The 282,759-nt window shown below is 48.9% G+C and overlaps 8 protein-coding genes across 25 annotated transcripts; 2 read left to right on the forward strand and 6 right to left on the reverse strand.

The window, feature by feature from the left end:
* Positions 1–3,914: 3,914 nt before the first annotated feature.
* On the reverse strand, positions 3,915–29,350 carry LOC131423552 (coiled-coil domain-containing protein 33-like). The gene is made up of 3 exons (XM_058573818.1): positions 29,041–29,350; positions 27,805–28,169; positions 3,915–4,082 (listed from the first exon to the last, which is right to left on the reverse strand). The coding sequence occupies exons 1-3, from the start codon at positions 29,348–29,350 to the stop codon at positions 3,915–3,917; spliced, it is 843 nt and encodes a 280-aa protein (XP_058429801.1).
* A 3,721-nt stretch (positions 29,351–33,071) lies between these two features.
* Positions 33,072–64,645, forward strand: Stra6 (signaling receptor and transporter of retinol STRA6). 6 transcript variants are annotated; one of them, XM_046428084.2, is made up of 19 exons: positions 33,072–33,295; positions 37,275–37,423; positions 44,124–44,251; positions 47,822–47,888; positions 48,196–48,281; positions 49,374–49,513; positions 50,043–50,209; positions 51,414–51,536; positions 53,330–53,397; positions 53,562–53,641; positions 53,904–53,965; positions 54,877–55,039; positions 59,563–59,638; positions 60,816–60,949; positions 62,082–62,199; positions 62,284–62,385; positions 63,034–63,197; positions 63,523–63,678; positions 64,273–64,645. In XM_046428084.2, the coding sequence occupies exons 3-19, from the start codon at positions 44,139–44,141 to the stop codon at positions 64,440–64,442; spliced, it is 1,989 nt and encodes a 662-aa protein (XP_046284040.1). In that variant the 5' UTR covers positions 33,072–33,295; positions 37,275–37,423; positions 44,124–44,138; the 3' UTR covers positions 64,443–64,645. The 6 variants fall into 6 exon arrangements, with proteins under 6 accessions (XP_046284040.1, XP_046284034.1, XP_046284036.1 ...); XM_046428080.2 differs by lacking the exon at positions 33,072–33,295 and adding an exon at positions 37,890–38,035 and having other exon boundaries at positions 37,290–37,423; XM_058573802.1 differs by lacking the exon at positions 33,072–33,295 and adding an exon at positions 37,890–38,035 and having other exon boundaries at positions 37,290–37,423; positions 63,610–63,678.
* Positions 64,646–67,504: 2,859 nt separating this feature from the next.
* Positions 67,505–70,667, reverse strand: Islr (immunoglobulin superfamily containing leucine rich repeat). 2 transcript variants are annotated; one of them, XM_046428085.1, is made up of 2 exons: positions 70,344–70,667; positions 67,505–69,531 (listed from the first exon to the last, which is right to left on the reverse strand). In XM_046428085.1, the coding sequence occupies exon 2, from the start codon at positions 69,521–69,523 to the stop codon at positions 68,237–68,239; it is 1,287 nt and encodes a 428-aa protein (XP_046284041.1). In that variant the 5' UTR covers positions 69,524–69,531; positions 70,344–70,667; the 3' UTR covers positions 67,505–68,236. The 2 variants fall into 2 exon arrangements, with proteins under 2 accessions (XP_046284041.1, XP_046284042.1); XM_046428086.2 differs by lacking the exon at positions 70,344–70,667 and adding an exon at positions 69,717–69,821.
* Positions 70,668–97,563: 26,896 nt separating this feature from the next.
* Positions 97,564–105,519, reverse strand: Islr2 (immunoglobulin superfamily containing leucine rich repeat 2). Of its 3 annotated transcripts, none has more exons than XM_058573749.1 (3): positions 105,386–105,519; positions 102,383–102,478; positions 97,564–101,020 (listed from the first exon to the last, which is right to left on the reverse strand). In XM_058573749.1, exon 3 carries the CDS (start codon positions 101,013–101,015, stop codon positions 98,775–98,777), a length of 2,241 nt encoding a protein of 746 aa, XP_058429732.1. In that variant the 5' UTR covers positions 101,016–101,020; positions 102,383–102,478; positions 105,386–105,519; the 3' UTR covers positions 97,564–98,774. The 3 variants fall into 3 exon arrangements, with proteins under 3 accessions (XP_058429732.1, XP_046283892.1, XP_058429733.1); XM_046427936.2 differs by lacking the exon at positions 105,386–105,519 and adding an exon at positions 103,616–103,824; XM_058573750.1 differs by lacking the exon at positions 105,386–105,519 and adding an exon at positions 103,048–103,334.
* Positions 105,520–113,548: 8,029 nt separating this feature from the next.
* Pml (PML nuclear body scaffold) lies at positions 113,549–155,879 on the reverse strand. Of its 7 annotated transcripts, none has more exons than XM_046427926.2 (9): positions 155,616–155,878; positions 153,435–153,904; positions 133,194–133,774; positions 132,067–132,137; positions 129,033–129,170; positions 128,344–128,602; positions 127,103–127,155; positions 118,298–118,448; positions 113,549–117,288 (listed from the first exon to the last, which is right to left on the reverse strand). In XM_046427926.2, the coding sequence occupies exons 1-9, from the start codon at positions 155,742–155,744 to the stop codon at positions 116,507–116,509; spliced, it is 2,634 nt and encodes an 877-aa protein (XP_046283882.1). In that variant the 5' UTR covers positions 155,745–155,878; the 3' UTR covers positions 113,549–116,506. The 7 variants fall into 7 exon arrangements, with proteins under 7 accessions (XP_046283882.1, XP_046283883.1, XP_046283886.1 ...); XM_046427930.2 differs by having other exon boundaries at positions 117,152–117,283; positions 155,616–155,876; XM_046427927.2 differs by lacking the exon at positions 129,033–129,170 and having other exon boundaries at positions 155,616–155,879.
* Positions 155,880–158,515: 2,636 nt separating this feature from the next.
* On the forward strand, positions 158,516–171,635 carry Stoml1 (stomatin like 1). 3 transcript variants are annotated; one of them, XM_046428102.2, is made up of 7 exons: positions 158,516–158,734; positions 160,179–160,285; positions 161,589–161,738; positions 162,048–162,251; positions 165,563–165,758; positions 166,148–166,363; positions 167,017–171,635. In XM_046428102.2, the coding sequence occupies exons 1-7, from the start codon at positions 158,602–158,604 to the stop codon at positions 167,208–167,210; spliced, it is 1,200 nt and encodes a 399-aa protein (XP_046284058.1). In that variant the 5' UTR covers positions 158,516–158,601; the 3' UTR covers positions 167,211–171,635. The 3 variants fall into 3 exon arrangements, with proteins under 3 accessions (XP_046284058.1, XP_046284060.1, XP_046284059.1); XM_046428104.2 differs by having other exon boundaries at positions 158,589–158,612; XM_046428103.2 differs by lacking the exon at positions 158,516–158,734 and adding an exon at positions 159,634–159,855.
* A 20,177-nt stretch (positions 171,636–191,812) lies between these two features.
* Positions 191,813–215,976, reverse strand: Loxl1 (lysyl oxidase like 1). The gene is made up of 7 exons (XM_046428106.2): positions 214,478–215,976; positions 199,929–200,037; positions 196,893–197,030; positions 196,274–196,430; positions 195,849–195,944; positions 194,232–194,347; positions 191,813–192,134 (listed from the first exon to the last, which is right to left on the reverse strand). Exons 1-7 carry the CDS (start codon positions 215,637–215,639, stop codon positions 192,128–192,130), a joined length of 1,785 nt encoding a protein of 594 aa, XP_046284062.1. The 5' UTR covers positions 215,640–215,976; the 3' UTR covers positions 191,813–192,127.
* Positions 215,977–248,065: 32,089 nt separating this feature from the next.
* Tbc1d21 (TBC1 domain family member 21) lies at positions 248,066–257,142 on the reverse strand. Of its 2 annotated transcripts, XM_046428124.1 has the most exons (11): positions 257,083–257,142; positions 254,399–254,506; positions 254,177–254,280; positions 252,398–252,492; positions 251,854–251,964; positions 251,675–251,775; positions 250,609–250,705; positions 250,173–250,273; positions 249,187–249,303; positions 248,461–248,544; positions 248,066–248,098 (listed from the first exon to the last, which is right to left on the reverse strand). In XM_046428124.1, the coding sequence occupies exons 1-11, from the start codon at positions 257,140–257,142 to the stop codon at positions 248,066–248,068; spliced, it is 1,011 nt and encodes a 336-aa protein (XP_046284080.1). The 2 variants fall into 2 exon arrangements, with proteins under 2 accessions (XP_046284080.1, XP_046284081.1); XM_046428125.1 differs by lacking the exon at positions 254,399–254,506.
* Positions 257,143–282,759: the final 25,617 nt, after the last annotated feature.

A 282,759-nucleotide genomic window follows, 5' to 3' on the forward strand; every position in this document is an offset into this window, starting at 1 on the left:
GTCTTCAGGCCTAAACACTCTTCAGCTTGCCACATGGAGGGCTTTGGGGCCCTTTCAGGCCTGTGTGTCTCTCGTGGAGAGAGCACCCCAACTATGGGCCTGCCTGCTGGAGAAGAAACAAAGCCAGAAAAAATGGAAGGAGCCTGAGACAGGACCCCCAGTCTGTCCTCCCTGAGGAGGGACAATATGGGATGGTATACAGCAGGAAACCGAGCCAGGAAACTAAACTTAGGGCACCAGAAAACAGGACAATAATGATGAGAAAAATGTTTAGAAAGAATGTGAAAGTTTATGTATATAGGCATATTCCCCAGATTTTTTGAGGTATGATTGGCATATAAAAATTTTATCTAAAATTTACACCATGCTGATTTGATATAGATATCTACTGAAAATGAATACTACACAATCAAGTTGATAACGCATCCATCACTTCATATGTATAGTCTTTTTATGTCTGTATAGTGAGAACACTTAAGATTTATCAAATTTCAAGGACATAATAGTGTTGCTAACTATAGTGATCATGCTGCATGTTACATTCCTAAAACTTATCCATCTTACAGTGGGAAGTTTGTACCCTTTGACTCCATCCTCAGCCCCTAGCAATTACTATTACACTCTCTGCTTTTGTAGATTCACCTGAGATTTCACATTAAGTGAGGTCATACAGTATGTCTTTTTTGTGGTTGGTTTATTCCACTTAACATAATGTCTGTCTTCCAAGTTCAACCATGTCGTTACAAGTGGCAGAATTTCCTTCTTTTTATGACTGAATGTATCTCACACGTTCTTTATCCATTCACCAATGGATGGACATTTAGGTCGACACCATATCTTGGCTATTGTGAATAGTGATAATAAACATGGGAGTGCAGGTATCTCTTTGGATACATATCCCGAAATGGGATTGATGGATCCTATAGTAATTTTATTTTAATTTTTTGAGGAATCCCCATACTGTTTTCCATAATGGTTGCACCAATGTATGAGGATCCCCCCACCCCGCCTCCGTCAATCTTCACCAGCACTTGTTACTTCTTGATGGCAGCCACTCTATCTCCTTGTGGTTTTGATTTGTGTTTCCCTGATGACTAGTGATGCTGAGAACATTTTCACATGCTTCTTGGCCATTTTGTAGGTCTTCTTTGGAAAAATGTCTATTCAGGTTCTTTTGGCCATTTTTAAATCAGGCTGTTTTTCTACTATTGAGTTGTATAAGTTCCTTATATATTGTGGATATAACTCCTTATTAGACATATGGCTTGCAAATATTTTCTCCCATTCCATAGGTTGTTTCATTTTGTTGATTGCTTCCTTTGTTGTGCAGAGCTTTTTAGTTTGTTGTAGTCCTGCTTAGTTTTGCTTTAATTGCTTGTACTTTGGTGTCAAATTAAAAAAAGAAAAATCGCCAAGACTCGTGTAAAAAGCTTCTCTCCTATTTTCCTCCAGAAGTTTTACAGTTCAGATTTTACATTTAAGTATTAATAAGTTTTTCTTTAAAGCATTGAAATACACATAAGAAAAAATGGAACCTGGGGGACTTTCTTATGCCTATCGTAGGCTTTGTTAATGTGTATTGTGATTAGACACAGGAGGACATCAAATTCTTTCCAAGGTCTAGGGACTCTAAAGGTTCAGGCTCTCCCTCTGGGGTTCTTGCCTTCCCCTGGAGGCTAGCACTGAAAGCCACCTCCAGGTCCTGACAGCTGGGCCTTGTTCTCAGAAGCCCTCCCTTCTCCTTTCATTTGCATCTCATTAGCACCACTTGGAGCTGGTGGCAGCTCTGCCTGGAGCTTTGGGAGCGGCTGCGTCCTGGCCCAGGCCCTGCTCCCAGCGTGGAGAGGGGTGTAGCGATGGCTCTCCCCTCCCCCTTTCCTTCCCACAATCCGCTGCCACTGGGAGGGCGCAGGCGGACGAGGTGTGCCCAGTTCTCCACACCCCCACCCAGGCTCAAGTCGCCTAGGCTCCCGCCCCCGCTCGTTCCCATGGCAACGGGGTGATGGAGCGGGGTTGCGGTGCCTGCTGAGGAGCAACGCGGCCACCCAGCTACCCGCCCCTCTGCCGCCCAGGCTGGATTGGTGACAGGCACGGCCTCAATCTCCCGAGATGATCGGCGATAATTGGTTTATGGAAATAGCTGAGAGGAGAAGGCGAGCTCCCTGCTAGAAACCAGCCTCCCCGCCAAGCCCGCTCTCGGCCACCTGTCCTTCCCTCACCACGGAAATGGAGGTGGGGGAAGGGAGGGCCGAGGAGCTGGGCTGGCGCAAATGGGTTTTGGAGGCAAGCAAGGCCAGCTTTTCACCTGTTGGTCTCCAGCATGGCACCTCTCCCCCTTTCCCTGTGTGTGGGAGGCGGGGCTGCTTGTTATACCCAGGTGTGGGTATAACAAGCTATCATGGGGCTTCTAATCCTTTAGTGCACCCCATAGCCCCAGCCAGCAGTCTGTGCTCAGTCCTGTGTTGGGTGCATTGTTGCAGAAATGGAGAATGAAACTTGGGACCCTCAGGGAGCCTCAATTAGCGGGATAGAAGAGAAGCACATAAACCATATTTATATAAAGTATTTCAGACCAGTGTTGTTACTACTGCGGGGCTCCAGAGGATCAAGAGCTCAACTCTGGTGGCTGGCTGCCTGGAGGAGGCATCTTGATCAAGGCATTGAAAGTGAGATTTCAGTAGGAATGGGTGGTTTTGATTTGTGTTTCCCTGATGATTAGTGATGCTGAGAACCTCTTCACATGCTTCTTGGCCATTTTGTAGGTCTTCTTTGGAAAAATGTCTATTCAGGTTTTTTTGGCCACTTTTAAATCAGGCTGTTTTTTTACTATTGAATTGTATAAGTTCCTCAAAACTCCCCACAAGGAAATGCAGGCAAAAGCTTGTAGGCAGGAATTCAATGATGCCGCCTCGATGGGAGGCCATGGCTGCTTAGTGTCTACAGAAGGGGTCAAGGGAAGACAAGACCCTTGGAGAGGTTAATGCATGATGCTCTAAGATAAAGACCGAGCAAGTGTCCAACCTCCACAGGGAAAGCTGGATACTGGACACTGTGCTGTTGCTTGATGACTTTCTAGGAGAGGTGGGTAGCAGATATGGTATGCTGGGATTCAGAAACCAGGTGGGAGAAGTGTGTATCTTCAGCTGCTGGTTGGGGCTATGGGGTGCACTAAAGGATTAGAAGCCCCATGATAGCCAAGCATGGTGGCACATGCCTGTAGTCCCAACAGCTTGGGAGGCTGAGACAGGAGGATTGAGAGTTCAAAGCCAGCATCAGCAACTGAGCAAGGCCCTAAGCAACTTAGCAAGACTCTGTCTCTGAATTTAAAAAATAAAATATAATAAAGGGCTGGGGATGTGGCTCAGTAGTTAAGTGCCCCTAGGTTTAATCCCCAATACCAAAAGAAGAAGAAGAAGAGGAGGAGGAGGAGGAGGGGGAGGGGGAGGAGGAGGAGGAGGAGGAGGAGCCCCCCCATGACAGACATGGCTGGAGAGAAGTAGGAGCCAAGGGGGAGGGTGGTTGTGAAGACCACAATGTCTAGGGCATGGTGGGATAGAGGCCAGGAGAGGCAGACCCTAAGTCTTCTCTGATCAGCACCCCAACTGAGTCCAGCCTAGGCCTCAACATAATAAGGGTCCTGCCAGCCTGAGGTGGAGCTGTGGCCAAGCCTGGCCTGACTGGTTGTGGAATCAAGAGGTGATCCTCTGGGCTGGCGTCCTTCCTTCCCAGCCTTGTATGCCGTTGCAAAGAAGCACACCACGCCTTCATTTTGCAGAACCCAGAGCCCTTGTGCAACTTCTTCTCTGGGTATCACTGCCCCAGTTCTGAACCCTCTGGTGTTTATTATCCAAATATCCTTCCCATAATTTCTGCTCACAGCCCAGCACCACCCCTGCCCCACCTCACCCAGCTACTTACACTACCACATAGGGATATGGTTCAGAGCCATCCTCACAGGAGGGAAGGTTGGTAGCACCATGAAGAGTGACCATGATGGTCTCCATATTAGAGGGAGACAGGTGGCTGTTGTCAGGTTTCGTGCTTTGGGAGGTGTTCAGGGGGTCCTCTGGGCCCTCAGTGACCTGTGGGGAGAGAGTCAGGGCTGAGTGGCCTCTTCTGATATGGCGTCTCCCTTTACTGTCCCCCTATAACCTCTAGCCTCCTTATAGGTCCTCCTTTGGAGGCTGTCTTCCTGTCATTTCCCCTAGCCCAGAAGCACAAGGCAGTTGTCCTTGAAATCGTTTTCTCCCTGCCTCTGTCACATATTCCACATGCCCTTCAGCGCCTCTCTTGCCTCTTCCCCAGCCCTGGATTGTCCCTTCCTGCAGCAGAAGACAGGCTACCTCACTTCTCATATGCAGTCCTACCTCTAAGCCTCTGCTTTTGCAGCTATCTTTCTTTGCTTATGGTTCCTCAACCCCACCTGCTCTCCAGGTCCTAGAGATTGGCCAGTCTTTTCTATAACTTCACCTCAGCCACCTGTCACTTCAGGTCCCTCCTGTGCATAGCACTTTGCAGTTTACAAAGCTTATCCCCATCAGGGAAGTCATCATGGCTTTAGTGGAGATAATGGATGTACTTCTCTCCAGGGAACCCTGCACATGGAGAGGGAGGAGAGGCACTGTCCATGTAACGCCCAGGCCTCCTAGGACAGGTGCCCCAAGCAGACAGGTGCAGGGGCTCAGTGGCTGGATAGCAGGAATTCATGACCCAGAGGAGCACAGTGATGAAAGTTGCTGAGGAGGTAGGGCAACAGTGGCAACTGGGGCAGTCAGGAAAGGCAGTGGGACAGAGGCCTTCAAGGGAGGGCAGGAGAACACCAGAGGTGAAGTCATTTTGAGTCAGAAGACAGAAGGCTGCAGCCTGGGGTGGGGCAGTGAAGTGGGAAGGGGAGGGAAGTTTCTGAGGCCAGAGGAGGCTGTTTGACCACAGAGCAGTGGGAAGGCAGGGAAGGTGGCAGAGCTGGGGATGTCCGTGGTGAATGAACACCGCATGGTGGAGAAGAAAGGGGACTTGAGGCTCCTGTGGTTTGGGGATATCCTGATCCTCCCTCTGTACTGGCTGGTCGCCTGACCTCCATTTCCAGTACCTGGAGTTGACCCAATAGACCCGGTTTAACTCTGGCTAGCCTTCACCTGGCAGGAGGCCACCCATTCCCTTAGTCCCTTCTGCTGATCCATAGCCATATGGAGGGACCTTCATGGCCCTGGGAGAGGAGCCATGGAGCTCTTCAGGTTGGAGGTGGAGCCCTGAGAGGCTGACTTCTTACCTGGAAAGCTCAGCCTGTCAGATCCTGCATTCTAGGGCAGGCCCTGGGGGTGGGGGTGGAGGACAATGTCCTATTAGACTGAGGGAGACTGAGGCCCAGAGAAGAGGGAGGACCTGCTTACTGTGGTGGTTCCTGGTGAGCGCTGCTGGGGCTGTTGGGTTTACCTCATTCTGAGGCTTTCCGCTGTGGGATGCAGGGCAGCTGCGTTCTGAGAGTGGAGCTCCCCATCAGGACATTGAGAGACCAACCTAGTCTGTCGGGGAGTAGACCTGCTGCCACCTTGGGCTGGGGATCCTGGGCATATTGCTATCCTCAGGCACAGGGAAAAGGAAGAACCAAGGCTTGAGGCCCTGCTCAACCCTGAGGAGTTTTAGTGATGTGACTTCATTTGGTTTTTGCCCTGACACAGGTAATGGGGGCTCCATTCTTGGAGTTGCTCAAGCCCCACAGCTTGGAGTCCTCCTTGGTTCCTCTCCTCCTCTCACATCCCTCACCCAGTCCCCCAGCACATCCTGTCAGCCCTACCTTAATCCATCCCTAGAATTGCCCCTTTCCAACCCTTCCCACCATCTCCCTGTGGAGCACTGGGTCCCAAGACACCAGATGTCTGCTCTGGCTCCTCGTTGCTCTTTCCCTTCTGGCCCTCCCCCATTCCCTCCCATCTCACACTGCAGCCGGAGGGAGCCATTACGAATTTAAACCACTCCTTGGCTCATAATCCTGCCCTAGAGTCCTGTCTCTTAGAGCCTTGCAATGGCCTTGTCTTATGCCTGGGTCCCCCACTCACTCTCTCCAGCCACACTGGCTTCCTAGATGTTTCTCACATCCACCAATCTTCCTCCTGCCTGCCAGCCTTTGTCCTGGTTGGGCTACTCTATCCTGATTTTACCCAGGGCTGTCAATCCTGTACCTTGCTCCCGAGTTTCCTTTGGCCTTCCTGGTGTAGGCTGTGTCCTTGCCTAACAAGAGAACTCATTAGAGGGTGAGAATAAGCCCTCTCCCTGCTTCAGCCTCAGGAGAGACCCCTCCCCTTCCTCTGACTGAGGAGGGTACCCTCCCCCCAGCAAGGGGACCTGCCAGCATCTGCAGAGGTGTTGATGAGAGTAACCACCCCCTATTTCCCTGCCAGGCCAGGGAGGAAGGGGAGGGAACCCCCACTAGATGGAGTGGCTGTAGGGGAAGTAGCCACAGACCGCTGCCTCCCCTCCTAGGCCAGACTGCTTGCTTCCCAGTGTTCCATTCTCACTGAGTGTCACTGTGTCACCATCATCAGAACTAGCCTAATCCCCATCAGGTTTGGTCTGCTGGCTTCCAACCAGCTTTGCCTCCAGTTCTCTGAGCCTCAGGGGAATGTCTGGAATGCCACTCTCCTAGTGGTTGATGTGCCTGAGTTTCCTTCAGTGAGGCTCCTAATGTCCCTCCCACCCCTAGATTGAACTTTGTTGCTATGAGGGCCAGGGACTGCTGTAAGCAACTTAGAGCCACAGAAGTGAAGGCCCAGAAGCACAGCAGTGGTCCAATGTCTCACTGACTCCCTGGCAGCCCCAGAGCCCAAGTAGGCCTCTAACCAGGCCCAGGAGTTGTGTTGCCTCTTTCCCTATCCGCTCCATGCCTCCCCTTCAGGAACAGCCTTCCAGGAAATACAGCCTGCAGAGGATTTGGCAGGCACTGCTCATGCTTCACTTCTGGGCATGAGGCCAGCTGCCAGGCTGGCGCCTCCTGGTGAGGCCTGTGGGCATGTGCCCATTGTCAGGCTAGGCCCAGGGCCAGGGAGGCCTGGGGCCAAGGGTGAGGACTCCAGTGGGAATGGTGGGCCAGGGCCTCAACCTTCTGCTTTTTCCTCTTTTCTTCCCACCTCTGGATAGGAATCTGCAGACTTCCTTCCCTCAGAGATGTCTCTGTGTTAGAATCAATGTCCCCTGCATGTCCCCCATTTCTGACCAGTACTGAAGAATTCCCATACTCTCAGATACTTGGGAGGCTGAGGCAAGAGGATCACAAGTTTGAGGCCCATCCCAGTAACTTAGGGAGACACTATTTAAAAATAAAATAAAAGAACTGGGAAGTATAGCTTGGTGGTAGAGTGCCTCTGGGTTCAATCCCCGGTACCAAAAAAAAAAAAAATTCAGGTGTTGGGTCACATATTGGGGAGTGATGTGGGTGATGGTGAACCTCCCAAAGTCTCAGACCACACAGATCTATCTGTGGAGTGAGATGACCCCTGGGAGGGAATTCACTTCCTCTGATTGTCTCCTGCAGCCTAGGAGCAAAACTGGGTGCTCCCTCTTGGCTTCTCAAGCTCACCCTCAGCTCACCCACTCAACACTGCTAGAAGCAGAAATCAGAAGGCCACTTTTCCAGGCAGGGGTTTGCCTCAGTTCCTTCCGAGGTCACACAGCCTATAAATGGCAAGCGGGTACCCGGTATGGAAGCCTGTGGACCCCCAACTACTCCGTGGGGCTCATCCATGGCAGGCTCGAAAGCCACTTGATCCGAGCCTTGGCAGTCCACACAGGCAGACTTGTCCTTAATAAGCCAGGATTATCCAGCAGCTGTCCTAGGAGACCTGCCTATCACTCAGGGCAGTTTGGAATGTGTGTGGCGGGGAGTGGGAGGGATGAGAGGAGGAGGACAGGACCAGCAAAGAAAGAGTTAATGGCCCATTTAATTCAGTTCCCAGGAGTGGGTAGCTTAAATTGGTTCTGGAGGGGAGAGGGAAGGAAGGAGATCTATTCCCCATCCCCATTCCCTCCTCCCTGCCATCCCTCCTCCCAGGAATCTGGGAAGTCACTAGAAGCTCAGAAACCCAGGTTCCCCCTCCAGAAGGCTCCTGTGTCTGGAGAGGCTCTGCTGGGCCCTCAGAGGGGTCCCTGGGCTGGGAGGGTCTGGCTGCCCTCATCTGTCATTTGGGCAAGTTACTAGACTTCAATGGGCCTTTGAATTAAAACCTTTGAATTAAATTTGTGCTCTTTCTGTTTCAGCATCTGAACTTGCCTGGTGTTACCATGGCCAGGGGAAGGAAGATCCTGTTAGAGCAATAAAACCTACTTGGGGAGTGAAACCCCTCCACCAAGGCACCAAGGCTGAGCCAGTGGGGGCAGAGCTGGAACTGGAGCCAGGGTCTGTGTGTCCCCATGATCGGAGGCCTCTGCTCTGCCTAAACCACGTTGCTTTGAATGTGGGGCTCATTCTCTGGACTGTAACCCCTGTAACCTGAGTACTCATTGACAGTAGGGAGAGGTTGTGACATCTGGGGCAAGAAAGCCTTTCAAAAAAAATGACGCAGAGCTGGTGGTATAGCTCAGTGGCAGAGCACGTGTCAGGCCCTGGGTTCCATCCCCAGCTCCAAGCAGGGGAGAAAAGAAGATGACACAAAAGTCAGAAATCATAAAGAATTAAGTTTGGTTATGTTTTTTAAAATCCATACCAATTTTTTTTAATATTTATTTTTTAGTTTTTGGTGGACACAACATCTTTATTTTTTTTATTTTTATGTGGTGCTGAGGATTGAACCCAGCGCCCTGCGCATGCCAGGCAAATGCGATATGAGCCACATCCTCAGCCCAGTATACCAATTTTTTATAATGGCCCCAAATTTACCACAATGCCCCCCCCAAAAAAAAAAGACAAATGGGAAAGTTGCAATAAATAAAAAGGATTAAAATATCTAACACACAAAGCACTGAAATCTATAAATATCATCACAATAGAAGATCTGATCTGGGGATTCACAAAAGAAGGAATATGAATATATAATGCTTTATATACATCATGGACATCCTTGTGGAGGATTCTACCCAGCTATTAAAGTGTTTCTGAGCTGAATGTGGTGGTGCATGCCTGTAATCCCAGCATTTTGGGAGGCTGAGGCAGGAGGATCTTGAGTTCAAAGCCAGCCTTAACAATTTAGTGAGACCCTAAGCAATTTAGTGAGACCTTATCTCAAAATAAAATATAAAAAGAGGGCTAGGGATGTGGCCCAGTGGGCAAGTGCTCCTGGGTTCAATCTCTGGTACTAAAAAATTGATTTTAAAAAATAAAATGTTTCTGAAAGCTACCAATCAAATACAACATCTGGCTCCCTCTCAGGGCTCCCAAACTTCCTGGGTCATTCCAGCTCAGTAGGGCAGGTGGAATCCAGCTGCCTACTTAGGGCTCCAAAGTCAGACCAGCCTTGTGCCTGGTCCTCAGTGTGTGACAATCCAGGGGTTTTAAAGGGGAGGGTGGCATCCAGGAGCTTACACTGAGCTATTGGAGTTCATCGCACTGAGATTCTAGTCCCCTCCTGGCAGGGCTCTGCTGCTTTGCCATAGCTCTTTATTGAATTGTGTCAGACACTGTTCTGAGTGCTTGGCGGGTACAGTAGTAATCAAAGCAGACCCCAAATCCCTTCTCTCAGGGGTTCAAGCTGCCATGCCCTGCAGGGGGCCTGGGCCTCAGGAGGGAGGGCTGGGCAGGGGCAAGATGGGTTGTGGAAGCCACAGGGCATTGGTGCTGCCAGGGATCTTGCAAGAGACGATGGGCCATCTTGGTGGACTCCTTGAGCCTGTGTGGCCCCAGCAACAAGAGGACAGAAGCAAGCAGGTAAGTGCAGTCTGACTCCATAACAGCTGTGAGCACACTGCATTGCAACCTCCACAGGGCCTAAGAGTATAGGACGTCAGCTCGGAAGAGCTGTGGGGACTGCCTTACCCACCCATTTCACAGTTGTGAGAACTGAGGCCCAGAGAAGGGAAATGAACAAAACAAGGGAATATTCAGGTACATGGCCTCTGCCCCCAGTTCTCACCTTTGACTTTTTCCGTACCATCTTCTCAGGATAGGAGTGTTTGTCTTTGTGTAGTGATCTTGAGATTTGGTACCTGGGATGAACAGTCCTGCCCAGACAGCTGGCCTGGGTGCCTTAGAGTCTTTGGGGGTGGTGAAGAGTATGGGGTGTCAATGCCGTCTCTGGGCTGCTATATACCAGCTCTGAGGCTTGGACTGGGGAATGCGGGTGGGTGGGCAGTGGGGCAGGGGTCTGGATCTTTCTCAGTACCAAGAGGTTCTGTGGGTAGAGGAGCCTTGGGGGATCAGGGCCATGGCCAGTTGGTCAGGGGCCCGGGCAATTGACTCTTAGCACCCCCAGGAAGGTGAAGAGAGGGGTGGGTGGCACTCTCTCTGCCCAGACCCAGTTGGGTCACCAGGGCAACACTGTATGACATCACAGGGCAGAGCCAAAGTCATATAGGCCCCTTTGCAGGTACAATGGGGTGGGATCTCGTCTTTCTGGAGCTGTCTTTTCTGCTTCCTGGCATCTAGTTGTCACCTTCCTGCTCTTGGGACCCCAGGGTACCGCACCCTGCAGCAAAGGGGAGCCAGGCCCTGCCCCATAGGGAATTGCAACTTGGTAAAATGGCTACTTCAGTCAAAGAATCTACAGCCACCTGCCTCTTTGGGAACCTATAATCTTCCTTTTGTTTAATAATAATAAACAAAATTCAAGAGGATGGTTTATTTTGGAGGACAGGTGGGAAGAGAGAAGAGAATGGGGAAAGGTGCATAAGTAGATATGTTCTTGGTAACATCATGTTTTTAGACTGAGCGGTCAGGGGTACAGTGGTCTCACCTTCCCACAGTTTCTTTTTTCATAATTTCAGTTAGATGTAGCCAACCACAGTCTGAAGAGACCAAATGAAAAATTCTAGGAAACAATTCATGAATTTTAAACAAATTTTAATGTAGTGTATTGTTATAATTGTTTTATCTTGTTATTACTGTTTTTATTGCTTACTAGGCCTAATTTATAAATTCAATTTTATCATAAACATATACGTATAGAAAAAAACACTGTATATATAGGGTTTGATACAATCCATAGTTTTAGGCATCCACTGAGGGTCTTGGAACATATCCCCATGGATAACAGATGGGGGAACTACTGTATTATTAAAAATAAATTATAATTAAACAAAGAGGGCCATGTATGAACCAACAATGGTACTGAAATATGTAACTATGATTATGGTGAATCAAACTGAGAGCCACACAGAAAAATCATTACAAAGACAACGAGGCTTTTTTATTAAGCCCTGACTGCATGCCGGTTCTACATGTTTTTATTTTTTGTACTGGAGATTGGACCCACAGGTATTCTACTTCCAAGCTATATCCCCAAAACCCCACTTTTTTTTTTTGAGTCAGGTTCTTACTAAATTGCTGAAGGTCTCACTAAGTTGCTGAGATTGACCCTGAACTTATGATCCTCCTGCCTCAGTTTTGCAAGTTGCTGGGATTATAGCAATGTGCCATCACACCTGGTTTCCACATGCTTTTGGAAGGACAAAATGGCAGAATAAAGAGTGACAAGTTGAATCCCATCATCATGTACATCCACAAGAATGAGTTCCTAATTAGAATAAGTTATATTCCATCCTTGTATAATTATATCAAAATGGATTCTACTGTTCTACAGACCTAAAAAAAAATTTAAAAAAAATGAGTGACTAGTATAGATGGAGGGAGGCTGCTTCACAGAGAGGGGAGGTGAAAACTTTGCCTTGAAGGATGATTTGGGGTGCTGGGTGGGGTTTCGAGTTGTTTGGGAGACCTCTGTGGCCTGCCTTAGTATTCTGCCAGCTGTTTGAGGTCCCATGTTGGAGACCTTCCCATCTTCCTTGGTTTAGGGCTCAAGAACAGGACAGGCCTGGCAGTGAGAAGGCAGGGGCTTCCTCTTCTATCCCCCATCCAGAGAGAGAGGCAGGAAGGAGGTGGTTCTCCCCAGTGTAGAGACAGAAAAACTGAGTCCTGGCCTTTGATTAGCATTAGAAAGAACCAGCCGAGGTCACCCAAAGGAAGTCAGGAATCCTACTCCTAGTTTTCTCCCTCTCCGGGGTTGCCAAGGGCGGGGGACCTCCCCTCACCTGAATGGGGTAGCTATGCCACTCCAGCACCCAAAGCTCTGGGCTCTTTCCCAGCTGCCCTACCTAGCTTCTGAGCTTCTGCCACTGGAGCCTAGCCCTGTGCTTTTCTTGCCTGGGAAGAACAAAATACAAGTGGGTGCTGGACTTAGGCCTTTGGCTGCAGAGCGCCAGTAGGCCCTGCACACCCAGCAGCCACCAGCAGGAGGGCCCTGTCACTGCCTTTCAATGATTGTCCATCTCCCTGGACCCAGGAGCCTTGGGACACTGGCTCCTGTGCCTGTCCAACCTCCCCAGCTCTGCTCCCACTGGCCAGTGAGAAGGCCTTAAGGACCACCTGAGCCCCAGCTACCCGCCTTTCTCTTCCCTTCCCCAGTCAGGGGAGCTCCACCCCCCCTAACCCAGGGAAACGTCCCTGCTCCCCAAGTGTCCAGAGGAACTTCTGCTGTACTGCCCAGGGCCCAAGCTTTGATGACTCAGGGTGATTCCAGAGTGAGATGAAGCAGGTAATGATTAATCTTACAGCTAATGGGTAATCCTACTCCCCCATCCCACGCGGTCCCCAAGAGAGAGAACGCATCATTAGGTGGCCAGGGGTTAAACACAGCCATTAGGGAGCCCACCACTCAGGCAGGAGCGAGGCCCTGTGGTTGAATCTGAGGCTGGTTGGAGGGGAAGGAGGGCTCTTGCTTCCTCTTCTGGCTTTGCTCTAGGCTTGCTGGCAGCAAGAGGAGTCTGGTAGATACGTGAGATCCATAGTCATAGATGTGGCTCCTCTTGCCATGTTCCAGGGCCTGGATTCTGAGGAGGCAGCCCTTTGGGCCTAACTGCTCATGCAGCAAGTCCCAGTGAAGCATGTCTCTCTCCCAGAACCCCCAGCTTGCCCTTCCCCTTCCCATCAGTCCTGTCCTGCCCCCATCCCTAGGACTCTCCATTTCTTTCCTCCTTTCACTGACAGCTTAGTTGTTTGAGGTGGGAAATAGGCAGTGTGATTTTGTAGCAAATGATTTTCATATCTGTGTGACTGTGGACAAAACATTAGCCTTCTCTGGACTTCAGTTCCCTCTCTTACACAGTGAGGCCAAGAGCCGAGTGAGACTCCCAGTAAAGCACTTGACACTGACAGTCAAGTACTCCATAGACAGCTTGCTCTTTTCTCAGAGAACCAAGTTCAGACTTGGGACTTGGTTCTCCCCAGCAGACAGGACCCTGAGGAGTGAATAATGTCTGCACGGATGATGACATCTGTGTGCCTCGACCCAATGCTTAAGGCTTCACACCCACCGCAGATATCCCAGCCTGCTGTGCTCCCGGCTTCTGGGCCATTCCCACGGCCATTAACTTTCTCCAGGCAACTCCCTACCAGAAACATCTCCCCCAGTCAATTTATCTGTAGGGTCTCCCTCAAGACCCTTCATCCAAGGAGCCTTCCCTGACCCCTTCATCTCCTGCTCTGAGCAAATGCAGTCCTCTGTCCACAGCAACCCCTGACTGCACCAGTGCTGCTTTGTGACAGCCCTTAATGTGCCATGATATCACTCCTGATATTTAATAGTCACAAGGCAGGAGTATGGGAGCTCTGAAAGTCCCTACCCCTTCCTCAGTTTTTTTGTTTTGACAGTTGTCAACCGAGGCAATTCCCTCAGAGGGTCTCTATGTCCAGCCACTACTTCCCCTTAGCTACTCCCCAGGCCCCAGCAGTATATACAACAGGTGCTCACTTGTTAACTAAACCATGGGCACTTCTGTAAGGGTCCCCTCCTACGACTTCAGCAATGGGTCCATAGCCTGCCTGGCCAGGACGTGCAGGGGCTGCTCACAGCAGCAGTGAAATGGAGGCTCAGAAGTTTCTGCAGAGAGGTTTGGGGCTGGCTTTTCCTTGTGCTTCAACTGGGCTCCTGAGGCCAGCTGAAAGATGGGCATTTGGCTCATTCCTGGGGGCCCCAGTTCTTCCCACACCAAAGAACGTAAGAACAAGATAGTCTGCTTCCCCTACCAAGAGTTCTGATTTTTGAGCAGGTGATCATCGTTGTTGGCACAGTCTGAGTCTCCCTTCCTATTGTCACCTACAGTGCTGGGACCTCTCATTCATACCCTTCCTGTTTTGCCTCCACCCTCCTCTGGGCCCCAGCAGGCTGAGGCAGAGCCACTACCTCAATGGGCTGTGGTTGGGTAGGTTTATGGGAGGTGTCAGCGGAAGCTCCCTCCCATCTGTGGTTTGGCAATGTCCCTCCTGCCAAAGGCCACCCTGCCTAACAGGATGCTCTCCCAAGAAAACTGCTCCTTCAGGCTGTAGTCATGTTTTCTTCTCTTACCCCTTCAGGCTGAAGGGTTCTCTTGTTCTACATAAACCTCACCCTCAACTTTGCAAATAGTTCTTATTAACCCTCCTCCAAATCTCCAGATTCCAGTGCTGCCTTTTTCCTGCTAGGAAGCTAACTGAGGCGGCCACTGTACAGTCCCTTTCTGTGGACCCGAGCTCTCACCTGATGTTCCAGTATTGCCAGTGTCATCCTCACCACAGGTACCTTTGCATACCCCAACATTTAGTGATCACTTACTATGTGCCAGGCGCTGTGCCAAGAGCTCTACCCACACTGTCTCAATCTAATACACTTTCTGGGAGTAATCGCTGTTACTGCCTTTTACAAGTGAGAATACAGATGCTGGGAGGAAGGAGACTTGCCTAGGGTCACCCAGCTTTGAAGCTGCAGGTCTGAGATTGAATCCAGGCTTTCTGACTGAAGTCTGTGAACATGGCCACCAGACCATGCTACCTTTTCCTTTCATGCTGGGAAAAGGAGTTGCATGTCTTTCTCTCCTGAAACTGGGGCAATGGGGCAACACAGGCAAGGTCAAGTCCAGAGACAAAAACACCTATCTTTCTTCCCTGGCTCCTTCCTTTTCTTTTTGGTGCTGGGAATCAAACCCAGGGCCTTGCACATGTGACCAGGTGCTCCATCCCTGAGCTGTGCTCCCAGCCCACCTGTTTTTGTTTGTTTGTTTGCTTTTGGTATCAGGGATCAAACCCAGGAGCACTTAACCACTGACACACATCTCCAGCCCTTTTTTAAAAAAATTATTCTAATTAGGTATATATGATAGCAGAATGCATTTTGATTCATTGTACACAATTGCAGCACAACTTTTTATTTCTCTGATTGTACCCGACATAGCGTCACACCATATGTGCAGTCATACATGTACCTAGGGTAATGATATCCATCTCATTCCACCATCTTTCCTGCCCGCCTACCCCCTCCCTTCTCTCCCTCCCCTTTGCCAATCATAGTTTCACCATTTTTCCCATGCTTCCCCTGATTATGGATCAGCATTCACTTATCAGAGAGAACATCAGGCTTTGGTTTTTTGAGATTGACTTACTTCGCTTAGCATGATGTTCTCCAGCTCCATCCATTTACCCGCAAATGCCATAATTTTATTCTCTTTTAATGCTGAGTAATATTCCATTGTGTATATATACCACAGTTTCTTTATCCATTCATTTATTGAAGGGCATCTAATTTGCTTCTACAGTTTAGTATTGTGAATTGAACTGCTATAAGCATTAATGTGGCTGTGTTCCCATTCCTTTTTTATATTTTGAGACAGGGTCTCTCCAAGTTTCTTAGGGACTTGTTAAGTTGCTGGGGCTGCTTTTGAACTTGCAATCCTCCTGCTTCAGTCTTCTGTGCCACTGGGATTACAGGCACGAGCCTCTGTGCCTTGCTCTACCTGTCCTTTTGAATGAGGCCATACAGAGGGCTCTATAATCATATAGCCCAGATACTGATTGTAGAGAAGAGCATGGAGGCAGGTTTTAGAGCCTCAACTGGGGAGGCCACTGTAAGTAGGGAAGGAGCCGGGTATCCCTCACAAATGGTCATTTGGATCCTGAAGGCTGGTGTGTCAGGACACCCCAGCTGTGACTGGAAGCACTCATGGTGGCTCACTCCCAGTTCTAGCCAAGCCCTTGGGTGCAGGCTGTTGTCTTAGGGCCTGTGGGCTGCGTGCACTGTGGTGGGATTCTGGGGGGGCCCTGGGAGCTGCTTCCCACCCTTCCCCCAGTTCCTTATGGTACAGAAAATTGCTACTGGGCTAAATCCATGTGTGTCCCCATTTTGTCACAGACCCTATGGTGGTCCTGACCTTGTCTTATGACTCCTGTCCCAATCCCCTGGACAGCAAAAATCTGGGCAGCAAAAACAGCAGGACACCTTGGAACCCAATCTTCACTGCAGGGAGCTGACACTTGACACTTTGGATCCTCCAGTTCCTCACCTACCAAGTGGATCTGCAGAGTGGATCAAGGACTAGATGAGAGAAGGAAGCCCAGCGCAGAGCAGGCAGCCCCCAGAGCTTTCCCTCACGCTCACAGCAAAATGGAGCGAACATGGGGCCCCCTCAGCTGGGGAGCTTTGGTGACAGGAGACTTGGGGGTGATGTTAAAGGCCCCAGGGTTCTCGTTGTTGGTCAGCACTGTTTCCATCTGCTTATCAGGCACGTTTATTGATCGCCCTGTTGAAGGATTCCTCTCAGTGTTTGGTAACCAGAGCTCTCGTTTGAGGCCACCCAGGTCCCACCATCAATTCATAAATCACTTTGCTGAAGATGCAACGTGACTTTTGGACATTTTTCTTTTAAAAAAATCAATAACTCATTAACAAGGGGCTGAATAAAGGGGTAAGCGATGAAGCTGCCCACTATTCCCTACCATCAGGATGGGGCAGAAGTGGTACCTGCCAAGGTTGGGGGGCCCACTCAGGGCAGCAAGCCTCAACCAGTCTCCAGGAAATCTGTGTCCCCCTCACCCTGACTCTGCCAAACCACAAATCTGTTCAAGTCTTTCCTCTGCTTCAATTAACAGTTTAGCAGAGCCCTGAGTTCTAGGGAGACCCCTGCAGGCCTCTGGTCTGCTCCCAGGGAACCTCTCTGTCGGCTTGCCCATCCCTGCCTTACACCTTCACTTTAGTCCCATGACACTCCTGTGGTCCCCCCAAGAGAAAGGTGGTCTCTCCAGGTTTGGGGACTTCAGATACCTTCATGTACCTACACTGTCCTCCCCCAGCCAGCCTGAATAATTGATGGTTCTTCTTCAAGACACAAAGAGCACAACCTCCAGCAAACCTTCCCTGAAAGCTCCCCCCACTGCCTCCACCCCCACCCCCACCCCAGGACATCAGATCCACAATCCCTGGGCCTCCCCTGGATCATGACCCACTATGGACTTCTCAGACAGGGTCTCTTTCCTTAGGGGACAGAGACCATACCTGGGAGTTGCTGTGTCTCTAGGACTCAGTATGTGGCTTGGCACAGGGCTGGTACCAAGGGGGTACTTATTGAATGAATGGAACATCAAGTTGGCATTTCTCCTCTCTGCTACTCTAGCCAGGGACAGTGATGCCTGCACCCCCATACCTTCCCTTCTCTAGGGTGCAAGCCTTCAGTGCCTCTCCCCCTACAAAGGTGTGAATAGTTGGTGTATGTGAACCTCATGATAGCAGCTAATAATTTAACAATTAGTGAGCCCTTAGTCGGTGCAGATGCTACTCATGTTAGACCTTGAAACTACGACCCAAGATAGTTACTACTATAGTTCCCACTTTAAAGACAAGAAAACTGAGAACCAGGAGCAAAAGAGATCAGCTTTAGAACCAGGCTTGTGTTCCTTATCACAGTGCTGTTCCATAATGAAGTGCTTGTGGGGAGCTTGGGGTTGAATGGCGGACAGCCCTAGCACCCCACCCACGGACGGGGCCCCAGGGTTGGCTCTGCAGCCAGGAGAACCAGTAGGTCTGGAGGGCTCCAATTACAGGAAACTTCTTATTCAGGCCAACTCGGCCTGGGATCCCTCTCTCAGATTCTCTGCTCAGTTTGGCCACCCTAGCCTGAACCGCCATCTCTACCATAGAGCAGAGCCTCTGGCCCTAATCTCATTTGAGGCCATGAAATCGCATTTGCAGCGTATTAATGCAGCGTGGAGCTGGCCTGGCCCTGCCTGTCTCCTGGAAGAGAGAGGAGCCTGGAAAGCAATCTCGCAGGGAGGCATCTCCAGGAACACCCGCAGACAAAAAGCAATTATGCTTTAAAAGGAGGATTAAAATAATGTCTACTCCCTCCCAAACACGTGCCCACCCGAGGGCCTCAGCTTCATTTGGTCCAGTGATGGTTCAGGGCTAGCTTCCTGCTGGGGTGAGGGATGGGGGTCCCCATGACTCGGCCTTCATCTGCTCCAGCAAACCACCTCCTTCAAGTTCCCCAAAGAAGCCATGTTTTCTCAAGCCTGAGTCCTGGCCTGGCTGTCCACTTCCCTAGAGCAGCCTCAATCCTGTGACTCTGACAAGCTGCCATTTACCTGCCCAGCCCCTTTGTTGAGCATTTGCTCTATTATTTAAATACAATTCAACACTCCTATCAGGGGAGGGCTGTTATTACTCCCACTCTAGAGATGAGAAAAGAAGGTGCAGAGAGGGTAAGTTCCAGAGCTAGAAGGCGACAAAACAGAGAAACTAGATTTTTTCACTGCTCTCTTCCCTGCCTTCCTGTCCTGACTCAAATATAGCTGGCCCTCCAAATCTGTGAGTTCCAAATCTGCTGATTTAAGGAACCCTGGATCAAACATATTTGGAAGCCAAGTAAGGCAGCCTGTGCTTGTAATCCCAGTGACTCAGGAGCCTGAGGCAACAGGATTGCAAATATGAGGCCAGTCTTAGCAATTTAACAAGACCCCAAGTAACTTAGTGAGACCCTATCTCAAAATTTTAAAAAGGGCAGGGCTGGGGGACTAGAGATGTGGCTCAGTAGCAAAGTGCCCCTGGGTTCAATTCCTAATATATATATATATATATGTATTTGGGAAAAAAATTCTGTCTGAAGCTGGGGGTATAGCTCATTGGTACAGCACATGCTTAGCATGCATGAGGAGGCACTGGGTCTGATTCCCAGTATTTGCAAAAAAATAAAGAAAAAAAAGTCATGCTTGTACTGAACATTTTTACAGACATTTTTTTCTTGTCATTATTCCCTAAAGAATACAGTACAACAACTATTTACATAACATTTACATTGTTCCAGGCATTATAAATAACCTAGAGATGATTTAAAGTATTCAGGAGAGTTGAGCTTAGTGGTGTACACCTGTAATCCCAGACAGGGGAAGCTGAGGCAAGGGAATCACAATTCCAAAGTCAGCTTCAGTCACTTCATGAGACCCTGTCTCTAAATAAGTAAATAAATAAATAAAGTGTATGGGAGGATTGTGTAGACTATATGCAAATACTGCACCATTTTACATAAGGGACTTGAGCACTTTGTACATTTTACATAAGGGACTTTGGTATCTGAAACCAATCCCCCAGGGTCTAAGGGGCAACTGTATTAGCCACCCCCTCATCTGTGACTTTAGCCTCCACAGGGTGGGTCCAGCTGGGTCCGTCCTATACCCAAGCAACTGCATGGTCTCACTATAATGCTCTTGTCTTCTTGGGAGCTCTGAGAGGCCAGGTCTGGCACAGATTCAGTGCCCAACAAACATACTCCTGGAAGAATTCCATAATAGCTCCCTGTAGTGGGGTAGGGATGTATGGCCATTTCTGTCTCCAAGGCTAAGCCCAGGGAGCTTTTGAGGCTGTCTGTGTTCTGGAAATTGTTAGGAAGTTGTCCCTCTCCTCCAAGAAGCCCTCCTGGACTGCAGTGAGGCTAGTACATTATCCAAGTCTCACAACCACGTATCAAAGCAGACCCCATTACCCACTTCCTATGGATGAGAATACAGTGGGTCAGAGAAGTAAAATGACAAGTGCAGAAAAACCTAGTTCAAGGCAGAGCAGGAGCCTCAATTCAAGCTGGTCTAAAGTTTGGCCACTGTACCTTTGTGGCTGTGACTCACTGTCATGCCTCCAATAGGGGCTAAGAGTTTGTTTCTGGGAGGCATTTATAGAAATCTTCTTTCTAAGTGCCAGCTATAGTGGGTGGGGTGCCCTGGACCCTGAGCCATCGATAGTACCCCAGCCTTGCTCCCAGACCACCCAGTGCAATGAGAACTCATTGTGGGGGTCAGTGGACATGGAGTAACCTATTTTGGCTGGTCTTAGTGTGATTTGGGGGCCAGGAAGAAACCTGCTCCTATGAACTGCTTCCTCATGCTCCTGTCCAGAAAGAGTCCAGAAAGTGTTCAGTGACTTATTCCAATGGCTTAAGGAACTGCTTGTAAGGTGTGAGTTTCCCTGGGGAGGGATGCAGCAAATCATTCCCTCCTGTGTGCTGGTTACAAGATCAAAAAGACCAAAACATGCGCGGAGACCTGGTTTCCAGCCCGGCCTTCCTGCTGGAATCAAGGAGACGCTTTGGGCAAGTCTTTTACCTCCTCTAGTGGCTCAGTTCCTGTTCCAGCAAACGGCTTCCCTGTCCACCTCCCAGACTGAGGTGGGCTTTGTGGGCATTCAGTGAGTTCTGCCTTTGCCAGCCTGGCTCAGAGAAACCTCCCCAGTCAAGGCGATAACACAGAACACAGAGCCCTCAGAGATGGCACTTACTGTCCAGTTCCTTGGCATCCCTACTAACTTCCCCCACCCCATGAAAATACGGTTTACTTCCTGCTTTCCCCCTACTTGTTTGTCCCCTGCACCCCTCCGTATTCCTGCCCCTACCCACTTGCCTACATTGTCCTCAGCACTAGAAACCCTCCATCCTGCTGGAATCCCACTGTCCTGAGGGCAGGGCTCAACGGTCTCCCTGACTTGTGTGGGGTGGGCTTTAATATACCATGTCACTTCCTACCCACTTCCTCACCTGAGCCTCACTGCCTCCTTCTCAGGAGGTACTACTTGGCTCATTCGTTGTAAGGATGAGGAATTTGTGACCCTGGGAGGTGGGTGACTTGCAGAGTCTCAGTGCTCAGATGCAACTGGGATATGAGGTTCTAAGCCAAAGCCTCCTGATTCCCAGGCAGGACTGTTTCCCTATAGCAGACTGTGTCCTTGATGACCACCCACCTTGTCCCAGTGGGCTTGAAAGTCATTGTTCTCCACCTCCCCCCCCCCCCCCCCCGTTTCCTCCCCTGTCCAGCCTGGCAGCTCCCCAAGGGCAGGGCATACAGCAACCTAATCTACTGCTTGGGAGAGTGAATAGGTGAATGAATGAAGAAAGGAAAGAGGCAGGGAGGCAGGGAGGTCCCCTTCTGCTAGGGGAGGATGAACCATGGGGGCCCAGGGCCGGCTGTCAGATCCAGATGGGAAAGGGTATCCCACAGGTATCCTCCCCTATCCCAGGAGGGGGCTGCTCCCTGCTGGCCTCAGCTGCCCCTGACTCTGGGACTCTGCAGAACCAGCTTGGTCTGCTGGGCTGATCTCTAGCAGGCCAACCTCAGCAGGGCCAGGGTGGCAGACAGGGGCTATCAGTTTTCCTTCCCTGCTGCCCTCCCCCATCTGCTGTCAGAGTTGTATTAAAGATGGGTTTCTCATGGAGTTTTAATCTCACCTCATACATCACAAATGCCATGTCCCTGACACCTCTTACTCATTTGGAGGACTGCAGGGGGGCGGGTTGTGTAGAGATGAAGTGAGGAGGGTCTCCAGGATGCACAGGTCTGGGCGGGGGAGGATATGTACTGCCCATGTGTGTTCTTCAGTGTGTTGGTGGGAATCTATCTTTGTGAAGAGGAGGGTCTCTGCATGTCTAGGATGTGGCGGGTCTGTGTGTGCTCACATACATGTGTTGCATGTCTAAGCACCTGTGAGGGTGGCTGTGTTCCAGGGTTAGGGACATATCCATCTTCTAAGGATGTAAGAACCAGAAAAGGTCACCATAACTGGGTCCTCCTGCACTTCGTTCCTCTTCCTTCACTGTAAAGGTGACTTCTGGATATAAGATGCCCCCCCTCTACACTTCTGTCCCCTGGAGCTTGCTCATTGGGGTTGGGCTCACTGGGAGGATAGAGGCAGGAGTCACTTCCTCTGCATCTCTCCCCACACCACCACACCAAGCACACATCTCTCTCCATCTCTCTCTCTCTCTCTCTCTCTCTCTCTCTCTCTCTCTCTCACACACACACACACACACACACACACACACACACACAGTCCTCCAGGTGGAGCCAGTGTCAGCACCCCCCCCCTGGGGTGGGGGAAGAGGGAAGGAAAGCTGGGGGAGGGGGAGCAGGGCCATCTGGTGTGTTCCTTACAACAATCTGCTAAAGGAGCCACTTCCCAGACTAGCACCCAGGCTGGCCTTCTCTACTCTGAGCCTGGTATCTGGCCTAGAGATAGCGCATCTCACAAATTTGTGACGCCCTTCCCCACCTGGGCAAGAAGGAGCAAACCTATTTTCTAGATGCAGAAACTGAGGAGGCTCAAACCCATCTGCCTTGCCCAACACACCTCCCAACTTCCTCATTACTAGAGTGGCAAAGGCAAAAATTCATTAAATACATCCTGCAGGGCAGGGCTAACTCTAACTCATTAAATCTTCTCAGTCATAGAGGACAATAGGAATTGCTGTCACCCATTGTACAGATGTGGAAGTGAGGGAGTTGCTACTTGCATATGGTAAAACACCTACTAAATAAACTGGCTTGAGCAATGGTATAAATAAGAGACTTCTTTAAGTCCCATCTAGGATACACACCCAGGACTCCTGGGGTCTCTGGAGGACTCCCTTGGCAGAAAAGTGTTTAGTGCACTCAGAGGAGGAAGAGGAGCCGGCAGGAGGCCAGCAGGGTAATGTGGAGCATTTGGCCCCTGGCCTCTCCTCCTGAGGTTGGGGTGACTGGAAGTGCCCACGCTCCCCAGGGCTAGTATTGGCCTGCTCTGCTCCTTCTGCCAGCCTCAGTCAACCTTCCACCACAGTGACAGGTCTGCACCCCTCCCTGCGTGGGTGACAGTACTCTCTGAGAACGCCTTGACAGTGTCTTTGTTCCTCTGAAATAAAAGAAAATCGAGCTACAAAGGGAAACCTCAGGTAGCTTTTAACGGGCTCAGCTGCCTGGGGCAGAGTGTGTTCAAGCTGGAGGCAGTTGTCTCGGGAGCAGAAGGGGGAGCCGCCTGCAGCCCCCAGCCGCCCCCTTCTCAGGGGGGAGCCCCCACAATCACGTTCACTCAAAGAAAAGGCTCTTTCAAAGAGTGGCAAAGGAGAAAATCAATGAAAATTGATAGAGAAATGTAAAGCAGCTGTCTGCTGTGTGTATGTGTGTGTGTATGTGTGTGTGTGTGTGTGTGTGCATGTGCCCGCAAGTGCAACATGCGCGTGCACACGCATGTGCCTGCTTGTGAGGGCACAGCCTGAGCAGAACATGCACCCTAGACCCTGGATGAATGCTGACCTGCTTAGGGCTCAAGACCAAGGAAGGTGGGGGCTGGGAGTTGATGCCTGGCACATGCCAGTGGAGGGGTCCTGGTGGCTGGGGGGAGGGGCGGCAGCCGAGTCTCTAACTCGAGTTAAGAGAGAGATTAATATATTCAATCTGCTCCAGGGTAATTGAGGGAACAATTGGAGTGTTTTTCTAAAGCCTATAAAACTGCCTCATTTGCAAGGAGGGGCCGCGGGGCTGCAGGTCCTCATATTTAATGGAGGCAGGAAGAGCAGAGGAGGGGAGGCTTTGGGGTCCCAGCATGAGGGACTGGGGGGGGGGTGGGCATCAGCCCGAGAGGGGACTGGCAGTCCTGGTCCAAGCGGCTTTCACCTTCTTCAGTTCCTGCCACTTTGTTGGTTAGCTGCCCAAGCAGTGTTTGGGAGCCTGTTTCCCGACCTGTGAAATGGGCCTGGAGCAGCTGAAGGGAGGCTGCTCAAGACCCGGGAAGCCAGCCCACAAAAGGGCTGGCACCGGGGTGAAGGGGCACGAACAAAGAGGTGCCCGTCTCCCCAAGCCAGGCCAGTCCCCTGAGATTCAACGGGCAGTAAAGAGTAAAGTTAATGAAATCCGCATTGTGCGCCCCTCCCGGCTTGAACCATTTTAGTCTCCAGGGCAATAGAAATAGCTTAGGCAATAGCGAGCAATAAAAGACATAATGAATTTAAAAGCAGAGCAGAGACTGGAGAGTGAGGACTCTGCAGTGCTCTGGCCGGGAGGCGGGAGGGTGCCTGGGGTGGGGAAAGTGCAGGCCTGGAGCTCCCGCCAGAATCTAGACTGGGACCGACAGGCAGGATGGGGGATGGGGACAGGGAGGAACAAAGGGAGGACATCCGACACCGACACCGAGGTGTAGGGACCGAGGGCAGAGGGGACTCTAGGCAAGCCACTAACAGCTCCGTGGCTGTTCTCCGTTCCCCTCCATTTCTCCTTAATGAAAGTGCCCCAGCCTGTGGACGCCAAATCCACAATCAGAATTCACAGGCTTAGAGCCAGGTGCTTGGCATTTGGTGATTGCTTTATTAGCTTTTTCTTTCATTTTTCCCCTCTGGGGGCTGGGGAAAGGTGTTTTAAATGGAAAGAGTAAAAAGAAAGCAAGAAAAAAAAAAAACCCTTGAAAGTGCCATTTAAAACGCTCTTGGAAAACCCAATTGCTTCCATGAAACAAAACTGCAATTGTTTGAAAGAGGTAACTGCTGGGGGAGGGAGCCCACCACGCCCTTGCTCTCCTCCTCCCTCTGAGCCTGGAATCTAGAGCTCCCAGCCATGTGGGAGGAAGCTTGGGGCCTCCAAGGTTCAACACTGATTGAGCCGCTAGGAAGGCTCCCAGAGCTAAGAACAGGGAATTTTTAAATTCATGTTTTCAGATATTTTATCCCTGGGAATTTCCAGTCCAAAGTTTCCCTCTTAAACAGCTCTGCCCCAGGGAAGTAGTCCTTGAAACTTCAGAGATCTTAGGAGACGGGAGTGAGGTTTCTGGAGGGTCAGCCTAATGGTTCCAAGCTCAAAGCTGCTGTGGCCTCCCCAGGTCCTCCCACAGAGGTCATTTGCCCTCCCAGGAGTTCAGCAGAGTCACCTCTGATGGCCCCTTGATCAAGCCTCCCCTGCATCTTCCTGCTGTTTCCTGAGGCTGGAGCACCCACTCTGCCCAGTGCAGGCCACCTCCTTGTGGTCTTATAACTCCCCCTTACCATTGGACAAGGAGGGGCAGGGTATGGGGTGGCCTGATAGTCTCAAAGCTGCCAAGAGATGACAGTGGGCAGTGTCAGGGAGTGGGCTGCGTGGAGGGTTGGGGTGGAGGCTCCACCCACTCAGGAAGCACCATGTGCCTATGGCTGGCAGGGAACCTGGAGTGGTTGCCCTTCCATGCTGAGAACCCTTGGTAGCCCCTGCTAGCAAACACCCAGTGCCCTCTGGTGGGTCAGGGGTCCTAGGAGTGATCTTCATCCTAGCATATGATTGTTTCACACTGAAAATATTTAAGGGGATAGTCCTTCTTAGCCCTACATTCCTGTGGTTATTTAGGGCCCAGTAACCTGTTGGGGCTGAAAAACAAAGTGATTCTGCTTCAGTCAGTCCTTGAAGTAGGCCCTGGTCACCTACTGAACCCTGCCTCTGTTCCCTACTTATCCTTGAGCATCCTAATCATGGCTTTCCCAATCGCCTGCACTTCATGCCTCCCTCTACCCCCACTCCACTGCCCAATGGCAAACACTATGCAAATTAGAGAACAACTTGTGAGCCTACAATACAGTCCTAAATCAAATAAATAGAGTCAACTGTTGAAATGCCTAGTGCAGACAGGACTGAGAGTAGCCTGAAAGGGATGAAACCAATTCTGGGAAAGCTTCCTGGAGGAGGTGGCCTTGAATTTAGATTTTGTATCTGGAGCCCAGAAATCCATTCCTAGACTTGACCTGAACATTGCTGAGGTTGGGCTACATCCCAAGAATGCAATCTTCTCCTGTCATCTCTAGCCTTCCTGCTTCAGGCCTTTCCTCCTGTTGTCCCTGCCCTCCCAATTCCGGCTCCATTTCTCTTCAACTGAGAACCAAAGAGAGCTGAGCGAAATCTTCCCCTCCTGGGCTTCCTTGTCCTTATTCACAAATTGGGGAATGCAGGGAAGAGTGTGAGGTTTTGTGGGCCCCTGTGGTTCCGGGTCACATCCACTTCCCTAGGGAGGTGGCACAGGTCCAAAGGACAACATGGGTCCCACTGAGCCTGGTCTTGATGCCGCCTTTCCAACTGTGTCTGAGCCTTCAAGAGGCAACACCAGAAAGATGCCTGTCTTCCTCCCTCTCAAGGGCTGGGCTGGACCGAGTTTGCCTGACTAAAAGCACAGCCCTCTATTCTCAAAGGACCCTCCATTGTCTGTTCCCGTGGGCTTCTGTGCTGTTGTTAGGCCTGTGATTGCTGACCCCCTGGAGGGGGCGATTTCCCTCTCCCTCGAAAACCATTTTCTTGTCTTGGTAGAAGCAGACATCTGACACTTTAAGAGGGAGTGTGGCGCAGAGATGATGGCTTTAAATAACAGAAATTAGAGCTGCTGAGTCTGTCACAGCCATCGGACCAGCCCCTTCCCCCAGCAGCCCCACCCTCCCTCACCGTGCATTTCAAACAGCAGCCTGGCCTGTGGCTCCCGGCTGGGTGTGACCAAGCCATGCTGGGACCTGGTGAGCAGGGATCAGCCTGTCCCAGAGCTCAGAGTCTCCTAAAAGCCTAGTCCTGCGATAGAACATAGGACGGAAGGGCCAGGGCCCAGGCTGTGAAGTCAGGGAATTTACAATCTGAGGGAACAGAAAGTTCCCTAGGAATCCAGGTGACACCCATCTCATTTTACAAGCTCAGCACACAGCACAGAGCTGGGGGTACAGCGAGGAGTCAAAAGGGTGAATGAAGGGACAGAGCCAGAGTGGGCCATGTTAACAGCCTGGAGCCCTGGACAAGAGAGGTTGGTCCCTGGGTCCCTGGTTTGCACTTCCTACTCACTCTGCCAAAGCCACAGTCCCCTCTTGTCTTTCTATACACACCCTCCAGTGGCTTCCCATTGCCTTCCAAATTGACAAATTCCACCTCTGCTCTTCTGCCACTACCCTCCATTTGCTCCAGTTTATCCCATCCACCAGCCCTCTTCCAGCCAGACTTGGTCCATTACCCAGGCTCTGCTCAGCACCATACCAGGGCAGTGGGGGAGAGAGGTGATGCAGGAGAGCCCCCACACCTTAAGGACCCACCTAGCTTTGGGTTCAATATATCACTGTGTACTAAGGTCTCAGGAATGTTGTTGGCATTAAATGGAATCAAGTAACCTTGAGCCTTGGTACCTCGCCCTGTGAAATGGGCTACCATTTACTCTACTGGTTTTTCAGTGCTGGCTGTGAGGCCTTCCAGACATGCTGCCTGTCTGTGGAAGTGGGAAACCCTCCTGTGCTCAGTTAAGGACTAGATACCCTCGCCTGGGCCTGAGGCTGCCAGGGTCCTGGTTCAGGGCTGAGCCTCTCCTGGTCACAGTGGGAGCTGGAGGAACTTGAAGGTGAGCCCACAGAGGAGATTAAAGTGAGAGTTCCCTGGCGAGGTCTCAGGGAACACTAACACACTAGGCAAAAGAATCCCCACCCTGCTGTGTCCCTGCTTTGTGTGGCCTTGGTTCCATCTATTTTTTTTTTTTGGTCTGTCCCTTTAAGCTGAGACTCCTGGTCCATCCTCAGACTGCTGATTACCAGAACTGAAGGAGGCAGCCTTGGGAGGCTTTGCTGCTCTGCCCAATGATCTGGGACCCAGAAAGCACCCACCTGCAGCCTGGGAAGTCCGGGCTCTGGATTTGGTGCCATGGGTTCTGGTTGTCTGTGTGCCGGAGGACAGTTGGAAGCAGGAGGCTGAGGGGCCCGGTGCACATGGAAGGCCACGCTGTAGGCCAGTCCCCCACAGTGGCGGACAGTGGGGTCCTCACTGGCCCGGAGCAGAGGCAGGTTGCCACGGTAGCGGTACAGGTCCTCGTGCTCCCTCGCCTCCAGGTTCATGCGGGGTTGGTCTGGCCGTGGGTAGATGGGGAAGATGGCCTGGCCCACCCGCTGGACTGCCTGTCCTGAGGTGCCCTCCAGCCGCAGCGCCTCCACACGCAGCCGCGCATCATGGTGCCCATCATTCTTGCAGAACCCTGGGTGGGAAATATGGGATTTGACTGTGGTCTCTAGGGTCTCTCTCTACAGTGGGTGAGAAGGACAAGCAGGGACCCAGGACAGCCTGGGCTGGCTAGCTGTTGAGTCAAAGCCCATCAGGCTTGGTGAAGTTTTCCCTGGGGGGTGAGCCCCCTCTCAGGTCCCTACCTGTAGCTCCTCCCTTTACCCATGCTGGGTACCTGGCCCCTAGAGGGAGGAAGGGAGGGCTCTTCGCCTACGGGGCCATCGTGGGCCCTGAAACCACCTTGCCCCAAGGAAGAGTTCAACCTGTCCCCAATTCTGGTCACCTAAAGTCTGGGACTTGGTTTTCTCCTTCCCTCAAGTCTCTCTTCTACTGAGAAGCTGTCCTGGGTGGCCTCACAACCTAGGCATGGATCTTTTTCTCCCTTTCGCTTTTTTAGTCATTCTCTAAGATTCCTGCCTCTCTTTACCTGGTCTGGAAGCTTCTAGAAGGCAAGATCTGGGTCTCCTTATCCCTGTTCATCCGCCATACCCACAGCTAAGTGATGCTCAGAGGTTCTAGGGTTACTCGCTGTAATGTTCACTACCCAAGACCGGATCCAAACCTACCTTGGGCTAGTGCTTTTAAATTCACACCTGCCCCTCCTTTTCCTCCTCACCTTACCCTATAGGAATAATACCAGCATCCTGAGTCATACTGAAGGAGACAGAGCCTCATAGAGGGCCAGTATCCCCAAGGCCACATGGGCCAAGATTTGTAGTTTAGTCTGAGGATCTGCACACCCCTCCCAGCACTCCTGAGCTTTCCTAGGGTCCCTGGAAGGGGCTGGGGGAGAAGCCCAGGGACCTCCTCTGCCTCCCACTCCCCCTCCCACTCCCACATTGTACCTTTGGGCAAAGTAAAGATAAATTTGTTCCTGGGGAGGGTGAGGCTTTGGCCAGGATCCTGCTGCTCAATGACATCAGTGACAGCAGAGCAGGCTTGGAGGGGGTCCCCATCATTCACCTGCAACTGTACCCCATCTCCAGAGCCTGCCAGCAGTGGGTTCTCAGCTGACAGCCGCAGGGCATATCTGCCTTTCTCGTTAAATCCCACACTCAAGACCTCGAACTCCAGGTCCAGTGTCTTTTCTTCAGCCTTCAGCCTCTGGCTTGTCAAGGATGCAGGGAGCCAGGGTTCAGGCCCACTAAAAGCCATGGTCACGTTCAGGGCCTGACCCCAGGCTAAGCACTGCACTCCTGCCCATAGTCCCAGCCTGTGTCCAGTCTGAAAGCCTACAGGCTGGGTGTTCAGGGACACACCCACTTCTCTCCGTTTGTTTGAGAAACCAGGTAACAAGCCAGGAAGATGGGGCCTGACCTGGGGAACCAAGGCAGCCATTAATCTCTTTTAGCATTTGTTCCTTCGACAAATATTTATTGAGCATATACTCTGTGTGAGGCACTATTTTAAGCATTTGAAGTATAGCAGTGAACCAAACATTCCTGCCCTCCTGAAGCTTGTCTTCTAGTGAAACAGGAAAGGGAAGAAGACAAAAATGAATATGATATATAGAAAATAAGTAAATTATAATGTAAGCTAGAAGACAATAAGTTCTATGGAAAAAAAAATAGAGCAGGGCCAGAGTTGAGAGGTACATGAATATACGGTATTCAGAATTTTCCATTTCTGGAAGAGCCTGTCTGTTCGCCCCCAAAGATTCTTAACTCAGTTGTGAACAGTGCGATAAGGGAAGGGGGATGTTGTCTATTCCCTGGGATTACGCCCTTAGCACCTGATTCTGAAATCAGTTCACCCACTTAATCAAAACACACAATATGGGGCACAGTTTCACTTTACAAAGAGCTCTGAGCCTCTCACACTGAAGAGTAGTCAAGCTGAAATCCATCGTTCCTGATCCTGGGTCTTGCTAATACCCAATGGAAGTCAGAAGATTCTGGAGACCTCTCAGTAAGAACCACACCTACACCTACTATTACCACCACCACCATCACCACCTCCACCAACCACATCATGAACACCACCACTATCTCCATCACCACCACCACCACCATCACTACCACCACCACCACCACCACCACCACCACTATCACCACCATCACCACCGTCAATATCATTATCATTAATGATGTTTTTCATTGAGCAGCTACTAGATATTAGGCACTCTGCATAGCTCTCTGAGATAGATACAGTTATTTGTTGTTTTGTTCTACATTTTTTTTTCAATTGTAGATGGACACAATTCCTTTATTTATTTATTTATTCATTTATTTATTTATATTTATACGGTGCTGAGGATCAAACCCAGAGCCTCACACATGTTAGGCAAGCATTCCACCACTACAACCCCAGATCCTATTTCCTGTTTTACAGATGAAGAATTTGAGGCTGAGACAACGTTAAGAAATTCATCTCAGGGCTGGGATTGTGGCTCAGTGGAGAGTGCTTACCTAGCATGTGTGAGGCACTGGGTTCAATTCTCAGCACCACATAAAAATAAAAAAGTTTTAAAAAAATTTTTTTAGTTGTAGATAGACACAATATATTTGTTTGTTTGTTTGTTTACTTTTGTGGTGCTGGGGATTGAACCCAGGGCCTTGTGCATGCGAGGCAAGCACTCTGCCACCTGAGCTATCTCCCCAGCCAAATATCTTTATTTTTATTTATTTATTTTTATGTGGTGCTGAGGATCAAACTCAGGGCCTCATATATGCGAGGTGAACACTCTACCACTGAATTACAACCCCGGCCCAAATAAAGTTATTTTTTCTAAAAAAGAAATTCATCTCAGATCACGTGGTCGATAAGCAAGAGTAGAGGGGATGTGGCTCAGTGCTTAAGCACCCGTGGGTTCAATCTCTGGTACAAAAAAAAAAAAAAAAAAAAAAATTACCATCTTAACCATTTTAAAATATTCAGAGTTCTAAGTACATTTTGCCTTGTTGTGCCAAGCACCTCCAGAACTCTTTTCATCTTGTAAAACAGAAACTCTATGCCCCTCCTTATGCCCTAGCCCCTGGCCACCATCCTTCCACTTTCTGTGCTATGAATGACTGCTCCAGGTACTTATATAGGTGGAACCATATGGTATGTGTCCTTTTGTGACTGGCTTATTTCATGCCCTGGAGAAGTGACTTTTGCTCTTGCTCACCTCCTTCCCTTGCTGCTGTGGTTTCCCCTGCCCAAACTGTCAGCTCTATTTGGAGCAACTTCCTCCTCCTTGCAGACTGGTAAAACTTCTACCTACCACCCGGGTGAGCAACTTGACCCTCTTCCTTTCCTGTCTTGCATGTTGACCTGTTCACCCTCAACTGAACATCTCTTCAGGAATCACATACATGTGCCCAGGACAGGTCTGGGCAACAGATGGGTGGCTGGGAATGGTTAAAGCATTATGGAATGAATGAATGAATGAATGAATGAAAAAACCCAACTCAGCTTCTGGTTTTGGTTGTTTTATTTGGATTTTATACATGAGAAGCAAAAACCATTTGGGCTTTTGAGTCAAACTTGGCTTCAGATAGAGGCATCTTGAGGCCTCCGTAGGCAAGCTGGTACCCAGAAAGGAGGGAAGCAGAGAGGGGGGTAAACAGAGGAGGCCGGGGATTCTGGTGCTAAGGTTTCTCTAGACCTGGCCTTAGTTCTGCAGAGAAAGTCTGGAAAGCTCAGTGAATTTTAGCATGGCAGGGCTGGATGACTCTCCCATTTTACAGCTGAAGAAACTGAGCCCAGCAGCGCAGAGCCCGTCCCTAGTCCTAGTCCCTAACCCCAGAATTCTTCCTACTCCTAGATATCTCCTTGGTTTTGCCTCTGGCAGTTTTCCAAAGGTTTAAACTCCAGGCAAGGCTGCTCTGGGTGGCAAGGCCTGGCTGCTCCCGACCCCAAAGAGTTGGGAGGGAGTGGGGTGGGTGGGGGAGCAGCCCTGGAAGGCTGACTTCCAAGCCACCTTCTGCAGCCCCAGCATGAGTGATTTAATGGGGCCTTGGACTCTTCTTTTTTCCCCTAAAGAATGGCCACTTAGAAGCCGCTGGCTTTGTCTAGAAGAGCCTGGGCCTGTAATTAGCCCACCCCAGAGTCCTTCTTCCTGTTTCCCACAATGGCTCCTTTCAGCCTACCCCTCCCCCAACACTCCCCAGGGTCCTTAGGGCTCTTGGACACCCATCCTCAAGCATCCACCTCCAGCTCCGTCCCTGCCCGCCCACCCTGCCTCTGCTCAGAGCTGAGTTTTCCCGGTAAAGCAGGGACATCTGTGAGTCCTCTGGATCCTACCAGGACCTGGGGCTGCGACCATCATCCCCTGCCATAGAAGAAGAGAGTCTTGAGAGAACAGGTGGGTGGGTGATGGGTGGACTCAGGTCTTCAGGCCCATGGGCTGAGGCGGTCACCGCTGCTCCACACAGTGGAACGTGGGCCTGCAGCCCCTGGGCTGCTCCTGCAGCTCCCCCGCCTTGCAGGTCCTGTCCCACTCCCTTCAGATCCAAGCACCCAAGCTTGTGGGGGTGACAGGATCACAGACTCAGGCTGGCATAGTGGAGCATGGCAGCCTTCTGTCTCTACTGCACAGATGGGGAAACTGAGATCCAGAGCAGGGAACGACTGTGGTTGTCGTTTAGATTGTGAATGGTAAAGACAAAATTAGAAGCCTTGTCTCCTCCCTCCACAGAGGGCCTATAAACTGTCCCCCATAAATGGCATTTGTGGTCCTGTCCCTATGCCTCAGGCCCACTCAGGCTGCACACCCTGCCCCTCCCTCCTGGTGTTCTACGCCAGGCTCTGTGGAGCAGCCCAGGCCTCCCCAAAGCCCTCTGCCCTGGCTTTAGCTGAGCAGAAACTGGAGGAGGGGAGCAAGGGCCCCCTGGGTGACCCCTGGGCTTGCCCCGACACCTCCCACCCTTGGCCAGCCTTGCCTCAGAGCACCTGAAGTTCCAGGGGTGGCAGGAGGTGGGGGTGGCCTCATTGGCAGCTCCAGCAGGACTGGCCTTTGCCTCTGCTTGCCCAGCTGTCCGCCTCCTACAGCAGGCTCCCAGGACTCACCCCCAGACGGTGGTGTTCCATTGGCCTGGGTCCTGCAGCCTCTGGGGGCTGGAGACAGACACCAGTCCTCCCTCGTGATCACCATAGTGCCCGGGACAGACAAAGCAGGTAAGAGGTAGATAGAGCAGGACTCAGCAGGGTCAGCCCTGGTCAGGCAAAAGCTCAGACTTAGGCAGGGCGGAAGCTCGCTTAGGAAAGGCACTGCCTGAAACCTTTTAGAGGAAAGAGACAAACTTTATAGCCACAGGGGTGAGGGTGGGGGGGCTAGGGAGAGAGAGACATAGTTAGGAAAGAATGAGGCAAAGAGAGAAGGAGAGAGAAAGATAGGAGACAGACTGAGTTAGAGAGGGTGAGACAGAGTGACAATAATAGGGATGTAAAGTAAGATTGATGGACAGGGACAGATAGGCAGACAGAAGGACAATGAGACAAAAAGAAGCCAAATAGGAAAGATAGACATAGAGACCCACAGTGAGTGCCCTGGGTGAGGTTCTGCTGACAGGTGCACCAGGCCTTGCATTTAGATTAACCAACTGAGGCGGGGGGCTTCCAGAGAGCACAACATAGTCCAAGTTCTAGGAAGCGAGGTTTCTGGGGAAAGAGTAGCGAGGGGTGAAGGGAGTGGGGTAGGGGTGGTGTAGGGGTGACAATCTCTGGAAAAACTTCTAGCTCAGTCGCTGACCTGGCACATCATGTGATCTCTCTGGGCTTAAGTTTCCTTTGGCTGTGATGGAATATTGTGTGCAGTAGGAGACTCTGAGGTCTCCTGCGGCCTTATGATGTGACCTTAGCTCAGGCTCTGTCTTTGCAGCTAACTTACTGTCCATCCTACTGAACTTAGGACCTTTGCATCATAGTCCAATATGGCTTCTCGAGATCTAGCCATCGCAACAACATTTCAGCCAGCCTGAAGGAGGAAGGGGTAAAGAAAGCACCTCTCTTTTAAAGAACACATCCCAAGAATTAAGCTCAAAACTTTTTCTTTCCTCCCTTCCTTCCTTCCTTCTTTCCTTCCTTCTTTCTTTCTTTCTTTCTTTCTTTTTTTATACCAGGGATTAAACCCAGGGGCACTTAACCACTGAGCCACAACCCCAGTCCTTTTTTTTTTTTTCTTCTTAATTTTGAGACAGGGTCTCACTAGGTTGCTTGGAGTCTCACTAAATTGCTACGGCTGGCTTTGAACCTACGATCCTCCTGCCTCAGCCTCCCAAGCTGCTAGGATTACAGGCATGACACCGTGCCTGGTTAAAACTTCTTTTCCCATCCCATTGGCCAGTGCTTAGTCTGTATCTTAGGGTGGAATCTAACTTTGAGGGAGGCTAGGGATGGAATCCACTTACACAGCTCAGTGATGCTTTCACAGATCTGTCCTCACATCAACCTTCAACAGAGACTTACAGTTTCCTTTTACTTATTTAAAAAAAAAATTACACATGCAATGCATGTTCTAAAATACACATTCCAAACAAGTGAAACTCCCCTTCTCTCTGTCAAACTCACCCCTCCCTCAAGTGTGACCACTGCCAACAGTTTGCTGCATGTCTGCCAGATTCACTTTTTATATCTACACACAGACACACACACACACTCACACACACATGCACATGCAAATGTCTACCCAGTGGAAGCATAAAATGGGATTGCGACTCATGTATTGTTCAACAACTAGCTTTCTTAGTTACTGTTACTTGGCAGTATATCTTGGAAGTTCCACCACCAGGAAATACCTTGTTCTTTTTAAATAGTGAAATAGTACTCCATGCTGGCTGGTGGTGCAGGCCTGTAATCCTAGCAGTTTAGGAGGCCAAAGCAGAAGGATCAAAAGTTCAAAACCAGCCTTACACTGGGCGCAGTGGCTCATGCCTGTAACCCCAGCAACTCAGGAAGCTAAGATAGGAGGATCGTAGGTTCAAAGCCAGCCTCAGCAATTTAGTGAGATTCTGTCTCAAAATTAAAAAAAAAAAAAAGGACTGAGGATGTGGCTCAGTGGTTAAGTGCCCCTGAGTTTAATCCTGGTATCAAAACAAAAACAACAAACAACTTTAGCAATTTAGCAAGACTGTCTCAAAATTTAAAAAAGAGTCGGGGGGTGGGGGTGGGGCTGGGGTTGTGGCTCAATGGTAGAGCACTTCCCTTGCATGTGTGAGGCACTGGGTTCAATTCTCAGCACTGCATATAAACAAATGATTAAAATAAAGGTCCACATTAACAACCAAAAAAAATATTAAAAAGAAAGAAAGAAAGAAAGAGCTGGGAATGTGGCTCAATGGTTAAGCACCTCTGCATCAATCCCTGGTACCAATAAACAAACAACAACAAAAACCCAAAGAAATAGTTCTTCACTATATAGCTTTATCTAAGCTGATGGATGGGGCCTGGGAGCATGTGTGTTTGCCTAGCATGCTCAAACACCAAACAAACAAAACAAAACAATGACAACAAAAAAACTTTAAAAGCTTTATTGATTAATAATATGGGTTTATTGTCATTTTTTTTTTCCTATTACATTTAGCCTTGAGCATCTTGATTGCCTATCTATGTAAGCTGTTCTTGGGAATGGATTCCTAAAAGCGAGCCAGAGGTTACTTCTCTCTTTGTGTGGGTCTTTTCTTTCTTTCTTCTTCAGTTCTTTATTTTTGGGGGGAGAGGGGTGTTACTAGGCATGAAACCCAGGAGTGCTTTACCACTGAGCTACATACATCTCCAGTCCTTTTTAAAAAAATTTAAATTTTGAGACAGGGTCTCGCTAAGTTGCTGAGGCTGGCCTCAAACTCGATATCCTTCTGCCGCAGCCTCCAAGGGCTGCTGGAATTACAAGTGTGCACTATCATGCCTGGCTCTCTGTGTGGGTCTTATCCTTTCTTCCTATGGCAATTCAGCATGAGGAAGATGGAGGGCAGGCCAGAGCTGGCTCACCACTTCTCTAACTTAGCTTGGGCTTCAGGGAGGGTGCTTTTCCTCCCTGCCTCTCTCTCCTGCTGCCAGCTGCCCATCCTGGCACCATTCTTGCCCCTGTGCCCTCACATCCTGGGTCTTCACCAGCATTGGAAGCCAGGCTCACATCCCAAGGCCTGAGCCTGTGGACTGCCCAACACTTTTATTGACTGCATTGCCATTATCCTCAAAGAGGAAGAGATCCCCTCCCCAGTTCCCTTCTCTTGAGAATTTAGAGCCCCCTTCTTGTCCTGGCCTTTATCCATCCCTCCTCTCCCGCCTGCCACAGCACAGGTTTTGATACCCTTTGAGCTCCTGTTTTCCTTTTCCAGTCTTGTTTGCCATCCCTGCCGGGCACCCTCTCTAGGAGGAAGAGGGAGGAGCATTGTGAATCCTGCTCATGTACTGAGGGGTCAGGCTTGGCTGTCCCCGCAACTTTGGAGTTTGCAGAAATGTGCTGGGGATGATGAGCAGGACTCCAGAGCTGGAGCCTCTCTATGAGGATTGGAGGAGAGAACTCTCTGAGGGGCCTTTTTGGCTTCCCCCTGGGATGGATCAGACCTGAATTCCAACCCCAAGCCACCTAAAAGTGTGATGCCACCACCCCCAGCCCCCCTCCCAACTCTGGTCAGGGCCCTTGGCCCAGCTGGGGAGCAGCAGGATGCTGATCGGTTATTAAAAGCTGAGTTGGTGGCTGGGCTCAGTGCAATTCATCAGGTGATGGCCCCCTGGGAGTGATGGATGGTGACAAATGAGGGGAGGCAGGGGGTTCCTGAGCCCATCCACCACAGCTGGGGAAACTCAGCCTTCAAAGCTCTGTGCAGGCTTCTCCACTGAGGTGACTCTGAGGGCCAAAGAGATCAAGTTTCGGGCAAATGGTTGAGGGGCGGAGAGGCTCCACTGCAGGAGACAAGCTGCCCTGTGTGCTGTGTGGGGCCCCTTCGCAGCCAGAGAAGGGGGTGGGGTGGGCTTCTGTGATCCTGGAATGGCAGGCTGGAGGTCTGGGGGGCAGGAGGAGGGGCAGGGCCAATGTTGGGAAGGAGGGGGCTGCCTTCCGGGTGGGGGAGGAGGAGATCAAGCATCTTTTAAAGCAGGTGCTGGGGACCCTGCTCAGGGCCAACTGCTGAGCCCACACAACCAGCCATCCTCTCAGGGTCCCAGAGGGTCTCAGAGGAGGTACCAGTTGTTGAGGGAGCACCCTGGAGTCTCCCCAGAGTGATCAGCAAAAGAAGAAGAGAAACGGAAGGGAGAGGTCAAGACACAACTGGAAGAGGTGGGGCTGGAGCAGGCCTGGAAGGCCAGGTAGGATGGGGACAGGTGGGGGAGCAGGGAGAAGGGGTGGCATTGGGATGGAGCATGAACTGAGGCTTGAAGGCTGGAGGGGCAGGATCAGGAGGGCTGGCATTCTAAGGGCTCAGGGGATGGCTGTCCTCAGGCACCACTGGGGAATCAGTAGGGGCAGGGGGATAGCACAAGTCACATCTGAGTAGAGCCTGACTGCTTGTGGGCAGGAGGTTTATGGAGAGCCCCGCCCCGAGGGCAGTGTCCAACATGAAGCCTGCTCCTCAAGGCCAGACCATGGTGGTCCCCCCCTAGGGAAGGTATGCTGGAAAGGAGAATCTGGGCCTCTTACAGCTGGGAAATCTTCAGGGCCTTTGGCCTGTCTACCTCTGAAGGCAGAAAACCCTCTGTAGCTCCTGGGTGTTGCCAGCCGCTTTGTTGTTGTTGTTATTGTTGTTTTGAGACAGGGTCTTGCTATGTTGTCCAGGCTTGAACTCCTGGGCTTAGGTGATGCTCCTGCCTCAGCTGGGCCTATAGGCGAACACCACCTGCACCCAGATCAGCCTTTTCTCCATTGCTTCTGTGATTGCTTCAGGTCATAGGACCTGAAGGGAGGCTCACTACTCTGTGAGGGTAAGAAAACGACGTTTGAACTGAGCTGAAACCTGCCTCCCTGCATTCCCTCCTCCAAGTTAGTTCTAGCCCAGCCCTCTGGGAGGGGAAGAATGTGCTGCTCCCCAGAACAGCAGCTGCCTCTTCCCTGTGCTCACCAGGTCCACACTCCCACCACAGCAGCCTGGCCTAAGTCCCTCATGTTAGGGTGATGCGACTGGTGAGGGCAACAGGAGTCCCAGGAAGGGCTTATGTAACACATGATGCTCTGCCTGTCTTGCATGGCAGAGGAGAGGGAGGAGGTCCAGAGCCACTCACACTCTTCTCCCTCCCTCCCTTCCTGTCTCTCTCTCTCTTTCTCTCTCTCTCTCTCTCTCACACAGTGTGTGTGTGTATGTGTGTGTGAAATGATCCCAGGTGCTCTACCACTGAGCTACACCCCCAATCATTTTATTTATCTATCTATCTATCTATATATTTATTTATTTATTTAGAGACAGGATCTTGCTAAGTGGCTGAGGCTGGCCTCAAACTTGCAGTCTTCCTGCCTCAGCCATCTGAGTCTCTGGGATCACAGGCACCCAGCACTCTTCCTCTCTTGAGCTTGACAGTCAATAACACTGCTTTCCAGCCCACTGATGGAAATCCCAAGCTAGCTAAGTCCCTATGTGTGCTGGATACCTTTCTGTGTGTGTGTGCGCGCGCACGCGCACACATGCGCATGCATATAAGAGTGTGCCGTGGTCCATATGAGCCAACTCTGAGGTCCCTGAGTTCCTGAGCTTGACTCAGCCTTGAGTGTTCACCCATGGGCCCTCAGGGCACCAGGCTGCCCAGACGGGCCCAGGCCATGCCCCCCTATTAGGTTGAAGCACCCTTTGGGCCCTCTCTGCTGTGCTGTGGGATTGGGATGTTGCTGGGGCTTGGGTGTCATAGGACTTTAGGGTATGCTGTTGGACTCAGAGCCAAGGGATAGGGGGAGGTCTCTTGTTTCCTGCAGCTGCTTACTGTGGTTTGGGCCATTTCACATCAACCTGCACTTGCTTTGCCAGTGTCTGAAGGTCCTTGGAGTGTGCTTGAGTTCCTAAGGTATTCTGTTGTGTTTAGGGACTTCTGAGAGCTCTTGGGTGCAATATTAAGGTCCTGGGGCTCTGGTGACATTATTGAAATTCAGGGAATGTTGATGAGATTCTGGAGGTGTCCTGGAGACCTGGGGCTCTTGGGGGGGGGTGTTTCTGAGGTTGTGGGGATGCTACTGGCCTTCTCTATTCCTTCCACACAACTCTTAGCTCCTTCTAATCTTAGCATTTTGCCCTTTGAAGATTTTGATAACCACAGCCAGCTGAAGGCAGGCACGCAGGCCTCTGTTCCTTGACACAAACATTCCTCAGGTTTAATCAACTTGAACAAAAACATGGAGAGGAAGGAAGCCCGGTCCCAAGGCCTTCACAGGCCAACTCCAGCCCAAAGGGCAGGGCAGCTCTGTGCCAGGCCAAGGTGGCAGATGACCTTCATGGGCTCATAGTCCAGAAGTTTGGACTTCCTCCCACAGTGGGCAGGGCTTAACCACCCCCATCCAAGTCCACCCTGAGTCCTGCTGGCCCCAGCTGCTCCTGGGACATTGACATCAGCTCCATCTGAGTATGCCCACAGGGGCCCATTGCTGGTCTCAGCAGGAGGCCAGCCCTCCCCTTGCCTCTGAAGGGCTCTCTCCAGGCCTCTCCTCTGCCTCTTCTGGCTCTCCTAAGACAGATTTCATTTTTGCTACCATTTCTGGCCCTCTCTGGCCTCAGGGTTTTGCTCCACGCCCTTCCTCCAGGAAGCCCCCAAGATCATGTAGGCTGTCACCTTCCTCCCTCTTCCTCCCTCTCTGGGCCTCTACAGTTCTGTCTCCGAGTTCCTCTGCTCTGCAGCCTCTCCTCTCCTGATGGCAAGGCTGGCCTAGGATTCTCCTGGGTATCAATGTTCCTGTGCAACCCACCCCTGAGGGCAGGCCTGCTCCCCGGGCCTTTGGAGAAATCCTTCAGTGGTGCATCTTACCCTTTTCCTGTCCCCAGTGCTTCTCCTGTAGTCTGGCCAGATGACCTCTTTCCAAACATCTCAGAGCCAGCCAGCCCTCTCATTTGCAGCTCCAAGCTGTTCTGCCCCCAGGCTGAAGAATTACTTTGGGCTCAAGAAATGGGGTCTTTATCAAGCTGAAGCTGTGTAGCCACCCAGTACCCATGATCTATCCCATGCCCCTGCCAGAGTGGGTGTGGGAGCTGGAGGCCAGGTGGGTCGAAAGGCTATGAAGTCACAGCCAGCCTCTGTGGCTTTGATCTGCTTGCTATAACCAGTATCTGATGTGCTGGATACACATTCTTTGGCCGTGAAGTCACTGAGGGCAGGGGGTGGGGGCCTTGGGGAGGAGAACCCACAACAGAAGAGTCTGTAGGCTGGAGCAGACAGAGGTGGGGCCATGACCTGAGAAGGGAAGGGACTCACTCAAAGCCTCAGGGCCAGCTCCAGGGTTCAAACTCAGGTAGGCTACCTTACCAACTGGCATTTCCTACCCCACCTACCTTCCCACGCTCCTTCCCATTTCCAGCTCAGCCTGGCCCACGGTAGTTGTACCATACTACCAATGAAGATGTCCTCTGCCAGCTGGGCCCATATCAGGGCAGAAGGATAAAGCTCATCTTTTCCTCACCTCTGCATAGGGCTTCCCTGAAGGTGACTTCTGTGTCTCCCCAGTGAAGACGAAGGTGGTATCATAGAACCTGAGCTGTGGAGGTGGGACAGGGAGGGGCAGTGTCCACAGTAGTCCTTTAGGGGGAGCAGGTTTGATCCAGGGAAGTGGGAGAGGGACAGTGCCTGGGCTCTCCTGGGGCAAACCTGGTGCACCCCTGATGCTGATAGAGGCTCAGCAGAGGCTCCTTCAGGTAGCCTGATGGGGTCCCTGCATCCCTTCAGGTACAAGCTAAATACCATCTCCTCAGTGAAGCCTTCCCTGACCACCTGATCCAGAACAGCCAGCTCCTCTCTCTCTGCCTCTCTTCTCTTTCCCTGACTTATTTTCCCTCTCAGCACACCCCTGCCCCTGCCATTATATGTTAAGTTCCTTGAGGGGCAGGACTTGCCCTGTGCTGTATCATTAGCCCCAAGGATACAACCTGGCACATATTTGTTGAGTGAACAAATGAGCCTGGAAGACAGAGTCTGGCTCCCTCCAGGGCAGGACAAGGTTCTGGCCAACTGCACGTCTCTGCCTCAGGCAGGGAGGGCGTTCCCTCTCTGGAATTAACCTCCAATTGTTGGAGGTATCAAGAGGGGGATTAAAGATCAGATAGGAACTGGGCGCAATGGCGCACACCTATAATCCCAGCAGATCAGGAGGCTGAGTCAGGAGGATCACGAGTTCAAAGCCAGCCTCAGCAATGGTGAGCTGCTTAGCAACTCAGTGAGACCCTGTTTCTAAACAAAATACAAAATAGGGCTGGGGATGTGGCTCAGTAGTTGAGTGTCCCTGAGTTCGATCCTGGGTACCAAAAAAAAAAAAAAAAAATTCAGACAGCAGCTGATTGCTCCCTAAGCTCAGATCTTTGAGTGGTGAAGGGCATGTCGGGCTTTGATATTGAGCAGAGGCCTCTGGAAAGCCCAGCAGGTGAACCCCAGGGCACAACAGGACAGGCCCACGGTTGAATGTTGGTCACTAGAACAAGCAATGGCTTCACGAATCTCAATTTCTAAAGCCCCTTGAGCCCCACAGCCAGGCATTGTGCATCAGGAAGGGAAGAAGAGGCAGGGATTCTGCCCTCTGGGAGCCCACTCCCAGGCTGAAGAGGCATGATTCACCTGAGAACCTGGGATCTGAGGGCCAAGGGCCATCATGGCTCCTGTACTGCATTAAGCTCAGGTTCAGCTCTGAGTCAGCTGATCTCTCTGTGGGACGGAAGGGAGGTCAGAGCCCCTTTCCTGGAAGAGTGGCTGTTTGGGAAGGAGGCGGAGGAATGAGTCTACCAGAGCTCAGGCCCTAATCCTGCCTTGTGGGCCTGGCTCAGGAACATGGGGGGGTGAGGACGCTGAGGACTTCAAGGCCTTCTACTCTGAGATTCACTCAGGCAGTTCCCCACGTAGGGACCACACTTTCGACTGCCCCACCCCTTCCTCAGCCCAGCTGGCTTTCCTAACTCCTGATCTTCACCCAAAGGATTTTCTTCAGGAATCCTTCCCACCCCCAATTCCCCAACCAAATTGGTTTTCCCAGGATATAACCAGGGCACCTGTGCCTTCCCTCTGCAACCCTCTGCACCTAAGGCTATTTTTTTTTTTTTTTTGGTTCAGGGGATTGAACTCAGGGGTACTCAACCACTGAGCCACATCCCCAGCCCTATTTTGTATTTTATTTAGAGACAGGGTCTCACTAAGTTGCTTAGTGCCTCACCATTCCTGAGGCTGGCTTTGAACTCACAATTCTCCTGTTTCAGCCTCCTGAGCCAAGCCCTGGGATTACAAGCACAGTGCCTAGCCTAGGGCTATTTTATACTGGTCTGGGCCCTCTACCCCCAAAATACTGTTCCCAGGGAACAGTGCTGGCACATTGAAAGAATAAACACACTTTTTTTGAGGGGGGGAGTCTACTGGTAGTAAACTCAGGGGCACTTTACCATTGAACTATACCTCCAGCCCTTTTTATTTTATTTTGAGGTGGGTTCTCCCTACATTGCTGAGGCTGGCCTTGAACCTGTGACTCTTCTGCCTCAGCCTCCCTAGTTGCCAACAGATTACAGGCTTATGGCACCATGCCCTGCAACAAATGAATGTCTTTTTTTTTTTTTTAAGCTTCTTTACTGAATACCTAGCTGGGTAGGCAAGGCCTGAGCCCCTTGGAAAGACAGGGACCCTCTAAGTTTCAGGGCCCCGAACCCCACCCAGGAGCAGTGGCTGAGCACAGTTCTCTGCCTGTCTGCAATTCGCCCCTCCCTGCGGGCTGGGCCAGGGAGAGGAGGGGAGGCAGCAAGAGGTCCAGCTTCTCAGGGGAGGAGGACCAGAGGAACCCTCACCCTGGGCCCTGGAGAAGCAGCAGGCAGGCGGGGCGCTCCTTGCCTGCCCCTGGATCTGGTTCGTGTTTAAAGGACTCATTTCCGCCTATGCGGGTGAGTTATCTTCTTGTGAAATCAAGTTGTAGGAACAAAAAGGTTTTACCAGTGAAACACATGAGGCCTTCTTCATGGAAATCCCAGCAGCAGGCATGGACGGGGCCCTCTCCCTGAATCTGCTGGCCAGCCCCATCTGTGGGTTGCCACAGTGCTGGGCTCTGCGAATGTGGCAGGCAAAAATGTGGGGGCTCCGGGGCAGGCGCTGAAGGCAGGTACGTGTGCATGCACAACCAGGTGCCGCCCTCCAGGCTGCACCCCTCCAGGGCAAGGGGACCACGGTGCTGGGACCTCCTCCCAGGAGGGGGCTTTGTCTAGATTCTGTGTACCCCCATTACTGAGGCACAAGTGGTGAGAGAGGGCCAAGCTGGGGCTGGGGGATGGTCTCCAGAGAGCCTGGGCAAAGTGAGGGAGGCTTGGGCTGGACCCCTAGAGCAGAAGGGGTGGGAACCCAGCTGGGAGGGCCTGACCCCGCAGACCCAATGGAGCCTCCTGAAGCCCGCCCAGCCTTTCATCTCTGCACTCCTTTCTCCTGGTCCTCCCTTCTGCTTGTCTGTGGGTCCGTCTAGGTGGGCTGGGAGGAGAAGGAAAGGGGTCTCCATGGGCAGCCTGGGCTGAATGGGAAAATCTCTGAGAACGGTCCTTTGAGCTGAGGTCAGCTGATGGCCGTTCAGCAGCCAGATAGGTCCTCCAGTGAGAGCCCGTGGACCCTGAGGGGGTACACTAAGATAACTACAGGGTGGGGCAAGATGGGGCGGGAATGGACAGGAGGGGACACGAGAGGCCCTTCCCCTCCTCCTGGGCCAGCCTTCCTAGCCTGCAGTCCCAGGGCTTTTCCCAGAGAGCTAAAAGCAAGAAAGTAACCTTTAGGATTAAAAAGAAATGTTTCTTTGTTAGGATTTTCTTTTTTTCCCTTTAAGCTTCTTTTCACATTTGTAGAGGATTTTTTTTTTTCTCTTGTCTGGGGGTCAAAGGAGAAGGGCCCAAGAATGTCGTCCCAGGCGGCAGGGAACCAGACCTCATTCTTGGGGGCAACAGATGACTACTACAACAGCTGGTACATCGATGAGCCCCAGGGGGACAAGGACCTCCAGCCAGAGGGGTGAGTGTGCCACCCCTGGCTCTGTCAGCCATCAGAGTTGGGTGTGGCAGAGGTTACCAACTGGTGTGTGTGTGGTGGGGGGACAGAACCTGGGCAAGAGCTGCTAAGAACTGGTTCAGCCACTCATTCACTGTGTGACCCTTAGGCAAGTCATAGCCTCTCTGGGCTTGTTTCTGTATCTGATACTTGAGAACACTAGCCCTTGGCCTGCTGTTAAGATACTTGAAGTCAGAGGACCTGGTCAATCTGAAAAGCACTGTGTGATGTGTTAAAAAGACAGATTCCCCGCCCATCCTTGCAGGTTCAGCTCTAGCAGGTCTGGGCTGCTCCCTGGGTGATCTGGCCTGTATCTGGGATGGGGAAGCAATTGAGGGGTTACTGGTCTCTGTGGTGAGGACTTGGGTTGTGGTGTTTATAAGCCTCAGGTTCTTGGAGCAGGCTGGGAGAAGTGGGGGAGGCAGATAACTGGAACCAAAGTCTAGGGGAAAGTCACTGAGGGAGGGACCCTGTGGCCCATTGTCTTAGATGGCTTAGTCTAAGGAGGGAGGATGAGGAGGCTCTGTTTTCTGTAGCAAGAGTGCTCCAGCCAAGCCAGGGAGGGTGCGAACAGAGGGAGGGAGCAGCCAGCCCACCCCGGGGTGGCCCAAGGACTCTTGGCCCAGACCCTTTCTATCTTTGTTTAGTCTGCCCACTCTGGCAGAGGAATTGGGCCTCTCTGTGACCCCAACTGCTGCCTCTGTGGGACCCCAGCTCAGCCCCCCTGCCCTTGTTGTTCCTGGCCCTGGCCCTTCCCCTGCCTCCCTCCTCTGAGGGTTTCAGGAACTGGAAAGGTGAAGGGAGTGGGGTGCTGAACCAGATGTGTGCGCATCTGTTCTCCATTAAAATTTGAAACTAGAGAAGGAAACATGCTCTTGTGCCTCCCCGGGGGGGGGGGGGGCTGAGGCCGTGCCCTGACCAGGCTTGGGTCACTCAGCAGGGACAGAGTCCCCACCTGGGCCTGGGGGAAGGAGCCATGCTTTGAAGGACTCCGGAGGGGTTCCGACACCTGGAAAACAGCCCTGATCTGGGCAAGGGTATGCCCCACTCATCTTCCCTGACTGCCATTGAGAGTGCAGGGCTCTTATGCATGGGCTGGGGGAGGGGCTAGGAAACCCTTAAGGACTCAGATCGAGCCTGGGGTTAGGTACTAATCAGAGGAATGCTAGGACATTGCCTCCTTGGGAGCACCAGGGCCTGGGCATTGGCGAAGGGCCAGGCGCCTGCAACCAGTACGGTGCTTGGCATATTTAGATACAGTCTCAGAATAAAGTCCCGGCATGGTAGGGACTGGGTGATGGGGACTGCTGCCTGTCACATGTTTGGCACTTGGGATTTGTAGCTCCCTTCTCCCACGGTCAAACATGGAACCTATAAGAATAAAGAAGAGTATTTGAATCTACTTATGCAGTAAAAGCAAGTCTAGATATTTTCCATCTCCCTTCCCCACCCCCATCCCCCTTCCCTGAAAGCTGGGAGCAGGAAGCTGGGCACAGGGGAAACCCATGGAGATGAACTTGGATTCACCTCTCCATGCGTGAGTCACACCCCAGGGATATGGTGCACGAAAGCCATGAGGAGCTCTGATGGCAGCTCCCCTGTGCCCTCACTGTGACCAGCACAACAGGCTGGAGTTGGGGTTGGTGGGCACTGGTGACAGTGGCCCAGATGGACTCAGCCTCAGAAATATCCTAAGCTCCAGACACCCTCAATGGCTTCCCAGGGCCTCCTGTGCCTGCTCTAACCTGGTCTCACCTTCTGGGCTGCCAACAAACTGAAAGACTAGCCTGGGGCCAGTCACACCCTCTCTGCCTGTCACTGCTTCCTCAGGTTGTCCTTTCAACAGAGCTTCCTTTTCCCTTCTTTGCCTAAAAAGCTGTTAACCAGATTTCAAACTCAAATCCAACCCCATTTCTGTGGCCTCTCTAAGCATGGAGCTTCCCACCTCCCATGTGACTCCTGTGTGATGTCTGTGTCATCCTGCCTTCCCATGACACAAAACACAAGTCCTCGAGCCATCACCCAAATGTGTGCTAAGGTGATGGGGACTGCTGCCTGTCACATGTGTGGCACTTGGAATTTGAATGAGGGGTCAGGGGGACCGCAGAGGATACAGAAAGGGCCAGATGTTCTCCCAGACAGTGCCCTGGAGGGGATTCCCAGGGCGGAGGTGGCTTCTCATTTGGGGGCGGGGTTTGCTGGAAAATGGCAATGCTGCTCCTGGACAGTGTGCCCGGTCTCTGTCCTGGCTGGACCTCGGAGAACAGGGTGTGGCAGGAGCGGGCCACCTGGTGGGGGGTAGTGCAGACAGAAGGGCTGAGTGGTAGTCCTGAGCTCTGAGTCCAAGCCCACCCCCACACCTGAGTGTGCCAAGAAAGAGGTGGGAGAGGAGAGGTCAAAGCCCAGCTCAGTGATGAGAACCTGATTCCCTACCTGGCCCACCTCAACCCGTGTTTGGGGAAGATGCCACCTCTGCCCTAGGCAAGAAGTGGCAAAGAACAGACTTCTTCAGTCCCCACACCCCAAGGACAAGCCCAAGGACCAGTTTCTTTTCCACTGCTTACCCTCTGGAATTTCCTGAAAGAAAGCAAGCTGGAGAGAGGAGACGCCCCTCAGAGGGTCCCAGGGCTCTGCACTCACCCCAGGAGATGAGGAGGCCTTGGTCCTCTCTTCTGTGCAGCAGGAGGGTACCTGAGCTTTCTGAACAGGGACAGCCCTTGTAACCAGTCCTCCTAGAGCATCCACTCAGGTGTCCTCCCTCAGGCTCCCAGGCTCCAGCTGGGCTACCTGGAGGCCACCTTGACCCAGGGATCCAGCTCCAGCTCCAACTCTAGCTCAGAGCTCTTGCCCTACCTGCTTTCTCTGCTGACTTCACTGATCTCTTTATTGTCACCACAGACTTCCCTCTGTGCACAGCTACCCTGAGAGCAAGACCTCTGCCAAACCAGAGGGAGCCTTTGTGATGGTTAGATAAATGGCCCCCATTTAGCTGTATTCAGCTCTGTAGGTTCAGGGAGTGGGGGGCAGTGTGGCCTGGATTTCCTGTCACAATTCTGTGGCTGAGCAACCTTGTGCAGCAAGCAACCTGCCAGCTGACAGGAAAAGTGGGTTACCAGGAAAGATCCTTCCAGTCAATTGGAGGTACTACCAAGTAGAGAGCAAATCATAACGATGAAGTGTCTGATCCATGTAGCAGGCCCAATCTCTGTTCTGAGAAGAGGTCTGTGGGGCCAGGAACAGTCATGGAGTCTTCCTGGAGGAGGAGGGAGGAAGCGGGACTTGAAGGATTGGAAGCATCCCGGTGAGCAAGAAAGATGCTCTGGCTGAACTGGTGCCCGCTGTTTCCTCCCGGGAGACTCCTGACTCTTGCTCTGTCACTCCAGAGCTTAGCACCCGGCCGGCATACCATGGGGGGAGCAGAAGGTGGAGGAAAGTTCTAGGTGGAGCCTCAGTGTAGACAGCCTCCAACCCCAGGCCCAGCTGCACACTGATGGAGTCTTGCCAGGCCTGAGCCCACCTTCCTTTGCTCTGTAGGGCTGTGCCTTCCTGTGACCCCAGTGTGCCACCTGGCCTGTTCCATGCCTGCCTGGCCTCGCTGTCGGTGAGTCCAATCTGGCTTGCAGTCTGCTGCCAGTCTTGGCAGAGGGACTTGTATCTCTTGTTAGGGAAGATGCAGGGGGATCTGGGAGTCATGGGAAAGGTCTGGGAGTTTTGCCCAGGTAGGGGTCCAAACCAGGATTCAGGCCATGTCCAACCTGTCAGACTTCTGTCACCTCTTGGCCACTCCCCAAGATGCTACATGAGGGTGTACTGGGTAAGTGGGAGGTGTTCTGGGACTAACTGAACTCAGACTCAGACCCTTGGGGACAGCCTGGGCACCCCAAGCATCTTCTGAACTCTCCTTTCAGATCCTCGTGCTGCTGCTGCTGGCTGTGCTGGTGAGGCGCCACTGCCTCTGGCCTGGCTGTGGGCGTGGCAGGCCTAGACTGCCCAGGTTGGTTCCTGGGGCCTGGATCCCTCCACTCAGGGGGCCTGACTGACAGGGCCCTCTGGGTGAGGGGGTGACTGGTTGGGTATCTAAAAGCCAACTCTGACTTCAGAGATACCCCCACTTCTCTGTCTGGGCTTTCTCCACCCCCACCCAGGTCTCCTAGGTTAATCAGGAACCCCAGAGGGAGGGGAGGGACTCATCCAGCTCCCTTTGCTTCTGCTGTGCCAAAATTGGGGTAAAAGTCTCCAGGGAACACAAGTCCTCTCACATAGGCCCCAGGGTCTGGACTGGTCACAGCCACCTAATGCTATCTTGACCATCATTTCTCCTGAGAGTCTGGCCTCGAGCTGGAGGTCATTTCTGAGGGTCTGGCCTCCAGCTGGAACTTTCTCATTCAGCCCTGCAACCCAGAGCCTGGGTCAGGCACGACACCGAGGAGATGGGACTGGGCAGACTGGTGTAGGAGACACCAACGCGTTGGGGGAGTGGCGGGTGGAACCCGGATGTAGACAGCTTTGTACCCTAGACCTGGGTTGCACATCGAGATGGGTACTGCTGTGCTGGCTTTGTGGTGAGCCACTTGAGGTCTCTGGCTGACCCAGGACAGAGCTTGCCTGGTCTGGGAGAGGGCTCAGAGAGGATGAGCCTCATGAGGGCAAGGTGGAATAGAGAAGCAGAAGGTCTGGGTGGCCTGCCCTGAGCCCACAGGGTTGACAATTAGGACATCTGGGCCTGCTGTCTGCCCTGTACCCTGGGACACACCCAGCCAGGGTGGGGGCTGTTCCACAAGGATGCAGTGATTCACCGTGTTCTCCAAAGATCTGCCCTCCCAGACAGACGGATCAGTTAATGTGGAGGTATTTGGTGCTTGCTCCCACTGGGTGTACGTCCCTCTGCCATAGCACTCAGAACTGGTAGATAGGAGGTACTCATAGACATTTATAGAATGGATGAATAATAAACAAGCCTCATTCCTCAGTTTTCCGGTCTGGGAAACGGGACTGACTCTACCACATTATTTATGGAACACAGTTGGAGGCAATGGGGGTATAGGGGCTGAGCAAGCCCTCCTGTTCTTCCCTGTCTTTGTGTCAGCCCTGTGGATTTCTTGGCTGGGGACAGACCCCAGTCAGTGCCTGCTGCTGTCTTCATGGTCCTCTTCAGCTCCCTGTGTTTGCTGCTCTCTGACGAGGACCCGCTGCCCTTCCTGACCCTTGCCTCACTGCCCAACTCAGGTACCCAGCGCAGCCGTGGCCTGAGGCTGGCTTGATGGGATGGGGCAGGGTGGGGTCCAGGGGTATTAAGCTTGGCTCAGGAGGTGATGGTAACCAGAGCAGTTGTCATTGGGAGGAGCCTTTGCTCCTTGGCGTGACCTCTTTAGATCAGCAGACTCCACGAAGTGTGGACATGAGCCCCATTTTGCAGTGGAGGGAACTGAGAGTGAGAGAAAGAAGCAACAACAAAGTTCAACCTTAATTCCTCAAGAACTTACTCAGGTGCTGGGCTAAGCACTGTGCACAGATCTTCTCCTTTTTGTTGCTAGACTGTGATTCTTTCCACAGAGGGGAAGCCAAGACTCCAAGAGGTAACTTGCCCCAGATTACAGCTGATGCCTAGTCAGAGCCTGGGTTTGAGCTCCGAGCTCTTGCCCACTGAAGCAGCTGAGGGCTTGGAAGATGGAGATGGGAGAAAGGTCTGGGTGGGCACCACTCAGGCCCCATGTCTGCCCCCATCACGTGTCTCTCCACCTCTTTCACCTTCCAGAGTCCTGGAAGATTCTGGCCCTGCTCTATTATCCCGTTCTCTACTACCCTTTGGCTGCCTGTGCCGTGGCCGGGCCCAGAGTTGCATACCTGCTTGGCAGCGCACTGTCCTGGGCTCACTTTAGCATCCAGGTCTGGCAGAGGGCAGAGTGTCCCCAGAAGCCCAAGGTAACCACTGACTCCCCACTGCCTGGGGCAGGGGATACACGGGAGGAGCCTACTTCGACCTGCGAGGCTCCTTTCATCTCTGCTTACACACTGGGCTTCTCTGCCTCCTTCTGTTATGCACAGGGTTCCGGACCTTTCAACATGTGCCTGTGCCAGACTGGCTTTTCCAGGGGTGGGACAGGGGACAAGGCAGCAGGGCCCTGCCCTCAGCAGCTTCCAGGACAGGAGGGGGCAGAGGAAGAAGAGAAAGCCAGCCACGCCCCGTCAATCCCTAGGTTGGGCTGGAGTGGGAACAGAAGTGAAGAGAGGTGGAGGATGGCAAGTGCCCAGTCAGGGGATGGTTTCAGGGGCTAGAGAGAATTCCAGAACCTCAGAAACTGGTTCCCTGGCTGCTGGTCAGGACTGTGAAGCTGCCCAGTCTTCCTCATTCAACAAACATATCTGAAGCACGTACTCTGGACAGGGGCATCTCCAGGCACTGGAACAGCTATGAACAAGACAAGCCAAGTCCCTGGACTCCAAAGAGCTGTTGTTCTAGAAGGAGACACAATAAATAGATAAGCAGGTGACTTGAGGAAACTGTTACCTCTCTGAGACTCAGTTTCCCCACCTGTAAATGGAGTTGATAGCACAATCCTTTGGATAGGTGAAGATTAGGAGGTTTCTTTGAGAGGAGGGACTTGGTGGGTCTTTTTCACTACCTAGAGCCTGGCACACACTAAGTTCTCAATAAAAAGACATTGAATTAACCAACAAATGAATGAATACATGAGGAGCCCAACCCAGAAAGGCCTCAGCCCCTGGAGGCAGAGCATGGGCTTCTTGATGCCCAGGTGGCCAACTACATACTGAAGAAATTAGGCCTTTGTCCTGTTTTCAGGGGCCTGTTTCCTGACATGCCTGGAACATGGGAACCTAGAGAGTGGGTATCCTCCATTCAGGGCTCACTGCCCCTGGGGATGGACCAGGGGCCATTAACCTCCCTTTGGCTCCTCCCAGGCCAGATGCTCCTCCCAGGAGCATCTTTACAGGGCCTGAAAGGGTGAAGTGGGCATGTTGGTGAAGGGTGGCCCAAGTTGGGGGCCCATAGAACTGGAAGCCTTCTCATGGCCCTCCAGAGCATCGGAGAGGGAAACGGATTCTAGTTCTTGGTGGGGGAAGAAAGCAGAAGTAGGTCTATCTGAGTGTCTGTGTATCTGCCCAGATTTATAAGTACTACTCGCTGCTGGCCTCCCTGCCTCTTCTGCTGGGCCTTGGATTCCTGAGCCTGTGGTACCCGGTGCAACTGGTGCGAAGCTTCACCCACAGGACGGGAGCAGGCTCCAAGGTGAAGGGACAGGGCAGGGCTGGGCTGGTTCCTACTTAGCACCCAATACATCAGTCTCTCCCATGTCTGTGGTCCCCCCATACATAGCCATGCTTGGTATGAGGCATGTAATAAGTGCTCAGAAAATGTTTTCTGAGTCACTGGGTGACTGCTTAGTGGCTGCACCTTTGATCAGCACCCAGGGTACCTGGGGCACTGGGCTGTGTGCACAGCAGGAATTCAACAAAGGATAACTGGGTCAGAAAACAGGAAGTTCTGGCTTCATCTTTGAAACTGGGCCCATCTCTGCCCAGAACTCAGGATGAGGCCATTCCAGGGCAGATCCCACCTCAACTGAGATGGGCCAGGAGACTTGAGCCTTCTGGGATGCTGAAATGACTCACAAAGTATCCAGAGCAGAACTGCATTACAGATCAATGCTGTGTTGGATACTGTTGGATGATGTGAGATGCAGAAGAGGTCTGGGAGGGCTTCTTGAAGGGGGTGGATTTTAGCAAGAGGCCTGAAGGACAAGGAGGGTGTGGAGTGGGGAGACTAAGGAGCGGGCACAGCAGGCATGAGAAGGAGCATGAGTAAGGGGACTGAGGGGTGTGTGTCTATTTTGTTTGTGTCTACCCTGGCAGCATGGAACAGGTTGTAGCACATAATAGATACTCAGCTAACATTTTTGAATTTTTGGATGGATGGATAGATACATCTTGTGAGAGAGAATTCTTGAAAGCTATTGCAATCTTCTTAAGAAACGCCTTCTATATGTCAGGCCTTGGGCTAAGTGCTAGGGCCTCCGAGCTGACTGATCCTTGCTGGGCCTCCAGGAGCCTCCCTATGGGGGGAGATGGGTGCAGTGTGGGTGAAATGTGCACGGGGCTCCTCCAGCTGCCGTTGGAACACAGGCACAGGCGGGGTCAAGTGGCTTATACATGGGAGAAGGAACGAACACTCCAGAGGCCCTCAAAAGGGTAGAGGCAGATTATAGAAAGGCTGAGGAGGAATGGGGAGTGAGGAGAGGCCAGGTGGGTCTGCTTGCCAGGGCAGCCCTCTGGTCCCAATGGCCCCAGCCTCTTGGTTGGGCTTCTGCATGGCAGGGGAACATCTCTCTGTTGGGGGCCCCTTCTCTCCTCTCCCTCCATGGAAACCTCTCTGCCAAAGCTTGAAAGAAATAAAATCCTCTTTGGACTTTGGTCAAAGAGATTTAAGCCACAAAGGACCCAGTCAAGCTTTGAGCTGACCCACTCCAGCCCTAGGTCCTGGGGTTGCTATAGCAACAGGTGACCGTGGCCTGTTTTCTCCCAGTGATCCAGGGCAGTGGCTAGCCTCATGCTCCCATGGGCTTCTGCCACTTTGCAGGCAGCTTAAGTCCTGGAATGTGGCTTAGGCAAATCTGATCACCCTTGTGATGTCCCTTGAGTGGGAGGAGAAGCCTGAGGGATCTGCCCTGGAATGGCCTCATCCTGAGTTCTGGGCAGAGATGGGCCCAAGGGACACAGGCTTTCCTTTACCCCAGTTGCTGGGGTGGGGGAAGGGAAGCAGTGAGTAAAGCAGGAGAGAGTTGGAGTTAGATTGTAGGAAGAACAGCATTGAGGGGAGAATTCCTTGCCAGGAAGACGACACTTTTGCAGGTCATGGACCTTATTCCCCAAGGTCACAGGTCACCGTCTCCACACTCCACTACCACCACCACAGCCAGGTATTTATGGGGACCTACTTGGTGTCCACTCTGGTGCCCTAAGCCAGGGCCCCCCGGGATGGCTCAAGGCAGGTCTCATCTGCTCCCCACTTCCCTGTCTCCACAGGGGCTGCAGAGCAGCCGCTCTGAGGAGTATCTGAGGAGTCTTCTTTGCCAAAAGAAGCAGGAAAGCCGGTGAGGTCCCAGGCAAGCGGAATGGCGGGCAGGGCTGCTGAGCAGCCGTGTTTGGGAGGCTGGTGCACAGTGGGGACAGAGGTGAGGAGTGACCAGGCTCTGCAGCTTGGTCTTGGGGCTGGGGCTTTACCTGGGGCCTCCCCTGCCTGCCTGGGTCTTTGCAGCTCCTGTCCTACCTCCAAGCATGGCTTCCTGTCCCGGGTCTGGAGCTGCTGCCAACGCTACACCTACACTCCACAGCCAGGTACCGAGCATCTGACGCTGAGTGACAGGTGTCCTCACTTCTCTTTGCCCAGAAGCAGCAGTGGAGGGCTGGCTCCTGCTCCCCTGCTCCCTTGTCACCAGGAGAAGACACTGCCAGCTTGGGACAAGGGGAAGATCCTGGCCTGGCCATGGTGGCCCAGGGTCTTATGAGCTCCGTCCCTTTTCCTGGGCCCCTTGGGAGGGATGGGGCCCTGGAGCCTTAGTGGTGCTGTTCACCATACCCCTTCTTTTGGATTCTGCAGGATTCCGCCTCCCCTTGAAGTTAGTGATCTCAGCCACCTTGACAGGGACAGCCATTTACCAGGTATGTCCTACATCCTGTAGTGACCCTTGAATCCCCAATCCTGGAATAGCTCAGGCCCAACTCAGCTCTCCAAATGCCCACCCATGGTCCTGTCCAGCTGCTTCTGGCCATCTTGGGAATGCTGGCCCAGAAGGGCAGGGTGTCAGCCCTTGTTGGGCTCGTATAGCAACTCAGAGCATGAGTTTTGGAGTCACATAAAAATGGATTTAAATCCTACCTCCATTATTTGCTTCCTGTGTGACCTTGAACAAGCCATTCAACCTCTCTGAGCCTGTTACTTCATCTATAAAATGGAAGAAATAGAATCATTTTTCTCTTTGGTTAGTTGAGAAAATTCAGTGAGACCATATATTTGATGAATCCTCACTACCACCACCACCAGCCCCACTCACCCCCCAAAAAAACCCAAAACAAAATCCTGGAAGGTAGGTATGATTTCTCTCCATTTTGTAGATAGGGGAAGTTGAGGCTCAGAGACTTTGACTCGGTCAAATTCCTACAAGTAATTTATCTTAGAGTTGCTAAAATCTGAATCTGGGTATTTCTAGATTAAATGTCAATGCTCATTGCTTTGCCCAACATGAAAAAATTAGAAATTTTATATTCTAAAGTTTAGAATATAAAGGCCCTAGATTGATAGGTAATAGACAGGCAGAGGTGTAGGGATGCATTATGCTTCCTGGGGGACCTGCCAGGCCACTGAGGTGTCCGTAACATACTGTGTAGAGGGGTGCGGTCCCTGCTCTAAGGTGTGGATAGGATACTCCGATGGTCTCCAGGCCTGTGCTGTAGCTAGCCTGCTGCCACGGTCCCCTCTGAAGTCCCCTTGCTTGCACAGGAAACACTTTCTGGGTGGGATACCTGGTGTGGCACAGCCAGGCCTTGGCATCCTCACTGTGGGGCCTTCCCAGGTGGCCCTGCTGTTGCTGGTGAGCGTGGTTCCTACCATGCAGAAGGTGAGGGCAGGTATCACCACGGATGTCTCCTACTTGCTGGCCGGCTTTGGGATCGTGCTCTCCGAGGACAGGCAGGAGGTGGTGGAGCTAGTGAAGCACCATCTGTGGGCTCTGGAAGGTGAGTCTCCCCTCCTCAGGAGCCCCGAAGCCACAGAGGGGCCAGGAGCTAGAATAGGGTCCCAGCCTGCCACAGATATCCTGGGGGTCCTTGGTCACCTTCCTTCCCCTCTCTGGGCCTCCACTGCCTTGTCTCCAAGTGGGGGCAGTTGAAGTTTCCAGTGCCAAGTTTCTGAGACTTAAAGAGACCTGTCTCAGCAGCCCCCTGCCCCTGCCCCCAGCTCCTGGGTCTTTGACCCATTCTGCAGATGTGGTGACAGAGAAGGGTGGCAAGTATGAGCTGAGGGAGGGGAGGGAGGAAAGGAGGCAGCGATGTGGGGCAGTGGGCCAGGATTTCTGGGATAACCCATGCCAGGGGATGGGGTTGGGCAGGGTACCCGTTTTCTCTCCCAGTCCCTGTCTGCTCAGGCCATCTCCTCTCCTTGCCTCCCCTGAAATGAGACTCCAAACCAGGGAATGGTAGATGCCACCTGGAGTCCTATTCCTGCAGTTACCTCCTCACCCCGCCTCCCAGGCCCTCCCCACACCTCCCAGGCTTCCCCACACAGTCTCCACTGGGCACATGAAGAAAGGCTGGCCTACGGCTGCGTGGCGGGGCAGAGTGGAGCCAGGGAGCAATGCAGGTCGCTTGGAGCCCAGGGGCTCTTTCCATCACCATGAGATAAGTCTGGAGATCAAGAGTCCTAGGGCCTACACCCTTGGCTCATTTGAGGGCCCCTAATAATGGGCACCCTGCTTCTGGGGAGTAACCCGTGGTAGTTGGAGCAGAGGCTGCCAGCATTGTAGGCAGCTCTGCAGCTTTCCCGACCATGAACATCATCCTGTCCCACAGACCAAGGCAAGCTGGCAATGCCAAATGGCAGGAAGTGGGGCATAGAGTGGGGAAGAGGCAGAGGTGTGCCCAGTGACCTCCTCCTTCCCTGCCCACCCTTCCCACCACGAGCCTGAAGGCCTCAGCTCCCACACTGGAGGCTGCCTGGGAACTGCTGCCGAGGCCCACAAGCTGGACAGGTGACAGGTTTGAAGAGGGCTGTGACCTGGGTCACAGGGAGGTACAGATATGGCCTAGCTATGCCCACATCCAAGCTCTGATCTTTACTTGCAGTGGCCCTGTTGGATCGCATGAGTGATCCTGGTTCATAGAACAGGAAACTGAGGCTCTCGGGTAAGAAGTAAAGTGCCCAGGGCAGTGAGTCTTCTTACCACACCTTGCATTTACAGTTGTATGTTCCAGTTTCTAAGCTCAAATATTCCCTTTGGATCTTTTTGGAAGTGGGGGCCAAACAAAGCAGCATTTACTCTCCTAGTTTAAGGATAAGGAAAACCGAGGCCCAGGAGGGATTAGAGATATGCCCAAAGCCATTTAGCAATCTAGTTGTGGAACTGAGGTTAGAGCTGGGCTTGGAGCCTTTGGTCTGTTTTTCTTTTGTACCAGGGATTGAACCCAGGTGCACTCGACCACTGAGCCACATCCCCAGCTCTTTTTTATATTTAGAGACAGGGCCTCACTAAGTTGCTGAGGCTGGCTTTGAACCCATGATCCTCCTGCCTCAGCCTCCTGATCCACTGGGATTACATGCTTATGCCACTGCACCCAGCATCCTTTGGTCTGTTCTTAAGCTAAGAAGCTAATGTCTTCTGAGCTCTTGTGTTGGGGCTGCCCATTGGTGCCTGGGCCATAACTCTGGCATTGTTGACAGAAAGCTTAGACCCTGGGTCAGGCAGGCCAGATTATACTCTCAGTTCCATCGATTACAAACTGTAAGACCTTGGACAAGCTGCTTCACCTCTCCTGGCTTTGACTTCCCTACCTGCAATATGGATGCTGAGGTTAAAAGGGCACCCCTGTCCAGGAGGCCCTTGATTGGTTGAAAAAGATGGATCTGTCCACAAGGAATGTCTAGAGGGGGCAGGTGCAGGATCCCAGCAGCCGCAAAAAGAAGGAAGATTTTCTGGGTGCCAGGGTTTGGAGCAACCCCAAGTCTGGAGCCATTGGAGGGAGAGAGAGAGAAACAGCAGGTGGACAGATGGAGATAAATGGCCAACCCGGCTTTGCCAACCCTTCCCCTCCGTTAGCCTGTTCATTCACTTGATGAGGCTCGGCTGGCAGGTTCCTTCCTCTTGGCAGCAAGTGGTCCAGGATGCCCCTTGCCTGGTGCTCAGTTGGCTCCAAAAGGGGCAATGCAGCAGGCTGGAGCTGTGCATGCCCAGCGTTATCTCTCAATCATACTTTGCAGAAAAGTATCCCTGAGGGTATTACAGGGGGAAGCCAGGGACAGACAAAGAGGCTCCTGTTTTTGTAACAGTTGTTCTCAGTCCTAGCTGTATATGAGAATATTTGATAACTTTTTAAAAAGTTTCCCAGATTTGGGGCTGGGGTTGTGGCTCAGCGGTAGAGTGCTCGCCTAGCACATATGAAGCCTTGGGTTCGATCTTCAGCACCACATAAAAATAAATAAACAAAATAAATGTAAAAAAAAAGTTTCCCAGATTTGAAGTCACCACCCCAGATCTACTGAATTGGAGACTCTGAAGGTTGGGCCCAACATCTATGATTCACCCCGCCCAATAATTCTAACACAAGCAAAAGTTTGAGAACCACCATAGAAGGCACCGTTAATTATTGCTTGGTTGATTGGTTCCAATTCATTGCTGCTGGAAGTGTCACACTGGATCCAAGCAGTTGAGTTCTATGTCTCATGAATTTGAGGAATGAAATCCACAGACACCAGGGTGAGAGTAAAGTAACAGGATTTATTAGAGTAATAGAAAGAGGGCCAGGAGTGGTGACACATGCCTGTAATCCCAGTGACTCCGGAGGCTGAGGCAGGAGGATCACGAGTTCAAAGCCAGCCTCAGGAATTTAGCAAGGCCTTAAGCAGCTAAGTGAGGCCCTGTCTCTAAATAAAATACAAAAAGGGCTGGGGGTGTGGCTCAGTGGTTAAGTGCCCCTGGGTTCAATTCCTGAGGAGGAGGAGGAGGAGGAGGAGGAGGAGGAGGAGGAGGAGGGAGAATAATAGGAAAAAAGCAGAGCTTCCAGAGGGGAGGGTCCCCAAGAGAGGGATGCCAATGGGTGTGTTGTCTCGGGGTTTTTAAAGGCATATCTAATGGCCCGGCACAGGTGATTGGTGGGGTCAGGGGTGCAGCATGGACCAATCAAACTCTCTAAACCCTGAGTTTAATAAGCCAATCAATCCCTTATTTACATTATTAAAGAAGACAGGTCTCACCGGTGATTCTGACACATCTTTTAGAAAGGGGAAGCATTTCGGGTAGGGTCTGCTCGTGGTCAGTCATAGCTAGAGATAAGGGCAAGGGTCACTAAGGAAGGGCTGTTGTGGTGATAGCTGTGAGGGACAGAGACAAGTATTCTACCACAGAAGAAGGCATGGTGGGTAACCCTTCCCTCTCCCCTCCTGTCCTTCTCCCAAGGCCTTATCCTATCTGCCTGAGGGAGATCTCCCTTCCTGTCTCAGAAGTAACTCCTGAAGGCTCTACCTGCAGACCAGTGCTGCTCGGCCTGGCTGCACACTGGAATCCTGGTTGCTTTCCCAGCACCAACGCTGGGTCTGCCCCACAGAAACTCTGATTTAACTGGTCTGGAGACAGCCCAGGCAGTGGGGAGTTCGGGCAGCTCCAGGTTACCCCAATGTGCTACCAGTGCTGAGACCCACTGCCCCCGCATCTCTGGCTACATGGATCGGGTGCTTGCCTTACTCATGTGTTTGCTGTCACCTTTCCAGGTGGAAACACAGGAACTGGGGACACTTCTCTGGGCTGACTTACAAGCTCAGAGTGCAGGCAACTGGGGTCCTTCTGGATCTAGTGGAGGGCTGCACTTACCATACCTGGCGGTGGGGTTGGCTGTGTTTAGCTCCCTCTCTGACCTTTTTCCTCTTTGGCCTCCTGGGAACAATTCCTGTGTCTGACCTCCTGGGGTTGCTTCGGGGATCCAGGGTGAGGATGTCTGTGGATGGAGGGTGGGAGGACTGCACCCTGATAGTCTTCAGTATTTGTTCACGACACACCCTCCACTCTTTCCCAGCTCTTTTTCCAGCAATCTCGTTACCTGTGTGCATGGCCAGGGTTGGGGTGAAGGAGCTGAGAGGTGGGGGCCACACCCCCAAGATGGGTGGCAGGGCCACCTTCCTTGTCCTTATAGACTTGGCATACTGCCATGGACTCACATCCTCTGTGCCCTGAACAAAAGCCATTGGTCAGGCAGGGGCGGGGGATTGTGGTCATTGAGTTATCCCAGGAGTAACAGTGTGCCTGGGAGGTGCACACGAATGAGCAAAGCAAGGATCAAGGGTGAGGTACCCCCCTGAAGTTCCCACAGCCAAGAAGTGGTGGGGCTGGAGGCAGGAGCCCGGTTGGGTGGAATCCCTTGAAAGATAGGGACAGGACCAAGAAGACTCCATTCAGAGGGGGATGGGGGCCAGGGTCCCATCCTGGCAGGGGTCGGAGGCTCCCCAGTGATCCCCCAGGACCCAACCTCCCACTGTGCCCCCTCTCCCCCTCCAGCTTGCTACATCTCGGCCTTGGTCCTATCTTGCACACTCACCTTCCTGCTCCTGATCCGCTCGCTGACAACTCACAGGTTGGTGGCAGCTCTGACTAACCCTGTGCAGAAGTGGGAAAGGGCCAGAGACCCAAGCAGGTGTGTGTGGAAGCCCTGGGGCTGCAGGGAGGGAAGGCCCTGGAGACTGCATGGTAGTGGGTGGAGAGGTGGGCCCTGGGGCTGCCTTCTTGAGCGACTGTCTGGTTGGGGAAATACCTGCAAGGGAAATGGGGCATGACTGAAAGGAGGGGGTACCTCTGAGAAGGGGCCACCCCGGAGAGCTGAATTCAATAGGGAGGCCATCTGGGCATCTGGCATTCTACCTAAGAGTGGAAGAAGAGGTAGGTGGCAAGGGACAGAGAGTGCTACAGGCCAGAGGAACCTCATGAGAGCATGAGAGCTGGGCATGGTGGGGCACGCCTGCAATCCCAGCTGCTTGGGGAGGCTGAGGCAGGAGGATCACAAGTTCAAAGCCAGCCTCAGCAGCAGGGAGTGCTAAGTTAACTCAGTGAGACCCTGTCTCTAAAGAAAGTACAAAATAGGGCTGGGGATAGGCTCAGTGCTCGAGTGCCCCTGAGTTCAATCTCTGGTACCCACACCCCAAGTAAGTAGAGAAGTGGGTGCACCTGACAGCATGAAGGGTGGCCTGGCAGGGGTAGGGGCCTGGAGGGGTTGTTCTGGAATTTGAATGCCAAGCTGCCTAGTTTGCCCTTTTGCGGTGAGCGCTGAAGAGCTTGAGGCATTCTGAGTTCTGGGTGGGAACAGGCCTTGTGGGAAGGGGAGGCAGGAGCTCACCATGGCAGAGAACTGGCCCCCGTGCTCTGTGCACTTGACAGCCCTCAGAGACCCTGTCCAGGGCTCTTTCCCACAGGATTGGCCCCTCTGACCCTGGCTTTCAAGGTTCCACAAGAATGCTTGCCCGCATGCTGCCCTGGTGGCCAAGTTGCGTGTCACCTCCATTCTCAAAGTTGGTTCCCACTATCCCGACATGGCTCAGGTTGAACCTCTGCCTGGTTTTGTTTCCTTAGTCACCCTGTAAGGCTCCCAGGATGTCACCTCTTCCAGGAAGACCTGCCAGCTTGAGTTAGTGGCCTCAGGGCTCTGAGGGTCCTTGCTGAGGGTTTTAATTAGGCTAGGGGTTTCGCCAGAGAGTGCCCAGGGGCACCTGGGAGTGTCTTCCTCCCTGAGGGTGCTGCCCCCCTTGCTCACACCCCAGGGCCAACCTTCAAGCTTTGCACAGAGGGGCTGCCTTGGACCTGGGCCCCCCACTCCAGAGCACTCGACCATCCCATGAGGCTATATTCTGTTGGATGAGCTTCAGCGCCTACCACACTGCCTTTACCTGCTTCGGTGAGCCCCCTTCCCCTCCCCCAGCCCAGACCTTGGTCCCTGTGGTGGCGAAGGGAAGCATGCTCCAGAGTAAGGGCATCAAGGAGCACTGGGAGAAGGGTACCCTTCGCATGAAGACTAACCCTGGGTGCCACCAGGTGTTTACATGCAGGTGTATACCCAGGTCTGGAGGTGGCAAGTTCAAGGTGGCACATTGCGGCTCCTGTAAGGGAGGGTTGTGCTGCACTGGGCTGCCTTGGAAGGTAAGGGGAGCCTGTCACCACAAGTATGAAAGCAGGATTCCATGGATACTGTTGGGGATGGCAAAGGGGTTCCTGCAGCTGGTAAAGCATCCTGAAATTATGGGGCTGGGACCAAGGCTGTAAATCCAAGGTTACATTGGTTCTCCCCACCCTTGGGGGAGGAGAAAGACGTTGATAATGGAGAGGAATTACTGGGACGAAAAGTCATGATTTCTGCCAAGTCTTTTTTTTTTTTTTTCCTTCCTTTTTCCAACTGAAGATTGAACCCCAGGGTGCTCTACTACTGAGAGACATCACAGTTCTTTTTATTTTATTTTATTTTTTATTTTGAGACAGTTGAGGCAAGTTGTCCAGGTTGGCCTTGAACTTGTGACCCTCCTGCCTCAGCCTTTGGAGCAGCTGGGGTTACAGGCAAGTGCCACCATGCCTGGCTTGCCAAACCCTTTTGTATGCATTATATCATGTGATCAATTGGTCTGGTTGTTTCCACAGACAACTCTTGGGTACCCACGATACACCAGGCTCTGGCTGGTAGGAATGCAACCCCTGATTTACAGAGGGGTCTTGTCCCCAGGAACTTAGGAGCAAGTAGGGGAAAATGATGCTTGCAAAGCACTTTGGTTTCAAAGAGTTGCCACTGATTCAGTCTCTTTGGATCACACAATAGCCCTCTGAGATAGGGACTACGATCACCATTTTGCAGAGGAAGAAACAACAGCTCAGAGACGTAATGTAACTTGCTCAGGGCAACACAGCTAGGCAGTAGAAGAGCAGGGATTGAAACCAGGTCAGCCCTTGAATCCAAAGCTCTTGGATTCCCGAGGAAGCAGAGGTGCACCAGTTCCCAGATAACTTGGTATCTGTCCTCTTGTTGTTCCCGATCCCTGCAGGGCTCCTGGTACAGCAGATCATCTTCTTCCTGGGGAGTACAGTCCTTGCCTTCCTGGTGTTTGTGCCTGTGTTGCACGGCAGGAACCTCTTGTTCCTACGATCCCTGGGGTCCTCATGGTGAGTGAGGCAAGGAGTGGAGGGCTCTGGAACCCTTTTGTAGAGGGCTGTTAACAGCAACCACCCTCCCTAATCCACCTGCAGGCCCTTCTGGCTGACTTTGATCCTAGCTGTGACCCTGCAGAACATAGCAGCCCACTGGGTCTTCCTGAAGACTCACCATGGATACCCAGAGCTGACTAACCGGTAAGGTGGTCTCTGAGCTTGTGGTTCCCTAGGGCCCTCAGCCTCTTCTTCAGTGTCTCCTACCCAGTAAGTAAAAGAAAGAACTTGCCTTACCTACAGAGACATTCCAAGATATCTTTCTCTATATCACGTGAGGCATAAATTAGCCCCAGGATCCCTTTTTGTCTGTGGGATCTACACTCCTCCCTGGATCCTCGTTGCCCAGCAAACCCTACATCTTCTCACTTTGCAGGAAAGAGGTTCTGTGTCAGATGGCAGAGTTGTGGGGAAACCTTGACCCCACAAGGGAATTTGAATTCGTGGATAGGAGAATCAGAGGAGGAGACCAGAAGGCACTGGGTTCATGGAAAGACCCAGATAGACATGGACTAAAATCCCAGCCCGCCCAACGAGTAACTAGATAGACTTGAATAAGTCACCAGGTTCTCTGGGCCTCAGTTTCCCTCCTAAAGAAGAGGGTGATACCACCTGTCTTCTAGGGTGGTGGGTTGAGAGGAAAGGCCCAGCATAGAACATGTCACTCAGAAGGCATACTTAACAAACAGTAGGCGCTCAATAAACACAGCTGCTCTAGGCCTCTAGGTGTGACACTGGTCCTGGGAGGGGGCTCTGGGAAGCCTGCCTCAGCCTTTCTCCTCCCTGCCCCAGGCGAGCACTCTACGCAGCCACCTTTCTCCTCTTTCCCATCAACACGCTGATGGGTGGGGTGGTGGCCACCTGGCGAATGTCCCTCTCCGCCCTCTATAACACCGTCCACCTCAGTCAGATGGACCTCAGTCTGCTGTCATCACGAGCTGCCACTCTGGACCCTGGTAAGATCGTTGGGCAGGGGCTGGGGGCCTACACAGTGCAGGAGGGGGTTTGCCCCCCACTGCCCTCCAGCAGATATGTTCATGGAGGATGATCATGACCATGAGCATCATGCATTCTGTGTACTGCTGGGGCTCTGAGGGTATGCAGCGCCTGTGGCATGTTCCATGGGTCCACACGTGTCCGTGTGCAGCGTATGTGCCATGGCCCTGTGTGTCTGCAGGCTTGGACGCATGTGTGTCCTTGTGTGTGTCAGGGGAGTCTAGGTGCCTCTAGTCTGCCACTGGCCCCTCCTGCCAAGCACTGCCATCCCCCTCCCCACCCCAGGCTATTGCACATACAGAAACTTCCTGAAGCTGGAGGCCAGCCAGTCGCATCCTGCTGCGACTGCCTTCTGCGCACTGCTCCTTGCAGCTCGAAGTCCCCGCCTCCAGGCTCCAGTGGACCCCAAGGGAAATCTCAGAACTGGGGAGGAAGAAGAAGGTGCGCTCTCCCACTGGGGATGGGAGCCCAGCCTGCCCAGCTCAGCATGTCCCTGCCAGCATAGTGAGCACCAGGAAAATTGTCACCTCCCCTCTCTCTTGGCTGCCTGAGATCCCCCATCCTGGTCCAGTCTCATGATAATTTTTTCCCATGATACAAATGTACACACACACACACACACACACACACACCCCTTCTCTGTGCACACAGAGAAGGAAATGGCTGCCTTGCTAAGGGACTCTGTTGTGCCCCACCCCATTACCTCCTATCTCTCCCCAAAGTGTGAGGCCTTTCCTTCCCTACTGCCCAGGAAGTGTGTAATAGGAGGGAACACTAAGCCAGCTCTGTGCCCTTGTGTTGGCCTTGCCTCTGGTCCCTCCACTGACCTCAGCTCCACCTGCGGAGGCACATCCTGAACCTTCACCCTCCCCCAAGCCCAGCTTCTTCTGATTTCCCTCTCTGAGCTGGCAGCTGGAACCCCAGGCTCAACACCTTACTATACACGGGATTTGCAGACTCTCTGGGATATTCAGTCTGGGGCCTGGGGACACTTGGCTGAGGGAGTTATTCACAGAAGGTTTCTCTCCCTCTCAGGGTTGCAGTTGCTCCAGACAAAGGACCCTATGGCCAAGGAAACGGGGCCTAGAACCAGCCGGAACAGGGCCCGCTGGGGTCTGGCCTACACGCTACTGAACAACCCAGCCCTGCAGGCCTTCCGGAAGACAGCTCTCTCAGGTGCCCAGGCCAATGGTGCTCAGGCCTGAGGTCAAGGAAGGCAGCCCGCTTGCCCTGTGTGTTGAGGCACGTGCCCATCTACCCTCCTCCCCCGTTCTCTGCACACCACCCCAACCATGGCAGCCCCTCCCCTTAGCAGCAGCTTAGCCAGCAGGTTCTTGGGATCAAGGTCCCAGTGACTAGCTGAGGCCTGGGGTCACTGAGGTTGAATGAAGGTTTGTTTCTCCTATGAGCCTTGGAAGGACTGTCATCTGCCCCTTTGGTCTTGGGAATTGCAGAGAGGACTCTGGAGAAAGCAACTGGGGTGGGGGTGAGGGTTAGGGTTGGTCCAGGAGCCAGTGGAGCAGGGTGACCACATCCAAGCCCCTCCCCACCCTGGCTCTGCCACCAACCTTGCAGGGCCTCACTGAGGCCTCTTCTGAACAGGCTCCGTGATTCAGGGCCAGGAAAGCCCTGCATTCCAGCTCAGCCCCACCTCACCCCTCCCTGGTTGCCAGAGCGCTCCCTCTCTCCCAGCTCCCCCCTCTCCTCTCCTCCGGGAGTGACTAGAAGGTTCCCCAGCTGTGGGGTCTGCAAGGAAGCCCATGAGGGCTCCTGACTGGCGGTGAAGTCACAGCTCTGGCCCCACCCTGAGCTGCCCACTCCTGAGAGCCAGATATTTTTGTAGTTTTTATGCCTTTAGCTATTATGAAAGAGGTTAGTGTGTTCCTGGTAATAAACTTGTCCCTGAGAAACAGCCCTCCTTATGGGAGAGGGGACGCAGGGGAACCCTGCCCAACATTGTCAGTCAATCCACACTGTGTGTCTATGGGGTTTTGATGAGTTGAGGTATCTGGCTATGTGCAGGGTTGGGCTGGGGGTGGGGGTAGAGAGACCCCATAGCTTCATCCCTTTGGGGGATGAAGACTGGACCCTATGATGCCACTCCCAAGCAAGTACATGTTGAACTTCTGAGTCTTAAAGGATGGGGAGGGTTTGTGGGGCAGGAAGGGCTTCAAGAATGATGGAGAAGCAGGATGAACAAGGGCATGGGGGTGGGACAGGGGTGCCGTGCTGTGGGGTGATGGGTAGACCAAGCATGCAGAGCAGAAGGGTATCGAGACCAACTGGGGACCCTTCCCTGCCGGGGCTTGGTGAGATGGAGGATGCTTGAATAAGGGAGATGCCCTGGGTGTGGTCCACCATGGGCTGGGGGCTACAGGGATAGTATGGCCACTGCACAGACCTGGGGCATCAGGCCTCAAGAAGTGTCTGTGGTCTGTGCAATTAGACTGGCAACCCCCCACCCCACACCTGTTCCTGCCCCCACTATGCTTCAAACTCACAAAGCTGAGGTGGGGCTAGGGAGCTCCAAACCACTTTCCAGGCTGCCCAGGGAGGCCAAAGAGGGCACGTGCTGATCCCTGGAAAATGCCTTCCTGGTCCTCTGTTAGCCATGGACAGAGTCACAGAGATAAGGACTCAGATTTAGCCTTTGCTCTTAATGAGGAGACAGAGTCACAATGGACTGTGATCAGCCGGGGCTGTGAGCAAAGAAGGGGGCTACTGCACACTGGGGACAGGAGGCATCCTGGCAGGCTTCCTGGAGGTGCCCAAGCTGCATCCTAAAGTATGGCTTAGCCAAATGAAGAACAGGGAAACAGTGCACAGGCTGGCGACAGTACAAGTAAAGGTGCAGAGGCTGGTAATTCAGGCTTCCTCCAGGGTAGTGGGAGCCATGGAAGACTTGAAAGCAGGGGAGTAGCACTTGGCACAATTGTTCCCAGGCTTCCCTGACTCAGGATGTACATCCACCTCCTGTTTCAAGAAGCCAAGCCCACTCAGCTATGAAAGGAATCAGAGATGGCAGGGTCCAAGTGCAGTTAGGATGGTCAAGCCTTAGATAACTAGTCCATTGAGCCCAGAAGCAGTATCTGCTTTACCCTTTCGGTTCTACCTGTCATTTGATTTCTGAGGCAACTGAAGCCCAGAGATGGGCAATGACTTACCCAAGGTGGCACTGCACATCGGATCTGGCTCCATCCTGCTGCTTTCCACCAGACATGGCTGCCTGCTGGAGACGTCAGCTCAGTCAGAGCTGCAAGATAATGGAGGACAAGGGAAGAGGGGGTGGCCCTGAATGTAGACCAGGAGGCAGGGGAGGGGCTGGCCAACTGCCAGGGCTTACAGCTGCTACCCCAGACCCCTCGGCCTCCTCCACTTTGCTGAGCTCAGCAGTCCTGGGAGCTCTGAGCAGAGGCTGCAGAGCCTCCCCCTCTGGGTCATTGTCCCTGTGCACAGTGTCCTCATTCTTGAAAGTGACAGAATGGAGACCATAGGGAGACATCTCTGACCTGGTGCAGATATGAGGTTCTGCTGAGTGTCCAGGGTCCACACCCACATTTCCCCATTCTGAGACCCCACCAGTTGTAACCAGTCCCCACCCCCATCTCACCCTAGGTCAGTTACTGACACATCGACTCGGAGGGGAGAATTTCCTACAGAGACCTCTGGGAACGCTATCTCCTCTTCCTGGAAAGAGGGAAGGCAAGCCCCATTCATTTTCTCTGGCTCCCTTTCCAGTCTGTTCTGTTCTCAGTCTCTCTAGGGTTTTCTCTCTCTCTTGTCCTCTTGTCCTCTGCCTCCTCCCTTCTTGTCTCTCCTCCTTCTTGCCCCTCATGTCCCCCCTTTCCACTTTGCTTCTAATATTTCTTCCAGAAAGCAGGACAGGGAAGTGGAGCCACAACCCAGGCCCTCCCATTGTCTAGTTTCTTTCCAAAATGCCTCAGTTCACTTCTGGTGTAAAGCACTGCTCAGGGTCACTAGTGACCCCAGGAAAGTCTCTCTAATGATTGTCAGGCTCCCACCCTGATTTGTCCTGTGGGCTAGTTTGTAGACAAGGAACATCTGCACCCAGCTCAAGCCAAGGCCCTGCCCCCTCTCACCGCTGGGCCACCCCTAACCATGCTGCCTGCCACGTAGTTCATGTTATGTCCCATAGACCCATGTCCTATGTGGGCACATAAATGTGGCTATCCTGACTCTGTGACTCCTGATCCTAACCCCCAGGAGGGACTCTTAGATCCAGACAAAACTCCAGGCAGACACAGGGGAGCATCAGAAATGCTATTTATTTCTCTGCCACCCCCAGGCTGGCTGGCCTCTTAGGAGGGGCAGGCTATAGATGCGTACTTGGAGGAAAAACAAGGGTGGGTGTCTGGGCAAAGGGCTCAGGCTGAGAGGAAGGGTGAGAGGACAGGGAGGCCCAGCCTGTATCCCCCATCCTGTTGCAGTGAGAGCAGAAATACTCTTGATATCCCGCCCCCACACGCACACACAAGGTCAGAGAACACCTGGGGGCAGAAGGAGCTGCAGCAGGGCACAGAGCCTCTGGCCACCGCCCACATCCTTCACCCTCTCCTGTGCTGCCTGCCCCAGGACACCTCTCAGCCACACCCCCATGCCCACCCCACCTCCCGGGTAGCCCCCACTAGCTTGTCAGTCACAGTGCCTGGAATTCCCAGTCTGGTTAGGGCATCGCGCCTCTAGCTTGCCACCCCTGATAGGGAGGCTCGACGATGCTGTTAGCAGCATTTAGCACCACAGACGGTGAGTGCTGGGATCGAGTCCCTCCTTGTCACTAGCTCTGAGCAGGTCTAGAAGTTGGGGTGGTAGGTGTTCCAGAGATATTAGGAGGGGAGGTAGGAAAATGTGGAGTTGCCCAAGCAGGCCTCAAGCTGCCCATCTCCAGACCTCTCGGCACTTATAAGGAAGAAGGGCAGCTTGGGTACAGAAGTTAGGGAGGCCTCTGGGTTGTCCCAGCCCTGCCTGGGTCAGGGCATGACTAGAAGGAAGCAAGGAAGAAGATGAGGAGGCTCTGGCCCAGCAGGAACAGGCCTGGGAGCTGCTGCCCAGTGGCCCCTTCCCCTGCTGCTGCAGTCTCAGGGCTCCCAGCGCGGCTGAGGTAGATGATGACCACGTTGTCCTCAGGCCCAGATGGCTGCACCTCGTTGTCAACCGTATAGCAGCCCTTGCCTTCCACAGCTTTGCCATGGAACCTGCGCCCCAGTGCATCCTCCCCGCCTTCGCCCGGTGTGGCCAGTGCCACATTCACTGAGCTCTCAGCGCTGCCCAGTTCGTTGGTGGCCAGGCAGCTGTAGGTACCCTCCTCCAGCTTGCCAAAGTCGGGGATGAGCAGGCTGCCATTGGCAAAGGCCTGGAAGCGCGGCCGGCTGCTGGCTGCTGGGGTGCCTGGCAGGGCACGCCCATCAGTGCCCACGTTGGGGCTGGCAATCTCCACAGTGCCGCCCGGTGTCTGGATGTGCCAGTGAAGCTGGGGGGCCGGCTGCCCGTCCACGTCACAGTGGAGTGCCAGCACGAAGCCAGGCCGAAGCTCGGCACCATCCTGGCTTGGCTGGTAGCTGAGCTGCACTGAGGGAGCGGAGCAAGGCAGTGGTGGCAGGCGGCTGAGTGGAGTGCCCTTGAGCACGTGGGGCGAAGTGCAGGCAATGTTGTCCTGCTCCGGGATGGACACAGCCGTGGCCAGGGCCCATGTCTTGAGCCACACAATGCCACAGGTACAGTCAAAGGGGTTGTCGTTGATCTGCAGGTGGGACAGTGCTGTGAGAGGTGTGAAGGTGCCCTCAGCCACCGTGTGTAGGCGGTTGTGGTTGAGCTGCAGCGAGCGCAGCGCACTGAGGCTGCGGAAGGCATCGCGGGGGATGGAGGTCAGCTCATTGCTGTCCATCTTGAGCAACTGGAGGGCACTGAGGTTGTGCAGGTCACTCCAGGCAAAGTCAGAGATGAGGTTGTGACTGAGGTCCAGGCTCTTAAGATGTCCCAGCGGGGACAGGGCACCGGCAGCCACTGTGCGGATCTCATTGTGCGCCAGCCACAGTGACTGCAGCAGGGGCACCTCCCTGAAGGCCCCCTCTGGCAAGCCCGGCAGCCGGTTAGCTGACAGGCTCAGTGTGGTCACATTGGCTGGGAAGCCAGGTGGCACAGCCTCCAGATCGCGGTAGGCGCAGTCGGCAATCTGGAAGCCGTACTTCTCCCCACAATCACAGGGCTCGGGACAGGACTGCACCAGGCCCAGGAGAACTGCCCAGCAGAGCAGGCGCAGCTCCTGCATGGTAACTCCTGCGGAAAAGGACACATCACCCAGGTGATCCCGAGGACCTGCCCAAGTGACTCGTCCCTCCCAGGACCCCAGCCCAAACTCACCTCCATCCCAAGGCCCTACCCCCACATAACCTAGCTAAAACCCGCCGCCCCCCCATTCTTCAGAGGGGGAAACTGAGGCCCAGAGAAAGGCAGGGACTTGCCCGAGGTCACGCAGCCAGGCAGGGTGAAGATAGGACAAAAGAGGACCCCAGCTTCTTCTTCAAACAGAGAGCTCTCCCTGCCTCGGCCTGTCCCTAGCTGACTTTATGACTCGAAATCTGTTTTCCAGCCGCCCCCTCCCCCAGCACTTTACAGAACCGCCCTCCTGCCCTCCCACATCCTGGTTGCAGTCCCTCCCACTGGAGCTCCCCCCATAGGTAAGCTTTGCCCTGGCCTAGACAAGGCTCCTTGTGCAGGGCACCCACCCCCTTACCCCACCCTCTCCCTCCTGCTGCTCTGACCATGACCACAGCAGACACCAGGCCCTTTCTGCAGAATCACACCCATGGCCTGTTCTGCTCAAACTACGCCAGGCAGCTGCCTAAGAAAACCCCTGCCAGGACCTCTCAGCTGACTTGGGCAAGGCCTGTGGCTCCAGCCAAACACGGCTGGGGTTTCTGGGGTCTTGGTTGTTGAAGGAGCAAGATGCTCCCTGGATGGCTCCAAGCACAGGATTGTCCCCAGCACCGGATCCAACAGGGATGTGCCAAGAGGGAACCAGCTCCTGGGTCCAACCGGCCCCCACCTCCACCCACAGGCCCTGCGAGCCCTTCAACTCCCCGACTTACCTTCAAACTACTCTTCCTTAGTCCAGCAGAGCTTCTTCCAAGATGGAACCAAAAAGCAACAAAAGACCAAGTTAGCACCGAGAGTTAGCAAGGCCAGGGCGCCCAGGGGAGGACGAGGACGCTGGAGGAAGGGGCTGCCTGGTCCCACACCACCTTCAATTTGCACGCCTGTGGCCACCCTGCCGGGATGGGGTGCCTGGGAACCGTGCACTGGGATGAGGCTGCAGGGAGGAGCCAGGGCAGCCACTTGCTGCCTCCTTCCCGAAAAACAACTGCCGCGCTGCAACAACAGGGACCCGTGTTTCATAAGTGACACCAGAAACGGGAGGGGGAAAGAGGCCAAATTTTTTTGGGTTGTGTTTTCTCTCTCTCCCTCTCTTTTCCTCTCTCACTTTTAGCAGTTTCAACTTCCTTAAAGACACAGCACTGTCTGGACTGGACCCAAGACAAGATGAGGCCAGAAGAGTTTTTATGGGGTGGGGGGGAGGGTGAGAAATTGGATATCATGGAAAGTGGGAAACTTCTAACCTCACTTCAAACAGGAAAAAAAAAGGAGCGGCTCCTTTCTCCCAGTCGGCTGTCCGGGTGTTTGTGTGTGTTTGTACGTGTGAGCCTGCACAAATTTAGGGGGTTGAGATTGTGTATTACTGTATGTAGATGGATTTGTAGGTGTTAGTGAAGAGTCCAGTGTGAAACTCTGTGTGTGTGTGAATTTGTGTTTGAGAAGGTTTGGGGGGAGCGGCTGTGTCTTTGTGTGCTGGGACTCTGTGTCGTTGTGGGTGTGACACCCTGGGTCTATCTTGGTGTGTGAGTTTGTGTGTGGAAGTGAGTGTGTACTGATGTGTATGTGGCGGGGGGGGGGCGGGGGGGGGTCGCAGTGAGAAACTGAGAAGGTCACAGTGTGTGAAGCAGCTGCCAGGTCCCAACCCTCAGCAAGAGGCCAGAATGTTAGGCGTGTTTTTAGGAAAACATCCTGCTGGCCGAGGCAGCGTCCACTGGTGGTGCCCAGGGAGCTCCCAAGGCTCCAATCCCAGCCCCACCCGAGCTGAGTGGGGAGGGACAGGAGGCGGGGGGGGGGGGGGTGGGACGACAGAAAGCCTGGCTCAGAACTTGGTAACAGAAAGCTGGGGACAGGAACCAGTTGGGCATCAGTGTCCCTGGCTGGGATTCGGGGACACCCAGACTCCTAGAGAGGTTCCATCCAGTACGGCCCACTGGCACACAGGCCTGAGGTGGAGGGTCTCACTCCTGGCAGATTCTCTCTGTGGCCTCAAAGTGCTTGAAATCCACTGTCAGTGCCGGACCTCCATACACTCAGCTTGTCAGCTTGTCCCCTCTGGGCCCCACGGTCCCCAAACTGTGTGAAGGGGTATACACACACCTTGGACATTTTTTTCTCAAACAGGAGGGCTCAGGGGAATAGAAATGGAGACATAAAGAGGCCTAAAACAACGTTGCTGGAGGAGAAACCAAAAGATGAGGGAGGCCCGAAAAGAACTTTCTAGACTAGATCCAGCTGCCTGTTCCTTTTGTCTGTTAACTTGCTGAATTCTGCTTGTGGCTGAACTTACCCTCTTGGCAGGACCAAGGACGAACAGGAACCATCTTTGGCTGGAAGCATCTGAGGAGCCCGATTCCAGCTCATCACATCCCTCTCTCACCAAGCAAGGCTGCAGAAGTCCACAGTGTGCTGCCTGCAAACACTGGATTCTGGCGCTGAGAATATGATTGTGGTCTAATTTAGATCCCCCACCCCCCACAGATGAAGCCCCCTCTTGCACCATCCTTACTGTGCTGGAGAGTTTCTGAGAAAGTCCTGAATTGGTGAGTCAAGCAGAGGAAGCATACACATCCAGGGGTCAATAAAGCAGGGGGAAAACCAGGGACCGCAGTGTCAGTCAGGGAGGATTTCCTGTTAGAGGGGGCTTCACTGGCTTCTGCACTCTCACACAAAGGCCTTGCCACCATCCTCATATCCAGGGACTCTAAGAAGCTTGTAGTCCCCTTGTCTTTCCCCTCCTCCAAAACATCAGGGTTAGAGTGAAACCCCACCATCACAATCTGCCAAGCCCTAGTCCCCCCAGTGTGGCTAGTTCCTTCTGGCACATGCATTAAACACCACCTTATCAGAGCAGCCTTCTGAGTCCTCCTAGTCTGAAGGAGGTCTCTGTTAGTTGCTCTCACAACCTCCCCTTTTTCTTTATGCACTAAATTGCAATGACTTATTCATGCATGTTTAAAGTGTGACCCCTCTGCTGGGGGTGGGGGGGTTCTTGAGGGTAGATGCCTTGTCTTCCCAGTTGCTATCGATCCCTGGTGCAGAGAAGAGGCTCAATTAACATTTTTTGATTCAATAGATTGGGGGAGTCAGATGATTGGATGCCAGAAAGGAAAGCGCTTTAGGGCTCATCCATTCGTGCATCCTCCATCTGGCATAGATGGGGACTCCAGGCCTAGACCCAGGGAAAGGATGTGCCTAAAATCATGCAGAGAAGATTGTATATGGCATAGAAGACCCATAGTCAGTTGGGTGGGTGAGTGAGTCATCAGCATTCCTGGGGTCTGGGAACTCTGGCCCCTCTAACTCTCCATCACTGAAGCCTTTGACAGTAGCCAAACACCAGGCTGTTCTCAGAATCCCACATCAGAACAACCCCCTGAGGGGTTGAGGGCCAAAGCAAGAGGAACTAGCCCACTTAGGCAGAAGTGAGAATGTGTGTGTCAGTCAGTGGTCTACCCAGGTCCTAATGCTGCCAGCAGGGTGCAGTCTGTCCCACCACCATAAGGAAGGAGACAGTCAGACAAGGGCCACCAGGGCTGAGCGGATTTTACCTAAGGACTATCTGACTCTCCACAGTGTTTCATAATGGGACATGTGGGCCCACCCTGGGCAGAGCTCAAGGAGCCATTGTATGCCCTTTCATCGGGTACTTATAACCTCCTGAGCTGTCCCTCTCCTCCTTGCTGTCCCAAGCTGAAGTTCTTCCTGCAAAACCCACCCCACAAGATATAACAGTGCGCTAGGAGGCCAGCCAGGAGCCCAGCTCCCCATCCGCTTCCCAGCCTGGAGCTCCCTGCATGTACCTGGGCCACCATGGTTCAAGCCTGGAGGTAGGGGGGCCCTCAGTGGGTATGTGGCACCTTGACTGTCCCCAGATCACTGATGGCAACCCAGCTGACCTTATTCCAGCCTCAGGACTGGAGAGCTCTTCTCAGACCCTCTCAAATCCATCTGCCATCCTGAGTCTCAGCAACCCTACAGCAGAGAAAAAGAGAATTGAGGTCCCTGAAGAGGGAAGCAAGGGCCCAGATTTGGGAGCCCTCACTGCCAGTCCAGGCCTCAGCTCCAGGGGTTCTTAGACAGTGTGTAGAGTGACCAACCAACTGCTCTGACTTTCCTGGAACTGATGGGTTTCCTGGGACACACAATTTGCAGAGCTAACATCTGGACATTCTCAGGCAAACCAAGACAATTGGTCACTGTCACAGGGACTTCCTCCATGTTTTTTCCACCACTCCCTCCCTCTCCTGCTTTGCAGAGACTCAGCCCTCTCTCCGGCTCCTCCCACATCCTCTCCCCTTGGGTCCTGCTATCTCCAAACAAGGTGGCCAGTCCCACCCCAGCAGCAACTGCTTAGCCTGGACACTCCTACCGCAGAGAGGCCCTGGGCTGCCGTGGCATAGCACCATGTCAACTTTTCCTAGATGGCAAAAAAAAAAAATCCTGAAAGAAAATGGAGAGAGAGGGATGGAGCCCAGCAGAAAGAGAGAGAACTGGAGAGAGACAGACGGAGTAGTGGGAAAGAGACCTGGAGGAAGGAAGGGGGTGGGAGGGGATGGAGTCACAGCCAGTCAGGGTAGATCCAGGTCAGAGAAGGGAAGATTTAAAGGAGGCAAGGCCCAGAAACAGACGAAGGGCCACAGACCCTGGAACAGATGGAGGGGTGCTGCTGTACCTTGAGCTCAGCCATGGTTGTGGGACTAGAGTCATCCTGATAGAGGGGCACATTGGCCTCAGTCCCTAGCCCACATGCTTGACAGTTTGTTGGCATAATTGAGAGGAAACTCAGCTCACTTCTGGTGGGACTTGATTAAGCCTGTGGGTCTCTAGGGACTGGCTGGCCTGGAACCTTGAGAAGATGGGACTATAGAAGGAACCCTAGGCTGGTATGTGTGAGTACTGCGTACCTGTGCACACATGGAGGGGACAGATGGAGATCTGCCTAGACCACCAAATGAGGTTTCCATTCTCTGGGCCTCAGTTTCTCTGTTATATGTAGGAGTTGTTCTAAAGTCCTCCAGCCTTGATATTTTGCCATGCTAGGATTTCTCATGAATGTCTGCATTTACATAAGGAGTTCTGTGCACGTGTTCATGTGTCCTTATTTCTCTGTGCGCGGACGGGAAAGGCAAGCCTATGCTTCCTCTCCACCTGTGCTTGCTGGTGTGTGCACCTGGGGCCATGGATGGGGAAATGGTTCAGGCCCCACCTTCTCTCCTGCTGTGCCCAGGTGACTCTATTCCAGGCCCTTGACCTTACTTGGGGTAACTGCACTCCCGTCTCCTCCCCACTCTCCATACACCACTTCTACCTCTTGGGAACTCTCTCCTTTTCCCAGGACCTTGGAATCCAGGACTAGCCTCGTGGACAATCAACACCCTGCTACTTCTCTGGAATCACCCCCCTGTCTCTGTCCTTGCTCACTATGTTCAGTCCCACATGTCACCTGCTCTCACCTTGAGGCCATTGTTCTTACTCCTTACTTAATTTGGACAGTGTCCTCATATTTGCAGGCCTCACTTCTTGGGGTCATTTAAGATTCATTCAGACGCCACTCCTCAGAAAGGCCTTCCTGGGCCACCTTATGCAGACAGACTTTGTCATTCAACACATCTTTTAGTGTGTTTCTTGTCTGTCTCCTCAATATGAATGTGAGGCCCACATTGGGGGGGACTTTCTGCTCATTGCTGTCCCCCAGGTCTTGGTGAAGGGTCTGCCACTTGGGCGGTGCTCAATAAATAGTTGTCGAGTGACTGAATGAAGAATGACCTCCGGCCTCTAGCAGGAAGCCTTTGCCAGCCCTCCTCTGTGTCCAGAGGCTCCTGAGTCCTGTTCCCTGAGTGTCACTGCCCTCCCTCTCACTGCCCCCTCCTGAGTTCCCCTCAGTCCTCAGGGGCAGGGGACTTCTCAGCAGCAGGGCTCACTGGGGTGTACTTCATAGGAATCCTTTTTGTTCTCCTCCAAGCTGGTCCTACAGTCTCCAGGAATGCTGCCCCTGGCCACACCCTGGGCAGATGTCCAGTTTTTCGCCACTCCCAAAGGCTCTTAGGAATATGAATGAGAGGATTTAGATCAAGATTCCAGACTGGGTCCAGAGTTCCAGGGTTAGGATCCTGCCCCTGTATGAAGTTGCAGGGGCCTAGGAATGGGCCAAGGGTCTTGTTAGGGGTCAGGGTGAAAGGCCAGGATTAGGTATGGATGCAAGTTTTGTGGGTGAAAATGGGTCTGGAACAGGAGAGTAGCAACAGGCCATTTGCTCCATGGGGAAAGAATCAAGTACAAGAGAGAACAAGGAAAACCAGGAAGAGAGGGGCAGATGCAAAGGGGAGGGGAAACAGAAACAAGAGAATGGTGGTGAGAAAGGCCCAGCATAGCCAGGAGGGAGGCCAGCCTCTTGCTGACAGCAGAGAGCCATGTGGTGCTACAGGTACCTGCTTCTCATTAACGGGTCAGGCTGCGGTGCTGTTTCCAAGCGATGCTGCTCCAACACCAACCCCTAGACACGGGCTGCAGAAAGGGCCCGGCTTCTCCCAACCCATGGGGCCTACCAGGAGGTGGTAGCTCTGGCTGGACACTGAGGGAGGGGACAGACTTTGGCTGAGGCTGTTGGCCACAGGAAGGGCAGGGCAAAGAGCTCACACTGACTTCATCCAAGAGAAACACCTTAGAGGGAAGGTAGGTGGCCTACAGAGGTGGCATTGATTGCAGAGCCTTTAGGAGGGCAGCCCGGGGAAGGAGAGCATGGTATGGAGCCACTGAAGGTTATAGAAGGTCAAAGGAGGGAGGTGAGAGATGGGGATCAGGAAGACTCCAGGGAGCAAGGGGGAACTTGAATAATTTTCCTAAGTTTCACCAAATTAAAGCATGAAAATGGTCAAACAGAAAATCAAATTGATAGAGAAGTTTACAACAAAACTCTACAATCCTCTTTCTCCTATCTTCCTTTCCCCCCTTGCCGCTGCCCAGAGGCGACAGCTTCTGATGATTTCTGTGTTTACTTCTGTTGTGGTCATGCACCTCAGGCCTGCCCGGAATATTTTCAGGGTCCAGGACACAGGTACAGTGAGAGGCTCACACACCATATTTCTAAATATATATATTTAATATATATAAATATATACATATATATTTATATATTATATAAATATATATTATATATAATGCATTTAAATATATTATATATATAAAATGTGTCTGTGTATATATATATATATATATATATATATATATATACTTTTATTTAATTTATTTGTTTTTATGTGGTGCTGAGGATTGAACCCAGGGCCTCACATATGGTGCTAGGCAAGCGCTCTACCACTGAGTCACAACCCCAGCCTCTGTCTAAATATTTAAAAGGTGTACATCCTACAAGTTGTTTAGTGTGTCCTATTCTCCCACCTTGACAAATATACCTTCATAACCATCTGGAAAGCCAAGTCCAACATCTGGGCTACATAGGGTTCTTTGTGTATTTTTGTAAATTTTCTCAAAATATGAGACTATATCAAAATTTCAAAAAAAAATTTAAAGAAATACATTTATCACCTGATCCAGGACATACATACATACATACATACATACATATGTTATTGATTGAAATAAAAGTTACCTCAAAAAAGAAATCCAAGTTGGAGTTTAGAATTCTTTGTGTCCTTATAAAAAGTGGACATTCGGACAAAGAAAAAAGACAATGTGAAGTCACAATGAGGATGCCAAATAGAGAAGAAGGAGGCTTTTGGAGTGGCACATCCACAAACCAAGAAATACCAAAGGTTGCTAGCAAAGGGGCAAATTCCCAGGGAGAAGCAGGGAACGGATTGCTGCTCAAAGACCTCAGAAGGAACCAGCCCTGTCACCACCTTGACTTCACACTCCTGGCGTCTGGAACTGGGAGGTGAGAAATTTTATTGTCCAAGTTACCCAGCTTTTGGTTCATAACATGGCGGCCGCAGAAAACAAATATATTCTATGAAAACTAAGGTTTCAGTTCACTTAGATGGCCCGTCATCTCTCCCTACTCTTTTGGATTTTGCTAGTTAAAATATTCTTGGTTCTTTTATTGGTGACATTGGAGCTTTAAATAATACACCTTACTTCCTACTTCACAGAGTGGAGATAAAATCTAATAATATCCCACTACATAAAATGAGAGACATGGCTCCTTGCCTCTCCTCTTCCCCTTCTACTCCTTTCCCTCTCGGTTTTACGTCTTTCATCATCTTATTTTTACATTTTAAATATGATAATATTTAGATATTGTTCTGAAATCATAATTGCATTGGTTGCATTTTGCCCATGGATTGATTCTAAAAGTTGAAAAAGATCAATAAACCAATATCACATTCTCATGCCTATATGAGGGCAGTTCACTGCCACTGCTGAGCCAAGGAATATCTAAGGATTACATTTCCTTCCCTCCTGATTCAATGTCATGATGCCCAGGCCACTCAGAAGGGGTTCTTAGCATCAAGGTCGAATGTATCCAATTTTCTTATGCTTCATCAGTGGCTCAAAGGCACACCACATTTCATTTGATTTATAGATGGACTTTGGCTTTTTTTTTTTTTGTACAGGTTTTGGTTTTTCTGAAGTTTCTAATTGCTTTCTTTATGCTCATTGTCAGAAGAATAATATGCCTTCACCAAATACTAAAAATAACTCAGCTTTGTGCACATCTCCTTGTGCTGATGTTACCTTGGTTTTAAAAGTACCTACTTTCCTTAATTACTTGCCTCATTGACGTACAAGCTGCTTCTACTTATTTTTGATTTTCAAGCAGCTGGGAGCCCTTGGAGATCCCAAAGCCTTCTAGAATGTAACCTCTAAAATGAGACTGGACTTCAGAAGGCATCTAATTAAAGAGTCCATGTGAAGCTTTACTCTCTTCCCTGATATGTGATTATCATGTCCCTTCTAGAATCCTATCAATGCTGGGAAACTTTTCACTCCAAGAAGGTCCATCCACTTTGGAAAAGTTTTCAGTGTCCTCTTCTTAGAACAACTTTGTCTTAGACCATTTGTGCTACTGTAACAAAATACCTGGAACTAGAGAATTTATAAAGAAAGGAAATTTATTTTCTTATAGTTCTGGAGATTGAAAAATCTAAGATTAAGGCACCAGCAGGTGGTTGAGGAGGACTGCTTCCAAGATGGCACCTTATTGCTATGTCTTCTGGAGGGAAGGAACAGGGTGTCCTCCCATGGCAGAAGGGATGGAAGGGGAGAATTCCCTCCTTCAAACCCTTTCCTAATCTCATTCGGGAAGGAAAAGAATGACCTCCTAAAGGCCACACCCCTTGATACTGTTGTATTAGAAATTAATTTTCAACATGAACTTTGGAAAGGATACCACAATACAAACCATCCTTAGGTACTTGGCTGTGTTCTCAGAGAGCCCCGAGCCAGGGAGCTGCCTTCAGTTTTTTTTTTTGTCTTTTTCTTTTTCCTTCATGATGCTTGCTCCCGGGGTGGTCCCCAATGTCTGTGGTTGGGAGTGGAAGCATTCTCCTTCATGGACTGTTCTTCCACTCCTGCTGTGCACTTGGGTCTTAACCCATAAGGCCTGTGGCCCAAGGTAGAGAGGAGTAGGGGGCAGCATCCTGACTGACCAGATTCTCTTTAGGGTGTGCTGCTCACTGGGCAGGGGCAGCAGCACCACGCTTAAAACCCTATTTCCACCCAGGCAGTTCCATCAACATCCTTAGGAAAGTGTTCTCTGTTTTTTGGACAGAAAAGGTTTAGATAAATTTTATTAATTGTACCCCTCTTTTTAGCTTTTTAAATTATTATTTAAGGCAGGAATTACCAAAAATCATATCTATTACTCTTTACTACATGCCAGTAAGGCCCTTCTTATATAACAACTCCTTACAACCACACTATAAGACAGAAACTTCGGTTGACCCAAGAAAAGAACACTGAGATTGACATTAAAGAATTGTTGTTATCTCCTTGGTTAGGAAATAGATGACCAGAGTCCAAACCCATGGTTCCGATTCTTAAGCTCTGGTTCCTCCATTCGGATGGGGGGGTCATATAGACTGGACAAGATGGGATTCAGCAGGAAAGGGCATCATTGTCTACGGCCATACCACCCTGAAAGCCCCTATCTTGTCTGGTCTTGGATAAGGGTAGGATTAAAGATGTGACCAAAGTTCTGAGCCTTCCAGGGAGGCCAGTGAGAGCTGGAATGTGGGAAGGAGCCATGGCCAGGTGCTCTGATGGCTTTTCTCTTGCATGCACCTGAGAGCTAGAATAGGTGCTTGGATATGAGAAGTTCAGAATAAGAACTAGGATTTATAAATTTGGCATCTAGCTGGGTGTGGTGGCACATGCCTGTAATCCCAGGGGCTCAGGAGGCTGAGGTAGGAGGATCATGAGTTCAAAGCCAACCTCAACAATTTAGTGAGGCCCTGACCAACTCAGTGAGACCCTGTCTCTAAATTTAAAAATATTTTAAAAAGGCTGAAATGTGGGTCTCTGGTTAAGCACCCCTGAGTTTTTTTTTTAAGGCATCTACTACAAGTAAACAAACATAAAATGGGGGAGACAAGGAAATTGTTGCAGGCAGGAAGGGTGGCAAGGAGGCTGTGTCAATGGCACAGAGATGCAGGGGGAGGAAGAGGGACAGTCAGTGGAAGGGGTAAGAAATGACTAGATGGGCCATGAATTGGGTCAGCTGAGCAAAGGGGGCTTTTCTCAGAGTGGCAGAGAGAGCGTGGTCACTGCTTCCAGGTGATGTTCAGTAAAAAGGGGGCAGGGGAGGTTCGCCAAACAGACCAGAGATACTTACTCACTCACTTCATTTATCCCACAAGTACCTCCAGGGCTCCTATTATGAGGCTGGCAGTGAACCAGGTTCTAGGGCAAAGCAGGGCACAAAGTGATGGCCAGCTACCTTCATGGAGCTCACAGCCAGTGACATGAATGAGCCCTCTGAGCAAGAGCGCTCTACTCCCCTCCCCCACTCCTTTCCTCTTGAAGCAGCAAACGGGAACATCAGAGCTCTGGAGGGAGCTCCTGAGGGGAGGGAGAGTCTGGCTGACCACCCCCACATAGCTCAACCAAAGCTAATTCTTTACCCAGGATATGGTCTGTGTCTCGCACATTTCCCAGACCCTTGCCACACCTGTTCCTATTATTTGGTTTCAAGGAGGAATTTTCTTTCTTTCTGTTTTCTTTTTGTCTCAGTTCCATGGGAGGCAGTTGTGAATGGCCATCAAAATGCCTGGTGTGAAATTTTAAGATAATGAAATACACCTACTAGAATGACTAAAGAAGGGAAAAAAATCTAAACACTGAAATTACTAAGTACTAGCTAGAATGCAAAGCAGCTCATACATTGCTGGTAGGAATGCAAAATGGTATAGCTATTTTGGAAAAGCATTTGAGGGTTTCTTGCAAAGCAAAATATACAACTACCATACAATCCATGAAGTCTGCCATTGGATATTACCGAAGAGAAACAAAAACATGTTCATACAAAAGCCTGCATGCATATATTTACAATAGTATATTCATGATCACCCCAAACTGGAAACAACACAAATGTTCACCAGCTAGTGAGTAGGTAAAACAAAACAGAAAAAAAACAGGGGTAAACTGGGCAAGGTGGTGTGTATCCGTAATCCCAGATGCTCCGGGGACTGAGGCAGGAGGATTGCAAGTTTAAAGCTGGCCTGAGTAGCAGGCCCATCTCAAAAACAAAACAAAAACCCCACCAGAGGTATGTCATATGAAGGAACACTACTTAGTAACAAAGAGAATTGAACTAGTGACATGCATGACAGCATGGGGTATCTCAGAAGCATGGTGCTGAGTGATGGATAGGATCACTAACCCTTAGAAAGACAGCTCAGGACACAGCCATGCCACGCCAGAAAGCCATAGTAATAATAAATAATTATACACATATATGCTACTATTTTTTAAAGCATTACTATATATAATATGAAAAACAGGTAGTGATTTGGAATTATTATTCTGTATTATTTACAATATCATTCTGTATTTTTTTTACATATACTCTTTTCAAACAAAATAATAGGACTATATAGTGGTGATTAGCAGTAACTAATAGGACTAACTAAATAAAATGTGTGAGAAATATATATTTTGCTCCTTTTTCTATCCTCTGATACAGCAATTCAACTTTTTAAATTTCCTTATAGAATATTTAAATTTATAGATTAATTATAGTATATTCTTAAGATACACAAATGTAAGACTTCCAAAAAGGAAAACATAAATGCAATAGGATTAACCAGACAAATATTACATATATTTAATAAAAGATAGCAATGAAACATTTCCTTCTGTCCCAGGAGATTTTTTTACTCGTCCAAGTTAATTTTCTAATAATATTTCTATGATTGCCTGTGGCATTCAGACCAGCCATCTTTTCTCTTATGTAGTGGTAAAATCAGTTAGAGGCAAATGTAAAATTTACTCCAGCTCTGCTCTTCCCAAGCCCACAGTACACTGATTCCTTGTGTCAGACTGATGTGATGACATGAAGCTAAATATCCTTTCAACAAAGTGTCTAGGCATGGAATATGTAGGTTTTACTTACTAGCAACTGCAGATTTTTAGACTTGTAGGAATTAATGTCTACCTTTTGTAGCTAAAGGCTGGTTATAGACCTGCCTTGTTCAGTAGACAAATGTCAGTCAGGTATTTGCATCCATAAATTCATCAGACAAGCTAACCATGTCTAAACTCCATCATCCTAAAACACTTCAAAGGACATTGGATGTCATCTAAGGTAAGCCACTTTTCTCTGGAAAATGGATGTAAAGCACAGAGGCAATTCAAACTTGTGAAATTGAAATTGGATTCTAAATAAGTTACAGTTTTAGCAAGACATTGAGAAAGTCCTGTTTAACTTGGCTGTCCTTTTCTAACGATTTTTTTTTCAAGTTCCAAAAGAGTCTTATACTAAGAAATGAGTCATTTTCCACCAGATGAGTTTTTTGTCACAACCCACATCTAAATGGAAGAAGTCAGGTAAAAAGTTCATCCTTTTCTCTGCCTCCTCAAGATCCTGAAGCAGTTTTGAAGAACATGGCAGACATGTTCCCATCTACAATAACCTTCTCTGTTCTCATCCTCAGTATATTTTCAACTACAGAAAGGACATTTTTTTTTTCTCATCTCACACTTTGAAAATGTGATTTTATGATAGGCCTATATTTTAACATCTTTTCTACACAACATCTTGTAGGCATATGTCTAAGAAATCTATCTCCTTCCATTTCCATAAGTCAGAAAGCTCACAAAGTGCTTGCTTCTGCATGTTTTGAGGGAACTGAAAAGGGGATCACAAATTTCATTATGAAATCATCAATACGGCAGGGAAGCAAATCACATATCTTTTTAGCATGGTTATATAAAAGGTGCTCAGGACATTTAGTGAGATAAGTTTTAAAAATTTTCTTTGATACAAAGTTTATAAACTGGAATTTTCCAAAATTTACATTTACTCCATTTGCCAGAAGTGCAGCTAGATGAGCAAAGTCTACTTTGAATTTAGGCAAAATATCAAAAATTTTTGGTTTTATATTTTCTGCAATTTCATTAAGACCATTATAGATCTTTATAGAAATCACTGCGATCTTTATAGAAATCAGGAAAACAACTTGAAACTCTGTTTTTCAAATCAAAATACCCAAGAGACAGGGAGAATAGGTTTTTGTTGCCAATATTTGCTTGATATAATATAGAAAGCATGCTTGTTGGAATAACTCACAGAATCAGCTCTACACTGTAAAGGGGGATCCTATCTTTTATCAAAATTTCTCCTTTTATTCCCTCACAGGATATTTTAGTTGCAACCTCCAAATCATGAAACATAACTTTACTTAATTTTTTTTAACAAAATAAAGAAACAATGTGATAATGCAAGTTATTGGTGTGATAAACCCAAGCTAATTCAGTGGCTGCTATTTTCAACTGGCCATTAGTGTTTTTTTGAAAGTGGAAAAATCTTGATTGATTGATATTGAATGATTGATTGATTTTGAAGTACATGTCTCATCCCAGACTGCTGAGACTCAGCTTCCTCCTGTACTCAGCCCAGGACACACACTTCCCTCATTGCAATGACAGCAGTGAGATAAAGCAAGAATGTATCACCTCCCCAAACTAGAACTGTTTTTTAGGGTGACTTTTCTAGACTGATGTGCTGAGCTATTCAACCATGTAGCTGGGAAGGTGGGAGGTGATACTGTAATCATCCTGCCTGCTCCTGGGCCTTCCACGTGACTGAGAGAAGAGGGGAGTGTTGGGCAGTGGGGGTGACCTGAGGCTTTCAGGAACATGAAAGTGGGTGGGCAGGGGGTGGAGGAGGTGGGCAGATGCAGCCTCCTTCATGGAACAGTGAGCAGGATAGGGACATGGATTGGATGCAGTTTTGTCAGCAGTTATTCGTGGGTGGGACTGTGTTCCATTAGCCCTTCTTCCCACCCTGAACAAGATGGCTCTCTTTCAGGTTGGGAAGGGCCAAGCAGAGATCAGCTTTTTGAAAAAGATTTCTGGGAAAAGAGAGGGCTGGGCCACCAAGCCACAGGTTAGCCACAAGGCCAGCGGGAGGAGATCAGTAGCTCTCAGCCCAAACCCCAAAGAGCACACAGGGCGGTGGGGAAGTACCTTTTATGACTGGATAATTCAGTCAGTCTTAGCTTGTTGCTGTTACAAACAGAAGGAGGAATAATCAGCCCAAAATGGATTTTAATGATTTCTTAACTAAGGGGGAAAAAAATCCATCAAAATTATAAAATCATATGATAAAAATGTCTCAAGATGCATAAATGTTTGCAAAACTTTTCCTTGGAAAATAAATTACCCAGATGGAGAAAAGCAGGGACTGGGAGTGTTCCATTACTAGGGACATTCATATGTGCCCACATTATTTCTGGTGATTCTGTTTTTTTGGCACAGTGGACACTGGTTCTGTTGGACAGTGTCATTTTTCCATGCTCCTTAGAGTTACAGACATCAGGAAGCTGGCAAAGACGCCGGGTGTGTCAGAGGGCAGATATGGATCCAGAAATAGTCCAGAGACGGTGGAGCGTGATGACAAGACCTGGCAAAGCCGCCAGAGGGTGGGGAGCAGCCTGAGCAGCAGATTCAGAGAGAAGAGTGAACAGATTTTAGTTGACTCAGCTTTCTTAAAAGCAGCTGAGGCTCAGAGATTGACTTCCTGCCTAGGGTGGGCCAGGCAGTGGCTGGGACTCTTGTATACATCTGGTTGCAAGAAGCCAGAGAAGGTAGACATGGGCAAGGCAAGGCGAAGGTTGGTGGGGATCTCAAGTAACTGGCAATAATTTTTGTGTCTCCAACCAGTTCTTTTAGCTTCATGTGACACTGTCACAATGAACCATGTGAAGTTGATTACTGTCACCCAGTCACCAACTCTTGCAAAAGCCAAGACTTTTTAGAGATTTGCTCCTAAGAGGCTTAACTCTCTCAGAAAAGTAACTTCGGTTTGCTGCCACCCCCACCCCCCACCCTCCGTGTGACTGCTTTCATTTCCATAGCAGCAAGATGTGTTTCCATAAATCCTGATAGCTACAGCTGTGAATGAGGAGAATGTAGCTCCTAGGCAAAGGTGGGGCCAGACAACAGGTCCTTTTCTGTCTCTTGTGTTTAGCAACTATTTGTTCATTCCTTCATTGGTAAAACACACATTAATGCACCTACTACACCCCAAGCACTGTCTAAGTCCCAGGAAAGAAGACTGCGTGAACAGTATTTCTGACTGTAAGGAGTAGGCCCTGCAGGTTTCTGACGTTATGCACATTTTCGTTCTCATGAAATGGTGACTATGTATCATTTGTCAAATTAAAAAAAATCCACACTTCCATAGGGAGAGTCTTTAATTAGAAAGAAACACAAGGGCTGGGGCTGGGGCTGGGGCTAGGGCTCAGTGGCACAGCACTTCCCTAGCACGTGGGAAGCACTGGGTTGGATCCTCAGCACCACATAAAAATAAAAATAAATAAATAAAATAAAGGTATTGTGTCCATCTACAACTAAAAATATTTAAAAGAAACAAACAAACAAACATGATTCCAATATGGAGAATCTCATCTCTGGAATCTGTTAAGCATCTCAAAATCAAACAAACAAAAAATGTTTTTTTTTTTTAGGGTGAAGGACCGGTGAGCAGAAATAAGCAAAATCTTCCCAGGGAAAGCTGAACCTGCAAGGGGAAATCCCCTGTAGGGTCTGACAGGAAGTGCTGGCTGCAATCAGGCAACTCCCAGGACAGGCTGATATGGGGGTCACGTTCCACTTTTTTTTTTTCCTTGTGCTAGCAATGCAGAGCTCAGAGGTCTCTAGGAAAGAGAATCTTGATCAAGGCAAAGCAGAGGGTAAGAAACAAGCCACAGCAGACACTTGGTCAATCTCTGGAACTGATGCTGTCAGATGGGTAGCTGGTAAGTAAAGGCTTCTGTGATGGGTTGCATTCCTCCACCATTTTCTGAGAAGCATCCATTCACACGTCCCATACAGACAGACCCGCAGGACTCCCTTCCTGTGGTGATTTTGATTGCTTTACTCTGTATTTCATAGTTTTCTAGGCCACTCACTGTAACTCCCTTCTGATGGGTAAAATTCAACCTAATTAAACCTGAAGCACACCCAATAGCTAAGGGAAAAATGAGGAAATGGGTTTAGATAGATTCCTTTGTTTCTTGAATAAGAAAGGCCAGAAGAATCGAAATAGGATTTGTAATGTCCAGACAATGGGAGGAAAAATACAATAAACAAAATGTGACCTAGCTAATGAAACACAATGTAATGGGGGAGGGGGAGGGGAGCATGAGGACAGAAAACTCAAAATAAGATGTTTCCAACCAAGCCAAAATGTATCATTAAGTATATATAATAAATTGCGAATCAGTTGTCACCCATTAAAAGAAAGGCATTTCTTCTGGTGTTTTGTTATCTATTGCTACATAACAAACACTCCAAAACTTAGTGGTTTTAGACAAAAATGATTTATCATCATTTCTCACAATCCTGTGGTTAGTGATCTGGGCAGGTCTTTCTTTTTTCTTTTCTTTTCTTTCCTTTTTATTCTTTTTTTTCCCCTGGTATTAGAGACTGAACTCAGGGGTGCTTTACCACTGAGCCACATCTCCTGCCCCTTTTAATTTTTATTTTGTGACAGGGTCTTGCTAAATTCCTGCAGCTGACCTCAAACTTGCAATCCCAATGACTTGGGTTCATGCCTCTACTCCCAACCTCTCAGAGTGTGTACACTCATCCTGATTTAGGCAGTTCTTTTGGTCTTGCTGAGGTTACTGATGTGGCTGCTGTCAACTGACCACTCAAGCAGGGCTGGGAGTTCCGGATGTCCTCCATACATGTCTGGCAGTTGATAATTGCTATTGGCTGGGCACCTCAGCTATCTTTATATGCTAGTGGTTATCTTACTGTAAAAAAAGATGTTTGGGGGCTGGGGTTGTGGCTCAGTGGCAGAGCGCTTGCCTACCATGCTTGAGGCACTGGGTTCAATCCTCAGTACCACATAAAAATAAAATAAAGATATTGTGTTCACCTATAACTAAAAAAATAAATATTAAATAAAAGATGTTTGGGAATAGTCCTACCACCCACTGGGCCCACTCACCAGCACTGTGACTTGAAGGGACAGGGCCAAATGTTATATCATTATATGAATTTGTTCTACAGCATCTGGCAATGATGTATGTGGGTAGGAAAGGAAAAAAATATAGAGGCAAAACATGTCTGAAGAAAATTCTTCCCATCATTAGATGTACAAATTTATAAGGAGAATATTCAGTCCTTATTAAGGCTTAGTCAAAGCCAAGAGTCTCTCTGTCAAGAATATATTCTGTATTGCAAAATAGATGTATACCTTCAAAATATTAAGGGAAGCCAGGAGCAGTGGCATACACCTGTAATCTCAGGTACGCAGGAGACCAAGGCAGGAAGATCAATCTGGACAACTTAGCAAGACCCTGTCTCAAAATAAAAAATAAATAGGGCTAGAGATGAAGCTCAGTAGGAAAGCATCCCTGGATTCAATCCTCTGTATCCAAATAAAACAAAACAAAACAAAACAAAAAACCCTTTTTTTATTTTTCATTTGGGAACAGGATCTTGCTAAGTTGCTAAGGCTAGCCTTGAACGTGGGATCCTCCTGCCTCAGACTCCCATGTCATTGGAATTCAGGTGTATGCCACAATTGGCTTCTTCTTTCTTTTTGAGTGGGAATCACATGAAGTAGAATTTATCAGAATCTCTGTTGGTAGAATACAAAAAATGAAACTACATTAGGAAGTTCAATCTACCCAAGGGAATTCAGGTGTTTTATGAATCTCAACTAACAATAATAAAAACAAATTTAGGGGGCTGGGATGTAGTCAGTGGAAGAGTGCTTGCCTAGCATGTGCAAAGACTTGAGTTTGATTCTCAGCACTGGAAAAAATTTTTTTTTTGATCAAAAATGCTAAAGAAAAACCTGAATTATCTTTTTATTTTCTGTGAGGAAAATATTGTGAAATCATTATCACTAAGAAAAGCCCAGTGGCTTCGTAATATGTTAACTTGGCTAAGCTGAACTGTTTCTCAGAACTCCCTTTCTGGAATAATTTCAGTTGGAGAGACCACAAGAGATGTTTTAGAAGACAGCATGGAGGGCGGAAGAAAAACAGCAGCCATTCATTGATTACCTGCTGTTCACCTCTGAGGTGTGGAACATCTGCAGGTCTATGAATACTCCACCTTCCCCTTCAACTTCTCTGATAACTGGGTCATGTGTAGAGTTAGCTCTTTGAGGGAGGCACCAACTTCTCTTGAAGGACACCTACATGATCAAGGCAGAGAGAGTTCTGATCTCTCCTCATGGGCCATCCAGTTCATGTTCTTGTTTCCAGCTTGTTCATGGTCACTGTTTTTTTTTTTCCTTTAGTTGTTAATGGACTTTTATTTTATATATATATATTAGTTGTAGGTGGACACAAAAAACTTTACTTTTATTTTTATGTGGTGCTGAGGATCAAACCCACTGCCTCATGCATGCTAGGTGAGCACTGACTGTACCACTGAGCCACAACCCCAGCCCTATTTTTTTTTTTTAATTTATATGCACTGCTGAGAAATGAACCCAGTGCCTCACACATATGAGGCAAGCACTCTGCCACTGAGCCCCAGCCCCAGCCTTAGTCACTTCCTTTTTAATACACATCTTTCTTTCCATCAGGCCTGCCCTGTGGACAGCAAAGGAAAGGCTATACAAAGCATGACACCTTTACTGGCTTCCACAGCTGGATAGGTGAGGTCAGAGCCCTGAAACAAAGGCATAGAGAGATGATAGATAGATAGATAGATAGATAGATAGATAGATAGATAGATAGATAAATAAATAGATTGGAGAGAAAAGTAGAAATATGTCCTTCTAGTGGCATCTTCTTCTGACTGAACCTTGGCTAACACTAACTAAAAAGTTCAGGAGAAAATTATTATAAAGTATGCAATGCAATTTAATGTTAATTCCCTTGAATTTGTGGTGTGTGCTTATTTTCACCATTTTCCAAAATGGCAATTTGTTGTCATTTCTTTTTTTCATGTTAAAGAAATATGTTCCAGGATGCATAATGTTCTATTCATGATTTTCTTATAACTGTGTGCATTTTAGGGCCCACAAAATTGGGATCATCATCTGCTTCTCTAGAAATGGTGCTTCATCTCAAAGAGGAAATAAATCAAGAAGAGGAAGATAAAGGTTGCAGGAGACAGGGATGTTGGCCAGGGAAGTCCCAGGTTGAAAGCCATGCAGCCTAGAGAGCGAGCAGCCCTGGTGGGAGGAGAGACCCAGTGCTCCAGGTGTCCCAAAAGGAAGAAAAGAAACCAATCTAATATCTAATTATGTAAATATATTGTGAAGAAATTTGTTTTTCTGCCGAAAGTTTTGGGCTGCAGCAATGGAAATAAAGAAAATAAGCAAATGAGAAAAACAAGGTAATTATCAACTCCAGTGAGAACAAAAGGTTGTACAAGAAAAGACATATGAGCATAATTCATTACATGAACCAGCTGTGAATAGTGTTTGTATAATTATCATAATAAAAACATTGAACACCAACTTAAGCAAAAATTGCAATTTAATCATACTGAAAGGATGGAAGGAAGATGTGTGTGTGTGTGTGTGTGTGTGTGTGTGTGTGAGAGAGAGAGAGAGAGCTAGTTCTTCAATCTCTATAGGAAGTCAGTAAGTCATATAGAAAATTGAAAAAAAATAACAGGAAAGCATATATGCTTTCCTGTTATATATATATATATATATATATATATATATATATATATATATATATATATAGAGAGAGAGAGAGAGAGAGAGAGAGAGAGAGAAATAGCAGAAGAAACAAAGTTGGAAGGGGTTGCCCTAGGGAACTGGAAACAGGTGAAGCACAGGACTGTATTTTTTTAAGTATAAATCTTAGAGAGTTATTTGATTTTTAATAAGTTTTAATAATAGAAAAAAGGTATATTAGTCACATACTAAAAAAATTAAGCAGGAGTTGCAATGTTAACATCAGAAAAAAAAATTCAAGGCAAAATGCATGAAGAACAAGGAGGCTGTGCTGTATGAATGGACAGTACTGTCCACCCAGAAGGCATGACAGGCATTCATTCATACCTCTGAGACAGCCTTGACCAAAATCCATGAATAAAGCTTGGTGCCATGGCACACGCCTGTAATCATAGCTGCTTGGGAGGCTGAAGCAGGAGGATTGTGTGCTCAGAGCCAGCCTCAGCAATTTATCAAGACCCTAAGTGTTGGTGAGACTCTCACAACTGTGCAGGTGTAAACTAGTGTATATTGAAGAATTCTTTGGCGGTATTTACCAAAGCTGAACATAAATACACTGAGCACAAGCCTACAGAAATGCGAACAATCCCCAAAAGACCTATAGGGGAATATTTACAATGGCATTATTGTAATAGCTCCAAACTGGAAACAGCACAAATGTCCATCAACAATAGGATAAGTACAGGAAATGTGGTACCTTCCTACAATGGAATGGCACAAAAGCAAGAATGGATGATTTCTCTAATCACTAGATTAATCTCAAACAAACATGAGGTTGAACAGAAGCTAGACTCAAAGAGAACACACTGTGTAATTCCACTATATGAAGTTCAAACACAGGCAAACTAACACATCATGTTAGAAGTCAGGATGGTTAGGGAGGGGCAACTCAGGAAACATGGAGAGGCAGCTTGGGTGCTGGTGGTTTTCTTTTTTTGTTGAACTAGGTGCAGGTTATATGGTTGTTTTCTCTTTTTGAAATATTTTTCTGTGTGTTGCACTTCACGAAAGATGCATACACCTTCAGACATGACCTAAAAAATAAACAAAGCGAGCTGGGCATGGGAGCATGTACCTGTAATCCCAGCAGCTCTGGAGGCTGAGGCTGAAGAATCGAGGTTCAAAGCCAGCCTCAGCAACTTAGCAAGGCCCTCTCTGAAAATCAAAAATAAAAAAGAGCTGTAGATGTTGCTTAGTGGTTAGCACTTTTGTGTTTTGGTTAAGCACTTCTGGGTTCAATCCCTAGTACCAATCAATCAATAAAATTAAAAAAAAAAAAACAGTGTGAAATTACAAGGAAAATGGACAAATCCACAATCATAGGAGATTCTGAAAACTTTTCTCAGAAATTAATAGGGCAAGCAGACCAAAAATTAGTGAGAAAATAGACTATGGAATCAACAGTATTAGTAAATCAGATCTAATGAACTTGTAAAAATCATGAACCCAATAATTCAAAAACAAACATTCTTTTCAAACTCATATGAACATTTATAAAAATGGACTACGTGCTGTTCTTCCAACCAAGTTCTAATAATCACCAAATAATCAACATCATACAACATTCTCTAACAACAAAGCAATGAGATTAGTATCAAACACATAACAAAAATGGCAAGGAAAAAAAAAACTCACATAAAACTGACAGTTTAAAAGCATGTGTTTAAATTATTCATGAGCCAAAGAACAAATCTTGCAGAATGACAATGCAAACCATCACCTATCAAAACTTGGGGGAACCTGTTAAAGTGGGATTTAAGGGAACATTAATAACTATAAATGTATATATTAAGATGAAGAAAGTTTAAAAATTCATGAATTAAGAACTGAACTCAAGAGGTAAACATGGAGAGATATATTGGTCTGGGTCAGACTGTCTGTGCTTTACGTCCCTGCAATGCCAACTAGAAAGAAAACTATTAAATGAGTGCAAGAGGATCCAGGGCAGCCTTAGGAGAGTTCCATGCTCTAGTGTGGAGCACATGAAAACAGCAAAGGACCTCTTTGAGCAGACCCACTGGGAGCCAGTTGAGCCTGCAGACCTCACACATTCCACCCTAGCTAGCACCACCTTCAGGCTGGCCCTGGGCCACAGATTAGCTCCTCACAGCGTCAGCGTGGAGTAAGGACTCCTCTTGACTTATGACCATCAGCACGTTGTTCTAGGAACACCCCACAGGAATAGCACCTGTCAGTTCTGTGTTTGGTCCCCATCTGACCTGCTCCAGGTGATATCCCCTCTCACAATATCCCAGGACCACAGTAATTCAAGATGAAGGGGAGGAGAGCCCTAGACTTCTGGTGTGGCGTAGATGGCACTTGGGGAGACTAAACTGAATCAGGTGGAAGCTCCTTGAGTTGGAATGGCATTAATTACACCACTGCATATTTCCATATGGATATATGCATGTGTAGAAGTGATGCCAAAAATGGTCTGAAAAGATGTCTACTTCTTTAGTAAGAGTGGTTACTATCAGGCAGAGCTCTGAAATTGAAGGAGGTGGTCAAGGGAAGTTTCATTTATCAAATTTTTATTTATTTGTTTATTTGTGGTACTGGAAATTGCTACCACTAAGCCACGTCTACAATCTAAAATCCTTTTTTTATTTCCCTTTCTTTTCTTTTCTTTTCCCTCCCTTCCTTCCTTCCTTCCTTCCTTCCTTCTTTCCTTCCTTCCTTCCTTCCTTCCCTCCCTCCTTCCTTCCTTTCTTTCTTTCTTTTAGACAGGGTCTCCCTAAGGCAGACCTTGAACTTGAGATTCTCCTGCTTCAAATTCCTGAGGGGCTGGGACTGCAGGTGTATAGCACCACACACAGCTCAGTTTATCAGTTTATTATTTTATGATAAGAATGCATTCATATGCTACTCATGTAATGTAATAAAATTATTTTAGAAAGAGACTGAAAAAACATAAATCGTTAACCACATTTTTCGTTGGACAGGGGAATTATAAATAATAAACTACTTTTACCATAAATTTCCGTACTTTTCCATTTTCTGTAACAACACCACCAAAAGAACTTTCTCTGATGATAGAATGTTCTGTATCCCTGCTGTTTAGTACACAGAGCCACTGGTCCCAGGTGGATATTGAGCACTTGAAATGTGGCTGGTGTGATTTGAAGGACTAAATTTTTAATTGTTTAAGCACATGTTACTTTTATAATGGGGGGTGCTATTTTGAGAAACAAGAGACAGCAAGAGAAACCCCTTTTCTAGACAAGCTCCATAGTTAGCAGGAATTTAATAATATATAAAATATCCTTCACAGGATCTGATTTATAAAGGTATCAAGAGGAGGGTTGTAATGATGGCTAAGAGTTCTGGCACTAGATTCAGAGAACCAGACAAATATCATCCCTGCAAATCACAAAGCTGTGGGGCCTTCAGCGAGTTACTAACCCTCTCTGCTCTTTTATTTATTTGCTTGTAAATTGCAAAAGTAATATTATCACTTCACAGGATTGTCATAAGAATTAATAAAATGATGCTTATAAAGTCCCTAATACATGCCTGGAATATGGTAAGAGTTAATAAATGTTGGTTACATTGGTGTTATTTGTATTAATATTAGGTGATGACCTTGAGAATACTTAGTCAGTTTAGATGTTTAATAAGCCATTTGTATTAAAAAGCATTTGATAGTTAATTCCCCATTCCAGTTCTTTCCCCATTTCAACACTGATCAATTCTTATGAAGTTCTTCTCTAATGTCTGTGATCATGGCAGTTTTTCTCTCAAATGGTTGGATGCCTTGAATGGCTTTTAGACTCAATTTAAAGACCAGTTAGCTAGAGTGTTGCTAAGAGAAAACGCATCTAATATGCCAAAACCAAATTAACTCCTAATACACAAGGGGGGTATACTTAAGCAGTAGGCAGTTGATAAAAATATAAACACTTATTCTTCTTGTTCCATGTGGACTTAAATTTCATTATTAAACTTACATCTGCATGTCCAAACAAAGCATACACAATTAGCACAATTTCAGAAATCCAATCATCTTCAAATAACTTATTTAACCAAGGGATGATACAAAGTCTTGACAAATAATTTAACCCAACAATTTGTTTTTTCTACCCAGCCTGGGGTAGAAAAATTATTTAAAAAAAAATCCAAATCAAATCTCCTCAGGAACAGTGATCATATTTAGCTACCCCTCTCCACCACCACCCGTTTCCTGATACTGGGGATTGAATCCAGGGCCTTGTGCATGCTAGGCAAGCATTCCGCCACTGAGCTACATTCCCAGCCCTGCATTGGTTATATTTTAAAGGCAACACTAACATTGTAAGATATTTTGTAATTCAATCTCTTCTATTTGCCAGCTACAGCAGATTTTTCATTTTCAATATAATGCTATTTCCTGTTGAGCCCTAAGGAAAAATTTGTCATTGAACACATAGGTATAGGTGGGTGTGTTTCAAAAGCAATCAATTGGTTGACACATTACAACTGAAATGGCTCTGCTTGTTTTAGCCCCGGTTTTCTAGCAGAATTTCTCATCAATACCTGTATGTTGCAGATATTCAGGATAAAAGTATTTGTTAGCTCAAACTTGGCAATTTATGGCTTCAACATAGAGCTTTTTAATGTCGCGGTACCTGGAGATGGTTTTCCATCAGGTACACTGAAAGAACAGTTTCCCTCACTCAGTGCTCATGCAGTCATGATCCTTTCTCTGCAGGTGACACCTCTTTTATATAGATAGCAGGTTGAGTTCTAGGCTTAAAAAATCCAGAAAGGGGCAGTCTTAGCAAGCAAGATCCCTGCATTACCCTGAAAGCCAGGGAAGAAAATTGAGATTCACATCACCATCAGGGAGCAACAATCTAAACATTTGTTGCCATGCCTGATCTTTGGAGATGTTAGCATTAGCTGTAGATGTTACTGGACTGTCAGGTGCGGGGGAGGGCTGCATTCCAGACAAGATCTGGAATAGAGGATCCACATCAGCTGCTTTTTCTCAGAGAAGCCCAGCTAGCCTTTGTTCCTTTATATTAATGGACTTTCTCTGATGATCTAGATGGTTCTCATTCCAGCTGATCTTTACGAAGCATGCAGAAGAGGGGGAGCTCTCCTTTCAAATCATTTGTGCAGACAGGTTTCTGATCAGATTCAAGTCCACATCCAGGGCATGTGGTGTCTGTAGCTCAAAGAATTACTGACCCTAATGAACTTTTCTGAATTCCAAAGCTACTGCTGTCATATTGCATTTGCTGGCCATTTTCCAGGTTCCCCAAAACACATTAAGAGACACATACACACACACACACACTCCTCTACCCATTAGATTCCATTCCCATGTGGCATCCAAATACCTTTTCTGACTAAAGACATTGTGGGACACTAAGCTAGGACAGCACCTGAAGCATACAGTATTGACACTCAAAGAAGGTGCATTGAAAGAAAAACTGTGGAGCCCTGGAGTTAGGGGTGGAGGTAGGGATTACATCTCCAAACCTCTGCAGGTTCTCACAGCCCATGCCAGTGGCAGCCAGGCCTGAGGGGTGGCAGCAGGGAGAGACACATTTGAAACTGCTCAACAAGTGTACCTTGAGGGGAGAGATAAAAAGTGAGTTCCCCCACCTCTGACTAAGTACAAGCCAAGGTTGCACAACCACCTGACATGGAGACTATAAAAAAGAATTAAATCTCAAGGTAGTTGAATTGGAACAACTGAAAAGAGAACAGAGGAAAAAGATGGGAAGGAAAAAGAAAAAATAAAATTTAAAAGGAAATATGACGAAAGCCAGAGTCTAGGGACCATTCTGTGCAGACATTTGGTCAGAAACTGGAGAGTTCCTGAGAGGGTTGGCATTGCATCCTGGTCCTTGGACTCCAACACTACCCATTCCTGTCCCATTAGCAGAGTCTTTGGGCCTGCCCTCTCCCAGGGAGCACAAGGTCTAGCTGAGTAGGGCTTGTTCATCTCTTAAGAAGCTTGGTCCTAGGCAGAGAAGAGGCTGGACTCTCAGCTCCTCTGTGCCTTCCCTAGTGGGCATCCAGGATCCTTGAAGGGCTCTGGAGGGCCCGAATCCTGAAGACTGGGAGAGACAGGAAGGAGCCCTTCTCCTCACTGGAGACCTATGGCCAGAGGATTTGGTTGGACTCAAACCCCTGAGCACCCTCTGCCCCAGCCAGGCCTGTACCTAGCAGCAATCTTATGGGTCGATCCCTCCACCAGCCCTAGGAATTGACTGGCAGGTGGAACAAAGCAGTCCTCTTTCTAAAAGAAAATATTCTAATGGTTGGGCTGCAGTGGCAGGATGTGGTCTAGGACCTGGGGCAGACCACGTGGCTGAGCCTGTGGCCCTTAGAAGGAATTTTTCCCTCTGAAACAGTTTTGCTGGTCTAGGAAGGGAACCTGGGCCCAGACCCTGAGTTATCACCTCAACGGGAAGACAGGCCTGAGGCCACGACAGGATGCTGGATGTCTGACCTGGGTCCATTTAGTGTCTCACTAGCCCAATTAGGAAGACAAGAAACTCACAAAGAGGGCATGGGTGAAGAGACCTGAAGCAGGAATAGAGAGGAAAAGGATGGAATCTACTTGTTCCCCTCATTTCTGTTCTTTTCTTTTTTCACTTCCCTTCCTGGCCACTTCCTACCCCTTGAGGGGATTCAGCAGAAACATACAGGCAGCCCACCCCCCGCCTTTTAGGCTGGTGAGGAGCACAGCATCCACCCTTGATCTTCCACCTCTTCTACTTGCCATCTCAAGCCTGATTCCATACATGCTTCCCATCCATGCATTATTCACTCCCCACCTGCAACCACAATACACGCACACTTGGGGACAGTACTTAACCTTAACAAGCTGGTTAAGGTGCCAGCTTGTTCTGTGGAATCAGCCTGCCAGGTTTCCCCTTTGCTGGTTGACATCATTTGCCTGCTCTGATATTTGTGTTGTTTCTCTTGTTCAAGCCACAGCAGTCTTGTTCCCATAAGTACCCCCCACCCCGCTTCTAGAACTCAGAGGCTGGTGTTTAGAAAGTAGGCAACACACACACACACACACACACACACGTGAGCGCACCATCACACCATAGTCTCAACCAAAAGATGTTATACACTCAAGTGCAAGTGCACATGTACACACTACTGGAGGAAATTCCTGTGTTCTAGCCTCTTCCCATTCCAAGTGGTTTCACCCCTCCACCCAAAGAGTTGGAGGCATCAAGAGCAGGGCCAGATGCAAACACATGGCAAAATCACAAACAGAAATCGCACAAAAGATCTCGATGAGAGGCTCCTAGGGGCTCCTTCCTTCCGCGATTTTCTCCATCATGCCGTGCCGCAGGCCTACTCGGTCACCCTCTTCTCAACCCCCCACAAAAAGTCACCAAGCCCAGTTCAAATCGATTGTTTTATTGACTGTTTACATACAGACGAGTTTAGAAAAGGATGCGGGCTTCCGGGGGCTACTCCGCCCGGGGCCACGCTTGTGCTGCGCTTCGCGGAGAGGGCTGGTCCCTAGGCCTGAGACCCCACCCCGACGCTTTCCTTTAAGAAGGAAAACCTACCCCTGCCCGAGTCCCCGCGCCACGCCCACCCTCTCCCTCCCTCCCTCCCTTCCCACCCACCTGCCTGCCCGCCCGCCCCGCTACTCTACACCGTCACACTTTACAGAACACAGATTTCTCCTACAGACCACGCTGGACGAGGACTACACGCCTGGCAAACACTATTCTCGCGGAAGGAGGGGCGGGGCGGGGCGGGGCGGGGCGAGGGGACCCGAAGACCGGGGAGTGCTATTCCCGGTCGGGATCCCGCTGCAGTCACGCGCAGGCTTTGTGCGCCAGCCCTCCGGAGAAACTCGGCCCCAGGGAGCCACAGTCGGCTTCCTACGCCCCTGGCGCTTTCCGGCTGGAGTCTGGGCCCCGTGGAGCCACGGAAGAAGCTGTAGTGCATACCGTTTTCCGGAAACCGCAACACTTGGACAACGAAATTGGCCCCGAACCAAGCCGACCCCTTTACGGAAAAGGGGCGCTCGGTCCTGCGGCGCTTTAAGTTAGAAGACAGGCGGGAGAAAACGATTCCCTCCCACACCCCCTGACACATGTACACCCAGTTTTCCCAGAGATTGGAAGGGGGTGTTAGCACCAGACCCAGAATGTCGCTGTCTTTGAAAGCAACGAAAATGTGAAAACCAGAACAGGGAGCCGAAAGGCGCCCCAGGCACCCAGCTCATCTCCAGCTGGACCGAAGTAGGGTCGAGGTGGAGAGGTGGGGAGACAGAAGGATCTGATTCCCTGTCGGGCGTTGAGACTGAAACTATCCGGCTTCTGGGATGGGCAGCCCTGAAAAGGCGGTGTAGGGGTCGAGGTGAGACCCACAACGCTCCACTATGGGGTCATCTACTAGAGGTCTGGGGCCAGAAACGGCTATACCACCAGATGTTTCCAGTGTCTTCGCGGATTTTCTCCGGCTTCAGGGCCCACGGATGGGACAGGCTGCGGGGCGGAATTCGCAGATAATCACGATAGGAGTGAAGGAGTATGGATTTGCCTCGCCGTTGGCGGGTTGTGTCTATATGGGGAAATAAGAGGATTATTGTATTTGGGGGAGTGGACAGAGCCTCCCGGGATAAATACGGTTATAAGTGACCAGGGGCTAGTGAATTCGCCCCACTTCTTACTAGAGTCCCTAGTAATCAACGTTGGGAGGGACAAGGGGGCGGAGTAAGTGAAGTTCGAAGGCAGTGGAACCGAGGGGATAAATGATATAATCTGCCAGCCCTAGGTTTCCGCTCCCGGGCACCCAAAGCGGGGGTGGGAATGGGCGGTCCAGGCGGGCAGGGGGCTCAGCCCGCCGTCTGCCTGTAGTTGCCGTTAATCTCCTGGGCGATGTTGACTGCCTCCGCACCCAGCGGCAGCCGATCACTGTACTCAGAGCCCGCCTCGAACTCCTCTTGGTTGGCCTTGGACTGGGACTCCACCAGTGAGCATGCCGCCAGGCTCTCCTCCCTCTGCAGGTCCCCACTTGGGTCTCCCTGCTCCGCGTCTTCATCAAGGCTCTCCCCCGGCGCCTCCTCAGGCTCCTCACCACCCGCCTCGCCGCCTGCTGGGTAGCTTTTCTCGGACTCAAGGTAGGAGGCCCGCGGGTCGAAGTCCGCAGCGATGCGCTTCTCCATAGGGTCAGGGACCTGTGGCCTCAAGATTAGACGGTAGGGCTTGCCGGGGTGTTTGGCCAGCAGATGGCAGCAGGCGGCGCCCAGCAGGGGCACGGTGGCCAGCACCAGGAGAAATACACTCACCGCCACGATGACTAGCAGCGAGGGCAGCTCCTTTTTGGTGGCGAACACCACTTGCACATGGCAGGCCTCCCCTGCCAGTGCCAGGCACACTGAGTAGTTGGTGCCAGGCCTCAGGCCGCGGAACCAGTAAGCATTAACGCCTTCCTCCACGCGGGACCACTGCACTGCCGCGCCGCCCCCAGCTGGACACAGATAGAGCAGGCGCAGAGGCCTCCGCCCAGGCCGCCCGGCTCCCGCAGCCCCGCCGGGCCCAGGACCCCAGCGCGCTGCCAGCGGCGTCAGCTGCACCCGCGCCTCACGCTCCGACACATCCAGTGCGATGACGCCCAGCTCGAAGACGTGCGGTTTGAGTTCTGAGCTTTGATTGAACGCGTGGTTAGACACGTACCGAGAGGGGTCCCCGTGGCCGCAGTGCTGCTCCTCGGCCGGGTCCACAGGAATCTGGTCTTCCGCTTCCTCTCCTACACCAATCTCCTCCTCCAGCTGTGCCTCTGTCTCACCCGGGACGCTGACCCGAGCCAGGCCTTGGCCTTTGGTTTTGCCCTCAGGCTTGGAGGGCAGGACGCTGTTTCCCCGGCCTTTGTTTGTGGACTTGCGCTCGGAGGTCGGGCCTTGCCCATCAGATTCTCCCCCCACGCCAGGAGCGTGCTTAGGGGGCCCTGCTGCAGCTACTGCCACACGTACTGATGTCGAGTTGACACCCAGCTCATTGTGTGCACGGCATGTGTAGACGCCTGCCTCCTTGGCACTCAAGACAGGCACCAACAGGGAGCCGTTTGCTAGGGCCAGGAAGCGCGGGGTGGCTGGGGGCGCTGGCCATACGGGTGCCGGTACTGAGGTTGGAGCCTCCGTCTGCGTCGGCGTGTCCACATCTCCTTCCCCTTGCCCTTCCTCTGCCAAGTCCCCGTCGTCCTCCCTGCTCAGAACGGGCGGCTCTAAGACAACTGTGCCACCTGGGATCTGAAGTTGCCATTGCAGGCGGGGCGTGGGGTGGCCTTCAGCTATGCAGTGCAACAGGAACACTATGCCAGGGCGCAGCGGGGTGCCAGGCTCCTCAGACTGCAGCTCTGCACTAAGACGCACGCTAGGTGGTGCGCAAGGCAGGGCGGGCAGGCGGTGCACCGGCACCCCCTGCAGAGCGGGAGGCGAGGCACACGCAATGGAGTCAGGTTCGGGCAAGGAGACACGAGTGCTCGCGGCCCAGGCTTGCAGCCACACGAGGCCGCAGCCACAGTGAAAGGGATTGTGATACAGTTGCAGGTGTGACAGAGCGCTTAGTGCGTCGAAGGTGCCAGGTTCCAGAGTACGCAGCCGGTTGTTGTTTATGCGCAGAGACCGCAGGTCCGGCAGTGCGCCGAGGGCTTCCCGGGGTAGAGAACCCAAGCGATTGTGGTTCATTTTGAGCAGTTGCAGCGCGCTCAGGTTACGCAGGTCGCTCCAAGGGAAGCTGGATATGAGGTTGTGGCTCAGGTCGAGGTTCTTGAGCTGGCTCAGCACAGCCAGTGCACCCTGCTCCACAGTGCGCACCTCATTGTGCGCCAACCACAGCGATGTGACTTGCGTGACGTTGGCGAAGGCCCCGCGCCTTAGCACAGTGATCTTGTTGGCCGAGAGACTAAGCGTGGTCACATTGGCTGGCAGTCCTTCAGGGACCTCGCGCAGCTCTTTGTAGGCACAGTCAGCAAACTGATGAGCGTACTTGTCTACACAGGCGCACGGCTCTGGGCACGCTCCAGCCACTCCTACGAGTGCCCAGGCCAACCAAAGGGCTCGAAGGGGCGCCATCATGGTTCCTGCAAATAGAAGCCAGGCGAAAAATGAGAAGGTCACTTATTGAATTCAGGTTCTTTCCCCTTACAAGCTCTGTCTCTGCAAACCTGTCTAGCCTAGACTCCACGGCTCCATTACCTCCTCTACATCCAGGAACTTCTCTTGGGCACGAGAAGAGCTCCCCCTCCGGACCCTGACTTCCTTTTTCTAGGGTGTGGACCATGCTCTTGTCTTCCCTACTCTCATTCTTGAGCTAGCCCTCCAAAGGCTCTGCTGCTTGCCATTTGCAGTGAGCTCTGCATTGACCCTCTGAGTGTTTCTAAGTCTTCATTTAACCCGGTAAACTGAATACACCGAAAGGCTATTTTTGCCATATTTTTGCCAGTCCTTTCTGGAACCCTTTGTCCCATGAATAGCATGTCACACACGCCCATACAGGCACACAACATACAAACAGAAATTCAGGCATCACCATCCAGCCACCAACTAGAGGACCTGATGTTCTATCAGAAGGTTCACAATGCATTTCATAGACACAAATACATAGACACCCAGACACCTACACAATGTACCCTGGAGACCTCATTGTTCTGTCAACTGAAACCATCATTTGTACAGTATTTTCACTACTGTGCAGTGTCTTCCTGTTTGTTGTGAGAACTGACAGCCACAAGGACACTAGTCCTCATACAAACTGACCCACAGGGACACAGGCCCATACTTTCATGTGCGCTAAGCCCTCCTCTGAGACCGAAACCTGAGCAGGCAATACCCCAGAACTTGCTGCAGAGTGGCTTGAGGCATGGGATCTGGGGAGTCCCTAACCACTGCATAACCTTCTCCATCCTAGGAGATGTCCTCCTCCCCTGGGCTATAGCATCCCCGTCCCCATCCCCATCCAGGGTGGTTGGTCACCCTTCGGTCTGGAAAAGGAAACCCTCCCCCATGTCTGGCCAGATACTTGTAGTAGGGACAGCCAAAGCTTCCCCCTTGGGCCCCACAGACTCCAGATGCTTCCAGGGGTAGAGAGATCCCCGGCCCATAGGTCTGGGAGGTAGTCTCTACTGGCAAATAAAGCTGCAGAAGGTTTAAAATTCTGTGCCTTTCTCTCTATAGCCCCAAGATGCCCTAGGGACCCCCATAAAATCTCATCTCCAGTCTCACAAACACATTTACATAGACTCCCTGCCACCCCTCCCTTGGGGCACCTGTCAGGTTTGTCGGAGCCCCTCCCACACTGTGTCTTCGGAATCCCGCATCTTAGTGCTCCTAGGGAAGGACCCCTCCCTTCCTTATCCTCCCAGAAGGTGATGCTGGGGTCCAGTACTCTAGACTGGACCTGCCCCCACCTGGGTTGAGGTTGTGGGGTGGTCCTTACTACTTACCGGCTGCTCGATGACTCCCGGTATGCAGCCTTCCAGTCTCGGTTTGGCAGAGCTGGGGTGACAGCCCTGGAGAGCTTCCTGCATCTGTTGCTGCGGCTTGTGGGCAAAACGAGGGAGGGAGAGAGAAAGGGACAGGTAAGTTTGAGGATTCCCTTGGCCTTAAAGTCCCACTTCAGTTTTTCCTTTCGTGTCTGTTGCCCCTCTTCTCTCTAGCTGCAGGTTGGAGAGAGTACTTGCGCGCCCCGCGGCTTGGCGGGAACGCGCATAGCCTCTCCCACCTCCTGCATGCTCTACTTTTGTTAAAGCCATAAAGACCCTCCCCAAGGCAGAGATACGTCGGTCACAAAGGGCACCACACACCCACCGCCCTAGGCTTGGCCCTTCCCAGCCCTCTGTACCCCCTTCCCCCTATTCCCCTACATTTATGAGCCATTGACATTGTCCCTGTCCCTTATCTCACTGCCCGCAAAATATATTCACTAACACACACACACACAGACACACACTCCACACAATCGACCTTCACATGTTAGAATTATCCATTATCATGTAATAATCGCGTGTTGGCTCTCACAACGTTCACACACATTTTCACAAGAACACCTTCACCCTGGACACTCACGCCTCTCCCTGTTTCGCACACACACACATTCACGGGCACTCACCCTCGCGCGCCTGTCCCGCCAGCGCCCGTGAGCTTTGCTGATAATTGAATGCGAGCCGTTTTTACGCCCCGCAACACGTGAGACAAACCATCTTTGAGGAATTTGGGGGAAGGAGTCGCTCCCGATTGTAGTGGGGGCGTGTCTTTGCCTTTAAACACTTTTGCAAATGCAGGCAGTGGCGCAGAAAGACCTCCAGCGGGACCGACAGAGCTGCGCTCAGCCTGGCTGGCGCGGACCCTTCTCTCCCGCACCCCCCTGTTAGCTGCCTCCTCCCAGAAGCCACGTTCAACACGATGCATAATTGATAGTGTTAGCAGAGCGCCTCACCCTCCCTGCCATTTTTGCCTGGATCTGGGCAGATTCAAGCCCTGGTCTCCCCCGCCCCCTGCCAGTCTGCCCCGCCAGTCGAGAACGCGCAGTGATGCTGGGAGCGTGGGGAAGAGACACCCACCTCCCCGACCCTCTGCTGCCACTATCCAGCCTCTTAAGCCGGAACTCTTTACGTCTGGTCTTTTGTAGTAAAGCCAGCGCTAGTAGCCCACCGCCCAGCACGCCAGCTTGTGCTCACCGCGGGGTGGGGTGGGGCGCGCAGGTATTTGCCCGCTCTCTCCCTGGAGGCTAGCTTGAGCGCACCCAAGTACCTCGCTCTCAGGTATTGCCAGATCCAGGCGAACGAGGCACTGACGTTGTAACGACGATGGCAGCAACAGGGATGGTTACAAAACGTCTGCTCCTCTTGAGCACTGGGGGCTGGGGACATAAGCCCTGAACGTCCCCCCACCCCCGGTATCTTCACAGCTTTTCAAGCAAACATACAGTCAACCCCCGCTCTCCACAAGCTATGCCCCAAAGCCGTCTCACACCCTCACACAACAGCTGGCCTCAGCAGACTCGCGGACTCGCTGTTCCCTACTCTCCCTATCTCTGGCGAAACCCCGACATTTCTTTTAGCGACAAGGAGGCGGAGGCGCAGGGATGTCGAGGCATTTGGCTAAAATCCGTTTCCACCCCGTGTTGCCTATAGCAGCCTAGGAGACTGAGCTGCTGGTCTGAAAAGGGGTACAGGTCCTGGGAGACCGGCGGAGCCCCCGCCCCCAGCCCTTCATGTAGACACTGAGCTCTTGGGGCGCATTTGGCCCCCCAGTCTTCACCCAGGGTAGCGGTCTGTCTTGATGGGTCGATGGCCCATGTTTGGGGCCTCTGCGGAGATCAATACCCCGATTTGAGTGTTAAGCATTTTAATGAGCTGGGGAGGAGGTGGGGGAGAGAGACCGGCAAAGAGCGCTGCATCTAAAGAGACCACCCGGCCTGGGTTATGAGGCTTCTTTGTAAATTAAATATGAACAGACTGGTGCACGCACACTCCGATTCCCCTCCCTCTCTCCTACTACTGTGGTAGCTAGAGGCGGCCCAGCGAGCTGGAACCAGCGCAAGTTGCTCAATCAAGTCATGTTCGGAACCCAGAACTTCACCACGACATCTGTCCAGGCGTGGGGTCCCCACAGGCGACACAGGAGGAGGGAGCTGGGGCGCCCTTCGAGGGAAGGCGTCTTCGAGAAGGGCCGAGGGTGAGACCACTATGACCCGTCCCCACCGGGGACCCTGCAGTGGGACAGCCAGGAGGGTTCCTAAAGCAGGAATGAGCCCCTGCAGTTTGGGCCGAGAGTGGCACGTGGCGCGGCCGACAGGTCTGGCAGACTTCTTTGTCTGCAGCGCAAGGAGGGCGTCCAGGTTGCGTCGCCAGAGTCTTGGGAACCTTGGGGGAACGGTCCTGGGAGCATTGCCCAGAGAAGAGGGATTCAAGGGGAATAGGGCCCAGCAGCGGGACTAAAAGGATCTGGTGCCAGATGGCGGGTCCTGGGGACTTTTGGGGACGGAGGGAGGCGTGGAGGCAAGAGGGAGGCTCTGGGGTGGAGGCCTCTCGCTAGTAGACTGCCCCACCCCCGCGCCAGCTTTCACCTCTATTCTGGTTCTTTTCGCTTTCGGCGAAGCAAGCAGGCCAAGAGACAACTTAGATGGAGCGAGACACAGGAAGAAAAAAATATAGGGAGTGAGAGGGAACTCCTTAGCTCTCTACCCAAAGATCCCTGGATCGCTGAGACCCACCCCGCCAGCGTCCGGGAAACCTCTCGGGGTCTGCGAGCCGGGAAAGACCCCCGTTTCCTTGCTCTCTTGCCAGGGAGGCAGAAGCCGGGGCGTTCTGTGGGGAGGCATTACTTCGGGCGCAGCGGCTACCCTCGGCCCAGGTGCTAATTCCCGCAGCCCCAGCAGCTTTGGCCAACTCTCCTGCAAGAGCTTTTGTTCCCGAATCCTGCTTTGAGCGAAAGACACCCCTTACCCCTGCCTTTTATCTGGAGAGCCCAGTGCCTGTCCCGGCAGGGCTGGAACCCGAGTCGCCCCTGGCAGAGTCCACTTGGGCCTGGGATGGGAGCCACAACTCCGGATTCAACCTCCGAGTTCAGCGAGAAGACTACGCGCTCTGCGCGCAGGAGCAGATCTAGTGCTTATAATGTTAATAACTATACAGTTACTGAAAGACCAGGGAACCGAGCGAAGATACCACCCCCGCCGCCGCCTACGTCTTTGATCGTTAAAGAAACAGGCACCTAATCAGGTGCATGGAAGCAGGGACAGGGGAAATGAGGGATACAAAGTTCCAAGTCGCGGAAGCGGAGGGCCCCAAATTCAGTGTCTGTCAAGACTGAGCTTGAGCTTTTTACCAGAATGAGGTCCTAACCACAGACAGATTTCGGGGCGGAAATCTGGAGCTCCGAGTCCCTTTCTGCGGATTGACCTCCAATTTCAACCTTGAGGGCAGGGGATCGTCGCAAGGGTGGAAGGGTGGTGGGCTAAAATCCGCAGGATCCGGGGACTTGCTCCAGGGGCCTGTACTCCACGGACCCAGTACTGGTCCTCGCGCGCCCCCTCCTGGACACCTTCTGGAGGGCACAGAGGTGGGGCAATGGTGGGCTGAGAATTTGGTGGACTATGCGACCAGAGCTGTGATTAGAACCCGGCAACAGGCCCGGCACTGCCCGCTGTGCAGTGCTCCACTGGGGAGCGCTCAACCGGACTTTGCCCGGATACCCACCCAGGCTACGCCCCAGGAATCTGAAACTTCTTCTACCCTCCTTAACAGAGGCACTGTTTTGCGCCCCAAAGTATTTCCAGCACCCAGGGCACAATAGGCGCCCGCCGAATTCTCCCAGAGTCACAATGAGGTCAATTCTGCAGCGAAGAAAAGTTTCTGTATACCTTCCCCACCGTCCTCCTTGTGGCGGAGCACTTTTTCTTCCTGTCCTAACCCTAAGATTCATGACTTTTTCAGGGGCCCATAAAATGTAAGAAAGCTAACCAAAGAAAAATCTATTGGCTAGAAGAGGGAAAAAGAAAACTGCCAAATCGGAAGCAATTGATGTTTGATTAAACGTTTAAGACAGGTAACGCGCAAACGATTTGGCTGCAACTGGGTCCAAAATCTTATATGCCCTGCGTTTTAATGTGACACTTGGGTGATTTAATGGGCTTGCCTGGGGATGCAGGAAGGAATGCTGAGAATAAGAAAGCCAGGGCCCAGATGGACATCAAACATCCTCAGCACAGCAGCCTGCTCTGGAGACCTTCCCCACAGCTGCCCTCCAGCCAGAAGCTCCCCAACACTCACTCAATGCCTCCTTCTAAAGCTGAAAACACACACACACACACACACTCACACACAAGTGTTCCTCCAGCCGCCCTCCTCCCCAGGCTGATTTCCTTTCCTAATTTACATCAGAAAGATTACTGCTCAGGGAAAAGGGCCATTTCTACACCACCTCCTGCCCCCACTCCCCCTTAGCATTTTTTCATATATACTCTATGTAGTGGCTAGAAGGACAGGTTCTAGCATCAGATTCTATTGTGTACCAGCAGTGCAATCCTGACCAAGTTCCCTAACCTCTCTGTGCCTCAAGAAAAAAGAGCATAAATAAGAGTATCTATGTTTTGGGGGTTCTTGTGAGGATTAAATGAGGCAAGGTAGGCAAAGCACTTAGCACATGGCACTTAGTGCTTAGAAAAGAGGCTATTGTTTTTTCAACAGTAGCTGAATAGAATTAGCCACTGTAATTGCTATGCAGAATTAGATACAGGTATGAAGAGATGTGCTGCCACACACAACGCCTACATGCTTGTGTCCTGCCTCCCCCCACAGGGAGAGGACCTTGGCTCTGCCCTAGACATCTCTGTTCACCACCACCTGCTGGACACACAGGCTATCAGCATAGGCAGCAATCAAAATTATTGCTATTATTTGTAAAGGTTTCTAATGTCAGATTTATACATGCAGATACTGATGCCTGTGGCTGTCACCAGCATGCCTGCTTAGAGAGAGAAACCTGCAGCTGCAGACTTGGTGGAAGGTTTTTAATTAAAACCACATTCTGTTTAAGTATTTATTGGGCTCTGTTACTTTAATTATTTTCTAGGGAAAAACAAAAACATCCACAATGGCCTATGGGAAGGCTGTTGATTTCAAAGGGAAAGTAGCAACCTGTGGCAGTTTGCTGGAGGCAACTGGGAGGAATTTCCTGAATGGTTCAAATGAAGCTCGACATTATTAATAATCCAGGATCCAGCCTATGACCTTACTCCCAGTGCTTTCATGAAATTAGCTTAACATGCTGGCAAGGCCATTTATTGCCATCAAAATTAACAACAGCTCTTCCAGCGGCAGCTCATGTAATTATGTGAGTCTGCGCTTGTCTCACTGATGCTGGGGAACTCCTGCCTGGAAGGGGCAACATTCCTGCATGTGAGGGGCAATATGTTTAGCTGTTGCAGCCCAGCCTGGTCAGGACTGGCTCCCTTGGAGGAGGAGAGGCCCTGAGGCAGCCAGCTCCTGCAGGGGAGGTCTTATTATGGTAAAGAGGTAGAGTGGGGTGACACAGTGTTGGGGAGGTGGGGATTGTGCATGATGTGTCCATCTGCTAATAATAAAGTTCCCACTTCCAAGGGTAGAAGCTAGTAAGTGGACCATCTCACAAAGCAGGAGGCTTCTGGATTCCTTGATTCCATGGCTTAATGACATTAGCAGTCCCAGATTCACTTTCTCTTCTTTCTCACCCTTAACAAGACTCTAACCCAAGGTGTGTGTCATTGATGCCATTGGAGAGCCCTGACTTCAGCAGGAGTAGCATACTTACTGTTAATAGGCCAACGGGATGGATTCACTTTTCTGAAATCATAGCCCCTCTTTGGGTCCCGTTGACACATATTGGCTTAGGACACCCCTTCTTTGAACCAATTGTTGGCCAAAGGGTTTAAACTGACTGGCTTATAGTAATCAGCTAGTCCTGAAATGAATAGCAAGGAGTCCCCCTCAAGATTTTCTACAAGCAAGTTTCCCTCTAAGTAGCTGGATTGGGGGTTGCATGTTCAGAGTTAACAAGATATTTTGAGGAAATGAAATGAGAGTGACTGTGATTATAATGAAACAGATTAGATCTAGGTTCTTATGTGGAGATGAGGCCAGTCTATGTCCACACTCTGTATCCAGGGTCAGGACTCGGGGCAGCATGAGTGGCCAGGTCCAGGGAACTCTTTTTGATGGGCATATAAACCAGAGGATCCTCGCTTTCACAGAATTCTTGAAAGGATAAAAATCTGTTCTTAGAATGCCTGTGCTGGAATCGAAAGCTATTTTGGGAGCAGCAGAAGCTTCAGTCGTTAGTTGAAGATTTATGAACAGGATGTTTATGAACTCAGAGATGTTCCCGCATGGCTTCACACCCCGAGCACAGCACCAGCCCTATGACAGAAGAGAGGCCCTGCACTGCCAGGTGGAAAACAGGAGGAAGAATGTTACTTTGATCTTAGGAAGAATGTGGAGGTAGCATAAAGCAGTGCAGGCCACTCTGGGCTTGGCACTTGTGGTCCGAAAACTCCCTCTAACTATAGGCCTGCAGTGTGATCTTGAGCCATTTCTCATTCTCTCTCCTTCTTAGTTTCCATTTTTGCCATGCTAGAGAATAAACCAGGTGTGCACTGAGGTCCTTCCAGTGTTGCCCTTCTTGAGTTGAGACCTTGGTTCTGGGGTGTTGTGGCTTGCTGGTTGAGTTGGATTTCAAGAGATGGACTGTATTGGAAAGGTCTTCTTCAAGAAGATGTCCTCTGTGAATCCTGGACCATTGCTTCCTCCCTCCTCATACTCTTGACATTGTCTGTTCTCCCTCCCATCACACTGCAGCCTGCTTCATCTCTTGAGGTTGTCTGTACATTTGGACACCAGGAGCTAACCCCTCCCCACAAATTGCTATGTACTGCTCAATGGGCAGGGAGAGTCCTTCTGCTTTTGAATACTTCCCAAAGGCCCTTCACTCAGGAGGACTCAGGTGGCAGGGTACTATTCCTAGAGATTAAAATCTGATCACTGGGGCTGGAGACATAGCTCACTTGGCAGAGTGCTTGCATTGCATGTGCAAGCCCCTGGGTTCAATCCCCAGCACACACACACACACAAAAAAAAAAAAAAAAAAAAAAAAAAAGAAAGAAAAAGAAAAATCTGATTACTGAATAGTTCAGACACCTGAGATAATGACTGAGCAAGGAAGACCAAGGTCACTGCTCCTTTGTCTGGTGTACCCAAGGATGGGAGAGAGGCCACATGAAATGCATACTCAGAGATTCCTGCACCCAGAAGATTCCCTGAGGCAAGTCCTGGAATCTCCTTCTTCTCCATCCCCCAGCCTCAAAGTTCCTGGTGGACTGTTCCAGGCCTTCTCATCTACTGTCCTCATCAAAATAGCCCAGGGAGGGAACATGGAAGGATGGAATAAAACTGAATTTCTTCTCAGCTGTCTTTTGTCTCTGGCTGTCAATGAACTAATTTCTTTTGGTTTTGGAAATGGTCCCTCAGAAGCAGAACGGAAGCAATGTTTTGTGTGAAAGTAGTCAATTAAAGAAATGCCCTGGTGGAATCCAGTAAGGTATAATTGGATATAAGGAGGCACAATTCAGTGTACAGGGCTCCAGAGCAGAACAGGGGCTGGCAGGCTGAACTCAGTCTTTTATTGACTTCCTGTCAGATACTGGAAAAATCTCTCTCCCTTCTGGGCCTCAGTTTCCCCTCCTGTGCTGCTGGGCTAAACATCCCTCCTGCCTGCCTCATCTTGGGCTCAGGTTGATCATATTCTCACTCCTTAGGCCAATCTAAACTCAAGAGGGTGCCTCATCTCAGTGCCTCCCAGGTACAACCTCTAGGCATAATCTTTGAACCCAGGGTGCTTAACCACTGAGCCACATACCCAGCCCTTTTTTTTTTTTTAAACATTTTGTTGAGACAGGATCTTAAAATAATAGGACCTTGCTAAATTGCTAAGGCTGGCTTTGAACTTATGATCCTCCCTGAGACACTGGGATTAGAAGCATGTGCCACCACACCCAGCTGGCATGGTCCTCTTTGATGTCCTCTTTGAAGTGTACCAAATAGTCTTTGCTGGCAAGTCAGTGGAAACAGGCTGCAAGGGCTGTGAATGCCTAGGCTTCATCTCCCTGCATTCTTATCTCCAAACCCAGCTGGAGACTTGATGTATTTATTTGCTCCTCCCAGGGCCGCCTCTAGCCAACCTGCAAGTCTGCCAGTGCTGTGAGAAAGTGACCTTCCTACAGATGGCTGTCTGGTAACCAGGTGGGGGTGAGGAGGAGGGGGCTACTATAAATCCTTCCAGCCTGCAACCCAGAGGTGACCCAGTTGGGGCAGAGAATGCAGGAGGCTTGGAGGAGGTGGGGGTACAGGAACCCGGAGAAGTGACTGGGGATAGGGTCACCTAGATCCTAAAGGGACTAGAATCAGAAGAGAGGCGAATAAGAGAAGGAAGGAAGAGAAAGGTAGAAAAGGGAAGAGGCAGGGATGGGGAAGGGAGAAAGGAGCAGAGTGGTGAGAGGGGAAGAAGTAGGCAGTGCTTTCTGGAATGTTCTGGAAGTCAGCACAGGGCCTTTCGCATGGTATTGGATTCTAGTGGTTTTTATTGTGTCAATTTAAGTACTTTATATATGTTACCCCATTTAATCCTCACAATTTACTATGTATTATCTCCCCCAATTTGCATATGAGATCCCAGAGGCCAGGTAATTTCTCCAAGGTCACACAGCAGAGCTTGTATTTGAACCCACATCCCTCCAAAGCCTAAATTCTAACTATAACATGCACTGTTCAGAGAGTACCTCCAGGGGGCAGGCCTCACCCCTCCTCCCTACCTCTTTTGATTTACTGTAGAATGGTCCAGCCTGAGGTGAGCCACAGCCTGGGGTGAGCCATAGCTTTGGCTTTCTGGCTGTAGAACTGTAGGGGAAGTCAGTCCTCTGCCCTCCATCTGCGTGATGAAGGCAGATTAAGACCATCAGACAAGCCACTCTGGATTCCACGGTGTCTCCTATCACACTTGTCTGACTGGCTTACTTTTTGGAAAATTTCTGTGGTTAGTTAGCTAGCTAGCTTTTGTAGTCTGCTTGGCTATCAAGTTTAGGATATTTATAATATTTATAAACTGACTTAAGCATAGTCTAGGCGGCTGGTTATTTTAGAGAATTCCTTTGGGCTGAGTATAAGGAAGTTCCTAGAGCCAAGAATGAAGGAATTTCCTCCTCATTTAACAGCAAATATATTTTATAAGGGTGTATAGAGACTTCCAAACTTCCTATTGTTGTTGTATTTTGTTTTTCTTATTTATTTATTTTTGCTTGGGAGGAGTCAGTGGAGATTCTTCACCAGAGTCTCCACTCACAGCTGCTGAATTCAGGTTCAATGGAGTTGAACTTGGATTCAGAGACAAAAACAACTGGTGGTACTGTCTCCATCCTTCCCTCAGGCCCAGGCCTGGGCTTGTGCCTTAGACCAGGACCCAGGCCAGGCCCTGAGAAGCATGTTCCCTCCGAGTCCCTGGCCTACATTCTATTTCATCTGCCTCCAGATGTCCTCATCCTATGCCCACCCTCATGGAGGGGTTAACACTCCCATGATCACTCTTACTTGCATTGTAGCTAGAGATGGGGATTTCCCAGACAATACTCATCCTCAGTGGGGACAGTATCACTCTATAAGGGGCAAAAATTCACCCTGGGTGGGTAGCTAACAACCTCAGGTATTGCAATGGTTTCTGACCCTCCAAAGGATCACGCTTCATAAGCATGTTGTGCACAAAAAAGAAAATGGTCTCATTTTCATGCATGATCCTTTGGTTTTTTTAAACTCAGACTTCACACATGCTGGGAAAGGGCTCTACCGCTAAGCTACACCCCCAGCCTTCAGATGATATGATCTTGTGTCTCAAAAATCTTCAGGAATTTACAGTGTATCTCTGGCATTAAAGTTTCATTGGTTAGAAAATGAAATTAGGGGAAAAAAATCTAAGAACGCTCTTTAGGGGCACAATAATGGAAAAAAGAGAGACCAAGAAACGCTTTCCTAAAAGAAAAAACAAGAATTAGGATAAGTTGACCAGAACGCTGGGTGGGTAGCATTTGGAGACCTTTCTAATCATCTGTGATTGGCAGACCAGGAGGGAATAGGAAGGGGAGACCAGGAAACCTTCCCCCACCCCGAGGCTGGGTCCTCTTTAGTGTGTACTACAGATGGTGCCGGTCTAGACACAGGCTCCCTGTGGGCAAACCCCAGTTATGCCACAGGCAAATGTACTGACCTTGAACAAGATATTCAGCTTTCTGTCCCTGTGTTCATAGCAGGATGAGGAAGATGTCAGCTGTAGGTTTGCTGGGAGGATTGAATGAGATTATTTGTGCTAAATGGTTTAATAGAGTCCGGCACTTAGTTACTTTTCTCTTGTCTGTGAACTTTATTCACCTGGTTGTCCCAGGGGCCAGGTTTGCCCACTCCTCAGTCCCTCTGATCCCATTGGTTGCCTGGGCCCCACTGGGGTTCATGAGCTGAGGCAGAGGCCCTGCCAATGCTTCTAGAACAAGTTCTGGGGAAGGAAGCAGACTGCACTGGGGAGCCACCTTAGCAGTCCTCTGCAGGAGCTCCTGCCCACGTGTCTATGGTTCCATGGATTTCTCAGTTGCCAAAGTCATAAAGACCTGAAGACTCTCTGTTCCTAACTCTATTCCTAACCTTAGTCACCAGTGACCCAAAATCTGATCTAAACCCACATCCTACCCTAGCGCCCCAAGATAAGCCCTTCAGCCCCTCACCCAGGTTCTTAACCCACCCCATTCTTGCCCTGATCTAACCTGGGCCCTAACCTTAGCGCTCGGGCTCTCCTGCGAGTTTCTCTCTCTCTCTCTCTCTCTCTCTCTCTCTCTCTCTCTCTCTCTCTCTCTCTCTCTCTCCTGTAGCCCTTATCCTAATTCCACTGGTAACTCAGAATTTCCCAAACTTAGGTCATTCATTTCCATTGTCACAGTGTTGCTGTCCTTGTGTCACTTCTGACCTTGCAATTATTTGGTATCTGTCCTAAGTGGATCTTGAAAGAATCCCACATTAGCGCTTGAGCAACTCTCTCAGAAATCATGGTTTTGATAGGTTGGTTTTAGTGTTTCAAAAAGATGTTAAAACAAATATAAAATGTTTACCATTTTGACACTGCTCTCCATGCACCCGCTACCTAAAGTTTTCTCCCACCGTCCTCTAAGTGTGCGTGGCACTTTAGAAAGGCTGAGCTATTTCAGCTTAGCCTGTCAGCGCCAGTTTTCCACCCACGCCCCCTGCCTGGCCGCAGCCTCCTACCAGACGGGTAGGCTGCAGCGCCCTCTGCTGGCAGAGCCTGCGAGCAGCCCTAGCCTTGCTCTGAGGGACAGGTTCACAGTATCCTACCCATCTCTGGTCCCACGCTTACTAGCTATAGTGTTCCCTTAATTTTGTAGAGTGAAGCAAGGTGAGAAGGACACATGTGGGGGAGTTGGGTGGAGTCAAACTGAGGCCAAAGGAAGAGCTAGGATCTAGGATCTAGGGGTCTGCTGGGAGGAGTGGAGTGAAGGTCAAACTTTGAAGTGTAGAGTTGTCTGGGCAGGGCAGGTTCAGTAAGAAAGGGTGCAGGATGGGAGAACAGTGGCACCAAGGGTTGGGGTAGCAGCTAGGAGTTGTACGGGTGGAAGGATGAACAAGGTTGGGGCTGGGATTTAAGCAGATTTTTAAGCGAACTTCACTGAAGCATGAGCCCTTGGTTCTTAGAGGAGGCCCTGAGGCAGGGCTAGGCTGAGTTGTCATAGGAAGGCTTGTCTCTGTCTCAGGCCTGTCTCCCATTTGGTGTGTCAGGAGCACAGAGCCACCTATTGCCCTGATCCCCCAAGGTAGGCCCCCTTTTCTTCTTGGTTCCCTCAGACCCCATGGCTCCAGTTGTCCATTCTGTCCCAGATCTCATTGAGAGAGAGAGAGAGAGAGAGTGTGTGTGTGTGTGTGTGTGTGTGTGTGTGAGTGTTACTAGGAATTGAAAGGTTTGTGTCACCTCACTGGGCAAGGAGGTAATTCTTGAAGTTGGTGCCTCTATCCCTTCACATGGCTTTCCCCTTTGGAAATGATCCTGAGGCAAGCTTATCCTGGATTCCCTACTTGCATTAGGGGTCTCACATTCAAGCCCTGAAAGATCCCTCAAAGCACAACTGTGCTGGGCTAATGCCTGCTCACCCATGCCTGGGAGAACCCCTCCTTCCCAGGGAAAAGGTATCTCAATGGCTCCTCTGAGATGGACTTAGCAATTTGTGATCAGGCTTTTCCTCAGATTCACATCTTTATTAAAGGTTGTGACAGTGGCAAAAGGGCAGAGTGTCCCTTTATTGTAAGCAAGCATGGTGGGACTGGGCCTCAGTGGGCACTGCTCAGCCCAAGGCTAGGCTGAAGGCAAAAATGAGAAGTGGCCCCAGATGGCCTTGCCATCTGCCAAGAGGGTCAGAACAGCCAGGCCTCCCTGGCTCCCTTCTTCACCTTCATCCATTGGCCTGTTCAGAAAAAGATTTAATAGGCTAATATTGTGATCTTATTTTAGATGCAGTTTTCACTGTTAGAGCCAGTATGATGGGCACAAGTTCCTATGGAATGCCTTAGAGGGTCTTCAGGGTACCTACTGGGTGGGCCTGAGGCAAGGACACACAAGACTTCACCAAAGTCCAACAGCCATGGAGTTCGGAGGCTTGGGCTGTCTGGAAGCATGCCAGGAGCCAGGAGCCAGGGAGGAGGAAAGGAACAGGGGGAGGCTGGGGAAGGCACAGTAGTTCTGCTTGTCAGTGGGGATGGTCCTGACCTCCCTGTATTCTGATACTGATCTCTGGTGTGACCATGAGCTGGGCAACCAAAGGCTTAGGATGGGAGCTAGGGTTCAAGGATGAGAACACCTCTTATCCACTACCCCCAGAGACCTGCTATTCATGCCTAAAAACCCAGGATGGCAGAGCTGGATGGGAGCTCTGAGGCCATACAGGCCTGTTGGCCCATTTCACAGATGGGGACACTAGAGTTCCAAAAGAGGCCTCTTCTTAGTCACATTCAATGCACATGGTCAGAGACAGAGACAGGACTTTCTTAGCCATGCCATGCTGCTTCCCCCTGGAGGAGTGTCTATCAGAGCGGGTGTTCTCAGACTTGAGCATGCACTAGGATCACCTGTTGAAACAGATTGCTGGACCCACCCCCAGAGATCCTGAGTCTGCAAGCCTGAAATACAGCCCACAGATCCACATTTCCAAGAAGTTCTCAGGGGGGTAGCAATGCCTCAGGTGGAGCTAGGGACATCCCTTGGGACATTGCTGGGGAGGGCTCAAGGTGGGGCAGCACAGGGAAGGTCAAGGGCCATGTTGAGGTGGGGGTCTGATGGCCTGAGGACCAAAGAGTGAAGCTATGATGCAAGGAAGGCATTTTCAAGGCTGGGAGGAAGGAAGCAAGTTTTGAAGGGTCAGACTACAAGAAGGTGGAGAAATGGCTTCTAGCTCTCTCTGCTGATCTGAGGCCCTCTTGGGATGGAAATGCTTCAAAAAGGAAGTGAAGAGAGAGCTGGCCTCCAGGCGTGTAGAGGCTGGGAGAACCCAGATTCAGGAGAGGTTTAGTTTGAAAGGCACTTTGGGTACCCGTGAGGCTACTGGTGTTGTTGCCAGTATCATCATAGATGGCTATCTGTGGGAACAATCAGCAGATCCCTTAGGTCAGGAAGGTGGAATGGTTGGGGCAATAGGAGGGCCACTTAGAGAGCCCAGAGGTCATGGCTTCTTCCCTCAGGACCTTCCTGATTCTGGCTCCTGGAGAGAGAGGCCTGGGGATTGGGTGTCTGGGGCTGGTTAGGGGTAAGTGCTTTGCCTCTTTTTAGAGAGGTTTTTAGAGAGGAGGAATTTGGTCCCAGAGAAAGGGAAGTGATTCTGGACCAAATGATAACTGAGTACTAAGTACCAGAACTTGGGAATGCTGTGATAGGTGGGGCCTGGCTCAGGGACCCCCTCCCTCTCTGCCTACCAGAGACCCTATACCAGTCATCCCCTCCTCTCAGCTCTGCTTGGCCTTTTCTGCCAAGCTGTGGCCAGTGAGAGGTGTGGAGCTGCCTTCTGCCTGTGCCAAGGCCGGGCCCTCCAACAGACCTTCCAAGTAGGTGCTCAGGGCCTGCAGGTTGAAAGCAGGCTGGGCTGAGGGTGATGAGGTAGTCTGCAGGCTCAGGCAGTGGCTGTACTTCTTCAGGCCCCGCTGAGGGTCACTGCGATGTGTGGTCAGCAGCTCCAGGAAGCTCACATTGTGCAGGGCCAGGAGGCGGGCTTCAGCCCGGGGCAGGACGGCCGCCTGAACCAGAGGCTGCAGGGAGGCGAAGCACTGCAGGCTACTGAAGGGGTAGACGTGCTGGGCCAGCTGCGGGCCTGGAGAGACCTCAAGGAGGCGGCACAGGTCACGCATGGCTAGCACGGCGGCCAGGGCACTGCGCTCACTCATGTTTCTTGCTAGGTAGGTCTTAGCCAGGCTCTTGAGTTTAAAGCTTCTGGCCCCTGGCACGCGCTCCCGGATGAGAGGCAGCGCAGCCAGGAAGCCCGAGATGGCCTCCTGGAATTCCCACAGCCTGTTAATGTCCTCCAGGGCCTGGAAGAAGTTGGGGAGGCCAGGCCCCCACAGCTTATAGCAGGCCAAGATGGGGCGGCGCATGGAGCTGAGGAAACTGAGGAAATGCTGCAGCCCCACCTCCAGGGAGACGGCCTTGGAGTAGACGCTGAAGGCCTCGGGCTGGATGAGCACACGAAACTTGCTTTCCCGGTTCACAGCTGCCAGCTGGCTAATCTTCTGGGCTGGGCAGGAGAGAAGGGCAGGGTGAGGGCCCAAGAGCACTGGAGGGCTGGTGCAGGGGGACATCAAGGGGCTATCAACCCACCATTTAGAGATCCCACCTTGGGGCCTGCTGGCAGGAACCAGATGCAGGTTGGACCTGGCTCTGATGGGACAGAGGTCAGGTAGGCCGCCCACCTTGTTCACCTGGGGATCTAGCTCTTCCCCATACCACCCATAGCAGAGTTGGCCAAATCCTCAGGACCCAGATTCCTCCTGTCTGTTTTCTATCGGCCTCTGTGACCCCAGACTGTTTCTTCCCAGCCCCTCACTCCACACTCCTGCCTCCAATCCCATCAGTCACTTAACTGAGGCTCCCCAGAGCACAGACAGCAGAACTGCCCAGCATAGTCCCCTAGGACCATGGCTACAGCCTCCTACAGAAGTATGCAAATGACTTTCCTCTACCATGAAAACACCTGCTGCTTCTAGCCCCAATGTCAAGTCCATGCTGCAGGGCAGGGCCCAGGGCTTCTGGCTTCAAGAGGGGCATTACGGAGCCAGGGAAAGCATGAAGGGGAAGGAGAACAAAGGGCTTCTGAGAAAAGGGGTCATAGGATCTGTGACCTTGACTCTGTTTGCCTCCCTGTGCCTCCATCTGTGGGATGGGCCTGGTACTCAGAAATGTACAGCCATAGCCAAGGTCTCGAAGGATTACTAGTCTCATCAATGAAACACACTGTTTAGAAGTGTGTCCCCAGGCTCTAAGAGATGGTCTGGTCAGATGTGAACTCATGGAGGAACATGCCTCCCTCCCAAATGCAAGTATTGTTCCAGGCAGATGACCTGTTCAGACCGCCAAGCCATGCATGTGTGACAACAGGGGAGCCAAAGAGCTCTGCCCACTGTGGCTGCAATCACCGTGGCTGAGCTCGGGCTGACCTGGGCCTCATTGAGAGCTCTGCCTACACTTTTCTTGGAGACTCAAAGACTAAGCTAGAAAGGGGTGGAGGTGGCTTCAGAAGAACCCACTTTCATTGTCAATCTTGAGGTCAAAGAAAACCAGGGGCCTGTCTTCTGCTCGGGGGTCGGCGAGGCTCTCGTCCAGGACCCTGAGGGAGCTGGGGCCCTCCAGCTGGAGGTCACTGGACTCGCTGCTGCTGTCATCCAGCTCTCGGGAGGACTGCAACACAGAAAAACCAACAGGTCAGGGGTTCAGAGGCCTTAAGGAGGGAACTGGCAAGGTGAGCATATGACCAGGAGCAAGTGTGGGCACTTGCCAGGGCCTCTGTGTGCACATGAGGGAGGGCACATTTGGGGAATGTAAGTTCAGGACAATGTGTTTACATGTATGTGTGTGTGTGTGTGTGTGTGTGTGTGAGAGAGAGAGAGAGAGAGAGAGAGAGAGAGAGAGAGAGAGAAAGAACAGGTGAGAACTGGGTGTGTCACATGTGAGAGCCATAAGTGTGAATCAGGGCACCTGCCTTAGGGAAAGAGTATGTGTGTCGGGGGTGTGGAGAGTTCATGCAGGCAATCAAGCATGTGCATAGCTATGGATGTGTGGAAATGAGCTTGAGTGTCAAGCATAAGTGTGTGTGCAAAAGGGGCATGAATCTGTGGACCTGTATGGATATAAGCATGTACAAGTATGAGAAGATTTCAGTGTGTGGGGGCAAGTTGTGCTGCTCGTGGAGACTCAGGGAAAGGATGGCCTTCCCTAGTGGGCAGAACCTGAGCTATCTGCTACTAATTTCATGTCCCTGCACAGACTCAGAAGAAACATCACAAACTTGGGACAGGAAGGAGCCTCATATGGAACCCAAGGAGATTTTTTCAGAAGGGGCCAGAAACCTGGTTTTCCTTGTCCCCAAAGCCAGCTGAGATCCCAGAGTCCTACGCAAGGGGAGAGAGAGAACTGCTCAGCCTCCTAAACATCACATCTAGGTGGACACATAGGTCCCAGGCAGTGAGAGGGCAGTGGGGGGAGCCCAGAGCCCTGGAGCTTGGAGACCACTTATCTTACAGCATCTAAGCCCCAGCTGCACAGAGGAGCCTGGGTGTCTTGGGCTTGGCATTTGAAATTCTGCTCTCCAGCACCAATGTCAGCCCTGGCTGGAACACTGTCTGAAAGGCCCCAAGGTGGGGATCCTGAGGAGGTGGAAAGTGCTCCAGAGGGCTGCAGAGCAGGGTGTAGCCTCTGGTGATAAAAAGGAGTTAATTGGGGGCTGGGGTTTGGCTCAGTGGTAGAGCTCTTGCCTAGCATGTGAGGCACTGGGTTCGATTCTCAGCACCACATACAAATCAATGAAATAAAGGTCCATTGACAACTAAGGAATATTAAAAAAATAAAGGAGTTAATTGCTTGTCATGTGCATAACTGCCAAACCCAGATGTCCTGTCTTTGGTGAATGTCCTGTGAATGCCACCTGTGGATATTAGTCAGGGACCAAGAAGAAGTGGCATGGCCACTGTCTCAGAATTAGCTGGGGGCACTACGGGGACAGAGCCCACAGAAGTCCTCATGTATTTATGTACTATCTCTGGCTTGTCAATGGAGTTGGTGTCACTTGGGGCTGGAGCTCTATTTACTTTGGGCTCTGGCTAAATTCTTGGCCTAGGAGTCAATTAGCACATTCCCAGGACCCCTCCACTGTCTAGGTGAAACATTTGTTTTCCACAAACTTCAGCCAAGAGAAAAATCATTACTGCCCACAAGCAAGTAAAAATGGGGTGGATTTTCCTTAGAGTAACTGCTTTTTACTCCGTTTGCATTTCATTGCCTCACACCAGGCTCTCCAATTTGTCTCCAGTCACTGACAGAAGTAGACATCATTATGGATGCATCTAGAACTGGTTTTGCCTTTTTACATCTAAGGATCTGAGGAGCACTTGCCAAATACCTGTATCTCTGCATCCTTGCTCGACTGCATGGTCAAAGACTGATTTGACATCTTACTGAGTGATCCCATCATACTGCTTTCTCCTTTTGTAGGGATCCTTCTTTGAGGGGTCCTCCAGGTTGCTAGCTGGGAGACTTTAGACTCTGCCTTCTTGCCTTTCTTGGGCAAACTGTTTTCTATCTCCAGGCCCTTGAGGGGTGGTGCTGTCCTGCTTGGGTTGGTGGAAGGAGCTGGGCTGCTCTCACAGGTCTTTCCCAAGCCTCAGTTCCGTCTTGCCAATGGCTGAAGAGCTGTTTCCTTGGCTGAGCCCATTTTGCTACCCACTGATATGGCACATTGGGTTTTCTTGTCTCCATTCTTCTTTTTGCTCCAAACATAACTACAAATGCTCCTTGATGGCTCTGAGCACTTCCACCTGGCTCATTCCTTCAGACCTCAGAGTCAGGCTTCTCACCTTCAAAGCTGTCTTCCAAGAGGAGGGCTCTCCAGAGAAGAGAACCACATAGCAGTACCTTTGGACCTCCTTCCCTGTCTTCACAGCAGGTCATTCAGGGATGCCACCAGAATCTCATTTAGAGCTTCCCATTGTTGTAGACATGGAACTGTGCTTTGTCCTGAGTAAAATGAAGCTGCTTCCCTAAGGGAGCATGGCTGGTTCCTCACTAACAGGACACTCCCTTCCCTGAGCTTGTCAGTGGAAGAAAGGCGGGAGCTTTCAGCCCTGACACCTCCTCCTCCACTGTTCCTCTTGAGGGGTTGCTATAAAGTATGGTGTGAGACCAGTAAAGAAGGACTGGTCCCACAGGAATGCCTTGCATTTAATCCATCCACCTATAAACCCTCAATCCCCCCTGCTCCCCTTCATTCCCAGCAGCACAGCAGGGTTGTGCTGAAACCCGGCACTTTAAGCAAGACTTTTCTAAAGTCTCAGGGCCACCAGAAGGGCAATCAGCACCTAGAAGGCCTGGCACCAGACATATTTTCCTCCCTGCTCACTAAGGGAAACTCTCCTGTCCCACCTTTCAGGCCCCACTCCTCAAATTCTTTATTCCACAAATCACAAAGCTGGGTGTGAGGGCAGGGGTGCACAGAGCAGATAGTTCTTGGTAAAGGTTTGCCTGGAGGGGAAAGCAAAAGGGGGAAAGAAGGCAGTGGGGTAGAGAAAAGAGGTGCCTGTCCATGGGTGAGGACCAGAGAAGGAAAAATGATAAACTCTGGAGTGGGAGCAAGGGGAGGAGGAATTGCAGAAGTGCTGGTAGGGGTCATAAATTGATTCCATTTACTATTCTCTGAAAGAGGCAAGTACATACTGGAAGGCATTTATTATTATTATTATTATTATACTTGGTTAGTGAACTGTGTTTCTCTGAAAGCAAAACCACTCAGATGGAGCCACATGGGATCCAGGACATTTTCAGAATATAAAAGCAACTAGGGTAGACTTGCACTGTGGCTCACCAGCTGTGTCTACCTCACTCCTCCTCATCACAGATCTCAAGCTGGAGTGGGTCAGCTGCACTCCAATTCAATATGGCAGGTCTGTCTGCCATACCAAGGGTGCTCGTGGGAAGTGATGGGTTGACACTGGAGCTTCCAAAAGTCCAGGAGGTTTACTCAGAAGATGCCTAATGTGTTATACCCAGTATGAGTCCATTCAGGGCACATATGTACAATTGAATCCCCCAATTCAGTGTCCCTTGACTTTGGCTAAGCATTAGTAGTATTGAAAAACTCTGAAGCCCAGGCTGCGCCCTAGACTAATGGAATTAGAACATCTGGAGGTGGGACCCAGCAATCTGTAGTTGCTAAAATTCCAAGCTAGAACAACTGGAGGTGGGACCTAGCAATCTGTAGTTGCTAAAACTCCCAAGCTTGAGAACCACTGTCCTAACTTCAGATTCATTTCATGTTTGGTCATCAGCCAGACATGAGCCAAATTCTTTGACAGTCAGCATCCAGCCTCCTAAAAGGATCTAGTGTCTGACATTAATGCTCTGCAATAGTCCCTGACCTCCCAACTTTCTAAGCACCCAAGCTTCAGCTACAGCTGGGATCATTTTGGTAAGACACACATATTTTTGGTTTTTGCAGACACAAACCCCAGCTCTTATAATCGTGAAGGCTCTGGAGACACAGCACATGTAACAATGAACTTGGGTCATCCCATTGGCTAGCCTGTGGCCTCTGCAGCCCTTCCGCTTGCTGCTCTGGCCCCTGTGAAGGCAACACTGCCCCGCAGCAAATGTGGCTCTCACCTTCTCAGCCAAGCACTCAGGTCTTTTTTTTTTTTTTTTTTTTTCTGATATGCACACTCATCAGCATCATGGCCCTCCTCTGGACCAGCTGCTTCCCACAGGCCTCCCTTCCTCTGCTGGTCACCACTGCCATGGCTGACACAGGCCACCCCTAGGCCAAGCCCCTCCTATTTCCGTTTGGTTCTGCTGCTGCCACTGAGGCACTGGAGCCAGTCATCTGTCACAAAAGTAGATGAGAACATCTATCTTGTGCTGCTTTATGTACTAAAAGAAGGCCCCTATTAGAGATCTTGCTGACCCACTCTTGCAGTTTTTAAACAGTCCTCATCCCACAGCAGGCCTGGGACTGGCCCTCCACCCCATGACTGCATCCCCACTCCCTCCTCCAGCAGGGATGAACTCTTTCTGGAACATTCCTCTTTGCTCAAAGTTTCTCACCCAAGTCCCATAAGGGCAAAGTCCAGCAACAGACACAGCCGAAGTCCATGCAGAGTCCCCTCCTCATCCCAGGGACACTTGGAAAATGTGCAGCTTCAGCAGGCCAGTATTCCACAACTCTCACTCACTGTAAGGCTGGATAAAGGCTGCAGATGGGGAGGACATAGGGATGGGGCCCTCTAGAGCACCCTAACCCCTTGCTCTGGGGAATGGGAACTTGCACTGGAGATACTGAAGGTGCCCTAGGATCACTAGGGGTCTGGAAGGGACCATGAAAATGGGTGAGAAATACACAAAGGGGACTTAATTTGTTCTTGTTGTTTTAAATACTACATATATATTTAAAAGTTTGGGACTCCTATAATGATTAATTTATTTTTATGTATTTCTAAAGATTATACATGCAAAAGCAGTGGGCGTCTGGCTCTCTCCCATATCTCCGGTCCAGCTCTAAAGCAAGCAGGCTTCTGGTTTTTCACTTCATAACTCAAAATATACTTATCCCTCCAACCTGATTAACCCCACTGACTCCTTGTGGATAGCTGGGGTTGGATGGATGCCTTTCTTCCCTCTCTGCCCCCACATATTACTGGATTCAGTTCCTCAGCTCAACTCTCCAGGATATGTGGTGAGGCTACTGGCATCACCATCCTCTTCTCCGTCTTTCCTTCCTTGGGCTTCTACTTCTACCTAAGGTCAGTGGTAGCTTTAACCTTATCAAGATCACAGGATGGAAAAAATCTCCCAGGTATCAGGAATATGGCCCATGGAAAGACATGACTCAAACATTAGCTGGATGTGAGGAATAATAAAAAAGGAGGGGTTCTGGGTGGCTCTGGGGTCAGAGGGTAGGACAATCCTTGGAGAGGAAAGAAGAGAGGATGAGGCTGGGGTACCTCTACTGCACCCTAGTTGATCTGTTCAAGGCCACTGGACACACTAATGTGGCAGCAGGAGCAGACATGGGCCTTAGCTACCCCAGAGCGGTAATTGGAATCATGGTACAGCTGAGATCATCGTGAGAATGTGCAGACTAAATAAAGAGGGTTAAAACCAAAGCTGGAAGAATGCCAACGTTACAAGAATGGAGAGACTCAAGAATGGAGTACCCACAGCAGCAGGAGGAAACCGCTGATGCTGATCAAGGATACCCAGGATTGAAGGGACCACTGCACTCACAGGCAGGGGATTCCCTAGTGCCAGTGGGTAGGGTTCACTGGCATGGCAGGGAGGCACAGAGAAGTGGGGTGAGGAAGAAGCATGAACCCTAAACAAGGGGAGGGGGAGTGGAGATGGGCAGGACGTGTCTCCAGGTGTTGAGTTCAGAAGGAAGTGAAAGCATCAAAAGGTGGAGAGATGAGGATGAGAAGATGGAGTGAGGCTCTAGGGAGCTGGGCCAGGACACAAGGTGAATCTTAGAGGCAGGCAGACAGCCCCACCACCCTAACAAAAGGGACAGATGAAGCGATGTGACAGGGTCAGATAAATCTGCAATTAGGTAGCAAGATGTCCACCATTCCTAGGCCATCAGAGAGCTTCTCTCTGGAGCAGAGTACACTCACCAGCTGAAAGTGAGGGTCAGGATGAAGCCTAGAGAAGTGGTGGTAGGGAGTTGTGGTGGCAAGCAGGAAGGTGATGTGCAGGAGCACCAAGGGGCCCTCAGAGGCTGGATACCATCCTTTGCATTTTTCCTCTCTGGGTGTCTTTTCTCCAATAAATCTCGCCTTCAGGGGGCAGCAAAGAGGCAGCAAGCTCCTGAATCCTACTAGGGCTGTTTCAGCGGGGCAGGCCTAAAAGCAGGTCCTGTGAACTGGGATCTGAGATCCTGATGCTGATGAAGAATGACTGAAAGAGGATGGTGCTGGCAGTCAGGACCAAGGGCTCAAGGAACCTGAGACTGTAGTCTGAGTGGACCAGGTTAGAGGTCAGTGGTTCTTGGCAGTGGTAAGGTACGTGATATGGCCACAGGTTTGGTAGCTAAAGTGAAGTGAGGTGAAGATCCTTGAGAGGTTGTAGCAAAGGGCAGGGTGAGGGATGTTGAAGATACTCAGTAAGAAGGTAGGAACTGAGTGGAGGAAGAAATCTAGGTGGCAGATGCTCACGTCTTCCCTCTATTGGGGTGGGGGGTGGATGTCTGAGGCAGGGAAAGTTGGGTACACCCCCTGAATTGTTCCTCAATGGCACAGGGGGTCTTACCACGTGGTGGGACTGGGACAGTCCAGGGCCTTGCCCCACCTCCCACCTCTGATGCTGAGGAGTGTGGGAGGAAGAAGGAATGTGGTATCCCTGGAGTTCTGAGAACCAAGTTTTCTGCAGGAAGGAGACAAAACCACCTGCAGGGAACAGCTCAACCCACCAGGGAATCTGATGGTCATGGAATAAGGGTTCGCAAGGATGATCATTCAGCAAGAATTTATTAAGCAGCCACATCTGCCAGGTCTTGGGATAGACACAGTCCCTGCACACAGGGGCTCAGATCCTGGCAGAGGCTCAGGGGACAGGCTTGGGTAGGGGATGGAGATGGGGCTTGGGACACAGGAAGGTACAAAGGGCAAGAGAACTCCCCTCTTGGGCAAACAGGCCTGTGAGGAAGGGTAGCCCAAATCTCAGCAATGCCTTCAGTGTCCCTTCAGTCATGGGGGCCTCGTCTCCTTACCCAGAGGCCCATTCATTCCTTGGTCTCTCCCTTGATTGGGAATTAACCCATGTCTACTCTGCAGGCCTTTAGGTACATGGGCTGGTGAAGGCAGGGGGTCTGGCTGCAAAGTTGGGAGGGAGGTGGCCAGCAGCTACAGAGGAGGGAGGCACTCGGGGCTCTCAGAGGTCTGTCTTAGGGGTATCCGGGCCTAGGCTGGTGGGGGGCCTCTTGGGAGGGTGGGAAAATGGGAAAGCAATTAGAGAAACTTCCAGTTGGGACTTGGACTTGGGGATTCTCCATGGGAGCTCTGCCACAATCCCTGGGGGGAACTCTTGTTCTAAAAGTCTGGGGTACTTGGCCTCCCTGTGGGCCTCTTATGGAAGAGGCATTAAATTGGGAATCTGCGTAGGAGTGAGGGAGGGCAAAGATATTTTGGAGCCACTGAGCTAAATGGCGGGAACCCCTGAGGGAGCGGCAGCGGGATCGCAGGGACCTGCACACCTGGCGGGGTGGGCTGATGGCTCTCTGAAGACAGGGAGGACACTCCTGGGCATTGGTAGGATGGCTAGGAGACCCTGTGGTGGTAGAGGTGGTAGCCTGGGCAGCAGGGGGAAAGGAAGTCCACATGGGGACACGATATAGTTGGGCAGGCAAGCGGAGAATGCGGTGAAGGCGGTTGGCTCTCTGTGCCCTGCACGGGTAGACGCTGATCCCACGGTGGATGGCAGCATGCTCCTGGTGATCGGCAGGCTGGCTGGGAGATTCAGCATCGGGGACGGCCGTGGAATGGTGGGGAGGCCAGGTTGGCAAGTGGCCTGTGCCTTGGAGCTGGTGGGAGGCTGGATGGGGGTGGGCAGCTCCTGGCGTGCTCAGCAGGGAGTGGGCTGGTGAGGAGTGTGGCTCAGCAGTCTCCGGCGGCTCCGTGCACTTTCCAACACAGAACCTCAGACTGAGGGCCGGAAGGGACCTCAGGACCACCCAGTTTAACCTTTTGCTCGATTCAGATCCCTCTTTCCCTGGAAAGGTGACAGCCCAGCCTCTAACACACCTCTAGGGACAGAAGGATCACTACCCATGAGATCCCATGAAGCCACTGGTTTCACTGAAGGATGGCTTTAAAGAAGTTCTTTCTTACATGGAGTCAAACTAGCTTGTCTGGCCCCTGCACAGTGCTGCCTGTGCCTCACACCCTTTCCTTCTCTTCACTGATGCTCACTGGCTGAGATTAACCAGGGAATGGGTTCTTGTCCAGTCCCTCTCACAGAGGATGTAGAGGACAGAAAATATGTGAGGAAGTTGCTCCAGACAAATGCCTTGGACATTCCAGAGGAGAGCCAGGACCCCGAAAGGAAGTGCTCTAGCAAGCATTGCAAGAATACATGCGGCCACCAAAGGCTCCTGCCTTGGTGTGGTGAGAGGGCTGGGGTAGTCCAGGCATTTAGCTGGCACTTAAGAGACTCTCCCTGGGACAGCATAGGCCTTAATGCCTTGCTGGAAAATTCCCTAGGCGCAAGGCAAGTCTGAGAGTCACCTGCTGTGGCTGTGGCCCCTGGGACCTGGAATAAGGGGAGGCTGGAGTCCTGGGTCGAACTTCTGGGCCACTCACCGAGTTCTCGGCATCTGAGTCTTCTGAGCTGCTGATCACAACGATGCGCTCCTCTGAAACAGCGAGGGAAGGTGACATTAGGTCCTTCCTGGAATGCACACTGGCTAGGGTGGGGGGTGCTCACTGGGATAGAGTGGGGTCCTTGCAGGTCAGTAGACTGGGGGTGATGAAGCATTGCGGGGTGATGTGAACATTCATCACATGTGCCAGGGTGGATCTGCTTTCTGTTCAGGTTTGGGTTACTAACACATGAATTTTTATCACTCCCTATTGTGCCTCATCTATGAATATTTAATGCAGCTACTGGTCCTGAATGCAGAATTTGCTCTCTATATAGGAGGCCTTAACAACCACTACCTGGTTTAGAACTTTTTGTGATTTTTCTTTTCCCCCCAAAACAGGGTCTTTCCATTGACCAGGCTGGCTCTAAACTCCTGGGTGCAAGTGATGCTCCTGTCTTAGCCTCTAGAGTTATAGGTGTATGCCACCATACCCTATAAACCTTTTACAGTCCTAAAGAAGCACATTGGCTTGTTCCAATCTTAGCCCTGTGAGCTTAGCTATCTAGAATTAAAAGATGCTTCATCTAGTTAATAGAAACCCTTTGATGATCAACAGCATTTGTGAATAAGGAATAGCAGTCAGGGCTCAGGGTATGACAAGGGTCAGGGGTCAATCTGGGACCTACAATGAACAAAGCTCAACTCTAGGTCAGGAAGATCCATGAAAAAAATTAAAACAAACAAACAAACAAAAAAACACCCTGTTATTCCAGCATCCTTGGTATTGACCTCAATTCCTGCTCAAGGACTCAGACTAAGATATCTCATGACTAAACAACTCAGTGAGACCCTGTCTCTAAAAAAAAAAAAATCTCATGAGGACAAAGGAGATACTTAGGTAGAAAAATTGGGGGAAATGATGGACATGAACTTTACCCAAGTCCTCTTTGGGACTGTGCTAGTCATTCACCAAACATTTCCTGGGGACAACCACCCTGTGCACAGGCATGATGCTAGGCACTGGAAGAATGTTCTGGGGAAAGGATTCATAGCACTGAGCATGCTAGCCCCTCGGTTCCCTGAACAGGCATCACAGCAAAGCACACAATAAACTGGCAGCTCAGAGAAAGACACACAAGGGCATCCTGTTGGCTTTGCATTCCTGGGTAGGGTCAGAATGCAGAAGGGTCCCACCCAGACCCTGGAGGGCAGCATTTGCTGCCCTAACCACCTCCCTACCTGCCTCCCCAGCGTCGCCAAGCACGTGGTTGTTGTTGGGCAAGAGGACCTCTTTTCCTATGATGGGGCTTTCAGGGCTGGGGGGCCCATCCAAATGGGGAGGTGAGACAGCCTTGGAGGTACTGGGCCTGGGCTGCTCCGGGGAACTTGGAGCCAATCTCGCCTCCTTGTCTTCCTCAGACTCCAGCTTGATGACCTTTCTGGAACACTGGGTATGGCAGGACTTCCTCTTCTTGGGGGTGGTTGTGTTGGAGACCTCCTGTGCAGTGGGGAGTCACAAGGCTAGGTCAGGGGCTCCAGGGTTGGAAGCAGAGATCCTGTCTGGTTGCTGGAGTCCTAGGGCCATGTTTTTGCTCCTGCTATTCCCTCTGCCACACAGAATGCCCCTCTTCAGACAGGAAACCTCCCACACCGCCATGCGCACTGCTCCTAGCTGCTGACCACCAACCTCTGCTGCTCTTTGACAGTACTGGGTGTCCCAGCACCCCAGCTGGGCTGGAGTGGCTCATGCTTAGAGGAGAACTTCCAGATGGTGCAGCCAAGAGCAAGGGAGGGCACAGAGTAGATGTCAAGCAAATACTTCCTCCTGAAGAGCTTCTGAAGGCTGGGATTTTTACCCTAGCTTCAGCTGACTGTCCTGGTAGAATGTGGGGGCCTTCTGAAAGAGGCAGGGGCTGGGAGAGGCTTACCTCACTGTAAGAGGAGCCTTTGATGGAGAAGGCATACAGTGGCACAGGGTGTGCTCCGGGCACCGACTGTACCACAGCCACAGGTTGGGCCTCAGCCAGCCCCAGGGCCTGGGCCTGCACCCTCTGTGCCTCGTCCGGCTGTGAAGTCAGGAAACAAGAGAATCAGAAATGATCAGGCAGCAGGTCTTGGGCCCATGACCCCAGGCCTGCAGGCAGCCTCAGATAGACTCCCTGGTCCCGAGCTTGGAGCTCACTGGGGACAAGGAGTCTTCCCTCTCCATGACTTCACCTGCTCCCGACCTTGGTGTCCAGGCACCAATTAAGTTCCTGGGTATCTTAACAAGGCTGGAAGATACCTCAGGGACCACTCCTCCTCAAGACATGGCCACGAGCCAGCCCGGCTTGTACGTATCCAGGCACAAGGTGCTTGCTGCCAAGACTACACATTTCCAGCAGTGAGAAATCCTCCCACAGGGCAGAACCTGACCTCCTGTGAACTTGAGTCTGCCCCCTGGGCCTTACCTCTACTGGTCAGCTACTATACAAGTTGGACCAATTACTTAAAACTCACTGAGCCTCAGTCCCTTCTGTAAAATGGGAATAACAATACTTACCTCAAATGGCAGTATGGAAGAAATGTATTAAATTCAAGCAAAATGTTTAGGCGAGCACCTGGCACTTAAGTGCTATTAATGGTGATGATGATGATAACGATGATGAAAATACTGTTTTTATTACTACTCAATGCCAGGCTCAGGGCCAAGTGCTTCATGTACCTATATCAAAACGATGTAGCAGTCATTGCTCAAACCATATATCTCTAAATATTTTATGATACTCCATTTCTGGGTAGTATTCTTATATAGACTATATCTGTAAGCATTACCTCTTCAATAATAATTGTTATAATTATTACATAATTTTAATGCCTTTTGAAGAAACTAAGCAAAGAAAAAAATAAAAATAGATATTTAGGGGCTGGGATTATAGCTCAATGGTAGAGCACTTGCCTAGCATGTGTGAAGCTAGGTTTGATCCTCAGCACCACATAAGTAAATAGGACTGGGGTTGTAGCTCAATGGTAGATCACTTGCCTTGCATGTGTGAGGCACTGGGTTCGAATCTCAGTACCACATAAAAATAAATAAATAAGTAAAGACACTGTGTCCATCTACCACTAAAAAAAAATTAAAAATAAAGTAAATAAAGAAAGAAAAAAATAGATAATTTTATTTCATATTATTTCTTTGCAGACGTCCACTTTAGCACAGTTTGTGGTAATAAAACTACCGACAATAGGGAACTGGCTAAACAAGGCACTCCATCCATTTAAAAGACCACAAATAGGTGGCAGGAAGCTTTCTACTACTGACTTCCCTGCCAAAAGGTGCCAGGAGACAGGCAAAGTGGTGTACACCTGTAATCCCAGTGGCTCTGAAGTCTAAGGCAAGAGGACTGCAAGTTCAAAGCCAGCCCCAGCAACTTAGCAAGGGCCTAAACAACTTAATGAGACCCTGTGTCTAAATAAAATATTAAAAAGGGCTAGAGATATGGCTTAGTGGTTAAGTGCCCTTGGGTTCACTTCTTGGTACAAAAAAAAAAAAAAGTGCCAGCAAAGTATTAGGAAGCTTTCTACTACTGACAGGGAAAGAATTTTGAAATACATCATTGAGCACAAAAACCCAGAGTACAATACCATGTATACACTGTGTTATGCTATCTTTGCATAATAATGAAGTAGAAAAGGCAAGCATCTACAATCATATTTTCTGAATAATTCTGAATGATTTATAAGAAATGAAAAAAGATAAGTATCTGGGCATAAGAATTGGCAGATGAGGGAGGAGGGAGACATGCTATTTGTCACTTTCTATATTTTAATTTCTGACTGTGTGACTATGTGACCTATTAGAAAATAAATTAAATTGCCTTCTTATTTTGAAAGTATGTATACGGGGATGCAGTACCCAAGGTAGTAAGAGCTGGCTTTTAATCCTGCCTCTAATTTGCTGTGTGTGGCCTTGGGGAAGGCCTCTTTGGCTTCATCCTCTGAAAAGAGGGGCTTAGACTTCATACTCTCTTCTAGTTCTAAAACTTTCAGACTCTTAAGTCCTACCTCCCCCAGGAAGCCTCTCCTGATTGCCTCAGCCCACAGCAATCTCTCTGTCCTACGGATCACACCCTGGTAAAGCTTGCTGTACCTCTGCCTCACCAGAAGATTTGCTTTCCATGGAGAACTGCTCAGTGCTGAGCCCAGACCCTTGACAGGAACATATGAGCTGGAGTGACTAGTCTGGGGAAGAGACCACCTGGCAGGTCCAGGAAGGAACTGAGAAGGCTTATCCTGCTGGAGGGGAGCCATGCCTGTGAGCACTGAAGGGGGCAAGCTGAAGGGATGCCACCACCCAGGAAGAACTTTCTAAGTCAGAGCCATCCAGAGATGGGAGTGGCTGCCTCCAGAATGAACGACCTTCCTGTCTCTGGAGGGGTGCTCACGAAAGCTGGACAGGCGTTCTGCAGAGGTAAAGCCAACATGAGATGGCATATGAGATGGCTGTTGCTCTTAGGTATGATGGCCCTGGAATCATACCTAGGAAGGAGATCTGACTCCTGGCCCCATTCTCTCAACCAAGAACCATGTGTGGGAGAAGGACGAGGGTAAGGTCCACCTAAGTTGACCCCAGGAAATGACTTACATGTTTGGAGTAGAGTAAAGGGAACAGGGAGGTCATCTGCCACATTCAACAGGGCTGCTTTCAGTAACCACTGCCTTCTCCACCTCAGGATCTAACCCCTCTGAATGTGGCTCTGGGGCTCCTCCTGGCGCAGGCGGTTGAGCGCTTTGTGCACGAAGTCATGCATGTCCATCAACAGCTACTTTGGCATGTAGGAGCTCAGAGCCATCTAGCCAAACCCTCCTTAATGCCTTCTTCAACTCCCTCCCAATAAATGCTCCAGTCTAGCCACTTGCTGTACTTCTCAGACACAGGGACACCACCTACTACCTCCCCTTCACACCTCAAACCCCTCTCACCAAGTCAACATCAAAAGGCTCCCTGGGAGTTCCGGCAGTCTCTGGGCTGGCTCTCCTGCATACAGCTGCATCTGGAGAACACAGAGAAGGGATGGCAGGTCAGAGACATCCCAGTGAGGGGCATCCTGGCCTGGGACAGTGACAGAGAGTAATTCTGTTGCTTTCTCTGGACACCCATTCTCCAGGACATCTCTGTGGAGAGGGTGGCAGTTGGAAGAAAAGCTCCCTTGCCTGCAGTAGGCCTGAACCCAGCCAGAAGGGAGAAAGGGGCAGCATTAAAGAGCAACTGTGTTTGACTCCAAACCCCAAGTATACCTTTCTCCATCTCCAAGCCAACAGCAAGGCAAAAAGTAGATGACCATTTCTGCTCACTGACTCCTATGGAGTGAGAGCTCTTCCTGATCCAATGCCTGGCTTATATTTAATCTAATATAAAATTCTCATGCTTCAGACTAAAATAATTCTCTCTCTGCCGCTGACCAGTTACAATATCCAAAGCACTGTTTAAACTCTGGGGTCATTTCCCAGATATGGAGAAATACTCACTGCTTAGGTGGAGAAGGCACAAGTCATGCTCACTCTAGGAGCATGCCTTTATGAGCCCAAGTTCATCAGCTCCAGGTGAAGTAAGTAAGTTCTCCACCACTGACACCTGCTCAGGTAACTTTGGATTGTCCCTCTACCAGCTGCTCAGAGCTCAGATTCCATCTTAGAGATTTAGTCAAAAAGCCCTGACATCCCCCATGTGCCTTGTTCCCCTCTCCTAATCATTTTGAAAGCCCCACACAGAGCTGCTTCAATTCCTGGAGTTTGATGCAGAGCCAAGCACTGTGTCATTCTCCAGCTCCCAAGTGCCCAGTACTAGGCAGAGTCCAGAAAGGTTGTCAGCTGCCAGGGGTAAGGTTTTGAGCAAGCACCCAATCACTCCCCAGAGATTTTGTTAGGCCCCACCTTCCAGCTAACTTCTCTATTCCTGAGAACGGGGGCTTAAGAGCCTCCTAGAGTGGGCTAAAATGATATGCCAGGTTGGGTACTCAGGTCTGCAGTGTGTCAACTTCCACATGTTCCTCAGGGGTCACAGCTATTCTACAGGGTCCTATAAAAACCCTCAAATGACCACAGCTTACCTGTTCCCTGGGTGATGCAAGAGACGAAGTCCTGCAGGCGAACCTTGAACTCCTCGAAGCCATCTGTGTGCAGGGCAGCTTGCAGGCTCTGGGGCTCCTCCTGGCGTAAGCGGTTGAGCGCTTTGTGCACGAAGTCATGCATGTCCAGAACCTCCTGGTCGGAGGCATAGCGCTTCATCCTCTGCACCAGCGCACCGCCAGTGCGGATGCGCTGCAGCACAGCATCCAGGCGACGAAGCTGGCTGGCCATCTCTTGGTAATCTCGCTGGTACTGCTCATTCACTGCATCCAGCAGCTCGCGCTCCCGTGCCAGCACATGTGCTACCACCTGGCGTACATGTGTGCTAATCAGCTCCTCTGTGTCCGCGCGCGCACGGCCCAGCTGGCCAATGGCTGAGCGCATCTCTGCGTGCGCAGTGCTGAAGGTACTGTCCTGCTCTTGCAGTGCGTGTGCCATAGTGTCCAACTCCTCTTGCCGCTGCTGGATCTCTGCGCTGATGTCGCACTTGAGGTCGCTGTGGTCCCTGTCCAGGAGTGCACAGGAACAGCACAGCGGCTTGGAACAGCCTCGGCAGTAAATACTGCGGACACACAAGACCATCCCTGAGTTAAGGCTCTCCTACAATTTTTCCCTTTAAATTTTCATTATTAAATTCCCATTCCAAAATTACCAAACTTTGAATCATGACATGTTTTTAGGTTCGTGCTGTTCCCAATTCAGTGTTAATGGTTATGTTGGTAGAACAACTACCAATAAAACAACAGTGTTTAAAAAGTTACTACAGCTGTACACTGTGGCGCATGCCTATAATCCTAGCAGTTTGGGAGGCAGAGACAGAAGGATTGTGAGTTCAAAGCCAGCCTCAGCAAAAGTGAGGTACTAAGAAATTCAGTGAGTCTCCAAATAAAATACAAAATAGGGCTGGGATGTGGCTCAGTGGTGGAGTACCCTTGAGTTTAATTCTTGGTACCAAAAAAAAAAAGTTACTACAGTAACAATTTCTCCATCCATGCAGAGATGCAAAATTATACAAAAAGAAAGTAATACTCTCCCTTCCACCACCTCTGAGGCACCAGGTGAGCATGTAGGATGCATCCTTCCCACTTTTCTCCACTCAAATCACCTTACACAGATGCCCTGGCTGCTGCTGCTTGTAGAATTCTAAGGAGTGGACATAAATCATCCCACTTAACCTTTGCAAGAGCCCATTAGGTGAGAATTATCATTATCCTTATTACAGATGAAATAACCAAGACATACTGACATTAAATAATTGACCTAGATATCTAAACAATTTGGAGAGTTGATGTTTGTTCTTTAAAAGAATGAAGCCAGGTCGAGTGCATTGGTACACACCTGCTGGGTTGCATAGGACTAAAACACTCAGGGGTCACTCCAGGGGAACTGGGCTAACTGGGCTGCACAAAATAACCACGAGACAGAAATACCTTTTTCTTTGGGGATGCTGTGCCGGCTCCTCTGACCTTTAGGGGAGAGAGAGAGAGAGAGAGAGAGAGAGAGAGAAAGGGGGGGGGGCGAGCGCTCTGCTGACTCCTTTTATTGAGGAGAAGCTATTCAAATGATGCAAGGGGTCAGGTTTCAGAGGGCTGAGTCTAGACTCATGATGTCTGCTGTCAGCAGGTTGACTGACATCTAGGAAGGCCACACCCAAGGGCACAGTAAGAGAAGGGGACACATAAAGGGTGTTTCCATGGAACATTCTATCCCAAACAGGGCAAGGGGTAATATTACAAAGGAACAGGTGAGCATAGCTCCACCCATGGGGATGTAGGAAGGCATGCCCATGCACGAAGACACAGTAGCTTGCACCCTAAAGATTGGGGCTATCGTCTGGGTTGACCCAGGATGCCGCCCCAATCAGAAGGGAAGACAGACACAGTCACGTGCTAGTCCACCTCCCCCCACACACCTGTAATCCCAGCCACTGGAGAGGCTGAGGCAGATGGATGGATTACTTGGGCCTAGGAGTTGGAGGCCAGGCCTGGCAGCATAGCAAGACCTTGACTCAAAACAAAAACAAGATTATGCTACATCATCACTTTGTAACTTCTTCCTCTAGCCTTACTTCCATTTAGGGCATTTCTCTAGTTCTATAGGAGTAGATCTAATATTCTCACATTCATATTCTCATTCTCTCTCTCTCCCCCTCCCTTCCTCCCTCCCTCCCTCCCTCTTTTGATATTGGGAATTGAAGCCAGGGGTGTTTGACCACTGAGTTATATTCCCAGTCCTTTTTATTTTTTATTTGGAAACAAGGTGTCACTAATTTGCAAAGGTGGCCTCTGAACTTGCAATCCTCCTACCTCAGTCTCCCAAGTCTCTGAGATTAAAAGGTACGTGCTACCACAAGCAGCTTGTATTTTCTTTAATAGATCCATCATTTTCTAAATAGACAATGGGTTCAGTCATTCTCTCTTTGACAGGCATTCCTGTGATTTCCTGTTGGCGCATCTTCTTCCTTCCTTCCTTTTTATTTTTTTCCAATATGAACAATGATGTAATTACATCTATGTTATTAAATGTTTTAAGTACTTTTTTCCTATGAAATAAAGTACAAATAAGAGGATTGCTACATCAAAGAGTGTATATTTTTAATAACTTATGTAATTGATATATTTAATTAATAATTAGTTTGTGAGATAATGGCTATTTTAATTAGGTGGATTGAGCCATTCCACGATGTATACATATTTCAAAACACCATGGTGTGTACTGTAAATTATGTAATTTTTATCCATTTAATATGTATTTTTCTTTCTTTCTTTCTTTTTTAGCTAGCAGACATTTTGATAGATTTTTACCACATTAATCTCCCTATCAAACCTGTGAATGTTACTTTACATGCAGAAGGGACTTCGAAGGTATGACTGAATTAAGAATCTTGAGATAAAGAGATTATCCTGGATTATCTGGGTGGATCTAATGTTATCCCAGTAGTTGTTATAAAGGAAAGAGGCGGGAGGCAGAAGAATGAGAGGAGATGTGAAGAGAGCAGAGGCTGGAGGGATGCTGTGCTGCTGGCTTTGAGAATGGACGGGGCAATGTACCAAGGAATGAAAGCAGCCTTTGGAATCTGGGAAAGGCAAGGAAAAAAGTCCCACCAAGAGCCACCTAAAAGGAACAAAGCCCTGCTGGCACTTTAATCTCAGACCCATTTGAGACTTCTGATCTCCAGATGGACAAGATAATACATCTGTATTTTTTAAGTCCCTAAATTTGTGGTAAAATGATTTTGTTATAGCAGCCATAGGAAACTAGTATAAATTCTCAGGTAAGAAGGCTAAGTTCATGCCTTTCACCACTGCTTTTTCAAATACTATCAAGAAAAATATTGCTAGTTATTTCTCCAGAAATATTGCCATAATTTGCTCACACCACCAATGGTAAGAAAAAGCCAGCCCACCTGAGACCAGGAAAAGGGTTTTAGCTGGGGCTACTTTGGCCTAAGTCACCAAGATCAAATTTTTCTGGAACTACCAACAGCCTGCTGACTGGCCTGACTCCTAACTCATGTCCTCCTTCACCAGCTCTCAACATTCCCATGCCATCCTAGGTGGTCAGGTCTCAGGGCTTGATCCCCCTGATCAAACACTGGAGACTTATTCCAGGCCAGCAGAGGCTTCTGGAGAACACAGATGTGGGAACAGGTGTCGCCAATGGGTCATAGGTATTCAGCTTTTCCAGCCTTGGGGAATCTGATCCAAGTAGGAGAGACCTATCAGAGACAGGGCCTCTGATGGAAGTTAAGCAGCACCTGGAGCAGAGACAGTATTGGGTAGTTGTGGGTCTGATGTTGACTCTATGTCCTTGGCCACTCATCCCCAGAGCCTCCAGCCCTCTGATAAGACTGAGGTGTAGATGTCGAACTGGAGTGACCCATTCAGGGGCTCCCCTCAGGACCAGGAATGACCTTCTTAGTCAACTGGTTCTTCCACCCTCATTCAAGGGACACTCACTGAGTCAATACTATGTGCTTGGCAAAATGGGGGAGACCAGTGGTGAGGTGGGTATCACCTCAGCAAGAACCCAAACTCAACACACACAGGAGGAGGTATCTTTGGAAAGGCAAATAATATTTATTTGCTCCTGGAATTAAAAAAATTAAATAAACAAAATGCTGTTGTATTAATAATAAGAAATTGCTCCGCAAAGTGGCTAAATTGCACCAGAATTGACAGAGGGGGGTGGATAAAAAAAAAACCTTAAGTCTATCCCTGCAAATGGGGATATATATATATATATATATATATATATATATATATGGGTTGGGAGTGCAGCTCAGTGGTAAAGTGCCTGCCTGGAATGTGCAAGGCCCTGGGCTCAATCCCAGTACTGAAAAAAAGAAAGAAAAGAAAAGAATGGGGAAAATTGCATGGTCGCATTCACAATAGCAATCTCCCCTCCCCCGCAAAAAGCTATAAAATACCTAGACATAATCCTAACATGATATGAAGAAGATGACAAAAACCCACTGAAAGATAAAGTCTAAAAATAAAACCCAGAAAAATGTAACAATTAGAGTTAGAGACATCAGATAGTATAAGATTAACTCTCAAGTTAATATAAAGATTTAAAGCAACTTTTGTCCAATTATGAATGAGATTTTGATACTTAGCCAAAATAAAGGGATAAACAGAACAAACAGCTAAAGTTTTTCTGAAAAATCATCATAAGGAATGGACTTTTCTTGGCTAAAGACACTTGATAGAAGTGTCATTATTAAAAGAATGTTGCTAGGTGTAGTGGCACATGCTTGTAGTCTCACCTACTTGGGAGGCTGAGGCAGGAGGATCACCTTAGCCCACGAGTTTAAGACCAGCCTGGGCAACATGGCAAGACCTCATCTCAAAAGCAAGCAAACAAAAACAACAAAAAAGATCATGGTACTCAAAGAAAGATCAGATAGACACCCTGGCATCCACAGGAATGTAATATACTATAGAGCAAGGAAAGCATCTCAAACTAAAGGGGTTTCCAAGAATGGGAGCCAGGGAATTGGCTGGCATTGGGGGGACAGGAGTCCAGCGACAGCCTTGCTCCTTTCTTCACATGCAGATATATTTCCAATGGATTTCAGATTTAAAATGAGAAAAACAACACCATGAAGGAGAAACTTTAGTCAACTCTTCACTTATCTCTTGATGCTGTAGAACTTAAAATCACTGAAGAAATGGAAGAATCAAACAATCCACAGATACTACTGCCTCAAAATTCAAAACGACACTTTTTAAATTTTTTTTTTGCAAAGACATTCATGATTTATGTAATGACATAAGAAAGGCAAGTTATAGACATTAAGTGTTGTTCATTTTGTTTTAGATGATAAGAGACAGCAAGAAGGAAAGAGTCTATGGTAATACAGTGGTAGTAATCTCTTCCTTTCCCTCCACTCCTTTTCACCAATTTAGATCCTCCAAAAGTTTCTGTAATCAATTCTAAGATAAGGAGTTTGGACTTTAAATAGGAGCAATAAAGAACCCTCAAAGAGTATTCCATTTAGACATTACAACAAAGCTTTCTCTCCTTCCCTGGAATATATTGTTTTGCTTATCTCTTATGTCCATTGAGTGAATTTCCTACATTGTTAATATTTTAATTTTAGCTTCAGCATGTTTCCTGGGTTCTCAGCTTCCCCATCCTAAAGTGTCCATATCACACCAGGGCCACAGCATAGCAGAATGGAGGAGACAGTTGGGACTGAATCTGAGCTCTCCTAGTTCATGGCTGACCCCCTTGAGCAAATTCTCTCCAAATCTTAATTTTTCCACCTGTAAAACAGGAATCATAATGGTTCCCTCATAGACTATCATGAGGACAAGACGGGTTGGTATACATAATGTGCCCAGCACAATGCCAGTACACACTGGACATTCTGGAGCCATCAAGGAAGAGGGGGCAGTAGCCACACATGTACATGGCAGAGGTAGCCTTCTGCTGGAGGGAGAACCTCTCAAATTCAGATAGTGAGGAGACATCACCACTGAGGGTGTTCCCTGGGCTGTCCCCTTTCCAGCATGCACATGTCATTCCAGTCCAGTCACATCTCCTGAAGAAGACAGAGGAACAGGTCATCTCTGCTGTTTTAGGAAACAGGTAACTTGAATACAGGAAGAAGAAGCACTATGAAAATAGAACTGGTGGAGCTGGCACCAGAGCAGGACACTACAGCGGGGCCTGGTTTGCCTGAATGGCAACTAGAAAGCAGCCCCCCAAGCCTCCACCTCCACATGGCAACTTGGAGCTTTCACTCTGGTGAAGTAGCAAAGGAGCAGCTCTTCTGGAAACTCAAACAACTATAGGGCATAAAGGGACCCATCAGTCATCTGCACAGTAGTGTGAATGTATTTAACCAGAATGGTTTCATGCTATCTCTCAGGTGACAAGATTGAGGAAACAAGATTTCTAAAGCCAGGAGGAAAAGAGTAATTCTAAAACCTGGATTATTTTAGAAGAATGAACACATTATTCCTATTGATCTTCTCTCCAACTACTCATTGGTGTTTATTTTTAAAATTTTTTTTTGTTATACATGACAGTAGAATGTATTTTGACATGTTACACATACATGGATTATAACTTTCCATGGTGTTTATTTTTTAAAATTTATTTATTTTTTGGTACTGGGAATTGAACCCAGGGTCTCAACCACTGAGCCACATCCCTAGCCCTTTTTATTTGCTAAATTACCTAGGGCCTTGCTAAATTGCCAAGGCTAACCTTGAACGGGAAATCCTCCTGTGTCAGCCTCCAGAGTCATTGGGATTAACAGGTATGCACCCAGTTAGCTTCTCATTGGTTTTGAGAAGGTAGAGTGGAGAGCCTGAGAACTCAAAGAAGAAAACACCAGAAGTTAGAGAAGCAATAAGGAAATAAGTGAAAGAGGGAAGCACTTTCTATCTCATATTACATCTTATGGTGGCCCTTTACACAAGAATGAGGAAGAGAAAGTTTGTGTTTTCTTTCCCTACTCTTCTCCACACAAGTGCCTCCTCCCAAGACATATGGCAGGTAGATGGTGGAAGACAGTGTCTGTTGGACCACATCACTTATTCAATAAGTAGCAGGTATGTTGCTGCGTGTATTCCTGCTCCCCTTAGCATCATTAGGCCAGTGAATGGCACTACCATTTGGCAGCCACTCAAGCCAGGGACCAATGGGGTCATCCCATTGGATGCTGCATCACTTCAATAATAATTCATCATTAAGTTTTCCTGAGAGAAAACTTTTTAAAATATATAGGATTGGGAATATAGCACAGTTATAGAGCACTTGTCTTGCATGCATAAGACCCCCCCTGGGTTCAATCCCCCAGCCCAGCAAAAAAAAAAAAAAAATTTAATGATGAGTATCAACTTTGTGAAGGCATGAGCCTGGAGTGCAAAGATGATAAAGGCAGAATTCTGGCCCCTCAGCCTGTCACATCAGCTCCCACTGTTGCTGTTCTTTGTTCTTGCTTTGATTATTGTTCATCTCCCAGGGCACCATCTTGTACTTGGCCTTCCCACCTTGGTCTCTTCAACCCCAATCAACTTTTCTTAGTATTTTCAACATGGAATTTTTAAAGCATGATTATTAGCATCAGAAGCAGAGGTGATAGCAATGATACCCCTCATAAGTACAATCAAAATAGTGTCATATCTGTTATATTGCTAAGAAAGGAGATCCAAGCTTTGGAGAAAGTCAGATCACCTAGGGAAATCATAACAATATACTACAATTATATAGTATTGAATGCTGGTGCACATTAACATAACATGGATTTACCTGCCAATAAATGTTACCAGAAATAAGACAAGGTTTATCACCTAGAAAATACAGTGATTACTGAGATGTTTTTACTTAAATCTGATTTGCTTTCAGTAAGTGAAATGTCAAAAGAGATGGGAATAGCTAAAGTAATCAGTCAATTAAAAGTAAGCATAAGAAAAAAGATGTTTGATATTTAAGGTAACAATAACACAACATCATATTAGGCAAGTAACATATGGTTAAAACAAAAAGTTTCATCTGGTTGTTCCAATCCTGAAATACCTCACTAACCCTAAAAGCTTTGAAAGAAATATATCTTTGAAGCTTGGTAAGTCTTGTTTTTTTTTTTTTTTTGGATACAGGGGATTGAACCTACTGTAAAATCTGCCACAGCAGGAATTTGTTACAAAATTCAATGGCTAAGTTAATCATTAAATGTTAATTGAATTCAATGACGTAGAAAATAAGCAGTTAACTCCGTATGTGACATAAATAATTCTGATATTCTCAAGTATTTTTAGAATAATGTGTAGAAAATTATTTTTATTTTTTAAAATATGTTTTTAGTTGTTAATGGACCTTTATTTAATTATTTTTTTATTTATATGCAGTGCTGAGAATTGAACCCAGAGCCTCACACATGCCAGGCAACTGCTTTATCCCTGAGCCACATCCCCAGCCCGCGAAAATTATTTTTATATAGCTTTGAACATATTTGGTGGTTCTGATATTGGTTACTCATTCAATAGTCATAAAATAAAGAAGTTCCCTGAAATATTTTTAGATTACTAATCTGAAAATACTTAAAATTAATAAATAAAAACAACTGTAATTCTAGTGGAAATAATCCAAGAAAAAGAAAGCAATGAGAAGGAAGAAAAGGAAGTCAGAGGAGTAAACAATTTCATGGAAAAAACCAGAATTTTTAAACTGAAGGAGCATGCCATTCCTGAATAATTTAATATAAAATGCTTAATACCAAGACAACTTGGTTAATTAATAAATTTCAAGAACGAAAACTATCTTTAGGCATCAATACAGAAAAAGCAAATCAGTTTGGCCTCAACCCTCAGTTCAACCCTCAGACACTGCAGACAGCAGTGTCTACAAAGTTTTGAAGAAAAGATTGTGACCCAGAACTATCATACCCAGAAAAGATGCCATTCAAGTATAGAGTACACAGAGACATTCTCAACACCAAGAGACTCAAGGAACTCAGAACACAGAAGACCTTCCTGAAGAAAATTGCTTCTTGTTGACAGCATTCATCCAAGAAGAGCTCAACTGGAATACAGAATTCAGGGGCTGGGGATGTAGCCCATTTATTGAGTACCTGCCTAGAATGAGTGAGGCCCTGGGTTTGATTTCCAATACTGAAAAATAAATTAAAAAAAAAATAAATATATATATACAAAATTTGGGAAAAACAAGGTTAAGGTGAAAGAACCAGTGCCAAATGTCTACTACTACTGTCTAATATGGAAGCTTTTCATTAAAAATGAACTATGAAGGCTCCAACTACTTAATGTCTTAGTATTTTTTTTTTTAAATCTTAGAGAGATCTTTTAGGAAGATTTGTTTTGAGGTGCTGGGGATTGAACCCCAGGGACTCACACATGCTAGGCGCTCTACCACTGAGCCACACCCCCACCCCTAGAAAGATATTTAAGAAAATATGTCTTTGAAGCTTGGTAAGTCTATTTTTTGGGGGAGGGGTTACTGGGGATTGAACCCAGGGGCACATAACCACTGAACCACATCTCCAACCCTTTTCATTTTTTATTTTGAGACAGGGTCTCACTAAGTTACCTAGGACCTCACTAAGTTGCTGAGGCTGGCTTTGAACTTGTGATCTTCCTGCCTCAGCCTCCAGAGCCACTAGGATTAGAGGAGTAAATCTAATTTTACATTAGTTCTTTTTCTTCTGTTAAATTAAAAAAAAATTAAGCTTCACATTGCTTAAGTAGCAAGCTCACTCTTTTTTTTTTTTTTTAAATATTTATTTATTTATTTTTGTTTTCGGCGGACACAACATCTTTGTTTGTATGTGGTGCTGAGGATTGAACCCGGGCCGCACACATGCCAGGCGAGCGCGCTACCTCTTGAGCCACATCCCCAGCCCAGCAAGCTCACTCTTAATAATATAAGCCTATGGGAAAATGCAGTCTTGAGCTCTAAATGAATGAGGAGCAAAATTCTTTCTTCAATTCAGTCCTTATTGCTTGTTGCCAGAGCCTAAAGGCAGAGGCCAGCTTGAGCAAAACAGGGGCACACAGTCTGCACTCAGGATCCTGCAGCCTGTTCTCAGCAAGCTCTTCTGTCAGGTAGCTCCTTTGGACAATGGAAATAATTCTCTTCCTCTACAATTTTACAGGAGGGTGCTGGAATTAAGATAGCACACGGCAAACATCTCAAAAGGCAGGATCTTGCTCTATTGATTGAATAAGGAAGGTGGAATCCAACCGGAACAGCCAATTACCTGGCTCCACTGGAAAGGGGCTGCCCAGATCCCCAGGAGTCAAGGTGCTCCACTTAATGCTGGCTTCAAATCTGTCCCCTGTATGTAGTTCCATTGTAATCTACATACCTAGAGTACTTTTTCTTCTTGGCTTTCCTTTGCAGTAGACATTTTTCTAAGACATATTAAAGACACATTCTATATTCTATCATTCTGGACCTCCCTTCAGGGAGCCACACACTCCTTATTCTTGGTCCAAGAACTTTGGGGGAGCATACGACTTGGGCACAAGCCAACCTGAGTACCCCCCAGCAGCCTGAGCAATCTTTTAAGGAGAGAACCTGACCCAATCACAGAGACGCTGAAACTTGGAATTCAGGGAGAGATTCTCATTGTCTTCCCCTGGATTTGAGATTGAGGGTGTATAACAGAAAGGCAAGTCACAAGAAATTCAGAGAAATCCATCCTGAGACATGATCAGAATATCCAACTGGGTTAGGTCAGAGACCAGCTCATCTTTATTCACTTGTATGTCATCCATCCATTCATGTTTTTGCTTAAGCCACTACCTTAAACATTTCTCACTAATTTATACCAGTTATCATCAAAGCTCACAGAACCTACAAACCTCTTCAAGGTACAGCTCAATGCTGACTCTTTCACCAAGGCTTCCTTAATCCTCCACCTAATTAAATGCAAGTTCTTCCTTCTTAAAATTGCCACAGCCTTATCTGGACTAGTGGGTCCTTGCCATGGAGCACAGCACTGTGCATGTACCACACAAAGCTCTCTGTAGAATCAGACTCCAAAGACACCAATTCTCATATGCCCGGCAACAGCATCCCAATGCCAGGCATGGATAGCTGCCTCATAAATAACTGCTTAATGGCTGGCTAGGCAGATGGATGCATGTGATTCCAGTTAGCCTAATTTTATCATTTAAGAATCAACTGCTAGCCAGGCACTGTGGCACCGCCTGTAATCCCAGTGGCTCGGGGGGTTAAGGCATGGGGATCATAAATTCAAAGCCAGCCTCAGCAACACAGCGAGGTGCTAAGCAACTCAGTGAGACCCTGTCTCTAAATAAAATACAAAATAGGGCTAGGGATGTGGCTCAGTGGTTGAGTGCCCCTGAGTTCAATTCTTGGTACCTACCCCCCACCCTATGCCCCACCCCCCAAAAAAGAATCAACTGCTAATTTCTTTTCTTTTTTTAAAAATATCTTTATTCATTTATTTTTATGTGATACTGAGGATCGAACCCAGTGCCTCACATGTGCTAGGCAAGCACTCTGCCACTGAGCCACAACCCCAGCCCTCAACTGCTAATTTCAATCTTGTGTTCAACAATCTTCTAAAATCTCCAAGGCCTCTATACATAAGCAGCAGAGCCTACTCCCACAGTTGGAAAAGGAGAGATCAGCCTCCATGAGAAGTAAGACAGTACACTAATCCTAATCCTGACCTTGGTTTGTGTTTAATTCATTGCTTTCTTTCTCCAAAATATCCAAAGGGATTGGTGGTGGTGGTGGTGGTGGTGGTGGTGGGGAGTCCCTTTTATCCACATATTATTCTACCAAATGGAACTTTTGGTTCCTCCAGGAAAAGGAAAACAGTTGCTCTGGCTCTGAAACCAAGTCCCCCAAGTAATTTCACAGAAAACCTTGGAAAAGAGTCATTTATTGTTCTTCTGTCTTGCTGCCCAACTTCTGCCAGAAGCCCTTCTTCTACCATGTGGTACTTCTCATGGGCCAAGAAGCAATCCTAATATCACCATCCCCAATAAGATGAAATTTACTGAGAACTGCATGTGGGGCATCAGGCAGGGCTGGGACTGAAAATGACAGCAAGATGCCCAGGATGCAAACTTTGGCGATGCTCATTTTAGGTTCAAGAGGGCAAGCAGGCGAGGGCCTCCTTAAAGCCTGCACCTTCAACAGTGGGCTGCCCTCCATCAGTCTTACCCCATTTATATCTCTCTTTTCTTTTTTTCTCTGACATCCTGGGGATTGAACTCGGGGGCTACTAAGCTACATCCCCAGCCCTTTTCATCTTTCTCTGTCTCTCTCTCTTTTTTTCCCCTTACATTTGCCCTTTTCATTTTGGGACAGGGTCTCCTTAAGTTGCCCAGACTGGCCTTGAACTTGAAATCCTCCTGCCTCAGTCTCCCAAGACACTGGAATTACAGGCACACATCAACAAGCCTAGCTGCCAGCATTTGTCTCTTCCAACTCTTCTTCAGCCAGCAGCACAGGCTTTCCCTGCCTTGTCACCAATTTTGCCACTGCACGTCATTAACCTCTGCCCTGAACCCTCCCTGTTGCCAATCACCATAAATCCTGGTCTTGGGAATTTTCTCCCTCTTATGATCTGGTACAGTTTTAAACTCAATTAACAGATCTTTTGTTTTCTCCACTGAAATACAATTCAAGCCCTTGGCTTCGATGCCCCTGGATTAATTCCCCCACCTCAATTGACCAAGTTTTAGGTTCTAATAATTAGACATAGAGGGACCTAGGCCCTACCTGCAGTCCTCGGCACAGACCACTATTGGGTGAAAGCCCCCTCACTCCCAGCCAGTACTTCCCAGGGCTCTTCAGGGTCCTGCAGGCCCTGGCAATGTGAGACCCTGACCTTCCCTCCACCCTTCCATCTCTGCCATATTACAGGCCTCACTCCTACCTTAAGCATGGCCTCAGCCTCCTAATGAGGCTCCTTTTTTCCTGTCCAGACTCTTCAGCTTCAGTTTCTGAATATATTCAACATATGGTAGTAAATCTCATCAAAGTCTTCGTGGAATGGGGTGAAATATGTATGCAATCAAATAAATAAATACTGGTCTCTCTGCTCCTAAAGTTGCCCCCTCGAGTCAAAGTAGCTGAGTGCAGGGAGATCTAACCATGTACTTCCTCCTCAACCCCCTCAGTGGGAGCATGCAGTAATCTACCAGATACCCACTGGTAAGACAAGAACATGTGCATGAGAAAGGGGTAAGCTGAGCACATCCAATGTTCTGGAAATTGCAGGTTAGAGTCCTAACTCCTTCCAAGCCCCATCCGATCCCAGCTCACCCTTTCTGTCCCTGTCCTCACGTAAACCCCATTATCACAGTTTCAGATGCATTCTGACCAGTGCCCCTGCTTTGCACACACAGCCCCTCCTCTCTGTGGCCTATCTTTCCTTACACAGCCTGCTTAGTGTGATACCATCCTGGAAGCAGCCTCCCCCTGCCAATCCAGGCTGGGCACGAGTCTTTCTGCGATCACTGGCTGTTGTGCCCACTTGCCTTTTTCCTCTGTGTTCTAATAGTCACCTGAGCACACATGGATGTCAGTGTGTGCTGAACAGGGGTTACTGCCACATAATCCCTCTATGAAAACACAGGCACAACAGAGAGCAAGTGACACAGGCTTCCTCTTACCACTCTGTGGTCTTGATTATTCATTGATGATTTGGTTCTTCTACCACATGGTAACCTCACAGAGGGCTGGGGTCCACTCTAGCTATTCAGATTTATATCCCAGCGCGAAGCAGAGAACATGCTACAAGATAGGTGTGACACAAACATGTGCTAAGAGAATAGACTCCACAAGCATGTTGATCAATGCCAGTAGCCAGATGGTATCCATATACCTGCCACCAGTCCTGGGTTTAAAGCCACCTCTTGGGCTGCTCCCCAATATGAGCTCCAAGTCAGCTCAGTAGCAAATGATGGGGTGGTTTATTACTGACTTGAGATCAGAAGGTAGTTGGGGTTATTCATGGAACTGAGAATTTGCAAAGAAATCATGAGTTTTCCCTATAACTACTGGTAAATAGTAAACAGTGAGCTGTGAGTGTAAATAACATGGTCAGGTTTTTTTATAACCATCCTCCATGGTCAAGGGACAAGAATCCTGCCCTCTTGCTGGCTGGACCAGCCTTGTCTGGTGTAGTGAGTCAAAACATGCCACTTTAGCACAGGATGATTTTGAACTGCAGGCAAATGAGAATCAACAGACACAGAAAGCAGCCTTCTCAGAGCTTCCTTTTTGAACAAAGCAGAAACTTCTGAGACATGAGGACTGCTGTAAATCTCCTCTCTTAGGGAAGGTTTATGGTCATGAAGAAGACAGAAAGTTGGCACCAAGATGGGCCACACACACAGCCCATACTCCTTTAGTTTCCCCATATATTTACCTTCCTAAAGTCTGCTACCTTGGAAACCTTTTCTTTTGTTTCTTTTTGTTGGTACCAGGGATTGAACCCAGGGGTGCTTAACCACTGAACCACATCCCCAGCCCTTTTTTATATTTTATTTAGAGAAGGATCTTGCTGAGTTGCTTTAAGACCTTGCTAAATTGCTAAGGCTGGCTTTGAACCTGTGATCCTCCTGCCTCAACCTCTGAAGCTGCCACGATTAAAGGCATGTACCACCGAGCCCGGCCCTTTTCTTTCATCTTATCACTTCTTTACAACTTCGTTTTTCATTTGTTAAGATGCTATATAAGCCGAAATTCTAACCAACTCTTATTCCTGGAGACTCCCATGTATAAGAACAATGTACAAGCTAATAAACTTGGCTTTTTCTTGATTATCTGTCTTTTGGTGATCTAATTTAGAGGGCCCTAGCAGGAGAACCTAAAATGGGTAGAGGAAAGACTTTTCCTCCCTTAAACTGGGGACAAATACACCTCCTACTCCTCTAGTGAAGGTAGATTACTTACAAGCTGAGTCCATCTGGGGTTCTGGGGGCAGACCTGTCCTCACTGCAGGGGCAGGGACAGTAAACTGTGCCTTACGCAACTGCTGCCAGCTCACATCGGCTGCCAATACTGAACAATCTGGACGTCAATCTTTAGTACATGGTCATGACCCAGAACCACAGGACCTATGTGGAAACCAGCAGTCAAAATGGAAGACCTGATTGAGCAAGTCTCTCCACCCCCAATGAAAAACGGAGGAGACAGGAAACAAAACTTCCAAACATGCCAACTTTTTTTTTTTTTTTCAGAGATGTAAGAACATATTACATTGAGACAATAAGAAAAGGCTGTTAGGGAAAAGCATACTGAGAACATTAAGCTCTTCTGGCAATTAAAAAAAAAAAAAGCATGAGTACTGGGGAATCAAAACAACTCAATCCAGGTAATAAAACACTGAAAGAAGTGTATAGGAGTTGATGGATTAGAAAATCAGTTCAAGGAGCCCTCTAAGAATCTGTGAGGAAAAAGGCAAAGTGACAGAATTTATAGGAAAAAAAAAAACAGGAAGATAATATACAGGATGTATTTGGCGTTCCAACATCCATATAGCAATAGTAGTAAAAATAAAAATAAGTAGGGAATCAATATATAAAACTGTAGAAGACAAATTTACTGAGCTGAAGACTTGAGTGTTCAGATCAACAATGGTTATGGAGGATTCCTGGAAAAAGAGAAAGATCTATACTCAATACAACTTATCAAGGATTTCCAAGAGAAAAAAATTATATAAGGATCCTTAGTAAATGAAAAACAGATTACTCACAGAGGAAAAATAATTAGAATTACTCATCTGAAACACTAGAGGCTGGAAATTTATGAAAGAATTGTGATTGCAACCTCAGAATTTGACAGCAAGCTAAAAGTTCCTTTATGTGTGACAGCAAAATAAGGACATGCAAATTAAGACACTGAAGGTCTCAAAAATAAAAATAAAATAACTAAATTACTTGTTGTTGAGGTATTCCAGCCAAAAGGAAATTCAATCACATTAAATATTTCAAGAAAGGGAAAGACAAAAAAAGAAAGAAGGAAAGACAACCTACAGAAAAAAAATTTTTGTGAGCAATGAAACCAATTAATGTCTAAGGTTATGAACAATTGTAATGTGATTATGAAGCTTAGTAATTGTTAAAATGGATGTTTAGAATAGAAAAGGCAATAATCTGGAACTACAAGTTCACATTATTTCAACCAAGTATGAAAGTGGGAAGGGAAAGATGGAAAAAGAAAAGTATGCAAAAGGTTTTATTTTGGCTGGAACAAAAATCATATTTTATTCTTCATAGCGATAGACAAAATAGGTTCTAATGTGTATACCTATACATGTATATGTACAAATATATGCGAGTGTATATATAGAAACTACTTGTAAGCCAAGTGTAGTTGCACATGCCTGCAATCCCAGCAACTCGGGAGGCTCAGGCAGGAAGATGGCAAGTTCAAGACCAGCCTCAGCAATTTAGCTAGACCCTGTCTTAAAATTAAAATAAATAAATAGGGCTGGGGATGTAGCTCAGTGGTAAAGCACTCTTGGATTCAATCCCAGTATCACATACATAAAAAAACTTACATATATATATCTCATGTACACACATTCAGTCAGCCCTCTGTGTCCACAGGTTTTATATCTGTGGATTCAACCAACCACAGATAAAAGTATTCTTAAAAATTGCATCTGTACTGAACATATATATACAGACTTTTTTTTCTTATTATTCCCTAAATAATACAGCATAACAACTATTTAAATAGCACTCACACTGTACTAGGTATTATAAGTGACCTAGAGGTGATTTAGAGTACATGCAGGAAGTGTGTTTGAGGTGGGGAGCGGTCCTGTGACCAACTTCCCTTGAACTACCGAGAACCTATTATCATATTAAAAAAAATGAAAGCTTACAAATTCAATAAAAAATTAGTATGAAATGTATAAGAAAACCTGACAAATCACACATATTTTATACAAAATTGATTAACTTTATAGCTAGACACAGGTGTGCATGCTTGTAATTCCAGCTACATGGTGGGCCAAGGCAGGAGGATTGTTAGTAGGCCAGCCTGGGCAACTAAAAGAGACCCTCTCTCGAGATAAAAATTTAAGAAGGTCTGGGGATGTGGTTCATTGGTAGAGTACTTGCCTAACAAATGCAAGGTCTTAGGTTCCATTCCCAGTACCACACACACACAAAATGTATTACATTTATGGATATAGAAAATAGCCTAAACAAATATTATTAAATGGAAACTAGCTGTGAATTAAAATAATAGAACATCATGACCAAGTAGGGTTTTTCCTTCTGGTAATTAAACAATGGGCAACATAAAGAAACACATATTAAATTAATTTTCATAGTAAAAAGTGAAAGGATACCCTTACAGAGTCCTAAAGGACATCTATTCCTGTGGTAAAAATGAAACAATATTGGGGCTTAGAACCTGTCTCAGTGACAGAACATTTGCCTAGGGAGTGCCAGGCCCTGGGTTTGATCCCCAGCCTGCAGAACAACAGTAACAAAAACAAAAGAATAGTAACAACAAAATTCTTGGTAAACCAAGTACAAAAAAATAAATTTCTTAATGTGATTTTAAGAAATTACCTAAGGAAGTCAACAATAAACATCATACTTAACAAGAAAATATTAGAAACTTTTTCTTTAAAGATAGGAACAAAATCAAGTTGCCTTTTCTAATCACTATTATGCAATATTGTTCTGGTGGTTCTGGACAATGAAACAAAGCTATAAAAAGTGGCAACATGTACAAGTATCCAGAAAATGAAAAGCCCTACGATTTTCAGATTTGTGAACCTAGAAAATCCAAACAAATCAACTGAAAAACTTAACAGAGATAATAAGAGAACTTGATAGATGGCTTAATATGATATTAATTTACATAAATTAAGATTAGTGAGGACTAATCATAATCAGTTATAAATTATAATGTAAAAAGATCTCATTATTGAGTATTACAAATTATAAATTCAAGACCTATGTTAATAAAACTATAAAATCCAAAAGAAATAATCAGGGATAAGGCCAATTATCCCCAGATTTAATGCAATTTCAATCAAAATCCTAATGAACATGTAAGTTTTGAAACTGTATAAACTGTAAAAGGAAAATAAGTTTTGAATGGGAAAAAGCAAAAAAAAAAAAAAAAAGAACAGAGACAGATCATTGGCATAGGACAGAGATTTACAAACACACTCATGACTACATAAGCATTTAGTATAAGATTTAAAAGGGGGCTGGGGTTGTGGCTCAGCAGTAGAGGGCTCGCCTAGTGTGTTGCAAGGGCCTGGGTTCAATCCTCAGCACCACATAAAAATGAATAAATAAAACAAAGGCATTGTGTCCAACTACAACTAAAAAAAAAAAAAAAAAAAGATTTAAAAGGGCATTTCAGGGGATGGGGTTGTGGCTCAGTGGTAGAGCACTTGCCCAGCATGCGTGAGGCACTGGGTTCGATCCCCAGCACCACATTAAAAAAAAAAAATTAAATAAAATAAAAAATAAAAAAAATAAAGGGCATTTCAGATCAGGGCACAGTGAGTATCTGATAAATGCAGTGGAGAGAACTGTTTTTCCATTTGGAGCTAGGCTACTACAGGCCTGTAATCCCAGTGGCTCAGGAGACTGAGGCAGGAGGATCGCAAGTTCAGTTGGTCTCAGTAACTCAGCAAGACCCTAAGCAACTTAGCAAGACCCTGTCTCAAAATAAAATATAAAAAGGACTGGGGTTAGGCATGCCTGGGTTCAATCCCTGATTTAAAAAAAAATCCATTTGGAGAGAAAAACAAAGCAATAATTCTTATACCATGCACAGAAACAAATTCCATATAAATTAAATTATAAAAACAAAGCCATGAAATTATTATTTATTTATTTTTTGTGTGGGGGGTGTTGGGGCACTGAGGTACACCCCCCAGCACCTAAAATATGAAATTATTGAAATAGAATATAGGAGAACATTTTTAACATTGGTATGGGGCGGGGGGGGCGGGGCGGGGGGGCGGGGGGAATGACTCTTTCCAGGGATGCATAAAAGCCACTATATCATGAAGAAAGAAATGGACAGATTCGACTACATAATACTAAAGACCTATGTAAAACACTATGCCACGTGCTAAGTGAAATGACAAAGGTCAATGCTGAGAAAACATATTTGTATTATAATAACTTCTTACACAAATAAAGGGAATAATTCCTCCAAGGACAGGCAAAGGATCTAAATAAACAACTCACAAGGTTGTTTACTTAAGAACTAAAGGGAGGTACCTGAGGAAACTCACAGAGAAACCCAGTAGCTAAAACAGCCACTGGACCTTAACAATCAGCAAAGAAATGCAAATTATTACTATAGGCTGTTGAGGAAAGAGGAACAGGGAGGGCTCTGCCATAAATTCAGCTTGTAAGGCAGTTTATCAGGAAAGTACAGTCGTTTTTCAATATGTCAGAATGAACAAGGAATAACTTCCCTTTCCACATGGATCTCCAAGAACTATAAAGTAGTATAGGAAGAGCCTTATATATCAATCTATTTGAATAGTCAAAAGTTCAGTTTTGTATGCTACCTTATTGGCTAAACAGGAGGGAAACAAGACCTTATAAGACTATCCTATCTATACATATGTTCACAAAGAAACTGCAAAGAAACATTCAAAACTAGTAACAAGGACTACTTACAATCAGAGGGAGGCAGAAGAGGTGGAAATTAGGCAGATAGGAATAGAATGGAGACTGTGTAAATTATTTGTGAACCATATAAATGTATTACCTATTTAAAAATGAAATGAACATCTGCTGTTTAATGATAATAATTATAAGTGGTTTGGGGGGATTTTGTTTGGTTTTCTTTTCATATATACATTCCCAGAGAGCACCGCCTAGCCTTACGATTTAGACTTTTCAGATAGAAACAAATACTTGTGTCTGATCCTAGAATTGCGCCTTACTGAGATTCCCTGTTGGCACTTAGGAAAAAGTCCACTGTAAGATTTTCTAAAGGGCAGTTTGGTAATATATATCATAATGTAAAATGTTCACGCTTCTTCGCCCAGCAGTGGCACTTCTAAAAATTACACTATTCATCCACGTGGGGACTTATAGCACAAACTGAGGTCATTGCCACAGAGGCTGCGGGTCCTTGGACCACATTTTAAGCTGGGAAGACCTAAAAGCTCCTTGTCTGCCTCTGTGTGACTTTTTTCATCTTTGCTCTCCCCAGCCCCTACCCGTGGGGCCATCCACCCAGGGCTGTACACTTACCTAGTCAGCGCAGGGGTGCGGTGGTTGGGGTTGGAGCAGAAGATGTTATTGGACTTGCGTGTGCCATCCAGGAACTCACGAGCTGACTGGCTGCGGAGCTCGGCCAGGGGACGCGCCTCATGCTTGAGGAACCACTGGTGCGCCTCAAAGCATTTAGAGCAGAGGAGCTGCTCACACTCGAAGCACCAGAAGTCAGCCGGTTCTCTGCAGCGGGTGCAAGCCGCCTGCGCATCCAGGATCTGCCGGTACACGGACAGGCGCCGCTGTAAGCTCTCGAAGAATACGTTATCCAAAGGCGGGGAGTCATCGTCGCCCTGGGGTCGGGGCGCCTGGCAGATGGGGCACTGCAGGCCCGGAGCCTCCAGGCATCCTGAGCACAGCGTATGCAAGCAAGGCAGCAGCTTGGGGCACTTGGCTGGTGCCTGGCATCCCTGGCAGTGCAGGAACTGGAACTCCTCTTCCATGGATTGCTGGAGAACCAAAGAAAGGGAGGTGAGGCCAGAAGTCCCAGGAGTCCCCACCCATTGGCCACCAGCCAATTCAATTGGAAGTCAAGAGTGAGAGCTCACATTCCATTCCAGGCAGTCATTTAATGATGCAAAATCCTGGCCTATCAGGCCCCCAGTTCCCCCACTTACTCATGCCTTCTTAATCTCACCATACAATCTACTTTCCCATCAGACAGAGTATTAGGCCCAGGGATATAAAAATGCATAGGATACATCCTTGCCTTCAATGAACTCAGTTGAGACCGTGAATATACTAAACACCAATCTCATTAACACAGTTTGTGAGGAGGCTCAAAAAGTTAATCTTAGAACTATCATATGACCCAGCAATTCCACTCCTAGATATATACTTGAAAAAGACCTAAAAACAAAGATTCAAACAGATATTTGTACACTAATGTACATAGCAGCATTAGTCACAATATCCAAGAGGAAACAACCCAAGTGTTCATCAACAGATGAATGAATAAACTAAATGTGGTCTACACATACAATAATGGAATATTAGTCAGCCTTAAAAAGGAATGAAATTCTGATACCTGAACCTTGAAGGCATTATGCTAAGTGAAATAAGCCAGACACAAAAGGAGAAATACTGAGAGATTCCACTTACATAAAATATCCAGAATAGTCGAGTTCATAGAGACAAAAAGTAAATTAGAAGTTATCAGCGAACAAAGGAGCTATTGCTTAAATGGTACAGGTTTATAGGGTGATGAAAAAGTTCTGGAAATAGATGGTGGTGATGGTTACACAACATTATTAATGAACTTAATGTCACAGAATTATACAGTTAGAAATGGTTAATATGGTAACTTTTATGGTATGTGTATTTCACCACACACACACACACACAAAAGTCCCACAAAAGTGCTCTCAATACAGTACTTGGCACATGAGAAGTACTCATAAATTTTAACCAGTATTGTTAAGTAATGTTATTCTTAGTTTTAAAATGTTAGTAATAAAAATTACAGCAATATGATGTTATTTGTGCTCTCATGAAGAGGAGCAAAAGGGCCCGGAAAAACATAGAACAAGGTGCCAAGTAGTTCCTTTGAGGGTGAAGGTGAGGGTCCCCAGGAGAAGGCTAAGGCAAAACTTGCAGGAGAAGGACTTAACAAACCCGCTTGTGGGTCAGAGGTGGCCAGGAAGGGTGTTCCGAGAGAAGGACTGGGAGACTTCCTTAAGAAGAAACCACATGAGCTGGAGCTAGGCCTTGGCCACGGTAACCTCTCCCTTCTGGGTTACAGTTCTTCACTTCTGATCTGGAAACTTGGGTGTTGTGGTTTTTGCCGAGCCTGGGGCATGCCTCTAGCTCCAGGTCAGTGCAATAGGGCTACTACCTGCATTCTCCCTAACCTGAGGTCCATCATCTGGGAAAAGGCAAGGCTCCAGGGTAAGTGGAAAGGCCAGTCAGCTGCCACTGACCAAACTGTTCAGTGGAGAACCACAGTCCAAATCGGTCCCCCCAGCTCATCTTGGTTCCCCTTCCTACTCTATCAGGCCCTTTGGCTACCCCAGCCAAGAGGGTCAGGATCCTGATGTCTGGCCTTCGCTCTTAGTGTCACTCTTTAAGATACCTGGCCTCGATCTTCATTACTCTTCGCAACTCTCCCACCACAGCAAACCAACAAAGCCTAAAACCCTTCATCCCCAAACCCATTAATACCTCTGCTGGGCTGTGGCTGGGCTGGTGGCCTCCGGAGGGGGACTCCGGGGGAGGCATGGTGGGCGTATGAGGCAGGACAGGGTCCTGCTGGAGGCCAGGAGATCCGGCGGCTGCAGGTTCCTGCTGCATACAGCCCAGCGCAGTTTCGATTCTCCGTTTGGATCCTCCGTTTGGATCTTGGAGGGCGGGAGAAGAAACCCAACTCGTGGCGTCAGTCAGAAGGCGGTCTCCTGAACTGTCTCCAAAGGGTAGGTACCGGCGGAGGGCCCGCCTCCGGAGAGGAAGTGAGACAGGGCTGGGGCGGGCCTAGGCGCGGAGAGGCGGGCTGTGGATTTTGAAGACTGGAGCGGAGCTGGGAGGCCAGCAGGGGAGGCGTGGCTGAGCTCTGATAGAGAAAGCGAGGCTGAGCATTCCGCCAGAGAGGCTTTGAGTCATTCATACATCTCACCTTTGACCTAGCTTTGTGCCCACCCTAGCTGGTACCTGGAGCCCTGGGATCCCGAGATGAACCACACACGGCCCTTGCTTCAAAGAACCCCAGATCTAGTAGAAGAACCAGCCCCCAAAAGGAGACTGTCGCGTAGTATGGGGACTGGCTGGAAAGGAGATTATGCATTTGGGATTTGAGCAAGCAGCGGGAATTCAACAGGGATGAAGGGACTGGGCGGGGCGGGGCTGCAGAGGGGTGGGGAACACTAAACAACAGCTGGGCAAAAGGTATGGAGGTTTGAAACAGGAGAGCCTGTTGGCGAGGTAGTTTGGGCCACTTTCAGATTTAAGAGGGAACTCATGAGGAGTGTACTAAAGAGACTGGACCAGTTTTGTAAGTGATAGGAAGTTTGTGAAGGGTTTGGAACCCAGGAATCTCACTATCAGCAGTGTGTGTTGGGACAGTCTCTCTGACAACCTAGTTGGACCATCCTAGGAGAGGGGTGTTATGCTCGAATTCGGGACCCCCAAAAGACCACCAGAGACCCAAGATCGATGTAAGCAGCAAAGAGGTGTTTATTGCGAGCTAGCTTGGTCCTCCGCGTGCACACAGCAACTGGTGTCGCTGAGAGGCCTCCGTGCCCAGGGTTTGCAGCAGTTTTATACATTCTTTGGAGAAGGCAGGGACCCCCACATACATCATAGCATCTCTTAGCAAATCATCACACACTGCGGGAAAATCAAACAACAACTCTAAAACATGATTAGCACATTCACTGGCCGGGAACAAGTTGGGTAGGGGTGATTGGTTACTACAAGAGGGGGATTCATTTGAACTGATTGGTTTAAGCCAAGAGGCATGTTCATGCTGAACTACATGGTTTCCCAACACCATAAACTACTGGGAGGGTCATCTGGCATCCCAGGTATTTCCCTGTCTCATGCTGATTGCTGGCTGCTAGGGGGTTGCTATGGGTCCCCACCTAGCCTGACTGAGTCAGGGACACCTGGCGCAGCAGATCTCATTTGTAGATAAATAACTTAGCAGGGTGGGAATGTGCCTAGGAGTGCTCTGTGCGTCTTTCCAAGGACAAAGGTCATGTCCCTTCCTTGGACAGGCTTTGCTCTGAGGTAGAGGCTGGTTTTTCAGAGGCTATGGGATGCAGACTGGGAGGACACTTACTGGAGATGAGGGGATCAGGATGATGTCTTGTTTGGCAGTTGGGGAGGCTTGTGCATCTGAGATGGTGGGAGAAAGGAAGAAAGTGTGTATGGAGCAGGTATGAAGAGGTTAAGGAGACAGTAGGTTAACTCTTGGCTGATGAAAAGCAGGCCAGATCCTAGCCAGTAAAGGTAGAAGGGTGCAACTCCAGGCAGCTTCACTGAGCCAATGTCTGGCTTCAAACTTCAAACCATCCCAACCACTGCACTGGCCCCTGCATGCACATCCTGTGCTCAGTTCCAACATGGAATAGACTAGAAGAGATTGTGTCGAGGCATTGCTCTTGTAAATAGTAGAATCTGAAGTGTATGTGTAGGGTCCAGAGCTGGAGGGAGATCCAACATCCAGGAACCATGAGAGCCTTCAGGAGAATGCCATATCCTCCACACCTGGTCAGTGTCCCCTAGGCCTTTAGAATCAGGCCACCAAACTAGGAAAAGCCAAATATCGTGGGTAGCTATATGCAGAAGGGATTTGGTAGTGAGCTGTGGAGAGTGATGAGAAGCCCAAGGAGACAGAACTGGGAAAACTTTATTAGTTTCATTGTAGTTTTGGAAGGTAACCTGCTCCCAGCCTGCCCCAACATCCTGTTGGAAGTTAACACTTTTCAGAATAAATTTGCTATTTACATTTGGGTTAACTACAGACATGGAGAGGCAAGTTCCTTTGGTGCCTGGATCAAGGGTTGTGCTGTGATGCTCTGGTGACTCTGATCCGTTAGCTTTAGTCCATCCTTTCCTTCTACTCTGCACCCTGAGTCTGCACATGAAATTGTTCTTTTGGTGCCAAAGTTCAGCCCTTCCCGCTCCACTCTGTCCATAGTGACCTGGCTACACCATCATTCAACAATATGTACTGAGATCTGTTCTGGGACAGGCCCTGCTTGCTGAGCTGTGGGGACAGAGAGCAATTATTTTGTGATGTATGTTCTAGAGAAACCCTAAGTCTATTAAGACCTCGCTCCCTGCGTGAGTTTGGACAGGGAGTGTTGAGAAGGCTGAAAACAGCATTTCCTTTGTTCTGGAGATTTGGCTCCTGAATGTCCTCTTATGAAACCCAACTTCCCTCCTCAATTTCTAAGTTCAGGTAAGATCTGGGAGGAGGTGGCAATGACCCCGCGGGCTGCCAAGAAATCAGGCCACGCCCCGACGCCTGCGGCCGCAGTTCGGACCTCCCAGCGCAGGGGGTCGCCATGCTACAGCGGGCGCGGATCCGGGTCGGCTTCCTGCTCCTGTGCCCAGCCGCCGCCTGTGGTGACGCCGGGGAAGCCGGAAGCGGCGGCCGGCAGAGGTTGTGGCCGCACAGAGGCGCGGGGGTGTGTCTCTGTCAGGAATCATGCTCGGCAGGTCCGGGTACCGGGCGCTGCCCTTGGGGGATTTTGACCGCTTCCAGCAGTCGAGCTTCGGCTTTCTGGGCTCGCAGAAGGGCTGCTTGTCCCCAGAGCGGGGCGGCGTGGGTCCGGGGTCCGGTGAGTGGTCGCCCAGCACGGCGAACCCGGGAGAGGGGAAGACTGGCCAGTACCCACAGGCCGGAACCCTCTGCCTCTAAGGAGTCGGCCGGCCTTGCACCCTCAGAGGAGGGACCGAGAAGGGGAACGACTTGCAATGTGGAGAGGGGGCTGGGCCCGGCGCTGGGGTGTTTCTGCTGATCTGCCCTCCCTAGGGGCCTGGCACTGCAGCCTCAGAGCCAGCGTAGCTTCCATCTTCCCGAAATTAACCGCATCACATTTCTCCTCGGCTTTTATCAGGGCATAGGTTTCAAGTTCCCATTATGCATAGGTCATCAGCACCCTACAGGCGCCTGTGGAGAAATGGAAGAATATTCACCCCAGGGTGGAAACCCAGGGACCTGCCATCTCCTTTGTAGCTGGAGAAGATACACAGAACAAAAAGGCAGGCCTTCAGCAATCCATTGTCTGTCCTCGCCCTGTCTTGCTCCAAAGCTCTCTGTGGTTCCTTTGGCCACAGGCCAGATCCTATACTTCTCAGCCTGACCTTGGAGGTTTGGTCCCTCCCTGACCCTTCTTACTGACAGCTGCTCCTGTCCAAGGATTTCTTTCCTGCAGAGGTCACAGTGGGTCAGAGTGGGTCAGGCAGGAAGTGGAACCTTGGTGTCCTGGGGCTTGGGAAACCCAGGAGACATGAGCTTCATGAAAGATGGAACCGAGGTTCCTTTCTGCTTCCTGTCCAGGATTGGAAGAAGAGGAGCAGAGAATAAGCTCATCCCAGATTCTAGGGCTTTCTCTGTCATCCTGGACACCTGGTTCTCTCTTTAGTTTGGATGTGCCTTATCTTCCTACCTCCCCCCTCCACACCCCAACCACCACCACCATCAAACTGCTTGAATTGAAATATGCATTTTTGATGGTTCTTAGGGCATTAAAATGGAGTGAGGAGTAGAAAAGAAAATTTTATCCCCATCTCAGGCTCCTATTAATGAGAAATTAATGCTGTATCCCTATCCCTATAGGCTAAGGCATTGTTTCCATAAGAATCCCTTAAAAGCGTTCTTCTGGGGCATTTGGTAGAAGAGGAATGTGTTATGCCAGCAGCATTCAGCTCAAGCCAGCACACATTTAAAGATGCCCAGGTACTCCTGGCTCCATGACAGGCATGAGTAGGCAGTATAAATTAGACAAGGGATTGATTCCTGCTCAGTCCAATAAGGACAGCATTGGATTCTCAGGTTCAGAGACTTGCCTAGCAAAGAATAAGGTCTCGTGAGGGTTGTACTTGGGATAGATTAGTTTTGATGTATGGGAGGAGGGAATGAGCATGTGTCCAAAGATATGATTGAGAACTGTGAGAAGGGTAAAGTGGGCAAAGGGTACACCTGACCAAGCTCATTGTACTTACAGCTGTCCTGCCAGGCCATCTGGTGTTCCTTGACTGCCTATTCTCTCTTGCCCCCAGATATACCCCAAAGCTGGCCCTCCTGCCTCTGCCATGGCCTCATCAGTTTCTTGGGGTTCTTGCTGCTGATGATCACCTTCCCCATTTCTGGCTGGTTTGCCCTGAAGGTAAGACTGGCTGGGTCAGTCCTAGAGTGGTTAGGTCATATTGAAGTTTTTGGCATTGATGAATGAATTCTCCATATTCTGTTATCACAACTCTATGAAAGGGGCAAGGCAAGAATTTTCTTTCCATCTTTAATATGAGAAAACTGAGGCCCAGACTTGTCATCATGGGAATCAGTAAGGAGTAGAACCATTAGGAAGTCTTCCCAAACTTCTGAGTCCTGGGATCTGGACAGATATCTTGGGCAGATCATCCTTCCTTTGGGTTAGGCCAAATTAGAAATAAAACATCCAACCTGGCCCAGCAGGCAATTTGCAATAGGAAGCCAGGCCTCATTTTCAACAAGTGGTGGTATAGATGGAAAAAGGATAAGTAATAGATCTATACCTGCAAGCTGTGGTGAAGGTGGAAGCCCTGTCAGGCCTTCCTCTTTGTGTGGCCCAAGACAATAGTCACCTTTTCTAGAAAGCCTCTAGGTTTGTGTGATCTGAAAGGGAGTTCTTTGATGATCCTAGATCCTAGTTCTGAAATGCCACTGAAATAAATACCGTGTGACCTTGGACAAATTACTGTGTATTTCTGGGTCTTCAATTCTTAATTTCTTCAACATCTTTAGGATTCCAGGGACCTGAAGTTGGCAAAGCCTTTTGTTTGCTGTTACAACAGCTCAGCCTTTCCCCCAGCTAATCCAAGGGCAGACAGTTTCCTGATGTGAGTCATGCCTAGCTTTAGACAACAAAGGTGAAGTTTCCCTAAAAAGTTAGGGGCTGGTAGCGTGTTTGCCTGGCATGCGGGAGGCACTAAGTTCAATCCTCAGCACCACATAAAAATAAATAAAGATATTGTGTCTATATACAACTAAAAACTACTTTAAAAAAAATCAAGTTAGTACAGTGTGGTGATTAAGACATATGACCTTTGGAGTCATTCAGAACTGCATTCAAATAGTGCCTATTTCACTCAGGTGCTATGTGATTTCTGAGTACCTCTCTAAGCCTGACCTCTCTGAGCCTTGGTTTTCTTATCTAAAAACAGTTAAGGATACTTGATTGTGACCGAGCAAAGGGGAGAGGGGAGAAGGAGGGATCTGGGAAAATGTCACTGGCCAGCTTAGGCAGACCACTTCCAACTCTTTTTTTTTTTTAAATATATTTTTTAGTTGTAGGTGAACACAGTACCTTTATTTTATTTTTATGTGGTGCTGAGGATCGAACCCAGTGCTTCACGCATGCTAGGTAAGCACTCTACCACTGAGCCACAATGTCAGCCCCCACTTCCAACTCTTTTCCTTGCCATTGTGGACAGATCGTGCCCACCTATGAGCGGATGATTGTGTTTCGACTGGGCCGGATCCGCACCCCCCAGGGACCTGGCATGGTTCTGCTCCTGCCCTTCATTGACTCCTTTCAGAGAGTGGATCTGAGGACACGAGCCTTCAATGTCCCTCCTTGCAAGGTAAGAGACTTCCCAGCTGCTCTGGACAGACAGAGTAGGGCTTTGTGGAGAGTATTCTATGGGTGCTAGGGCATTGGCCTGAAAGTAGCCTTCTGGGAGAGTGGGAGAAGAGAACAGAAAGTCAAAGTAAAAGCTAGGAGGGCATCCTCACTCTTTACACCTGATCCCATGTACTTGGGGGACACCATTTTGCCTTTAAGGAGTTATCTGCCAGGTGGGTGGGTCAAATTGGGTGGTCCCAGTGGGCATGACCTCCTTGTAGCCCCAGCCTCCTAAGTGTCCTTTCTCTCTCATGGCCACTCCCAACAGTTGGCCTCTAAGGATGGGGCTGTGCTGTCTGTGGGGGCTGATGTCCAGTTCCGTATCTGGGACCCAGTGCTGTCGGTGATGACTGTAAAGGACCTAAATACAGCCACGCGCATGACAGCCCAGAATGCCATGACCAAGGCCCTGCTCAGAAGGCCGCTGCGGGAGATTCAGATGGAGAAGCTCAAGATCAGCGACCAGCTCCTGGTAGGCGGCTCCTCACAAGGTAGAGCTCAGAGCTGGCACCTGGTCACTTTGAGCAAACACCAGTTTGTTCTAACTTTAGTTTACCTTTTGTGCCAAGAGTGTAATCACCTCTGCTGATCCAGTGATCTGAGTTGAGGAATAGAAGGTAGCCTAGTCATAGTAATCCTGGGCACACGTGGTCCTAATAAAGGAAAGCACCCGTGCGGGAACTCCTAGGGCCCTGCCTCTGACTGCTGACATCAACATGAGGCCTCAGGGCCCTCTGCAGTTCCTGTTGGAGTCAGGGCCCAACTCTCAGGGTGGGTGGTGGGTGATAGGAGGGGGACCCTTCCAGCCCAACCCCCTGATGAGAGTTCTGTGCTCATAAGGGAGCATATGCATTTTTGTGGGCTGATTTTTCTCGCTTGGAACAGAACAAAGAAACATGGAGACATTTGATCTTTTTCTTGGATTTTCTCCTTGTATATAAAAATGATCTACATGGAATTCACCTTAAATTCTTTGTTCTAAAAGATAGGATAAACATAAGTGCAGGAGCAGTGGCACGTCCCTCACAGCCACACTCAACTTGTGCTTCCTCCCTTTTGCTTGTCCTCATGGAGGAAGATGAGAGAACTTTTCCCTCTTTCCCCTCCACTCTGATCTAAACCCAGGGGTATGGGATTAGAGGACAGAGAGGGAGTGGGATGAATGCCAGTTCTGGAGATCCCCAGCTCATTCCATCAAGGAGGTCAGCAAGCAGCCAGCTAGGTGAAGTTCCTCAGAAGGTTACTCCTGATCGTAATAATAGCCCTTACATACTCTGTCTGTCAAGGTTCACGGAGCCCAGTGCTTGCCCCAGAGTATCTCATCTTCACATTTTTGCAGCAAGAGGGCCAGTATTACTGGAGGGTGGAAACCCAGACTCAGAAATGATTCAACTTGCCTTTAAGAGCCACAACTGGCTGGGCATGATGGCGCACACCTGTAATCCCAGCAGCCAAGGAGGCTGAGGAAGGAGAATGGCAAGTTTGAGGCCAGCCTGGGCAACTTAGTAAGACTCTGTCTCAAAAAATAAAAAGGACTGGGATGTAGCTCAGTAGGAGAGCACCCCTGAGGTCAATTCCCAATACTTCCCCACTTGCCTACACGCAAAGAGCTGGACCAGAGCCAGAGCCCTTGATCCCCCACCCTCAATAGCGTGTTTGATTTAATACAATTCAGACAATAAGTTGATAACATATTTTTATTCATAAAACCTCACACCCTCAGGAAGCTGAGGCAGAAGGATTGTGAGTTCAAAGCCAGCCTCAGCAAAAGCAAGGCGCTAAGACCCTGTCTCTAAATAAAATACAAAATAGGGCTGGGGTTATGGCTTGGTGATCGAGTGCCCCTGAGTTCAATTTCCAGTAGCAAAAAAAATCAAACCCATATTCCATTATATTTATCTTTAGGAAAAGAAAAGTGGATCTGCGCCCTGTTAAAAATTGCCCTGGTGTGAAAGGGGCAGTCCATCCTGTAATGTGAGAGTTACTCAGGGCCATTGCCCATACTCTGTGGGCACCTGGCAAAGCAAGGGCAGCACCTGAGGTTGAAGCAGAATCTCCCCAGCCCTGGTTCAGGCAGGGATTTTCAATCTCATTTCTTTTTTGCCTACTTTTCCTCTGAAGAGATTGCAGACTGCCCCTTACTTGCTGGCTCCTCCTCAGTGGCTCACCTGCTAGTGTTCTCAGGTGGCTCCACCTCTCTGCTGCCCTCCTGCAGCCTGGCCACCCCATCACTCTTCAGCAGATCCTGCCTCTACATGCAAGAAAAAAAGAAAAACAAACTCTCAGACAGGAATCTTTTGGCCTCCAGCTTCAACCTCCACACCCTTCTGCATGCTTTTCCTTACTCATTTCCTGCCTGCATGCCCTTCTTGAGGCTCATCTCTTCATAGGACAGTGCTCTGGGCCCTACCTTCTCTAGGACTCCCCCTCTCTTTCCTTCCCTCTCTCCCTCCACTCAGGTTCACTGTCTCTTTATTCTTTCTTCCCTCTTTAATGCACAGAAACATTCTCCTTTTGCCTGCTTCACCTCTAGCTCTTACCTCTCTCCCCTTCCCTTCTGGAAGACTCCCATTTCTCTCATCCCATCCTTAGTCAGGCTTCCCCCAAGCTCCTAAGATAGCTGTGGTGACATGGTGACCTCCCTCTTCCCAGCCCAGCAGACACTTCTCAGCCTTCCCTTCCTTCACCTGATGGCAGTGTTTGCGTGTGTGACTCCTCCTCTTCTGCTCCTCTTGACCTTGCTGGTTCTCCTGCCTTTCATTGTCCAGGTTCCTGCACTGTCCCCTTCTCATCTGTCACCTCTCTGGGAGAGCTCAGCCACCCAGGATTTGTTTCCTCTGGGCACTTATTGTTCACGGCACACAGTCCAGTCTGACTCTCCTGCACCTTGCTCCCATTTATCCAGCTTCCTGTGGGACCCTTGCTCTCCCACAGACACCCAAAACTTTCAGAATTAAAAAACAAACAAAAGATCACTTATCACACACACCTCTCCACATCCTGTTTGTGTGAGTCTCTAAGTGAATGCCATATTCATGAGCCCAGGAAAACCACACCAGAAGCCTGCTTCCCCCTCCCCTGTCCTCTATGCCCTGGCACATCCAGGCAGCCATAAGCCAAATGGCCCTGTGGCTGCTGCAGCTTGGCACAGTTGGCAGAGTTGTGCTCCCTCAGTGAGTCTCTGCTTCACTTCACCCTCCTTCCCTCCACCAAACCTGTCTGCTTTCTTCCTGCAATTTGAAACAGTGACGTTTGGTCCCCAAGCCTCCATCATCAGCCCATCCAATTCAGTGTCCACACAGTAGCCAGGAGGGTGTTTCCAAAAAGTAAGTCTGTTCTGTCACCTCCCTGAGTGAACTCCTCTCTGATGTCCTTGTTGCCTCAGAAGAAATCCAAGTGAGTAGGAGGAGGCTGCCTCTGAGACTTCAGCTGTCTCTGGTCCCCCAGCCCACACTTTAGGTTCTGACTAATTGGAACTCTGGCTGCTTGAAGTGCCCAGACTTCCAGGTTCTCCTCTCTAGGCTTTGCGCATGCTGTTCCTATTGCCTGGAAGGTCCCCCACCTGGAGAGTCCCCCACTGCCAGTGTCACTCTCCCTGCTGCCAGTCCTCCCTCCTCCTTGTTTGAGCACTTGCACAGCTGGACTGTCAGCATCCCCTGCCTATGCTCCCTAAGGACAGGTGTGGGACCTCCAGGTCCACATGTGGCCATAGTGGCCCACCCAAAGAAGGTGCTCAGAAAAGGTTTATTGCATGAATTCCATGTCTTCCCCACTGTCCTTCAGCTGGAGATCAACGATGTGACCAGGGCCTGGGGGCTAGAGGTGGACCGCGTGGAGCTGGCAGTGGAGGCCGTGCTACAGCAGCCCCAGGACAGCCCAGCTGGGTCCAGCCTGGACAGCACCCTCCAGCAGCTGGCCCTCCACTTGCTGGGAGGGGGCATGAACTCAGTGGCAGGAGGTACTCCATCTGCTGGGCCAGGTGAGGAACCTGGGGAGCAGGAGGGAGGTGCTGTTCAGTTTGGCATGGAGCTGACTTCGCTACTTGCTCCAAGCACAGTGCACGCTCTGCCTGTCTGTTTGACCCATACTGATTCTAGGGTCAACCCAAGCTAGGGCAGTGAGAAGAGTCCAGGTTGTGTGAGTATGGAGAGGCCTGTGGCAGCCACCGTGAGAGGAGATAGCAGTAGCTGGAAAGAGGGCTTCACATCTGATCTCAGCTGGAACAGCTAAGAAACAGGATTTGGGTGTTTAGGGTAGAAACCTGGGGGCAGCCTCCTGGCAGGGAAGCAAGTTGATCAGAAGCCAAAAGAGGCAGAGGCCACCTGTCCCTGGGAACACACTGACCTGCCTCTCTGCCTCCCTCCCCAGCACTTTTGGCCACCCCAGCAGATACTCTGGAGATGGTGAGCGAAGTGGAGCTACCTGCATCTCAGGGCCTGAAGCAGCCTGTGGCCGAGGGGCTGCTGACTGCTCTGGAGCCTTTCCTGTCTGAAGTGCTGGTCAGCCAGGTTGGGGCCTGCTACCAGTTCAATGTCATCCTTCCCAGTGGCACCCAGAACATCTACTTCCTGGATCTCACCACAGGTGCAGCTGCCCGCCCCGCATCCCCCTCATATCCAGTTGCTTATACACCTGATCCCATGGCTGTTTTTTAGGCCGCTCCCACATACCCTGTAGGAGCAAGGCTTCCTACTCTTGCCACAGTTTGGGGATGAACCCATGGCAGTCAGGGGCTCTGACACCATTTCTAGACAATAATTTTCTGGGCCTTGCTCTCTCTGCTGTGGGAGGACAATTGAGACAGCCAGGCTGCTGATACCAAGTAAGTCTGTTCTGTCACCTCCCTGAGTGAACTCCTCATGTGGCAGGAAGCCTGCCACATGCCAGGCTCTGTGCTGAGCACTTTTGTGCATTATGTCACCTACTTCTCATCAGCTTTGATTTAGGGCTCATCATCCCCTTCACAGATTTGCACACTGAGGCACCAAGTGGCCTATAGGATTAGAATCCAGGGTATTGAACCCAAACTGTTTGTGTGCACATGTGCTGGGGATGGAGCCCAGGGCCTCATGCATGCTAACCAGGTGCTCTTACCACTGAACTACACTCCAGCCCTAGAACCTAAACTCCTAACCAGTATTCTTTGCTCCTTCCAATGGGACATGCTAACTTCTTCTTCCCTCCATAGCTGTCTGTCCCACATCCCTACTAATGCTCAGTTTTCTTTCCACCTACAGGGCGAGGCAGGGTGGGACATGGGGTTCCTGAAGGTGTCCCCGACGTGGTGGTGGAGATGGCTGAGGCAGACCTGCGGGCTCTGTTGTGCAGGGAGCTGCGGCCCCTGGGGGCCTACATGAGTGGGCGACTGAAGGTGAAGGGCGACCTGGCAGTGGCCATGAAGCTGGAGGCAGTCCTAAGGGCCCTGAAGTAGCAGCCCTGGCTGACCATCCATTGCCCAGCCTCAAGTCTGGCACTAAGCTAGGGGGCTTCTTGAAGGAGGAGGTGTTGATCTGCACTGTAGAAAGTTGAGGCCCTGAAGAGTTTCAGGGCCAACCAGGAGCCCATGGATGGAGGCTGGGGGCCAGCAGCAGCTGGGAGTTCCTGCCTGCAGTGGTTATTTGACAGGCCTTTGCCCCCACCAAGTGCCCAGCCCTGAGCTGGCTACACAGAGTAAGGACAGGAGAGCCAGGACTGCCCTGTCCAGCCGACTCCCTGACAGGAGAGCCAGGACACACAGAACCAGCCTGATGGCAGCTGGTGTGGTACCTATGTGAAGGATCAAAGTGCATGGCTCAGGCTACAAGCTGAGGGGATCTAAGAGGGTGGGGGAGGGAGAGGGAAGGCAACTCCCTGTAAGAGGCCCCTGCAACAGGACTGGGCTGGGCCCACCTTCCTGATTGCAGTCTAGGCCAAGCTGGTGGGGGAGGGCATGGGACTGCAGGGCCTGCAGCTTCTATGGCCCCACTCCTGAAGACACCTTGATTCATCTGCCAGCTCCATCCTGCATGCCTGATGAGCTGGGCCAGGGCAGCATGCAGGAGAGCCCTGCTGTTCCTGTACGTCTTACTAGAGGTTTAAAAGACTCTGACAAATAAATGTGGTGTTTCCAATGTGGAGCAGAGAAGAAGTGAAGTGTGGCTATGGGGGTATAGGGTGGGCTAGGAGGGCTGCAAGGTGATGCCCCTCTGCTACCAGCCCAGGAAGGACCTAGGCCCTGGAGGCTGACCTAGAGTGTCTGGATACCTGTAGTTCTTCCTCCTGAGTCTCAAAGCCCCAATATGCGGGGCCCAGGGCTTCTTTCTGTTCTTTATATTTGGGGATACAGGTTGATCAGGAAAGAGGGGCGTGGTTCTACAAACATTAACTTGATACAGGACAAGGTGAGGGGCTCATCACATTCAAGAGGGGAGTTGGGGCACTGCCAACTGCTGCCCAACTTCTCTGCTGAAGAGAAGGAAACAGGCAACCAGTCCTGGCCCTGGCCCAGCCAGCTTTGTGCTCCAGTGCTCCAGCTCACAGAGAAGGGGCCTCTGACTCTCCAGTGCTAAGAAACGAATCTCGCTTCCTGGACAGACTTGTAGGGGGAAAACCAAAACCAAACTGCAAAAACCAGAGCTGCCTCCTTGAGGAACAGCCTTCAGCTTGTCCTCTGGCACCAGGCCTTTCCTTTGGGGCCCTTTCCTTTGGGGCCCTTTTCTTTGGCACCAGGGCCCATCCAGTTTGCCCCTCTCCCTGCTGGTGCCAGACACTTCCTTGGCGGGCCTTCTGCCTGGCCTGGGGTGCCTTCTTCAAGTCTAGCATGTCCCTTACAGCTGCAGTCATGGAACTTGGATCTCAGCTGCGGGGCCCTCCTCAGCCCCAGCCTGCCGCTCCTGGCTACCCCTCTCTGCTCACCTAGAGGCCTCTCGTGGGCCTGTCCAAGGCTCTCCTTCTAGGACTCAGTTCCAAAGTCCCCACTGGCCACACTGCTGCCCCCGAAGCCCAGCAGGGCTGCTCCTCTGCCTCTGCCTGTCTCCCCTCTTTCAACTGTCACTGCCTATTCCCCACTGTCTGCTGCTGTACCTTTTTGCTGGGACGTGAGCTCCAAGTAAGCACAATTCACCCGCAGATGCCTCCATGGCTGCTACACATGTAATGGCAAGTGCCCTGGGAGTACCAGGCATCTTCACCATGGAAGCTGGCACTATCTCTTGGCAGGGACCAGGGGGAGCAGTGAGGAAAATGAGATCATGACTTGAGAGAAACTGAAACTCCTCAGGTTTTCTCCATGGGTGTGGGAAGATCAACAAATTTTAGGGGAAACCGAAACTTTTCCAGATGTCTAGGTGGAGGGCAAGGCCTGCCACCACCAGCCACGGCTCCACCCTGTGAAAGGAGGCAAGGCCAGCACTATAGGAACAGGAGCCTGAGGTTCAAAGGCCCCTGGGCTAGGAGGACCAAGCAGACCTTGCAATCCACACGTGAGGGAGGGCCAAGGCCACCTAAATGGCTTCCCTGAGGAGGCCAGGCCTGAGACTGCTGCCATGTGGACCTTGAGAAGAGATGGGAAATTCACCCTGCAGAGGGGAAGTCCCTGGCAGAGCACAGATGGAAAAAGCAGGCTGGCACTTCTGGGGAACTGAAACCAAAAGTAAGAGAGGTTGTGTGCAGGGACTTTGTAGGGGATGCATAGAAACAGTAATTACCCTGTTTATGTGCTGAATATGTCCCTATACTGGACTAGGCACTTGATACATTTTCCTTCAAATAACTTGGATGATGATCCACTATTCTAGTTAATGTACCAACATATAATATGCTATTTTATTTTCATTTTTAGCACCACTGGGGATTGACCCCAGGGGCACTTTACCACTGAGCTGCATCCCCAGCCCTTTTTATTTTTGGAGTTAGGCTCTTGCCCTGGTTGACCTTGAACTTTCAGCCCTCCTACTTCAGCCTACCCAGTACCTGGGATAAACAGGCCTGGCTTTGATGTTTATTTTATTTTATAAATTAAAAAAAAAAGTTTTTAGTTGTAGATGGACACAATATCTTTATTTATTTAGTTAGTTTTTACATGAACTGAGGATTGAAGCCAGTGCCTCACACGTGCCAGGCAAGTGCTCTACCTCTGAGCTACAACCCCAGCCTTTGTTGTTAATTTTAAATAAGTATTTTCATTTTGGATAGGTAACACATTCACATGATTCAAAAATTAAAAGAATTGTCCCTCACACACAACTCTATACTCTTCCCCACACCTTTTTCATATGGATTTTCCCCGATATTAGTTTCTTGGTGGTTCTTTCAGGTTTTTGTTTTTTTTTTATTATTATTTTGTTTTGTTTTAACCAGGAATTGAACCCAAGGGTGCTCAACCACTAAGCCACATCCTCAGTCCTTTTCATATTTTTTAAATTGTGAGACAGGTCTGGCTGTATGACCTAGAGCCTTGCTAAGTTTCTGAGGCTGGCTTTGAATTTGTGATCCCCCTGCCTCAGCCTCCTGAGCTGCTGGAATTATAGGCGTGCACCATTATACCCAGCTTATTTTTTATTCTGAGACAGGGTCTTGCTAAATTGTTTTCGGCCATTCTCTTGCCTCAGCCTTGGGAATAATTGGGATTACAGGAGTGTGCCACCTGAGCCTGGTTTGGTTGGTTGGTTGGTTTTTGGCACTAGAGATTGAACTCCAGAGGTACTTAACCACTGAGACACATCCCCAGCCCTTTTTTTGTATTTTATTTGGAGACAAGGTCTTACTACATTATTTAGGGCCTCACTAAATTGCTGAGGCTGCCTTTAAACTTTTGATCCTCCTGCTTCAGCTTCCAGAATGACTGGGATTACGTGCTGGGTCACTGCAGTTTGTTTTTACATACAGTACCTAAGAAAATCCAAACAGACATCCCTCTGGGCTTTTGTTGATGCTGTTTTTACACAAATTGCAGCATACCAAACATAATGCTTGTTTGTACATCTAACATTACCCTTGAAAATCTTTTCATATTAGCACACACAGACTTTCCTGATTCTTTTCTGTAGTTACACAGGATTCCATTGTGTGGATGTGTCATTTATTTAACCTGTCCTATATCTGGGGACAATTGGCTCATTCTTGCTTTGTGTTACTTTGAACATTGTTGCAGTCCCTAACCTTTAACAGGTAGTTTCACCTATGGTTGACTTTATCTGTAGGATGAAATCCTAGAAATGAAACTGCTGGGTCAAAGTATTTGTAGTTTAATAAATATTGCCAAAATCCCCTCGTTAGGAATTATACCCATCATAAGTGATTGAGAGTATTTTTTTTCTCATAACCATGTCAACACTGTGTTAATAAACTTTTGGGATTTTTTTGGGGGGGGCAGTCTGGTAAGTGAATAAATGGAGTCTTGGTTTAGTTTTTTGTTTATTGTTCAATTGTTTGTTACATTTTAACAGTTGGGGGCTGGCAGAGCCTGAGGCAGGAGGATCCCAAGTTTGAGGCTAGCTCTTGAACTTAGTAAGTCCCTGTTGCAAAATAAAAAGGGATAGGGATATAGCTCAGTAGCTTCTGGGTTCAATCCTCAGTGCCAAAAAAAAAAAGAGTTGGCTTTCCAGTCCCAGAAAAAATGTAGCATATATTTACTATTTTTAAAGAAGGTAAAATTTACATGTAATAAAATGTGTCATTTGACGTGTTTTGACAAATGTGAACACCTGGGTAACTGCCATGCACTACAGTGAGACAGAACATTCCCATCCACTAAAGTTCCCCCTTGTCCCTGAGGGCCTGGATAGTCCCAGCCCCAGGTGATCACTGATCTGCTTTCTGTAACTATTGATTATCTTTGCCTTTCTAGAATGTCATAAATGAAACCATATAGTATGTACTCTTTGTGTCTAGCTTCTTTCTGCCACTGTAATGGTTTTGAGAATCATACATGTTACCATGTGTGTCTGTAGTTGGGTCTTTGTTATTGTTAAGCAATATCCCCTTGTATGGATAGAAGCACGTTCATTCTTCATCATCATTCATGTACTGATAGATATTTGAGTACTTTTCAGTTGGGGTTCTTTTCTCTTTTTTGTAGCACAAACCCAGGGCCTCTTACATGCTGGACAAGCACTCTTCACTAAACTATATCCCCAGTCTTGAAAAAAGTGGCTTTTGATATAAGTTGTAAATTTTTTAATCAATTTTTGGTTTGTATTTTGACTTTGCTTATGGTATATTTCCATGAAATTAAATGGCTAATTTAAATTTAAATTAAAATGGCTCTTGATTAAGACATAAGAAAAAGACCCACCTGAAAATATAGCTCAGTGGTAGAACACTTGCCTAGCAATCTGAAAGCCCTGCAAAAAAAAAAAGGAAGGAAGAAAAGTCATTCTATTAGGGGAGTAGGGCACTCAATCACCGAGCCACATCCCCAGCCCTATTTTGTATTTTATTTAAAGACATGGTCTCACTGAGATGCTTAGTGTCTTGCTGAAGCTGGCTTTATGATCCTCCTGCATCAGCCTCCCTAACCTCTGGGATTATAGGCATGTGCCACTGCACCCGGCAGCAATTCCATTTTGAGACCATTAAAGAATTATGTGTACTTTCTTTTTTTAAAAAAATTATTTATTTTTAGGTGTAGATGGACACAACACAATGCCTTTATTTTTTTTATGTGGTACTGAGGATCGAACCCGGGTCCTGCCCGTGCTAGGCAAGCACTTGACTGCGGAGCCACAATCCCAGCCCAAATTATGTGTATTTTCATTCTTTCTCTTTTTTGACCCATTTAGAACTTAAATGAACACAAAGTATAAAATATGGGTCTACATTTTTTTTTGGTACTGGGGATTGAACTCGGGCCACTTAACCACTGAGTCACATCCCTAGTCCTTTTTTGTATTTTATTAAGCGACAGGGTCTTGCTGAGTTGCTTAGAACCTTGCTAAGTTGTTGAGGCTGGCTTTGAACTTTTGATCCTCCTGCATCAGCTTCCCAAGCTGCTGGGATTACAGATGTGTGCCACCAAAATCTGCTGGAAATACATTTTCTTTTTTTAGCACCATGTATTTCTGTTTATGGGACTACTATGGGTTTCTGCCTGTTCCATTAGGCTAATGTTTATCCATGTTCTCTTTTTTTATTTAAATTTTTTTTTTAGTTGTAGTTGGACACAATACCATTATTTATATGTGGTGCTGAGGATTGAACCCAGGGCCCCGCATGTGCTATGTGAGTGCTCTACCACTGAGCCACAACCCCAGCCCTGTTTATCCATGTTTTAGGACTACTTTTTGTAGGATTAATTATTTTTAATGCTTTTAAGGTCTTCCTGCCTTTTAAATGAAATTCAGAACTGCTCAGGCTAGATTTTTTTTTTTGATTGTAGATAGACACAACATCTTTATTTTTAGTTATTTACTTTTATGTGGTGCCAAGGATCGAACCCAGTGCCTTACCAGGCAAGCGCTTTACCACCGAGCCACAACCCCAGTGCCCTAGTCTAGTTTAAAAAAAAAAAATGTTGACATGTTTATTGGGATCACGTGAAATTGTAGAATAACTCAGAAAATTGCAATCTTTATGACATTATGTTTTCCTATTCATGAACACGATGTGGTTTTATTTCTTCTTTTGTGTCCTTTGGAAATTTTAAAATGCTGTTTTTATTGATTTTGAACATTGCTTATTAAGTTTATTCCTAGATACTTTATCTTTTCTGATGCAGCTATCTATTAGGTCTTTTCTTCCAGTGTATTATCTGATCAAAATGCAATTGACTACTCCAAAGTAATTTTGCATCTTAGTAACTTAACTATTTTAAAAATATTTACTAGCTGTAGATCAACACACAGTATCTTTATTTATTTTTATGTGGTGCTAAGTGCCTCACACATGGGAGGCAAGCACTTTACCACTGAGCTAGAACCCCAGCCCCATAACTTACAATTTTAAAATTTTATTTCTAGTATTTCATCTTTGGTGCGTAGGCATAGTATCTATAAATGGCGGAAACTTTGCCTGTTCTTTCTGATTTTTTTTTTCTTTTTGTGGTGCTGGGGCTTGAACCCAGGGCCATGTTTATGTGAGGGAAGCACTCTACCAACTAAGCTATATCCCTGGCCCTTCTTTTTGATCTTTAAAATGCCTTGTCTTTTCTCATGACATTGGCGAGTGTGGGGGAAGGCATTGCCAGGTGAATGGAGTGTGGGGTCCACCATGCGGCCTGCGCAATGGTTTCATTAATGAGGTTTTTGGCATAAAAGTTAGCTAGAAGAGATGGAAATAAAACACACAGACTCAGTTACCTTATTTCTATTGCCAGGTCCGAGACGGCTCCCCTCTCTGGTTCCCTCCTCTAACCGCCCAGCAGGGCAGCAAGGATTACTCAGGGCTAGCAGGAGAGAGAGAGAGAACACGCCTGGGAGTAGCTTTTTATTGGGGAACAAGAGATTCAGGGGAGAATTCCATCCAATGAAGGTTGAGGGGGGACTGCACTCCAAGGTCAGGGTCAGTGATTGGGCCCCCGGGGTCAGTGGTCAGTCACACCCCCACATGGATGGGTTCTCTCATCAGGAAAGGGCCGGGAAAGTTCCGACACAGCCAGAACGCCTCAGACCCTTAACGGGAGCCGCCCAGTCACGTGTCAGAATGGCTCCCCACAGTGGGGCATTACTGAGTGAGAGGAAAGAGCCAGCCCCCTGGGAGCGGAGTGGGAGGAAAGAAAAGAGAAGACAGTGACTTTCGAGAGGAAGAGAAGGAACTGGGTTCTGAGCCCTGGAGAAGGGACAAAGGAGTGACACCCTGTCTTGGAGAAAGAAGGGAGGAAATATGGGGGTGGGTAATATCTGAGTGCAAATGGAAAATCTTTGTAGTTCAGTTGTATTCCCCAGGCTCTGGGATGTTTATTAATCGGAACAGTTTCAAGGGGACAAAATGCTAATGGCAAAATCTTAGTTGTTGGGTTGCTGACAGGGCCCAACCTGGGTCAGCCCCTCTGTAGATCCTCCCAGCCAAAATCCACGAAGTGAGAGGGATGAGGGGACTGAGGAAATTTATTTATTGGAGGGTGGAGGCTGCGAGGAGCCAATGTCTGGCTCTTTCTGGGTGGCTCTTGATTCTTATCCTGTGCCAAGAGAAGCCCAGCCATGACAGCAAATCTTTTAGTAATGATCAAAGGCCAATATCATCAAGACTGGTGAGGAGGCAGTTGGTGTTAATTGAGGCCATGAGGCAGGGGTGGGTGATAGTCTGGGAGAACTTGAGGGAACAGAACAGGAAAGGAGCAGGAGAGTATCAGTCTACTGGCTCACGTCACAGATCAGAAGACGGAGGCCCAGTAGGCCCAGAGACACTTTTCCCAGAGGGATTTGTAGCTGGTTCTTGAGCTGTCTTATGGCTCCTAGGAAGGGCCAAGGGGAGGCGGGATTGGCTTAGAATAAAAAGGATATCAAGATCCTGGGGCTTCCAATTGCTCTGCCAAGTCTGACTCCACCCTATGGGGCTGGGTGGGGCCCTACTCATGCAGCCCCAAATCCTACCCCACTCAGGAAAGAGGTGGGTGGAAGAGAGAGAGGAGAGAGGGAGGTTGAAGATGACACTCTTCCAAGCCCTGAGGGCTTGCCCACCAGTGCCTGATGCCTCTGCAGGGAGCTGGAACTCCAGCTGCTTTTGCTGGACTTCCATCTGCAATTTAATGGGCACTATCAACTGGTTTTTAAAATTAACTTGCTGATTATGATGAAGAAGTCTTGGATATTTGCAAAAGACAGAAGGAGGGAGGGACAGAAAGAAGGAAGGAGAAAGGGAAAAAGGGAGAGAAGGGAGAAAGGAGAGAGAGAGAGAGTAAATGGGGGGGTAAATGAGAAAAGACAAAATGACAAGGAGCCAGGGCAGAGCCAGGGAGTAGGAGACAGAAGAGAGGCAGAGACAGAGTGAGAGCAGAGAGACACAGAGCAAGAGAGAAGCAGAACCTCAGGAGAAAGTTGTAATAGAGATGGAGCTGGAGAGGAAGGCTGGGCCGGTGAGTGGGGAAAGATGGCAAGGCTCTTGAGTTGTTTGGGGGCCATAGGACTCTGGTCCCATTCACACTCCATCCCAACTTTGGCCTTAGAGCTTAGGATGAGAGAAACCTGCCCCAAAGGAGGCCTGAGGCTCCCTGCTGGCTTCTGGACCCCATGGGCATCCAAACTGTGAGGCCTGCCACAGCAGTAAAACAAACCTTGAAAGTCACCCTGGAGCAGCCAGAGTCACCCCTGAAAAGAAGAAGCCTGGGGAAGGGCACCCAAAAGCCTCCCAGGGCAGCCTTAAGCTCCTGGGTCTCTCTCCTGTTAGAACCCACCAAGGCCCAGCCTGAGGTTGTGGCGCCATCTTGTGGTAGTATGGTGCATAGCCGGTTTCCTTTCTGGATGGAGCTTTCAAGGGTCAGGAAGGGTCCTGAGGGCCAGTGGAGTGAAGAGGAAGAGGGGAGCTAGGGAATGTTCACCTTGCCTGACCACACAAACACAAACATCCTTGTTGTACCTGGGCCCAGGTAGGCTTGGGGGGGAGAATAGGGAAGGAAGTTGGGGATTTGACTAGGAGAAATTGGGGGTCAGTGAACTAGCATGACCTGGAAACTGCAGATCCTTCCTTAATCATTACGATGAAGCTAATTACATCAAAGAGCACTTTAAGACTTTCCTAGGATGAGGTGCTATTACTTTTAGAAGTTTCTTCCCACGGCTTCTCAAACATTAAAATGCATAGCATATCTATATTAAATATAACTCAGTTTTATAAAATAATACAAAGTGATTTTGTAAGTTTTCCTTGGGAATTATTTGACCAAGTGTAATTCACTTACAGTACAATTATCCATCATTTCTCAGCCCTCCATGACCACTTGTTTGCACTCTTTTTTTAAATATTTATTTCTTAGTTTTAGATGGATGCCATATCTTCATTTTACATTTATGTGGTGCTGAGGATCAAGCCCAGTGCCTTGTACATACTAGGCGAGCACTCTACCACTGAGCCACAACCCCAGCCCTGCATTCTTTAAAAAAAAAAAAATATATATATATATATATATATATATATATATATGTGTGTGTGTGTGTGTGTGTGTGTGTGTGTGTGTGTGTGTGTGTGTTTGTGTGTATGTTGTTGATGGACCTTCATTTTATTTATATGTGATGCTTAGGATTGAACCCAGTGCCTCATGTGCCAGGCAAGTGCTCTACCACTGAGTCACAACCACAGCGCCCCCTTATTGGCATTCTTGATGTGCTGACAAGAGTTAAAAACTACCTAATCTACAAATTCTTTTCAAGTATGATGAAATTGTTATGAATACTACACTTAATAATTAAAGAAGGTGACATAGAATTAATGACATACCTAGCAATAGATAATTTATGGACGTTTTATACTTTATATAAATTCAATTAAACTTTTATTAATTTTAATTATCCTATAGTTTTTAAACTTTGGAGCCAAGGTTTTTCAGGTTTTTAACATTTAGGCCTCTGAAAAGCTCAAGCCTCTTGGGGAGTTACTGCTTCCAAAAAATAAGTGATCCTAATGGCACAGCCCAGAGAGCTATAAAGATTAAAAGTGGGATACTAGATAAAAAGCACTTAGCACATTGCTTGGCATATTCTAAGCATCCAATTAAAATATAGTGATGTTATTAAACATATTTTAGCACATATACTCATATATTCATTCATTTGTTTGTTTAAAAAATTTATTGGGCCAGGTATGGTGGTGCACACCTGTAATCCCAGCAGCTCAGGAGCCTGAGGCAGGAGGATGGTGAGTTCAAAGCCAGCCTAAGCAAAATCAAGGCGCTAAGCAACTCAGTGAGACCCTTTCTCTAAATAAAACACAAAAAAGGGCTGGAGATGTGGCTCAGTGGTCAAGTGCCCTGAGTTTAATCCCTGGTATACACCACCCAAACCCTTCATCTACAGTAAATAGTCCACCCAAAAAAATTATTGGGCTGGGGCTGTAACTCAGTAGCAGAGCACTTGCCTAGCATGTGCAAAGCCCTGGGTTCAATCCCCAGCGCTGAAAAACAAAACAAAACAAAAAAAGAAGGGTTGGGGGTTAGGAACTCATTCTGTGCCAGACAAGGCAATGATCTAGGTGGTAGTTCTATAGCAGTGAACATACTCAATCTAAACAACTATTCTGGGGACTTTACATTCTAGTTGGGAGAACTAGACATAAACAATAAACATTAAAAATAAGAAAGCTCACACAGTATGTTAGGAGGCCATAAGAGCCTTGGGAGAAGGCCTGGCATGTTCCAGAACAGCCAGGAGTCCAGCATGGTTAGAGCTGCAAAAGGTGGAGAGTGGCAGGTGAGGCCGGGGTTGGGGTTGGGGGGATGGGGCCCTCTTCATGTGAGGCCTTGTAGGCTATTATGAAGACTCTGTCCAATGGGGAGTCACTGGAGGGTCCTGAGCAGAGGAATGTGAGAGGTTGAACATATGAAGGGAAAATATATAAAACAGAACCCACAACCTGCCACCACCTACCCAGGAAACTAAACCCTTCATCTACAATAAATAGTCCAGGAATCCAGGGTGCTGTAAGTCAGACTCACAGAGGAAGCCGGATGCGGTCTCTAGCAATAATCTAGGGAGCAAAAAAACTTCTGTAGCATATAGCCCCAAATGGTAAGGACTTTATTAATAACTGGCAGCTTCCCTAATGTTTGTCCCTAATTCCAAGTTAGGACGAACCAGAGAAAGACAAATGTGCACCCCCAATCCCATAAAGTACCACTCATAATTACCCTCTTCAGCTTCCCCATGCCTATAGCCTCCTTCACACCTGAAACCCTCCTGTTTTTCCACTGTAAGATTTCCCACCCTTCTGTCTGTCTTCCAGTCGCTGTCAAAATGCAAGCTCTGGTGGTCAAGTCCCTTGTTATGGCAATTTCTGAATAAATAGGTTTTGTGTTTCTCATTTGATTGGTTTTTAGTTATTTCTGCAAATGAAAAACTCTATATTACATTTTTAAAATCTGCTCTCTTGAGAATAGACTGTAAAAACAGAAAGACCCACTGAGAATCTGTTGCAATAGTTTAGACAAGAGACAAGAGGCAAGGGACAGGCTTGTAACAGGACAGGCGTTGTATTCTGGTTACACTTTTTTTACATGTGTGAGAGTCTCACTAAGTTGCTTAGGGCCTCATTGAATTGCTGAGGCTGGCCTTGAATTTGCAATCCTTCTGTCTTAGCCTCCAAATTGGCTGGGATTATGTGCCACTGTGCCTGCCTCATTAAACATGTTTTAAATTTCTTACTTTGAAGTAATTATAGCTTCATGAAAGTTTGCAAAGGAATGTACAGAGAAGTCCCACTCGCTGGCTCATGCCAACATTCCTACAACCACAGTACAACAGCAAAACCACGGAATCAACATTGGCATAATCCACAGGGTTTATTCAGATTCATCAGTTGTGTGTGCACTGATTTGTGTGTGTTGTTTGGGTGTAGCTGCAGGAAATTTAAAGTTGTGTGTATAATGGGAAATACAGATGGTCCCCAAGAAGGTTGGACTTATGATTTTTCAACTGGTAGTGCAAAAGTGATAAGCATGGAATATAAACCATACTTTGGATTTTGAATTTTGATCTTTTCCTGGGCTATTGATCTGCAGCCTGATAGTCTTATGATGTTGGACAATGGCAGCAAACCACAGCTCAGTCAGCCACCGGATCCTGAGAGGAGAAGATTGATCCTCTACGGAGCACTCTGTGGCTAGGCAAGGATATTCAGTAGGTAGGATAATTCACACATTTTCAATTTAATAACTTTTTTATTTATAGTAAGTTTATTAGGATGAAACCCCCTTTGTTAGTAGAGAAATGACTGGATATATTTTGTCTTTATCCTGGTTCCTGGCAGAGAGCTCCAAAACCCCTCCTAAAATTTCCTGAGTGATAGAGAAGTATCTTTAGTTCTTCACAAGCCCCTCTCAAACCCTCTGAGTTTATGCCAATGGTGGGTATTGCAGAACCCTAGATAGCACCAGGAGCCAGGCAGGTCACCAGGAAGACTAAGTCATAATGGTTAGAGCTAGAGCTTTCAGCCCAGTTCTACAGCCTCCCGGAGGGAGAGAAGCTGGAAATGAGTTCAATAGCCAATGACCAATGCTTTAATTAATCAAGCCTACATAAAGGAATTTCTGTAAATACACTAACAATGGGTTTTGGAGTGTTTCTGGATTGGTGACCACATGGAGATGCTGGAAAGGGTCATGGCTGGAGTAGGCAAGGAAGCCCCTCCTTGCCCTTTACATCTCTTACATTGGCTACTTCTGAGTGGTACCCATTATAACAAGCCAGTGATAACAAGTTAAATGTTTTCTTGAATTCTGTGAACAATTCTGGTCAATAATCAAATCCGAGGAACAGGGATCATGGGAACCTCCAAATTTGTAGTTGGCCAGGAAGAAGCAGAGGTGATCTGTTGCATGGTACTACTTGTGACTGACTTCTGAAATGGGGGCAGTCTTGGGGGGCATACATGAACTCTAGGTAGCTAGTATCAGAACAGAGATAAATCATCGAACATTCAGTTGGTGTCTGAAAAGCAGAAAATCAATTGGAGTTGGAAATGATACCACTTGCTTGGTATCAGGCAAAGAGCACAGAGTAGCTCTGTACAAGCTTGGTCACTTTTGTGCAGCCTCGAGTTGCCTCCACAACAATTCAGTTGTTCATTTGAACCATGACCACAAAATTCCCTGGCACTACCCCTTTAAACCATGCCCTCCCCTCCCATCCTTTACCCTTGAAAATCACTTACCTGTTCTGTCTACAATTACATCATCTCACAATTGATACACAAATGGAATCATACAGCATGCATCCCTTTGAAATCGGCTTTTGTGGATACAGCATGTTCGTTACTTGGATCAACAGTTCATTTGTTTTCATTGCTAAGAAGCAGTCTATGGTATGCACAACAGTTTGTTTAACCATTCACTTTTTTGAAGGGCATCTAAGTGTTTTCTGATTTGGGGCTGTTACACATAAAGTTGCTCTGAAAATAAGTGTTTCATAAGTTGCAGGAAAATAGTGTTCATTTCTCGGTGCAACAGTGCAATTTCTGGGTCCTATGGTAAGTTCATTTTTTGTTTTGAAATGAACTGGTTCTGTTGAAGATAGAGTCTAACATGATCAGCTGCTAGATTTGATGTGGGTGAAAAAAAAAGAAGTGTGTGTTTGTATTGGGGGAGATTCCAACTGTAGATGAGCAAACATACTTGGTACGATGCTGGAGCCTGGTAAGGACTTGGTGAGCACCAGTCACACCAGAAGAAGCAATTGTGACTCAACATGGAGGAATGAGAAAAGCCAATAAGACACTGTAAGCTGTGGACATTGCCCTGGAGGGTGTTAGGGGTCACTCAAAGGACACCTAGTGTATGGAAACTCCTTTGATTATTTGCATATGTTAAAAGTGAAAGGCACGCATTGGCTTCCTCTAAGGATGTAGAAATCCACAGGAAAATGTCATTCCCATTTTAACAATAAGATAATTTGCAAAAACCATAATTTCTTAAAGCTGGCAGAGAGCTGAGATCCAGACAACTAGAGAACTCAATTCCAGAGGGACAAGCCCCTCCCAGAATGACTGGCAGGACCTGCTGTTTTGCCATGGTGGGCATGTGAGGGCAGGAGTGTGCCTCCCCAGGGAACTCTCTTGCATAGGTTTTCACTGAATGTAAAGGAGAAAGCCTGGGAGACAGGCAAGCCCCTGTGGTGGTGGGAAGAAGAGGTAAGAAGTGCTGCAGGGCAGGAGGACAGGCTCCACACCCCACCAGCTTCCCTAGCAGGGTGCTCTCAAGCAAAGCCACAGCACACTGGCTGGCCCTAGGGTTGCAGGAAGAGAGGCAGAAACAAAGACCCACGGCTTCTGGGGAGGAGATGACACTATACAGCATCCTGTGGAAGTGGCAGGAAAATTCTTGTCAGATCTATCAGAGGTGGAGGGCACCAGCAACAGGGGTAGGCAAGCTTTGAATACCCCAACTTCCGAGACCCAGTACATACACTCCGCAGAACTGGGACTAGGAGAACCACGCAACACCCCACCAACCCAAATACGACCCACACGCGATGCAAACTGCCTCCATCGCCCACTTAACAGGGAGTAACAGCAACATCATTTACCACTAGGGGGCGAGCAAAAGTGCAGAGAATGTCCCGCCACAGAAGAGGCAGGCTGGGCGTTGAAAACAGGATGGAGCTGTAACCCAGGCTATGACAAACTCACCTTAAATTCAAAGATCTAGGCACGCTAAAAGAAAAGGAAAGGGGGTGGGAGGAACATGTCATGCAAATACTAATCAAAAGAAAGCTCGAAGCTGGGCACGGCAGGGCATGCCTGTAATCCCAATGACTTGGGAGGCTGAGGCAGGAGGAGGATCGCCAGTTCAAAGCCAGCCTCAGCAACTTAGCAAGGCCCTACACAACTCAGTGAGACCATGTCTCTAATAAAATATTTTTAAAAAGGGCTGGGGATGTAGCTCATAGGTTTAGTGCCCCTGGGTTTAATCCCTGGTACCCCACTCCCACCCCCCCGCCAAAAAAAAAAAAAAAGAAAAGAAAACAAACCTCAAGTGCCTATATTAATTTCAGCCGAAGTAATCTTAGGAGCTCAGAATATTCCCGGGAGTAAAGGACTTTACAAAAAGGGGTCAGTTCATCAAGGAGATTTAACAATTCTCAATGGGTATGCACTGGAGAACAGACTCTCAGGATTCAGACTGATAGAACAAGGGAAAGAAATGGACAAATCCACTTCTCAAAATCACACAGAACAAGCACATAAAATGCATCAGGAGGTTGCGGGTATAAGTCAGTAGTAGAGTGCTTACTAGCGTGCGTTTGGCCTGGGGTTCTATCCCCAGGACCCAGGAGTCGGGGACAGGATGTAGGGGGAAGAGAAAAAGAAAAAAAAAATCAGGCCTTATGTGGGTCACTTGTACGATACCATAAGCCAACATGATCCTATTGACATTTATAGGATGCTCCACCCAACAGCAGCAAAATTTACATTCTTTTCAAGTACACAAGGAACTTTACCAAGATAGACCACATTCTGCTCCACAAATCAAATCTTAACAAATTAAAAATAATTGAAATCATACAAAATACATTCTATCATCCTAATGAAATTAAATAATAACTTAGTAACAGAAAGATACCTGAAAAAATCTTCAAGTATTTAGAAACCAAACAACACACTTTTAAATAATTTATGGTTTTCAAAAAAGAAACCAGGAGGATAATGAGAGATATTTTAATGAAATGAAAATAAAATCACAGAGCATCAAAATTGGTGAGACACAATTTAAAGCAGTGCTTACAGAAAATCTTGTGATCTTGTTTAGGTAAGGATTTTTTAGATGAGCTGAAAAGCATAAGCCATAAAAGAAAAAAAACTGATATATCAGCTCTTACCAAAATTAAAAACTTCTACTCAAAAAGGGCTAGTAAGAAAATGAAAAGACAAACCACAGATTGGGAGAAACTATTTGCAAAATACATAACTGATAAAGAACTTGTATACAGAATAGATAAAGAACTCTTCCAACTCAATAATAAGACAAACAAGCCAATTAAAACTGGGCAAAGGATTTGAACAGAAACCTTGTTGGAGAACAGATGTGATAGTCATAAGCCCATAAACAGATGCTCAATTTTATTATTCACTAAGGAAATGAAAATTAAAACCACAATGAAATACTACTACATATCTATTAGAAACTTAGAAAAGATGAGACAGTGATGCTGGAGAGCACAGTAATAGTATTTTGGAAAACAGTTTGGCAGTTTCTTATGCAGTTAAACATATGCATATTGTGTGACTCAGTGACCTCATTTCTGGCTATTAAGCCAAAAAAAATAAAAACATATATGTCCACCACCCAGAGACCTGAGTGTGAATGTTTAGAGTGTTGTTGTTGTTGTTGTTGTTTTCTATGATGGCCTCAAACTGGGAACAACCCACATAGTCATCTACTGGTAAATGGGAAAACAAACTGTGGTATGTCCAAGGCAGTGGGATAAAGGGACAAAGTACTGATATGGCAACATGAACGAATCTTGAATGCATTATATCAGACAGGAGATATATACAAAAGCTTTGTGTTGCTGTGACCAAAATACCTGACAACAACTTAGAGGAGGAAAAGCTTATTTTGAATCACAGTATCTGAGATTCAGCCCATGATGGGCAAGTTCCATTGCTCTGGGCCCCAGGTGAGGCAGAACATCATGGCATAAGGGCATGGTGCAGGAAGGCTGCTCAGCACATGGCAGCAGAGAAGCAGAGAGCAGTGTCAGGGGTAAAATATAAACCCCAAAGGCATGCCATCAATGACCCACCTCCTCTATTCACACCTTACCTGCCTTTAGTTATCACCCAAACAGTCCTTTCAAACTGAGTTGGACTGATTAGGTTACGGCTCTCACAATCTAGTCGTTTCACCTCTGAATATTCTTGCATTAACACACAGGAGTTTGGAGGGACCAAACTACAACACATTGTCTCCTTAGCTTTTTTCTTTGAAGTAGCACAGCATAGCGAATAGAATAAATAATGTATGGAATGTTTCAAAATTCCAAGATAGTAAATTTCAAAAGTGCTTACCACACACACACAAAAAAAATATTTGAGGTGAAGGTTATGTTAATTAGCTTGATTTAATTATTTCACATTATACCCATATATCATAATGTCACTTTGTACCCCATAAATATATATAACTATAATTTGTCAATTTCCAATTTAAAAATTAAAAGTTTAAATTAGAAAAAAAAGCATTGTGTTCAGTGAAAGAAGAGAGATACAAAAGATTACACCCTCTGTGATTCCATTTATGTGAAATTATGGAAAAGGCAAAACTACAGGGATAATAAACAGCTTTGTGGTTGCTAAGAGCCAGGGGTAGTGGGTAGGAATTTGACTATGAAGAAGCATGAGGGGACTACTAAGGGTGATGGGATTTTTCTCTACATCTTGATTGTGGGGTGATTTGTGTATTTCTAGCTTTGCATATATTTTTCAAAACATCACACTGTATACCTACAAGGGTGAATTTTGCTATATGGAAATTCTTCCTTCGTATACCTAAATTGTATTGAAAAAATGAAAGAGACAATGGCTGTGAATCAGAGAGGAGACAGCCTCTGAAGTTACATAGCCTGGAAATAATCATGTGTCCCTGAAATAGTCCAGGGGAACCAGAAACCTGCTCCCCCTGGTGGCCTTCCGGGAGCAGTGACAGTTTGCTTCAGGCTGAGAAACTCCCAGGCTGCTGGCATGGGTGCACTGACAGCTGGATCAGGTCCTCTGGGCTCAGAGTTTGGTTGCCCAGGGCACTTCAGGCTCTGTCACCAAGTTTTTGGGGAGTATGACTCCTGATACAGCAAAGAGGGGCTTCTATTAGGATTTTATTTTGCAGCGATGGGGCAGTGAGGACAAGGTCTCCCTGCTTCAGCCTTCCTGAGTAGCTGGAACCACAGGCACCTCCATGTCTGGCTAAATGGACTTGATTTTTCAAATTTATTTTTTTGGGGGGATCAAGGGCTTTGTGCATGCTCTACAACTGAGCCACATCTCCAGCCCAAGAACTTAATTTTTAAAATCAGATGTTATCCAGCCCTGCACAAGGAAGAGCACAAACTATTAAAAAGAAAAACAAACAAGCAAATAAGCAAAACCCCTACTTAAGTACTTCTCCAAAATAAGAGAAATGTCAAATTATCATGCTCACAGGATATTCCAGCTAGCTACAGTTGCGAGCAAGCAGCAGCCATCCACCTGGTAGTCATTGCATACAGTATTTTTGCTAGCCTTGCAGATTGGCTTCTTACTCTCTCTGCTTCCTAAGAGGGGCACTTAGGACCACACAAAGTAGATGTTATGTCCAAATTACCAGGACCCAGATCTCAGCTCCCAGTTGTCCTAGCACAGATCCAAGTTACAGGAGACCCAAATGCCAGCTGGACCAGGCAATAGAGTGGTGTGGGTTCAGGTTGCCAACCTTTAATCCAGCACTTTCATATCCATGGCCAGAAGTAAGGTTGGTCTATGGTCGTCAATGTGAAGGTGAGTGGGCTAAGATGGCTTATCTTCACCAGATTTGGTGTCAGGATTATGTTAGCTTCATAAAATCAATGGAGACATGTAAAAATCAATTCTATATTTTCCCCTATATACTCTGGAAGAATTTAAACAGCAGAGAAATTGCCTCTTCTTCCAAGTTTGAAAGAACTCATGCTAAACCTGTCTAGTTCTGATGTCTTTTTTAGAGATGACAACTTTTAAATTTTCTTCTCTTTAATAGGTCTTTTAGTGTTGTTTACTCCTCAAGTTAAACTTGGCAATTTATATATTCCTAGAAAAATTATTTAATGTTGAAACACTCCAATTTATAAGCAGGCATGAGTTCTCTTGCATTTCAAAAGCCATCTCGTGGCTGTACTACATTCTGCTGGAATCCTACTTTTTGTATTATTACCACATTTATGACCAACTGATGGTTTACTTTAATTTGCCTTTCCCCCTTTCACTAAGAACAGTCTAATTCTGAATTATACTACTTCCGGAAGGAATTATGCTTCTTCTTACCCATCCTCTTTTTTATTTTTTTACAAGGGATTAAACCCAGGGTGCTTAACCACATCCCCGGCCCTTCTTTATTTTTTATTTTCAGATAGGGTCTTGATAAGTTGCTTAGGGCCTTGCTGAGTTGCTGGATTGAACTTTCAATTCTCCTGCCTCAGCCTTCCAAGCTGCTGGGATTATAGGCGTGTACCACTGCACTCAGCTGTCCATTCTCTTTTTGAGCAGCTGTTTCTGAGAGGAAGGGGATGAGAATTTGGACCGTGGTCTGGCTGTTCCCAAGTACAGATATCTGCCTTTTTTCTGACCCCAAGATTCCTTTGAGGATCCGGGGAAACCATGCTCTTATCTCCAGAAATGTGCCTGTGTTTAAATCCTGACTCCTATCCTGAAGGAACCAGAAGTCACATAACCTCTCTGTTCCTTAGGTTCCCCATCTGATGGGGGGAAAATAGTGCTTCCCTTATGGAGTCTCTGTGAGGATTACACGGTTTAACCTTTGCTTATAACATTTAGAGCAGAGCCTGGCACATGCCAAGTGTAGGAGAAGTTTAGCTGTCATCGCCGTTGTTATTCCTGGTGTTCCTCTGTTGCGTCTTTTTCTCTTCCCCATCCGCAGGAGCCCCTTGTTCTTCCCCACCCCAAGGGCCAGAATCCAAACTGGCTTCTGTAATCTAAGGCACAGGGTGGGACGATGGAACGCTGGAACATGGAACAGTGACCCAGAAGGGAAGGGGAAAAGAGGGAGTAGTTAGAGAGGGGCGGAGGAGGCCCAGGAAAGAGGCTGGAAAGCTTCCCCAGACTTGGGCGGTGGCCTCATCATTCTGCCAGCAGCAAGGACAGTGTCCAGCTCCTGGCAGTGCTCTGGGAAGGTGTGAACCTCGAGGGACATGGCTGTGTTATATCCTTGTTCCCAAGCTTTGCAGGAAGCAGAGACACAGGACACAGCCCTTGGAGGTTCAGTCAGCTAGTCTGTGCACAGTGATGGGGAACTGCAGACCACAGGGCCCCCTTCTGATGTTCCGGGCCACAGGGCCACCCTCTGGTAACATGACCTCAAGGGTAGGAATAAAATGACTCAGGACATTAAATGTTCCACTTGATATTCAGGGGGCTCCAAACAGATTGAATCTGATTTTGAAAAAAATTTTGTAAGAAAAGCTATGTCATATAACCAGGGTCAGGGGGGAACCCAAATCCATCTCTGCTTCTCTGCTTTCCACGTGTGGCGTTTATCCTTACTGCTCTTCCAGGACTTTCTCATTCTTCTCAGAGTCAGCTGCAACTTTCAGAATGACATGTGTCATGTGCACCCTTGTGTCCCGGAGCTGGCTGCTCACCCCCTCATGCGCAGGCTCCAGTGAGGCTCCTGGGATTCAGTCAGTGCCTCCCATTCTCTCTGCCAGCTGGTGCCAACCCTGGCCAGGCCTGCCCACAGCACTGCCTGCATGATTCAGCCCGGAAGTTGCAAGGTGTGCGGCCACTTTCCAACACACTCTGTGGCTCTGGCACACTGGGTACAGCCATGGTGGAGAGCCACTGTGTAGGGCACATCCCTGCGAGTGACCAGCTCAGAGGTGGCATGTGGGAGTCTAAGAGGACCTTGATCTCTCTTGCCTTGATCCCAAAGGGCAGGAGATTACTGGCAGAGCTGGGAAGTAGCCCCCTACCCAAGGCTGGAGGGGTGTCCCCAAGATCCCTTAGGAAGTGCCAAGGGAATCACAGCTAACACCAGCTGGTCCAGGGGCTGGGTGTCAGAGTGAGCCACACATGTGGGCCAGCACAGGACATCATGAAATCATGCAGAGATCTCCAGTGTGAGGGGGCCTCAGACTAAGGAGATGATGGGTCCTCTTTCTCCAGAGTCAAACTTTGAAGTCTCTTTTTTCATGGAGTCTGTGAACATCCTTTGTAGACCCCTCGCCCCTAACCAAGCAGCCTATTGAAGTCCCTCCTCAGAGTCACTTTGAGGACTATCAGACTCTTGGTCTAGCAGTCAGATGGCACATAGGGCCTTCCCTGCCATTCACACCTGAATTATGGAATGTCTTCGTAACACTGGCCCAATTACAGCTTCTCATAACAGGGGGTTATGTGTGGCTCTAGAAGAGACAGGATGGGCCCTAGAGAAGGAGTGCCTCTGCCCTGAGTAGAGGGGACATGGCCTGGAGCTGTGTCTGGGGCTGGGAGAGCAAAGAAGGTAAAGCAGTGGCCTGGATGGACATCTGGTTCTAAGGTGTCCCATCATGCTGTTTTTACAGACCACCTACTTTGCCCAAGGCAGTCAGGCACTCTGTCTCCTCCAGTGAGCTTTTCTGAAGGTGCCAGGCTCAGCTCCTAGTTTGGGGTCTAATGTGCCTGCTTCAGACCCCAATATTGGCATCCCACAAGCTGGGTGATGCCCCAGCAAGAACTAGGCCTCAGCCTTAGCAAACTCTCAGCCTGGCTGGCTACCAAGTCCAGCGGTGGCCCCTCAGCCTGCCTCCTGCCCCAGGGTGGACCTTCCCTCTTGTTCTCCTTTTCTCCCTCCCTTTCCTTCTCTCCCCTCTCTTCTCTTATTCTTCCCTGTCCCCTTCCCTGCCAGACTAGGATGAGCATTGGGGGTCAAGGAGCTTGGCCCCTTCAAGATGCAGGTAGGGACACTGAGGCCCATTGGAGGGGAGAGTTAGGGCCACTGGCATTTTCTCTGCTCTTTCTGTCCTTTCCAGTCTCCATGCGTGTCCATGCTAATGGTTATCCCTTAAGGGATTCTGTGGTTCACACCAAGGGAAAGCCATAGGAGGCCCGCTGCACCTCATGGGGTTCCCACAGGCAGTACAGGAGTGATGGTGAGCCCCTCAACACTGGGGCAGAATGAGGAAAGGACAGGGAAGGATTCTGGGCACGTGACCTCGAGGGCCTTTATAGCCCAGGTTGAGTCCAGCACACCAGTGCCCAGAAGTGCTGATGGAGACCTTCTTGGTCTGTGAAGGCCAGAGGGAGGTGCTGCCTCAGGAATGGAGACCATACGTACATGCACTTCCTGGCCTGGGGAAGCCTGGAAACCTTCTCCCACTCCATGTATGTCCATGGCAGGGGAAGGGGTGGGAAAGCCCTGGGTGAGCTACATAGGGTACCCAGTTTATGTGGGGAGAAGGAAAGGCTAAGGAAGGCTTCTAGGAATTGGGGTTTTAACTGGTCCTTGAAGGACAGATGGGAGACTAAGGGGGGCAGATGAGCCTGCTTCCTGTGGCCTGGCTTCCCACGGGATATCTCTCCCTGCACCTGGGTTGGGGAGGGGTCCAGGTGATCTACTTCTTCCCAGATGAGCATAAGAGAGGAGCCAAAACCAGGTGACAGCAGGGCCAGAGCAGAGGACGCTGTTCTCCCTGTGGTGGCAGAGGCAGGGAGAGACCTGGCTCCCACTCAGTTGAAGGCCTCCTGACTGCCCCGCATCTGCCAAGCCCACTGCCATCTTTACAACTGTCTCTCCCCTCCCCCAGACACAGACACTCCATCCTGTAAGGAGGCAGAATACCTCTCGAGCCCTGCCCTGAGGCAGTGCTGTGAGGGGGACAAGGGCCACCCAGGGTCCTCGTCATCATGGCTGTATTCCTTTTCTCTGGGTGGGACCCCTCTTTCCTTTTCAGCCCCGACCCCAGAGATCTGTCTCAGGAGGTTCTGCTGGCATGTGGAGACTGGCCCAGGTGTCCCCACCCCTAAGGGTCTGAACTTCAGGTAGAGGTTTGTATACACATGGGGACAATGTGTCAGGAAGTCTCCATGTTTGAGTGTCCCCCACTTCCCCATAGTTTGTATGTAATGTGTTTCTTTAAGGAAAAGCCCCCACTCTGCTCCCCTTCCACTCAGCCCTGTTTTCTGCTCCTGATACCTCCCGTAGAAAAGCGCACATGCCTGGCATTTGGCCCTGGCCCAGGCTCAGAGACATGGGTTCTGGCACCGTGACTGCCCTAAACTTGCCTGTGGCCCTACACAGGTTCCCATCTTGAGCCTGTTTTCTGACCTAGGAATTGAGGACATTTGAATCTACCTCATAGGGGCCTTCTCAAAGTCTGGAATTGGGTGGCTTTGTCTGCCCCCTTCCTGCTTACTCCTGGGGGCACTTAGAAAGGCAAGGGGGCAGGGCTGCAACAGGACAGTCACTCAGAGGCACTCATGGACCACTGCTGTTTCCCAGCTCCCACGGTCTCCTGGGCCAGTCTCAGAGGAAAAGTGGCAGGCTGTGGCAACCATCCTGTGCCAGGAGACTCAAATCCTAGCAAGACTTGGTTGGGGGAAAAGCGGGGTGTAGCCATGCCTCTCTGCCCATCAGAGGACCTACTGCCAGGACCCCTGAGGCAAGGATAGTGTCAGAGCCCGGAATAGAATCTCCTTAGGGGATCTAAGTCCAAAGAGGCTAGTCTGAGTGTCGAGGGCCAGCACCTGGAGCTCACCCAGGGCTTCCCTACAGCAGCAGCCATTGGCTCTCCATGGTAGCATGTGAGCCAGGCAGGAGAGCATTTCCATTTTATTGTTGGGGAAACTGAGGTCCAGAGGTAAATAGCATACCTGGCCAAAGTCATAACCACAATTAGTCTGGATTCCAGAGACCTGGTTCTTGGCTCAAGTCTCTTTCCCTTTCTCACTAGCATTCCTCTGGTGGGAAGAAAGAGACCTGGCAGAAGGCAGCGGGTGCAAAGAAGTTCTGAGGGATGGTGGGAAAGGAAGGAAGAGGGGCTAAACCCTCCTTTTGCTTCTAGATCCAGCCCAGTGTTTAGGACTTCTGGGATGTTTCTAAGGCAAGAGAGCTTGCTTCAACTCTCTCCATCTCCCAATCCCACCTTCCTTGACTCTAGGACCCCCTCATTGCCTTTGCTCAATGCTACACCCTCTGCCTCCTTTCTAGAAGGAGGCCCCCTTTCATGTGATGGCTCCCCCAGGCCTCTCAGGTACCATCTCTCTAGGTGTGGCATATACCCAGTCCCCATGTGGTTGTGTGAGTACCCTGGGGGCAGGAACTGTGATTCTCCTGTGTGTGCCCCAGCACTGTGCCTGACATTCAGCAGCTGGGCAAATACAAGGGAGCAAGTAGTTGGAGGGAAGAGTGACCATAAGAGGGAGCTCATGGGAAGGAGGCGGCAGGCTGCGGGGGGCGTGCAGATGAAGGGGTGGGCATCACAGCAGGGCCCAGGGGTTGCAGCCACCCAAAACCTGCTGGGGCCCTCACCCAGTGGGATGGGGTCCTTTTCCAGGGAAGTGGGGTTGGCCTTGGGCTAAACTCACAGGGTCTCCACCATGACACCCTCAGACTCTGGGCACCTGACAGGTTGGTGGCTGGTCTTTCGACATTTTGCAAGGGGAAGGATGAAGGATGAAGCCTGAGGAGAGCCCCGGAGCCAACTCAGTGGTGGCCATCCTGACCAGCAAGCCACATGCAGAGCCCCAGAGTAGAAAAACCTTGTTTTATTCAGCCCTGACCTGGGCAATCTTGCTCTGTGGTATGGCCAAGATATAAAAAATAAAAACCAACAACTGGCAAAACAATGTTGTAGAGAAGAGTTAGGTACAAAATGGGGCCTGGCATCCAGAATCCCTGTGGTTTGGTCCACGTTTGCTCCCTGAGGCCGGCAGGGAGGGATGTCCCTGGCGTCTAGCTGCCCCGCCTGTTGGTTGGGGGACTGGGCTCCTCCTCCGTGAGAGGCTGCCTGAGGAGCAGGGTCTGCTTTGGAAGGGGAGAGGTTGTCTGTCTGTCCCTCTCGGAGATCAGGATCTAGAGGAAGAAAGAGAGCAGGTCAATGGTGGCTGCAATGTGGAGCCCCCAGGCCTCCCCAGCTGGGGCTTTCATTCCACACTCTAGACCCCTTGAGGTAGAGCAGGCGCAGACTCTCTCAGGAATTTGGGTTCAGGGGAAAGGGGCTAAGTCCTCAGCCCAGGTCCAAAAGAAGAGGTTTCGTGGATTCCCACCCACCCAGGGCCCAGGGTCAGTATGCCCCCCGCCCTCACCCCAAGTCCAGATTGTTTTCTAGGCTGTGTCAGTAGAGCTGCTACTGTCTGGAAATACTTTTTGGCTTGTTTTTTCTAACTTAGCCCTTAAAAAAAAAAAAAAAAAAAAAAGCCTTCTTTTTCCTCTTCAGAAACATGATGGAAACCCACAGGCGTCAGTCCCTTGGCCTTTCTGGGAATGCTCCATCCGGCTTCCTGTGCAGGCTGGCCCAGCAGCCGCCTGTGGTCAGGGTCACGGGGACGCTCTAATAAGACCTGGGCCTTTCCAAGCACTTATGTAAAGAGGCTTCGGAAGGAAGGGCCTCGGCCTCTTCAGCCCGCAGGCTCCCCTAGGAATAGAAGGGAGGCCCGGCTGCTTCTCTGCCTGCCTTCTGTGGGCCTTCTGGGTGCTCAAGGTACTTCTGGGACATGGGACACTGCCCCAAAGCCCCTAGAGGGAGAGGCAGGCTCCCTGTTCGCTTTAGCCCTCAACAGCCTTCCTTCCTTCCAAGTTCCCTGGAGTTACTTCCCAGAAACCCTCTACCTCAGGTTGCCCCAAAGGCTGAATGGCTGATTGAGGTAGGCCTGGGGAGAAGGAAGGTGCTGGAAACTCAGGTCTACAAAAAACAAACAAACAAACAAAAACCCCAACTGCTAGAGCCGAAGCAGGTGTCAGTGATTTCAAACACCCTCTGTGCCCTGGGTAATTGTGACCTGATCCTATTCATGAGGAACCCAATCTCCTTATTGAATTAGCGACTGCTGTTTCCGTTTTTAATATTCATGGTGTGGTGTGTGTGTGTGGCAACGGGGTGGAGGTGGGAGGTCATAAACAGGTTAGAGGTAGCAGCCAAGGGTGAAAGAGCTGTTTCTAAATGAACTCTGACCTAGGCCACAGACTGAACCCTGACCCTGGTGACATACTAAGCCTTGACCCTGGTCACAGATTAAACCCTGATCCTAGTCACACTAGTCACACACTGAGCCTTGACCCTGGTCACAGACAACCTACAGGCTTAACCTTTCATACCTACCTTCCATTAATGAGCATACACTTTTGGGGCAAAATGTTTCTCTGGGCCTTAGAATCTCCATCACCTGTCCCTATTTGATGGACTAAAGCTCAAATGTCCAGGGCTACTTTTTTTTTTCAATGGATAAACTGCTTTGATCTGATCAATTAAATTCCCATGGAAGGGGTGGGGTTCTTTGTGAGCTTGTAAGCAGGGGGTCCCTCTGCCAAGTGCTTCCTGTGAGGAGAGACACTGAGGACCTTGCTCAGCAGTCAGGTGACAAAGCCTAGGCCCAGATTTTATTAACTTCCTCCACAATGGGCCTTAGGGACAGACAATGGTCCATTCTAACCAGAATTACTTCTAATCTGGGCCTGTGTGATGGTCACAGCTGCCATTAATTGAGTGCTACAATGTGCTGGGCTCCTGAACATGCAGATGTCAGGCCTGTAAGTCATCATCCCAAGCTTATGCCAGAGGTATCTCTTTATCCTTAAGAAAAGTAGCTCAGAGGGGAAAGGTGAATTATCCAATATCACAGAGGGGAGAAGTCACAGAATTCTCTGCATGAGATCACATAGTCATGCCCTTGCACTGAACCACTCTTCCTTCTGCTGTTTTCCACTTGAAAAATCTTAGGGAGCCACATCACTGGGCCCTAGATCAGCACTCCACAGATGGAGCCCCACCATAAACACTCAGCTTGGGACTGGCATGGTCTAGGCTCTTCCTGCTGGGCCCAGCTGTAGCTGTGTTCAGTGACCAACCCCCCCCCCCTCCAAGTGCAGGTGTCTTAGGAATTTCAGGTGGCTCTGTCTGTTTCCCAGGCAGGAAAGTGGCTGGGGTAGGAAGGGTGCTGGGTAAGCACGTACTGAACAATTTTGCAGTTTGTTGTAGAAACATAGCGCCCTGTGTAGTGGATGTTGCATCTCACCACATTGTTGGTGAAGTCAGACTCCAAAACAATGTACTTTGGGTTTACGTGCACCTGGAGAGGAGAAAGAGAGAGAAAGAAACTTAGTCAAGGAGGCTGACCTTCACCTGGTCACCAGAGAAAATGGTGGAGAGGCAGGCTGACAGAGAGACACAGAGGTGACAGAGGGAGACAGGGAGATGAAGAAAGACCATGAGAGACCAAGAGACGGGGAGAAGGAGACCTAGAATGACATGGAGAGGAAAGAGGCAGCTGGAAGTCCAAGAAAACACTATCCAATCTCCTTTCTTATCAGAAGATGGGAAACTTCCCCAGAGCCAGAACCTGGACCAGGTGTATCCTGCACAGGGCCTTTGGGGTCAGAGAGGCCAGGCCTACTTCAGAGAATGCAGTAACGAGGGGCTGAACAGTCAGTGTCTCCAAGGCTCACAGTCAATCACTGTGCATCCTTATCCAGATAACCCATGGTGGGGGCAGTCTGATGCCAGGTGGCATCTCTTGCCTTGGAGCCCAAGGAACCTGATATTCATTGAGATGATGGTCTGGGCATGACTTGTATTTTTTGTCTGGAAAGGAGCTACTGGGACATAACACTGACAGTTTGGATTAATTGGGGTAGGGACCTGCATTATTTGCAGAACACTGAAGAACAGATACAGTACCCTAGCATGCTCCTTATGGGCAGGAACTGAGTATGAGGTCTGTATGCCCAAGATAAGAATGAACTCAGATCTTCACTCATGTTTGATGAGTAGCTGAGGGAGGGATGGAGAAGAATACCCCTGACATTCCCAGCCCAGGGAGAGGCCTGGCAGGGTCACGTGTATGGAGTCCACCGTGAGGAGTTCAGATGGGGCTGCAGTGAATTGCTTCTGGCTCTTGCTTTCTGGATGCAGCCTCTCTCCCAGTCTGTCTTTCTGCAGGAAAAGACACCTCCTGCAAGCCCGAACTCCACTGCCTCCTGCACTGAACTTCTGCATGGAGTGGGTCCAAGAGAACTGGCAGAGTGACCCCCAGCCTCGCTATGTATCTTCACAGAGTAGGCTGAGACGGGGCTTCCCCAGGTGAGGCCTTGACGGAGTGGCCCTGCACAGCCTTTATGGATGTACCAAGTTGGGCTGTGTGTCCTGAGCATACTTTTCTACTTGTCCCCCCAGCTAAGGGAAGGGGTGATGGAGTGAGTGACATCCTTCCCTCTGGAAGGGCCTCTTGGTCACAGGAGCCCTCTGATCTCTCTCCCAAGTTGAATAAAGCTTGCCCGGTCAGCAGACAGGGGGATATATCATTGGCACTTTGTCACTCTGAGGGGATGGTGTCATCACTTTCCTAGCATTACTGAAGCTGGGCTGAAGGTTACTTGGGGTCTTCAGAGAAAGAGATGCTTTAGGTGTCTGCCTAAGACCTAAACCCTCAGATGAAAAGTATAAAACCTCAGGTGGTGGCCCAGATGGAGACTGCTTGGCAGCTGGGGAAGAGGGAACATGTCCGGGAGTTGAAGTTGGGCACTGGGCATGGCCATCAGGTTGGATGGAATGTAGGAGACCATAAGGCTCACCTTGAGGATGTAGTTCCCAGGCTGCACATCGGTTATGTCAATCCATTGGCAGTCGATGTCCGCATTATAGGTATCATAGCAGCCTGGGCTCAGGCCCTGGAAAAAGTGACCAGAGGAGAGGCTGTGGTGCTCGTCCCTCTGAGCCACCGCATACCCACATGCAACAGTCAGGAGCCTCCTTCCTCTGGCTTCTACCCAGACCCTGGTCCATGGTGGGTCTGCCCTTTAACCTGAGGTCACTGGATGGATGGACACATAGCCGTAGGGAGGAATGAAATGGAGTGGGGAGGATGCTTGGCAGGGATGGGTGGAGGAATGGATGAAAAGACAGACACGACAGACATTCCGTGGCCACTGGATGGACAGTTAGAAAGACAGCCCGATCCCTGTGTTTCCATGCCACCACCCAGCTGCCCTAGCCCAACCTGTGTGTGAGAGGTGCACGCATAGCGCTTGAGGTTGCCAAAGTCGCAGGTGCTGTCCTCCAGGCAGAAGCTGGCCTTGTGGCCCTCAGCCACCTTCTTTCCCGTGGCTGCGTCCAGCAGGTCATAGTGGCTGAATTCGTCCATGCTGTGGTAGTGTCTGGGGGCAGGGGAAAGGAGGAGAGGAAAGAGGTCTAGTCTTCCTGGATCTCCCATCCCGTCCCCTTGGGAGATGGGTCAGATGACATGTTGTGATGCAGTCTCCTGACCAGTCGGGGCTCTTCTGTGCCTCTGAATCCCACTCTGGTGCTCTCCATCTAGCCAGGTCACCCTCATATAATGCTGCCTCAAGATTCCTCACTTCCTTTTTAGTTTCCTTCCTGTACTGACTTCCACTGGGCAAGGCCCTATATTCTAGACATTTCCATCCCTTACCAAGACCAATCATTCTATGGTCATCTTCCAGCCTAGTCTGGCTAAGAAACTCGCCCAGTGATTGATTCTTGGCAGGAAACACCATGGTGAGGGGGGTGTACCTCCAGTGGGCACCTGCATGGAGCTCAGGCACCTAGACCCCTGGCCCAGAGGAGGTGGGAGAGGCTGGTAAATCCTGCTCACTCACTGGTGGCAGCTGTGCCACTCCCAGGTATGCCGCGGCCGGTTGGGGAGGAAGTCTGCTGTGCCCTGGTTCTTCACACGCTGGGGGAAGCGCAGCAGCACACGCAGGTCATAGTCGGTGGCCTCAGGGGCATAGGCTGTGCTGTGGGAACAAGTGGAGAGACAGGAGTGGGCCTGGGGCATAGGGACACCAAGACCCAGAATGGCTGCATCAGGCCCTGCCCCCAGCCCTTGGCCACTAGTCCTCCAGGCCGACCTCCAGCCTCTGAAGATCCTAGCATCTGATCCTGAAATATAGAGAGGCCCTGGCCTTTTCCTTTCTCCCAACTCCACAAAGGCCTGGCTCTCTCCTCCTGTCTGGCCTCTGCTGTGTGGCTGGAAGCTGCCCATGGGGTCTTACTAAAGTGACATTGGCCTGGCAATGAGCCTCTGAGGGTTCCTCATGCTCGTAGGTGACTCAGCTGGGGACAGCCCCTGGGGCCATTTAGAAATAAGCAACCCTACCCAGGAGATTCTCTGGACAGAGCCCTAACCTGTGACCCAAGAATGTGCTGTCTCCAGTATGAGCCTAAAAATCAGGCTTGAGCTCCTCGGATCAAATTCTTTGCACTTTGCCGCTTCCGTGTGTTGTCCTACTCCCACACACCCAGCTCCCTCTTTCTCCAGTTCACCCTTTGCCCATGCTCGTCATTTGGCCTAGAACTACAATGCACACCCAGTCCCCTAGGCCCACCTCAAGTCCCCTGCTCCCAGAAGTCTGCCATGATTGCCACACTTAGAGGAATCTGGACCGCCCCTGAGGTCCCACCTGCAGCTCACCCCCATGTCACATGCATGCTGTGCTGGTTTAGGGGTAACCAGGCTACCTCTCCTTGATGGCATGGCTTCACAGCCAGCAACCTGCTCTTTTCCCTTCAGGGATCATGGGTCTGGCACACACTGCCTGCTCACAATTTACTTGCTACTCCAAATTCCCAATGGAGGTAGGCTTTGTAGGAAGAGGAGAGAGGGCAGCAGTGAGAGGAGACGCACACATGCATGCACACATCCACACGCACGCGCACACACGTGCACATGGGGGCAGTAGGAACAAGAAGGTGGGCGGCCAGCTCCCCTCCCTGCAGCTGACTGCTGACAGCTGTCCTAGCTGGCCTCAGGGGCGCTTCCCTGGCAATCACTAAGGTCTGGGTTGTAAGGCCAGAGGCGAGAGGTGGCCAGTTGTAGGGATTAGCTCTCTCTGAGAGTATGTCTGGACAGCAGGCAGCTCAGACTCCGTCTGCCAGGACGTAAGGCCCTCGGCCTTGTCTGGGGGAGGCTTGGAATCCATCTCGTCTGGGTTGAAACAAAACATCCTCCTTCTCTGTGTTCGGTTAAATCCTGCCCTTCTGTTCAGCTCAGCACATCGTGGGAAACCATCAGGATCTAGGTTCTAGGACCAGCTTGGCTGCAAGCTCACAGCGAGACTTGGAGCACATCCCTCTCCTGCTCTGGGTCCGGTCTGCAGTACGACCTGGCCCAAGTCTACAGCCTACACCGCAGACGATCTTGGAGGGCCTGTCTGCTTCAGGGCTCCATCTCTGCAGTATTTTCTGGGTCTGTAACCCTGCTCCCAGCCTCCCTGCGTGTCTCAGCACTGCAAAACCTCCTTGCTCTGACCTTGCCAGCCCCAGTCTGGGAACCATGTGTCCCAGCTCTCGCCCTGCTCCTGCTGCCACAGGGGCATAGGCAAGGGGACGCACTCTCCAGCTAGACCAGGAGGTCCCTCAGGACAGAAGGCAGGCTACCTCTTCCTTCCTGTCTGGGAGCTCAGGTCTGGGCACCTGGGGTGCTCTCTGAAGGTTGGCTTTGACTAAAACCCTTCTGAACTGCAGGAGCTGCCACCGAGGCCATGAATTCCTCATCACTGAAGGGACTGACAGCAGGAACATTATGCCCTCTTCCCTAGGACAACTGAATGAGAAAGACAAGACCTGAATGGGCAGGCTGACTATGTGGTCCTGGGACCAGGGCCAATTTGATGTGAGTCTGTGATAAGAAACTTTCACCAGAATGTAAATCAACCACACCACTAATCACTCTGGTTAGTTCATATGACACTTTTCTTTTTATTTTTTATGCAAGTCTTTCTCAATGAAGAAAGCAACAAATTGAGTTATGTTCTGGGGCAAGCTCTTTATCCTGTCACAGACGGGTAACAGTTTGTGATCAGCCACTCTGAGTGTCAGTGAACTAGAAGTTCTAGAAATGAGATAATGTTGAGATTCCGAAGGATTTCCTAGATAGTAAAAAGCAAAGGGAGAGTTCAAATGTCAAAGTGAGTAATTCAAGGAAAACAGGTGCTTTCAACATGGATGTCAACAAAAGCCATCTTTAGTTTTTAGCAGAGGAGATGCCCCCAAACAAACGGTTGAGCAGAACATGAACCATTAATGTAGACGCAAGTTTTGCAGGAGGCAGAATCACCCTTGAATAAAGCAGAGTGGGCCAAGCTCACTGCCTGGGCTCATGTGAACTGGATTCCTTTCCTTCTCTCAGTACAACACATAACAGGCCTCTGTCCTTTGCCCCTGCTGTGACCAAGCAGAGACAGCCTGGGCCAACCATAGGACACAAGTGTCCTCTGTGGACATGCTCCATAATCCTGCATTCCTTCTTGCAGGCCTGTCTGCCCTACAGGACTTTCCTGATCCTGTGTGAGCATAGAAACTTGGCTGTCCTTAAGGAGCCTTCCCATTGGGCAGCTCAGATCTGAATGGTTTAGTTGCTTTCATTGTACCTCATTTTCCACATGGGTCAACACACACGGCAAAAGCAAAGTTCTTTGTATAGTGATGCACAGGAAGGTTGGCTGTCTGCTCATACCCTTCCCTGTCTGAATTTTTGCAGCGGGTAAGGCTCACAAATGAAGATGGCAAGGTCACTAGAGGCTAGGGCACTTGGTCAGGGTCATGAGTCTTGCAGGCAGCCTCGTGTGAGTACTGGTTCTGGGTGATTCCCAGGGACTGTCCTGAGGCTTGACACTTCCTCTTTGTCTCCTTACCTGGCCAGACACTTCTCTTCTGCAGCACAGCGCAGGGAGTAGAGGTGGGCTCTCTGCACGTAAGTGGATGCCTGCACATAGTTGGGGTCCGGAACTAAGTCAGGGAGACCTGGAGTAGGCAGTGGGAGAGAGGGAGGAGGGAGGCATTGAGAAGGTCAAGCTGTCCACTGCTAATGCCCAGGGACCTACCCCACCCCAACCACCTGTTGCCATTCTCCCTGGGCAGAGGATCCTGGGTCCAGGAGGTGGGTCAGAGAATTTGGGCAGCAGGCGGTCACCCCTAGAGCTCTGTGTTGTGAGAGCCACTGAGATCTCCTGGAAGAACTGGGACACAGACAAGAACTGGGAGGCAGGGTGGAATTTGGAGCGTTAGAAAGGGAAAAGGTGTTCTTGGCAGGGACAATGGCCTGGCATGAGCAAAGGCCTGGAGGCAGGACTGAATCAACCAAGTAATTTCCTGACAGAAGCACTCCTTCCATGTCCTTATTCCCCAGGCCTCAGACACCAGCCCCCAAATGCCCTCTGCTTCTCTCACCTTTGCAGCCAGCTTCCTTTGTGAACCACCAGAACAGCCCTGGGCTTCTGGCCCAGAGTGAGCCCCAGAAGGCTTAGGGCCAGAGCCAGGTGGATGTTGGCTGGCAGCAGGTGGTGGGCAGGAAGGGACGGGTGGGAAGGAAAACAGTTCCCCAGAGCAAGCTGCTGACCAGGCGGGATTCTGAGCCACTCCAAGATGCTTCCCTCCTGGCATGGCCCCTGTTCCTGTCTCCCCTCACCTGCTACTACTCCTGGCCATCAGCCCCCCAGACCTGCCAACACCCTCCCCTGTCTGCAACATCTGGCTTCCAACTGAAGGAGGCCCCAGCTCCCTCCCTGTTCCAGTCCTTGTGACCACTCCTTCCTCAGGCTGTGCCAGAGCCAAGGGTCTGTGCTTCCTGCCCTGGCCCCCTCCACCTCCCCTGCCGTGCATGGATTAGTCCCAGTTAATCCAGTTATTATTAGGAACAAGTAGAAACCAAACTCAGGTATCCAGACCCCATCTTGCAGTGGAATACAGGATGGTCTCTCTCTCTCTCTCTCTCTCTCTTTTTTTTTTTTCCTGTCCTGGGGTTGAATCCAGAGCCCTGCAAATGCTGGGAAAGGGCTCTACCACTAAGTTACATCCCAGTCCTTTTAAAATTTTTATTTTGAGACAGGGTCTCACTCAATTGTTCAGGCTGGCTTTAAAATTCTCTTGCCTCAGTCTCCTGAGTTGCTGGGATCACAGGTGGGCACCACTGTGCCCAGATAGAAAAAATGATCTTTTGATTTGTTTTTGGTACTGGGGATTGAACTCAGGGGCACTCAACCATTGAGCCACATTCTCAGCCCTTCTTATATTTTATTTAGAGACAGGGTCTTGCTAAGTTGCTTAGAGCCTCCCTAAGTTGCTGAGGCTGGCTTTGAGCTCACAATCCTCCTGCCTCAGCATCCTGAGCTGCTGGGATTACAGGCGTACACCACCGTGCCTGATGATAAAACGATCTTAATGTTGGGAGGGATGAGTGGGGGCAGGTGGTCAGTGGGTTACTCCCAGAGCCATGCACTCTATTCTAGTTTGGCCACTGGCTTAAAAGGGAATGATCCTGGTACTTCCAAGTCCCTTTTCTCAGGCCTCAGGGACTCTGTCGGACTAGTGATGACAAGAGGCTGTAAGTCCTTCTTGGTTTCTTTGAGCTCTCTGCTCTTGGGCTTGAAATGGAAGGAGAGACAAGAAAGGGGATTTTAGCATATGGGGGGCTCTCAGTCCTTCTTCTTGCTGTCAAAACCCTCCCATCAGCTCTTAGGCTCAGACATTAAGGCCAAGGAAGGGAAGTCCTCTAAGCCTTTGACAGAGGTGTTTACCTGCGTGTACACAAACCCTGGGCTCCCAGACCCTAGCCCTGCTTTCCCTGGGGCCTGGGCCTCCTGGGGGAGCCCGAGCTAGGCAGCCAGGGTGATCTCACCTACTTGGAATGGAGAGGAAACTTGGAGTACAGGGTGGGTGAGGATGAGGTGGCTCCTGGCTATTGGGGGACCTCTTGGCTAGTCTAGGTCCCATTACTCGAGCCCCCTGGAATGTTCGCAGTCATTTCCCAAGGGATCCTCCTCAGGCTCTCACACCAGCTGGGAGCTGGTTCTTACCCTCTGGTTCCTGGAAGCTTCTGGAGGAAGGGTGAGAGGGAGAGGGATGGTCCCCTTCTCTACTGTCCAGTGCCTCAGCAATAGACAGGGGTGGGGCAACTTGTGCTGGAGCCTCATGGGACCCAGCGTTCAGCACCAGACAGTCTGCCGCCCCCACCCCAGGCCCGGTTTCAATAAATACTGCACAGATGGCTCCGCAAAGCTTTTCTGGCCTGACCCTTCCTCCCCAGGCCGTTTCATAAGCTGGCTCTGCAATCTGAGGATGTTGGGAGAGACACAGTGAGAGGCCACCAGGGGTACTTGGGGCCTGATATCAGTTTCTGATGGAGCCCTGACCATGGTCATAGGCTAAACCCTGACTGTGGCCACACATGGAGCCCTGCCCCTGGTCCCACACCAAGGCCTGACCCTGGAGATACAACTGGCCCTTAACTCTGGCCACACACTGAGACCTGGCATCTACCAACAACTCTGAACGTCAGTCTTACTATCCCCCATCTCTGTCCACGGATCCTGGGCTAACGCTCTGTATTTTTAAAAAAGAAGAAGAAAGAAAATGAAAAAAAAAAAACGAAATAAAACCTTAAAAAGGAATTTGCTTTAACATCATCTGTCTTTTCTTATTAAACCAGAGTGGGTGGGTTTGTTGTAGGGGCCACAGCTGTGGGGGAGGGGCGCTTGTACAGTACTACATGTGGGGATTTGGGGGAGAGACCAAGGACACACAGCTCAGGGATGCTGGCCACAGTCTGAGCCCTAACCCCGGCCATAGACGGTTATCTTCTTCCTCCCACTGTTGGGCAAACACAGGCTCAAGCAGAGGCCTCCTGTTCCAGGAAGTCTTCCCTGATTGGCAGTGACATTCCAGGCCATACACATTTGTCCTCTCACTACCCATGGTATTGATCTATAATTAGATGTAATCATATTCACCTGTATCTCCTCCCCTCCAGACTGAGGGCTCCCTGAGGGCAGGACCTCAGTGACAATTCACAGTGCTCAGGAACTCTGGCTTTGGATATTACTGAGTGACCCAAGCCCCCTTGGCCTGTCAGGCAAGCTTCTTTAGTGATTAGGCTCCCTATGTAACTGTTCTAGGCGTCCATAAGTGTGCTCCACCTGTAACCTCAAGATACCAGGGTACATGATGCTTTTGGAAATGTAGAGGAAACAGGCTCAGAGAGGGCAATGAATTTGCCCACAGTCACACAGTCAGTCAGGGCAGCCCCAGGAGGAGATCCTAGGTCCTGACTCTCTTCCAGGACTCCAATTATTCTTTCTATAAAAATGAACATCTTTAAAGGTATAAGCTATACACAGTCAAATACACAGGTTTTAGGAGCACAGTTGGTAAGTTCTAGCAGATGTTTATGCTGTGTACCCACTATCCCTATAAAGCTAGGGATTGCCACCACCATCTCTATTGTTCTTTTCCAGGGAAACCCTCCCTCTCTGCCACCCAAGGCCATCATTGATCTGCTTTCTAATGACCATATATTTTTCTAGTATCTAAACAAAATTACTCTAACCATTATCTGATCATTTTCTTTCTGGCCACCACCAGGTCCTACTGTGATGCCCTCCCCTAAGTCCCCACATCACCCCTGTCATACCCTCTTTGCCCTGGGAATTCAGGCTGAGTGCCCCCACCTCACCCTCTGATCCCCTGCTGAGGTCCCTGGGAACAACAGGCCCCCTCCCTCTGCTGGTATGTTTTTCCAGGAGGGAACAATGCCTCCTTCTCCCTGCCGTTCTCCCAAGGGACATTCTGTCAGCAGCCAGGCCTGCGGGCTTGGGCTTGGGCGTGAGGTGTGGGGGGTGGGGTTGATATTGGAAGGGGATGAGGGAAGGCTTGAGTGGCGCTGGTAGGCATAGGGCTGGGGGGAGCAGTCTGCTGTTGCTGGCTTGTGGGGACAACCACGCCCTCCAGGCAGGACGGTCAATATGAAGTTGTAATCAGACTGTGTGATCAACCCTCATTCCAAGAAATGCACATTTTAAAGAAAAATCCTGTGGAGTTGGGGGGCTTTGCTTGCTCCAAACAGTGGAGGATCATCAGTCATCACGGTGTAATTTTGAGGAGGAGCTGGGATGACTTTTCCAGCATACACAGAGTCATCCAACCCTCTGGCCTGGAACAGGAGACTGCAGAACTGTGGGTTTTGGGGAGATCTTTTTCCCTGAGACTCCTGTATTTATAAATGTAGAGAACTGAGTTAGTCATAGTTCTCAGTTCAGAGCAAACTAAGCAGTATCCATGGTCCACTCACGTAAGGCTTCCCTCTCATCTTACTTATTTTAGCCTTGACCCTCACCCTGACTCTCAGATATGCCCCTGAACACTGGTGGCTACATATGGATCTGTGGTACATTTGAGATGGGCATTTTTTTTTTTTTGGATAGGGGCTACTGGGAATTGAACTTAGGGGCACTCAACCACTGAGCCACATCCCCAGTCCTTTTTTTGCATTTTATTTAGAGACAGGGTCTCACTGGATTGCTTAGCAAATTGCTTTTGCTGAGACTGTCTTTGAAATCTTTATCCTCCTGCCTCAGCCTCCAAAGTCATTGGGATTATGGGCATGCACCACCATGCCCAGCTCAGATGGGCATGCATTTTTAAAGTCTATAAATGAGTCTCACAGAGCTCATGCTTTCTTGATTTTGCAGTCAATGTAAACTTTTGAGGCCTTTCAAGAAGGTTTGTGGCCTGTCATTGCTAAACAGGAGCCCACAGGGTGCCTCTCCATATTCCATCTAGTCAGTGTCCTGGAGGGACACCCAGGTGGCCTTTGACCCCCTGTTCTGCACTCAGGCTGAAGCAGCGAGCAGCTTGGCATGTGCCTCCTGGGCTGGTGAGGACAGATATCACTCTCTTCCTAACCCTGGGTCACCGTCAGCCTTGCTCAGCTTCCTTCCAAGCTCCCAGAACCACGGTGGGGCAGGGTCAGATTGTTCAAAGGCTGGGAGATGGCCTAGCTCAAGCTCCCCAGGGAGGCCCTGGTTACATCACCCAGGAGGGAGATTGAGCCTGGCTCTTGCCTTCCTCTGTTGTAGACTTTCCATGTGGCCCTGGACTGACAGGTCCCTTCCTAGGCCTCACTTCTGCGCACCTGCATTTTATCCACTTCTGATTGCCCCCTCCCCCATTTGTAGCCTGGAGCCCTGTGCTGGCCTCTCCTGGGCACTCTTTCCCAGAAGGAATGTGTTGGCCATAGGAATTCATGCTGCCCACAGCCTGGGCCAGAATGGTGGGAACACTGGGTCAGAGGGCAGCAAAGCTGCTTGGGATAGCCAAAGCCAGGTTGTTCTGCTGGGGAGGGGCAGGATATGAGATGATTGGGTTCCAAGGCCATTCTGCAGGCAGCGAGCCACTGGTATGGGGGACATCATCTGACCCTGGGCACAGGCGGTGAAGACTCCTAGCCAAGGGAAAAGGCCCAGCACTCTGCATTCCAGCTCTGACCTTGGAGCTTCCTCTGCAGGCTACCCAGGGTCCAGTGGGAGGACACACCATAGTGACTCTTAGGGCCAATGTGTACAGGACAAGCCCACCCTGCCGTTCTGCCCAGGCTGGGCCTGGCACTGCTGGACGTCTCCCGTGACAGCCCTGTGAGCCTATGGGCAGCATCTATCAGTGTCTTCCCTAGCAGGTTCCAGTAGAGGCCCAAGACTCCAGAGGCAAGTTCACTCCCTTGTCCTGCCTATGTCCAATCTTTCTGTTGCCAAATTCCCTTACTCTTAGGCTCAGTTTCCCTATCTGGATGACAGGGAGATTGGACTAACTGGCCTTTGAGCACAGGTTGGATGGATCCATAAACACTTGGTGATTAAAATACTTTTTCGGAGCTATTCAGTCCATTCCCTAGCCTTGGGCAAGAGCCCGGGACCTCTCATGACCTCCACAGCCCATACTTCACCAGTCAGGAAATTCTCCCACTGTCTGACCTAAATCCTTCCTGCTTTATTAGAAATCTGTTCCCTCCTGCTTGGAGGGGAGGGCACTGTGGCTACAAGCCTGTCACTGCCCATGCCTCACCTGCTTCCCTCTTGACTTCCCCTTTTCTGTGGGTTCAATCAACCTCCTCTCTGAAATCTGTCTTCACTTGGCCTCCTGCTCCCCAGGAGCAGATCACGGGAGGGGGAATGCAAAGGAGCCCTAATCTCTTGAGCCCAGGGCTGGAGGATAAACAAAGTCCAGCAGGAACCCATCAGTCAGTCGGTTGTGAAATATGTGCTGAGCGGGATGTTTTGGCTAGCGCCGCCAGCCTCCAGAGGAGCCCCTAGGTGGGGGAAAGCAGCAAGCTCTACTGAGCACAGCACTGAATAAAGATGAGCCAGAAGAGGGCCTGCAGGGCAGAGCTGGCAGCCCTGAAACCTCGGAAATGATCATCTAATAATCGAAACACTGAGTTGTCCACATCAGCCCACGGGTGCCACACCTTCCTAGGAGAGTCCACTTTGTTCCATCGTGAAGGGGCAACCCCTACCTGGGCCAAGGGTTATGATGGCTACAAAGTCAGACCTAGAGCCTTTAATGGCTCCCAACTGCCTACAGAATCAAGTTAGGATGTTTCAGGGTGGTAGCTAGATCTGCTGTGGTCTAGTCTCTACTTGGCCTGCCAGACTCTTAACCCTAAGGATCAGGAGGCAGCTCCTTAGCCTGGTTCTACACACTGCCATGGTCCAGGATTTCCCTGCTACACAACACACACACACACACACGCGCACATGCACTCACACTCTCTTTTATGCTGCAAAACTAAAGCCTACCTGGTCAGTCTTGACCTCCCCTGTCTACCACCCTCCACCTTCTTACTTGTCTCCCACCCCCCCACTGACCGGGAGACATCAGCAGCAGTGACGACCCTGCCCCTGTGTGTAGCACGGCCACCCAGTGAAGGGGAGGGGTATGTGTTCAATTGAAAGGGCTGCCAGGGAAGCAGGCTGGGCCAAGCGAGGGGAGGGCCTTGGATGCTCAGCACCTCCTCTGACAGGAACCTGCTGCCACCTCTTTGCACACCTCACTCAAATCTCTTCCCAGTGTGACCCAGCCCCTGCCCTCCAGCCCTCCTGTCCCTTACTTCCCCAGATGCTTCATTCAGTCCCCTCAGGTTCCCTCCCTGTTCCTGGAGGCTTTTCTCAGTGATCTGAAATTTTCACCTTTCTTACAAAGCCAGTTCCATCTTTCCATCTTTCCATCTCAGCTACCGTCATCCTTCCAGCAGCACAGACCATAAACCATTGTGCTCTCCCTGGCCCTTCTCTTTCTGTCACTACCCACATCAATCCATCAGGAAATTCCATAAGCTCCATTTCCAAAATATATCCTAAATCTGGCCTCCCAGCACCCCCATGGTTCCCACTCTGCATGGGCCTCCGGGGTAGCTGCTCTCAATCTCTCTGCCTGACTCCTGACTGCCCACTCCCAGCATAGCAGTTGGACCCCTATTTAAATGTCACTTCCCAGCTCAAATTCTGCAGTGATTTCCTGGGGCACAAAGAGTAAAAGCCAAAATCCTCACAGTGACCCCCTTGAACCCGTCTCCTTTTATTTCCCTAATTCTATTCCACTCTGTCCTAAGCAGACTGAAACACACTTGGAAACCCACAGAATTTCTGCCTCAGGGCCTCTGCACTGGAGATTCGCATCTCTGGAGTACTCTTCCTGCAGATAGCTGCACAGCTCACTCATATGCCTCCTTCAAGTCTTTGCTCAGATGTCACTCTGACCACCTGGGCAACCTGCCCCTTCCGCCTACTCTGATCTTCTTACCTACCTCCATGGCATCTATCATCTTCTATCACTCATCTATGTATTATGTTTACACATAAAAATACAGATCCGTAAAAGCAAGAATTTTGTCTTTTTTCACTAATGAATACCCAGCTCTAAAGCAGTACCCAGAGCACAGGGAGGAACTAAAAAATATTTATTGAATGGCTTATTGATACATGATATATAGATTATTGATATTGATATATGCCCTCTCAGCCAGACAAGAGCCCCTGAGGTCAGGGGTAGGGGTGGGTGGCACTGCCCTTTGCGTATACCCAACTGCCAGCCTGGTCCCACAGGTACACAGCAGGAACTGGGAGCTGGACACAATGAAGGGCTTGGGTCACTCTGCATCCCAGGAGCCTGAACTTTTCTTGCTAGTGGGTTCAGACCTTGGCAAGGGCAGGGATGGGCCTGGGGCACCTCTGAATTCCCTACACCCAGGTACCACCCTCAAGGACTGGTACCTGTATGTCCTCAGAAAGCATAGGCCTGCACCCCCAAAGGGTCTGGTGTAAGTCAGGCTGCACTCTCAGACAGAGGCTGTAATTGATTCCCAAAGTCCTTTCTTTTGAAAAAGGATTTGCTCTGGGTTTGGAAAACCCACGTTTCCAGTTGGCCAACAGTAGGGGGAAGGGCAGGCTGTCTCTCAAAGTTTTGATGGCAAAGGCCTCCATCCCTTCCTGCGCTGACATTCTGAGCCCCTCCCCCAACATTTCCAGGTGTTTGTGAAATGCTCAGTTTCTGGAGTGCCCATCACCAATGGGGAGAAAGACCCAGGCCCCACCCTCACTCGGTAATCCAGACTGCACACCGGAAGGCCCCTCTGTCCAGCTGCCTGTGGTGAGGAGGTGGTGAGGTCAGGGCCAGGGGAGGGAACAAGTCTGAGCCTCTCCTTCCAGCCCCCACCTCCCAGCCCTGCTGTTCCACAGGAATGCCGGGCACAGGAATTGGAAGCAGGTGTGGGCTGCCTAAGCCGACCTCCGCCTCCTCTCTGTTCTCTTCCTTTCCTGCCCATTGGAGCCATCGCCCTGGGGAGATTTCCATGTGTTCTTGGCTTGGAAAAGAAGTAGGGTGGACTCCGGCTGGGAGCTTTGGGGGAGGGTGCTCCTTCTGAGACCAGAGGACCGTGTAAGATGGGGATCCCTGGGGTCAGGAGAGAAGAAGGAGTGGGGACAAAAGGCTAGAACTCCCTAGCCAAGTCCAGCAGGATCCTGGTGCCGGCAAAGGCACTAATGACTTCCCACACTGTCTCCCCACCTTGACTGGGAGGGAGATGTGTGTGAACTCGAAGGAAAAATCTGAATTTTGGTGGGGGGGGAATATAAGAGGGACTATGATGAACAGAGACAGGTGACTCAAGATGTAAAATACTCTTTCTTGAGGGGCAGAGCAGAGGGAGAGCGGGGTCATTAGGTCCAAGCTTGACCACTCCTAGCCTTGTGACCTTAGGTGAGTTCCTTAGCCTCTCTGAGCCTGGTTCCTCATCTGTAAAGTGGGGATGATAATACTAGCTATTTCACAAGGTGGTTGAGGGGATTAGATGAGAACAAGAGAATAAATACTTGGCACAGTATCTGACCCATAAATGGCAGATGCTACTGTTATTTCTATTATTTAAAGTAGGAGCTGTCTCCTCCCATAGGAATGGGCCAGGCTGAGGCCAGGGGAAGTGCCTTATAAGTGGTTGATGAAAGAGGAGACAGAAAGTCTGACTAGAGGCCTCCTAAAGAGGCTGCTCAGGACACTGTTGTTTGTTCACACCCTCAGACCCCCCTCTCTCTCCACCGCTCCCTTGTCAACTTTCTCAACCCAAAGGTTACATTTCTTTCTGAAGAAGCAGCTGAGACCACTTCAGGGAAGGAAGGAGGGATGCGAGCTGTGACTCTGGCTCCAGGGAAAAGCACTTAAGCTCTTAGGGCCTCAGTTTTCTCACCTGCAAAACGGGGATGCTGGCAGCACCTGTCTTCTAGGGCTGTTATAAGGACTCCAACTATAGAGCTCCAAGAACAGTGAAAGGGCTTGGAAAGCCCCGTGGAAGTGTTTGCTAAACACATTTTGGAGCCTAGAGTGAGGATGCCAAGGCCTCACTCCAACCCACACTGAGGAGGGACTGTTCACCTCCCAGTTTTTCATGTCCACTGTCCCATCTCACCCTGTTACAACCATGCCCAGAATATAGTAGCCAAATATCTACTGACAAGGAATACATGACCAAATGAATGAGGGAATAAACAAAGTGTGCCAGATAAGCAATAATACACAGAAACAAAATTTAAATGGTGCGTGGTTAAGAAAGCCAGATGGAGAGTCATGCAGACTCCAACCCTGTTTTCTCTGTTAAAAAGCAGCAAATGAGGGTTGGGATTGTGGCTTAGCGATACAGTGCTCACCTAGCACGTGTGAGGCACTGGGTTCGATCCTCAGTACCACATAAAAAATAAATAAATTAAATAAAGGTATTGTGTCCAAGTACAACTAAAAAAATTAAATTAATTAAAAAAAAATTGGGCAAGGGAGCCCATCATCTTAGCTACAGAATGGGCCAAATAGCAGTACCTGGTGTGGACCTGGGAATTAGAGGAGATATGTATAAGAAGTTAAGTCAACCGAAGTGGAATTCTCTCCCTGGATGAGAGAGAGCTGAGGTGCAGAGAGGGTCCCAGCTCACACCCGGCCTTGCCTGGCAGGCTGAGCCCCATGTCCTCCTGGGTCATCTCAGTGCAATGCAGAAAGTAGGCCTGGCCTCTCTGAATTCCAGCTTAGCTACACCCCACTGAGTCACCTCCTTAGGCCTCAGTCTTCTTTACTAGGAGCACTAGAATCTCCACATTACTAGGGGTTTGTGGGGATGAATGAAATCACACATTTAAGCCACTAAGCTCAGTAGGTGCTCTTCAGCAAATGGCCAAATTGTTACTATTTGTATCTTAGTGCTCTAACTCTAGGAATTTTTTGAGTGGAGTCCTGTTCTGTCCTTCCCTGAATCTATTCCAAGCCTTGTGGAGGAGGAGGTAGGTGACCCAGAGGGGCAGGCAGGCCCAAGTGAGCTAGGGGGTCCAGCAGTGGGAGTAGGGGTAGAGATCCAGGGCTGCTCTCAGGGACAGAGGGTCCCAGTTCGGCCTCTTGGGCACAGAACACTGGACAGAAAAAGGGGGTTATCTAGAAGCACCCTCAGGTATGGGTAGGGAAATGTGGCATGTGAGCCCAGGAGCAGTACAGTCCCCATGTGGGTTACAGAGACCTCTGAGAGGAAGGAGAAGCAAAGGAAAGGAAGGAGATAACTACACTGAGGTACTGAGATCTTGTCCTCAGAGTCCTAGGGAGCCACAGAATCTTCTTGAGCAGGGGAGTAAACTGGTCAGCACTACAAGGGTTTATGTGCCCTACATATAGGGTGGTCTGAAGAGAGAGCAGTTGAGACCAGGGGAACAGGAAGGAGGCAGCTACGATTCCCTCCTGGCCTCTGACTGGCCAGGTGAGGACAGGGTGGAGGACACATGCTAGGCAAGGCCAGCACAGCCATCACAGATGGCCTGGGAGGTCACCTGGAGCAGCCTGCTCTGTGCTCTTTTCACAGGATTGCTGGAGCTGGTGAGTGAGGCCAGGTAGAAAGAGGCTCTTGAGGAGAGCAGTAGTCTTGTGGGGCATATCTCAGCACTAAGACCCCCAGCTCAGAGAAACTGAGGTGGAGGGAGGCAGGAGCTGGGAGAGGATGTTGGGAAAGTAGGGCCTGACAGCAGCAGAGTGCGAGGCCATGTGTGAGCCGGCTCCGTGCACGTTACACAGCGGGCCTGGGAAGCAGTCGGCCACCCTCCAGTCAGTCCTCTCTGTGAGAATGTGCTCTGAGAGCTGGCTCCGGATGTGACCCTCTCAGAGCCTCTGTTTTCTCCTTTCATTCTTTCCAGCTACATGTTTCAGAGTTGGAGACGATGGTACTGTAGGAAGCCCTGGGTAGCCCCAGCACCAAGTGGGAAGGAAGAGGGTACAGGCGCCCAAGGCAGAAACAGGCGCAGGACAGCCACTTGGAAACCCACCCGCCCATGGAGGGACGTGGGCGATGCTCACATGTGTTTGGTGTTGTGAGGACACATCCACGCCCACACACACACACAGTCTGCCAGCGCCGGGCCTCAGACCCCTGGGTGTGTGGCCAGGAGGAATGAAGTCAGTCTCAGAGAATCCGCCCTGGGCTCCCACACCAGGCCTGGGGGTCTGATCTCAAGTACAAGGCTTGGACTTCTTTGGGTTGGGATTTTCCACGGTCTCAGCCTAGTAGGGTGGGGAGGGAAGAACCAATGATGGGGGAGACTAATGTTCCTACACTGGCTTCTTTGCGGGCCCCAGACTAGCTTGTATCCCCCCATCTCATTTTCTCCATGATTAGGGGAGGGATCATTCTCTGAGAAGTCCTCCCTGAGCCCCAGCCTCTGACTGGGGAGGCCCCTCCTCCAGATTCCCATAGTCCCTTGCTCCTGGTGCTCACCTAATCACAGTAATGAGCCACTTCTCTGCTATGCTTCCCCCAGGACAGGGCCTGGATTTGATGCATCTCAGCCTGCTCAGCTTGACACCTAGGACACTGCCTTCAGGGGAGAAATGTCTTTGACCCAAAATAAACTGTGCGGCTCAGGAGTAGTGGCCAGAGGCGCTGCTCAGTACCCATCCCACCACTCCAGACATGGCCTTGTTCTGCCCCATCCTCCTTTGAACAAACTGACTTCCTTAAGAACCCATAGGCCAAGGAGGGGCCCTAGAAAACATATTGGCTTGAAGCCCAGATGCCTAGTCCCAGGCCTGGCTCTGCCTGTGTTGTGGCATTTGAGGCCTCAATTATCCCCTCTATCCAGAGGTGGGACCATTCTGGCTGAGCTGCACACTGAAGTCTTGAATTCTAAGAAAAGTTGTCACAAAGATTGAGCACCTGATAGGTCAACATCTCCTCTAAGGTGCTCTTGGAGCAGTTGGTGCATAGCTGTAATACAGCCTGCTGCAGGATGCTTCAAGTTTCTGGTAACACCCAGGAGGGGTGGATGTACCCTTCAACACATTACATAAGGGCCCCTCATCTTATTCTGAGCTTCCGCAGTTCTCAAAGTGGGATTCAGCAACCAACTCATGTGCTGCACCTTGGATGTATGAGAAAGGGCACAACCTGGGAGATACTTCTCTCCCCTAGCTTTGGGCTCCACCAGCGCCCTTGGCAGCAGCCCTTCACTGAGGCCATCTTGACTAGAGACTGGGCATCACTCCCATGCTGATAGGGTCTGAGGAGTGGAGACTGAGGCCAGCACTAGCACCAGCACCTTGGGTCATGTATGGTTCAGCAACTGTGATGGGGAGCAAAGAATCATAGGCAGAGGGCACTGACAGCAGCCTGAAAGAGGCAGGGCAGAGTGGACTGAATACGCATCAAGGACTGAGCAGGAAACTTGGACCAAAGAGCTGAAACCTAGGGAGAGAAGTAGCAAGGGAATACCAGGACAGTGAGGATGGGCTCATGGCCATCCAGCCCTATCCAGACCCACCAGTCGGCCCTAGTCCAGCCTGCTAAGAGAACTGTGGAGTCTGTCCATCTGACACACGAAGACTGGTTCTACCCCTGTGACCTTGTGTACAGCAAAAATGGCTTGGCCTTTCCAAGAATAGGCCACATCTTCACTCCCTCTCCCCCCAAAGCCTCAGGGTGGCCTCTTTACAGTTGCCTCCTGGGACCTTTCCCTAGGGCTGGGACTAGGGTAAGGCTAGTGTGGCCCTGACCTAGGCTATAAAATTTAAGTGGGCACCAAAACAAAAACCCAAACAAAAAAACCTCAGTAATAAAGATAAGTGATATTTAATACAATTTTTTCCAAAAAAATCAAAATCAGTGCACAAAATCTGTGAACAAATATCCAAATAAAGACAGGACCCAAGTTGATTTTTGAATTTGCCTCAGGCACCCTAGGGCACCATTATTGATTCTATTTAAAATTTGGATACACTTGTTCATGGTGTATTTGGGAGCATTGTTTTTTCTTTTAAAAAAAAATCGAATTATTACTTATCTCAATTTCCAAGTTTTTTGGTGTCTCCTTAAATTTCGTGCCCAGGTCAGTGCCTCGGTGGCCTCTCCAGCATAAATCTCACACAATCCCCACCAGGGGTCTCTCAGTCATCTAGTCTGAATTCCTCCCTGGGGCAAAAAGTCCTCTGAGATCAGCTTAGCTGGGGCATCTCCAGGAATGGAAGGAGGTACCCTGATTGGAATGAGAAAGAGTCAGGAAAAAAGGCTTCTTCCCTTTGTCCTCAGATGATCCAAGCTAGGTCTGAAAGGGGCCTCCTCCCAAAGCCTGGCTAGTGCTTCCACCCTTATCTCCAAAGCCTCGGTTGGAGCCCAGGCCTGCCTGGCTAAGTCCTGACACTGACTGATGATGCCTGGCTGTTAGGCAGGCCGGAGGTGAAGCACCACGGGGTTGCGGGCTGGGGCTAGGTGTGGTGCGGGGTTCATACTTAGCAGCACAGGGGAGGCCTCTGGAGAGGGATGGGGAACGGGTCTGGGCGCCTGGAGCAGTACGTCATGAGGTCGGGCAGCGGAGCCTTAGGCCGCGGGCGCGGGTACTGTACTCACCACGACCGTTCTGGTTAGGTCTGTACACGCTGCCCACGCTGAGGCGGCCCTGCTGTGCGCCGTTCCGCTCCCCACCCGGCGGGGGCGCGTCGGAGCTGCGCACGGGCAGGTAGGGCGGCTCCAGTACGCGGAAGGGTGGCTGCGGCTCCACCGCACGCGGCGGGACATAGGCCTCGGGTGGCACATTGGAGTAGGATGGATACCAGCCGAGGCGGGGGTCGCCGCCATAGGCCCCACCGCCGCCCGGGCTCTGCGCCGCATCGGGGCTGGGGTCGGGGTAGGCCTGCTCGAAGCCCGCAGTGCCCTCGTTGTTGTACAGGCTGTGCGAGTAGCGGCGGTCCAGGCCGTCGGGGGGCTGCGGCTGTGGTTGCGGCTGCGGTGCGTAGGGCCTCTCCAGAGCCGGGTAGAAGCCCTGGGCCGGATACTCCGGCTGCTCCTCGCCGCCGCCTCCGTACTCCTCGTAGCGCGCTCGGGGCTGGAAGGGGTAAATGACCCCCGCCGAGGCCATGGCTGCTGCCCCTGCACCCATGCCACCGCCCGCACTGCGGTAGTACACGTAGCCCTGGTCGTAGGTCCGCGACGCGGGGTCGTAGTTCTCGTACTGGCTGACGAAGGGCGCTTGCGGGTAGGGGAACTGCTGCGGATAAGAGGACGGCTGGCGGTAGGTGGTGGCGAAGGCCGAGGCCGAGACCGAGGAGGCGGAGCCCCCGTGCCGTTGCTGGGAGACGGAGGTGCGGGCCCGGGCCATGCCGGTGCTGTCCCCGACGGCCACTTCGCGCCAGTTGTCGGGCACCTGTCCGAAACCGAATGGGTGCCGAGCTTGGCCGCGCACGGTGTCCGAGCCCACGCGCCCAGGCAGGGGCAGAGAGGGAGCCTGCCGACGCCGGAGGCCCCCCTGGCTGCGCCGCTGCGGGGCCTGGGGTGCGCCAGCCAGCAGCACCCGGGAGCTACTCTCCGCGCGCTGAGGCCCGGCAGGCACGTACTCTGAACCCGAGTTGAGCAGGCTGTACACCTGCCCGTTGTTCTCCCACTGAATCAGCTGCCGCCAGCGCCCAGGGTCCGAACCCTGCCCCGGCTGTGCCTGCTGCCCGTGCACCAAGATGCACAGGCAGGCGCCCCACACTACGGCCCCCAGCTGCCAGCCGGCTCGGACCAGAGCCATGGTGGCCCCTCTGCAGAGGCCGGGTAGACAGAGAGGCTCTCAGGAGTGGCCCCTTGTGCGTACTTCTCTTCCCACGGCCTCTAGGACAGGACGGTTCCTTGCCTGCCCCAGCTCTAGCTTTGTCCATCCTGGCCTTGTCCCGAGCGGGACGACTCCTCCGATGACACCATTTCGAGGCCAAGAGGTCAGGGCAGGGCAGGGGCGGTGCCCAGGGCTGCACGAGGCTCTCCGCAGGGCACGGGCGAGCAGGACCGCCTGGGGGCCTTACATGGCCAACCCCACACTGGCTGGCCGCTGGGCTGGCGCTTTCCCACTCTGAATGAATAAGCAACAGGCTGGGAGCGACGGGAGGTTTCGGGAGCCTGGTCCGCCTGCTGGGGCCTCCTCCGCGGGGCCCTATGGCCCGCCGGGTTTTAGCTATGTGGCCTGTCCCACAGCTGCAGCACTCCCCCGGTCCACTGAGCCAAGCCGCAGACCTGCCTCTGAGGAAGGGAGTGAGGCAGAGAGTGGGATTGGGGGCAGGCGCCCTCTGGGGACTCAGGCCTGGTAAGTGGGTCTCTGACAGGCAGGAAGGGACTGGGTGTCAGCCCCGCCCTGCCTGTTCCTCTCTGCTTTGGACATGGCATCCATGTTCTCAACCTTACCTACTGGTTTTGCCTTTCTCCAGGATTCCTGGGTTCCCTTTTCCCTTGTTCTCCAGAACCATTGCCAGGAGACACCCTTCTTGTTGATGGATCTCCTTGGGGAGATGCTGAACAGGATCCACCCTCTAATTCTGGACCTCAGGTGCACCTTTTTCCTTGGGCCTGGGTTTAAAGGTGATGGAGCTTCAATTTTTCCCTCTTGGCACATCTTCCAGCCTATTCTTTCACTCTGTAGGATGGGGTGTGTCCCTGTGCTCAATAGGACTTGTGAACTCATGGAAGAGACCAACTCTTGCACACTCTGAGTGGTTTCTGTCTTGCTTCTCTTGATTCTATATGGCCTGAGAATAATCTGAGTGTACACATGAGTAAAATGAAACCCAGCGGCTGTCTCTGCTATGGGATGGGGTCTTGATGAGGCAGAGAAGCCTATAAGCATTGAACAGCAAGAAGGAGGATTCAGAAGAATTGTGGCTGCGAGATCTTGGGTAAGTCCATTCCCTCTGATCTAGTTGCTGCTTCTGACCAATGGAGGATTAGCCCACATGGTCTCTAAAAGTGCTTTGGGAGGGCAGCACCTATGGGGTGCCATTACAAGAGTTCTGTTTCTATTTTTCATACTTGAATAAATCCTACTCCTTACACACACACACACACACACACACACACACGTGTGCTTTGGGAGAGTCTCTGTTTCCACTGGGGGATTGCAGTGATAGGAGGAGTCCTAGAAGTTTGAACTTCTTGCTTTGGTGTCCGAGAAATCACACTCTGAATGCTGCTCTCAGGGCCCCTCCCACTGGGCTCCCCTCTCTAGCCTTGCTCCTTGGAACTGGAGAGAAGAAATTGCCCCTTTGTGTTTATATACAATATAGGGAAGACCCTGCAGATTCTCCCTCTATTTTGGAAACTCTGAACCCACCTTGGGAGGAGACAGAGTGGACACTCCTCAGGGACAAGGTCCCCCTTCCCTCCAACCTTGCCAGGCAGTATTTTGTTGTTCTTGTTTATTTTATTGTATTTATTTATTTTTATCCATTGCTCTATTCTTCAGGACTGAGGCTTGATTCAGATGACTTGGGACATTAAATGCCCATAATCTAGCCAGGATGGTGGAGAGCTTCTAACACCATTCCTGGCCAGAGATCACTCAGCACTTAGCTCCCCAGCATGTGGTTTGGTCTCAGACTCCAGATGGGATTCCTGAAAGGAGCCAGGACACCAAACAAGATCCTGAGGTCTGGGCTCACTAAGGGCCGGGACCTGGAGGGTTAAGCCTTCCCTCCCTCCTGCCTGCCCCCTGCAGTGTTGGCCTCAGCTGCTTGGAATCCCTGGGGTCCTGTAGGGCCCTCCCGCCAGCCAGATGGGCAGCAGAGAGGAGGAGGAGGAATGGAAACAGGCCTCAGGGTACCCCTAGGCATGGAGGGGAAGGGAGGAGGAATTGAGGGAGGACAGAAAATGGTTGCCAGGTAAGGGAGCCTGTTGGCAGAAAGTGGAGAAGGCAGGTCCCCTCTCCATAAGCTAGATGGGGGCAGAGGCTTCCTCAGGGCTTTGGTGTGGGGAGATCAGGGCACAGGCCATCCCACTCAGCCGGCTCTGCTCTCAGAGCCAACTCTTGGCGTGAAACCCTACCCGGAGCTGGCTCCAGCTCCTCTTTCTTTTTTCTTAATAAGGTCGAATCAGAGTGAGTCAGAAGAGCCAAGTTTCCTGTTAGGCTCTGTTTGAATAAACTCTGCTCTGAACAGAGCTTGGGCCAGTACTGTGGCCCTGCCAGCCGTCCCTGCTGAGGCAGGAGAACTTGGGTCCACAGGATGACTTGAGCAATGGGCCTGGCCTGGCCAGACCACTCCCCAGAGAAGCTGTTAAGCTCTCAGAGCTTCAGTCTTGCCTCTGAGCCTGGGGGAAATAATACCTTTCTTGGGGCAGATATGGGAGTTTGGAATGAGAGGATTATGAGAAGTACCCAGCACATTGCCAGATCATGTGGCCACTATTTTCTTCTTTTCCCCTTGACTTGTGAGAGAAGGGAGGGGTTATACCTGGAGCCGGGGGTCCCCCATGCCATTTCCTCTATCCCTTTCTTGTTTTTATGTGTCTTTATTCTTCCTTGCCCAGGATGAAGCTTGTGCAGGGCAGGATCAATCCTCTTCCCTCCTCCCTTCTCTCAGAGTCCAACCTCCTTCTGTTTCTAGTCTAGGCCTCCTGCAGTATCTGACTGGGCCCAGCTGGGCCATGGCCAGCAACTCTGGGAGCCCAGGAGTCTGCCTGCCTCTGCCTCTCCACACGCAGGGCAGAGCTTGCATCTGTAGCTTAGGTATCCTGGCATCCTTAGGTTGAAACCTGCAGAGTGGGGGGTCTAACAGAGACCATGGCAGAATATGGAGGGTATAGAGCATGGGTCAAATGAGGGCTTAGATTCACTGGGCTGGGCTGGGACAGCTGTCTTTGGGAGGACAGCTTCTCTTTCAGCCCTATCCCTATAGACTGGGATTCACACCCACATTTTTAAGACCTAGATATGTGGTTGAGGCCAGATCCTGGCACTAGAAACCAGTCTCAAGGGATCTTGGAGGGCTGGTGATGTAAAGTTGAGTTTGTTGGTAGTACACATCTTTTTATAGCACCTACTTTGTGCTTAACTGTGTTGCTGGGGCTCCCATGGAGCAGCCAATGTCCTGTGACCCTGAGATGGTCCTGAAAAATCCATGGGGAAGCAAGGAAGTGCGGACCTCATCAGCAGAGGGGTGTGGGAACAGAGAGGGATAGGAACTGTGGATGCCCCTTTGCTTGGTAGACAAGGGCCGTGAGGCCGACTGGATGGGTCAGAATTTTCTGTGGTTGAAGGGAAGGGATGAGGGTAGGCACTGGGTCGCCTCTGCCCTCTGGCTCCCAGACTGGGCCTGACTGGGTTCCCCCTCTTCCCCATGGTCACTAACTTCTGAGGGCAGGTCTGGGCACCTGCACCGCCAACTCAGGAAGGCCACTGATGGGATTCGTGCTGAATTGGGAATGAAGCCCCAGTCCCAGCAGTGGACTGTGTGGTCCCAGCTGCTGCCTCTGGAAAGTGGGCTGGAGGAAGTGCTGAGCGAGGAGGCTGGGCGAGCTGGCACAGAAAGCGCTGACTCCACAGGGAGAGGACCACCGAGTGACCACTGCCAGCTGGGCCCTGGGCCCACCCCTCCCCCGCAGCCACATCTGGTGCAATGGTGGGGGAGGCAGGGGGGACTTTGGTCCCCAGAGCCAAGGCAGTGGTGGAGGGGGCCCGAGGAAGGGGCTAGGGCATTTTGGTTTGGAAGTGTCTCTCTTAGGGGCTGGAGCTCCTAGAGAAGTCAGGAAGTGGGGGAGGGGAGGTCAGAGCATTTTTCAAGGGGCAGATGATAGGGGTGGAGGAACCTACCTTCTCCAAGACCCAGAGGAATTTGGGGCTCTGGCCACTTCCCCCTCCCTGGCTCTCCTGAACCGCTCCCCTAGGGTTCTGGGGAAATTGGAAAAATCAGAGTTGAGATAACAGACTGGGCATGGAGGACAGACCCCAGGAGGGCAGGAGGCTCCCTCAGCCCCTTCAGAGCTTCTCCCCTCTGACTTCCCTGGACTCTGAGGTTTGCTGAATGGTAACATTCCCTGTCTCCACTCCCCACTTAAGGCCCTGGGTGATTGGAGGCAGAAGTGGGTCATTATTGCAGGAAGAGGGGCAAGTGAGGAGGATCTGCCTTTTGGGTGGTGGAGGGATTTTGCATGGTTGTTGGCTGGGGCCTGCTGGGTGGGAAGGCTCCCTATGACAAAGTTCTGGGGATGAACTTCAGCCAACAAGCAATTAGGGGAAGGAGGCAATAGCATCCACAGGCCCAGGGAGAGAACTAATAGAATTGAGCAGGGTGCCAGCCCTTTAGGCTACAGTCCCACAGAGGCCTGCAGAACTAACCGGAAAACTAAGGCAGGAGCCCACTGTTTCTGATGGATAAAACTGTGGCAGGGCTAAGGGAAGCCCTTTCTGCCCAGGTCCACTTTAGTTTTTGCTTCTCTAATTTCATTTGGATCTCCCTGGGTTTTGAAAAAATTGTTCAACACCCTCCCTGTCTTCTCATTCATTCATTTGTTGTCTTGGTCTCCCTTTCCGTGTCTTGCAGTCTTCATCTGTCTCCATCTGTTTCTGTTCTTTCCTGTCCCTCACTCGCTTTCTCTTATTGGAGTTCATTAGTTCATTCATGCCCTCAGACAGCATATTCCCTGGCTGCCTGCTGAGGGCCAGGCCTTGTACTGGCCAATGGAGTTACAGAGAGTCACCAGACCTGCCAGGTTCCCAATAGCTCCCAGGGTGACACAAGTGACCTCCTGTGTGGAGGTGAAGCCAAACATTGTATTGACTCTCTGTGAGGCATTGCTGTTCTCCATCTCAATGTCTGTCTGTCCGTTCATCCATCCATCCATCTCTGTCCACTGGTGACTCTACCATTGTTCCATCTTTGTGAGGTGACTTTTTCTGCTTGCTGCAGGACATCTGGAGTTTACTTGCTTCCCCCTGGTGAAGGGAGGCAGTGGAGCTGAAGAAGGGCAGGTGGTCTGGGCTGAGGGTGGGGTGGGTATTGGGAGAAGTGAGGACATGGGCCTGCCGGTGTGAGGGACTGTACCCCCAGGACATAAGTTAGCTTGGGAGTCTACTCCAAGGGTTTCTTTAAAGGCAGTTGTTGGATGAGTTAAGATGATGGTCATACGTATGGGTTAAGCTCTACTGCGTGCTAACAGGATTAGACAAAGTAAGGCTTTTTACTAGTGGTGTTTCCTATAATTTCGTGTATGTGATCCCCACCCACACCCAACTCCACCAGTCCTCACTGAAGTCTAATTTTGCCCAGCTGGGGTCTGGGAAAGGAAGTGATGGAAGAAAGAGATGAGAAATCAGCAGTTTCTCCCTTCTGATTTTTTGTATAACCTTTTATTTCATATTATAAAAGAAATATGTTGGGCTGGGGATGTGGCTCAAGCGGTAGCATGCTCGCCTGGCATGCGTGTGGCACTGGGTTCGATCCTCAGCACCACATACAAATAAAAAAAAGATGTTGTGTCCGCTGAAAACTAAAAACAATAAATATTAAAAATTCTCTCTCTCTTTAAAAAAAAAGAAATATGTTAATTCTAGGAAATTGAGAATATAGAATTAAAAAAAAAAACAATTCTGTAAGCTTAATGGTTCTTTGCCTACTCGTTTAAAGAAACAATGGCATATGCCCTATAAAGGGCCTTTTGATGTTCACTGAGGAACAGTTCAGGGATCAGGGTAAGTGTCAATTCATCTTGATCACAGGGGCTCTGGCCTACCCAAAGAGGAGGTCAAATCTTTCTTTCCCCACTACTTGCCTCCTACTGGGAGCTGAGGGGCTGGCTCAGGTGAGGCCTCAGCCCTCCTGCTGTTAGTACCTTGTCTTTTCCAGAACTGGACCTGGATCCTGAAAATACAGTCAGATCCCCAGGTCTGCTCTGAGATCTGAGGTCTGTAGCAGCTGTAACCTTATCCTACTGGTTGAGATGGATGTGGGGAGGGGGTAGGTACCTTAATTTCTGTCTGCCCAAGTATCCAGCCATTTCCTGCTCGTTTTCTTCCTGAAGTATCAGAAGAACCAGGCTTTCTCTGACTAGGAAAGTTTGTTAGCAAACTCCCATTGGAGCAAATGATGACTGTCAGTGTATGTAACTGAGAAGGATCCCCAGGACCTGCTCCCTGAGCCCAGTTGATCTGCTTCACAGACCTCCTATGTTCCCCTAGGAGAAGAAGCACCCAAAAATTTATTGAAGGAACTTGTAAAGAATGTTCGTATGACATACAGAAAAGTATACAAATCCTCCATGTACAGCCAGACGAATGATCCCAAAGGGAACACTCTGCTGGAATTGCTGCCTATATCAAGAAATGGAACAATCAAGCAGCTGGCGACTTCTAAAGAGATGCTCCTTGTCACGGCACCTGGCTACATTCAAAACTAGTTTTCTGAGACAAGGTTTTAAATGACTGAATTGTCTGGAAAAGTCATACTTGAATGAACAAGTTGTCTGTTGATTTCTTTGTACCGTCTTAGCTATCATAGGTGATGCTCTAATGAGCACTCTTGAACAGAAATCTTGGCGTCTACCTCTGCTAGGTATCAGCGTCAGGGGGCCTGGGTTTGGTTCTAGCCCTCCTTGTGTGTAAGCAATGAGATTTGTGCCTTTTTTCTTTCTGTGAAATGGGAATGATAAGGATTTAAATGAAGTGGGTTTAGTACAGAGCCTGGCGCATCTAAACACTTAATAAACACCAGCCATTGCTAGTCTAGTAGATTATTTTATGGAAAGTTGGATTTCTGGTGAGAGGATTTTAATGTTTTTAAGGCTTTGGCACAAAATAACTAGCTTCCCCCAGAAGGATGATCCCCATTTCCTGTCCAGAGTGCTGTTACTTTTATCAATATAGGGGGCTGCTTTTGTTTTTAAAAGAAATATCATTAGCACAATAGCTAAACTATGGAACCAGACCAAGTATCTATCAACAGATGAATGGATAAAGAAAATGTGTGTTTTCTCTCATATGTGGAACCTAGAGAGGAAAAAAGGAAAAGAAAGGTGGGACAGATGGCATGAAAATCAAAGGGACATGACTAGAGGAAAGGGACCCTGGAGTGGGAGGTGGGAGGGATCGGGGAAGTACTAGGAAGTGATATTGGCCAAACTAATTGTGTGCATGTTTGAATATGTGACAACAAATCCTATCATTATGTAGAACTATAACACACCAATAAAAATGTAGAAAAATAGCATTAAAAGTTGGCTAGATTAAACAGAAAGTGAATAGTTAGCCCTTGGTGTCCACAAGGAACTAGTTCCAGCACTGCCCTCCCACCATGGATACCAAAATCTGCAGATGCTCAAGTTCCTTATATAAACTAGTGAACCATTTGCATCATTCTCCTCTGTTTTTTTTATTTATATATTTATTTTAGAGACAGGGTCTCACTGAGTTGCTTAGGGGCTCACTAAGTTGCCGAGGCTGGCTTTGAACTTTTGATTCTCTTGCCTCAGCCTCCTGAGCTGCTTGGATTACAGCCCTGCACCACTGTGCCCAGCCTCCTCCTGTGTTCTTTAAATCATCTCCAGATTATTTATCATACCTATACAATGCGAATGCATTGTATAGTGGTTATACTGTATTATTTAGAGAACAGTGACAAGGAAAAATGTCTGTTCATGTACATGATGAAACTTTTTAAAATTTTTCAACCTGTGGTTGGTTGAATTTACAGAGGTGGAACCCAAGATATGGAGAACCAACTGTGTTTAGTTGCATTTTTTTTTTTTTTGGTTACCCATGAGAGTGAACCTTGTGTCTTATGTTTGTTGACCTCCCCAATGGCCTTCTTGCTTCTCCTTTGTTTCCTTCAGCCTAGTCTCTTGAGAGAATGCTCCTTTTGAAACATAAGTCAAAATTTCACTCTTGGGCTCAAAGCCCTGCAGTGGTACGCCATCTCACAAAGAATAGAAGAGAAAGTCCTCTTTATGGCCTACAGAGTCCTCACATTTGGTCCCTTGTTTTAGCTGCTCTAATCAACCAGTTTCTCCCCAGCCCTCCAGAACACTAGGGCTGCCTGGTCCATGCCCTCAACTTGTTCCAGGTTTTACTCACCTCCCTACCCATGAGCTGCCCACCCTACTCCTGATTTTTTTTTTAACCAATAGTATGTATCACCTTCTAAAAGACCTCATGGTTTACTTGTTTATTGTCTCCATTAGAATGTGAGCTCCCTGAAGGCAGGGACCTTTGTCTTCTTTATGGCTGTGTTCCAAGTACCCAGAACAAGTATCTAGAACCTTTTGTCTGGCACATAAGAGGTGCTCAATAAATAATTGTTGAACAAATAGATGAATAGTGAGTTTCCTGTTCATATTCCTTGACTATTTTCTGTTGAGACTGTTGACCATTTTTGTATTGATTTGTAAGATGTAGAATATTTAGCAGCTTTTCGTGTATCACTCTTTATCGCACATTATGCAAGTAATTTGTCTTTGCATCAGACTTTTTGATGCTTTCTTTATGTACCAGAGCACATGATTTTTAAGCTGTCCCATTGTTAATCTTTCCTTCGGGGTCTCAGACTTCATTGTTGTATAACCTTTGCTTAAGAATTTGTGTATTTTCAGTAAAATTTTTGTCTATGATCTCATGGTTTCATTTTTTTATACTTCATTCTTTGTCTTCATATGTGGTGAGGGAAGAACACAACTTTAAAGCAAATTAAGCAACAGTCTCAACATGAATCATAAACAACTTCATCATTTCTCAATGATCTGAAAGGCTATTTATCATAACCAAATATTTTTATATGTTTGACTGGGCCTGCTTTTCTGGTCATTCTTACGCTAGGATTGAGTACTCTATTTTAGTCATTGTGTCTTTCTGTTGTTGTTTTTTGGTGCTGGGGATTTTACCCAGAGCCATACACATGGTAGTTAAGTGCTCTTCCATTGAGCTACATCCCCAGTTCCAATGATTATGACTCTTGAATAATAACTAATAATTGACAGCACAAGTCCCCTTTATTTATTTTTAGAAATTGTCCTTTGTGGTGTTACCTATGTAATCTTTAAGATGAAGTCTGGACTTTTCTTGGCCAACTTAGGCAAGCAAACAAAAATTTCTCTAGGATGTACAGTTGGATTAAATTTAGCGCCAATCAACTTCTTTGCAACACTGAGTATCTTCCTTAGGCCATCTTTATTGTAGTTTTTCAGTGATGTTTTATTTCATGGAGGAATATATGTGTTTGGGGCTCATTCTCATGAATTGCAATGGCATCTGCAGCAGGCAGCTTCTGAGCCCTGCCTACTAGAAGTCGCCCTCTTGAGTGATCCCCTCCCTTTGTGTGTGGCCTGCACCTGGGGACTGGCTTGTAATGGGCAGAATATAGCAAAAGTGATGGGCTGTTACTTCTGAGATTAGTTTATAAAGGATAGCCAGTCTCTCTCTGGGGTCCTGTCACTTGACTGCTCTGATGAAACCAGCTGTCACAATGTCAGCTGCCTTAGGGGAAGGCCATGTGGTAAGGGACTGGGGGTGGCCTCCTGCTAATAACCAGTGAGGAGCTGAGGTCCTCAGTCCTCAGGTGGGGACAAACTGAATCCAGCCAACACCCAAGTGACTAAACTTGAGAGCAAATCATTCCCGTTAAACCTTGGCTGACACTTGGTTGTTTGTAGCTTTGTGACAGACTTTGAGTCAAAAACTCAGCTGTGCCATATCAGGATCCCTGACCCACAGAATATGTGAGATAATGAATGTTGTTGGTCTAAATAAGTTTTAACTTGTTACACAGCATTAGATAACAAATACAGCTTTTTTTGGGGGGGGGAGTATTAGGATTAAACCCAACTCTTTTTATGCTTTTATTTTGAGACACAGTCTTGCTACGTTGTTTAGGACCACAAACTTGGGATCCTCCTGCCTCAACCTCCTGAGTCCCTGGAATTACAGGTGTGCTCCACTGTACCTGGCTACAGCCTCTTCAAAGTCATGTTTTTAAACAAGTTATTAGGAAGTGGGAAAGCTATTAACTTTTCTATAGTTGTTTTTTAACGACTACTTTACTTTTATTATTTTGTGTTTATTTTCTTAGTTTTTCTGGAAAGACAATTCTGAGGGTACACAGAGGCAAACAACTCAGTTTTTCCTACTAAACTCCCATAATACCGAACACCCCTGTGAGGTTTTCCTAAACACACACCAAACAATCAGTTCTGCAGGAGCTCTAATTCAGTTCAGTCAACTTCACCAAGCACTATGTACCTGGAGTAGTATCAGATCCCACAAGTTGAGAGCTCTGTCCCACGAGACCACCTCCATATCTAAACCTATTGAAAGTGAGGGACCCGGGAACTTCTGGCCAACCTGGCTATAGATCATGGTTCTAGGACCCCCTCCCACACCTTCCTGGAACCTCCACAAGTCTGGCTATCAAAAACCCTCCCAACTCAGTCCCTGGTGGGTTTGATGGAGCAGCCCTATGGACAATAAGCCTCCCCATTATTGCTGGATTGTGTGATCCTCACTGGACCCTGACAGATACACCCCACGTCATATGCATGACAGTTTTTTTTTTAATTTTAATATTTATTTATTTTTGTTTTCGGCAGACACAACATCTTTGTTTGTATGTGGTGTTGAGGATCGAACCCGGGCCGCACGCATGCCAGGCGAGCGCGCTACCGCTTGAGCCACATCCCCAGCCCGCATAACAGGTTTTAAATGTCTACTTCCAGATCTTTTATACAATGACTTTCCTGCATTGATTTTACTATTTGGATTCTTGCTTGTTATGAGTATATCTCTGAGTAGATCTATAGAAGATATAGATGACATTTCCCCTCCCCATGAAAGGTAGAGCCATTCCTGGCAAATATCTTAAGTGCTGGCATGTAGGAAAGTCTTTTTCACTTGTCTTCATTCATGAATATACCTGGCAAATTGTTAACATTTTAAGTCATAACAGTGCTTTTTCAAAATTCCATAGAAGAGTGGTTCCCAAAGTATATTCCATTGAGCACCAGTATTTTCACATAATCTATGGAAAAGAGGTTCATAGTTAAATAAATTTGGAAGATGATGCTTCTTTATACTGCCAACTTAACAACATACATGGACACTTTAAAAACTCTGAGAAAATTTCAGTGTAGGCTTTTGTCTTGTTTTGATTAATTTGGCTTTCCTCAAGTTAGTTGATTACAGAAGCCCACCCCCCATCACTTGCATAAGTACTTAATATTCACTGGGACCTCTCTTCAAATTAGACATTGTAGGAATGGTCTTGAAGATGTTTCCCCTATGTTTCCTTCTACATAGACACTTACAGAGTTATTTCTTCTTTTTTGGGCAGGGTAGTACCAGGGATTTAACCTAGCAACGTTTAATAATTGAGCCACATCCTCAGCCCATTTTTATATATTTTTTATTTTTGAGACAGGGTCTTGTTAAGTTGTTTAGGGTTTTGCTAAGTTGTGAGCATGGCTTTGAACTTGAGATCCTCCTGCCTCAGCCTCCCAAGCAGCTGGGACTGTGCCAGGCAGAGTTTTTTCTTTCTGTTAAAATTGAAAAGATTCTGCTTGGAATTTCTAGGTCTTAATTTCTTTTTTCATTTTCCTTTTTATTTTGGCTGCACTGGTGATTGAATCCAGGAGTGTTTTACTTTGAGCTACATGCCCAATCCTTTTTATTTTTTATTTTGAGACAGAGTCTCACTAAGTTGCTTAGGGCCTCGCTAACTTGCTGAGGCTGCCTTTGAACTTGTGATCCTCCTCCTTCAGCCTCTTGAGCTGCTGGGATTACAGGCCTACACCATTTTACCCAGCCTTTTAAAAAATTTTGTTTCAAGACAAGTTCTCCCTAAATTGCCCAGGCTGGACTTCATCTTGTGATCCTCCTGCCTCAGCTCCTGAGTTGCTGGGATTATAAGTACGTGCCACTGCACCTGGCCTGTGTTCATTTATTTTTGTTAATTTGGTTTAGAGAACAAGGAACTTTTTAAATATATATATGCTCTGTCTTTTCATCAACTCAGGAATATTTTCTTCTCCTTTCTTCTTTCGGTTCTTGCTTTGTCTTCTTTAGGTCCAGATACCAACTAGGTTCTCTGTGGTTTTGTTTTGTTTTTAATTCTTTTGCATTCCCAGAGAATGTCTCGTATTTGTACTCCACATTTCCTAATTCAATTTTCTGTGGTTTCTGTTCTTTATTTACATCCTAATGCAAGTTAAAATTCTGCTACCTTTTTGGTTTCTTTATAGTCCTCCCCAATCCCCGTACTGGGAATTGAACCAAGGAATACTTAACCACTGAGCCACATCCCCATCTCTTTGTATTTTTGATTTTGAGACAAGGTCTCACTAACTTGCTTAGGACCTCTCCAAGTTGCTGAGTCTGGCCTTGAACTTGAACTCCCACCTCAACCCCCTGAGTTTCTGGGATCACAGGCGTGTGCTACCACACACGGTCAGTCTTCCTTTCTCTTGTGTAGTTTGTTTTCTATTTCTACCTTTTTCTCATTTCAGTCATTCCATCTTGTTTTTCAACTCTCGTTTCTTAGCATTCATGATTTCATTAACAAATTGAACACAAAGCAGATGTGGCCTGAAAGTTATTTATGTTTCTGTGATAAATCTTTTCAAATTAATTTTCTCTGCCCTTTAAGGGACACACTGGCTCTCATTCATGATGCAGAATGTTTTCAAAGGTGTGTGTGTTTGCAAGTGTACGTATGTGCGTGCAGGGCTAGGCGTACAGGTATGTGGTTGATTTTCTGTGTACTCCTTTAAAAATGAGTGTTTAATAAAATCTTATTTTTTTATCATCAGACTATTCAATAATAGTTATTATTTTACAATAATAATGAAGGCATGATAATAATGGATTCTTTTTTAGCTTCCCATCCACCTGGATGTTTTTGCCAATTGTCCTTTCACATTTTAGGCTGATGAACTGGTTAATACAATGTCGCATCACAGATGGCTGTTGACATATGTGACATGCATCTCCTCTACTCATTGCTACTGTTGACCTGCCGCAGTGCACGCATGCATGTATGGGTGCTTTCTCAAGCATTGTCCTGTTATTGCCTCACTGCAGCTAGAGCCTTCAAGGGCCATCACCAGCTCAGAGGTCTAGCTGGGCAAAAGGGTGGGGGGTGGCTGGGGCAGCCCAGCAGGGGACCTCACCTCTGCAGCAGGGTTGGCTCTACATGCCCTGTTCAGGGTTTCCAGGTCGTTCCTCTAGGTAATTGTTGTATCCAAGATGTGACTTATGCCTTGGAGGAACATGTTCTCTGGGAGAACCTGACTCAGGAGGAAGCCCCCTGCCCACTGCTTCCCTGGTCATCTACTTGGCAAAGCAACCATGTGGTTCCCTCTCTCAGGCCTCCCAGTCAGCTCCCTCCAAACACAGTAGATCCACAGCACTAAGAGGGGTTTCCAAATGATGTATTCTCTGCAACCCCATGTCTCACAAACCGGCTTCCTAATCTGAGGGCAGTAAATTCTGCCCAAATTTCATCTGGTTATTTTTCATGGTATGATTCTGCTGTCTCAGAAATTGGAATTTGCAAATCCGCCTTGGAATGTCCCTTCAATTTGGATCATACACATTTTATAAGGGATCTCTGGCACTGCTGGCTCAGAAATGCGTCTTCCCTGGCTTCTGGGTCCGCTCAGTCTTCCCTGCTTGATAGGCTTTGATCAATTCACTGAGATCTGGGAGGGAGGAGGCTCTTTGTAGCATAACAGGATGTTCTGTGGGACTCTTCCTCCTGTTCTGAATTGCAGCTGAGACCCAAAGCTAAGTACAAAAGTCAGGAAAGCCTGAGGGACTCTGCACTTGGCATTCAGAGAGTTGCCTGTAGGTGGAGAGTATCACCTCCCAGAGGGACTAGCAGGGAACTAGGGGTGGGGAGCAGTTGTGGGCCACGTGGAAAGGGCAGCTCAGTGTTTACGGCAGAGGCTGCTTGGTGCCCTATTCATGGGGTGGGGGTGATTTCCTCCTTGAAGCCACAGGGTATCTTTTATAAGGGGAGACAAGCCTGTCACCTTCCCCCTCCCTCCACTACCCATCATCTATAGACTCCATGATGCACCTTTGAGCTGCTTGAGCAGGGGAAAGGAACTGGGGACAGGTGGCTGGGGCATGCTGGGCTCAAGTGGACAGGCTGGTGAGGCCCTGTGTGACCTCCCTCCCAACCTTGGGAGAATGCACAGGCTTTCCAGAGAGTCACTGGGCAGAAAACACGGGAGGGACAACCAGAGAAGCAGTGACAGCCAGGTGAGCGTTGCTTCCACATCCCTCTCTGGTCCCCCACTCCAGTCCCAGAGAGGCCCAGAAGAAGCAGAGGAAGGGAGGATCTAAAGCTGGATGCCTGGGCCTCTGGGCCATGCCGCTGGGGGTCACAGCTCTAGTCTGAGAAGAGGTGTGGATGGCAGGAGGGGATGAGCAGGAGTCTTGGTGCCTGAGAGGAGATTTCCAGTAGTTGAAAATGACATCAGAATTGTGGGATGTAATCATGATATCATTAGGATCCCCATTGCCCAGCAGGAGAGGGGATTTGAACACAGCGCCATTGGGAGGGGTCATTAGAAAACAATTTCACATTTATAGCAACAAATTGAGGTTCTACAATAGATATATTACACTCAGATTTTAAGAAAGTCTTTCTTAAAGGCAAAGGAAGAAAATAGAGTCATGGAACTCTTTAGGGACAGAGAATGTGCAAAAATGTGAAGTGAGAACATGCTGATGAAGGGGATGGAGGAAGCCATTGGCAGGGGACAGCGGATTGAGGAGCCTCATACTTTTGGTTACAAATGACAGAAGCCCAACTTGTACTAGCTTAAGCAAAAACAGGGATTTATTTAAAGAATCCTGGAGTATCTCATAGAATTCAAGTAAGAATCCAGTAATGGAGACTGAAGGGCCAGTGGTGCAGGTGGGTATCAGCGACACTGGAACCAGGGATCTGTGAGCCACAGGAGCCTCGCCAGGTTCTTGCTTTTGCTTTCTGCTATAGCCAGCCTATTAGGTCCTCTGCTTGCAGACTAGTTTAGTCCACAAGACAGACCACTGACAGCCTCTGAGTAACCCAGAGGCTCTGTCATGGGAGAGAAATGACTGTCAGAGGCCATAAGTCTAAATCACCAAAGGAGGGGCTCCTGGTGGAGCTCAGGCCATATGCACAGCCCTGGACCATCAGCCTGGCCCAGGAGAGGAGCCTCGCCTGAGGAGGTGAGAGGGGAGCCCCAGAGATGAGCCAGGAGGGGCTGCCCAGGAGAAAGAGAGTCAGGCAATTGTGACTGGTGTTTCCTGCAGGAGACTGTGACTTTCTGCAGGACAGACTCTAGCAAGAAGCAAAATACAAGAACCTGGGGAGGCTCATGTGGCCCTCTTCAGAGATGGCATTCTGACCACCCTGTCATTCTTCTACCTCCCAGGGTATCATGTCAGCTGTAGAAGCTCTGATGAGACTATGCCCTTCATATCTTGTGAAGCCCGTGGAAGAGAGTAGTAGTAATGATAATAGCCCGGCCAAGAGTAGTAATGATAACCAGCATTTATTATCATTAGTAAATGTGCCAGGCCCAGGGCTGTGAGCCACATGAATTTTTATTTTATTTTCATGGCAACTATAATAATCCCTCTGTCTTGCAGATGAGGATGCAGAGGCTTGGAGAGGTTAGGTACACAAGGTCATAGCCAGGCATGGTGTCACATACCCGTAATCTTAGCTACTTGAGAAGTGGAAGCCAGAGGATCAGAAGTTCAAGGTCAGTCTGGGCAACTTAGAGAGATCCTGTATCAAAGTGAAATAAAAAGTGCTGGGAATGCAGCTCAGTGATGGAGCACCCCTGAGTTCGGTCCCCAGCACTGCAAAAGATAGGAGTGAGGGGCAGCAGGGCACACTTCCTGAGTCAGTCTGGCTCCAAGTCCATGCTCTTCAACACCAAGCTCTCCTGCCTCCAGGAAGGAAGGTCTGGCTGGACCTTGGCCCTTCCAGGGAAGGTAGAAAAGGCTCCTGGCCCAGTATGTGGTTCTATTGTGTAGATTAAAAGCATCACAGCCAGAGCCTGAAGGACACCCCCCCCCGCACCCCCCTCTGGGGGCGGGGGGAGAACCCTGTGCCTTTCCTACTAGTAGCTGTGCACCAGACGTTTCCAGAGCTCATTGTGAGCTCCTGGGGAGGTGACTGCTGTAAGCAGCTGCTGTGGTTGGTGAGTGGCCACATAGCTGTATCTTCCATCCTGGTGGCTTTGGGTTCTGGTTGTCTTCTCCCTTCATTTCCCATCTGTTTTTTCTCTTTGCCTACTCTCTTCCCTGGCTTCCCTGGGCTTGCCAAACCAGTTCCCGCGCTGGGTTCTCTGTGGGCTGCCGGCAGCACTGTGGTCAGCAGAGGGCGCCAAAGCCTCTTCACATACCAGGGCCCAGACCTGATTCAGGATGGGAGAGCCAGATTTGAGGCAGGGCTGCAAGCTCTGGGCCCATTCTTCCACCTCTAGGGTCTCAGTCAGACAACGGGTCTGTGTGCCTGCACCCTGAGCCAGAAAATGTGCATGTGTCCTCGTGTGTGTGTGACTGCTTATAGCTGCCTGTGCATCTGATTGTGCACCTGTGTCTATAAGTCTGCAGAGCCTTGTACACCAGTAATTTAATTCACCTCTGGTGTGTGCATCTACATGTGAATTTGTGCATGGCTGGGTGTGTCTGTGCTGTGGGAGTACACCTCTGTGATGGTGAATATCTGGGAGTGCTCATGTGTTTGTATGGATAGGTATACTTTTGTATGTGTTCATGTATCTATTACACATATCGGCTGTAAATATCTGAGTTTGCTTGGCTGTGTGTGTGTGTGTGGGTGTGTGTATGTTAGTTATCTTGTTCCCCTAGGAAGCACATCTGAAAGTCCCAGAGTATCAAAGAGGAAGGTCAGCGGTCAGAACATAGGAACAGATACTATCTATAACACACTACTCATTTTTATAGATCTCAATAAAAGCACTTTCTGGGGCAGGCATTGTAATTCTAGTTTCTCTTCTACTGTGGGATAGGCACAGAATGATTTTCTATGAAGAGAACGGACAGTTATCTAGTCCTTCCTCTACATGAGGCTGTGGTGAGAAGCTTTATATTTATTATCCTAGGTGGCCATGCTAGCAGTCCTGTGAGCTAGGTAATATTAGCCCCATTGTACAGATGTGGACAATGAGGTTCAGGGAGGTTCAGTAACTTGCCTGAGGTCACATAGGTAGGAAGTGGCAAATCTAAGATTTGAACACTAATCTCTCTGAGTCCAAAGTTCATGACAGTTTCTCACTTTCTAAAGCCGACCTCTCGTTTTCCTCACTTGCAGACCCCACCAAAGATGGGATTGAGAGCAGCCCAGGGAAGTTCCAGGAGCAGCAGCTGCTCATAGCTGGAACGACTGAGCTGAGAAATTAATGCTGATGGACAGTTTGTGGCTGATTCCTAGGAGTGAAAGAATAAGGGACTATATTTAGCTGTTTGCTGTGGGCGAGTTAGCTGGGAGGGAGTGAGGGCCCAGAGTGAGAGGGAGGAGAGGGAGAGGTCCAGTATTGGCCCCTGGCCTGGGGTCCTCGCCCTCAGAGCTTGGTCTCTGCAGCTGATTTTGCATGGGACAGTGGTTGGCGGGTCTTTTGATGAAGGAAAGGCCTGATCATATCATCAGGCTGATGGGACAGAGACTCTTCCAGGTCTGATCAACCTCTCCACATATGTAAGTTTGGTCTACAAGTCATTTTAAGCTTGGGAGCACTGGGGCCCTGTAGCCCAACCCTTGGCAAACCTTATATCCAAAGGGCAGTTTCTCAGCACTGATAATACATCCTCCATGAGGTTAGGGGTTAGGTTTGTCCCTCCGATTAACTCAATCTCAGTTTTCTCTCCTCATGGACCAGGACATCCCTTTTCTTCCTCACGAGGGGAGATCAAGGCACTTAGTCTGGGTAGACTCAGTCCTGGTTGGCCCAATCAAGCCAATCCCCAAAGGAACAGGGAGGCAAGGGCCTGCCTTCGCCCTGGGCACCCACCCATCCCGTGGAGGTCTGTGGTTCTGCCTCAGCTGGCCCCACCTTCCTCCTCAACATACTTTGTCCCCTCCATGTGTAACCAATGGAGCTGGGCCCTCATCTTCCTCTTCAAACTGCCACACTCCTCCCCACTCTAAATTCCACTCACTCAAAGACAGCAGGAACAAGGTCAAGTTGATTGACAGTTTGGGCATTGATGTAAATACTCCTAGAAGATCATGACAGGACAACCAAAGTTCTTCTGGGACATTTCTCTTTCCCACCTCCCCAACTCCTCCTCTGCCATCTTTGCCTACCCCTATCCTTTTCCTTGCTTGTAGACCCCACCAAAGACTGAGAGCAGGGATGGGATTGCTTCCTTGTAGCACAGAGAGCCACCAGCAACCAGGACTCCTGAGTAGGCCCTGGAGAATTATAAACTCATAACGACAAAAACTTTTTTATATGAAGAAGTAGCACAACAAAATCCCTAGCTTTCTCCACCTGAGTAGCTTTGACTCTGAGAAAGGACATCAAACTGGTGCCCAGGGATCAGTCAAGTCTGCCCCATCCATGTCAAGATAAGCAAAAGCTGGTCCCCTCCCTTGCTGAGCCTGGGTTTTCTTGATTGTCACTCAGAGACATCTGAGTTTTTCTGATTCTCAGGCAGGTACACTTCCTTCCAGACCACACTACCTGGATGGGGAGGCACAGGATCCTTGGAACAGAGGCCAGGGAAGGGACCAACACCTGGTCTTTTCCCAAGTCTGCTGATTCTGCTCTGTTCCTTGAGACAGCCTCATAGCTGGGACCTGGAGCAAATGCTGGAAACCCACAAACAGGTTCAGGGACTCATCATACTGGTAGCAAGAAATTAGTAAGGGGGGCAAGTGTTGGCTCTGTGGCACTCTGAAGAAAAAAAAAATAAAGCTCCAGTTTGTAGGGGTTGCTTATTTCCATGATGTAAATACTCCTATGGTGACTCTGAAGAAAGTAAAACCCCTGATTTTTAGCATTTGCCAATTTCCATGGTATAAATACTCTCAGGTAGCTGATGTCAGACTATCAGCATGGTGGTCCTGGACACTGGACTGAGATGAGATTCAATTCCCTTGAGCCAACACAAGCTGAATTCAGCACCCCTCGGGACAAGGGAAGGGCCTCCTACCTGCCTGTGGGGTCTGTGGGGCCTGCAGGGCCTGCAGGGGCTGCCCACAGGGCCAGCCACAGAACCACACTGTGGCCCATGGGGCTGAGCTCTGGGTCACCACCCCGCTCCAATCTGGTTGGCTCTTCTTATAGCTGACTTCACAGCAATGCTCATCTAGGGTGGGGCGGGAGGCCCGAGGACTGATTGTGATATCCAAGAAAAAAGGCTTCCTAGATGAAACACCAGGGCTGTCCTAGAGCAGAAGCTCTGGGTGGGAGGGAGGCAGAGGGCAGAGCCAGGGTTAGAGGGTTCCACACTGTTATTGGGGCCGGTGTGTGTGTGTGTGTGTGTGTGTTAACAATAGGTAATTCAGCGTTGCCTGAATCCACGTCTAAGGCTGGAAAAGCAAGCGATGGTATTGAAGAGGCAGAAGGGACAGGGCCATGGAGGACTTTGAATCCTGAGTGAAGGAGCCTGATCTTATAGGTGATGAGGAAAGAACTGGATCTGATGTGTTGCTTTTTTGGTTTTCCTGAAAACAAGCCCTTTGAGGAGGATTTGGATGAAGCCATTTACTTGGGAGGTGATCCCAAGAAGCCTGTGAGGGAGCGGGGATGAGGGAGGGAAGAGGTGCAGGAAGGCTGCTGGTGCTTAGGCGACTGCTATAGATAGCGGGGCTCACTCTCTCTGGAGCCCCGACTCTGCAGAACAGGCTTCAGAGCTGTCCCATGGAGACATGAGAAGCAGGTATTTACCCACCAGCTTCCATGCCTCCACGTGGAGGGCTGATCCTTGGTGTTAATACCCTTGACATTCCAGTCAAACTCCCATGTGGGCCAAGTTCAGTCCAAGGCCAGAGTGCCCTCATAAAGAGAGACCCAGGAAGCCGGAGGGCTGGGCCCAGGGAGGGAACAGCAGAGAACCTGTTATGGTAGGGACTGAGTGGTGTCCTTTGATGGGCAGCAGGGTGTTGTCTGAGGCTCTGGGAAGGGCAGCTGCAGTGGAATAGAAGGGCAGGAGCCAGAGAGAAGTGAGTTTATGGAGAGAATGGAGAGAAGGAAACAGTGACTACAGACTGTTGTGAAAAGCATGGAGAACAGAACTGTTGGAACCTGGGGCTGGAAAAAGGCAAACTGAGAGCTGATTATGGTATTGCTCTGAGCCGGGGAAAGCAAGCAGGTGACCCTGCAGGAGTGACAGCATGTCGCTCCACCTGCTGCCAGAACTGGATTGGTGGAGCGTAGGTGGACCCCCCTGGGCACCCCAGCCTGCACCGATTCAGATAGAGCAGCCAGGGCACTCAGCTGCCACCTTGCTCTTCCATCTTACTCCTCCAGAGTTGTGGATCTGCTCAGCATGACCCAATTCTGCAAGTGTTTGATTGATTGGAAGCAGACAAGGCCCTGCTCTCCAGGGGAGCAGACCCCGTGCTAGGCATCACAGGGAGTAGGAAAATGAGAAAGACCTAACCTCATAGTTTAGGGGAGATGTAGGCATGCAAGAACAGATGCACACAGCAGGCTGTGGGGTGTGCCCCTGTGGTGGTGGGGAGGGCAGTGAGCAAGGCCAGGGAGGAGGCAGCTATTCCAGCTGGGTGGGGAAGGCTTCTTGGAGTGGCAGAGCCTTGATAGATGGAGAAGAGGGGACAGGTATCCCTGGACCTTAAAGGTTTCTAACTTAAGCCTCCCTAATAGCTGACATCACACCCCCTCGGGACTAGGGTGTTTGCGGGCTCCAGATTAGGTCTGTGTGGACAGATTAGGTCTGCATGCTCTGTCTGTCCTTGATGGAGTGAGACTGCCTCACTGTGGAGGTGTCAACAGAAGACACTTGGAGGGAGATGAACGGGCCCACAGCCAGCTGCTAGATTGGGTTCCTTGGTGTAGGAGGCTGAAGGACAGCCCTGGCCTTACCTCCTAATCCCCAGAGACTGTGTTACCTTATATGACAAAAGTGACTTTGCAGATGTGCTTGTCAGGATCTCAAAATGGAGGAATTATACTGGTTTCCTAAATGTAATCACAAGGTCCTCATTTAGAGGGAGGCAGGAAGGTCAAAGAAGAAAGTAGGAGACATGACAGTGGCAGCAAGAGGTTGAGGTAATGTGAGCAAGGGGCCCTGGGCCAAGGAGTGCAGGCAGCACCCAGAGCCAGAAAAGGCAAGGAAGTAGATTCTCCCCAAGAGCTTCCAGAAGGAACCAGTCCAGTCAACACCTTAATTGTAGCCCAGTGAAACTGAGTCAGACTTCTAGCCTCCAGAACCAGAAATAAATGCCTCCTGCTGTAGGCAGCTGCCTAGGTTGCCCTGTACCCAGGCAAGTGTTACACTGTTGGGAGAACAGCAGCCAGTAGCTGGTTGGCATTCTGGTCTTGGTTCATGCTGACCCTGTACTGTTAACTATACCAGGATGTCAGCATAGTTGAAAAAAAAATTGAAATTCATGTAATAAAATTAATTAAAGATCACATATAGAAATCCACAAAAATTGAATGGCTCTGAATTAACCCAGCTCTTAGCTGATGCTAACATTATGCTCAAAAAGATAGTTCTTGGAAACTTTTCATCTGGCCCAGCGGACCCAATGACGGCTGATGCCATTGATTTCATGGTGGACAGGCTGGAAAGTTTGGATCAGAGTGAACTGGCTTCAAGACTTACCCTGAATTGTCAGAATTCTTATGTGGAACCCAAACTCGGGACATCCTTGTAACCATTAGGGTTGAATTTGACCAGAGTGCACTTTCAACTGAAGCTAAAGAAGAAATGTACAAACTGGATCCTAATGCCTGGAGAGCTCACTTTAAAACAGGAGGCAATTTTCCCTACCTGTGTAGAAGTGCTCAGTGAATCTTTGTGTACAGATACATTTGCTGCAGTTCCATGCAACCAAATATGCCGCCATTGACCCATCTATGGTCAGCGCTGAGGAGCTTGAGGTACAGAAAGGCAACCTCAGCATCGGCCAGGAGGAGCAGTAGATGTGGCCTTTGCTGTTACTGTGAGGTGACCCAGTGTGTTCTTGTACAATCAGTGACGTCTGCACCACCAGTTGGCCTCTTCCTTCAGGCTTGTCAGGCTCACCGGTTCTCACTGTTTTTTGGAAGTAGGACTGATTGTCATCTTGACAGGCAGCAGCTCTTCTATGCCAGTGTAACTGTCCCCACTTCAGTTTTTTTAGCTTTTGAAATTGAAAAAGTACTTTTGAAGACTCCCATTTTACAAATTGTGAAAATTTACTATCAAAAGTCTTCACCATTGTGTTAAGTGAATACTAATTTCTGAGGGTTGGGATTTTGTTTTTCCTTTTTCTGTTTCCTGTGTTCTTGATTTTTGTTCTTTGCTGTAAATGTTCACATCCAGGTTGTGTATCAGAAGGACATTGGTTGTTTTTATGCTTTCTTGGCATACCCATCATCAGAGTGCTAAGGCTGGCACTCTGCTGTTAGCTCTCCTGCACATCAACTGCTTTTAATTTCCAGTTAAGCACATTATTTGGAGTGTTAGCTGTTTTCTTTCTAGACTTTATGTTCATTTGGAATAAAAATTAAGTTTCAGAAAAAAGAAATGCGTGCTGTTGTAAGCTATCAAGCAGCAATTTGCTACAGAAGCCAGAGAAAACTAATAGATCTGAGAAGAAGCTTGCCATGAAGATTTGTACCCAAGAATTTGAGTGGGGAGTGCCCCTCACCTGGGGGGATTGAAGGAGCAGATGGGAACATGGGAAGCTGAACTGCTTGCTGTGAGGTTGCAATCAACTCCCTGGGGAGCTCTGGGGCTGCAGTGGCCCTACAGGGTTGCCCCCAAATTGAGGCCAGAGAGCCTAGCCTAGGCACCCCCATAGACATTGGACAGAGCTTCCCTGAGCAGGGGTTGAGACATGGACTAAACGGTTCCTTTTGGCCAAGGGCAGTTCATGGGGAGGGACTAGGCCATGAGCCCTCAGCAGGCCATGCTCAGCCTGGTCCTGAGAGTGTCCAGTGGCTCTGATCAGCATCCCTCAAGCCATGGGAGGTGCCTGTCCCTGAGCCTTCTTCCTTTGGTCAATTGGCCCAGTATTTTGACAACTTTCTAGCATCCCAGACTTCCTCCTTATGGATCTCTGTAATGTACCCACATCTTTTCCTAAGCAAGAAATTCAGGGTTTTCATTCCAGTTTCTATAATTGTCAATAAATACTTCCCATACGTTTCTGTCTTTAGCCCTAGTTATTTTCATTTTATAGATGAGAAAACTGGTACTCAGAAAGATGAAATGACTGTCCAAGGTCAGGGCCAGGACCCTCCCTAGGCTGCCTGGCACCCCCATGCAGCACTGACTTTTCCTCCCATCACCCACCATTACCTGCTGGCAATGTGCTCTTAAGCAGGTCACTCTGGACTTAGTGTTTTGTTTTGTTTTTAAGAAAACAGGACTCTAATCTCTGCCTCTCCTAGGGCCCGAGGACAGATGACCTGTACCCAGGCTTTGAAACTGGACCTGGGCCTCTGCGTCGCTGACCCCCTGGGCCCACCAAGTTTTGCCACTACCTGTGTCTCCTTCATGTCAGCCCCTGGGAGCTCTGAGCTTCTGGTTATAGGGGAGGAGGAGGAAACAGGAAGGGAGGTGTCTCTTCCAAAGGTCTCATCACTGGTGGTTTGTGACCTTGACCCTGGGAATTATACAGAACTGTATGACCATATGGTCTGTGTGGTGGTGCTTCAGGGAGGGAATGTAGGGATTGAAATCCAGCCTACACTGGGCACTACTGCTTGGCACAAAGGCACCTTCTTCCCGGGGGGCAGCCTTATTTAATGTTCATAAAATCCTGCATCAGTTCTCAGAGGTCTGGGAATTGTGAGTTGGCTTTGTAGGAGCCCTGAGTTTGCAGCTCAGCCCTCAGATCCTGGCATTCAGAGGAACAGAACGGGCAGCAAGGGGTGTGTGGGAACGAGAAGCAGTCCAATTCTGATTCATAGTCCCATATCCCAAAGAAACCAATCCTGCAAATCCCTCTGTGGGAGCTTCTTGAACCCTGCAAGAGGCACACAGAGGGAGCCCCAGGAATCTTGATCATTCACCCCAACACCTTTGGCCCACTTAACCTATGTAGACCCTTGGTGGTACCAGATGGCAATTTTCTGTGAGCTGGAAGGCCCTCACCCCTACCACACAGGAACTGACTGCCCATTCTGCTATGAGCTGAGGGCCTAGAGCTGATTCCCAAGGAGGTTCTAGAACATTCCTCACTGGAAGAACTAAGGGTTGAGACTCACAGACCCCCCTCAAACATAGCTACCACTGGATTCCTGGGAAACCCATCAGCCTGCAGGCAGTCAGCGAAGACTAGTGAGTCCCTACTGTCAGAAGATGACAAGTATGAGTGACTGTCCCAAACAGGAGCCACTAGGCATATGCAGTTACTAAGCATTTGAAATGTGGCTGGTCCCAATTAAGATATGCTAAAAACAAAGTATATACCAGATTTTGAAAACATATTACTCAAAAAATTGTAAAAAGCTCATTAATATTTTATGTGTTGAAACAATCATATTATGGATATACGGGTTAAATAATTTTTTACCTGCTTTTACTTTTTTCATGTGGCTACTCAAATATTTAGAAATACCCTGGTGGCTCACATTTTATTGCTATTGAACATCACTGGTCTTGGGTGTAGAAAGACGTAGGAGAGGTTCTTGGATGGTTTTTCACTGTTTAGAAATTGGCTAGAGATACAGAGATGGTCTCTGACTCCAGCCCACACAGAACCTCGACCTTGGCCAGTGACCAGCACTGGTTCCATGGCTGCCCTGTGGCCAGAGGGCATGGCTAATGCAGCTGCTCCCAGTGCTTCTGAGCAGAACCCCAGCTGGTGAGAACAGTAGCTCCCTGGGTGTATCTGTGCATGGTGTGTGTGGGTGATGATCAGTGGGCCCAGGGAGGAGACCCGAGGACACATCCTCTCCAGCCACCCTCATTACCATACTAAGAAATGACTCAGCGCAAGTCTTGGCTCTCCTTAGGCCACCCTGGGTCAGCACAGGCCATCATTTGGGCCACTAGGGTGATTATTGTCATACACGGTGAATCATAATGGACTAGTGTGTGTGTGTGTGTGTGTGTGTGTGTATTGGGGGAAGAATCTGAACTGAGCCAAGGAAGGGGATGTGGAGGCAGGGCATGGTCTTCACCACACTTGCCTGTGGGACTCTGGGGCTCCCAAGAGTTACTTCCAGGGGGATCCTCAGGGTTCCCCAAGCCCCAAGCTTCCTTCTCAGCCAGAATGGAAGGTTTAGGATCCCTGAGAATCATGAACAGAATCCTCCCCCATCTCCCCAAAGAGCTCTTACCCAGGCAGTTGGGCTCCTTCCATTCATCCCTTCCACCCCAGTCAGGGCACAGGGATTGCCCAGGGACTCTCACAACCTGGGCAGGGTGCCTCCTCCCTGGGGCAGCGCCGCTTCCAGTGGAGTTCTAGGTATTTGTGGAGGAGCGCCCTCTGCGGTACGCAATGTGCAAATACAGGTTTTGCAGGATAGAGGCAGAGTCATTCTTGCCTGCAGTTATTTTGGGATTGTGGGAAGCCACAGGCCCTGGAGAGCTCCTCAACTATTGCTTCTTGGGTTAAAGAATAAACGATAATGGTGCACCGGACTCCTGGCAGTGTCTTTCTGGCTGTGATGGTTAAATTTAGGTGTCAACTTGACTGCATTAAGGAATACCTAGAACTCTGTAAAGCATTATTTGTGTGTCTGTGAAGATGTTTCCGGAGGAGATTAACATGTAAGTCTGAGTGGACCAGGTGAGAAAGATCCCTGCCTCCAATGTGGATGGGCATCGGCTAATTGGTTGTTACCCAGAGAGAACAAATACAGAAGACAAAATGGTGTTTTGGGGGGGCTTTTTTTTTCTGCTGGCCTTTGGGTTCTAGGACTTAGACCAGCAGCCCCCTGGTTCTCAGACTTTCAGCCTTGCAATGAGAGATACACTATCAACTACTCCAGTTCTGTGGACTTTGGACCTGAACTGAGCCTCAACTTTGGACCTGGAACTAGCATCCCAGAGTCTCCAGCTTACGATGGCCTGTGGGACTTGGCAACTGCCATAATCATATGAGCCAACCCCCCTAATAAATCTCCTCTCATGTATTTGCTTGCATTGCTATTGGTTCTGTCACTTTGGAGAACCCTGAGCTAATATACACTGAAATACTCTCCTCCTCCTCCTCCTCATGACTTCCACCACCCTCGCCTCTTCTTTGGCATCCTTTCCACAATGACTGTCATTAACATTGCCTCTGTCATCTCTTTACCCACAGCATCACAACCAATATCACCTCCTCCATGACTGTAATCACAACCAGTACCTCCATTGCATTGTCCCCACCATTACAGAGATTATTGTCTCTCACAAGCCCATTTTCACCTCTTGTCACCATTATCTCTTGTTCACATCACCACTATTACCAGAAACATCACTACTTCCACCTCCACCTTTGTCATCTTCTCAACTATATAACTTCTCCTTGACTTTTGATGGAGCTTCATCTGGATAAATCCATCATAAATTGAAAATGTCCTAAGTTGAAAATGTTGGTGTCCCCCTAAAACTCATCCAATAAATGTGACCTACCGCACATCATACCTCAGCTACACGGTACACCGTGGAGCATTTGTTCTTTCTCCTCACAACTCCAGGCTGACTGGGAGCCATAGCTCATGACCACTACCCAGTATCACAGGAGAGTACTGTACTGTGTATGGCTAGGTCAAAATTCAAAATTGAGAGTATAGTTTCTATTGAATGTGTATCACTTTTGTACCATTATGAAGTTGAAATGATATATTGAACCATCATAAGTTAGGGACTGTATTTCCAACTCCACAATTTCCATCATTAACTTTCCCATTACCCCCACCACCTCCACATCCCTATCACCACCGTTCTGTCTGCTCAGTGCTTACCACTGAAACTGGGATTTGGACAAGGAGCCCAATCAGAGAATACTCTGCATGGCTGATAGACACCCCCACTCAATTTTCTCAGAGCAGAACATCAGCAAGCCAGGTGTCCAAACAATCCCTCTCTTGACCTGAGAGTTGACCCTTCCTCAGGATGTTTCTGACAGGAATCGATTCAGCTCTCCCTGTCATCCATGCCTCTGCCTAAAGAGACAGCTGCTGTTTGGTTGAAGGATGGAGGCCACTAATCGGTGGCTGCCCTTGTTTGCATAATGATTGCATACATTTGCATTCCATTTGCTCCCAGCTTCTGAATGCTGTTCTGTGGGTGTTTGGGTACCATTGCATATCACTGCAGGTGAGGGTCAGGCCTTTGAGACTTGGAGGCTTATTAATTCCCTAAAGATTCTTTTATGTGCTGGTTCTGAAAAGAACCTGGAATGCTTAATTCTAGAGTTATTCAGCTAAAGGCTCTAAGGTGGGGGTCAGGGGGGAGCAGTTCAGAATCACCAGGAGATGGCACGAGGTATTTTAGTGCAGTCCAGAGGGAAGTACTAGTAGGGGCTGGAGGTGCCTCCAGATATAGCTCTACTTCTCAGGGCAGTGCCCTGCACAGACACTCCTGTCTCCTCTGCACCAAAGTCCACTTGCTGTGAGACCTTGGGCAAGTCCCTCCCCATCCCAGGCAGACCTGGGACGCCCTATGTGTGGAAAGAAGGGGTCTGAACAGATGCTCTCTAATCTTCCATTAGGCTCTTGCTCTTTCCTCAAGTGTTCTCATCCCTGGCTGCACTTGAGAATCACCTGGGGAGCTTTTTAAAAACACCAGCAGTCTGGCCCACCCCCAGCTATTCTGATTTAATTGGTGGGCCCTGGGCAATGGTTATTTTTAAAAGGCTCCTCTGGTGCTTTTCAGGTACAGCCCAGACTAAAAGCCACTGCTGGAGACTCTACCCTCCTACCCCGGCTAATAGCTTCCATCATTTTCGGTTGCTGGTCTCTTCCCCAGTGTGGGCTCCCTAGTCCTCAGCCTCTGGAAGGACAGGTGGAGCTAGTGCTCTTGTTTCAGGTCTCAGAAATCAATCGTTCCCTCCTGGGCAGGTGCCTGATGGCCAGCCTGCGGCAGGGCAGCCCTTGACATTAAGCAGGAAATCCCTTCTTTCTGCCTAGGCCTTGCCCCACCCCACCTCCCTGCCATTGAAGCAGGTTCAGAGAGGGCTGTGCAAGGGGAGGGTCAGGGAAGGGAGGCAAACTCTGGTCTGCTCTCCTCTACCCCTCGCCTCCCAGAGCCAGTGCTCCCCATCCCCTTTCCCCATCACACACATGGCCGGTTCCAGTCTCCCAGGCTCTGCTATTGCCATTTCTGGGCCAGGACTACCAGACTATCTCGGCTTCTTCCCTCCTATCCCTGCAGGCTGATTTTCTTGTAACCCCAGAACTTCAGCCCGACCTTGGTCCTGAAGAAGGAAAGTTAAAAAAAAAAAGAAGTCAAATGCATTTTTTTGTTTGTTTCAAAAGAAGTTGTAGTGGACATGGCTGTATTTTGTCCTTTCTGAAACTTAACAGGCTTAAAGAAGGATAAAGGAAGTTAGGATGGAGTCTCCTGCAACAGGCCCTGCCCCCAACAGTCCAGCCCTTGAACATTTCAGTCTACCTGAGAGTCCTCAGTTGCCAAGAATAGGGTGGCTTGTGAGATGAGGGTCTGCCCTGCAAAGGACCAGACAGGAGACTGAGTTTAGGCCGCGGGGGAGCTGGCAGACCCCATAAATTTCATAAACAGAAATTTCTTGCTCACTGTTCTTCAGGCTATGAAGTTCAAAATCAAGGCACCAGCAGATTCAGTGGTAAAGTATTCCTGGACTTAATCCCCAGGCTGTGGGCAGGTCAAAAGGCTGACAGAGTACGAGGAGCAGGCCCAGGACCGTCACTGCAGTGATAACTGGTCCCCATTCAACTCTCAAGTGTCACACGAACAGGGTTTATGTCTTTTTAATTCTTTTTCATTTACTTTTTGGTACCAGGGATTGAACCCAGGAGTTCTTAGCCTCTGATTCATATCCCCAGCTCTTTTATTTAATTAATTAATTTGAGACAGTTGCTTAGGGCCTTGCTAAGTTGCTGAGGCTGGTTTTGAACTTGCAATCCTCCTGCCTCAGCATCTGGAATAGCTGGGATTACAGTGTGTGTTACTGCGCCCGACTTGTGTCTTTTTTTGTCCAAACTGTTGAATCTCCATACTTGAACAGCAGGCAGCTCGGTTAGTACTTGTCATAGTCTGAATGTTGGTGTCCCCCTAAAACTCAGTGTGATAGTATTAAGAGGAGGGTCTCTGGAGAAGTGATTGTCATGAGGGCCCCACCCTACTGAATGGGATTAATTATCTTATCAAAGATGATGAAGGGAGTGGTCTTGCCTCTGTTTTGCCATGTGAGGATACAGCAACAAGTTCCCTTCTGGAAGCAGAGCAAACCCTCCCCAGACACTGAATCTGCTGGTGCCTTGATTTTGGACTTCATAGCCTGAAGAACAGTGAGCAAGAAATTTCTGTTTATGAATTACTCAGTTTAAGACATTTTATTACCACAGTATAAACATAACAGATAGTACTCAATAAATGTGCATTAAAATAAACTATTTAGACCCACATAGTTTCCATAATAAAGCAAACTTAGGCTCTAGGAGTCCAGCAGTGTGTCCCTGGCTGGCCCTTACTAAAAGAAACCCGACACAGGGCTATAGTGATAAACTAAGCAAGCAGAAACCCCATGCTGGCTTCAGGCTATGCACAAGGCTCAGAAGTGATCTTAATCTACAACCTGCTGGGCCAGGAGTGTGGCAGATGAGGGTGGGCTCTTCTCAGATCTTTTCCTTCATCACTTTGTCACCTGGGATTCTTCAGAAGCTGGATTGATTCAGTGTCAATATTTGATCCTCCTCATCTTAAAGACCTAATAGAAAATTTCAAACATGCTCCCTAGTTGGCCAGAGGTTCCTTGGTGGTACCATAGGGAAGGACATGAGGTTCAACAGGGGACCACAGAGGTCCACCCAAACTTCTTCCCTGGGGCTCCTGGGAAGTATACTAACAGGCCTCCAGTGATTTAAAAACAGGCTTGGAAACCATAGATTTAGTAGTGAGTTCTTGGATCTTTTTAGTTGTGAGATAACTAGATGTTTGGCATTGTGTATAGACTCCAACCCCAAATTATAGGTCAACAAATGCCACCAGGCCAAAAAGACCATAAGAAAATGTACATCTATGTTTCTATTGACTCTTCTCATCCCAAGTCCAAAGCTAGTTTAGCAAGATGTCTTTTACTCTGCTTCTCTGGTTGTTTGGTAAAACACAAACATGGATTCATTCTTGGAGAACTGCATTGTAGGTAGGAACCCTCATTTAAAGAAACTGTCTTGGGAACCCAAAGCTAAGGACAACACAGGATACAAATTTACCATCAGGCGTGGCGGCACACACCTGTAATTCTAGCTTTTAGGAAGCTGAGGAGACCCCCAGAGGATTGCAAGTTCAAGGACAGCCTCAGCAATTTAGTATGACCCTAAGCAATTTAGTGAGACCCTGTCTCAAAATAAAACCAAAAAGGGCTGGGAGTGTAACTCAGTGGTAAAGTATTCCTGGACTTAATCCCCAGTATCAAAGAGAGAGAGAGAGAGAGAGAGAGAGAGAGAGAAATGAATTTTTACTGATATATAAATATCGGTAAAATGCTAGCTCTTTAATCCCGCAAAGAAGATGTTGTAGATGGGACAGGGCCCCCTTCTTCAACACCCCCTACCTCCCAGCACAGACAAACAGCTAAGAGATTCAGAGACAGCCACGAATGGAAGAGGAGACCAGACAATAACTAGGGACACGGTATATTTTACATGATGGTCACTGAGAATGACAGGATGGGAGCAGGAGGGAGGGGTGGTTGACTAGAGCGTAAGCAGTATGGTTTATGCTTTACCCGCAACGACCAGTCTATAGAAAAACCAATGGCTCCCTCCTGTTCATCCATCAGCCCTACTGAAAAAGAGTAGCCACTGGGTAGGGCAGGGCTGTGTGTGTGTGTGTGTTGCTGAGCAGCTGGTAGGGGGCATCCAGCCACCTCAGTTCTTTTTTTTTTAAATATTTATTCTTAAGTTTTAGGTGGACACAATATCTTTATTTTACATTTACGTGGTGCTGAGGATCGAACCCAGTGCCTCGTGCATGCTGGGCGAGCACTCTACCTCTGAGCCCCAACCCCAGCCCCAACCCCAGTTCTTTTATAGGTTCAGCCCCTTCTGGTGTTTCTCCATGTCTGTGCTCAGGGTACCCCAGAGAGAGGTCAGACAGAGCATGGACAGCCTGGGCAGTGGGGCTTGGGGCTGTGCATGGCATATGGAAGCAGGTGAGACATGCCTCTGACCCAAGTAGAGACTGGCTGCCTGGGCAAGGGCAAGTAGCACTCCCAGAAGAACAAGTAAGGCTGAGAAATACTTAATTTGAGGAAACATTTGTAGGCTGAGAAATGAAGGTGCAGTTGTGAAGGGGCTTTGAAACCAGGAGGGGGATTGCCTGCTGGTCTTTCCACTGACAGTGAAGAAGCCTGGGAAAATAACTTAGTTGTGTGATTGATGGGTGTGTTAAGAATAAGGGAGCAATGGGGGTGAGGGGAGCAATGTCCGGGGTCAGTTTGTTGGGACCTGAGTCCCAGGTGCAGACTAATCCCCGTGAGATATGTTTAGTATTGTCTTGCACAAGTGCCTGGAAGTGTGTCAAGGTTGGCACTGCCCTTAACCATTTGCTTCCAGATATGGATCTACTGCAGCCCTGGAAAACCCTCAGTTGGGGACATGTTGCTGGCCCACACAATCTCATCCCAGCACATCTCTAGCCTCACAGTGATCTGCCCATCAGGCTCTCTTATTGTGCAGTCCCATGTGTCCCCAGCTCCTAATGTCAAAGGAGACATACTGCCACCACAAACCATTACTCAAAGGCTGTTTGTTTCATGACTGTATTACCTGCTCCCTCACCCCATCACCCTGTCGGCCTTTATCCTGACCTCAGGACTGAAGAACCACCTTCCGTTCATTGAAGGCACCTGTCCATGGTGGGTATCAATGTTCTCAGAGAAAGAAATTCTTCAATGGCTGAGGAACCTGGAGAAGAGGAGAGTTCCAGCAGGAGTGAGGGATACACACATTGGTCTGTTGCTCTCCTTCAGTTCATCCAGCCAGTGACATACTCCTGAGCTCCTGGGTGCCCAGGCCTGTGCCCAGACCCACGGGGATGGACACAGAGATGGGGATGAGGTGGTAATTCCAGTCTATCCAGGGAGGTGGAGCTACACATGGGCACAGAGAAAAGACCATGCAGGACAACTTCCTTGGGCCGGCAGCAGAGGACGTAGCACAGACCGTTTCTGAGGTTGAATGTGTCTGCTGTGGGCTTGGTTTGGGAAGCTGGGGAAGGCTTCTAGGAGGAGAGGGGGGAAGAGGTGGGCAAATATTGGGCAACTTACATCTTTTTGCATGAGCTCAGCATAAACCATGCAGGCGGCAGAGATTAGCTCATCAGCATCAAGGTCGATGAGTTTGTTGCAGGCCTGCAGGAAGATGCCGGGGTTGTGTGTGTGTGTGTGTGTGTGTGTAGGCAAACATGTCTCCCTGTGCTCTTGGACACAAGGGAAGAAGGTCGCTGTTCATGGCAGTTGTTGGGGGGTCCCCTGACCTTTCCCCAATCTGCCTGAAACAGTGCCTGAAATTTCATATTTTGAGGAATGATCAACACAGTTTTCACACAGGGGTCATCTAGGGTGTTCTGGCATTCCACCAGTTGTCTCAGGCACTTCTAAGGAGATCTTGGTTTATAATTGGGACGACACCTAGGATTTTTTTTCTCAAAGATTTCTATTTTTAAAAAGAGTTGGAAACCTCTAGGTCCTCCTGCAACAGGAGTGCCCCAGGGCCCAGGGTTAACTACAAGGCAGTAGAGTTGAAGTTAAACCATTCAAGTTAAACCATTCCTCGTAGCGCCTCTGTGTTGGGCTTGTCAGAGGCCTAAACCAGCTAGTCTAGGAAAAGCCCTCAGCACAGTGCTTAGTGCTCAGGTCTCTTCACTATTCCTGCCCAAAGGCAAGGTGGCATGGAAGCCCAGTGCCCCATAAGCCTGGGTCTTTCAGCCATGGCAGGTAGGGTATTGGGGCTGCCAGAGGCCAGGGCAGGTCCTGGCCTGTGGGTGCTCTCACCAGGAGGATGGCATCTCCGCTCATGCTCTCCAGCAGTGCCTGCTCACGCACCATCTGCAGCATGCTGTAGGCCACCAGCACCTGAAAGTTCCTGCAGGGCTTTCCTGTCAGCAAAACCTGCGGGAGATAAGTGGTCTCAGCCTGGGGCCCACTGCCTGACTGCTGACATCCTGAGGATGGTGAGCCCCACCGACCGCATGCCCAGGACCAGCCATTCCTGGGCCTGCTGATGCCTTCGCTCACTCACTTGCTCGGGTAAGTGCTCACAGGTACCCCTGCAGCTCTGGGCATTGTGCTGGCTACTGGAGATTCAGACAAAGGCCTTGTGGAATTCACTGGTGGGATGGGGTACTGGGACACTATAGCATTTGAGGGGAGTTGAGTTTGGCAAAGCAAAAGTTGATAGAAACTCAACAAACCAGCGGTGTCACTGAAGGCCTGTGTTGATCATGGACTTGGGCAAGGAGACCAGCAGTCCAGGAGGGAGGGGCCAGGCCAGTGGAAGCTGACTCATGGGGCACTCAACACCAGACTGGATTGTAAAGGCAGTGGCAGTCTCTGGGCAGGGCAATGATGAGTGGTGGGTATGTTCTGAAGGGAGTTCATCTGCTGATGGCCCTGGGGAACTATGGCAGAGGACTGTGGGTATCCTTGGGGGCCATCATTCTAGTGGTGGGAAAGGTGAAGCAAAGGGCAGCCAGGGCAGTGAGAGTAGAGGGGCAGATTGGCAGGCAGCTGGACACCGGCCAGGCCTCATGCATAGGCCCAGAAGGCACAGCCAGTGGGGCTTTGCTTTGAATGGAAGGATGGGCAAACTGAAGCTCTAGCTTCCTCCAACAAGGTAGAAGCAGGGTTGCTGGCCTCAATAATCCCCAAGCCACCACGCTCCATCCAAAGCCAGGATAAAAGGAGAGGCAAGGAAAAATGCAGCTTCTGCCACCCGAGAGGTGAAGCCTCCCCCACAGGTCCCCAGCTGAGTACCTCACCTCCCAGAGCCTCCAAACGTCATCGAAGGATTTGAAGGCGCGCTGGAAGCAGAGGCAGAACCAGGGGAAGAGGGCCTGCACGGCCCCTGCACCCTTCCCTTCTGTGGGGAGAGAAGCAGGTGCAGCCCAGGAGGCTGAGGTCAGGGGAAAAGGGGGACAGCACACACGATGAAGCCAACACACACAAATGAGGTCATAAGCAAGAGCACGCAAGACACTTGGGAATCATGAAGACCCTGGCTGTGACTTTTCCACCTGCCCTTGGAGACTGTTTAGGGCTGACGTTCAACAGTGCAGACCTCCCAGGGCCTGATCAGAAGATCCACCAAGCCTTCCCTCTCCCCAGGACAAAGGGCAGCTGCTGTAGCTGGGCTTGGCCCCTCCCATGCCTGCCCTGGTGGTGGATATGAGGTGCCAGGAGATGGGTACCACTCACTTAAGTGCTCAGCAAACACAGGGTCCAGGAAAGTGATCAGGTTGTTGAGCATGTCCAGGTTCTTGCCCACCCCGATGTTGATGACACAGCTGTGCTCCTGCACGAGGTTGGTGCAGGAAGGGAAACCGAGTCCTTCTCAGCTGAGGGCACCAAAAGAATCAGCCCCACTTCCTCCAGCTCCAACCATGGGGCCTTCTGTGTGACTGGCCATAGGCCAGGTCCCCGTTACTGCGTGAGTGTGTGTGCACGAGTACACACTCATAACTCATCTATATCTATGATGTGGCCTGTGTGTGCAGGTGTGCCTGTTTGTATATTAGTATATATTTGTGTGTGGGTGGCCATGGACGTGCTGTGTGCATCTTACTGTGTGTGTGTGTGGAGGGGCTAGGGATGCAGAGATGTCTCCAATGTGATTCAGAGTCCAGTGAGACCTGTTAGCTCTATGCATACACACTATTCCATCAGGGCCAATCAGGACAAAGGGAAGGGCAGCAATCACATTGTTGAAGGGGTAGAAGGTGAGTGAGGGGGCTCTGGCAGCCTCTCAGTCATGAAGGAGACTTCCCAGTGGGGTGTTCCAGGGAACAGCACCTTCAACATCCCTCAACCTGGACACAGTAGGTGTACCTGGGCACTCCAAAGTCCCTAGGTGTTTGGAATGTAGGTCATGTAGAGGGAGCAGTGCGTAGCCAAGACAAAAGGGGCGGTCTTGAATGCCTAGCTAAAGCTACTGGGTTTTATTCTGGAAGCCTTAGAGAGCTCCAGAGGATTGACAGGGAGGAGAGCTACGTCAGGGAAAGGGAATGCTAGGAAAGGGTGCCATCACTGGGCCTGGCCAGCCACACTCACTCTTTCAAGATTTGGCGACAGGTGGACCCAGAGCATTGCTCCACCCACTTCACCTTCCAGTGCCTGCCACCCCTCTGGGGGACTTCCCAGGCTCCTCAGTGCCTCAAAAGTCTGTCTAGGAGCTGAGGAGAATGGCAGAGGCTGCTAACACCTGCCCAAGCCTGAGGGGTTGTTAGGGGAGCAGTGGGTCCCTGAGCTCCGACCCAGTCCTCACTGTTTTCTGCAGGAAGAACTGAAAAAGCCAGAAGATCTCATGGTCATGCTCCACCATGATCTGGAAAAGCATCACCATCTCATGGAAGCCCCGCTGGTATTCTGCAGAGGAGAGAGCACTGTGAGGAAACGGCTGGGCCTGGTCCCAGGAAATGGGGCAGGGGCAGCCCTCTAGCTCACCTGCCTGGTTGTTGCAGACGTAACTCAGGAGCAGGGTCTTCTCGAGTCTCTTCTTGTCAATGAGGACATTCCCCAGGGGATCTTTATCATAGAGTCTCTGGAGATCATATGCTAGGTCGGGGGCAAAGGGGGTTGCACTAGATCACCTTGAGCAGAGGGTCCATGGATGAGTTCACCCCCTACCCCAAGAGGCTGACCCTAAGACATACTGGGAGAGAGTTATCCATACTCAACTACCCACCCCGCCAGCTGTCTGGATTTCTCCCCTCCTCTGGGCCATACCCTCTGCCAGGAATGCCCGGCCCCATCCAATTCAAATCCAATCTAGATCAAGGTGGGGTGGGGACAAAGTTCTGTGTGTCTAGGGGCACCCCACAGACCTAGCAGGTGGATTAGCCAAGTGTAGATGGAAAAATTCCAGACACAAATCAAGGCAGTTCCTAGGATGGCAGGAACCATCCAGTCCTGGCAATGGCTGAGAAGGGGGTGGGAATGACTTCGCCAAGCACCCCCCCGCCTAGTTCTCTCATTCTTCGCTGCTCACCAATGTTGTTCTGAGTTTCTATGAAGTTCCGGTGCAAGTTTTCCAGAAGGGGCTGAATCTTCTCATACATCTGGCACAAGGCATTGTAGTTCTTCCTGTGAGAACAGAATCGAGGCTGAGCAAGGTGGCCTCTCCCTCTGTTCAGAGGGGAAGAGAACTCTGAGTAGCTGCAACAGCTGCTGTGTCCAAGGAGGTTACAGGGCAGCCTGGCCCACCTTGCCCCTACTGTGATGTTTCCCCCTCATCTCATCCTGTGCCAGCCCCCAACATTCTTTAATGTGGGTCTGGAGTGCAAAATAGAGATGGTTTAACCTCTGAGCTCTGCAGGCCAACCTCTGCACCTGAATCCTGGCTCTACAGCTTAATAACTGAGTGTCTGCTGCTGGGGTCAAAGCTTGGGGATGTCACTTTCCCTCTCTAAATCTCAGTTTCCTCATCTGTATAATGGGGATGATATTGGCACCTACGCCTCAGAATTGGGAGGATTTGATTAGATGGCGGTTTGTGCTTATTATTAAAATGTGATATGTTGGTATACTGGGTAGACCGGTAACCTTGAAAAAGGTATGTCCAGATGCTGGAAGGTGAAGAAGGGCTCTACAGCCTATGAATGTGAACTTATTTAGAAAAAGGTTCTTTGCAGATGTGATCATTTAAGGATCTAAAGATAAGACCATTCTGGATATTCTGGGGGGACAACAAATCCAATGGCAACTCTCCTTGCAAGAGTTACACACAGATGGTCATGTGCTCATGTAGGACACAAGTCAGTTCACCAGGGTCCAGTGTATTGGAGTGAAGCAGCCACACACCAGGGAACATGGGAACCCCCAGATGCTGGAAGGTGAAGAAGGGCTCTCTTCCAGAGCCTTCGGAGGAAGCCAGTGCTTTGATTTGGGTTTCTGGCTTCCAGAACTATGAGGGACAAACTGTCTTGTTATGGGCAGCCTCTCAGTCCATGAAACTTTGTTTCACAGCCTTAGAAGACTAACACAGGTAGACTCTAACTTTAAAGACTGTGTGTTAGCAAAGTAACACATCCTGGCTCCCTTGTCTGGGAGGGCTGCTTGGAGGAAGTCCCCTGTCCAATCTGAGCCTTGGAGGAAGGGTGGATTTTGAGAGGGCAGATGATGGGGAGGCCCAGTATGGGTGGAAGACAAAGAGCAGACCAAGAGCAGAGGGGTGGGGTGAGCAAATGGGGTGCCAGTCAGCCAGACAGTGCGGTTAGAAGGTGAGGTGCTGAAACAGGAGGAGTCAAGACCAGGATAGGCCTTGGCGGAGAGACTATATTATTTGAAATATTACTAGTTGTACCACTGGGGATGTTTTAAAGTCTCCTGTTGGGCACTTGGGGGCGGGGAGATGTGGGCATGGGTCGGGAGGTGGAAGTCTGGACCCAGGGGAGGCAGCACAGCCATGGGGCTGAGAGGTGGGGCAGGGATGCGGCCAGGGAAAGAAGGTGGGAGAAGCAGTTCTAGGGCTGCTTCAGAGGTAGTTATCACACGCCTAGGGGAGGATGGGATCAGGGGGAATGGATCATGAGAAGAGTTGCTGGGGTTAAGCCCATGCCTGGGGTTGACTTCGGAGGTGCTGGCTCAGACCTGGCTGCACCTGCTGTGTGAGGGGCCTGGGTGGGGAGCACGGGGTGGCGGGGTCCTGTCTTCCAGAATGAGAAGTCCAAATAGGGAAAGAAGACTGAATGTGCAGGCTAGGGTGGGCAGTGTCTGCCACCTGTAGCACCAGCCACCCTCCTCTGACAGAGGATCTGTAATGTTCTACCTCCTCATGCTGTTCACTGTGAGCCGATCATCCTGGGAACTCTGCCATGAGTAGTAGCCTGTGAGGAACTTCCAGGCTTCTGTCCTCACGAAGGGGTGCAGACCCTGGGGGTGGGAGGTGGGTTTGGGAGGTGGGAGCCCTGCCAAAGAGTTCCACCCAACATCAAGCCGCTTCTGTCCCCCCAATTCCAGGGCAAGGCCAAGGGTAGCTTGGGGACCATACCCTTTCCAGGATGTTAACACAAATGAAGTCCCGTGACTTGGCCAAGTGACCATTCTCGTCGAAGAAGCTATCCCATTCCGTCTTGTCAATGGGAGGTTTTCTCTTCACCTGACGAGGACAAGCAGGTCAGCCCTCTGTGAGGGGCCTTGGCTTTTCTTTTCATTCAAAGTGAATTTTAAATGACACGCTCTGCACTTTGCAATAGAAATCAAAGCTCACAGCTTCTGACTCATGAGGAAATTACTGAAAATAAGTAAAAAAGAATCCTGTATGCACAATAATTTTCATTGCACATTACTTACCAAAATGAAATGACAAGCAGTCAATGTGCTCCAATAAAGGAACAGTTAAGTAAACTATGGTTTATATACACCATGGAATACTGTGAGGCACATAAAAATAGAGGTTCACAAGGAATGAATAATCATCTGGAAAAATACAAATGTTAACCAAGAAAAGCAAAATAAGGAATTAGATATTCAATAGTCTGTGTACTGTACTCTATAGCACTACCACATACTCACAGTGCAACCTACGTATTATGTCACATATTATAAAAAATCTATATCATCTCTGATATAGCATTTATTAACCACTGTAAAAATTGTTTGGGAAAAAATTACACAAACATCCTCTATGTCAGAAACAACAGTGATACGCTTTGAATAATAGGAATATTTTTTCCTTTTTCTTGTACTTTCAAATTTTTCTATAATAATATAAACTGCTTGGGTAGTGGAAAAACACAAGATATGCACTAATTAAACACATTCTTGTGCTCCAGTTTATATATCCTGGAAATGCAGAACAGTTCATCATAGGGTACCATTTCTAGTTTAGATAAGGTGTGTGTGTGTATTGTGCATGTGTGCACACACCTGTATGTGTGTGCTTGTGTGTGAGTCAGGGGTGGGGGGAAGGCAAGTGCTTTGCCTGCAAAGCAATTCAAAATGTTTATATCATAATAAGTAGGAGTTTGGGTTTCTGTTCGAGTAGGGAAAGCTTCCTCTCTCCCTTTGGTGCCCCTCCTGTTGAAGAGGATCTTGAATATCACATTGCAGACAAAGAAATGTGCTGAGGGCAGAGAGCAGCAGCTGACTAGATGATCTAACATTCAAACTCTCGACTTTCCTGGGTACCTGAATATGAGCACGTGTGTTCAAGGCAAGTTTGCATACAAATCACATTAGGGTCTTCTTTTTCTTCTTCTTCTTCTTCTTCTTCCTCTTCCTCTCCTCCTCCTCCTTTTTTCAGTACTGGGGATTGAACTTGGGCATACTCTGGCAGTGAGCTACATCCCCAGCCTTTTTTATTTTGAGACAGAGTCCTGCTAAGTTGTCCAGATTGGCTTCAAATTTGCAATCCTTCTGTCTCAGCCTCCCCAGTCACTGGGATCACAGGCATACGCCAGGGCACCCAGCTGAGGGTCTTTCTACCTGTAGACTCTGATTCAGAAATTCAGGGCGTGGCCTAAGATCATACATCCCTGACACCTCGAAGGTGATTGGTGGTAACGCTGGTCCACAGACCATGTGACGAATGACATTAGAAAGTAAATACCACCACAAATAAAAGACAAGAGCTCACAGGCCCCAAATGGGAATAATTTCACTGTGTGTTTGATAGGGTTGGATTGAGAATCAATCTTTAATAATAATCAATTCTTTAATAAATCATTCATGCTCTATCTTCTGAATCAAAATAGGATGTAGAGGACCAAGAAGGTACAGAGAAATTGACATTGGCCTACCCTTGGGTAGCAGGGTTGACCCTGACATCTTGTCCCAACCCCACAGACACTCTCCTTGTTATCATAAGTGACCATCTCCACACTTGGAGACTCTCTCGTGTATGAGATGGATTTGCAGCCCACTGCATGGATCTGAATGCCAGCTTTACACTTACTAGCTGTGTGACTGTCATCAAATTTCTAAGTCTCTGTGCCTCCATTTTCTTATTTGTAAAATGAGGATAATAGCATCATCTATCTCATAGGACTATGGTGAGAATGAATGCATAAAGCATTTAGGACAGTCATTGTACACGATAAATGCTGCATGACAGCTTATTTTATTATTATTAGCCTTCTCTAAATTCAGAGAACATAAAAAATTTAAATCAAGACCTGGGGATAATCTGCAGTAAAGCAATAACATTTAAAACTCTGGAAAAGAGGTGCCCATTTTGCATTTTTTTATGCATGACTCTCTTAATCACTATGATTAATGAGACTTGAGATTGGTTGAGGGCACTATAATTAGTTATGATTTTTTAAAAAAAATACCGTGTGGAAAATTTTTATGACGGGGGCGGATTTCTAAGGAATCTTATTAACTAGGTTTGGAACTGCTTACTAACAAAAGCATTACTGCCACCTGGTGGCAGACTACTGAAATTGTTGGCAAAAGCACCAGAGAAAATTCACCAGCATATTCAGGAGTGAATTGGCAAATCTAAAACTCAGAACTAAGTCAGATTGTTATATCTGGGGAGAAAGTAACACTGGCTTAGAGATAAGGTAAAAGGAGACACGGGTGTCTCAATCCTGCTAATGGTAGTAAGATCAAGTACAACTGCCTACGTCAGCTCAGGGGTCTCGCCTTTCCCACCCAGCAGGGGAAAGGGCCCCAGAGCAAACCAGTGTTTGGGAAGGGCTGCACTTGGAACCGATGAAGAGCACACACCAGGATGAAGGAGGCTGACAGCATGGCAGAGAGGCTGTTTTCAGGAGAGAGGGTGGTCATGGCTCCTGCTAGCTGTCTTCAGAGCAGCCTCTGACCAGCACTCACTTGGAGTGAGGCTTAATTAGCAGGGGAAGGTGTCTTTCCGCTTAGGTGAGTTGCAGTTCCAAGAGGAACTGGGCCTCTCCTGAACCACACTTGTACAGAGCCAGTCTGCTGTGTGTCACAAAGTCCCTGGAACCCTCATCATAATGACCTCAGAAAGTGGGAGCGCTCACCTTCAGAAGTGAGACACACAGAAGACACGGGACCAAAACTACTAGTCACCCAGAAAAATTGCAGTACGTGTGGCATGTGCAATGGGGGTTAGACTCAGCGGGCGTGGGGATTAGTATGGGTTGGGCTGCTCAGGGTGGGTTTCCTGAGACAGGTGGGCCCTGAAGCCTCTCACCTTATTCCTGGCTCTCCCTCTGGACTTCCTTAGCTTGTTATTTCACCCAACCAGTATCCAAACCTAGAGTCTAAACCTAATTAAACTTCATGTTTCATATTTTTGGAGGACCGCTTTCAAAGATTCTGAATCAGTATGTCTGGGCTGGGGGCCTAGGAATATGTTCTGATAAATCTCCTTGAGTAACTCAGATTTAGTGTTTGAATGGTAGCCTCTGGAAGATAGTTATATTTGCCTAGTATTCAGAGCCCAAGTCTTGTTCGACCTAAGACAGTCAGCCAGATTGATGACTGTATGAATGATTTAATTGAATAAGAATGAATGATGCTTTCTTGGATCTCATCTCACTTCCCTCTCTGTGTAGATTACAGAGATTGGTGCATGTGCCATCTCCCCTCTACCCGAACTCCTTTGGGGGCAAGGATAATGTCAGATTCTTTTGTCCTTGCTCCTCCCAGCCAATCCTGCTGCTGCCTGGCACTTGGTAGTTGCCCCTTATTCATCCAATGCATCCAGGGAGTTGGTTCCTCATGGCTTCAGAATGACCATTCCCAGTCTTAAGCACTGCTCACACTTCTACTCGAGTCCCATGTAACTGGAAGGCATCCTTAGTCATTAGAAGATGATAGTAATGAGATGAACCAAACTGGAATCAGAAGCTCCAAATTGGAATTTGGACTCTGACCTCAAATTTGGATATCCCCCTCCTTCTGAGCCACAGAGCTTCCAGCCATGAAATCAGAATACAGTCAACCTCTGGCTTCCACATCCTTATTAACAGAATGAATCAGTGTCCATATGGAAGTCCTCAGTGCACACAATTCACTGTCTCATTCACTGGGGCTGTTCTGCTGGCCTGCAGCACTGCAGGAGGACTTTCATATCACAGAACATTATTATCGGCCTCCCCCCAATGCCCCATCTTGATTTAGGAAGGTGCTAAGCACCTCTTCCCTCTAACTGGCTTCCCCTGTACTTCGGAGTGCAGGAGGTCAGTTGGTAAGGGGTGGAATGAATGGGACGCTTTTCACATCAGGATGGCTTCCTTCTGAGATCTGTGAGAAGTTTCCAAGGCAAATGTCTGGAGCAGGAGACATACATGTGCATTCCTTGCCATTTGGGGTGATGGATGCTCCTGTTCTTCCATATCAGCAATGGAGACAATGGCAAGTTAACTATAAGTTTCCCAGAGCAGATGGGAATGAGGCAGGGAGCTGGAAAAATCTGACTACTAAATTTGAATGTGGTTGGATATGGATCATCGACTGAACTTCCTCTAACCTCTGGTTCCCTGTGTGCAAATCGAAGGTCCTAACTCTTCCCAAATTAACCAGCATCATTTAGGCATATTACAAAAATCTCACAGTAACCACATAAAGGTTTAATATCCAAACAGAATCACAGGGCCCGCACTAAAGCAAGATGGGTTTTGATCTGTCCCTACCCTTCTTTTTCAGATTCTTAAAAGGGCTTTATAGTGTCCATTTATTTTTCTGGGGCTAAATCATTATTGCCATGTTCGTTTATGTACATAACCACCCAAGGGCTTTAGATGCATGTCTCCATCTCTGGTAGGAATCCATTTTTTTCTTTAAATTTTTGTACATGGGGATTCTTTAGGGCACAAAAATTCCAGGTTTTAAAATATTATTCTTAGGGCTGGTAGAGTGCCTGTCTTGCATCCATGAAGCTCTGGGTTTGATCCCCAGTACTGAAAAGAATATATTATTCTTGGTGTTTGTGTTGAAGTCCTGGAGACGACCATCTGGCCCATCTTTTCTCTGATGAATCTGGCCGTCTGTGAGCTGATGAGGCTGTGCTGGTGAAAAAGGAGGGCAGCTTTCAAAGGTGCCTGGGCAGGACCTTACCAGCTCAGATAGGAGGTTCATGCAGCGAGGAAGCTCATAGGCTTTGGTGCCAGAATGACCCAGGTTCAAGTTCAGACTCTGCCCACCAATAAAATGATTTGGGTGCCAGCTGTGCGGAAGGCAGTCTGGTAGGCCCCTGCTCAGTGGCTGTGTGAGCCTGAAACCCTTCCTTACCAAGAGATAAGGACTCTCAGCTGGTGTGGGACTTATCTTATGTGGGAACACTGACTCCCTGTTCTGGGCTGGGCTCCTTTATTGTGCGTAAGCTTGTGTGTCACATGTCACATGGCACCCGGCCAAGCCCACTGCTCCATCTATTCCAGGTGGGGAGGGAACGGGTCGTTCACCGGCAGCCACAGGACCCTTGCGTACAAGCAATAGGGCTTCCTGAACGCTGGGGGTGACTCCCTCCACCCAAGCGCAGAAGTGTTTCTGCTCCACCGAGGACCTGGTCATTTGCCTCTGCTGCTCCTTTTCTACTCTCTACCAGAAAGTTCTGGACTCTCAGTCCAGGGATATGAAGGTGACCTCTTCTTGTGAGGTGAAGGCTCGTCTCTAACAAGCCAAACAGCTTTGAAGTTTGGCTTCAAACTTCTGAACACAGAGAGGGTGGGTCTGGGGGCAGGTAAATGAGTTCCATTCTCCCCCCTCTAGCAGAACCTGTAGATCAGATGGGGGAGGGAGAAGCATAAGATTTAAAGTCAAACTGACCTGGGTTCAGATCCCAGGCTTATGACTTAATTGTTATATGGCCCAGTTGTATGACTTGCCCAGGGAAAGTCACTTAATTTTCCAGACTCAGTTTCTTACCTGAAAGTGGAGTATACTTTGCAGATTTGTTGTGTGGTTTAAATAATGTCTGTAAAGTGTTTAGCACATTCCAGGCACCCAATTAACAGCAATTGCCTGTGCTATTATTTGTTCCAGAACACACCCAGGCTAACCTTGAACTCCCTCTCCCTAATGAGGTTGGGTTCTCCAGCCTCGGTGAGCTCCCCTGGACTGCTGCCACTTCCTGGGCCAGGCAGCAAGCAACATGGGATCAGCTGAAGTTGCTGCCGATCCTTGACCTCAACCAGACGTTTGTGTTTCTGAGGATCTAAATATGCTGAGGAGTGAATATTGAAGCATGGGATCCTGCTTCTTATGACTGTTTGTGTGCTCCTAAACTTGAAAGATGTCGTATGGCATTTGCAGAATGATGCAAGTACCCAAGGATTTATGTGCGGGATACTTGCTAGCCCTTAACTGCCTTGGCCACTTCTTTGCCTGGAGAGGCTTCCTGCTGGCTCTGACCTTGCTGCCTCCTCTGTGTTGAGGGAGAACTGGGCCCTTGACCACATGCACAGCTGAGTGAGTTCAAGGACCAGCAGCAACCTCAGTGAACACAGCTGATCCAGTAGCCACAACAGAGCAGTGGAGCTGACTGTGGCTGGACAGTCCTATAAATAAGTTTCATAGGGGAAGAGAGTGGTTCAAGGTTAGCTCAGAGGTATCCAGCTCCACAAAATGTGCATATAACATGCTACAACAAACCTGTCTTTTTGTTTCCCCGAACACTGCACAAAATCAATCCATAGCACTTCACTTCTATGCAAAACTTATGCTCAAATACACCACCCTGCAGGTGCAGACATTGGGGCAGAGTGTCAGGGATGGCACCATGGGGACTTGCCGGTCACAGCAGTGATTCACAAATGACTCCTTTCCCTGGAGAGATCCCAAGCCTGGGAGGCCAACGAGGGGTTGGGGGAAAAAGGCTGACCTGGGGACTTCCTGGAGGGCAGGGTTCATGAGGCACAGGACGGAGCAGGACCTCACGTGCCTGAAATGATGGGAGGAGACATGCTGAGCTGGGACTGGGGAAGTGAAAGAGGAACGCTGAACATCCATAGCCACACCCACTTTGGTCCTAGAAGCAGAAAGAAGATTCCAGATCTGACCTGGCACACTCCAGGTCATCATGCAGATACAAAGAGACAGGAAATATTCTGCCACAGTCTGGCTGGGCACAATTCACAAGCCACTTGTCAAGCAGAAATGAACTTTATTTTTAGAACACACACGGCACCACACGAGCTCTTCAGGAATTCCCTCAGAGCCCAACTTCCACCACCCGCTTCCAGCGAGCCTCTCAACCCCCACTCCCGCTCTTGAGGCCGATTGGCTGGGTTGCATGGGCGGAGCCAAAAGAGTCCCCCAATGAGCAGCTCCGTGGTCTGAAAGGGCAGGGAAACAGCCCAATGAGCATCACCGCAGAGGAGCCAATCAGCTGGCAGCTGGAAGTTTGCTGGGGCCACGGTGAGCCAATCAGCTGGAAGTTTGCTGGGGCCGCTGTGAGCCAATCAGCTGGAAGTTTGCTGGGGCCCCTTGGGCTGTGGCTATCAACAATATTCTTTCCCACTTCATTCACTATTCTTTCCATTTTTCTGGAACTATTCTATCATGTACATCCTGGGAGAGTCTGAGAGAGTCTGTATCTGGCTTGACAAGGAGTTCTGTCAGGTACTAGAGACCAGACACAGGAGGCTTATTTTGAGGATTCTCTCGGAGCTGGAACTTGAAGGGTGTCAACTCTTCTGGGCTGTGTGGAGAAACAGGGCTCAGTGGCCTTTGTTCTTTGTCTCTGGGAGCCAGGAGACAAGCAGAGGACCTTGGCTTCCTCTGAGTTTGAAACTCTTTCACTCAGTATCTGGGGAGATGCTAAAACCCAGTGGGGTAAACCCCTGACCCTAACCACACTCACAGACCTGGCTTGGCCACGATCAGAGAGGTAAAATATGTCAGGACATTTGTCCCGTCCCTACTGTCAACTCCCCAATGCCTGCCTCCTTCTCCACTCTCGCCCTGCATGCCTTCTCCTCTGCTTTCTGCAGTCCCTGAGCAAGCTGGTGGGAAGTGTCCTTGACCCTCCTGGGCAGAGCTGTCAGTCCACCAGCAATGGGACAGTGTAGGAAAAATCGTGGCCAAGACAAATGGGAGCCAGCGAGGCTGACATTACGGGGTCAATTCTTCTGAGAGAGACAGTTCCACAACCTAGACCCACATTGAACTCTGATCCTGACCACAGGTTGATCTTAACCACAGATTTTTAAACTGAGCCCTGAAAAACATCCTCAGTAACTCTACTTTATAGAGAAATGAAACTTCGGAAAGGGGCAGTCGCTTGCTCAAGGTCACACAGCAAATCAAAGGCAGACCTGTAACTAGAATCCAGTCTCCTGCCTCCTGGCCCAGTGTCTTTAGATCTCAGCAAAAGGTGAGGTTTTAAAGCCAGACTTTGAAGAATAGAGAGGGAGTGCTCCGACGAGGGAGGATCTTGCAAAAGTTGGATGAAAGAGTCGCAGAAGGTCTTATTTCCTGGTGCAAGCGTGTTCGTTTCCCTTCTGATTCTTCTTACCTCTGAGGCCAGGCCAAATAGAGGTCAGAAAGTGGTGGAATCTGGTCATGCCTCTCAGCCCAAGGGTGGAAAGGGGGGTGGTGGGCAAGGCGGCGTTCCCTCCTCTGCTCTGGTCTCCTCAGATAGAGAGCAGCAACAGGAGCACGTGACTGACAGTGCGGAGAGGCTGAGATAAGAAGGAGAATTGATCTTTCTGCTGCTTCAAAGAGAACAGGAGCCATCCCTGTCACCACTGTTGATCAAAGTCTTTGCAGAGGATGTCTCATGTGCCCTACCGGCTGCCGTTGTGGGTCCTGGGGGCGGGAGTACCACTCCTTCTCCTGCTGAGGCCTTTCTCCAAGCCTCACTGCAAACTAGAGACCTGCGGCTTCCAACAAGGCTCTCAGCAGCTACCGAGACCCAGAGGGTTCAGGTTCCCTGCCAGCCCTTTCTCCAGGAAGCTCAGCCCAAGGCCAGGGCCTGCTCCCAGGGAACTCATACCATCCCCCTTATGCAGATGAGAAACTGAGTTAAGGAACCTCAGAGCCACATGCTAGTTATCCCCTGGGAAACCATCATTCTTACAGGATTTGTCCTCAGAAGACCCTTCTCTGATGGTGGAGACCTGCTCCTTGTTCTGGGTCTGCCAATTCACCTGGTGTGTGTAGACTTCAGAAAGACTGTGCGAATGACCTCTGTAGAAAAGGAAGGACAGTCCTCTTTCTAAGATGACTCATTTAGAAATCTTGAGAAATCCAAACTCTTCATTTCACATTGCCTCCTGGGTGGGGCAGAGCGCAGATTGTCCTGCCTCTTCCCCTGCGTTCTCTCCAAACCATACTGACTTCATCTATTTACAAACAGTGCTCTGCCATAGGTGTGAACATCTTTAAATGCTTATCTGATAATACTCTGCAAATTACCAAGTTTTTAGCTTAAGGCACTGAGAAACCTTGAGAGGTTGTATGGCCCAACTTCCTGGGCTAGCATCCTAGCTCCTCAACCTTGTAGCTCTTGGACTCGTGGATTATTAAGCAGTGTGTTAGTTTCCATTACAGTTATGTGCCACATGAGTAGGTTCTAGTCAACCATGGTCCTTGTACATGACGGTGGTCCCATAAAATTATATTGCCTAGGACCAGGGCCATGTTGGTTTATGTAAGTACTTTGTCATGTTCACACAACAAAGTCACGCATTGACACATCTCTCAGGATATACTACTGTTATTAAGGGGAACATGGCTTTATTGGGGGGATTTTCCAGATAAGGTAGTCCCCCTTTTCCCCCTTTGCAATTTTGCTCTCTGTGGCTTCAGTTACCTGTGGTGTGGTCCATCATGGTTTGAAAACATTAAATGAAAAAAATGCCAGAAACAAGCAATTCATAAAGTTTTAAACTGCATCATTCTGGGTAGCAAATGAAATCTGTCAGTCTTTCTCCATCTGTCCAGGATGTCCAGTGTACAGTAAAATAAGATATTTTGAGAGAGAAAGAGAGCACATTCACAGAATTATTACTGCAGCATGTTGCTATAATTGCTCTATTTTGTTATTAGCTATTATTATTAATATCTTACTGGGCCTAACACCACCTATAGGGTTTGGTATCTGAGGTCTCAGACATCCTTGAGGGGGTCTTGGAACACATCCCCCATGGATAAAAGGAGACTACTATATCTCACTGTTCTCCATTTTTAGTGAAATTCCATTACAGTCAGAGAACAGACTTTGTTGTCATTTCTATTTTAAATTTGTTAAAGTTTGTTTTATGGTCCAGAATATGTTCTATATTGGAGCAATCTGAAGAGAACGTACATTCTGCTGTTGACATTTGTTGAGCAAAGTTTATCATTTTATACTTTTCGGCTTATCAAGTGGGTTGATAGTTTTTGCCCAAGTCCTCTATATCCTCATTTATTTTCTCTCTACTTTGCTATCAGCTTGTCACAGATGAGTGCCAGTCTCCCAGTTTAATTGCATTTGTCAATTTCCCCTTTCAGTTCTGCTACTTTTTGCTTCACATACTTCGAGGTGCTGATGTCGGGTACACGAGCACTTAGGATTGTTATGTCTCCAACATGAACTGATCATCACTGTGTAAAATTCCTCACTATAAACTTCCCTCTTCTGGAGCCTACTTTGCTTGATATTAATGTAGCCATTCCAGCTTTTTAAAAAAGGTAATGTTTCATGGAGTATTTTTCTTCTTTTAATTTTAACCTATCTATCTATACCATTATGTTTAAAGCGAGTTTCTTGTACATGTTATTTTTTTTAAAACCACGAATTACATATGCTCTTCATGTGTAATAAGAATTGTAATGCATTCCACTGTCACATATAAATTAAAAATCATATCTTAAATATCACATTGAAATAAAATAAAAATGAAGTTTTACAAACCAAAAAAATCCATGTAATCTGATAATCCTTTAATTTTTTTTTTTTTTACCTTCAGGTCAATTATTTTTGTGGAGTAGAATACATGTGTATTAGTGTTCTACAAAACAGTATTTTGGATTGAAAAACATATGTATTTATTAAAACTAAAAAGTCCACAGAAATCATGCCAGTTAACATTTTAGTAAATTTTATCTCAGATTTTATTATGCAAATTAACAGGTATTTAAAACATAAAATTATACTTTTTTTTTGCCTTTGTAAAACCTTTTTAAAGCCTTTTATTTGCTTAATGAACTATAAATATGCTTTTTTTGGGGGGGTACCAGGGATTGAACTCAGAGGCACTCAACCCCTGAGCCACATCCCCAGCCCTACTTTGTATTTTATTTAGAGACAGGGTCTCACTGAGTTACCTAGCATCTTGCTTTTGCTGAGGCTGGCTTTGAACGTTCGATGCTCCTGTCTCAGTCTTTGGAGCCCCTGGGATTACAGACTCGCAACACTGTGCCTGTCTTATAAATATGCTTTTTTATGTTCAGTGTTATAAATTCAAATCGTCATTTTTTAAAAGCTGTCTAACATTTGCTCATTTTTTGGTGAATTTTCAAATAATCTATATCTGTGCATTTTGTTTGCTTCCAATTTTTTATTGGTGCGATAGTTATACATATTGGAATTTGTTTTTACGTATTTGTGCACGCACGTATCAGCAACATAATTTGATCAATTTAGTTCCGCAGTACCTTCACTTTCCTGTCCTTCCTCTCTTCCCCCTTTTCTTCTTTTTTCTACTGATCTTCCTTCTGTTTTCATGAGATTCCCCCACCTTTCTTTTCCTTTTTTCCTTTCTAGCTTCCACATGTAGATAAAATATACAACCTTCAACTTTCTGAGTTTGACTTATTTCACTTAATGCTCTCAAGTTCTATCCATTTTCCTGCAAATGACATAATTTTATTCTTCTTTATGGCTAAATAAAACTCCATTGTGCATATATACCAAATTTTGTTTATCCAGTCCACCATTGATGGGACACCTAGGCTGGTTCCATAATTGGCTATTGTGTATTATGCTGCCATAAACACGGGTATGCTCATATTGCTATAGTACACTCATTTTAATTCTTTTGTATTAATATTGCGAAGAGGTATGTCTGGGTCACAGTTTTAGAGTTCCTGTCCATGATTTTAGAGTTGCCCTCCTTGTTTGGGGCCTATGGCCAGGCAGCACATTATGTGGGATCATGGTCAGAACTAAACCACTCATATCATGAGCCAGTAAGAGAGAGAAGAAGAGATGGGGTCCCATAATCCCCTTTGAGGAGATGCCCCCAGTGACCTAAGGACCTCTCTCTACACCCTTCCTCCTAAAAATTTCACCATCTCTAAGCAGCACCACCCTGGATACCAAGGCTTTAACACATGGGTCTTCAGGGGACATTCAAACATTTTTGTTTCTCTTCTTTTTTCCCTAAAGTTCTAAGTTTCCTTCAGTTATAATTTCTCTTCCTCATAAAGAATTTCCTCTCACACTTTTAGAGTTGGCATGTTGGCAATAATTCTTTTAGTTTTCATGCCTCTAAAAATGTCTTTATGTTGTCTCACGAGAGATACTTTCACTGGATATAGAATTCTGGGTTAGCAGTTCTTTTCTTTCAACACTTTGGAGATGTTGTCACTGTCTTCAGGCTCCATGGTTTCTGATGAGAAATCTGTAGTCACTTTAGTTGTAATATGTGATTGTATATTGTTATATACATATCTATAGGTAATCTATTGCTTTCCTTTGAATGCTTTCAGAAATTTTTTTCTTTATTTTTTGCTTATTGTAGCTTGATTAAGGCATATTTGGATCAGATTGTCTTTGAATTTATCATTTTTGTTGATTTACTAAGTTTCTAAATCTCTATACATTTATGTCTTTTCACTAAATTTGCAGTTTTCAGTCCTTATTTTTTCAAAATTTTTTTCTGCCTCCAACTTCTTCTCCCCTCTTTCTGGAACTCCATGACTTGAATTAGACTTTTATTTATTTATTTATTTTACTGGGAATTGAACCCAGGGGTGCTTAACCACTGAGCCACATCACATCCCCAGCCCCTTTTTTGGAGCCACAGTTTCACTAATTTGCTTAGGGAGTTGCCACATTGCTGAGGCTGGCTTTGAACTTGCAATCCTCCTGCCTCAGCCTCCCGAGCCGTTGAGATTACAGGCATGTGCCACTGTACCCAGCTGAATATTAGGCCTTCTGATAGTGTCTTGCAAGTCCCTGAATCTCTGTTACTTCTTTTCAATTGTTTTTCTCTCTTGTAAAGATTAGACAATTTCTACTCATCTATTTCAAGTTCACCGACTATTTCATCTCCATTTTGTTATTCAGCCCATTGAGTGAATTTTTATTACAGTTAATGTATTTTTTTGTGACAAATTTCCATCGGATTCTATTTAAAATAGTTGTGTCTTTGTTAGGAACCTCTATCTTACCATTCATTTCAAGACCATTCTTCATTACTTTGTAGACTATAGTGAATAGCTGTTTAAAAGTTTTTGTGTGATAATTCCGTCATCTGGACCATCTTGAGGCCTGCTAATCTTGATTGTCTCTTACCCCTGAGAGTGGTTGAGATTTTCTGGTTCTTTGTATATGAGTAATTTGGGGCAGTTTTACTTTGATGTTATTAACCCAGAAGTTCTGACTTGCCTTTGGCTTTGGTCCATTATATACATATACCGCTCCAGAGTGAGTCCATGATGTCACACACAGATCTAAAGGAGTCCTTTCTGTAGCTCTCCATGAATTCCCTCACTCTATAGCTCCCAGAAGCTCTTTTCCTGGACCGTGGCTAGAAATGTGGGGTTTTAGCCTTCTTATATTGTCACATATTTCTCCCTGACCTGGTTTACCTCCAGTGTGATGGAGCCAGAGAAAGACAGAAAATAAAATTAACAGAATTCCTCCCCAGGGCCTCTTTCCCAGAAAGAAGGATTTTCTCTCAGAGTTTTAGGTCCTGTGTCACCCATAGGACTAGGGTATGGTTCATGATTGGGCTTTTCTTGGGGAATGCTTGGGGCATGTCCCTGTCCCTAATCCTCTGGGCAGAAAGAGGATTTCTCTTCCAGCTGCTTCAGTTTGGATCCACTGTGCGGTTCCAAGACTTGAGTTCTCTAGAAGCCAAGCTGGGAGATATTGGTGGTGGGGGAAGCAACAGAGGAAACTCATCGGCCGATTGGTCGTTCTTTGAGTATTCATTTTCCTCCAATCTACCTGCTGCTACCTCAGAATCCTTAGTGTTGTAGATTTTCATTCATAAACAATGGGAGAGGGGGTGAAGAGTGCTTTCTCCAGCTTGGCCACCATCAGAAGCCTGTAGATATGGAATTTTAAGTTGAAAGGAATGGGAGAATTTCACTAACTTTGCAAACAGTATTGAAATATTGAAGAGAATGTTCAAGTCACTCTATTTATAAATCCAATTTATTAGATTTACAGCAGTTTTTCAAGTACATGATGACAAGGTTTTGCTTCTTTAATTAGACACTTAAGTTACTTAGGAAAATCAAATATATTAAATGTTTAAATGCAGCTGAAACGGTTTAAGCAAATTTAATTTAGTTGTAAATGGCACTGATTGTTTAAAGGAGCTTAGTTTTTTTTCAACTTGAATTAATCAAACTTTAATTGAAGAAAAATTGAAGGTCTTGTTCTCATTTTATAACACTTATAAATAGAACTATAAGATGGGTGAGTGGGACTTAATTCCTAAAAAAAAAAAAAACTGTTTTAAAATGTGTATCCTTCATAGATTGAATATTCATTCTAAAAAAGGAACTATAAATAGTATTTTTTGCATGAGCCCCCCTACACACATCCTCACCAGGAAAGCCTCAGGGTGGGGTATGAGATGGGGGCTCTCCTCCTCCACTCAGGCAACCCATGCTTGGGATGATGTCTTCCTTTCCCACCTGAAATCTGTGGGTCATGTAGATGGCAGAACATACAAGCTTTTGGAAACAGAACCAAGAGTTACTATTACCCCTCTGAGCCTCAGTTTGCTTATCTATAAAATGTGAATTAAAAAAAGGACCCATTTCAAAGTTTCTTTTGAAGATTAAAAGAGATGGCAAACATGAAGTGTATGCGTGAAATGCTGAGCGTGGAAAACTGTAGGAGTAAGGGCAGAAGGTGGAGCAGCGAGAGTAGAATGACTGCTGTCACTGATGGTATTATTCTCTGAGCCAGTTCCAGAGGTACCAGGCTCTGGCCTTGGGCCTGGGAGAGACAGTGAGAAGCCATACTGAAGCAAGGCGCTGGCAATAGGGCCCCACTCCTGTCCTGCCTCACAGCTGCTTCTTCCTGGGCCTAGCCACTCCTGACAGAACAGATGGTTGTCTGGGGTTGCCAGGTGGTGGCTGAAAGGATGCTGGGCTTTAGCCTCAGAGAGATTGGTGTTGAGGCCCTGGCTCTGCTCCTTCCTCCTAGGAGGTTTGGAAAAGCTGCCCAGACTCTCCAAGCTTCTGGAGCTGAGGATACTTTAATTCATGGAGCGGATTTGAGTGCTAAATGAGGCACCATGCAGTGTCCAGCTCAGTGCCCAGCCTGTGGCTATCTTGCATCGATACAGTACATGTCCTCTTCCAAAATGGATACTTTGGCTCCAGATAATCTAGTTAACTCATCTCCACTGACCTAGGTTACTTGGTTAGCTTGTCTACACTGACTGAACTGAAGAGCATGAGGCCCAGGTTATAACCTTGACGCTTAGGCAAAGCTCTTCTTCCTCTCTGGGACTCCGTTTCCTCATCTCTGCATTGGATGTGACAGTCTTCACTCTGCCCCCATAGACCCCACGTGGCTCAGATGGCCCGTGGATGTAGAGGTCTTAGTTCTGAGGGACAGTTTGCAGGACAGGCCTGGGAGACGTGTGGACAGAGCAGGGTTCTCTGACCTCTTTAACTGATGGAGAGTTGGATGCCTTCTGCTTCCAGGGCCTGGTAATGGCCTCCATTCTGGCAGAAGCAGACCGCTGCTCGCGGACTTGTGTGAGTCACCCATTCATCAGCCGTGCACTCCCTCTTTCAGAGCAAAAGCTGCTATGCAGAAGCACAAGAGGAGGAGGTCCTGGGGCCTCAGTGTCACCTCTGCTTCCACTCGAACTCCCTGCCAGCTGCTGTCAGCGCCACTGCTGTTGACTTCTATGCACGCGGCTCTGTTCCTTAGAAACACAGGGGTGGGTAAGAATGCATCCTGGAGTGTTCCTTCTCCTGCCTTTGGAGAACCATCTTAACCCTCTAGGCCATGCTTCAATGCAACAGTGACTACATCCAGCTCACGTCCTGCTATCCTCTAGCTCATATCACCCTCTCCCTTCTCTGAGTATTTATGTCCCCTAAACCAGCTCCTGTCACATCTGTCCTGCTCTGGTTTCTACTATGCACTGTTACCTGGGGGGAAGGCCCAGGAACATTGTCCTCTCTACCTTCCTTTTAATGCTGCCCCCGGATGAATACAGTGGGGTTTCTGAGACTGCTGGGACCGCTGGCTAGGGAACATGAAGTTGGGGATCAAGATGAGGGGGAGAGAGGCCAGACCCTGGCCATTTGGCTCAAAACCTAGTGGTATAAATAAATGGTGAATATTACTCGGCCATAAAGAAGAATGAAATCATGGCATTTTCCAGTAAATGGATGGAACTGGAGAATAGCATGCTAAATGAAATAAGCCAGTCCCCAAAAAACCAAAGGCAGAATGTTCTCTCTGATATGTGGATACTAATCCACAACAAGGGAGGGAGGATTAGAAGTTCATTGGACTAAACAAAGGGGAATGAAGGGAAGGGAGGGGGATGGGAATAAAAAAGACAGTAGGAATGAATTGGACATATCTTTCCTGTCCTTATATATGAATACATGACCTATGTAACTCTACTTAGAGTTACATGTTGGAAAAGATGACTCTCGACACCAAGGCCTCATCATGTACGACTACAATAATGGGGTCCTAACTGGAACAAGTTATACTTATTCTGTGTATGTATAATATGTCAAAATACACTCTACTGTCATGTACATCTAGAAAGAACAATAAAAAATAAATTTAAAAAACCTGGACTAAAAAATGCCCACCAAGGAAGGACAGAAGTCCCCCACAATGAGGCCTCAAGCATATTGGGGACCTCCTCTCTGATATCAGTAAAGAAAACATCTCCTGTGTGAATAAGGCCTTACAGCTTCAAAGGCTTTTCTCATCCCTGTGCCAGAGTAGGCATGAGTACTCGTTACCTGCAGAAGAGAAATCCAGGTATCTAAAGAAGAGTAGACTTTTCAAGGTCACGAAGGTACTAAGGGCAAACTCCCAGACTAGCAGCTTTGGCTTCCAACTTCCAGCCTCTTGAGCTTTGTCTCTGGCGTTTGCAGGGCAGGGTGGGAGGAGGTAGGGTGAGAATGGAGCAGTGATGAGCAGCCCTTCTGCATCCACCCACAGCCTTTCCACGCTTCCCTCGAGCTTTCTCTGCTGGAGCGAGGGGGCAGGTGGGGGAGGAGGCAGAGTGGGGGAAGCAAAGCTTAAGCTCCTCCTTGTCTGTGATGGGTGGTATCTGGAAGCCCTGGAGTCCTAGCGTTCTTCTCCCCTACAACCCGAGCCATGGCCACAGGGACTCCATGAGCTTCTGCTGCAGGTTTCTTCCTGGTTTCTCAGCAGGATGCATTATGCCAGCATCTCTGGAGCTGAGGCTGGAGTGAGCAGCAAGCAGTGATACAGGCTTGAGGATGCCTCTAGCTCAGAGGCTGCGGCCTCCTCTCTGGCACTGGATCCCAGGAAGCTTTGCTCTCTAAGCACAGATCAGGCTGGCTTCTGTCTTGCATTCTTGCTTTCTGTAAGCTGGAGTTGAAAGGTTTTCTTCTCTCTGGTTAATTTGCATGGGCCCGTTTTCCTCTCCTCTCCTCACCTGACTCTGGGGGCTTCTAAGGGAGGAGAATACATCCAGTCAGCCTTCCTTCCCACTGGCCCACAGAAGCTGCCAGGAGAGGAGCTGTGGGGTGTGTATGTGTGTGTGTGTGTGTGTGTGTGTGTATTTTCTGCCTCCATCAGACAGGCAGGGACCCAACCTTGTCCCAGCAGAGCTTTCAGAAAAGATGACTCTCGACACCAAGGCCTCATTATCCTCACTGGCAGGTTCAGTAAGTGGAAGGTGCTAGCAGAAGCAGCCAGACCAACTCATTAGCTACCACTATGCAAGGGACTGGCCAGGGCTGCAGGCAGGTGGGAAGCTCTGACACACAACTAGGGCCAGGGAGGAGTGGCAGGAGGAACCATGCCAGAGCTGGAAGCCAGAGGGCCAGAGACAATCATACTTCACAGATGCTTAGCATTGGCCAGGAGCGGCGAAAGCGGCCAGCATAGTCCCTCATTTTACAGATGGGAAAACTGAGGCTCAGGCTGAGGCAGGGGAAACCCAAATATCTATTTTCAGCCCCTTCCTTATAGCCAAATATTACAAAGCAAGGTAGCGGCTGGAAACAGGTATTTAGGTTTCAGGGTTTTTTTTTTTGTTGTTGTTTTGCAACATATCATACCAGGCTGTTCCAAAACCAACAACTGGAAAGTGTATTCATGTCTATGCATTGCCCCTTCCTGAGAGGCTTCCGGGTACCAGGCACTATGCAGAGGCTGGGAGAGATCCTGGATTTCTTAGAGTTTGCTTCCTCTGTGGCCAGAACCCCCTTTGCTGTCCAGGAGCCACAGTAGCCCCAGGGATTGATAACTATGAAAGAGAATGTGATGGGCTGGGGTTGAGGTCAGTGGCCGAGTGTCAGGTGAAGGATGAGGGGAGGCAAGAAAGTCAAAGATGGGGGAGCCTGATGTGCACGTCAGGAAGTGGTTCTAGGTAGATGGGGCAGACCCAAAGGTCAGAAGATCACAGGGGAGATGAGGGAGGTCTGAAGCCAGCAGAGGTGGTGGAATCAAAGAAGAAAGAGGGAGCGGAGAAGCGATTCAGTATCTTCAGGACCTGGTCACACCTGCAAGATGTGGCTGCCCAGGCAGAGATGTCTTGGGCCCAAGGTCCCCTGCAGTCTAAGAGCTGGCATTGGAAGGCTGTCTGTTGATAGAAACCAGGAAACACAGGGCAGGGCTGCTTGGAGCCAGGGGACTCAGAGATCAGGGCCAGGCAGGCTTGGGGTCCATGACTTTGTACGACAGCTGCTGAGGCCCCTGGCACCAGGGCAGGGCTGCTCTTCCCCCTGGAGCTGAGCCACCTGGCACAGCCTGCGCTCTCTGCCTGCTTCCTCTTCATCTGGCACATCCTGGCATGACAGCGTGCTGACAAAGAGCAGAGGGAACTTGAAAAAGCCACTGAAGAACAGTGGCATCAGAGCACCTTCCCAACCTGAGATCCCCCACCCCACTTCAAAACTGGCTTCAGATGCCCACTTAGGCCACAGGCCTGAGGGGGGACAGATATTCACCAGGGAGGCCCCACATTGCATGTCCCTCCCCCAGGGAGCTTCAAAGGAAGCCCTGCTGACCTGACCTGTTCCCACCAGGTGGTGGTCCCAGTCTTACCTGCTACCCTTTGTGCCTTCACCTCTGAGTCTCTGGCTGACACCAGTCAGGGAGCATCCTGTCCTCCCTAAGACTTCCTATCACCCCCAGGCTTCCATTGACTGAGGGCTTGTCACCCACTGTGCCCACCTGGCCCAGAGCTGTTGGGGGTGCAGTTCTCCGCTCTGCTAAGGGACCAAACCCCAAGTCTGGCTCAGAGTACTGGTATTGCAGCCTGAGAACAGGGTTTATCTCTCAAGTATCCATTAAGGGCAATAAGGACACTGGATGCTGTGGTGCACACCTGTAATCCCAACCACTCAGGAGGCTGAGGCAGGAGGATCTTGAGTTCAAAGCCAGCCTCAGCAATTTAGAGAGTCCCTAATCAATTTTGCAAGACCCTGTCTCTAAATAAAAATATTAAGAAGGGCTGGGGATGTGACTCAGTGGTTAAGTGGCACTGGGTTCAATCCCTGGTACAAAAAAAAAAAAAAAAAAAACCCACAAGAAATCCCCTTGGATTCTTGGATTCAAATTTCCAAATTTAGTATTCTGTCAACAATAACTGCATTCTTTAGCAGTGTTTGTCCCACCCTCTTATTTACAGACAGGAGCTGTATCTCAAGACAACAAGCCCTGGTTGTGGTATCAGGAGATGTGGGTTCCTAGCATAGTTCTGACAACTTGTCTTTAGGTAAACTCTTTGGTCTTCAATTCCTTCAAAATTTGAATGGGATTAGTGAAATCAGCTTCAATATGCTGATCTATGAATCAAATAATATGATCCATCTAAAATTGTCTCAAAATGCCCAGTACATAATAGGTACTAATTTTCTAAAAACAATTCAATAGTATATATAAGAAGTTACCATGTAATTCCTAACCCTAGTACACAGGAAAGCCCAGGAAGGGAAAATTTCCAGGGGAGGGTCCTTGAGGGAAAGAGCCTCAGAAAACTCACAAATGGGTACTATTCAGCTGAGCATGGTGGTGCATTCCTGTAATCTCAGCTAATCAGGAGGCTAAGGCAGGAGGATCACAAGTTCAAGGCTTAGCAAGACTCTTGTCTCAAAAAAAAAAGTTTGTTTTTTTTTTTGTAAGGGTTGGGGGTTGCTGATGTATGTCAGTGATAAAACACCTCTGAGTTCAATTCCCAGTACCCAAACAGACAAATCTACTCCACATCCAATGTCAAAGAGTAGAGGTCAGGTGAAATCCAGCCAGCAGGCACCATGGTGGGAGAGCTCAGTGCCAAGAGCACAGGACGGAGAACCATGGCTGTAGGAGCTGGGGCAGGAAATGGTAGGGTGGACTGGGTGATCATGAAGGAGGAGTGAAAAGGCCTAGCAAGACATTAAGATTTGAAAGACAAATAAGAATTGTAATGCATTCCTCTGTTGTGTATTTTTAAAAAAAAATAAAAAAAATTTGAAAGGCAGAGAGGATGGGGATAAGATGTCCTCCCAAGTCCAGTGTGGTACCTGCCATGGATCCTTCAGGAAGACCATCTTCCCTTCATGAGGGAGGATAAGAGGGAGAAAAGGGAGAAGAGGTTTTGTCTATGAATCCTGAATCTCTTGATCGACAAGAAGGATGACCGGGTGGTCTGATCCAGTGTCATAAACTTGCTTAATCTTATTGCATCCATTCTTAGAACTGACTTTAATGATTTGAAACTCAAATTTACATCATGACCTTTGACCTAGTTAAAACTTCCTCTCCTGGTGTTTTTGTGATTTAGTTTGTGTTTTCCTCATCCCACTGACCCAAAGCCCAACATACTCCACAGCTGCTGACCATGGTAAAAACTAATGCTCAATGCCAGAACCATTCAAATGAGTTCCTTCTTTTGTTTATATTTCCTTTAAACTACCCAATCCACAGCCCCCATGGAAGGCCTAAAGGAGAAGGCCCATGGAACTTAATCAAGGCATGATCTCCCCCTCCCCCACCCCCTCTATCCCCCCACCACCCCACCCCGGCCACCACCACCTACAACACACATTCCCCAACAACTGGCTGAGCTTCCTGTTGCCTCTGGACTTCTTATCAGCCTCCATTGGCACCCCACCCTCTCTGGGACCTGTAAATAATAAATTTCTTCTCTTTCATATATTGTGGTTTCATTTCCTCATTGTGTCCCACCCGACACATACCCAAAACCTAACTCTTTACTCACTGGGGCTCCTCAAGAGAGTGGCTATCTTGACTATGGTTGTTCTTAAGGGACAGGACCTCACGATACAAATCACAATACAAATCACAAGATCTAGTGAGACCAAAATGTCCTATGCTGCAGGCTCTGGGCCACATCTCCCTGGGGCCTGGCTAGTAGGTGGCATCACTTTGGGCCATTTGGCCTTCCTAGAGCCTTTGCTGCCATTGATCCACCCCAGAATGCAAACACTTTTGCTGCTGGAACTGGAATTGTGGTGGTGGAGGAGAGAAGTCCCCAATCCCTAAAGGCAGGACTGGGAACCTGAGAACCTAGGGGTGGATAAACTCCAGGTTCCAGTCATTCCCCAGATATGGAATGGCTGGAATATGATGGAATGTGAATCTCCCCCCTTTTTTTTTTTGGCCTTCACAAGCAATGCCTGGGGCTCTTGGGCAGGGTGAGCAGGGCCAGTGAAGATGCAGAGAGGATTAGGGAGAAGCGGAGAAAAGCAGGGGCCTGAGCATTGCTTCTTCCCCAGAGCTCAGCCAGGGTCTAATGCAGTGGAGGTGTGAATGGTGTAGGTCAAATAGACTGAATAAGAGCAATGTAGAATGAGATCCAGTCACAGAGATGGGGACATACAGAGACAGAAAAATCAAGAAATGAAAAGAAGTGCAGACTCCCAGTGAGGCTTGGGAAACTGAAACAGGAGGATCACGAGTTCAAAGCCAGCCTCAGCAATGGTGAGGTGCTAAGCAATTCAGTGAAACCCTGTCTCTAAATAAAATACAAAAATAATGCTGGGATATGGTTCAGTGGCCAAGTTCCCCTGAGTTCAACCCCTAGTACCAAAAAAAAAAAAAAAAAAGAAGAAGAAGAAGAAGAAGAGGAAGAAGAAGAAGAAGAAAAGGTGCATACTCTAGAGAGAGAGTAGAAATGGAGAAGGGAGAGAGTGGAGAAAAGTAAAACATCAGAGATGCAGGAGAGATGGAGGAGAGACAGAACTTTCTCCAAGTCCCAGAATAGCAGCTGCTGGTGCCTGCAGCCTGCCCTGAGATGGCCCTTTAATTGGGCTGAATTCAGCATTCTCGGAGTCTAGCACGTCGATGTCACTGAGGACAGTATGTGCTGGTCCAAGGTTGTCAGAAAAGACCCAGCTGGAGTAGAATGCACACCAGGTGTGTGGCTTCCTGCCCCAGGCTCTGCATGCCCCCTCCAGCTCCTGCCTTGCATGCCTAGTCCAGGAACAGTCACTGAGAAAGTGCCACCAGCCCTGGGGAGGTCAGGGGCACTTTTGCTTCCCCAGGAAGGAGGGAAAAGGATTCAGGAAAGTAAGGCTGAGAGAGCAGTGAGATGGTAGAGAGAGCAGATGAGTACTGCATTTAGGGAAGACAGCTGGATATTTTGAGCTCTATTTTAGGGAGAAGTTATACTTTCTCCAAACTCTCTAATAGACTGATCATCTACTCCTATCCTCTCTCCCAGATGCCAGCACCCAGTGGTATTCCAAGCAGCTGTAATTGCAGGCATCACCTCCTTTCCAACCATTCCCCCCAGTTTAGAAAAAAGAGCCGGTCCTAGTGTCTTAAAGGGGCAGAGTCTCTGCGCTAACCTGATATAAAAGGTGATCTGACTGGGCTCCATGCTCCTTAGGGTAAAGTGAAAACACTGTCATTCCTCGCGCCACTAGGAATCTTGGTTAAATTCCAAGAATTTTCCAACAGCATAAAAAACAAGACTATCATACAGGGAAGGTTAAGCAGAATGAATACTACCCCACCTCCCTGATCATCCCATGGGACATTCTAAACTTTTCTTTATAAACTTGTACCACATCTGTTCTTATGATTCTCAATACTAGGTCAATTTAAAAATATTAATTGGCAATCAGAAAGTACCTCCAGAATTTAAAAAAAACACGGAAGGGAATGAATATTTGTTGAGTATATATTTATATGCCAGGCACTGTGCTTTATAAACATTTTTACTTGTTTGTATCATTTAGGCTCACAGTGGGCCTTTGATGTTTTTATAATCATTGATGCCTTCAGATCTAAGAATGTGGCTTGGCGAGATTAGGTAACTTGCCCAAGTTCACCTAGCTAATTTGAGGCCCAAACCCTGATCTGCTTGCCTTCAAAGTCTATTTCACTTTCTCTGGGAACCTCAGAAAAGGTTCTAGAGGCATGGCTGAGTGCTGTTACAGAAAGTGGGGTGGCCACAGTCTTCCAGGAGACTTGGGGGAATTGATATGCAAGGCAGCACTCCTCTGTGTTGGTGGGCCTGGGCCTTCAAAGCCAGATGGTGGACAGAGGTATTAGCAAGAAACCTAATCCCACAGGGTCAGCATTTTAGAGATGTCACAGGATGGGCTTACCTGGTAGCAGATGCTAAGATGATTAGTATGCAAAGAGTATATTCAAGTGTGGTCTCAGGACCAATGCCTTTATAAGGGGGAAGGAAGTAGGATTGTGCAGAGGGAGAAGCCAGGCAGCAATGCAGTCTTAATGGGGGCTGCAGCTGATTCCACAGGAGCTCTGAAACCAGAATGACCCCTCAGAGTTGTCCCATGTTTGGGAGAGCCAACCATCATTGGCCAGCCAGTGGGTGTGGAGGGCCCCGGGAAGGGGGTGTTACCTCGGGCAAGGATGTTTTCTTCAGCTGAGACAAACCCAGAGGGGGCTGACAGATGAGAGCTGTCAAACAACCACTTTCCCAGCAGCTGGGAGAATAAGTTCTTTAGTCCTTAAGGGACAAACAGGGTGGTGTTGCATAGCATTAGTGACAAGGTTTCTCAATGACACTGATGGGGGAAGTGGCTGGGGAAGGAGTTCTTTAGGCTTGGTGAAGTCAACTCCAGGATGCACAGAAACTTCCAGGGACAAAAAAGACAATGATGAAAGTTTCCAAGGGACAGGGTCTTACAGATTATGGGAGAAGAGGGAAAAGAGTGGCCTGGAGACTTCTGGGAGGTGGCTTGAAGTTTAAATATCCCCTGCTGCTCCTTGCCTCAATGTTGTGAGACAGAAAAGATGCCTACTGTGGAATTCTGGAAGGAGAATCAAAGCCGAGAACAGTAACTATCTTGTTAGTATGTCTTCCAGAAACACCCTGAGTGCCTATCCCTGTGTGGAGCTACACAGGTAGGAGAAAACAGAAAAAACAAATGAAGGACAAGTTGGTCCTGCTCAAGGCATTCACATTCTGGCTGGGGGTGCAGCTTCATCTGTGGGAGCAGGCAGAGAAAAGCACACGATGTGCTTCTGTGCTGTCTCAGATGGTGCTGCCAGATCTTGGGGTAAATTAATTCAGAGGAAGCCAGCAAGGTGGGGAAGTCAAGGAGAGAGACTCAACAGAAGACTTAGGATGAGCCTTGAATAATGGAACACAGGGATATGCATTCTTCAAATGTCCTCTCAATTCTCTGTCCCGCAACCTTCTGGAAGGGTGATGGGTCAGTTCACACAGGGTTGGTCCATCTCCAGATTACTAGGTGACAAAGCCTTCTCCATTACCTAGGAACCCTCTTTGTCTTCCCAGTGGTCTAGGACCTGTCCATGGTGCTGAATCTCAGTGTGCTTGTCCAAGCCTCAGCTTGGAAGGACCAAGTCTTCAGGGTTTATGTCTCCTTCTGTGACAAAGTAGTAAGATGGGTGTCTTCACAGAGAGCTATGCATGGGGCTACAGACATCCCTAGGAGATCTCTCCCTGGACACACAGGCTTCAACTTGCCATTCCTGGAATGGCCTGACTGGGCAGAGGAGGACAAGATAGGAAGCAGAGCACAGGGATGGCCACTTCCTTGGTGACTGTAATCCCAGCTACTTGGGAGGCTGAGGCAGGAGGAATACAAGTTCAAGGCCATCCTGGGAAACTTAGCCAGACTCTGTTTCAAAATAAAATAAAAAGGGCTAGAGATGTAGTTCAGCAGCAGAGCACTTGACTAGCATGCACAAAGCCCTGGATTCAGTTCCCAGGGCAAAAAAGAAAGAAAAAAGTCTCTCCCTTGGGGAAGCTCCTTTGCACTGATGGATCCATTCCGTGCCTTGATTTTAGTGATGGTGATTGTAATACAGATTTATATAGGAATAAATATAAAACTAAACATACACACATACAAAAAAAAGAATGCATGCAAAAAGTGGAGAAAGCTAGGTAAGGTCTGTAGACTACTTAATTGTACTGTAGTAATGTCAGCTTCTTAATTTTGATATGGTGTGGTTATCCTCACATTTCCCCCATACTGTTGGTGGGGAGCCAGGTGATAGGTACTTGGCATGATTTTGTTATTTTTGCAACTTCTTAAAGTTTATAATTATTTAAAAATAACATTTTCCCCAAACACAGGATACCTGATGGCTGGGCCTGCTTGAAAACCTCAGCTCTTCCTCACCCTTCTAGACCCTGGGGGCTTAGATTTAGATTTTTCTGCTCCAAGACCCTTCCTGGTTACCCGTGCCTACTCCTGAGTCCCTATAAGTATTATGCAATGGACACTGCTAGGCCTCTGTCCTGTGTTACTTTGTGTTCTGTTTTGTGTCCATTCCAACCATGCAAAGGGTTCCCAAGAGTGGGGGGTTATATGTTCTGAATCTTTCATCTCCTTCTCAGCTCCTGAGGACACACAGCTGGTGCTCAGTTATTACTTGGTGATGGAACCTCCCTCATCACCCAGGTTTTCCCAAGCCTTTAATTTCCTTATTCCTTCCCAGCTCCCAAGTCCAGCTCTATGGCAGCCTATCTCCAGCATGCATGTGAGGAAGTCAGAGAATACAGACTTGTAGCTACAAGACCTGCTGCATGGTGAACCACTTCCCATACATCTACATCTCTCATCTCCACACCCACCCTGAATATGGGAGGCTGCACCCCATTCTACAGATGAAGACACATAGTAGGAAGAGGAGATAGTGACAAATTGAAAACCAAGGGCTGCTCTGTCCAGCATCACCACATACAGATGTAAACTTGGATCTCAGTTGCTTAATCTCTCTGATTTTAAGATTCCTCATAGCTAAAGCAAAATAATATCTACCTCACAGCATAGGTCAAAGGCAAATGAAATCACCTTCAGAGAATTCATGAGTCTGTGGATTGCTGAAAGACAGGACCAGACCCGACTATGGTGGATGTTCACTGTGTGTTGGTCAAAGTAACCTGTGAATGGATTAGTAATTGAAATAATGAATAAATGCTTCTAAGCCCAGAGTAGGGGCTTTCTGGTTGTTCATTTTTTCCTAGTTTCCTGCCCTTGACGTCCTTTTCATTCCACCCCAGCCCTTTCTGGCACGAATCCTCGTCTAAACAGCGCCAGAAGGGAGGAGCTGCCAGTCCCCTCTGGTTGCAAAGGAAGGTCAATGTGCCACCTGCAGTTTGGGAAATTTGGGCATAGGATGGAGGCATGCCCAGGCTGGGGTTCCTTCTGCCCTTGGACCCATCCTCAAGCCTGCAGCTGGGCTGGGGAAAGCTGTGCAAATTAGCAAATGAGGTACCCATAGATCCCTTTTCCATGGGACCAAAGAGAGAGAGCCAAAGGCTGGGCCAGCAGCCCCGGTGTTTTCTCATAAAGTAACTTTGTGTGAAGGAGTCAGAGAATCCTAGGAGGCTTGAAGGACACCCATCTTTGAGAAAGGATAAGGGGGGCTTTACAGCCCATGCCTACTTGTCCTTCACAGAAAATCTTGGAATCTGTGCTTTTCAGAAATATGTCATCAGTGCAAACTCCCGAGAGCTGATTCCTCTCCAAGTAGACACAGATGAAAGTCTTGAACCCCTCAGCAGGTGTGGGACCCGCTATTTCCCTGGTGTGGTCATTCTCTGTTTATCCTAGTGGGAAGGGCAAGACAGATCATTCCAACATGTCTGAATACAGAAGTACTTGAAAGAGTCCTTGTCTCCCCTTGCATTTAGGAACCCCAAGGGTGACTAGCTCCTTGCTCTCTCTCCCCAGCTATCTAGAGCACCTCTATTTGAATTTTCTTGTGGTGTCACAGGTGTTCAAACTGTCTCTGGACTGTGTTTTCTCACCTTTCCAGCCCATTTGGGCTGAATTTCTGGCATTCAGAAACACTGTCCTGAGCTGTGCTTAGAGACAGGCTGTGACTTCTGCAGAGCCACTGTGAAGAACGCGTCTGCATTTTCGATGGGACTCAAGGAAGATGCTGCCTGTTGTACAGCTCAGTGTACCTTAAGTAATGGCTCCCATGATAAATTCCGCTTAGAATTTAATGCCAGGAAACATGTTTATATCTATTGAAAAACTGGCCTTTTGTTCTGGCAGGGAGAACACTATATCCTTTTGGTTCTACTTTGGTCTGAGCTGCCAGGAACCTCAGAGCTAAATTTAATGATTAATTGCAACAACCTCAGTATTTTCAGTGTAGGATGTAGCTCTTGCTTCCTTTCCCATTCTCAGGCCTTCTTGAAGAGAAGACCTGTGGATGCCTGGAACAGAATCAACTTGCTAAAATGCAGCTTATTGGTCCAATGTCAAAACTAATGGATCAGAATCCTGGTGGGAGGTGGGGGCAGGGAGTCTTGTGCATCCTGAAATGGTTCTTGTGCAAACTAACGTCTGAGATCCACTGCTATGGGTCATATTGATCTTTTATCTCAAATGTCCTCCAGTGCAGGTATGCTTTCCTGTAAGTCAACAGCTATTTGGATGCAAGGATTGTTTTTTAAAAATGCATGCAATATGTTTAATTTTGTTAAATGAAAAATAAAAGCAATAACATTAAACCTGTGCACAGAATGACTGAAACCCATCTTAAGAATTCATGATTGATAAAATTAAATTTAGAAGTAAATTCTAAATTTAAAATACGTCAGAGTCGACTGTAATGAAACTAAAAACATCTGTTATTAAAAAGTCAGATACTAG

This window comes from Marmota monax, unplaced genomic scaffold (genome assembly GCF_021218885.2).
Source record: "Marmota monax isolate L192 unplaced genomic scaffold, Marmota_monax_Labrador192_F-V1.1 WCK01_AAM20220418_F8-fsc00111, whole genome shotgun sequence".
Taxonomy (NCBI): domain Eukaryota; kingdom Metazoa; phylum Chordata; class Mammalia; order Rodentia; family Sciuridae; genus Marmota; species Marmota monax.

Coding starts and splice junctions, on each gene's coding strand:
- Loxl1 (XM_046428106.2), bottom strand. CDS start 215,639: ATGGCTCTGGTCCGAGCCGGCTGGCAGCTGGGGGCCGTAGTGTGGGGC. Junction 196,431..196,892: donor GAGTGGCACAGCTGCCACCA/GTGAGTGAGCAG, acceptor CCCTGCCCCCAG/ACACTACCACAGCATGGACG. Junction 194,348..195,848: donor CTGGGAACTACATCCTCAAG/GTGAGCCTTATG, acceptor TCTCCTCTCCAG/GTGCACGTAAACCCAAAGTA.
- LOC131423552 (XM_058573818.1), bottom strand. CDS start 29,350: ATGGCTTTTAGTGGGCCTGAACCCTGGCTCCCTGCATCCTTGACAAGC. Junction 28,170..29,040: donor TATCTTTACTTTGCCCAAAG/GTACAATGTGGG, acceptor TTTCCCACCCAG/GGTTCTGCAAGAATGATGGG. Junction 4,083..27,804: donor CCGGACTTCCCAGGCTGCAG/GTGGGTGCTTTC, acceptor CTCTCCCCACAG/GTCACTGAGGGCCCAGAGGA.
- Islr (XM_046428085.1), bottom strand. CDS start 69,523: ATGCAGGAGCTGCGCCTGCTCTGCTGGGCAGTTCTCCTGGGCCTGGTG.
- Pml (XM_046427926.2), bottom strand. CDS start 155,744: ATGCAGCAGGAACCTGCAGCCGCCGGATCTCCTGGCCTCCAGCAGGAC. Junction 127,156..128,343: donor TGGCGACGCTGGGGAGGCAG/GTAGGGAGGTGG, acceptor TCGCTGTTTCAG/AGGAGCGCATCGTTGTGATC. Junction 118,449..127,102: donor ACTCAGATGCCGAGAACTCG/GTGAGTGGCCCA, acceptor TCTGTGTTGCAG/TCCTCCCGAGAGCTGGATGA.
- Islr2 (XM_058573749.1), bottom strand. CDS start 101,015: ATGATGGCGCCCCTTCGAGCCCTTTGGTTGGCCTGGGCACTCGTAGGA.
- Tbc1d21 (XM_046428124.1), bottom strand. CDS start 257,142: ATGACCACCCTCTCTCCTGAAAACAGCCTCTCTGCCATGCTGTCAGCC. Junction 252,493..254,176: donor ACAGTGAACAGCATGAGGAG/GTAGAACATTAC, acceptor CTGTTCTCACAG/GAAGAACTACAATGCCTTGT. Junction 248,545..249,186: donor GCGGAGATGCCATCCTCCTG/GTGAGAGCACCC, acceptor ATCTTCCTGCAG/GCCTGCAACAAACTCATCGA.
- Stra6 (XM_046428084.2), top strand. CDS start 44,139: ATGTCGTCCCAGGCGGCAGGGAACCAGACCTCATTCTTGGGGGCAACA. Junction 51,537..53,329: donor GGACGGGAGCAGGCTCCAAG/GTGAAGGGACAG, acceptor CTGTCTCCACAG/GGGCTGCAGAGCAGCCGCTC. Junction 62,200..62,283: donor CGATCCCTGGGGTCCTCATG/GTGAGTGAGGCA, acceptor ATCCACCTGCAG/GCCCTTCTGGCTGACTTTGA.
- Stoml1 (XM_046428102.2), top strand. CDS start 158,602: ATGCTCGGCAGGTCCGGGTACCGGGCGCTGCCCTTGGGGGATTTTGAC. Junction 162,252..165,562: donor AGATCAGCGACCAGCTCCTG/GTAGGCGGCTCC, acceptor ACTGTCCTTCAG/CTGGAGATCAACGATGTGAC. Junction 166,364..167,016: donor CTTCCTGGATCTCACCACAG/GTGCAGCTGCCC, acceptor TTCCACCTACAG/GGCGAGGCAGGGTGGGACAT.